This window comes from Nesoenas mayeri (genome assembly GCF_963082525.1).
Source record: "Nesoenas mayeri genome assembly, chromosome: 3".
NCBI classification, from domain to species: domain Eukaryota; kingdom Metazoa; phylum Chordata; class Aves; order Columbiformes; family Columbidae; genus Nesoenas; species Nesoenas mayeri.
Window position 1 is genome coordinate 110602972 of NC_137544.1, and position 261900 is coordinate 110864871.

Sequence of the window (261900 nt, forward strand, 5' to 3'; positions counted from 1 at the left end):
AAGACTGGCTAGAAGTGATTTTAGATAAGAATCCTTGAGAAATACCAGCCCTTTTATAAGGCTAAAATATAATCTGACCTGCAGAATAATGGTCCACAGTCAAAGCCTCCTGGAAACTCACTGCATTGCAGTGTTTCACAAGAAAAACATCAAAGAAAAGGATCCTTGCTACTTAGTTTACAGAGATACTGACAGACACCTTTTGCCTGGCATCAGCAAAACTGCAGGAGGCTGGAGCAGGCCAGGATAAGACTGTCTAGAACTAGTAAAATCTATAGACTAAAAGAAAATGTGAGCGCTTGTCTCTTGCAGGTGCTCTGCTGAAACCTCCATCAGGAGAAATAATTCCCAAAAGGGCATGTGAAGAATCAGGATATTGGGTAAAAGCTGGAACAAGGGATTAAGAACCAGACAACTGTGGTTAAAAAGTCCCATCCAAAATCTCTTTCAACACCATTGTGATGTGATGGCAGACTAGAGGCATATAAATTTAAGAGACATGTGCTTTCTTTGCAAGCTGCTGCAACACAACTTCCTACTGCCCAAAGACAAGAACTTAAAACCAGACTCCTTCTACCATTCCACGTTACTGCCACAGGATCAGCAAGTCTGACTTCAGTTACTTGCACCTTAGTCACCTTTATCCTCCAGTCTATGTTTCTTCATTTTGCTTATGGGATGAGAGATTATTTACCTTTCTTCTGTTCTTTCGTGAACTTCATCGACAATAACATGTGTGATTCCCTGCAAAGTCAGATCTCCTTCCAGCCTTCTCAACAGCACACCAGTAGTGCAGTACAAGAGTCTGGTAGCTGAGGACTTGAATGGTAAGAAAGCGCATTCAGTTGACTTTGTGCAACTTAACATAGTGCAAAGAGAATACATGTTGCTGTAAAGCATTTGGTTTCAGCCGCATGCCAGGTTTGATAGAAGGGGAGCAAGCAATCCCGACTAGAGATGGACTGAACAATTTTTCTTTCTCAATTAAAACTTAAGAGCATCTGCTTCTTACCAAGGTGCATTGCTAACTATATAACAAATAATCTGAACTGTTTTTCCTGGCAGTTGCTTTCTGATAAACAACTCACATATCTGTACCTAGAATGATTTAGTTAATCTCTCTTTTAACATTGTTCTTGGAAAAAGCAATCAGCTACAATGTAGACAACACTTCACTTCCAGGATAGCAGTTTGAAATCAATCCCCCCTTCTGACTGACTGAAGCTGTACCCTTCAGTCTCCACTTGGGCGACAAATGGAAATTGAGACAAGTGGAAATGAAGTCAGTAGCCTTCCAGAGGACCCAAGTATTACTCATACTCTCAGACCCCTTCACCTGTCTCAACAGAAATTGAAACAACAACACAAGACCTAAGGACTGCACTCTCATTCTGTAAAGTGGACTGTGCAACTTGAGATGAAATAAAATATAGAATATATTTCATAATATATTATAAGATACAAGCGATACAGACTTGCTTATCTCACTTTATGGAAGATATAGGGCAGAGAATCTGTATGCTAGAGAAGCACTAAGCACATTTTAATAGAACTAAATGAAAACCAACAGGCAATGTATATATACCTTTACACTTTCTAGACGGATCTGGTATCCAACAGTGAGTCCAATCCTTTCTGTTCTTTCTTTGGCTACACGTTCAGCCACAGAAATGGCAGAGATCCTGCGAGGCTGAGTGCAGATGATGTTTGCAACATTGCTTGGAGATCCTTGCAATGAAGCATCCAAAATAAACTGAGGAATCTGAGTGGTTTTCCCACATCTGCGTGATAAAATCAGGGATTAATTAAAAACAAACAAAAAACCCCACCTTCCATCCATATAAATTAAGACTACTGCATTCCACTTGAAATAAGCCTAGTTTCATTAGCGTCATCCTTCACATGAAGTTCACCAACGACTGCTGTCACCGGTCACACATGGAACAGGACCCTAACCTTTTCAGGTTATTTCACATTCTTCCACATATACTTTGATACATAAAGTCTGTATGTGCAATCACACTCTTACCCCGTCATGCCGCTCACAACAAGAACTTGGTGGTTCTTCAGCAAATCAAGAATGTTTTCTCTCTCTTGCCACGCAGGAAGTTTCTGTCTTTCATATAACAGGGACTGGTAGTGCCTAGAAGACTGATGTAGAAAAACAGCATGGCAGTCAGAACACCACTGGGGTGGAACAGAACCATTTGAAACAGCAGCCTGTATCTTAAATATGTATTTCTCTAAAGTAACCACGAAAACAGATATCCTGTTCTGTATACCGTACCTTTTTCAGATGAAATTGCGTGCAGATTTTAACATTTTCTTTATACAGAGACTTTGCCTGCATATCATACTTTTTGGAAAGCTTTTTCTTGAGGTTCACATAACTCTCATTCTCCACAACAACTTGTTCATCTTCCTCCTCCTGTTTTGCCACCTCCTCTTTTTCCTGAGGCTCTGACACTGTTGGGGCTTGAGACAGAGAATGTACAGTTAGGTATTCTTGTTACTAAGGAATAGGACCTCATCAGTACCACAGAAAAGATGCATGTTCCAAGAGCATTCTCAACAAAGAACCTTGTTAGACTGGAGCTGAGGGTCTGCAGGACTGTTTTTTACATGCCTTTAGTCCACTACCAGCAAACCTCTCAGGCCAGGAAACAAACCACAACCTCTCTAGCTCCAACCCACTTGTCACTAGGCCTGTTCCAGCTGTACTATGGTCTGGGTGGCCATATGGTGAACCAGACTGGTAACTGGTTTGCCTTCCTGAACATTTTCAATGTGTCTCAGCTCCCCTTTCCAATTCACCACATGACCACTTCTATGGAACATGAGACTGTGATGGCAGCACCACCTTAAATTCATTAAAACTACACTGTAACATTAAGTGTTAAGCCACTGTCAAGTACTTTTAAACCAAGGCTGAAACTGGACCAGGTACTTTGGTGCCTACTGCCTATCAACTGAAATGGAATTTGCTTGGACAGTAAGCCAGTCCTTTAAGGTTTTAAGGCTACATTTATCTAAACAAGGTATTTTGTAACATAAGGAAGACTATTTGGAATCTCTGATTTCAATTTCTGAAACAAAGCTGTCTTTCCGTGGAGGTGTTAAAAAAATTGAACTATTTATTTTACTATGATCAAAAAAATAGGCAGTCACTATTTAGGTGCTCTAAAACATGATGCAGTTGCTCTTGAAAACCCTCTTGAAGAAAATTTGTCTTAGATAAAACACTTTTGCAATTGAGAGCTTGAAGGTCATCTGTGCCACAGAGTTGCTGTCACCCTGCCATAAGTGACACAGTCCCAAGTTTCCCCTTATGAAATCAACCTAGTTGCAAAAAAAAAAAAAAAGGATGATATTATAAACAACATTGTAGAACTGCTTGCAACATTTACTTAGCCTTAAATTCATGTTTACAAAATTAATTTTGAGGAGGGGTCAGTAATTTTAAGTAGTCTATCTAAAAACCTAAGATGTTTCTGAACTGATGCGTAGCAGATGCACCAAAGCTTGAAAACAACCTTCCCCATTCTCTTCCAAGCACAATTCTCTGGTCAGTTTTGGTAAGCTCACACCACATCTCTCAATTGATTGTGGGGGAATAGGTATCATTCACTCTGCCAACACAAAGTCACTTGCTCTTTGCTCCTTTAACTCAGTTCTTGCCAGCAGAAAACCCATCTGCTGCAGCTTTATTATGGAAGTGACTTTCTGAGGCACAGACAGATCTGGCTCACCACATGCCCTTAATCTCTGGACACAGATTTGTAACAGATGCCTGAATTGGGGCCTCTGCCTTTTTTTTTTTTTTTCCTTTGGTAATCTTTTTGACTTTTCTTAGCCCACAAACTCTGGAGGGAAATTTGGTGTACCTTCGGACATTTGATTTGAACCAGATGTACTCTCCGCTTGTAGCTTTATGGAAGATGTAGCCAGCAGGGACGCGGGAGGAACACTATACTTGTGGTGCGTATTTTTAAGTAATGTGCTTATTTCAGATTCATCTTCTAAACAAGTCACCAAGGTGTACACCACTGGTTCATTAGACTCTGCAGCCACCAAAGCCTTTCCAAAGAGGAATTCAGCAATGTGTAAACGACAAGCAAGAGGTAGATTCTCATCAGTGGAATAAAAGGCCACTAGAGGTGCCTGGAGTGGATACTTGTTTTCTTCAGGAAATCTTACTTCAAGCTCATATACAGGACCATCACTGTTAGCTCTGCAATGAGCATCATCTACAGAGTTCCTGGCTGGTTTTAGTAAGTGGTTTGGAGGGAATTCATGTGTAAATCTGCATTTTGAACCAAATCTGCAGCCTCCTTGGAGATAAAATTTACATATTTCCTTTGAAGTCTGCTTTGCTGTGCCCTTAGTACAACCACCCTTTTCTTTAGATTTGGTGAGCCTGTTTGCTAGGTACTCCAAGTCCAAACTAAAAGTCCAAACTCGGTTTTGAATTCTTTCTACAAATTTTTCTCCACAGATTGACCGGAGGGCAAGAGCCTCTTCTTGTCTCTGATCTAAATATTCTTGACTGGCTTCAGCAGCTGTTGCAGAAACCTGCATCTTCTCTCCATATCTTTCAGTAAAGCACTGCAATAGCAAATACTCCAATGATGCCCCAATGTTACCATTGCAGGATCTCAGTACTGTCCTACAACGCTCACTGTCAAAACCATACCTGCAACAAAATAGACAACATGGCAACAAGTGAGTGACAGAGACTTGTAGGAAGAAAAATAACCACAAAACTGCTTGTTTAGGCTTACAGACAGGAAGCAAGTAGGGCAAAGAAGGCCATCAGGATGCTGGGCTGCATTACAAAGGCATCATCACCAGAGACAAAGAAGTCATTATACCACTCAGTTCTTGTCAGGCCACACCTGGAATACTGTGGTCGGTTTTGGTCCCCACTATACACAAAAGATGTGTGTCCACACAAATCTGGACACGGTCTAGAGAAGGGCCACAAAGATGATCCAAGGACTAGGAAGCTGCCATATGAGGAAAGTCTGAGAGAACTGGGCTTGTTAAGCCTTAAGAAAATAAGGCTTAGGGGAGACCTCATCACCATGTTCCAGTATTTAAAGGGTGGCTACAAAGAAGATGGAGACTCCCGTTTCACAAGGAGTCACCTCGAAAAGATGAGGAGTAATGGGTACAAGTCACTCCTGGGGAGATTCTGATTGGACACAAGAGGGAAATTTTCACAATAAGAACCATTGGAATCATCTCCACAGATAAGTGGTGGACTCCCCAGCACTGGGCACTTTCAAGATGCAGGTGGACAGGGTGCTGGGCCATCTTGTCTAGACTGTGCTTTTGACAAGAAAGGTTGGAACAGATGATCCTCTGGTCCCTTCCAACCTGGTATTCTATTATTATATGATCAAAATATTTATGCTACTTTAAAGGACAGTGGCAGGAAGTAATTTGGTGTCTGTGAATGCTAGTCTGTTGTTTACAAGGTGACAAATTAGTTTATGTAGCAACTATCTCACACCTCAGAATGTAGCACATAATAGTTACAAGATTAGATTTCCCAGTTGAACTATATAATTTAAACTCTTCAGAAAAAAAAAAAAAAAGAGTCTTTTCACATATAAAACACTCTTAAGCTAAGCAAAAATAGTTAATAAATGTTAATATCTGAGCAAAATGGATGAAGAATATCTACAAGGTTTTGAAACATTATCTATCTGGAAGAAACATACATATAACAGCAATTCTCCCTGAGCTTTCCCAATATCTGTTTCATTGCCTTGGAGAAAGAACTGAAAACTTCACTGGAAAAAAGGGTGGAGTGATTTATTTTCAAAAAAACATTATTTTAAATCCATCTAGTCAAGGATTAAATTTGTAGGAGATACAAACTTATCAGTTCTGCACACAGTACTTCCCTGGAATCAAGAGGAAGTCAAAGCAGTGAGGGCTTACAGTACTGAAAATAGTGATTTATCTCATAAAGATACAAATAATTCACTGAAAAGCATCACCTGGAGAGTTTGTTCACAGCGAATGAAGACACTTCACTTTCCATAATTCTACGCTCAGCTGGCTCAACAGACAACGTTGGTATTATGTCAGAAACTTCCTGATCTGTTGACCAGCACTGTTCATCATCAAGGTAATCAGGTTCATCATAGTCTTCACCAGAACCAGCTACTCTGATAAAAAGAGTTACCAAATTAAAATGAAACAAGATTTTACTGTTGAATAGACACAAAACTCTGCCTCTGCAGTTTTAAATCCTCCGTTTAAATGGAGGGTTCTGCTAGCCCTTGCCCAGAGTCGATACTGTAGAAGAACAAAGCAGACTCAAACCCACAGGATTTCAGATCAAATTAAAAGGGAAAAGAGAATACTCTTTTAATGTCTAACAGTGTGCCTGTTAATGCATGCTCATCTAAAAGACCTAGAAGTAGTGCCTCCATTTAAACTCACTCTGATTCAGGAGCCAGCTCCTGCCCTTGAAGCTCTTGAAGCAGTTCTTTCACTCTTCTCTGATTCTCTGACGTCATGTGTATGGTCTGCAAAGGCATTCTCACTTCAGGTCTCTGTTTCCTTTGCCCTCCTCTTCTGGCAGGGGCATTTGATCTAAAAATTAGAACATAACAAAGACTTATTTGCCTGGTTTAAGTGATCTTGACTGAATTGGGATATATTAGGACCTAACCCTGTAATTCAAACCAGAAAAAAAACAAAACAAGTACACCCACCTAAGGATTATTCAGTTGGGTTCATTCTTACATGACCAGGATGTGTGTGTGTCTGTATCTGCACACACATATGCATGAATATGTTATCCTATGTCAAATCCAAAGTTATTTAATATATGCTTTGCTAGGTAAAGCTATTCTCTGACTACAGTACGACCATGTATTTCTAAGCTAGATTGATTAGAATACATTCAGGATACTAAATTCACTCTAAATTGCTTTTTTTTCATGGCCAAGCTTCTGCTTGTAATGCACAAAAATGAACATCCTGTGTTTATTAGTATTTTCTGATCAAAGATGTTCTGAAATTACTTTATGACCAAACAAGAAAATCAGAGGTTCTAATCTCATTTTAAAAACCCCACTTTTCTTAGCTATAAAATATTTAAAATGTTAATTAAAAAATACATGTCAAAACTGCTTCATAATGAAACAGCTTCATCACCCCTTCACTCTTCTGTATACTCAAAGATGTCCAAAAAACAGCCCCAAAGTATCCCATACTTCCCCAAATTAACAGAAAGACCTTGATTCCAGCCTTGGTTCCTCGAAGAGACAGAAATCATCTCCATCATCCCAAATTTTGGTTGAACATTTCCTATTTCCACCAAGTTGAGACTTGTTTGAATGGCCTCCTCCTCTTCCTCCTCTTCCTCCACTGCCTTCTCTCCCTCTCCCTCCTCCTCTGTTGGGCTTTCCTCTTTTCCTCACAGCTGAACTCATGTTCTCTTGCTGAGGAACGGAGAAAAAACAGCCCTTAGTAATGAAGATGATTTAGCACATTGCAAATGTCTGGGCACACATTACATTATTTGTTTTTCCATGTGACAAGAGAAAATACCCTCTCAAACCACAGTATAATTACCCCTATGTTGTTGTATTTGTACACATCCAAGGCAAAGCACATTCTTCTAGAGCACTGTTAAACAAGTTTTGTGGTTTTAGAAAAAAGAAGCAATATTCCTCACAGCTATTCAACCAAAAACTGCAGGATTTCTGGCAAAATGATGAGCCTACCAGATGGAATTTTCTTGGACAAGAAAGCCCAAAGGACAAAACCTTCAGGAGCACCTTCAGCAGAAAGCAGCCTGTGCCCTGCCACTTTTTGGCTCGGGAGTTTGTGAGACTGAAAGAAAAATTAACCTGCTCCTGATCCATCCCCTTCTGCAGGAAGCAGCTCAAATGGCCAAGCGCCATGTGGAGCCTCGGCAGGGGAGGGATTGTCTTGGAAAACTGTCATGGTTTAAGCCGAGCTGGCAATACAACCACGATAGCTGCTCGCTCACCCTCCTCCCCCCTAATAGGAGAGAGAATCTAAAGGGAGATACTTGGACTGAGATAAACACAGTTTAATTAAATAACAAAATACTGATATGCTACTAATAAATATGTATATAAAATAGAAACAAAAGATACTCAGGGCAATTCCTCATGAACACGCTGAGCAACCATTCCCAGGAAATGGCACCTGGTCCCAAAGATGATCCCAGAGACAGAAAAGAGAGGAAAAAGGCAGAAAGGCTCAGAGACCTCTGCAAAACAGCAAAAAGCCAAACTAAATGTCGCGTACCAAAAACTCCCCTGGCTCCGACAAAAAAGAGCAAACAAAAAAACCCAACATGTGCAAGAGAAAGCACTCGAGAGAGAGAGAGACAGAAAGATAGTGAAGAGCCAACTGGAAGGTCCCAACTCCTAACTCTCCTTAAATATGAAGCATGACACTAATGGGATGGAATATTCTTATTGATCAGTCTGGATGTCAGTCAAGCTCTGTTCCATCCATGTCCCCCTTCCTCGCTGCCTCACACCTGTGGGCAGAGTGCTCAGAACATCCTTGGCTCTCAGACCAGAGCAATTAAAAACATTAACTCTGTCCCAGGATGTTATCTCTTGTTCTCAAACTAAGTCCAAATAATGAGCATGCTAGCTATGGAAAAGAAAGGTTTCTAACTGCATAAAGAAAATAAACCCATTTTCAGTCAAACCAGCACAAAAACAGAAGCCCTCCTCTGTTTCTCACAGCAAGATCTTCACCAGCTCTGACACAACAAGACCAGTAATATTGAACAGTTGTTGTCAGTGACAGAATGGCCCAACATTAACACGTGCCCCACCATCATGCTCCTGCAAACAGATGGCTGTGGAAAGAGCAAGTGAGCAGCTGTGGACAGCCTGGTAGGAGCTTAGTAGCTGAATGGATGCACCAGCACCTCCAGAGCCAGGAAAAGAACTAATGTGGCCACACATTGAGTAACAGCCCAAAGAAGGGCCTGGAGAACAGCAACAGGTTGAGGCTTGGAAAGAAGCAAACAGCCCTTTTTGTGGCAGTTTTCCCCACTGGAGCTCCCCCAGGACTGGGCAGACAAACTGACCCGCTCCAAGCAGCCCAGTGTAAATGAGAGAGGTGGAGAGGATGAGCAGGGCAGCCGGATACTGACACTGGTGGCTGGACAGAGACACTGGCGGCCAGACACACAGACAATGAACACAGACACCGGACACAGACGCCGACGGCCGCCCCCGAGGCCGCTGTCACACAAGTCTCAGTCTCTTCCCCCCAACAGCACACAGCTCCGCTCACATCGGCCGCTCCCGTGCCAACTCCTCCAGCACCGACCCGCCTCGCACACCTCCCACGGGTGTCCGGCCACCCACACCCGGGGAGCCCCGAACCTTCTTCCTTGGCCCTGCCCCCCCGCCTCACCACAGCATCCCCTTCGCCCTGCCCCGTCTCCGGGACCCCACGCCCTACCCACCCACCTACCCTCGGGTTCCTCCCCGCGCACCCCCAAGCTCTGCACGCCCGCTCTCCGGGGCGGTGGGGAACCAGACCTCCCCCTCGCCACACTGCGGGACACCCCCGCCTCCTGCCCCAGCTCCCGCCTCGCCATTCCGCACCTGCCCGGCAAGGCCTGCCCTGACCCGGAAGCGCCCGCCTTCCCCTTCCGGGCTGCTGGCCTCCCTAGCAACCGGTGGGGACACTTCCGCCTGGCAACCATGGCGACAGCGAGTTTTTCACCGGCTGCCCCACTCTCCTCACACGCTGCCCCGCGGACGGGACTGAGGGATTCTCTGTAAAGAATCGCACACTCAAGAGCCACACTGATAGTAGTGTGCGGTTTCAAGCTGCTGTGTATTTATATATATATTTGAATTTCAGTGGTAACAGTGACACCGGTTGTTTCTTTCTCTGCAGGTGCTGTGAATTTTCAAGTGTCTTTCATATTACCAACTAAAGACAAGTATGATAAGAAAACCTTGCTAGGTGCTGATTTCTTTTGCAAAACGGTGTGTGGGCGTGGAGGAAATCTGTACCTTTTTCAGCTTGAGGGTCACATAAGTGACCTTGGACATAGTGATCAGGGAATGATCAAGTTTTCTATTCTTGGAGAATTAAGGACAGGGTTCAGCAGAACTGCTACCTTGGACTTCCAAAGGGCAGACTTCGACCTATTCAGGAGGCTGGTTGGCAGAGAGCCTTGGGAGGCAGTCCTGAAGGGCAAAGGAGTCCAGGAAGGTTGGTTTCTCTTCAAGAAGGTAATCTTAGAGTCACAGGAGCAGGCTGTCCCTGTGTGCCAAAAGAAGAAGACCAGCCTGGCTGAACAGAGAGCTTTGGCTGGAAATCAGGAATAAAAAGAGAATTTATGACCTTTGGAAGAAGTGGAAGGCAACTTAGGAGGACTACATGGATGCCATGAAGTTATGCTGGGAGAAAATTAGAAGAGTCAAAGCCCAACTAGAGCTGATCTGGCTACTGCTGTAAAAGGGAACAAAAATATTTCTATAAATACATGAGCAACAAAATAAGATAGTAGACTCAAAGGCAGCGATCTGAAAGGATATTGTAATGAAAGGAAATAATACTCTAAGCATACACATTAATCATTTATTTTTATCCTTCGTCTCTCATTAAATGCAAATGAATGGTACTGGAGGGCTAGAACATCCTCCAAGGGCAGTTTATGAAGACGAGTTCAAAGGTGACATGTTTCATGGGGCTGGAACCTACGCATTTCCAAATGGAGCAAAGTACATTGGACCATTCATTGAAAAAAAGTATGTTTGACATGGAAGAATCGTGTAGTCTTTTCTACTATTTTTCATTTCATAAGCCGTGAAGTCCAAAAAAAAATTCACACAGCATGGGAGCAGGTTTCTTTTGCTACCAGTGAAACCTGTACTTGGTATCTGAGACTGCTGATCCCAGTTGTATTAACGTATAAGGTCAGTCAGAAGTCTGTGGTTCATTCCCTGCCAGAAGTTTCCACCCACTTTTTGTCACCAGATCTCTGAGCTCAGCCAGAGTTCAGAGAAACAGAACAGTTCAGCCCCCTTTCAGAGCTGCTGTTTCAAGCTGTCTGCCTACAGTTGCATGCAGAATACAGTGCTGATTTGCTCAGATAGTTTGTAAAGTTTGTGTTTACCTAATTTGAGGTAAAGTACAAATTTCAGAGAAATGGGAAAATATGGAGGTTTATTTTCATCACTCAGGATAAAATATTTTACTCCCACTTATATAAACATCAGCTGAGTTAATTTCTTTTGAATAAGGGTGTGTGTTTCCAATTGCTAGGATACCATCTTCTCCTAAAACAAGAAGTCAATATCCACTTCATAATCCAAACGGGATTTAATGATAAAATGAACTGTAAAAAATGGCATAAGAACATTCATGTTTATTCTCCTTAAATTGCATCTCTGTCAAATTTGCAAGGTACAATTTAGGTTTATTTCTTTTAAGTACCTCCCCAGTCCAGTACCTGAAATAAATCTAAAATTTATGTTAGTTAATATGTGGTCTTTCAAAAGGAAAAAAAAAACCTCTGTCTTACCCTGCTGACCAAAAATAATAGGCACAAGAGTACTAGAATGATGACCAATTCTATTTTGAAATTATCAGACACCAAATTAAATATATGTTACCGATACAAAATGGAAACCTATATGACAAACTCAGTGTTTAGGGGAAAATTAAAGGCATTTATTTCAATGCTTTACAACAAATTAAGTTACACTTCTGTTACAGTGGCATGTTCAAATCTGCTACATAGCTTCTGGTTTTTGTTATATTAAATGACAGATGTGAATTCTGCATGAAGTCTAAACCTGTGACTACTCATCACTTTAGTGAGGGCATTCAGCAGTAGATCACCTATGTAGCTTTACAGGCATTTTCTCTGAAAAATGTCGGGGTGCTGCCTTCACTCTCTTGTGAAAATATAGCCCATTGCAAAGGGGCCAGTGTGGTGCTTATCACTAGTCACTGGTCTGTAGAGAAAACCAGCTTGTTCTGATTTGAACTCATGATTTCAACTGACTAAAATGCTGATGCACAGAAGCTTTTGCAAACACGGTGTTCATATGCCGGTGTTTACTCTAAGCCAGGTGTTGTACAGTGGGGTCAGGGCAAAGAGCAAGTGCAACTGTCACTTGGTAGTGACTCCTCACAGGTCAAGCCCATAAACCCCAGGCTCTGACACCAGACTGCTCCAGGACAGACCTCTGCCATGCTCCAAAGATGCTTTTCTCTGGGAAGGGAAGTAGACAGGAGAGTGCACAGGGGAGACTGCTCACTGCCATTGTCCCATCAGAAAGTCTAATGCAATGAAAAATTTATATTTTGGTTTGCATTTGGTCATCAAAGGTCTCTGCACTCTGAATCAAAATACTTTGCCATACAAAGCAGAAAAACTGATTCATAGCTAAAAACAAACAAAGATGACATAACATACCAGTGATGTCAGGAAAAAATGCGTGTTGAGTCTGCTTGCCACATATTTAATGGCGTTTTAGTAAATACCTGTCATTGTCTCCATTTGCAGACGTAATGTAAAAATGCTGTTCCTTCAGATGTGCCTTCAAATACTCAGCGCATTTTGCTAGGATTTGGGAAAATCTTGGACTCTGTGGTTTCTTATAAAGATGAAAAAAACAGCTCATTATCAGCAAACTGAAACATACTGGGCCATCTGAAACAACGCAGCTCATGGATCATCTGGCAATATAAGGCCTTTCAGCTCTTTTTCTTAAAAGTGTCTGTAGGAAAATCTCTATTTGAAATGTTTTGTTTGTGGATTTGTGAAGCTAAATATTTCTATTTATTAAAAAAAAATCTTTCCTAGCTTGAGCTGTTTGTTGAATTCACAGATATCTTTGACTCACCAAAAATGCACTTTGCAACAAACTCCTTCAGAATTATCATTTAATTTTGTTTAATTTTGTTGTGTTTTGCTCCTGAAATAGCCAGCTCCAAAAAAAGAAATCCAGTGTCCTCTGTCCATAGTCCTTGACTTCAGAAGTAGCAGCATCTTCCACAGAGCTTCTATTAATCTATGAGCTTGTCCTTCCAGCTTCTTTGTTAGAACTCCACATCATCACATTTATCAGTGCTGCACAGCAACTATACTGATTTAGTACTGATTTAGGCTGTGCAGTTTTACATTTCAGGTTTTCTGCCTGAAGGCTGTTTTTGAAGCAGATCTTTGTCTTTCAGGGAGAAACTAGGCTGCCTTTTGTTATTGTTCCTCCACCTTTATGTCTCCCTGCTCTTACAGTTTGGAGTAATTTACTGGACTGGCTCAAACCTTTTCCTGACACTCCTGGCCTTAGTAAGCTGCATTCTCCCCAAGCTTTCTTGTCGCCCTCTGGAGCAAAAAGCTTTTCAGGACCTTAGGAGAAGAAACAGAGCAGGTGTGGAGAGCTGCTGCCTTGCACTCTTCCACCTCCCTCCAAGCCCTGTTTATTTTTGCTCAGAGGAAATTTTTCATGATCTAACAAGCAACAGAAAATACACAAGTGCTGGAGGTTGCTGCTTCTCTGCCCTGGCTACTTTAGCAACTTTGCTTTTGGCCCCTGAATGAAAGAAGGGGAACCCTCTTGGCACTGGCATTCCTAGTGAGGCCATGCATGGTAGGAGACTGGGGGATGTCAGGGAAATGAGGGGAGGAGCTGGTCCCATCTCCCTGTCCCCAACTGCAACCTGCCTCTCTTGGGTGCCACAGGAGGTATTTAAGAGCCTCACAGTTTGGCAAAGTAGCAGAGACCACATCACTTCTCAGCACACAGCCCCCTCTACCGTCACTTCACAAGGATTCTCACCCTCCCTGCAGCAGTGTGCAATTCTAATTAAAAGGGAAAAAAGTCTGTATCGTCTTCTTCCAAGCACACAGTCCTGATTTTTTGCATGGAGATGCAAGGATGTGACCTGAAGATTACATAATTCGAAGGTATTTGTTATGCTTGCATTTCACATCAGTGATTAGCATGTGACAGTCCCGTCCTGGGAAACGTCAAGCCACTATTGCGCTCCTCTCTCTCTCCTTTCTTGTACACTGCTAATTCCCAATTCCGACAACCACCAGTCCTGGAGGATCTTCAACTAGCCTGGGGTAAGTTTAAAATGTACTCGACATAGGATGAAGGCTGGGATTACTCATATTCTCATATTACTGGAAAAAGCTAGAGCTGTAGCTATTTAATGTTGCATATGCAGCACATAAAGTGGTATTTAAAGTATTTTGCATCTTCAGTGCCCAGAGTTATTTTCAGTTAATTTCTTCTGAGATTGTGTATGGAGATCTAGCTTCTTAGTGTGCTGGAGAAGCCTGTGAGGTTGCATTTAGCATATGGTCTCTGAACAGGTTTTAAAAAGACCTTTTTTGCTCTTACCATTTAAGAGCTAAATTGAGGTCTCACGCTGAATTGAAGTATCTGAATGACAACAGCATTAGAGTTAGCTGGAGACAAAGCATGAGAGTAGAGTGCTGATTTTTTTTTTCTCTCTTTAGAGAACTGGGTGTTTTTTGTCCAAGCAGGTTTTTAAAAACAGACAACAATCTCAGCTGGCAGGATGGAAACCGTCACCAGGAAGACCCCAAGCATTTATTTAGGAAAACTGTGGATATTTAACAACTGAAACAGCAAAAATGCATAGAGATTCCCCTACACGGTTACCTGTGTCATTATTTTAGAAGCAGAATGGGAAAGAAAGCTACATAGTAACTGTTGTCCATCAAGGCTGGGCTGTAAATGCTTTGCTGAACTTTGTTTGCATGCTGGTACTCAGGGTATTCAGTTGGTCTTTCTAACAAGCAATCCTGTGCACAGCTGATTGTTTCTCCAAGTTGTGCCGTTCCATGTTGGGGGAGCACAGGAAGGTTGAGGACAGTGGCATGAATGCAGTGCAGGCTGAGGGACCTGTCTCCCCTCCCTCCCCAACACACAGCTTCATGCAGGAATCCCATTCCTGTGCTGCCTTGGTGGCACCTTGCACTGATCTTTGACTCTGTGCCTGGGGCATAGCTAAAGAAGGCAACCCACTGGGACCTCATCATCCATCCATCCATCCATCCATCCATCCATCCATCCATCCATCCACACTTTCTCCCTTGCGGATCTCATGGGAAGTGGGTGTTGGCTCAGCCTCTGTTAACTTTCATATGCTGCCTGCTCTGCTCTGGGGGGGCTGCAGGACCAGCCACTCATGCAAGGCACCAGGCCAATATTCTCTGCTTGACACCAGTGGCCAGAATCACTGCAATCTCTAATGGCAGAGGTGGCACTCAGCTTTGGTTCTTAGGCTGGGCAGATTTAGCTGCTGGATGGAAGATAGAGACAAAAAGGGCAAATGCTTCCTTTTGCCATGATGGAGGGATCTGGTGGCTTTTAACACCCTGAAACTGTTCCCTGGGCTTTGCTCCAGAGCTGTCATTCTGGCTTGATGAGAGCTGCAGGAGAATAAATGACTTTTAATGTTCAGCTCTGAAGAGACAAGCATGTCTTTGCAAAGGGGTCATGGGCTTGAGTTGCAGTCCAGGATGGTCTGTTTATGGCTTCATGTGACTAGGTGTTGAGCTTGGCCAGTGGGGAGGAACAATGACATCTCCTTATCAATAACGAAACTACCATGTGGGCTGGCATATCAGGCAAACCTTGGATTTGCAGTGGCTGGAGGCCTGACAGTGGTTTAGGAAAGCAGCCTCTCAAAGAGCCTGCCCTCCCTGCTAAAGTGCACATGTATTCATGTATGTGCATATGGGAAGGCATTCAGGGTGTGGGTCTTGCTCAAGACTGAGAAAAAAAAGGTGAAGCTTTTAGCTGTCTCAAGGGGACTATAAAACAGATGGAGTCCAGGTTTGTCTCAGAGGTACAGAGTGAAAGGCAATGAACACAGCCTGCAACAAAGGCAAACCCTGAGTGGATGTGTGGAAAAATATTCTTCCCCAGGGTATTGGAGGACCCAGAGAGGCTGCACAAACTTCATTGTGGGAAATACTCAGACTTGCACTGGACACAGCCCTGAGGAACTTAATCTAGTTTGGAGTTAGCCTTGATTTGAGCATAAAGTTGGACTAGACCCATACAAGGGTTTCTACTTACATAGGCTGCTGTGAACTTTTTGCTTGTTTGCTGCCAGCAGAGGCAGGATTTGACCAAGCAGCCCACATCCAGGGTCTTAGGGCCAAATGTGAGTCCTATTTTCCAGTCCCTTTTTACACCTTTCAGGAACAAGCCAGACACTGTTCAGCCACCTCAGGCTGACTGAAACCCTTGTCCCTGGTGAGGACAGTGTTAACAGCTTTCCCATCCAGCAGCCAAGGGAAAGAGGACAAGCATTTGCTCCAAACCATGGTGAGGTGTATGTTTTGTTTATTTTAGTGATGAGGAAGGACTGGCTAGTTCTGTTCAATTGCAGCAGTTCAGAAGAACCAGGGTCAGGCAGGCAATGTTACATATTCACGGAGTCCAGCAGTGACCTTTAAACGCTGGAAAGTAGCCAGTGTAATGCAATTATTTAATGTAACAAAGAATCAAGGGGTGACTCAGGAAATTGAAGGCCGCAGCTAGAGGACACAAGAAAGACAGTTACTCTGGTAAAACAGGGAAGACTATCTAGACTCAACCAACATCAACCTACTTTGCAGAGCTCCTGGCAGTGCCTGGAGCAGGAGGGGATGGAGGCATCCCTGGTGTCCCAGTTTCAAAGCCTCATTCCTGAGCTCTGCAGAGATGGTGCTTGAACATTGCCCTTGTCTGCATGAGTGTGATGTGGAAGTTCCTCAGTTAAATCTCCATGCCATACAGGTATTGAGTTCCTAGAAGGAAAAATTACTTCTGATACCAGGAACCCACAGCATTTTTACAACCCAGGAGATAAGACACAAAGCCAAAGGGCTCCCTTCTAGCCCTATGTGGCCCTGAGTTAAAAGCACATGAGAACAGGAGATAGGTTATGGAGCAATGACACCTCATCATACGAGCCCTTCTTCTACATCTATTACCTCTCTCATTAAAACGTCATGTAGGTTATTTTTCTCCATATCAAACAAACCTCTTTCTTTGTACTGGACCCAAGATGTTTCATGTCACCATCTGTAGCACAGCAGAGGGGAGAAGGCCCTCCTGTGAGCTTCTCCTTGCAGGTGCATTGCCCCTTGTGACAGCTGCATGTTTCTGTGTGTTAGTGTAAAGGAGCAACAGATGCTCTTTGTGTTGCATCCTTCATTCTGAATCACAATCTGTGAGACTGGTGGCATAGCCTTGGTGATGTGCTGGGCAGGGGGACCTGCTGAAGTGTGACCTAGGCAGAGACACAAGCATTTTGAGGTCTCAGATGCCTGGGAGGAGCTGGTCTAAGAGTGGAAGTAGAGAGCACTTGGTGGAAATTAGTTACTCTTCAATTCTGGCTTTTCCTTGCCTTGGATACCTGCCATTGCAACATGTTCATACAGTGTTTCCTCATGCATTACAGTCTCCTGACTTCCTCATTTAATGCTCTGCAGCAGCATGGGTTAGAGATTCTCATTTTTTGCATGCTCCCACAATAAATGTTCTTGGTACCAGCAGGGTATGGTCAACCTGACTTGCAAAAGCCAGGGTATGAATTGTCATTGGAGATTTAGGAATTCCCAGAATAATTCGGCAAGTGGATAGTAAAATTATAACATCTTTAAGATGGACTATGCAGTTAGTCTGGCATAGGAGGAGAGGCTGAGGGAGCTGGGTGTTGTTCAGTTTGGGGAAGTCTGGGATGGTCCTACAGCTGGGTTTCTCTGAACCACCATAGCCCTCCTGACAAAGCTGTGTCAGCAGAGCTCTGTGCCATAATCACACTGGCCCCTCCAACCCCAGCAGCAAAGCTAACAATAACTCACATCAGCCTTGGGCATATCTATGTCAAACAGGAATGGAGGTGGGAGGTTATTCTAGACTCCTAAATCACATCTAGTTTCCTAGTAAGGTTGAACAAAAGCAGACTTGAATTAAACCCTGGGGAGAGGAAGTGTGGATGTGAACCCATGCCCGTGCTGATAAGAGAAGCTTAAGCTTCCATTTTTCTGGGGCCCTGCCTAAGTCATTAGGCAAGCATTATCTTAAGACTGTTCCCAAAGTCCTAACCCCATTACTGGACTGACAAGATGCTTTACCAAGGGAGTGACTTGGGCATGGCATCATGCTCTGTTGGCCCTGGCTTCCAGAGAGTCTGCAGCTCTACACATCGAGGTGCCTTGCAGCACTCCTGTACTTCCAAAAGTCAGGGAGACAACTGACAGAGAAAGCATGCATGGCAGTACTAGTGCCTCCAAAACTGCCAGCAACATTGTGAAGGCAATAGCTCTGTGGCCCAAATACCAGTTTGGAGGACAATCTGAGTGATTAGCTGCATAGCAAAAAGCTGGTTCTTTGATGCAGAGCACCCATGCAAGATATTCATGTGCCATTCAAAATACATCTCATTTGGCTTCTGTGTTCAAGCAAGAAACATCTTGCTGAGCAAATAGTCTCTGTGGGATTACATAGTACCTCTTAATCACCCACCCACATAAGGACAAATGGCCTTGGGCTGGGAGGGAAGTGTTTGTACCAGCACCCACTCTGCTTGTGGAGGCACTGTGAACCCAAACAAACCTTTAGGATGCCTCATTCCTTCTCAAATCCCCCCTTCTCCCTCTGTTTTCTGAACTTTGAGCATATCCACTCAATAAACCATTTCTGCATCTTTCTGCACTCAGGGTTCAGACCAGCTGACCCCATCGCAGGGCTCACATGTGGGCAGCTCTAAGCCATGGGATGTTCCCAGTGACCAGCCAGAACCCTTCAGAGTGAGGACAGGAGTCCCTGCAAGGACGCACACCCTATAGCAGCCATGGACTCAAACAGACAAGAAGGTAAACCATCCTCTTATTTAACTTCTTGATAGTATGAAAGACAGTGAGGAAGAAACTTGCTCTGTTGGCAGCCACCAGCCAGCTGAGAGCACCTCTTAGCCACAGCGGCTGTGGGCAAATGTTCCCTTCTACTTTCACAGAAAAAGCTGGGGTTTGAGGTTTTTACCTCTTATTTTAGAAACACCTCACTCTCTTCTCTGGAAAATAATCCTGCAGCATACATTATGTCCAACATGGGAAGTCATTCCCCTCTCTTGACTCGGACCCACGTCTGCCTTGGGATGTACAGAGACTTCTGTCAAAAACTACGTCTTGCATAAGGGCACTGTGATGAGAATCTGCTTGTCTCCCCACGTTTTGTTGCAAGCAGTTCTTGGTCATGTCAGTGCAACAGCCCAGACTTCTGTACCAGTCCCAGTCTTACAAGCATCAAGATGTATTCCAGGCCACACTGCTTTCCTACAACCAGTCCTGCTACAGTCAGCATCACTTTTAGAAAGTCTGCAAAGCTCAGGGGTTTCAGGTCCAGGGTTTTAGTGGTTATCAACTTCAGATATTCTTCTTGCAGAGAAATGGTGTACTGGCTTTTCACTCCAAACCCCTTGTATCATTGTGCTTTGCCTTGCCACCTCAGAGGTGACAGTGTCCATATACTGAGGATCTCTTGAACCTATGAGGAGCAGGGGGAGCAGCTTTAGGAGTGCCCAGAACTGTCAGCTCAGGAGAGACTTTGGACCTTCTCTTTCCCTCTTAAAAGGTGCTTGGTAGTGCCAACATTCATTCATGGCATACGTGATGGAAGAGTTAATTTCTCTGTTATTCTAATTTGACTAAATTAGGTCTTTGTACCTAGGCCCCTGCACTACAGCAAGCTGAAAAGGAAATTAACTCAGGGATTTTTTTCCAATTAATTGGTATGGCCCCATGGGCTGCAGATGTTCACTGCAGAAATTGGGAGATAACCACAAAGCCCCTTACTTCCCATAGTGCAGCTGTGAGTAGCCTCCTCTGCTCCATCTATTAGCAATGACTTTATAGAATTGTTCTGGGTTTTGTCTGGGTACATGCAGAGAGTGCTTCTGCTCATGCTCATGGGAAAGGCAGGAGGTAAAAAATCACAGCAGCAGGGATCCTCTCCCCTCCTCTGGTCTTGCTCAGGTCTGGTTCCTTGCTTTGTGTGTGTCCAAGGACATTACAGACTGATTCATATCCAAACCCAAATGGGAGATTCCTACAGACTTTTGCAGGGTCAAGCCCTCTGCTATACATCAGATTGAAAAATGTCCAAAGAAAATGTGAGAAGAAACCACGGTTCTCCTTGCTGTGCTGCAATTCTACCTGACAACTCTATAGCCCTTTACAAAGTTCAGCACTCAGTACGTCCACCACTTCGTAAAAACAGCATCTCCCTGTCTTCCCAGCATCTGGTTTGTATTGTGCTATTAATTAAGAAACATGTTCTCTTGCTCTTTGTAGGTCAGTCAGTCCATTCCACACTAAGAGTCCAGCAGTAACTTTTATACCAGAACAGACATAGAATCATAAAATTATTTGGGTTGGAAGGGACCTTCAATATCATCTAGTCCAACTCCCCTGCCATGGGCAGGGACACCCTCCACTAGATTATGTTGCTCAAAGCCCCATCCAACCTGGCCTTGAATGCTTCCAGGGATGGGTCAGCCACAACCTCTCTGGGCAGCCTGTTCTAGTGCCTCACCATCCTCATAGTGAAGAATTTCTTCCTTATGTCTGATCTAAATCTGCTGTCTTTCAATTTAAAGCCATTGCTCCTTTTCCTGTCACCACATGTCCTTGTAAAAAGCCTCTCTCCAGCTTTCTTGTAGGTCCTGCTTAGGTACTGGAAGGCTGCTTATAAGCTCTTCCTGGAGCCTTCTCTTTCCCAGGCTGAACAACCCCAGCTCTCTCAGCCTTTCTTCACAGGAGAGGTTCTCTAGCCCTGTGATTATCTCTGTGGCCCTCCTCTGGACTCTCTCCAACAGGTTCTGTCCTTCTTATGTTGGGGGCCTCAGAGCTGGACACAGTAGTCCAGATGGGGTCTCATGAGAGAGGAGGAGCAGAATCAGCTCCCTCGACCTGCTGGCCACGCTTCTTTTGGTGCAGCCCAGGATATGGTTGGCTTTCTGGACTGCAAGCACACATTGCCGGCACATGTCCAATCTTTCATCCACTAGTATCCCTCAGTCCTTTTCCATAGGGATGCTCTCAATCCATTCTCTGCTCAGCCTGTATTTGTGCTTGGGATTGCCTTGACCCATGTGCAGGACCTTGCAGCTGGCCTTGTTGAACTTCATGAGGACCACCTCTCAAGCCTGTCCAGGTCCCTCTGGATGGAATCCCATCCGTCCAGCATGTCAGCCACACCACTTAGCTTGGTGTCATCCGCAAAATTGCTGAGGTGCACTCGGTTCCACTGTCCATCTCACAGACAAAGTCATTAAACAGTGCCGATCCCCATACTGACCCCTGAGGAACACCACTTGTCACTGGTCTCCACTGGGACATTGAGCTGTTGACTGCAACTCTTTGATTGTGACCATTCAGCCAATTCCTTATCCACTGAGTGGTCCATCTGTCAAACCCATGTCTCTTCATTTTAGAGACAAGGATGTTGTGTGAGCCAGTGTCCAATGCTTTGCACAAGTCCAGGTAGATGACATCAGTTGCTCTTCCCTTATCCACCAGCACTGTAGCCCCATCATGGAAAGCCACCAAATTTGTCAGGCACACTTTTCCCTCAGTGAAATCATGCTGTCTTTCACCAATGACACCCTTATTTTCCATGTGCCTTTGCATAGTTTTCAGGAGGATCTGTTCCATGATCTTGTTGGGCACAGAGATGAGAGTGACTGGCCTGTAGTTCCCTGAGTCTTCCTTTTTTGCCTTTTTAAAAATGGGGGTTATATTTCCCCTTTTCTAGTCAGTGGGAACTTCACTAGACTGCCATGATATCTTGAATATGATGGATAGTGGATAGCAATTTCATCTGCCTGATGTACCTCAGTTTTCTTGATTCAGGAGGATCACAGTACCCACTGGCTGCCTTCTCAAGCCTTAACTGCAGGCATCCTGAGAAAGCTTCATCACTCACTATAACCCAAAAGTTCTAGTTCATGGGGTTGCAGAGAAAATCCTTAAAAAGACTCAGAAAAGCCAAAGCTGAAAATGAAAACAACCTGTCATTTAAAAGATGAAACCTGGGACTTGGAGTGAGCTGACTGATCAGTTTTGACCCCAAACAGCTGGCAGTTTGAAGTCATAGTTACTTCTCCCAATTAGCCTGCTGCCCCTTGTTTTCCGCAGGAGGAATCCTGAGGAATATTTCAGTGTCTGACCCTTTTACCCAACCCCATGGCTCTGAGACTGCCCAGCATGGGGAGAAATGGCACATGGGCAGAGAAGGGTAAGCAGCCTCTCCTCCTCTGCCTTTCACTTCTGCGACTCACTGGGGAATTTGCTCACATTCCTCTGAATCAGGACAAATCCTTGAGACCAGAACAGGGCCAATTCATAGGTGCCCTTGGCAGTAACCCATATTCCCCCTCAGGGGTAAAGAAATCAGAACATAGCTGTGCCTTGGAAATCTCTCATTTCCAGGCTTCAACTTCCCACTTCATGTACTAGCTGGCTATGTAGAGTTCTCCCTCCATGCTTTTCAAGCCTCTGCAGGACTGAATTTCTGTGGTCTTAAAGGCCCAGGTGGGTAAGGCTCTGACTACCTGCAGCCAGAATGGAAAGAGGGAGCTTAGCTGCCCCTAGAATTGGGCATGGGGTCACTGGTCATGTCTGTGACTGACAGCAGAAATGGGTGAAGCAAATTCTTGGAGGCAACAGAAAACCCAAACCCACCTCATGAAGTGACATTGCCAAGGGGAGGCAATCCAGATGACAAAGTGGGTGGCATGGTGTTTTCCAGGAGTGAAGGCAGGCCAGCCTTCACATCACAGGGAGACCAACATAGGGAATAACGTGGGAACCAATGGCCGTTGGACTGCAATTTCCACAAAGTGCAATGGCAGCACAACCAGCGATAATTTCTGTTGGATAATTGAAGGTTTCTGTACAGTAGAGGCAATATCAGAAGAGGAAATAATAAACATAGACTTTTTGGTTTCAATCAAGGACCCATTAATGCTTAGAGGTAATGTCTCTGCAGTGTCCAAAACACTTCTGCAAAATAGATATAAGCTCCTCCATGAGCTAAGTCTGTTTCAGAAATGTTAAGTCTGGCTCCATTGTACAAGATCAGGTGGGATTACAATGCCACAAAACCCTAGAAATATAAAACTGATGAAAGACCCATTTTTTTGGTGTTACAAAATACATGATTAATGCTGGGAATGCACTGTGACAAAATATAACTTAGGGCTTAAAATATACAGATCAGATGAGCCTTTTGTGGAGAAAATAGAAATATGTATATGTGTATGGTAGATGGTAAAATTCACAATTCCAGAAGAGAGATGAATTAGTAATGCTTTAGGGGAAAAACTATGTTACTTAAAGCTGGCACACAGAACAGAATTTCTCTGGAAGAATTTAGTCCTTATTGCACATACAAGGTTTCTCACCTCTTCACATGGATCAGCTTTGGACAGACACAGGCAGCAAGTGAGGTGAATTTAACATCTGATTTAGGTGAGACATTCCTGTTTTATAATTGCAGTTTATTTTACAAATGATACAGTGTTCATACCTCCTAAAGTGAGACCTGAGTCCTTTAAAACTGATTTGTACCTCAAGAGGGATTTCCAACCCTCTGTTCCAGTTATTTATAGAAACTGTAATAAGTCATTTTAATTGACTGAAGTTCTTTATTCCCACAGGAGAGACAGAAAGTGTGCCTATGAGTACCCCTGCAACACAGATTTCCCAGGTAAAGATAAGCAAAATGCCTTAAGTAACTCCAGAGTTTAAATAGCTATTAATATATAAACAGTAGTTTAAAAGCTAAATTAAGTAGAAGGAAAAATGTAGGCAATTACCAGGAACATGGCAACTAAAATGTGCACACTGCATGAATAAATGTCACACATATCACATCTTGGGCCTCATCTTAAAAGACACGTCAGTAAAATTTCTCTGCTCACAATCAGTTGTGTTCAGACAGGTGATTTGTGAGCTCAGCTAATTAACTAGCTGGCATCATTAGCATCAATTAGAGAATGTCAGTTCACTGGGCTGGAGGGAGATTTAATAGCTGAGCTCTGATGAGCTTTCAGCAAACCTGATGAACTGTCCCAGGAGCAAGGACGTGTTGATTGACACAGGGCAGAATTGTCTTCCCCAGCAGGGTCCAAGTCTCCTGGAGGGCTCTGGGTTATCCCGGCAGCCTAACAGCTCCTTGGACCATGGGTTGTTCTTCTGGCCTGATAATCCAGAGCAGCTGGAATGGCCAGAGTGCTGAGTCTTCCTGCATGTCTCTGTCTGGCTCCCCAGGCAGGAGCTTGGAAACCCTGGCTTTGAGCCCACATTGGCCCAAGGTAATCAGGACTTCCAGAGCTCTGCACCACTCTTTGAGTTGACAACCTTGCTGCAATTATCCACCAGGGATGCAACAAGATTGTCTGTACCACAGTCCAAGGACCATCCTTCCTGTAAGATGTCATTTCAGTGTTTCCACAGAGATGTTTCTTACGCATTTCCAATCAGCAGGAAATGCAACAGAGTTTTGATCTCTTTAAACCTTGGTCTGGTTCAATATGGAACCATACTCTGAAGGAGAAACATATCCCTGAACTGGAAACCCTGACTATTTGAGAGCTACCTTGCAACATGGATGCCCATAATTGCTTGTAAGCACACCATGGCAAACGGAGAAGATATTACTTTCCATTAACCAGTCAGCGCTTATCTTGTCTTGTCCCCATTTCCCATCCAGACAGATCCAAGCAGAAGCTGTGGACTGGATTGCTGAAGAACCCAGCCCAGTGGATCCAACATGCATGGAAAGCTAAATGCACTGTTGGGACAGTGTGCTGGGAGCACCACACACACATGTTGCATCCCAGAAAACCACAGCCGAGATGTGGATACCCTAATGAATCCTTTAAATTAAAGTTACCAGCTGGCTGTCCTCTTCTGCTTCAGTGAGGGCCCTACAGACCCCCCACTTAGCAAAAAAGACAGCACAGATGTGAAACAAGAGCTGATAATTGCTTGCAGCCCCCTTTAAGTATCTATCTCCATCCTTCTCTTCTGTCCTTATCCTGCTGCTCTGCCTTTATTCCTGCCACCTGTGCCTAGGAATATAAATACTGGATATACTCCTAGGGCCAGGTTCTCTACCACTGTAAATCAGCACAAGTCTGCTTCTTTCCTGCTGTGTGGCATTGCAAGCCTTCCTAACATTTGGCTGTAGAAGTGCTGCCCTTAAACATGGGAGTTTGTATCTGTGCTAGAAATCAGTTGTTCTGTGGTAAAAGTATGCATCATGCAGCTCAAAAAGATCAGATTCAGGCTTAGTGGCAAGTGCTGGACTTTGTGACAGACCAGTTTCAGGCAGCCCTGTTTTGGGTGACAAAGTTTATTTGCTTCTTCAGGTCAGCCACATGAGAATATGTGCAAAGTAATGGACAGTAGATAAGCTGGAGGAAGTAACATAGCACTTCTTTGTGGCCACAGAAGGTTTTGCTCTTTTCTAGGATTTATTTATAAGAGCAGAATTCTTCCTGTGCAGTATTTCTTCATCACAAGTCTGTTTTCTACTGGTTTTGACAGGCTTCAGCTCAGTGTCCCTGAGAGCAGGGCCTGTTCTGGTGTAAGTACCTTAAGCAGCTGCCAAGGGCAGTAGATGCAAATAGCTAACTCTTTGGAGACACAGAGCCCTGGACAGCCTGGCTAGTGCCTGGGGACATACATGGGGACACAGCTACTCATGGAAGCAAGGGTTCCTTCTCATCCAGTAGCAGCCATGGCATTAAACTCGGCTCACCAAGGCTCTTCCCTCTGCTTTCCATCCCAGTCCTTCCTTCCATAAGCCATCCCTGTGTCCTGGCCACGACCATCTTCCTGGGCTGCCTCAAAGTCGGAACAAAGCTTCAGGTTGCAGGGCTCAAATTCTGGGGACCCACTGAGAGAGGACAGGGAGGCTTTGCAGTTTTGCTGCTTCTGCTCCTGGAAGCAGCATCAGTCCTGTCCACCCTTTGGGGACAGTACAGAAGATGAGAAAATAGTGAATAGCTCAGTGAAGGTGATTTCACAGCTCTTTTATATATATATATGTATTTAAACAGCTCAGCTTGTGCAAAGTAAAGTCAAAACCAGAAATGCTCCTTTTATGTCTTCTGATCTCACCCTTCTCCTCCCCTCTAGCCACCCTTACTTCCTCTATGTGGTCCCAGTTCCCCCCTCCATGCTGGAAAACACTTGCTCCCCTCTTCAGGCAGACTTTGAGAAAGAGTTCTTATTCCCACTGGTCTGGAGGACAAGAGAGAGTCACAAGTGACTGCTTCTCAGTGTCCTGTTAATTAGTTGTGAAAAGAGGGGAAGAGAATCTTTCATTTCCCCATGGGCAGCTACCCACAGAGCACATTGCAGTTACTTGGTCTTGTTAGAGATTTTACTTGCATGGTTTTTCGACACAGAGCTGAAAAACATCAGGGCAGCAGGTAAAATGGGAGCCACGGCCCCCAAGAAAGACATAATGTGTTACAGGTGCATGGTGCTGGTTTCCTCATTGCATTGCTTTGTTGGGTTTGAGGGTCACACTCCAAAGGGAGGTGGAGGCTGAAATGTATATATACCTCATACTAAATTATTTAGATGCCTTAAAGGTTTTTTTTGAACAGGTCTTGGACAGGTTCTAAGGACTATCTGTGACCATGCAGATTCATTTATCCTCTAGGCATTAGGTAGTTCAACTTCAGTTGTCAGGTGTGTTCCTCTTCAACTGCATTTATTCCCATGAATCCATGAGCCAGGGCAACATATAACAGTTAAACTTTTGCCAGGTTTCCATGGTAGTATAAAATCTGTCTCTTTTGGTATGTGTTGCACTTCAGAAACTTTAGAAATACTGAATCGGTTTGGCTTTCCAGGGGCTCACAAATCTGTGAAACGTCTCTCCGCTTCTGTAGGCATAATCACTTGGGCAAGACATAAGCATGAGCTGACGTTTCAATGGCCTCCATTTATTGTAACAGCCTATGGGATTTAAAGGATGGTTTTCTACAGCTTGTTGTTAGAAATGAGCTCAAATTAAACCAAGCACTACACTGTGCTTAGCAGTATTTCAAAGATAATATGTTGTCCCTGTACCACTCCACTCAATTTTGGATCAAACTTGCATTCAATGTCACAAGGCTGTTTGTCTTCCTTTCTATGCTCGGAGCACAGAGGGCAGCAGAGAAGGGAGTTCTAGGGGGTTCAGCACTTCAGGTCTAGCCACACAAGCCCTGGCTTGATGTGGCTGATTGGTGTTGCTGGCTGCTTTCATCCACCAAGCAGCAACAAAGGGAAATGAGAGTGTAAGATGCATTTCAGTGTCTGAAATAGCCACTGCAAACTGCATGGGGCAGAGGAAGGATGTACCAGGCAGGACACACCCAAGCTGGAGCCTGGAGCCCTGGGAAGGATACACAACAAAAACAAGCTAGCAGTGTGACTGCAAAAGAAGAGATTGGCCATCAGTGAACCCCAAAATAACAAGTTGCTGTCTGCTTTTAGAATCAGAGGATATTTCAGTCCAGACTCTAGTCCAAATCTTTCTTTTGGCTCCCTGAACTCTGCTTTCGCAGAGCATTTCAGTGCACAGGGACACCAAAGTCTCTGCAGTGGTCCCTTTTTGATGACATCTAGCAGGTTTTGACTCTGAAACCTTTAGATCAACAATGACTAATGATTCCCATCCCTGTGCCCTTCACAAAGGATCTGTCTAGTTTACCTCTTTCTGGAAGCATCCAAGGAGGATACAGCTAGGCTTGTTGGCAGAAACATTTCATTTTGGGCTTTTTCTCCCCAGACGTGGTTATCCCCAGGGCCAGCTTCCAGACTGCACCACTGCTAGCAAGACTTGAGGCTGTGACATATCCGTCCTGAAGCAGATCTCTAAAATAGATAGCACAGGGTAGTCTAGGGTAGAATAGAGTAGCATATTTCAGTTGAAGGGACAGATCTAATGAATCACCTGTTTTCACTTGGAGGAAAGTGCTTTGGCAATGTCAGCTCAGTGTGAAAGTGTGGCAAGCACCTGTGAGCAAGGATGGGAATATTAACATTTTGCACAGGTGCAGTACTTTATATCCCCCTACTTCTCTAGGCATGGATGTTAGCATGTCTGATGATGCTAAGACCATCTGGCTCACCCCCTCTAGGCTGAGATATCAGAAATAGTATGGTCATTGCCTCCCCTAGCAGACATGGCTCCAAGCAGCCCCTCTAACTCTTCAGGCTACACTCAGAGGTCACAGGGTGATAATTCCTGTGACACAGGAGTGTCATAGGAAGGTGTCTGCTGCGGTGAGGAAGGGTGGGTGAAGGGGTTGAATCAGGGGGTCTGGAGCTCCATCTGGCTTGGAGAGTCAGGGTTGACTGCCTGAGGAGGGAAGATGTCCTCAGCCTCCTGCTCCCCTCTGCCCTGTCACAGCTCCTGTCAGTCCCGCTCCTCCTACCCAGGCAGTCCTGGGAACCTGTGTCCAGCCAGACCAGACCGGGGACTGCGGGGTAGGCACTTGGGTAGAAGTGGGGATGTCAGACAGATGTCCTCTGTAAAGACACTGCCAGTCTTGATCAGAGGAGGATGGTGCATGCCATTGCCCTGAGGTATCGGAAGCCATCTCTGCTCCATTTACAGGACTCAAGCGCCTGAGTTCCCCGGGGTGGCTGTCCTCTTACCATCAGTGCTCCAGTTTTGGACTCAGTTTATAACCAGATGTTAGGCCGAATTTCTGTTGTAAAGGTAAAAACCACTGGTACCGAAGCACCTTGGGCCATGACCTCACCGTGGGCTGTGCGCAGGCAGAAAGAGCATCTTGCTCAAAACTGTGGAGACAGAGTTCAGGGTCACTGGCCCAAGCTGTCCCCAAAGAGGGTGACCCCACCTAGCTCTCTGCAAGCTGCCTGACTCCCCTCCGTGCCCACCTCCACACCTGCCTTGTCTGCTCACAATGCCAGCCTGGTTCACCCCGATCTGTCTCCTGCTTCACCTGGGTCTCAACCAGCTGCCTCCAGCTCAGGTTGTGAGCTCTACCGGCAGTGCCAGGGCCTCTAGGGACAGAAAACAGGGAAAGTGGGTGTAGGGTTGCTGTATGCCAATGGAAAACCTCCCACTCCCTCCCCATCATGAGTTAAAGAACTGCCTCCTTCCCTGGAACTGGCCTGCTGACCAAGAACTGAGCTTCTCCACAGCCCTTGGAGAGCAAGGAGGTGATAGACCTGCCTGAGGAGAGCACTGGCCCCAGGACCATATGCAGAGGAGGATTTGCTCAAAACCAGACATGTTCTTGATTGTTCAGCTGCTTTGGGGATTTATAGTCTGGCTACTCTTATTGCAAACCTTCTTGGCATGTTTCAGGCTGTCCTCTCCTTCTACAGACTGACAGGCTGCAAAATGCCAGAGAGCCTGGAAAAATCTTGAGTCTAAAAAGGGCAACACTGACTGTCCAAGACAAATACCTCTTGCCCTGTACTGAGGCTGCAGCACATGGCAGAACCTATCCCCATGTCTCCCAGCCACGACAGGAACAGGAGAAAGGGGTCAACACTTTACAGGATGGGTTACACCAAGTTTTCATGCCACTCTGAACCACGGGTGACCCTTGATCACACAGGCACCTGTATCTGGGAGGAGGGACTGAACCCACCATGTTTGTGGTTCCTCTAGTTGCAGGCTTTAGCCTCTGAGTTGAAGGCGGGTTTCACAGAAGCGATGCAGGAGCTGTCGCGAATCCAGCATGGTGAGTATGCCCTGGAGGAGAAGGTCAAGAGCTGCCGCTGTGCCATGGAAGAGAAAGTGGCTGAGATGAAGAATTCCCTCAATACTTTCAAGGTAGGAATGTGACCTGTGGGAGGGCTGCATATCTTGGGTGGCATGGGGCAGTCCCCTGCCTCCGTAAATCCTTCCTCCTTGCAAAGGAAATGAGCTGGCAATTGTTTCAGATGTATCCGCTGCACTTCTTTTGCCTTTGTGTCTCCCCCAGCTACTCCACCCCAAATGTAACTCATGCCCTGGCCAGTTTAGCCTTCTTGATGGGCCACGGGGCAGCGCTGTCAGCTACCCTGGGCACAGGCAACCCTTGATTTGGGCTGCAGGTGCAATGAGCATATGGGCTGCTCACAGGCTGCCACTGGGTCATGCCTCTCCCTGGGTCCGGTTCTCCTGCATTTCCTGCAGGAACCAGAGCTGCTGTGGAGCAGGGAATTAGCACAAAACCTAAAACCTTTTGAAGTTGGATTCCCACACGGCTGGGAGGAAGTGGTGCCTGGTTTGATCCGGCCCAAGAGAATAAAGACAAAGGACTAGAGAGAGAGCCTAGCAAGAAGGCTTGACGTACACTTTAAACCAGCCAGCACCTCCATCCAGAAACTGGATGACTGCCTGTGAGGAGGCAGGCAGAGGAACTCTTTTATTGTTTTCATGGTAAATTCTCCCCATGGGGTTTTGCTGAGTCAATAATACCTTGCGAAGTTAAAGAGGGCTGCTTACTGGAAAAGCCCATTAGTGACCCTGTGAGAGGGAGAGACAGATGGCATGGGGCAAAAGGTACCATGTGGTCCCAGATAAGCAAGGGAGACACCAAGAAATGTAAGGACACATGGCAGAGGTCTCAAAGCAATCAGAGGCAGGCTTATCCAGGACATTGTTATGGGGGAAAGGGGGCTTTAAAATCCAGATACAAAGAATTATGCAAGCAACAGGAAAGCAAAGGCTGCTCTCCCTATGCTTCATGCCCATATTGGCTGTCCAAATGTTGAACTCCTAGCAAAGCCACCACCTCACTTGAGGAAAATCCCTCTACTTTGATTTACAAGAAACTCTTGAGTCTTTCCCCTCTCCTCCATCCTCCTGCTCATGTTGATGAAACCTGCAGGAAATTCATGCATCAGAGAGCTCTACATCTGAGTAAAGCTTATTTGGAACTGCCTGAGGGAGGACGTGCTGACAGGGAGCTTACGGAGCGCCTCATTTCCTTAGGAAACCAGGCTAAAAAGGCAGCTCCAAGGCCTGATTGGCCAAAGCTTATACATGTGTGTGATCAGTCTGGGACCAGAACCAGGCACAACATGTGAATGCACATGCTGGAGAACTGCAGAGAGAAATGTGCTTCCTCAGGCCCACATCCAAATGTCATTAAAGGCAGGAGTCCTCGCAGTGCTTTCAACTGGTGGTAGATGAAGCCACCAGTGTCCCACCAGTGCCTTACCCATGTGACATTAGGCTTGCTTGAGTGAGTTGCCTGTAGTTGAATTAAGGATTGCCATGCTGTGCATGGCATGTATTACACACACAAAGGAAGAGCGTCTAATCACAAAGCCACTCTCTGCAGCACCCTGAAGCAACCCTAGTGCACACCAGCCAGCATTCAGAAGTGTGCTATGTAAGGCTGATGGGCACCCTGGGAATGCTGTGCTTTTGCCTGTTTCTCAGGAGGAGCTCAGCGATGCAAAGTCAATGATTGAAGAAATCAGTGCCAAGCAGGAGGAAATGCAGCAGAAAATTGAGCAGCTGCAGCAAGAGAAGCGGCGGGAATCACGGAAAGTGAAAGCTAAGTAAGAGCTTGAAGTCCAGGGCTCTGGAAATGCTAATTAGCAGTGGTCTCCATTTTGTTCATTTCTTTATAGCTTAAATTCTTAATATTTTCCTGGCTGGACATGTGTATCAATCCTGATTATTACTGGAAGCTCTAACCTTCAGTTCACCCCAGGCTTTTAGACAAACACCCCACAGAGCAAACACAGCAGAAAAACGCCAACACTTCCCTGGGATTCCAACAGCAAAATGGCCCCAGCAGCTCTAAGAGAAATCAGGGCCTGGTGAAACACACAGACCTGCTTAAGACATGTTGGGGCGGGAACGCTGTTGAAAGTCAGGAGCCTTCACTATCACAAGCTATTGCTATTGCTAATGCACACCCATCCAGACAACAGCACAGCAGTTTCCCCTTCCAAGCCTGCAGGACTCAGCAGGCTTTGGATGGTGCAGTCACATTCTGCTTTCCTGTCACCAGCCTCCCTTCCTCTGAGCAGGGTCATGCAGGAACATGTTTGCACACTGCTGGGCCACACTGTTGCTGTGATGAAGCAGACAGCTCATCCACCTTGGCCCTGATTAGCCTCCTTCTGAAAACAGAGTTTTGATGATGGGTATACAGCTGCCTTGATGCAAACACTTTGCAAATCTAGGCTAGCCCCTTAGCTAATTAAGCCATTTAATTAGATGAAATATGCTCTGAAAAAAGAACAGACCAGAAATAATCTTCTCCTATATAACCAGTGGAAGTTTCTTCCAGAACATAGTACATGAACTCTGTCAAAGCCAGCTCTTTTCCTGATTTCTGCCAGAGTTGTCCTACTTCTGACTTTGTGCTTGTACTTACCCTGGTGTCTGCCACAACTGTAGTGTAGGATTTTCACCTGTAGCATTCATGCTTTCCAACTGTCTCAATTCTTTGTATTTGTACAGAAGAGCACAGAAGGATGACCATGGGTCACAGACAGTGCCTACACCTCTCCAGGGCAGCCCGTTTCGATCTATTAACCTCCCAGAACCTGTGCTGATCAATGAAGATTTTACAAGTCTTTTACAGAACGTGACTTATGAAAAAGGTAGGAAATAGAGTATGCAAATACAGTGGCTTCCCTCAGGAAAAAAATTCCAGAAAAAGGTCACTAGGGTAAGAGGAAACCAAATTTTCCTCAGGTACCAGCAGCACAAAAAGAGAACGGGGTTTCTCCCCTCGACAGCACTGCTCCTGGCTCTGTGCATGCACCTTGACACAGTGTCTCAGGGTAGCAACCTCAGTACTGGCCTGGATTTAGTAGATGCTGCTCTGTGAACACTGTCCCCAAAGCCATTCCTTATCTCCTCCAAGGAAAGGGAAGCAGGCTGGATCTTCTTCCATGTAACACTAGTGGCACAGAAAGAGCCACATAGGAGTCCCTGATAAAAATGTTACAACCTGTGGATTTGTTTCCGTGTAAGGGAGCAAGGCATGGAAAGGATCACAAAGACCGCGCTGATAGAGAACACCTGGTGCCTTTCAGAGGTCAACCAGTGGCTGATTTGACAAGGGGACATGGGAGTTGAAACATAAGCACACTAGGCTGCTGGTGTCACTGCTCCTTGCATATACACACTGCTAGGAGAATTACTGCCCCTTGTTAGCTATGGAAGCTGCTAGCCCATGCTGTTAGGGTTACACCTTGACCAGGAAAACACTGTGAAGGCTAGAATAAAAGAAAAGGTGATAGACCAGAGCCTTTCTTTCTATAATTATATTTGGGGATCTAAACTGGTCTGTCACTCTCATGCTGTTCAGATAAGACGACATTAAAACCAGATACATTTAAAATGCTAACAAAGGCAGAGATTGGATGAAAACCATGTGCAGTTTTCTGCTCTGCTCAGAATCTGGCCAGTCATGGCCCCCCTCTACCCCACTCTGAGGTGCTATGTTAGCCCTCTCCCTCACATCCCTCTTGCACATCCACCTCTCTCACCCACTTCTCCCACTGTCCCTTTCATTTCAGTCGTCTCACCCCTCCACTCTTCAATAAGCTCCTTTCCACCCAAAACTGCAGCCCTGTGTCTGCGTCAAGGCTCCATTCTCTCGTTCTGCCTGCTTGATGCCTTGTATCCAATGTGCACCTACTGAGCAAGGACAAGCCAAGACTGCTCACATTCCTTACAGTACCAAGCACAACGGGGACCTTCACATTAGCTCACCTGCAGCTGCCAACAAAGACCACAACAGTAAAGATCCTTCTTAGAGGAGGATCTGACAGGGGTGTTTCCATAGCAAAAATGGGAAAGACTGGAGAATCTAACCATACTGACTGGGCTTGGCAGGAGGAAGCCTGCTCAGCAGCTGTCTCCTCTTGTAAAGTTTCTCTTTGTTCTTCAACAGTGTCTGACACCAGGATCATGCCCATCGGAGAAGGAGGTGTGAAAGTCGTAGCAGGTCCAGGTAGGAAAACATAAAAGTGTCAAAAAACAGTAGGACAATGATTCAATTAGAGTGCTTGCTTTACTACACTGAAGAAATGCTTTCAGGGAATGCATTTTACAGGAATGTCTTTCACACTGCCATGTACCTTCATTTTCATATTTGCAGTTGAGATATGAGGGCAAACCTGCATCCCCTGAAGTGCCAAACACCTGACAGACAATGCAAAAGATTTATATTTGGCAGAGAAAGCCTTTCTGCTGCTGCCTTTGCAGAAAGGGAGAAATGAGGCTTACTGATACGACAAAGAATAATGAGAGCACCATTTTGCCACTTGGGAAGAGATGGTCTTTGGAGTGACTATGCACCAGTAGAACTGGTGAGCTGTTTGTTCATCTGTAAGCTTCCAGATTCCTTGTAGACATGTCCGATCAGTAAGAGAGTAGTTTTTCTGGCAAGAATAAAAATTGGTCTTAAGTAAGAGAAGGGTAGAGTAAGGGGACACTAAGGATCCTGGCCAGCAAAAGGACACATGAGAACAATCATTAGATGTTTGCACTGTTCACTAGCAGCACTCACTGTTCTGGATGGGTCATTTGCTTGAACCCACTTGAAAAAAAAAAAGAACGAAAGCTAAGCAAAATGGTTCATTGCAACCCAAATTCAAAGTATTTGCATTAAAGCAATTCCAGCCCAATGGCTCTAACATACCAGCACCCTCCCCTACATTAGCTGTGATATAATAGCCTTGGACTATCAGTACTGCTGCTGTATAATTACATCAAACTAACAAAAATTCTAAGAGCCATGACAGTTTACATCTATTGAAAATGACATTTTAATCCAAATTATAATAATACACTCTGTTTCTACAATACCTGCCAATTAGCATCATACTACCAAGTCCTGAAGTGTCCTAAAACCCTGAAGTGCAAGCATACTTGGAATACACAGGTTTTTTTTTTTCTAACTTGTGTCTAATTTTGGACATTATTTGGCCTGAAAATGAAGGCTAGAAGAGTGCAAACATTGTTCTGCCAAAGAGCTCACCAAGTGCATTTCATTGTGTAAATTAACACTACAAGGCTACGGCCCTTGTGAAGCACAGAGAACGCTTCAAACTCTCCTTCCAGTACTTCAAACGGATGATAACGCAGGTTGACTGCCTGCTGTAGCATTACTTGCCAACTGAGATATCAAGATCCACACAGCTGTTTGTCATTGCAGGAGCAACCACAGACACAGATGATAGCCTCAAACCTTCATTGGCAACAGAGGGGCAGTCAAAAGTGCATCTGCCCTCAACCGTGTGGAAACAGCCCAAGGACACCAAGGACTGGGGAGATGAATACATTTCCAAAGAGCAACCGGAGAGAGGGAAGGACAAGGGCCAAATCAGATACAGCTCAGCAGACAATATTATATGTGAACCCTCTTTGGCTGGTAAGGACAGAGTGGAAAACTCTGGCCAGAGATATTTAAAGCTACACTCACATCTGGTGTGCGCTGGTCAGGAACCAGCTTCTACAGAGGGAAATACACAAGCCAGTTTCTCCTGCTAGGGGGGTAATATTTCAGGGCCTCAGTCTCTAAGACTTTGCATTTGCTGGTCTGTGCCATTGACAGAATCGCTCTGCACCCAGGACACCCATTTTCCATTCCAAGAACTGACAGGTTCAGAGTACTGATGGGATTGTGACAGTGTTGTTGCCTAAGTGGGTAAAAAATAAAACTTCTCATTCTGCAGGAAACTGGGTGTGAATCTCTGGTATGAATTGTTTTGCCTTTGATTGCTTGTTTTGTTATTCTTAGAAAAAAAATTGTATTCATAGTGGAAAACACACTTGCTTTCAAGTTTTCTTAGCAAACTGTCTCCAGTCGTGTCTGGGGCATGCTATTTTGGGGAAATTAGATGTGCAAATGCAAGTTATTGGTGTCACTTTTCAACAGTTTCTCCTTTCATGATTTAATGTCACCAGTATAACACAAGGCTGTCCTTGGGGTCAGCATTTCCTTATTTGTTTAACTTAATCATTATCTTCTGGAAGCCAAAAGGCAGAACATTGCTTTGGAGCTGCTGGAGTCAGAAAGGAAATATGTCATCAACCTTTCCCTAATCCTGAAGATCAAGGCTACATTGCAAGGGCCAGATGTGAAAAGGAGCACCAAAGAGAGAAGGTATTTGATTTAGTGTGCTCTCTTTTTTATGGAGTTTTCTTCAGTCAATATTCTTTCTGCATCATCCTCTCTCCCACTTTTCTTTCATCCACACAGAGATCTTTGAACTTTTAGAGCTTATTTCTAGTTGAATATTGGAAGCACTGGAAAGTTTTTGCAGTGATTAAAGACTTTCCTGCCTGTCCTTGCATCCTGTTCACCTTGCATCCCAAATCATCTCACTACTACTTCATTTCAGTCTCTTTCTGAGCCCCATCAGTGTCTTACTCTTTGGCATGTGTCCTGCCTGGGAGGGAACAGAGCTTTGTGCCTTCACTGCCTGCTTTGCCCAGTCCACAGCTTCAGTTCTGGAAGCTGCTGCAGGCATAAGCTCCTGGCTAGTAGCTGCCATCCATCAGGTATCAATATGTACAGACATACACATATTTACACACAGATACAAGACCAGTGGGACTGAGCCAGCCCAGCAGTTAAACCCAGCTCTTTGCAAAGGCCATCCCCTGTGGCAAGCTTAGTCCTCAGGATGAGATAGCTCCTAAAAGCTCTCCCCATTCACTCAGCTTTGGCCTGGGAGTTCCCAGCTCTTAGACGCATTTGGAGAGCCCAGTCCTTGCTAGCTCTCTCTTTTTTATGGTTCTTTCCACTGTCCCTAGGAGTCCCACATCCAAGGAGTCATTTGACAGAAGCCCACTGTGGGACATATATATGCTACATGGGTTGATGTGGACTCATTTAGGTACTTACATGACATATACAGTTCAAACAGAAGCTTGATAGTCCAAAGTGAGTTTTTATTTTTACTTTTTCCCTGGGAACTTTCCATCAGGCAAAATATTTTGTTATTTGATATATTCATTCTGATTCTGGTTGAAATCAGCATAAAATGACAGAAAGGCAGTAGCTCTGCATCAAAGGTTTGGCTTGTTAGAGGGCCTGACAAATAAGGTAACATAGAGAATGGGGAGGTCTCCTCTAAGCACTCTATAGGATGGCTCAGGACCATGGTCCTGCTTCACTGGCCACAGCAGTATTGCCTTGGGTTTTTTAATTCTGCAAATTCTGGTCAGTTACACAATGCACTAGGGAGTCAGCCTAAGAAACCTTCAGAACACCATAAAAACAACCTACTGGAGAAGGTATCTGCATATGTACATAGCAGCCAAAACAGGGCCTGCTGGTGCAATCAGGACTGCAATAAAAGTAGTTAATAATACCTGTGTTTGAAGCAAGCCTGTGCTGACCACCCACGAAAGCATGTTTCAGCAGTACATGCTCTGTGTAACCAGTCTGACATCATCTCCCTTCAGTTTCTTCCCCAGCTCTTTGCGGTACCTGGTGCAGCAGCATGTCGATTTACTTCACGCTCTACAGGAGAGAGTCCTGAGCTGGCCACGACAAGGGATCCTAGGAGACATCTTCCTGAAGTTAACAAATGATGAGGTATGTTAAAGACCTCTCTGGCCTCTTCTGCTGTGATTCATGATGATGTGCTGATGGCCTACAGGTGGGCTGAGATACCTTGCAGCAGAGGAGCTGTGCTGTGAAGCTGTGATTGGCTAAGGCCTTTCAGCCAGCCTCCTTGGAGCAGAGTCCCAGTGCATGGTAGAGCAAAGGGCACAGTAGCCTCTTTGATGTAGTACTTGTTTGGTCAGGAAGCCCACATGCCAGACCCACCGTGGGGGCGTGCAGCCACATAGCACAGCCCTATAATAAATGCAAGAGACCTAGACTTGATTGCAGGAGCCACACATAAGCCTTGACAGCTTGGATGTTTGTATTCATAGCCAGGGCGTGAAAAGAGCGTGTTTCTTATGTTCCTCTTTCCCAATATACTTTGCTTGGGGTTACGACAAGCAAGAGGAAAGGCCTCTTATCGTGTATGGTTTCTAGCTCCAAGTAAAACAGCACTTCCTTCTCGGGGGAAAGGTCTGCCCAGCCCCTGCTGAGCACTGGGACCTCTCCTGGAAGGATGTGTAAAAAGTCATCTGATGCTTTACGATTTTGAAGAGTTGTAAATAAGAAAAGTTTCATGCTCTCCAGCCTTTCTACCCTTCCCATCTGCTATAAAGCTGTATACACCATGCTCAACAGCTGAACAAATTTTATTAAACAGCATTTCTTGAGAAGTCCCAAGCCCTGAAAGCTTCACACAGTTTGCAGCTCTGTTGCACTAATGAGCTCCCAGGAGTGATCATGGGGAATCAACAGTTTTTCATTCTTGCTGGCTCTATGACCAGAAATTTCTCTGAAGTTTCTTTGTTATTTTCTTCTTTTCTAAGAATAATTTTCTGGACTACTATGTTGCTTACCTGAGGGACCTGCCAGAATGCATCTCTCTGATCCACGTGGTGATCCTGAAGGAGGTAAACTTCCTGTCTGCTTCACAGACACGTAATGACAACATGCAAGCCTGGATCTCTTCATGTTATAGAATCATAGAATGGAATAATAGAATAGTTAGTGCTGGAAGGGACCTTCAAAGGTCATTTAGTCCAACCCCCCTGCAATGAGCAGGGACATCTTCAACCAGATCAGGTGGCTCAGAGCCCTGTCCAGCCTGGCCTTGAATGTCTCCAGGGATGGGGCATCTACCACCTCTCTGGGCAACTTGCACCACCCTCATTGGAAAAAGTGTCTTCCTTATATCTAGTCTAAATCTCCTCTCCTTTAGTTTAACACCATTATCCATTGTCCTATCACAGGCCCTACTAAGAAGTCTGTCCTTTTTAAATACTGAAGGGCCACAATAAGGTCTCCCTTGAGCCTTCTCTTCTCCAGGCTCAACAACCCCAACTCTCTCAGCCTGTCCTCACAGCAGAGCTGTTCCAGCCCTCTGATGTTCCATCTTGGTGGCCTCCTCTGTACCCTCTCCAACAGGTCCATGTCTTTCCTGTACTGAGGGCTCCAGAAGTGGACACAAGACTCCAGGTGGGGTCTCACCAGAGCAGAGGGGCAGAATCACCTCCCTCGACCTGCTGGACACACTCCTTTTGATGCAGCCCAAAATATGACTGGCCTTCTGAGCTGCAAGCGCGCATTGCTGGCTCATGTCCGATCTTTCATCCACCAGTACCCTCAAGCCCTCCTCCAACAGGGCTGCTCTCAATGCCTGCCCATGATAGAACTCTTCTACCAGTCCACTTGTTTTGTTACCAAATGCCAGTTTCCTGAACATTGCCATCGCTGATGTTCAGACATGAACCTATAAAAGGCAGCTTTAACATGTTCATCACTGTGTGTAACCAAAGCTACATTTCTGTTGTGACATATGAAATAATGTCTCAGATCAAACCTCTCAAAAAGCTTGTATATGCACATGCTGTCCAGACCTGTTCCAGGCAAATGGTGTCTCCTGGAAAATGGGGGACTCATCCAAACAGAGAGACCAAGAGAGAGGCCTTTAAGTGCTTTAGAGAAAAAACAGTCTCTACTTCTCAGCTTCAGGTATTTGGTGTCACATCCTTGATTCTTGTCTTAAATCAGGAAAGTTAAACATAAAGGTAGTTTTAAAGTACTAGACCACACTAGTTTGCTTCCAAGAAATCTTAATTTAGAAGTCAATCTCATTTTGTTCAATTCAATCTGGCCTAAACTAAGAACTTCATTCTGAATAGTATCTACATGGGGTTTCAATGAAGCTTAACTCACACTCTTGAAACATACACCCCCAGCTACTTAATTAGGCTGAGTATCCCTCAATGGTAGGCCCCAACCTAAGGAATTTCATCCTTAGGACTAGTATTGCTGGTGGAAGGTGTTGCAAATATCCCTTCCAGAAGCAAGATGAAGACTGGTGTATCGTCACACACAACTGTCACTGGACTGTCATGCTCCCGCAATCTGTTATAAATACTTACAGCATAACTACTTATTAAACTCCAGAACCATCTGGAATTATATATGTTTTATGGGTGAGAAATTGCTTTCTCTGTTTCAGGTAGAAGAAGAAATCAAGTCTGATCTCTACATTCTGTTCTTCCATATAGTCCAACGAATCCCTGAATACCTTATTCATCTACAGGTAGGGCCCCAGGATGGAAACTGTCTTGTTGAACTCCTATTTTAACATGTGACTTTTAACTCAGAGATGGCATTCAGGTCTATACAGGTACAGGGTTTCTGGCTAACCCAGCGGTCTCTCTGAAAAAAAAAACCTTTGAAAGGCAAAGCCAGCTGAGAATATCTTAATCTTCACCATTTTCACCTGAAGCATGCTTCTATTTGCCCGTTTGTCCATTTGGTCTGACAGAACCAACTTTTGTCCCCTGGGAAGCTGGAAGCTCTGCTGCCTGCTGCTCTGGGAGAACAGGATGCCAGAGATCTACTGTGAACTCTGACCTATCTCCTGTAACAGAGCTGGCCTATTTGCTGAGTGGTCCACATGCCTGTTAGCCAAGAGACTGAGAATGCTAGAGGCTTCTAGGGCCCAATCACCTTTCCTACACAGAGCCTGCTGATAAAGAGTTGTAGTTCACAGGAAGGTTATCTGAATTATACTAAAACTTTTCAGATAAGAAAAATTACACAGAAAGGAAGCCTTATAAAACCAAGAGACTGGTTTATGCATCCCGTGCATCACCCATGTATCCCATTATTACATTTACAGTGGTAACTTGTGTATTTGCACTGAAGTAGTAGGAGGCAGGCCCCATTCAAGTGCCTCAGAAACTGGTGCTGCCTAGAAGAGCTCCCATGCTCCCACATGGCAGTGTCATGGGCATTCCAGAGCACTTATCCATGTTTCCAATAGCACATTCTCCCCAGAAAGGGTTCGGATACCCTCCAAACAGCCTGCTCTCCTCTGTGCCTTAGAATGTCCTGAAGTTCACTGACCAAGAGCATCCTGACTATTACCTGCTGCTGGTGTGTGTGCAGCGCCTCCGTGTTTTCATCTCACACTATAGCCTCCTCTTCCAATGCAATGAAGACCTGCTTATACAGAAGAGGAAAAAGCTGAAGAAGTAAGCACAACATCAGCTCATTCTCTGTATCACCAGGGAAAGGGAGGTGTGGGGGAAGCCTAGAAACAGGGGGTTTAGGTGTGGGCAAGGTCAACAGGCACATTGCTCTGTTGAACTTAAACAAAGCCCTTTCCATATGGATGCTGGATAAGACCCACTATTAGCATTTGTCTTCCATACTGAGGTCAGATTTGGGGTGGGCCCTTCTGTCTAACTCTGAGAGCAAAAGGAAAATTACTTTAATAATTCTAAACACAGCAGCCATATGTTTTATGGGAACATTTGATTCCTTAAGCATCTGATGGCAAAGTCCCCAGTGGGAGAATACACGGGGACTTAGCTGCTTGGAGCCCTGGTGAATGCCAAAACTGTTGCCTGAAGCTCTCACAGGTTAAGATGAAGAAAGAATAGTGCCATCTTACTTTACTGAGGAAGTGGAGTGGGAGAAACAGAAGTCTCCCATAACCTGTTTGAGATGAGCTGTGATAGAAATGACCCTGAATTGTAGATTCTCAAGTTGTGGTTCAGAATTGTTCCCTGAAATCAAGACTTTACTAAAATCAAAATCTGGTTGCCATTCCTCCTGGTGATGATTTACTGAGCACAAGATCCAACTTCAAGGGAAGCTTTCAAATGTGGTGGGTGTTTAAGGGCTGGAGCAGACTTCTGGGGAGGGACTGCTATCAGGAGAGGCATTAAGAACAGGACTCCCAGCTAACTGGGACAGATTAGGTGGAAGAGGTTCTCCATGGGGCGGGCAGAGGTGAATAGGAATACTAAGGTCCCCTCCCAGCCCTGTTTTCTGTGATTCCACATGCTCGTGCTCATACCCTGCCTTATTTCTTAGCACGACGATGGATTTCTCCTCCCTCAGGTCATCCCTGGTGAAGCTGTACAAAGGTCTCACCTCCCAGTGTACGAGCCAAGAAGTTTCTCCAACACCCAGTGCAGCATCTATCCGGGACAGTGGGATCCACTCTGAAGAGACAATACAGCCCTTCCCACCAGGACCTTCCTCTGGCACAACCACCCCGTAAGCCTGTTGTCCTGGTAGAAGGCTTTCGAAGTAGGCTGAACACTCCTCACCCATACTATACCAGTGACACTAGGCAGTTATAGACTGTTGTTTCCAAGACTTCTTTCTATGTATGCACAGAGAGATGGAGGGCTGGCACCTTCCTGCTATGCACTACCATGTGGCTTACAAGCAGCAAACATTTCAGGGCTCTGCCCAGGGCTGTCAATGCTCTTGCTAGCTGTCTTATCAGTGTACCAGGGAAAATATGTATTTGTGCAGACCTAGCAGCAGTGTGAACAGTAACACTCTGCCAACATTCACTGCCAACATTACAAGAGCTAGGAAACATGACCAATGTGTCAAAGTAGCAAAAAAAGTACTTTTCCACACAGCACATCATTGAATGATGGGACTCACTATCACAAGATGCAAGTACAAATGGGTCCAAAACACATGACTAATTCAAGAAAGACATTATGTCCCCAGAAGATGGCAGCCAGACTTTCCTAACTAGTGTTCGTTAAGGTACATGGAGATGCACACCCTGCACCTGATACCTCATCCAATGCAGTACTCTCTGCTCACTTACCTGGAACACATGGAAGGTCGGAGCCCTCTAAGTACTACTGACACAATTGTGGGGACAAAGTCACCCTCCCCAAGAGAGGAACCTTGTCCACAAACAGAACACAAGAAAGTAAAAGACACAACCCCTACATTACAGAAAGAGAAGGAAAGTAGCAATCCAAAATGCAGGAAAACATTACAGAGATGGAGCAGTTGGCTTCTCATCTCAGTTTCTATTAATTTCATGATGTAGAGAACCAAAGTCAGCCAGAGCTACTGGATAAGCAGTTCTACCTTTGCAAGTTTGTGCCTGCTAACCCAGCCAGGCAATTTCTATTAGCAGCAGCTCTGTTACCTTTTGGATTTAAAAGCAAGAGAATGGGGCTGGGGGAGGTGGGGGGGTTGGGGGCTTGTCATACTCTCAGTCATGCCTTAGTATTACACTTTCTTCTGTTTGTTTTGTTTCTTATTTTTAAGGCATTTGATGCCCCAGATGAAGAAACCCCAACCAACCATGATGGAGAATATCCAGGCTGTAAAGACCCCTGACTGGGAAATGGAAAGTAGAAAACATGAGAGGCCAGAGAACATCCTTTCATCTTCTCAGCTCACAGAGCAGGAACTCAAGGCTCTGACAGCCCCCTTACAATCTATCCCTGAAATGGAATATGAAGCACCACCAGTTGATGCAGTGGGAAATACTGAGAGAGGCATCAGGACCTCTGTGGAGCTGCTGCAGGATGCAAGGAACTTTGCACCAAACTATGAAGAGTTCGACTACCCTGGGGAGGTTTTCACCACACCAGGCCCCTATGAAGATGATGCCTTCCAAAACCTCGCTCTCTTTGAGAATTGCTCCCCAGCCTCTTCTGAGTCCAGCTTAGACATTTGCTTCCTTAGGCCTGTTAATTTCACATCAGAACCAGAGAGGACAGATCATGCCTTACAGCCATTGCCTAAGAGCTGCACTCCCGTAAGCAGCAGTACATACAAGCGCGAGATGTTCCACAGCAAAGGCAAGCAGCTGAGCAGGTCTCTGAAGGAGCTGCCGAGGAGCGCTGAGGGTGTGAGCACCAGACTCTACAGTACACGGAGCAGCAGTGGGAGCCGGCTGCAGCAGAAGCAGGAGAGGAATGTCCAGCCTCACATGATCTCAGCCTCATCTCGAAGCTCCCAAAGGAGCTACTTCCCCCCACAGAGAGGAGTGGGTGAAAAACCCAGCTTTTTGGAAGTAAGGAGGCTTAAATAGGAGGAGGAAAATGAAAAAAAAAAAAAAAAAAAAAAGACACATGGTGGTGCAGAAGCAGCAGCAGGAGAAAGATCAGTTAGGGCAGAACATGCCAAAATAGCTCCCAAGTCCACACATTCTAAGTCCTCATTTGCATGTACATGCCCAAGGGAAGGACAAGGCAGCTCCTTTTCACACACATCTTCCCGGGGATAAGCGTGGGTTCGAGGCACACAGCTGGCTGAGTGACAGCTAGAACACCCTGGAGATAAGCTACCCTGACACGTCTCAGCTGCCACTGAGCTTACCCTGCAAGTAGATGCTGGATCTGATCAGGGTCACTAAGTATGCACAAAGCTGTTCGAAATTAGTGCTATAGGGTTGCACCCAGTTTAAAAGGTGCCCTCCGCTGGCTGTGAAGAGTGCTGGGTTAAGAAAAAACAATGGATTTAGTATCAGAGACTCAGCCACTGTAAACCAGCATGACTCAGCTGAACTCAGCCCATTTACACCAGCAAGGATCTGGTCAATGGGTTTTGTTTCACCTGTGTTTGTTGCATTGATCACAGACCCGTGCTGAAGTCTGTGTGAAAACAGACAGAGGCCTGCCACCATGTTCCTCAGACAACCACTGGCACGACAGATGGCACTCTAGCCCTTCAGGGACACTAGGTCTTGTAGGAATGTTTCTGTAGCCTGCAGCACCTGTTTGGAATCAGCTTTGAGCTGTTGCAGCCAGGGAGGCAGATGCCCTTCACACTTCTGGGGAAGAGGCTGAGGGTGCTGTGAAGTGCTCAACTAGTTATCCCAGTGCTTACCCTCCTGTTAAAATGAGGCAAGATGCAGATGGTAATAGGAGGAAGGCTTCAACAATTGAAAAGGCAGCAAGGAAACCTCAAAAGAAAAAAGGATTAAAAAAGCCTAGTGAGTGACGGAGGTGGTAGACAGCTGAGCAGGGGAGATGAGAAAGAGGGAGAAGAGCAAAACAGGGACCTGTGAGCTCTTTCACACTCACCTGCACAGAGCTATGGCCCACAGCAGGGTGCAGATGTCAAGCTAGTCAAGAACTGCAGGACACGTTCTTTTCCACAGAGCAAAGGAGACCACCATGACAGTGGTGGGAAGAACTGGAGAAAAGGGACTTGTCCAGACCCTTGCTGAGAGGAACGTGGCACTCTCCTGAAAGGGGAAGAGATCTTTTAGTGGCATATTTACCTCAAGGTGTGCGTGCTAATGAAGCCTTCTGCCCCACAGATATAAAACCAGGCACCAGCAGAGACAACAGAAGAGTCTTTCACACCCTATCCACTCAAGAAACCCGAAGCCTCCTTGCCCTAGGGTAAACAGAGCTCATGAGCAAGGGGAGAGCAGAGCAGGAAGTTCCTTTAGCTTCCCATGCTGGCTTGCTCCCTTGTTGGCAAAAGGGGCTAGTAAGGTCTCCCTAAACAAAAAGCTTAGCAAGGAAGGCTCCAAGTCCCTCTAACAACATGTATCTCTTCACTCCTCTGCCTCAGAGCCAGCAACAAGCTGTCTGCAGAGGTGCCAGTGCTGCCAAGGCATGAGTGACCTGTTGTCTCCCAGCCTTGCCAGCACCTCCTCAACCCTCCTAGCAGAGAAAGAGAGAAGGGGACAAGTATGTGAGGTTGCAAATGCTGGTTAAATTGTCTTTTCCCTTTTAGGAGCTCCATGCAGAAGACAACACCAGGTTCTGCCAGAAGGATGACAATGAGCAAACATCCTTCAGCGACCACAACCCACGGCACGAGCCCAAAGGGGGTTTCCGGAGCTCCTTCCGCAAGCTCTTCAAAAAGAAATAAGCAGCCCCAAGAAAGGCAGGCCACAGCCTAAGCACGACAGGGCTTTCACAGGCCCCTGAGGGTGGAGACAGACAGCGAGGCCCCAAGATCCCCCCTGACTAACACAGTAGGGGGAGGGGTGGGGGAGAGGAGACTGTCACAACTGCCTTACAAATGCATCCTGCTCTTCCTAGTGCAGGGCAGGGCCAGGCTATGGGTTGAAGTGGAGCTCAGCCAGCAGGTCCAATAAGCACAGGAACTTGCTAGCTTTCACCCCTGCCTGACTTAACTTCCTTAGAGTTTTGGAAAGCTTTGGCTGAATCCTACTATCTTCTCCTCCCCCTCATCTCCCTACACTGCTTGATTTGCCATACATCTTTGCTGTCACAAATTCAAGCCAGGTCTAATTTGGGCTCACCCACAACAAAGGGGTTACCTCTGCAGCCTTGGCATCCTGTCCAGAAGTATGGAATCCTCCTCTTTCCTCCACTTTCCAAACAATAAACACCATCAAAGATGTCTTCCAGGAGGCCAACTCGCATTACCCTGCTGGTTTGAGAAGGTCTAATAATCATCAACTGAAGCATCTGGGCTTTATACTGCTTAATCAGCAGCATCCTTTCTTTTGAACTTTCATCACTCCCCAAAATCCTCCTTCACCTTTTATGTGGCATGCTGTTTCTTGAATCACCTCCTGCCGTATGGATCTCTGCTCCTGCTGCCGAAATTTCCTGTGTATCCAGTTAGGTGACTCAGGCTGAGCCCAGGGCCTGTCACAAGAGACAAAGACTATTCTCCACGCTGTCCCCACCATGGACACTGACACAGTCAACGAGTGTCTTGGCTCCTGGTCTGTAATACACCTGAAATACTCTGCTATCTCACTTTGGCCTGACACCACCTTGCAAGCCCCATCATGTGCAGCACCCTGCTTTGGAACAGCTCTTCCAGCTAAAATTGAGGCACTAGGGCAGGGAACTTGATTGGTGCCCCATGTTGAAAGCCACATGCCCTTGGTACTCTTCCTCCCACAACAAGGACACATTCATGCCACCCTCCTTACATCTCGACATGACAAATCCTCAGTAACGCTGTTCTCTGCAGAAGACTATAGCTTTTGTTAAAAAGTTAGCATGGAGAGAAACTCAGCCCACTCATGTGACATCTATGTCACATGACAGCAGCAAGAGCACCACTGGTACAGGGCTGTGGTGTCAGCTTGAAGCTGGGGTATGCTGAGGGCGGTTTCTAGAGGAAATGCGGTTTTACCACCTTACTTCGACAGCATTGAGACACTGGTCTGTCATAAAGAACAGCTTCACCTGAAGATGTTGTGAACTGTCTCTGGGTGGGGGGGGGCAACAGCAACATCTTGGGGGAAATATGCAAGGCTGTGAGATTACAGGGTTGGGACTCCAACACCAGCACAAAGGACGACAATCTGGTACCAAGAGAAGAGCACCCGCCATGCTGCATGGCTCTCCTGGCAGCAGCAGCGGTGCAGCGAGGCCACAGAGCAGGTGTATTCAGCTGCAGTGACAAACCCCTGCTGCAGACACAGGACCTACGGCTCTCTCGCAGTGTCAACTGACCTGCACCTACCATCTGCTTTTCCTCCTCCTTTGTTGTTAACAAAGAGGTGTGTGTGAAAACGGTTATCCACCCAAGACACCTGTCCTTTATTTCAAAGTTTTCCCAACAGTTCAAAAAAGTGACCAAGCAAAAGACCAGAGATTAAAATATTTTAGCTGTCGCTGGCCCCATAGGTTTTACTGGACCCAAAATAGTTCCCCAAAATGCACTTCTCTTCCTTACAAGAAGGAAAAACTATATCATCCGAACCGCTGCCTCCCCCTCCACCCCCCTGTCTTAGAAACTATTCTGGGGAAGATTTTTTTTTTTAATAGAAGGTCTTTAATGACAAAAAGCTTTCCATTTCTTTCTCTCTCCCTGACGTTGTTACAAATGCCCTGGCTCTCCCCAGTCAGGGCTGCTCTACACCAACCAGCCACTGCATCACAAAGACACTTCCTAGGACTCTGCAGCTTTAAGTCAGACAGCACAGGGCCAGGATAGAAATACATAAGAAGAGACAGAGACTTGTAACTGAAGCATCAAGCAAAGCCTGTTTGTTCTGCAAAGGAATTGCCCATAGACAGACCTATTTGATTGTCTGTGGAACCAGAATTATATTTAATATGGACATGTTTCCACTGTAATGGACTGATGCTGCCAAGGGCTCTGATGCTCTTGTCTTTGGTCTCATATATAACACTTCTGTCCTTCAGAGAACAAACTTAGTCCCCATGCTTGCCAGGCAGATGCCAGGACAGAAACAGGACAAAAGGGAAAACCTACCTGCTAACATCTCCTGGATGAGGAAATCCTTCTAAAGTGGCAGACCTTTGCTTGTAAAATGCGTGTGGATTTTAGCTTCTGTTTTAGTGATTTAAGGCATAGTCGGAATTGATGGTTATTTCTTTCTGATTCTGTATGAGTTATTGCTTCCGAGCCTATACTTATCATTTGAGATGTCCTTGTACCTGCTCAAAATCTGCAAATGTAAGTAAAATGAATGAACGATGCTCAGCACCACAGAGAAACACAACTCTTGCAGGATCCTATCGAATTTCACCTTTAGTGTATGTGTGTGCTCTAGATTATTTTTCTTCTGCGCCAAATAAATGTTGCTTTTAAATAACACCGTTGCCTCTTTTGCACTCAATCAACCATAAGCCTGCACCTAATAAAAGAAGAAACATATGTTTCTGAGGCAACATTACTTATAAAATACTGATCCTCTGTACACAGAGTCATGTGAAAAGACTTTCCATACACCTGGTTCTAAGACTCTCACCCAGCACTCAGCTGACTCGCTCTCTAGGCTTCTGGTCAAGATCCTGCTGGTACAGCCCTAAGTCTACTAAATTTATATAACACAGGCACTTTCTCCTACTTTTTTCCCCAAGAGTTGCAATGTATCCTGGCTTCCTCCACAAGTTCTTAAGAATATTTTCACCTCAGTACAAGTAATGTACAAGAACAAATATTCTTCAGTAAGTGCAAGAACTACTTCAACAGTTTCCAAGGAATCCAGTTGCTTTTTCCAAACACTGCACAAAGTTGTTTGGGTCCCTTGCTTATGCCTGAACAGGATTGGAGCTGGGGCATGTGTAATACTGTCTTTGGCCACTTTTGTTTTGTAGGGTGGATTCAATGGAGCAGGCTACCGTCAATATTAAGCAGTTTCTACTTGCGAGTAGTTTTCATTTGTTTTCTCTTATTTGAAAGCAGATGTTTTGCCTATTGCCAGATAACAGATACTAAATACAATGTCCCTTCATTTACTGCAACCTGATTCAATGAGATGTAGGCTCTTATATGAAATTACCTACCCAAAAAATTCATACAGTAAAATTCAAGAGACAGTATTTACCCATAGACTGCAGATCCTTTGATGCATTAGGTTGTGATAGAAAGCTGCAGAGCTGGAGTAACACCTCCAATTAATAAACTTGTGCAAGAGAACAACACAGTTGCAGGGCCATTTTGTGTCCCCTACTGTACATACACCTTGCTTACCTGTCTTCATGTAGTTGCTCAAAGCTAGTTTGTCTTTTAGTATTTTACTATCCTGAGTAAAACAGACATCTGTAGCAGACTCCTGTTTGTCGTTAATGTAAAGCAAACAGTACTTAAGCTTAAGGTAACCAGCCTCAAACTACAAGGACTTCCAGTATACCTTACAAATTCAAAGTATAAACTTCTGGGATACACAAGGCTTTTTTTATTTTTTTTTTTCTTAATATTTTTAGGACATATCTTTTAATGGCAAAAGGTAACAGCTACTCTTACACTTTCTCTTAAATGCAATCTGATTATCACTGCAGACACAGCATACAAAGATGATCTGTAGACAGCTCCATACACCAGTCATCAGATGTACCAGCTAAAGTTTACCCTGTTTACCACTTCTCTTTCCCTGGTTTTTTTTTTTGTTTGTTTGTTTGTTTTGTTTGGTTTTTTTTTTTTAAAAAAAAACAACTGAACTGACATAGCTTTTAGCATTTACTGATTCTGGCAAGTAATCATGCCACCAAGCAGAGGCAAATGTACACACATAGTGGAAGAAACTTACTGGAACCTAAAATTTGGTTTTTTTCACAAGCCAAAAAAAGGCTTATTCCAAAGTAGATTTGAATAAATTTGTCCAAAGCAATTCCAGCAATGTGGACCCTGATCATCTACCCTTCTTTTTAAAGGTATTATATTCTTCTATAAAAGGCATGTTTGGCAGCTACTAAAATTGTCATGCACCTGACATATGGTGTTTTAATTTATTTTTCCTTTTCAATTTTTCAGCCACTTGATACAGAATTTCACATTTGCTGGCTAGGAAGTTAAAAAAGCGACTTATTTTTGTACTTTGTTTGCTTTATAATGCTGCAGCAGTTGGCTACTTAGTGCACTAATTTTCACTGAAGGCAAAAGGGAAATTTGCTCAAAGTTGACAGAAAAATGCACTTAAGGGTGTTTTTTAAATGGAAAATAAGGCATGGCATTTACAATATAAGTTTAAAATGCTTTTGGTTTTACAACTATACTGGGCCACAGGTTTCTCTCTTTAATGAATAATTTAAAAAAAAAGGCTTCAGCCCATTAATAATCTTGGTTTTCGAATTATAATTCAACGACTAAGAGTGGGTTTTTGGGGTGGGGCAGGGCAACCCATAAGAAGTTATAAATTTCTTAACATCATCTTAAAGCAGCCCTTTGGAACAAGTCCCTCCTTGATGGCTGGGAAAGAAGGCAAGGAGAAAGTCAAGAAGAAACTTTTGCATACTGCATTAAGAAACATTTTGTTTAACTTTCATACAACCTGTAAGACAAACGTTAACAAATGAGGGGCTCTTTCTAGCTGAGCTGAAATTGCAGCAATGCTAGAAATACCAGTAGTAGTGGCTGCCTCTGTAAAATGCCACTTTAGGCCGAGACAACAGCCACAAAGAAAGGAACTGATGCTTATTATAATGCACTGGTGTTGCCACACAGCCTGCTGTGATGAAAATTTGTTCTAGCACCTTTTCAGGCTGAAAAGAAACTTCCAAGTATGTAACAAAATAAACCTCCCTGAAGCACAATAACTTGCTGCCTTCAACAGTGGCACCTACAGTGACAACACCAAACTTTAATCAGACCCAATTAAACAGAAAGTCTAATTTAAAATACACACAAAAGAAAAATAATTAAACGTCCCACAAAGTTGCCAATCTAAATCTTTAAGGATCTAAATCCAGTGCATCAGCATAAACATACTCTTACCAAGACAGACCTGTCCCTCCCTGATTTAAGAGAGGGGCATATTAGAGAAAAAGGTTAGCCCACACTGGAGATGGCTTCTTCAGGATGGAGCACTCAAATGCTTCCACAGTATCGAACCCGCAGCAGGATAATATTCTTCATCAGCAGATAGTTACAGAAAATCTGCCTGAGCTGCAGAATGTCATGACAACAGCATGTTGAGGTCACCAGGCAGCACAATACCTGATTTCCCATACAGCACACTCAACAGGAGCAAATGCACACGACTTGCAAAATCATAGAATGGTCTGGGTTGGAAGTGACCCTCAAAGCTCATCTAGTTCAACCCCTCTGCCATGAGCAGGGACATCTTCACCCAGATCAGGTTGCTCAGAGTCCCATCCAGCCTGGCCTTGAATGTCCCCACAAATGGGGCATCTACCACCTCACTGGGCAACTTGCACCAGTGTTTCACCACCCTCAAGTGTCTTCCTTGTATCTAGTCTAAATCTCCTCTCCTTTAGTTTAACACCATTACTCCCTGTCCTATCACTCCAAGTCCTACTAAGAAGTCTGTCTCTATCTTTCTTGCAGACCCCTTTTAAATACTGAAAGGCCACAATAATGTCTACCCGGAGTCTTCTTCAGGCTGAACAACCCCAACTCTCTCAGCCTGTCCTCACAGCTAAGCTGTTCCAGCCCTCTGATCATTTTGGTGTCCTCCTCTGGCCCCTCTCCAACAGGTCGGTGTCTTTCATGTACTGAGGACTGCAGAGCTGGACACAGGACTCTGGGTGGGGTCTCACCAGAGCAGAGCAGAGGGGCAGAATCACCTCCCTCTACCTGCTGGCCATGCTCCTTTTGATGCGGCCCAAGACAAGATTTGCCTTCTGGGCTGCAAGCGCACATTGCTGGTTCATGTCCAATTTTTCATCCACCAGTACCCCCGAGTCCTTCTCTGCTGCTCTCAATCCCTTCATTCGGCAGCCTGTATTGATGCAGGGTTTGTCCTGATTCAAGTGCAGGACCTTGCACTTGGGGATCCCAGCACTTAGAAATTCCATGGGGGCTTTTCTGAGCTAATAGACAACCACAACAGTCTGGAAGAAAATTAACCAACCCAGGTTATACTTCACTGTTGCACTAGACTATACATAAAGTAGAAACCTTAAACTGAAACAGCTATTAAGTACTACACGTATTAAGTTCTGCTGACCTCTATAATCCTGCCTACAGAGTCTGCGGTTGTTTAGTATGACTTTCAGCCATACATCAGCACTCCAGAGTAATACAACAATTCACCTAACCTCCACACTAGCATGTTTCGTTGTCCTGGCCACATCATCATCCCAGGACACACCAGACCATCCAGGGTCATTTTACCAAGGAGACTTTCTATGTGAAAAATATTATAACAAATGTAAACATGGTCAAAATAAGAAGTAATTCCAGATTAATAATTTTTAATGTAAACAAAGTTGTCCTTTGACCAGCCAGTGGCTTAGCAGTTGTAGTCAAAACTCCTATTCTAAACGCAACAGGTTTGATTTTCACCCTGTCTTCCCTGTTTGCAGCTGAGTCAACACCATGATTTGTGCGCTGTCCGACTGAACCATTCTGCTAGGCTCCAAAGCACGTTCAGGTTATGTTCTTGCATGGTGACCATTATCACCTATTTTCCAAGTGCCTCACCAGTAAAGGACTTTTATCCTCATCCACAAAGATGCAAAACAGCTTTCCCCATTTCAGAAAGGGAAACAGACCTACTGACAATTCAAGAAACTTGTTGATTAGCGCGACCCATGTGAGATCTCTCCTTCTGGCTGAGCAACTTAACCACTGGATCATTCCTTCTGCATGGCCTGTCTTGGCTGCCAAATAGCACAGACAAGAGTATACAGAAGACACACCAAGTCTAAATTCAAGGAGTTTTCCCTGGTAATCCACCAATGAGCAAATAATTTGGATGACATTGCCAACAGCATGCCCATCGTGGTATTAATATCCAAAGACCTGATAATCTAAACCATGCCTCCTGTAGCTCGAGGGTTTTTACAAAGCTCCCACATCATATTCTCCGCTGAAACAAGGTTTAGAGATCTTCACTCTTGCTTCTTTTGCCAGGAAAATATTTCAAAACAACATTGCAAAGACATCAAAAAGATAAGCAACTGACAAATTCCAACATTTGACTGTGACGAAAATTGTCATTCTTGTTGATGAAACCAGAACACTTTCTGAAATCTAATGACCACACTAAAGGATGAAGGGTCACTGACAAACTTCATTGCAGAAAGCATTAAAAAAAACCAGGTGATATCCATCATCATTCAACTAACATCATCTCTTATGACAGAGCTTTCCAAGATGCTGAAACATATTCTTCTTCCAAAGGGAAAATGTGGTAGACTTTGACCCATGAGCCATGTTAACTGAAGATGAGATACTTTACACTTCACATACATAGTGTAGTGGAGATCACAGAGCTTCATTTCTTCAATAACTGCCAAGTATTACTGTCATCATCTAGAGTTGAAGAGTAGTACGCAGGTCTATGAATAAACCATGTCATGATACTTACACCAGTACATGTTCTGTCATGTGTATTTTGGACATAGAAAGCTACTGTAAAGATTAATAAGTTTGAATTTTTCTAACAAGTGTCATACAGGAGGTGTGAGAAGTTTTTTATACCATATAATAATTCAATTTGGGAGTAACCCAGCTTCTCAAATATTAATAAATTATTACTTTGTAACACATACCAAACCAAACTTCTCTTTAGACTCTTATTACTAAAATACATACTAGGAAGAATATGTACCACAATATGTGCTTTTATCTCCTTCAGTACTTAACTGAAAAACTGAGTTGTACATTTGTCCATATAATAATTTAGCATATGTCAGCCAAACATATCTGTATCTTTATTTCAATTAAATTAAAAACAATCTGCAAGTATATTTATGCAACATTCACTATATACACATGATTTTTGCAACTGCGAGGCAATTCTATGTATGCTGATTAATCTACTGTTAGTAAAACATGACAATAATTATGGAAGTTGACCAGTGAGTGCTCCTTTTCACAAGTGACTGTTTTCATGGCATGACTGAAAAATAGCTACTAGCCATGAAATGGATTATCAGTAAACCTTAAAAAGAACGTGACATAACCTAGCAGAGATTAACAGTCTTCAGATGATAGTGCTGCTTTTTAAAAAAAGAATTGCTGTAATCTTAATGATGTAAGACTTTCATCTGCTCTATCTAAAGAAAACAATAATTAGACATCATGCTTCCTGGCAAAAATTTATTTTTGAACTGGCACCATAATATTTCAGAAAATAATAATAAAGTACCTCTTTGGTGAAGCCTTGGTACCCCCCCGCTACTCATTGTAACAACTTGTAAACAGGACCACAATACAGTGCTTTGCCTTAATTCTAGCTTGGTTAGGTACCACAGATCTTCCTCACAGTCCTTCTCATAATTTTAGGAAGGTATTTTAAAGCAGGGAGTAAAGCAAAGGAAAATTAAGAAGGATACAAAGTTCCCTGTTCGAGATTTAAAAAAAGTGCATAATGTTTTCATTCCAAAAACTGTGCCACTGTATGGAACTGATGGATACAAGACTGTTTTCCTTCCTGTACTGGACATTATTGATCATTACACAAATACAGTCTCTGCTAACTGTCCAAAGTAGTCCCTCAAGTCTATTTTCTGGTACAATCAGTTGTCTAATTACTTTAGAACAATGTCCTGCATACTAGAACAAGAATAGAAAGTTAACCAGTGTTTCCAACAGAACGTCTGTTTTTGCAATTCCGTTTCTGTACACTGCATTTTCCAATCTATTGGAGAGTTTTTAGTGTTTGGCATACACATCACAACTCCTTGGCACCACCAGGTTCAGTGCATCCATTGCCAGCAACAGATGCAGCACCAGGAAAACGCAACTCCCAATACAAGAGACAGTTCAGGAGGAGTGGGCATTCTCCAGCAATGGTGGTCCGTCTCGATGCATTGATGGGTGTGTGTGCTCCCTTTTGTAAGTTTTTGGAGGAAGCTTTGGGATATGTTGTGAAGTGCTTTGTCGTGGAGGAACAGGTGGTCCAGCAACAGAATGGAGGTCCACATCTTGTGGTATCAGAGGTGGTGATGGAAGATGCTTCCGTGCTACGTGTGGTGAAGGTATTTGAGGAGGAGGGGGAGTAAACGGAGACGGACTGTTTGGGAAAAAGGTGTTACCAAGTTCGCTTTTTCTCCCCAGTGGTGGAGGCTGGAGGTGTAGTGGTGAGCTAGAGAAAACATCTGGAGTTCGCACAGGTTCTCGTGGTGGTAACACAGGAGGACTTTCAGGGGGGTCAGAGATGCAGGTCCGGTCAGGCACTGAGTACCTTGGTGAATACACTTTAGAGGTTGGTTGCCTAGGAGGGATGGCTGGTGGGCTGTCCAGGTGCACAGAAGTAATCTGAGGTAAACAAACATTTCATTCAATAGAATTTTAGAGTGGCAGTAAAGAACCTTGCTGTGAAATGGAAGCAGAGCTCCTGCCCTGCAGATTGCTCTCATCCAGTAAAAGAAGAGGGACAGCAAGCAGGCGCAGAATGAAGATGGGAAGGAAGGAAGCAAACTGGAGTAGCAACACCTCAAAAACATGCTTCTCAGAGTGATGCAGACAGAAAAGACAGAGACTGGATGTGCAGGTGGAAAGCAGGAGTACATCAATACATGAGTTAACAGCCAAAGACGGAAGGAATGAAGATGCACAGAGAGGGACAAAGGCAAGGCAAAGAATGGCCAAAGCAACAATTTCCATGCTAGTTCTAGGTCTGCTTGCTGGGTAGGTCTGGATATCTTCCACCACCTCACCAGTAACAAGCACTTGGGGTGGGTTATAACACGAGATATTTCTCGAAGAGAATGAGGAAAAGGGAAATGTAGATGGTGCTGAACAGGGCCAGAGGCGAGGGGGGAAAACTATGCTCAGAAGATGGAACTAAGCAGTCACAATTATTGAACAGTTCCCAAGCTGCAGACCACAGTGACAGGGTAATTGATCTTCAACACCCTATCATGTATGTAATATTTACAATTACATTTTGGTAGGAATAGACATGTTAAACTCTGCTGGCTGACAGCACAGTCACCTGTAGCGTGAAAACAACTTGCTGAAGAGCCATATACTAGCCCTCTTCAAAGACATACAAGCTCTGAAGTAATTTTGAGTGGCATTTTCAAATACACCCAATTCTCTGAAGTCACAAACCAACTCCCACTGAAAGAGACACGTGACACTGTCTGCAACAAAGGCTGGGTCAGATCCCAAATGCCAGACAAATGCAAAAGGAAAATGTAGTAATGGCTCAAGCAGGCAGGCAGAACAGGTAATCAAGAAGGGAAAGATAGCGCTGAGCACTACAGCATCAGAGTCAAATAAGCGAATGAATCTGGAGGACTGAGCTGTGTATATCACTTTCCTTTATGACTACTCTTCGGTTCTTTACCCTCACTCATACACCCCAAAAATGATACGCTGGGACAGTTATCACAGATGGAAACATCTGCCTGAAGCCTGCAATGCGAGGGCCTGAGCATAGTGGATCGGTAGACGAGAGACATTTCTAACCCTAAATTTAGGTCACATCTGTTAATTTTCATTTGTTTGGGATCAGGACATAATAAGACAGAGATGTGATGGCTTGAAATACATGGCTCTTTACTCTTTCACATATGCTGCTTCAAAAATACACGTACTATCTCTACAAGTTACTTTTTTACCATACCTTGCCTGCTGCTCCCAGAAAAAATGCCCTCTTTTCGCCTTACTTACTTTTGATGGGGAGGATTCAGCTGGGGCAGATTCTGGTCGTCTTCGTGGAGGAACTGGAGGGGGGACATGAGTTTCATCCGAATTTTTAGTGAAGTTTATGGATGACACAGAAGCAGATCCTGGTGGACATGAACAAAAAAACCCGACAATGATGAACTTTTGTTTGATTCAGTGTATTTCCTTTATTGCTGCCAGTAAAGCTGTCATAAATAAAGTAATTGTGCATAAAAAGAAGCATGAATCATGGAGGTGTTAAAGAAAGACAACAAAACAACCCTCTAACTTGCAGTTGCTGCTTTTCTGAGCTGCAATCATCTCTGTGGATATCAGTTCCCACGTATTAAGTAATCCCTGAGAAAAAAACCACAATACAAAGTTGTTCTTGTATCACAACTGCACTAAAACAATATCCTGAACCTGCAGTCTATGGGCCAATCCACCAATGAAGAAATACCTTCTTCTGAAGGTATTCTCTTACAGAGACCTGGCTTGGACACTCAGCAATGTCACTGCTCTGCTAAGCAACTTCTGCTTTTAGCATGTCATTTCACCTCCTTATGGCAACCAGCTGAACACAGGACTAACTTTGTATTTCCTTTGAAAGCCCTGATACATGAAAGCAGGCTATGTGCACTATAAACTCCTAAAAGCACACCATAAAATATGAGTTTCCTTGTATGCTGGTGAAGACTGAAGAAAAATAGGTGTGGATGGGTCCTGATGGATTTAAAGCAGGGAAACATTGATTTTAAGTTCCATGAGAAAATCATGCATGTGCACTGAAACCAATTCGGAATGGCAGACAGCAGAATGAGGCACCCACAAAACATTCTTTTTTATTCTCATCGTTCACCATCAGAAAGATGGCACTGATATATCCACCATATGGCTGCAAATCCCATAAATGTTTGTTTGGGACACATGAGCAGTAGGGATATCTCTGCCTTCTGTTTCGATGTTTCTCCAAAGACTCTCTGTAACACACCTAATTCCGTGCAGTTTCTCCCTCTATGATAAAAAATTATCAAAAGAGAAGGAATAAAACTTATAAAGTTTTTGTTGCCACAAGGAGACAAATGCAACTATTTCTATAGTCACCTTAGAAAACCAAACATGATTTCACCTCTTTAACACCACAAAATCTAATATGCACATTCTTGGTAGACTGTCTATTAACACCTACTTGCATGAAAAGGACTTGAAGGATCCGAGTCAAACACACTGCAGGCATCTGTAGTACTTGACGTGGCGGAAGCAGGGGGAGGGGTCAGAGGCGTTCGGGGAGAGTTTGGTGCAGATGCTGTAGTTTCAGTCTCGCTCTCTGGGATACGGCTGTAACTAATTTTCCTTGGCTCTTGTTGCAGGGGTGTAGGATGTCTCATTGTACCTGGCCTTGGATTAGAGGGACGAACACCTGGGGACTTGAGAGGATAGCTGTATTTTTTGGGCTGAAATGACAACAGATAATATCAAACAAAATCAAAAAGTTATAAGATCACCTAAATGTAGCTTTGTATTTATGAAGTTAGAGATATAAAATTACTTCTGCTATCTGTGAAAAACAAATGTAAGCATGTTTTGAAAAATAAAAACATTGAATACTAACAAATCTTGGTGGAGGCTTGACATTTCGTGGCTCTATCTCTAGTGACTTGTTGAACAGATAATCTGTAAATTCTGTCTCCATGCTGTTTCCCATTGGATTCAGGTTTTCAAAAAATCTCTGAAATACAAGAATGCAGAAAACTTGTCAACAAAGTTTCTTAGTAGCTTAGCAGTGTTCATTTCTACTACAGAAATTATTCCAGCTGTTCCAGAGAAGAGAGAAAATGCTGGAGTCAGAAGTAAATATAGATTTTTAGGTTATTAAATCTGTTTGTTGCCAGCCCTTGGCTGGGCATTGCTACTGCTATGCTTGGCCCAAAAACCAATGATGCCAGTATCCTAAATACTTCCTGAAGTGCAAAAACCAGACCAGGTTAATTCAAACACCCTCAGAAGAAGCTTTATGTAGTCCATCTTTACACTGATGCAAGGAAGACTGCTTTCACAAGGCGTTCTGCCAAACTCCGAGAACAAATAACAAAAGAAAATCTTGCAGAATCTCCTATGACTCTCTAAAAGCATATAGCTCAAAAGATATTTAAAAAAAAAAAAAAAAGAAAAAAAAGAAGGAAAACAGAGAAAGGGCTGCCTAGAAAATGCCAGAGAGCAAGGAGAACAAATGCCAGGAGAAAGAAAAATATGAGCATCATTGCTGTCAACACATGATGTAAATGCAGTGCTATCAGGTAAACCTGGAAAGAAAGGCAGTGTAACAAAGGAGGAAAAAGACAGTTGGGCTCACTGGACAAACAAACACAACTCAGTGAAGGACATGGAGAATCTGGTAGTTTCTATTCCCGTTTAACACTGATCAGTAAGATGATTTATCTACCAACATCCCAAGAACTGGGGAAAACAAACCAAAACCCATCAAATTGCAAGTACTGAGTTTTCTGCCCTTCCTTACACTGAGACTTGAGAGAGATTTTATGACAGGCCTTCTGCTTGTCTCTGATTCAGCCTTATTGAATCTACATTAATTCAGTCTATCCTTATGGTCTATCAGCTGACAGAATCACCACAAAAGTAGCTCAGTGTATGGACTCAAGGAAATAATGCCACTTACCCTGATGTCAAATTCCACTCTCAAACAATATGGCTGATTCTGGTACTGCTGAATCTCTCCTGTTATTTCAGCTACCTTTCTTCTCTTGCTGAAGTTTATAAGTTCTTTCCCATGTCGCTTTAGAAATTCAGGGTTGCCTTCTTCTGTTTTCAAAATGTTAGTTAAGTAAATTCCTAAAGAGCACAAAGAAGAGGTTCTTAATATATAGTACAAAACAAGGAAGAAGTCACATGACTGGAATATAAAGAATTCTTAAAGAATTTAATTTATGTACTCTATAATTATTTAGAAAAAGTCTTTCTTAGGCTCAATAAAATAATCACATCTAATGCTGGTGAAGACTGAAGAAAAATAGGTGTGGATGGGGAACAATTTAAACATTTTAATATGCATTTTCCAGAAAGGTACCTTTTTCGCATCAAAATCTCAAACTCTATGCATCTTTCTATTGCTCATGAAGCTCACACAATTGAACACTATCAGCATTTTGCAAGACAAGAGTACACTGAACTCTTTTTCTCAACTGTTCTGCCTCAATTCAGCTCTACTCCATTAGAGACTCCAGCTAAGCTCCATTTAAGGCATTTATGGTCATAACACAGTTTAAACCACATTCAAAATAAAAATGAGTAAATATGTAAACAAGAAATCACAGATTTATTTTTACTGCAAATAACAACTGCAATTAATCACTTAAATTTTTCTTTCACATATATACAATTAATATCTGGGCACCTGAAATTCAAACCCAACTGTCCTATTGAAACTGGTTTCTCACTATTGTTCATGCTCTGTTTAGTGCCGTAGCTCAATATTTTCCAAACTTTTATGCATGATACAGCTCACTCAAACCAAATGTACTTACCAAAAAAAGGCACACAAGGGGGATTTATGGACCTGAGCTTTGCCAAGTATTTCTTGTAATGATCCTCACTTAGCTCATAAGCTTCTTCTAAAATCTTCTTCTGGCGACTTGGAATTTGCTAAAAAGAGAGATAAAGTAGGTTGTTTGGAAAGACAGGTAAAGGTGTACCCCAGAAACAATACTGAGAGTAAAGCTCTCCCACTAATATTTAAGTCAGTGACCATGAGGACAGTGTACCACCACCTCAGGATCTTGCTGCCTTTTTCTGCTTAAGTGAGGATTGATTTCTTGCTTCTGAAACCAAGAGAAAAACCCTCTCTATTATCCACCCCGACTGATTCATTTGTTGGGGGATTTACTTTCCTTGCTGATTCTTTGAAAGACACATCTACTGAAAAGACAGCCTTTTAGTGTAGATAAGGTGCACTGCATTACACTTCCATAACGAAAACTGAAAACATTTCACTGTACCTCAAATGTGTGATCCAACCTATACACTGCTGCAGAGTTCATAGCACTGACAATCTCAAGGACACCATTAAAGTTGTTTAGCTCTTGAAAAACTTGCAGGATCTCAATTATCCGGCTCACTACAATTACTCTTTCCTCTAGGTTTTCTGTTTCTACAATGCATCTAAATAGACAAGAAAATTTGATTTTATATTAAAGCATTGACAAGTTTTCCAAATTCAAATATTAAGTTGTAGCAAAAACAAATATGCAAAATTTATCAAAGTTTTGAAAACATTTAGAGAAAAAATATTTGAAAATATTCTGAGAATAAAAAAGCTGGTAAAATTACTGCAAGGACCAGCTGTAGCATCTAATTATAACTTAAAACTGGAATTCTCCCACAACAGAATTTTACACAGTATACTTCTGAATGGACTGTAAATGTCTAGAAATGGAGTAGGTGCAGATTCAGGAAAGTCACTTACTTTTCAAACCACAAAGTGAGGTTAGTTGTATGCCTTATCATTTTGAGAAGGTTGGGAGAATTAATTTCTTTATCTTCCTTTGTCCACACACTTCCAACTAGTTCAGATGGCTGCACAGCTCTAGAAAAGTAGATGCATCAAAAATATAACTAAAAGCATGAAAGAAGATATTATTTTCCCAAAACTCTTTATTTCCAAATATTAATTCCAAATTCACTGGAAATAAACTCTTAAGGTATCACTTCTCTTTTATAATGCTAGGATCCCAACATGACTAAGTGACTGTTATTTCTATGCTTCTTGTTCAGTGTTTAAATATTTCTTAATTTATGTAAGTATTAACTGTCTCAGTCCATCTAAATGAAGAATGAAGTCTACATCTCATTCACCATAACATGTGAGCTTCCAATGCCTGGAGAACCTCTCACAGACAGCTGGTGTGATCTGATATGGTCCATAATTTGCTTCACAAACTAGGATATGAAGAAAACTGATTTAATTAATGTTTGTACTTCTCAAAAGTTGATCTACTCAGAAAACATGAAGAGAAACCTGCAGAACAATGCAGTTAACAGTATGCATCAATCACGTTTACTGCACATTAAGTTGGACAGAATAAGACAAATACTGTTTTTCAGATTTTTTTTTTTTTTTTAATAGCAATTAGTATACAGCATTGGTAAAGTCCCTTGACCTACCGTGGGGGTTCACAGCAGGTGCCCGCAGAAACAATTTCATGCTGGAGAATATTTTTGTTTGTGTCATGTGTTTTTCAATGGAAGAAAGTTACCTGTAAAAATCTGACTCAAGTAAAGTGAGCTGCCGAGCAATTTCTATTGGATGCAAAGTGAGCAAGTCAAAAGTCTCTGTGTGTCCTGGTTTGCTTATGTGCCATTCAATTGCCGGAGGTGGGCTCTCAAAAGTAATGTTGTGACTTGGCCCAATGGCTTGTGCCTGCTTTTTCCTGTTTATTATCTTTGTGATCGATTCAACCCATTTCTTCATGGCTTTCCCTGGCATAGAGAGAAAATTACTAGTTACTCTTAATACCGTTTTTCCACCAAAGAGGTCAGTATAATTTAGAAATCTTTGGATTTAAACCAAAACCTACTAAATTAAAGCAACCGTATATTCTTTAGAAGTATGTTAAGTGGTATTCTCACACAAGACTCAAAACATTCAAACATATAAAGAGGAGTTCCCCAACAGGCAATGCTGAGCACACTGAGTTTGCCAAAGCACAATTCAGAACACCCAAATTAGGCTCCTGCTCCAAATCAAGTGCTTTTCTTTCTCTTCTGAGTTTACAATGGGAACTAAAGTTCTTTTGCCCAAAATGCACTTCTGTAAAAACCCCGGACTTTATACTTTGGGCAAGAGTACATGCTTACCTCAGATAACATATGAGGGCAAAAAAATAAACATGGAGAAGCTTCTTCCTTTACTGAATTTAGCATCAAAGCTCAGAATAAAACCCAAAGGCCAAACCCCTGTTTAACTCTACACCTAGATGAAATTCACACATGAGGTGGCAAGTCCATTGAAAATTTACCAGTAATACACACTAAACTAGCTGGCTCATTTTCCCTCTTCTTTTTAATTGCTAAATAACCATTAAATACTTCTCTAACAGAATATTTTCCTACAAACTGCTCCTGTAGCTGTCTCAATTTTTATTCCAAGGGAACAGGAAAGATCTGTACAATCACAACTGGAAGTGTTCTACAGGTCTAATATGCACTGAGAAATAGCTGGAAAACCCTTGCTTCAAAGAAATGGTAGTTTCCACCATCAAACATTTACAGAAATTATCCCTGTGTATAGTTTAAGAGGGCAATCCAACCATTATTCTGTCCTGTTCATTCCTTAGTTATTATTTTGCATTATTTCAGTCCCTTTATAACAATGCCAACACTATTTACCAGGATGTAAATAACATTCATTCTTCTGAACAGGGGCCAGACTTAGAATAATAGTGCTTGGGGTTGTGTGTGGGTTTTTTTGTGTGTGGGTTTTTTTGTGTGTTTTTTGTTGTTGTCATCATTATTTTGTTTTGTTTGCTTGGTTGTTTGTTGTGTTGTTATTTGTTTATTTATAATTTAGGGTTGTGATCTTTGTGAAGTATTTAATAAACAGTCAGTCCTGGGTTTTTTATCTGCTCAGTGAAAGGAAAAGTGATCCCATTCCATACCTTTGAAAAGGGAGGCTTTCTGATAAATGCCAACACTTAAACCATAAGTACCTCTTACTGTTCCAATGAATACCTCCAAACGATGTAGAAGATCAGCATCTCTTTCAAAGTCATAGAAGTGGTGCTCTACCCAGTGTCGACATACATTCAATACTCTGCAAAAGTAAAGGGTAAGTAAGTACTCTAGGTCTAGCATTTCAAAGCTTTAAGTAGGTGAGGACTCACAGGAATATCAGAATCAACAGACCAAATGCAATTATTCTACTGTCTGCATTTCACCAGCAACCAGCTGTAAGCATTATTCTACTTTAAATTTAAACAAGTCAGAGTAACACTATTGTTCATAAAAATAACATTATCTAAAATGTTCTCCACCTACCTCTGTAAAGAAACACAGATTAAAAAAATGGTGAGTGTAAGAAACTAATTTCCACATTAATAGTCTAAAACTTGGTACAAGCCTTTGCTAAGGTTTTTTGTGCAATTAATTCAAATTCCCACCAGGTTTTCAATAGCAAAGTCAAAATGCCTGACTGCTCAGGCACACTCTCTATCAAAGTACCTGCAAGAAAGGCTACTGGTAACACCAAGAGCCACTGCATCCAAAAGATGGTACTTCAGAAGACTTAAAGGAAGCTAGTTTGGCTCAAGTTGATGCAGTACTCACCGTAGCTGCACAGGCTGAATGTACTCTTTCCTAAATCTTTTTAACTCAGCACTAATAGGCTGGTCTCCGTTCTCCATAGCAATACGATCAGCTTCTGTTGGTTCAGGCTCTGGAATTTCAAATCTAGCATAGAAGATGGGTGTAAGGACTAGGCTCCTATTACGCTAATCTTGCTCACAGCATGTAAGAATAAAATGTTAATTAAAGATAACTTCAAATTCAGAATGTTTCCACACATCAGAATCTTACAGCTTGGTAAGCACATCAGAAGACTTGCTAAATTCAATAATTATACAGATTTCAAACACAAAACAGTGGGATGCTAGAAGTTACTGGAGCTACCTGAAGAATCCTAAAGCTTCTGGATATAGCTTACACATTTTCCTTGCAATCCTTGAATCTGACAACTTTTTAAAAAGAGTTTGGAGTGATTAAAAACCAACTGGAAAACAGTAATTTTACAAGCTCTACTCCAAATATGTTTTTTTTAACTTATACTTCATATGAACAATATTTTGAACAGTGGCATACCTTTCTATTAGCAGACTCAGCAACTCTTGAGGTTTACAGAAAGATCTATATGTTGTGAGAAAAGTCCGAACAAAGTTGGGATCTAGGACAAAGAATAATGTTATGTTCATGTCAGCAATTACCTATTTTTTTCTATACTTTACAATAACTTTAAGTATCCTTTAAAATTAAGGATGTCAGCCTATCAATTTATATAGAAGATTATGTCCACCAGGTTGCTTGGGTAACAGTTCTGAACCTCTTAAAATAGTCATGCAAAGCAGAACTCGATACCAAATTTTGTTCTGTTGAAAATGCAAAACATTTTTTTTCTCTCTGTTCAGTTATTAAAAGACTGCATTCTTTTTCAACAACTTTGAAAATAATAAGTAGATAATTTTATTTATAAGTCATCTAGTAAACAACTTTGGTTTTGACAATGATCAGGACAAGATAACTTAAAAGACACAGCAAGTGACTTCGCATTGGATAGAAATGACCTCTTCAAGGGGAGAATGTGTTCCCTAAACTAGTGCTCCTGATAACCAGTCATGGTTACAGCAGGCTAGACATTTTTGAAGTTAACTGGCAATTATACTTTAGAGGTTAAACTTACTTCACTTCAGGAAAAGCAACAGATTTTATTTAAATTGACTAATTACATATGAGTTCATTTAAGTATTCAAATGGATTTTCAAAACAGAAAACCAAAGTGTCTCCCTTAACTATGAAAGCAAGCCCCTTTGTTTTCAGGTATGAGGAAATACAGTGACAACACTGGCACTGCACAGTGCTGGCCAGAAACAAGGTTAACACTGTTATCACTGGACAAAATTAATGAGTGGGTTGCAATGGCTTTGCATATTACATACATAAACAGATTTTAAAAACAAGACCCAATTGGTAATTTATCTAACACAGAGTAGCTGAAGAAGAACACACAAGACTTGAAGCAGGAATTCCTACAGACTGCAATGAAGAAAAAAACGCCTGCATTATTTGACCTAAAACTATATTAAGCCCTTAGACATATTCCCTACAATATGGGTTTTTAGGAGATTTTAAAAAATCCTCCTTAACAGCATCTTGTCCATTTGAAAGAACATTCTACCTTAGATCCTACTAAGCTCCTCACTTTGGCAGCAGTTTATTGTGGTGCATTGCACAGATTGACCATGTATTGTATAACACAGCATTTTTTTGCATTTCTGTTGTATGCCAGTTCCGATTTCTAAAACAATTAACTATTCTGCTTTACCATTTCTTCGGCCTTCATTATGCCATTTTTATCGTAACACCTCTCCCAGGTCTCCTTGAAACTGTACAGCCTAGAATTGTTTTCAAAGGCAAAGCTCCAAATCCTTTTGCAAGAACAATGTCATCCCTGTCCCCATCATCCTCATCATGAAAACACACAATTTTTATTGTCCTAAAAAACAACTACAGAAGTAAGCGCAGTATTTCACTTCCACAGCTTGTATTCTGTACACCACATCCACCCTAAACAGACTTTGTCTACGTGGAAAAGAAAGCCTCCATACCAATTAACATTTTCAGATCATGGCAAGCTCTGAGTCATAGCTATTGTTATTTACAGGTAGGGGCTGTGTTTAAATCCACAATACATATTGAAATTCAAATGAAGAAGATAAGAAAATAGAATCTAATCTTGTTATCTTACTAGCAAAATCTGTAACTCAAAATAGAGTACAAAAAAAATGCAGACAACACTAGTCAGTCAGGATGTCTGCTCATGTGATAATTCTCTCTTCAACATAGCCAATTTGAAAGCTTAAAAAGAACAATAACTTGTTCTACAAGAACTTATAAATAATCACCCTTGAATTCCTCAAGAAAGGAAACGGACACTATGATGACGCACAAGCACTTTTAACATATCAAAGCTTTAAAAATAGAAGAGCACTGCCTTACAGAGAAAAAAAAATTGCCACGACTTTCAAATCTTGGTACCACCTAACCCAGCTGCTCTTAAACAGGAATCAAGCAAAGGAGGAGATAATGAACGCAGAAAATCATTGAAACAAGTAAAACCCACAAGAATATGCAAATAGGGTCAGAACCTCAATTTCTAATCAAAGGGCAGTTTCTCTCATGTAAAAATATATGGAAAGATGCAGAGGAGATTTCTCCCTACTTTGCTGCTCCAGCACAGACAGGATGGTTTGGACAGTCTGCTGCACCTTGCAGCCGAGTGGCCACCAGAGCTGTCCCTCTGTCCTGGATGCCTCCTACTCTTGGCAGCGCCACTTCGCTAGAGCTGGGCTATACTGGTCTGCTCCTGTTCCACAGCAAAACAAAGGATAAGCTGGTTTGTGCACAAGCAACTAACTAAATTGCTCTTCAGCTACTTAAAACAAATTAGGACCACCTCTACAATTATATCTGTAATTATTCCTTTTAGTATTTGACTGACAAAGATAAAAACCTAGAGAAGAGTCACAGCTATGGTAAACACTGTTTTCTGACTGTCAGATGAAGGGCTGCGATAACCAGTCACATTACATTTGAGAAAAGTTGCCTTGAAAAGTAAGGGCTTGCTATTTTGGCATATGAATTAAAGTCAATAAATTATTTTAAGTTTACAATCATGCATACGAAATCCTATGTAGGTCAAGAAAAGCATTTCTATACTTTGTAGCTGTTTGTCTAGATAACACCAGAGTACTCATCTTCCCACATCTCCAAGCAAAACAAAAGCCTTGAACAAAACTGACAGGTGTATGAAAGAGCCAAAGGGTTACTATGGAAAGTTGTTGCTCTACTCACTGCACCTCATAAAATGCATCAAAACACTGAATGATTTACATAGTAAATGGACCTCATTTCCTGTACAACAGAGCATTTTTGGCCGAGTCACTATAACTCTATTTCTTTGTTCCCCTGGAAAAGACAGCACTGAATGGTTAGAACGATGACATTTCTCCTCCCAGAAAAGCAATTATAAAACAAAAGGTACAGAATGAAAGATAAGGGTCTTGAGAAATGACATGCAACCTAGCAATTCAGCATCAGGTACATGTATGTTGCACTGATATTTTTAAGGCTACAAAGACAGGCTAAATACATCACAAGACAACCATTTCTATTTTTCTGGTCAAAGTCTTTCAGCTTGTCTCACAGGATCCATGTTCTCAGTTTTGTCACTCAATAGTTCGGTCAATGTCTCACATACCTACAATGTCAGGCTTCAAGCAACCTACTTAAAGTTTTATTAAAAAGGGGCTGTTACAAGCAGAGATTCAAATGACTGTAGATGAAGGTGAATCTAATAAATCGATCTGAATTCTTCCTTGAAGTCCCACATGCTAGACAGGCCAAAAAGAGATGTAGATGTAAAAAAAAAAAAAAAAACAAACCAAAAACAGCAAAAAAAAAAATATATAGATATATAAAAATACAGGAGACATATTTCAACAAGCCATATGTTCCTTAAAACCAGGCTTTTCTCTGTTTTACAGAGCTGGAAAATGTAGTTTGCAGCTCCCTGGATAGAAACAACATGTGAAGAGCACTGCTAGCACCTGCAGCAATGCTTAAGTCCCAGTGTGTATGGAAAGGGCGATTTCCAGTGGTGCACAACTTAGCCAAAACAAAGCTAATGTTCACAAGGGCACTATTTTTGCTAATTCTCTGCCAAATACAATACTAGCGTTAAAAAAAAAAAAAAGAAAAAAAAAAAAAAAAGGCGTCTTCCTTTCTCAAAGGCTGAATTGTTTTATTTTAACTTCCCAAACCATAAAATTACGTCATAAATCACGCCTGTAAAATCCAAAGCCAAGAGCTAAAAGTTTATAAAGTTACAAGAAAACCAAAACAGGCACAAAACTGCCAGCACAATATTGCATTTGAGTTTCTGATAAATGTTAGGAAAGCTCAACTGAGGAAAGTGTGGAGAAGAGCGATGTATTTAAAAGCATTTTAAAAATAAACAGAAGTACTAAACTACATTAATTATCTTCTGCTTACTCCCCACTTCCAAAAATTCCTGGTCTATGCAGGGTATCCAGGATTGAGCTGCAGAAGAACAGTTTAGGATAATCAGTGTAAAGAATAAAGGGGGGAAGGAAAAAAAGAAGAATCTACAGTTGAATATGAGAAGCGCTAATATGAAGATGAACGAAGTTTTAGAATAACTGACATACAGGTAGAATAAAATAAAAAATAAAGGAAAAAAAAAACAAGATTCAAACCCATGCTTTTCAGCACAGCTTATGAAAAACGTGGGAAATAATCAAGAAAAACTTCAAACACTGAGGTTGCACTGGGTGATCACATAAATGCCTTTGATGTATCTTCAACACAAACAGAAACCTGAAATCAAATTCCCATGGAAATTCCAAGTAAGGCAAAGTTCTGGGGCCAAATTATGCACGTGACTGCTTCTAGCAAGCTGATATTTGGCCTTTTCATTACACACCGGCACAGCCACAGGTAACAGCTGATGAAGTACAATCGTTAACTGAAAACACAACTCTCGCCCACAGTGCTGCATGTGCCACCAGCTTTGCAAGTCTCGAGGGAAGCTAAATCTTGCAACGTAGTACACAGAGGAAAAAGTTTTGTCTAGAGCTCAACTTCTGCAGGCTCCCACCCCCTCGTCCCTTGCATAAGAATAATCTTATGCACATGCATATTCTGCTACCTTCAGCCAAACAGAATTAATATTTTAAATTGCTACAGCTACAGAAGTGCATATTTAGATCTCAAAACCTTAACTCAAAAAGCATGTTAGAATCTGCACACTGCAAAGCACATTCACTTTCTAGATGCTTTATATATTTTGCTGCATACATTTAACATAGAAAGATAAACATAAACTAGTTACTACCTTGAGTTTTGGCCAAAATAAATGAAGTGCCTCACCTGCATACATGTGGTAAGTCAGCCTCTCAATTAGCTTCACAACAGTTCCTGCCTTGATGATGGGGATTCCAGATTTGGGTTGCATGTTTTCTTCAAACACAATATTCTCTTCAGAGTCGGGTTCTGCAAATCTATAAAGCTCAGAATTTGGAAATCTCATCTGCTCCTCTTTTTCTTCCTGCAACATTGTTACATCCAACATCCTTTCCAGTGTGCTTCTATATTGCAAAGATATCAATGCTGCCATCCAGTTGTTTTTCTCTTCAGCTGATTTAGCAGCAAAAATAACACTGTTCTCATCTTTTAGGATGATTTCAAAAGCATGCCTGTATTCATTAGTGTCGTCTTTATCATTGATCTGTACCTTTCGCATGAAGAACTTTTCTTTTAGACGATATTCTGCATTGCTAGCACCAGGAAGTCTTGGTTGGCCATGATTTGACTTACAGCAAATCATCAAGCCATCAAACAGAAATATGTGTCTCTCGTGCTTTGCTCCTACACGCGTGAGTGTTCCTTCCATGATGAACTCGTTACAGCATTGTCCAATGTCCTTACCCTCCCAACCATCTATATTTTTCTGGATTTCATTCATTTTCTTAATTGCTAGCTGTTTCCCCTTCATCTGCTGAGTATAGAATCGGCATGCAGATTCACTTCAGTGAAGGATGGGAGAAAGGTAGCCTATTAGTATACATGTATTTAAAAACCACAATCACCACTAACAGCAAAAACATAAGATCATCTTCCTGAGTAGTGAGAATTCCACTGAGAATGCAATTTCAGCACTCAGTATCAGTGTCACTGCAAGCCTGGACTAATGTTACTCTTAAATACCTCATCTGATAAATTTTCTACTTATCTTCTATGCAGTAAATGTTTTGCATAAGCACATGCAACCAGAAGCAGGCAAGCCGTTAGAGCTTCTTAACCTAACAAACCACTGATTTCCATAGCCAACAAACAATTTTAGACTGCATTAATTGGAAAAAAACAAATTCAGAGAAAATAACCTGTTAAATGCATTCACATCCAAGCCTAAAGATTACACTTTGCAGCACATAACTTGTTTGGCAAAGGAAAATTGAAACAATTTTAAGAGCAAAAGCAAAGTTTCAATATGTTTAAATAACTGCACAAGTATCAGCATTAAATCAAACAGTAGATGGTATAATCCAAGAATTTGCTACAAAGTGCAAGTACTAGTTATCTATGCATCTATTTCTACTATCCATTGGTAATTCTAACCAGCCGCTGCACAAAAAACTCTGTAGATTAAGTAGTTTCAAATTCAAGAGCATTCCCTTCTAATTACAGAGAAATGTACTTTTACAATATTTTAAAGTGCATATCTATTATCTGAGCATAATTAGCCACAAATGCCATAACTTTCTACATACCAGCGAATTCTCAGAATATCCCGACTACCAGTATGCAAGGACACATAGAAACTAGAATGGTTTTAAAACAATAACAAACTATCTTGGCTTCGATGTCACTTCCTCTGAAAAAGCAGGGTTGTCACAAACTATTTCGTTCATTGTTTACTAAAAGAGGAAATGGGTAGCCCTGGATTTATAGCAAAGCATTAAGAACAGAAAGCAGGAAAAATGGAAACATGTTTACCTAAGCCTTCGTTTTGCAAGACTTTTGGAGCATATCCGTTCCATACTGCTTTGAAGATTTAGCAGGGCAGTTATTGCTTGCTTTAAGCACTCTTTATCCTCTTCATCCTCACTTTTTTCTTCCAATTGCTGTGAACGTTGAAAGTCAAATACAAAAAGTGTTACAAGCATTTTGGCATGCGCAAATCCAGAAGTTTGACCTAGGAAGAAGAAATCCAACCATCTGCTGATTTTGTATGCTCCTGCTTGTTATTGAAGTTAATGGAGTAACCAGGTGCATTATTGACACAGGCGAGAGAGACAACTATCTGCTAGAAGCTTCATCGCAGTAAAAAGAGAGCAGAAGTCAATATTCCCCCGGACACAGACATGCTCAGGCACACTTTACCTCCAAACTCTACCTTACATCTCAACAACAATAACCCATCAGAGGTGTTAAATCTTAAGAGAAACAAGAGAGGAAAAAGATCCCCATACATAGTGTTCTACAGCACAAGATCAAATCTGTGGGATGTCTGTACATTTGCAACATGCACAAACACTCCTGGAACAGGCAAGCTGAACCTAAAGCTCAGCAAAACCCCTTCACTCATTAATAAACAAAAGATTACTAGGGCTCTTACCTCACTAACAACAGTCTAATCAATATTTCAGGCTGGAAGGGATCTTGGAGATTATCTTAGCCAACCTTCTGCTCAACTGCAGAGCCAACATAGAGATCAGGTTGCCTGGGGCCATATTGAGTTTTGAATTGCTCTCAGGATAGAGAATCCATGACCTTTCTGGACAATCTGTTCCAATGTCTGAAATCCCTCACGGTGATTTTTTTTTTTCGTAATAGCCTATCAGGATTTCCCTTATTGACTTCTCACAGTGGAATACTTGGAAGCACTATGTAGTCGAAGAAGTATTTCTGTCTTCCCCATTCCATCACACAAAGACATCAGGAAGGTTTCCCCTCCAACTGAGCCTCCTTTTCTCCAGAATAAATAAATCCCACTGCCCCAGCTTCTCCTTCATCATATGCTCCATGCAAGTGTTCTTCTTCCATGGAGGGGTTGTTTGTTCATCAGAAAACATGAGGGCATCTAATTACAGCCACCTTGTAAAACCAGGGTACCTAAGTCCTTATCTGAGCACACAGCTACATTAAGCAATTCATATAGTAACCAAACTTTTCTTAAACTATGAAAAAAAAAGTATAACAAAGTTATAAACTAAAACTGTACAAGAAGGGTTAATACTACTATTTTGTGTCTAACTATCACCGTTTTATAAAATAAGATCTGACATGTTTTTTAATCTTAAATCTTCATTTAAGCATTAACATGTTTCACATTATAGTCAGTGAAAAAAACACTGACTACAGCTGTGGCTTACAGATAAAACAGAGATAACAATTATATACAGGTTACACACCAAGAACTGGCTCTACACAATTGAAAGATTGTTTGACAGACATGGTTTTCAAAAGCGAAGCAACAGGGTTGCATGCACCACAATAACAGACACTCTTGGAAACAGCACAATCACACTCTCTGCTTCCAGTGTGAAGTGTATTGTCCTCCAAAAGCCAACTGAATACAACATACTCACATTTGACAAGGTCACACAATAGCATTAATTTTTTCCCCTGATCAGAGATAATCACTCAGTGCAACAGCTGTCAGCGCCACAGACTACATTACTTGTGTTTTCAGCCGTAAGGATGACCACAAGGCTTATTCTAGGCAGCTTTGGTTCATGTAGCATAATCTGGCACACTCTCGACCTAAGCCCCATTAGGCATGAGCGCCTATTCATGCAACAACCACTGAAAGAGGGCTGACAATGCACCACAACAGACATTTCAGAAAATGTCTCGGGGAGAACACATCACCCCAAGAAAAAACAGACTACACTCATCATATTCCTCTACTCTCTAGATTTAACACAAAGGTAACATCTTCCCTTTGCTTCCATTGTGCAGATCATCTAGGTTTAGCGATGGCTTCAGATGAGGCAGATGCAGCACTGCTGGCAGAAGTCCTGAAAGCAAGCTAAGAAAAATGTGGAACTACCTCTAAAATTCTGCATCTTTCCTGCACAGGAGTTCAAAGGAGGCTCTTTGCATTGTGCACTGCCTCTTTGCCAACTTCCATCAAGAGAGTTTGGCTGGATTTCCTAACATCTCTGAGTAGCTACCTTTCAACAATGGATACAATTATTTTAGCCAAGACTCCTTGAAAACAGGCCCTATTAGATCCTACAATATTCTACCATTTGCTTGTAAGGGTAGTGCAGGAGACAGAGTAAGGAGCAAAAGGCATACAAAACACAGGACAAAAATCAATGAAAACTAGACTTAATACGTAACAAAGCCTTTGAAATTATTTCCTTATTTTTAATACTATCTCTATAACCTGTATGCTCCAGTCAAACTAACACAGATGCACTGTGCTTTGCATAAGGCAGAACAAAAATGGCCCATAGCCCAAAAGAAGAAAGTTTTTGAAATCTCGAAAAATCTCACAAAAAACCTCTGCAAGTGTAGGCTAATGTGAATAAGGGGAGTCCTAACCAAAGAAACAGAAAAATAAACCCCTATAAAGGTGCTACATTGGTAAAACTTCTGATTACTTAACAACTCAAGTACCTTGAAAAAAAACGACTCGCTGTACATTCTATTCAGAAACATTTTGGTACAGATTAAAACTCCTTACTGCAATGCATTCTGCTCCTGTGCCGAGTTCATAAAATGCTTTTTACAGCAATTTCTGTTCAGTTGCAAAAACTTCGGTAGTCACAGAAAATTCCATGTCCAAAAGCAAATTAAATGTTTCTATACAGTGCTGGAGAGAAAGCAATTGTTTAAAACTAACATTTCTCCATCAGGATCCATTGGGTGTAACTCATATTTCCAACTGTATATACAAACTAAATCGAAGTCTAGCGAGTGTAATTATGCTCCAGCTTTAACATTTAGAAAGCAGTGTTTACAAGTATGCACCTTCTTAAGCATTAGAACAACATTAATGGCAAATCAGACAGTGCTGTAAATTATGAAGACACTTTTCTGCACACAGAAAAAGAATTTGAAAGTTTATATTCTAGCACTGCATAATTACCATAAACTGCTATCAAAATCAGTCCTAGTCAGAACTGAGCTTAAATTACAGCAGTGACTTTCATCTTACACTGTCCCCAGACAGTTTGGAAGAGGAGGTTAGGGCAAGTGAAATGGCATCACTGGAAATGCATCCAAGTTTCTCTGCAAATCCCACAGATTCTTCTATAGCTGTGCAGTGCCCCCTAATGAAAGAATCAGGTACATGCTAAATAAGTGTGCCTTTTTTTTAGAAAAAAAAAAAAAAAAAAAGATAAAGTGCCCTGTGAAAAATCCTATATTATTACAGGAAGGAGATGCAGACTTCTGATTACCAACAGTATTATAGTCATTGTGGGTTTTAATAATCTTATGAGAAAAAAATTGGTTTATAATTATTATAATGATTCACAATACTACTGGCATAGTATCCTGGCCATTCAAGGAAAACAAACTTGGAAAATAGACTGCTAAGGAAAGTATCTAATAAGTACTCTACATTCTAGGCCACAAGCTCTGAAGAGTTATCAAGAAATAGAAAACAAGGTATTTTGTTCTATCTGTTGCATTACACAAGAATTAGATATTTATAAAACCAGGAAATCCAAACAGATAGAAAAGAAATCCTCCTTATGCGGTACAAAATTAAACTATGGTAGTCCTTCTCTTACACTGTCAGGAAAGCATCTATCTAGAAAGGCAATGACAGAAAATATGTTTATACTTATGATGAGAATATGCAGATAATACTAGTAAGTGTCACGATGGATATAAAATCTTGTACTTAAAGTCTTACATCACAATCTAGACTTCTGTCTTCCTAGAAGATTATTCTAAATGTAACCACTGAAATCTCTTAACTGCAGGTTCCCCAGTTCATTTGGGAGGAGATTGCAAACCAGCTCCTATGCACTGAAGACATACCAGCATATGGGAGGCAGGGAAACTACAACTGAATTTACTTAGGCTTAACTCAAGATCACTTGATTGACTGTGCCAACAATACTAACTGTCCCTCAAAACATTAATCCAAGTAGTTCAGCGCATAACTGTCCCACATTACAGGTGGAGGCTGCACACAGCAGTACTAAGAATGAACTCAAAGTAGTAATGGCTCTGGGAAACCTCTTCAAAATCCACTATCTAATTTTCTCAGACATCCTGAAGGCCACAGCAAGGCAACAGAATGCTCGTATAGCTGGCAAAGCAAGCCTGATCTACAGTGTAACCTGGCTACCTGCTCTCGTTCACAAGATCTTGCAGTGCGCTGACAGCAGGGACTCCAGCCTGCCCGTTCTAATGCCTCATCATTTTCTTCAACATGTTTCTGAGAATGGTGTACCTACCCAAATGCAATCCTGAAACAGGCTATTTTATGGTCAAGAATAGAAATGAACATGGTTTCTCCTCTGACAAACGCAGGCAGGCAGGTTTGCTGGCACTCTGACACAAAAGAATCCTGGAAGCAGGCTCAATAGCACTGACCTGCCCAAGGGCTTTTCTTGACTTTCTGCAATTCCTCCAAATAAGAAAAAACTCAATCCAAACCAGCAGTATGCTAGGGAAAAAAGTGCCCTCATATGCAAAAACCTTAATTTTCAGAAAGCATTAGGAATAATCTGCAATAGTAATTGGGGTCAACTGCAGGGAACACTACACATTTCTGAAAAATTAAAAGGCACTTCACACTTGAAGCTTAAAGGAAACTCCATGCCATATTTCTAGACGTACACACACAGCTTTAATGCATTGGAATTTCAAAAGTCATTTTGTTTTCAACATCAACTCAGAAAATTTTGAGCACAGTGCAGTAAAAATGTGCATACATCTGTAACTGTTTATTTATATATATTACAGCAGAACTGTTTGCATTGAGAGTCGAACAGAAATTAATATATTATTGAAGTAATGGTGAACACTTTAAAGTTTAACTATGCTTTCTCAGTTTAATTTTTAAAAGTTACATTTAATCACACATTCTTACACAAACATGTGAAATATTAAAATTCAGGTATCAGATAATTAGTTACAAAAAGCCTCCAGCATATTGTAAAAGAGATATGAGCTAAAAAGCCCTCATCTTTTAATTTACATGAAGTTTTAACTCGCATAATACAAAAAATGGTCAGCCCATTGGGAAGCATATTGTAGAAGTAAAGCATTAAAACAGAGGAAAATAAGAAGCATTTCAACTTTTAGTGCAAGCTTCCCAGGTCTTTCACAGCTTGATGATGTGACTTAACATAGATCTCAAAGATACAGGTGAAATTTAATTACATCAAAATTCACCTGAGCCCAAAAAGGTGAAAACATTTAGACTAAAGGAGCAAGTGAATTTAAGGAATTGATACTTTGATTACTTGATGTGGATGCTCTTCTTTGGGGAGGGGGTGAAATGAAATTAAAATAAATCTGTTTCAGAAATAAATTACACTACTCTGAAGTAAGTACTACTTTTCAAATCAGGATGTACACTGAGGAAAAGTCAGGAAGAGCTACTCAGAAATGTATACCACAAAGAAATCTATCCATTGATGTTTCACCAATTCAATAGCTCAAAGTTTTCCATAACAGGTTTCTTACAGGGCAAATTTGCCACTAGCATTCCTACAAACGTGTATAGCCTGTCAGGACCATATTTCAGATTAGGTCTGCTCAAGTGCTACTCTAGCCTGCTACAAATCTCAACGAGTAGCTGCCCAGCACAGAAGAGTCTATTTTTCCTTTTAGTTTCTGCAACTGGGAAGCGATTAATGTATGTGAGCAATTCTCACTGAGCTTACAAAATCAACATTTCCTTCATCAAGGAACAGATACAAACCCAAAGCCTTATTTTTAAATAAGTTCCCTGATGTTCTCATAAAATCATTTCCTAAACATTCAGACTTTTGTAGGCTACTAGCTGCCATATATGTATATTATATGCCCAGATTCCATTACTAGGGAAATGGTTACTTGGTTTACAGGAGGCCTTGTCTTCTCAGAGTACAGAAAACCCATTTGATCTGCATTCTTCAAAAATATGAGTGGGGTTTTTTTGCATATGCTGGTGTCTCCTCCACAGCAGATTCATTACCTTTCTGCAACAAACGTACAAGTTCACACAGATCCTTCCAGAGCCTTCATGCTCTGAAATTCTCTTCTTTCTTACTGTCACTTTGGTTTGTCTCATCATTATTAGCAGACCTGCAGAATACATTAGAAATTTAAAATTCATAAATAGATAACATTTAGTTAGATCAGTATTTGAAATATCACAAAATATTTACCTAAGTGCTTCCACACTTGTAACTGAGATCTTCCATTTTCTTCCCCTAAATTTTCCATCATAGTCAAGACAATTCAATTTGAAAACATCTTCCCTTTCTCTTTTGCAGTTCCAAAGTGGATTAAAATCCCTTTCACTGCTATAATACAATTCAAATCCGATCTTTGCCAGCCAAGTTCACAAGGCCTTCAGCATAACTGGATGGTACCTCTATGTTTGGATAGAAATGTATGAATTTTTGAATGCTACATAAGATGAATTCACAATTTCAGAGATCACTCTGGGAAGCAATAGTAGAACCCTGTTAAGGAAAAAATAAGCAGAGGAAATGAGGGATGACAAGCAGAATCCCATCTGTAGACTTGGTCTACAAAAACCATGAATGCAGCTTGTTGCTTTACTTGTCTTTATTTCCTACATCCTTCCATAGACTTCCACTGAAGATCTCAAAGTATTGACAGAAAATGCAAACCTCTACTGCTACAAGAGCAGACATAGAAAGAATGTGGGTAGTGGGACAGAATCAACAACTCCACATCCAGAAACATTTCCACTGAAGGTATCAAGTATATGAAAGTCTCAACCATAGTGCTACCTCTCTCCAAGGATCTACCTCTTGTACAGAAGGTGACAGGAATGGAGGCAGGAGAAGAGGACAGGGAAATACACTACTGCTACTAAAAGACTATACAGCAACACAAGTGTATCAGGGACTCTATCATGACTGCCACAGTCACAAAAACTAACATCATCCTATAGGAGTCGAAAATCCCAGCTATGATAAGCTTCTTAACATTCAATCTCTGATGGACTACTTGTGTCAAAACTTTTATTTAGAAGGATCAAAATTCGTCCAAGTTCCTGTAACGTGCATCTGTTTTCATGAGAGCTTGGCCACGTGTGTCCAGCATAAACTGCTGCCAGGTAAGCTGGAGAGCTATCACCAGCAGCAGTCACTGAGAACAGGGAACAGATCACCAGCCACAGAGAACAGTCTGCCCCAGGACAGCTCTCCTCACTCCCACAGTGGTGGGGAGAATTTGCCTTGCAGGTATTCCTAGAAAACTGATGAGCAAACAGGACTCTGGAACCCTGCAGTTAAACACATAAGTCAAGTCAAAATTCAGCGTTCAGTTAGTGCTTCATGTGACTCCCCAAAGAAGGCATCATGTAAATAAGATCAGCCTGGCCCTGTGCCACCCTGCTCCCTTCTTCAAAGGATCAAAGTACAGCACTTGTTGGTCTGGCAGCAGATTGACAGTAACACAGCTCAAGTGTCACTGTCACAATACGCAAACTAGAAGGAGGAATTTTTTTACTTTTACTTTTGTTAGATTTTTATCCAGCTTCTGCAGAAAAGCAATTTTAGCGGGAAAAATATATTCTCCAAGGTAATTACTTCTCATTAGAAAATTCCCGGGAAAGAGACATCTGCTTCTCAAAAGCCCAGACAAATCCTGTGTATAAAGAAAAAAAAAGCGCTATGCCACAGAACATACAGCCCAATCACAACTCCATAACAAATTACATAAGTGATTGACAAATGAAGTGATACACATGTGCACAGACATATCTCTGATACAAACACACCGCAAATCCATCAAGTACCACAGCTAGAAAGAAAAAATTAAATACATTCTGAATAACTTTTTCAATTAAAGAGTTATCTCAGAGAGCCTGATTACTTAGATTAACAATAAGCAAGTCTGTGGAAAAAGTACACACAAACACACGTGACAAAGTTTTATTCTCCCCTATCATCTTCCATTTGGCTGCCAAACATGCAGCTGACTTAAAAGTGTAAACCCACTAGCATTTAAAGGAGAAACGCAAGAGAAGTGTTGTCAATGAAACCACACAAGCAGGAAAAAGAATACAGAACCTCATTTACCTGGCTGTATTACCATAATGAATATGTTCTGTACCTTTACAACATTGCAGTTGTAATATAAGTCCTCACAGCTTAACCATATGAAGTTCCTTAAATTTTTCACCTACTGTCATATTCTAGGAAATATCCTCCTAGACTTGAGACAAATTTTTACATCACCCAGGCTTCCTCCCCCTGACTCTCCAGGAAACACTCAAATACACACTTTGCAGTGCTAATTACACACTAGCAACAGTTTGGTCAAGCTACAATTCCTCCAGCAGATAGGCCTTCACCTGTCACAGAGACAAAATCGCACATTATCTCCGGTGGATGTAAAATAAGTCAAGCTCAACTGCAGTTACATGTACAAATACATGTAAAACATTAATACTTCTGCTTTTACTTTTATTTTGAAACAGTATTGTACCTACAAGTTGCTGTGTTTGGAAAGAAGCACACCATACAAAGTGATCTGACAAACTAACATCCTTTGCTGACACTAAAAAAATACTTTCTTAAAATAATTCATAGCTAGTCTGAATCTGTGATTTTCTGTTTTTACTATTGATTGAAGGAGATTAAGAATCAACTAAAGCTGGAGAACCTGTTAATTACAGTGCCTGTACTAAATACAAGCAACACAATGTTTTGAGACAGTGATTTATAATTGCAGATACTGTAAAAACTTTGCAGACTGCAAAAGTTCAACTAATTAAGACTGAGTGATTCTCCACCCTGGGCTGGGTTGCACTGGTTAAAGATGGGATTACAAACCAACTTCATTAAAGTTATTACACTCTGGATTGTGAGCCTGGCTGAAGCAAGGCGGAAGAAGTGAAGTCAAAACCCAAAATCATTTGGGATGTGTCGCCCAACACGACACACAGCAAGAGACCTACACAGGAGCAACCTAAAAATACTCTTATTCCTAAACTACTAACATTTCACCATCCAGTGCCTTCTCTAGCAACATGTAACACATTTAATACCATCAGGTTTGGAACAGGGTTGTTTCTTATCTTGGAAGACCTTGTCAAACCAGATTTTTTTTTTTTTTCCCCAAGTTACATTAGCATAGTGAAAGAGGAAGAAAAAAAAAAGTTTAATTGAGGAGTATTTCTGAATTGCCAATCAAACTGGCAAGTTTATCGTCTACTAACAAAGTCTGAAAAAAACAAAAAACCAAAAAACACCCTAGATGCTATTGTGAAATGAAAGCATCCTGAGAATTTAAGATCACTATAGATAGAATTCCAACTCAAAAATATTTGCAAAGAGACAACAAGTTTCCATTTGTAAATCATGCCAGCCAAATCTGCACTTTTTTTTAAAAAAAAAAATCATCTATCTAGCTCTCCTGTTTTCCAGAACACATTATGGTTTAGTTATTTCTATTTAGCTATTTCACTTAAAAGTCTAAATTTAGAAAAGCCAATTCACATTATCTGAAAACTTGCAGAAAAGCACAGTTTCACATGAAGCTGCTATTTTATATAGTTACTTTCTTCTATAAAAGTTTGGGGACTTTCAGGCTGCTTGAAGGAAAACACAGCCCTCAGTCACATGCTAATTTTCCAGCAAAGTTACAGCATGGAGCTTCAGCTAAAAATAGTATATATATTTGTGTGTTCCTGGTGCCCTGCCAAACTTTAGGAGGTCTTTAGTTTCTAAAGAGGATAACCATCAGCGGACAGAAATTTACGTTTTTGTAGTCTGTATAGTTAGAAGGTAACTTTGAGATGCATTTTAAAGAGGTAACTTCAAAGTATGCAAGTTTACACAATATAGCTCAAAGAAAAACGCCAACCCCTTTATCCTTAAATCTATCTATATTCAAGAAAATAAAAAGGTTTTTTTCCACATATGACTTTACCAAGATTTTGTCTCTTTTTCATAGCATTTTAAACTCAATTACCATATACAGAACAAAATCCAACCCAACAATATCAGATTTACATTGGGGGGGGGGGGGGGGGGTGTATAAAGCATGAATGAGAAAAAGGACAAGAATTTTATTACATAAAGCATTAGGTCAGGAGTTGCAAAAAGACCGATACCCTTCTGGAGGTGGGCTTAGCCCTGAAAAAGGAAAACATGAGCTATTCCCTGTTTCTATAAGAACATATGCCCTCTTACCCCCTCTAAAATTACCAATGGTAAGAAGCAACACAGGATGCCTGTGTATCAGGCATTAATCCTTCATATTAAGTAAGACAATACCATGTTCACATGGGAGTATGCAAAGACACTAGGTACTCAATTTTGAGACTGTGTGATAAAAGTATGGGCATAGAAACCTTATGCCTCTGCAGACCTCTATCATACAAAATACAGACAAGCAGTATCATACCTCCCTTCAAATGGACTGTCATGAAAGGAAATGCTTATATGTTAAAAATGTCTGAAAAGTCAGAGCAAACCCATGAGCGAGACAAACAGATCAAGTATACATTCCAAAATGAAAAAAACTCCACGTTATACAATATGAGCTACGTGCCAAAACTGCGTGTGTAGATCTAAATCACTAAAAATGGTGTTACAACTGTAGATGCAGACTCAAAGATGCCCTAACTATTAGGTTATCCCAAGACAACCAAACAAACATTCAAGACAAACACACACAGATTTCTTCAAAAGAGCAGAGGGGTTTTTTTTGTTTTTTTTTTTTTTTTACACTTCTGATCAAAATTTCCTCAAGTAATTAAGTTTGGAACTCTGTGTCCCTTATACATTTCCACTAAGCCCAAATGAAGATTCTACTTGAAAGTTTTCCTCAAAATGCTCTATACTTCTTAAAGATTATTATTCAATGCTAATTGATAAACAAAAAAACCATTCTGCAGCTGTTTTCTTTCCGTGTGTGTTACAGAGCCTTTACTGTTACCCTGCTGATGTGAGGCCCCACTACAAAAAGCCAAAGAAGTATATATATACACCAACCAATCCTTCCCTTTGGATGAAAGTTACCACCTTTACAATCACCATGCAAGAACACCAAAGCTTTTACGAAAATAAAATGAAGTCTGAAGGGAAATCTTACTGTGATTTTAAATTTACAAAGTAACAGCTTGAGAAAGCCTTGGACATTTTCTGTAAAAAAGTCATTCGCCATTACCTCTTACCACTGTTGAAACAATCATTCCAAGAATACGAGTACCTAGATCTCTACTGCTTTCTAAACTACAAACTGATGTTCAGATAGTTATAGCACGCACCAGAGCACGTAACTTGCTTTACTTTCACCATAGAAGTTTTATTCCAATAAAAGGTTTTATAAAAGGTTTTATACTTAACTAAGCACACAAAGCTCTGGTATTCAACACCAAGAATTATGAAAAAACATCAGAATGACACAACATTCTTACTTTTAGCAGCTCAAAATAATGAAGACAGTGGTAAACAGGGGCAAGGAGCAGCCGGGGTAGAACATACTGAACAGCTTCTTTAAAGCCTTCACCTATTGACTAGAAACAAAATAAGTTTCAGTCTTAAAACCGTAAATGTATTGAAGTAACAATATAATGTAATTAATGTATTAATATCAATTATAAGGCCTATTTAAAGGAAAGTTACCTGTAAATAAAATGCTGCTCCTGGCTTTGATAATTGACTTAGAAAGTGATCATGAAAACCAGGCCGCAGAATATCTTGTGCATATGATTCATATGGATCAAATGCTAGTTCCTAAGAAGAAATAAAGAAAATTAGCTTTGTAAAATTATTCTGTAAGAAATATGAAGTTTAGATATTAAACACCTATGCTACATAGGAGAGACTTTTCTGAATTCTTTTTCCAAAACACCCATAGAGAACAATCAATACCTTTACATGCACAGACTCATGGAGTAATTTGGTCTGGAAGAGATCTCTGGAGGTCAAATGCTCCAGTTCCCTGTTCAAAGCAGGGTCCACCTGAGGGCCAAACCCACATACAGCATCAAAGCTACCTGAGGTTGCTCAGCACCTCATCCAGTTAAGTTCCGAGCACCTTCAAGAATAGAGACACCAAAACCCCTCTGGGTAGCCTATTCCAATATTCAATGGTCCTCACTGCAGATTTCCCCCTCCCCAGTATCTATCAGCATTACCCTTTTTACCATTTGCATGCTCTCTCTCACCTCACAGTTCTCTGCTGTGAATCCCCAATAAGAGCCTGCCTCAGTCTTTTCTACACCTTCCCTTCAGGTAACGGAAGGCAGCAATAATATATCCTTCCTCAGACTTTTGAAGATGGAATAAACGCAGCACTCAACCTTCTTTGTATGCCACGGGCCTCAACTCCTTCATCATCATGGCAACCCTCATGTACAAGCATCTCTCATACCAGGAAGACCAAAACCAGACACAGTATGTCAGATGTGGTCTCAAGTGCTCCCCAGAAATGAACCCTCAAACTGCCAGCTGCACTTTTCCTAATATCACCCAGTGGGCAGTCAGCCTTCACTGATGATTCCTGAGGATCTCCAAGCCCTGTCAATCAGTACTGCTCCGCAGCCAGGCAGCTGGACCACTGCATGTGGGTTTTTTTGTCTCAAGTGCAGAACTATTTATCTGCCTTTACTCCATTTCTCCAGCCTGTTACATGCCCCAAGAAGTAGCCCTGCCCTCCCATATGTGTCCCCACAAGGTGACATCAACTACCAACTTGATGAGGCAGACCTTCTCCCACAACACTAACACAGACATTAAACAGTATCAGACCCTGAGGAATGCCACTAACCACTGGCCACCAGATAGATTCTGTATTGCTAATAACAGTCCTTCAAAGCTTGCCAGTCCAGTCAACTTCCCACCCACTCTATAACTATACAAGCTAGTTTATATCTCACCAAACTGACTTAAGGATATGAGAGCCTGTGCTGAAGGCCTTGCTTAAGTTCAGATAAGGGACATTAATTGCTCTTCCCTTTGTCCATGGAGGTATTCATCTCCTCTTAGAAAGCAGTTAAGCTGGTCAGGTACAGTTTGTCCTTCAGAAATCTGTGCTGACTGTTGCCAATCACCTTCTAGTCTTTCATGTCTGGATGTGAATTCCAGAAAAATTTGCAAGTCTTCTCAGGGACTGAGGAGAGGCTGACTAGCTTTTAGTTTCCAGGATCCTCCTCAGTGTTTTTGAGATCAGACATTTATATTTTATATAGGTCACTGGAGACTTTCACAGCTCACCGCTAAATTTTAAGAATTCTAGACAGTGACCTTGCAATGACATTAGCCAGCTGTCCTACCCCATAGACTTACATATATCCACCTTAGCCCCTAACTTGTGCTTTAACTTTCACTCCTCTCCCTCAGTCTTTGGTAGCAGGCCTAACATGGAGACCTAGAAGCACATCTTGCCAGTAAAGTCTTAGAAAAGGAGACTAAGTATACCTCAGCCCATTTCATGTTCTCCAGCACAGGTTCTCTCACCCCATGAGCAAGATACCTGCATTTTCTACCACCTTTTTTTGTGCTATTTTATAATACCTATACAAGCTTTTCTTGCTCTCCTCCACATTCCTCACCAAGCTTAACTCCAGCTGAGCTGCAGCCCTTTTAATATCATTTCCACATACCTAGACAATGTTTCTACATTTCTCCTGGGAAGTCTGTGTTTCCTTCTGAATCACAGTATCATTTAGATTGGAAAAGATCCTTAAAATGATCAAGTCCAACCATTAACCTAACACTACCAAGTCCACCACTAAACCATGTCCCTAAGCACCACAGTCACACGTATTTTAAACACCTCCAGAGATGGTAACTCAGCCATCTCCCAAGGCAGCCTGTTCCAGTGCTTCACAACCCCTTCTGTGAAGAAATTTTTCCCCAATATCAAATCTAAACCATCCCTTGGTGCAACCTGAAGCAGTCTCCTCTCATCCCATCACTTGCTATTTGGAAGAAGGGACCAACACCCTCCATGCTACAACCTCCTTTCAGGTAGTTGTAGACAGCAATAAGGTCTCCCCCAAGTCTCCTTTTCTCCAGACTGAACAACCCCTAATTCAGTCCCTGAATAAGCTAAATCTGCTCTCCCAGTCTTAAGTCTTATCAACCTCACTTTTCTCAGGACCTTAAACTCTCTACCACTTGTGGCCAAGCCTGCAACTAGCTACAATGTTCGTGCCAGTTCTTCCTTGTTAAGAGGAAGAGGTCAAGTGCAGCACTTTTCTTAGTTGGTCCATCAGCATGTGCCACAAAAAGCTGTCCCCAGTGCCTTCCAGAAATCTTCTGGATTACTTGAACCACACTAAGTTGTCCACCCAGTAGATGTCAGGAAGGTTATTCTCCCAAAAGGACCAGGGCCCATGATAATGAGATGACTCCTACTTGTTTAGAGAAGGTTTTGCCACTTGTCAGTTAGACCCTCTTTGCAGAAACAGCTTGACCACAACACGGCCTTTGGTGGCCTCCTCTTCAATCTCAGTCCTTAAGCATTCAATCAGCTTATTATTCGGTAACAGAGCTCCATGTATTTGAGCTGATCTCTCAAGAATCCTGGCCTCATTTTTCCTACCTGTCCTTCCTGAGTGCCTATATTCGTTCATACAGTCCAGAATAGAGGAAACGGACACTTCCAATGAGCCTTTGGTCATCCCACCTTCTCAGGAAGATGGTGCAAGAGCCTTTGTTGTCATGCTTTCTGCTATGCATGTCCTCCTCTCAGTTCTTCAGTCTGCAAGCTTTGGTCTCCTTCCACGAATGAGCCTAGTTCAAAAGCCTTCCTCATCAGCTTAGCAAGCCTCTCAGCAAAGAAGCCCTTGTTCTACTTTGTCTTTCCATAGTAATCCTGATCTACAGCTGAGTTACAGAATATGTCCATTTCTGTCAAACTCTAGTCACAGGTGTTTTGTTGTTGTTTTGTGGGGTTTTTTTTTCTTTTTTTTTTTCTTTTCTTTTTCTCCTGTGCTCTCTGAAGTTTAAACAGCCTTACAAAAACTGAGGTTTAGAGACTAAGAAGGTAAAAGTACTACCAAAAATGGGCAGTCTATTCATCATGGTGGAGCTGAAAGAAGAGATCTCAACCTAAACAAAGGCAGCTAGAAAAGAATGGTGCAAGTGCATCTAAGTGCAAGTCATTAAAATACATATAAATAGCAAAAGAATCCTCAAGTATTCTCTTACCTCCGCCATGTCTTCAAAACAGCTGCCTACCAGCGGATGAGGACTACCTTCATCTGTCATTTCAACAGTGTCTTCTATATGACCCAGTAACTTCACACTAAGTTCATGAATGTCCGATATACGACTAAATATATTTTCCACATCCTGCAAATAGCAACAGAATCAGAAAAAAAAAATCAACACAGAATTAGACACAATTTCTAAGAGGAAGAATGCTATGTGCAAAGCTACTCTGTTACAATACAAAAGTCAAGCACTTCCTTAAGCAGAACAAGATTTTGTAATATATTTTATTACATACGTCCTGTATAATTTATACAAGATCATACTTAATTTTTAAAATAATTACTACATATATGCATAAATATATAAAAATTTACAATTACTCAGATATAGTAAAGAGAAGTGACAAATCTTAAATTACAGGCCAGTAATTCAATATAGTAAATTCGGTAGCTTCTTCCACAGTTCTGCAAAACCAGTGCTTCCCCACAAATGCTTCCTCTACTAATGATACATTAAACTGGATAACAGTTAAATTCTAGAAGTGTTCATGTAGATTTTCAGATATTACAGTAGGGGATTTTTTTGTTTGTGGTTTATACAATACTTACATGAGATGAAAATAGTTTGGAGTTGGAGGCATATGGCTCTCTAAAAACTCTGATAATGAGATTTAGTTCCCTTATATATTGTCGAACCTCTGCCATAAATGACTTTACTAGGTCATAATAGGTTTGCTCCCCTGAGGTGGAGGGTTCCTCATCAGATAAGGTTAGTGCACTTAAATCTTCTACATCTTGATTGAACATATCCATTAATACCTAGGTAGTAAAGAAGGGGGAATCCACAAAGTGAGAACAACTTCTTTTCAAGACCTTCCAGTAAGTTACCAGTAAAGGAAATCTATTATTCCCATGAAATCAGACTGATCAGCAGTAAGATTTACATATTATCATTCGGCTGAGCATTACAAAAGTAATAGTCATTGTTACGAATTTGCAAGTCATTATTTGCAGTGGCAATATCTGAAGAATTCCCAGTCATTTAGGCCAAAATCCAGGCATCTCTCCAAGAATGTGGTTCTAAAATCAATTACAACCTTAGGAGGCCTATGGACTAGACAGACACATTTACCATTTAGCTGTATTCTATTACTCTGAATTAGCCACACATAATCTAAGTTTCTGAAGCCACTATATTATCTGAAGTTGAAAAGCATGTGCACTTTGGCTTTTCAGTTTCAGCTTTAACATGAGTCACACATGATCATGCTCAGAAACCTATGATCTACCTGCAATGAATACTGGCCTGCCCACACACTCTGCACAGCCTGGTTTCTGTCATTAGTAACTCCCAAGCTCTCCTGTTAAAACAGACCCTTGAGGAAGGACATCAGCTTTGGGAAAGGTAGTAGTCATACTGCAGAACCACACAGGCAAAAGGACCTCTGAAAACTATGACAACCAGAGGTCCCAATTCATACCCAGGCAAGGCTTAGCAACACCAGCAATTCATAATTCAAACTTCAAGAGAAGATGATCACTGAACACTTCTTCCAAACATGGTATCTGAGCCAGGAGTCATTACAATGACTTAGCAAGTTGCAAACAGAAATCACATTTTGGATTGTTTCCATGATATTCAAATAACATCTTAAAGGCAAACTAAGTAAGTTGACTGAAAATTAGTAAAAGGCATTCTAATTTGAAATAACTTTAGCAGAAATAAAAACTAAAGAGGGTCCACAAACATTCTACAATGATGCAGCAAATCTTAACAACAAACTGGCATAAGATGTAGCTCAAGATACAAGATGACTTTCTCCTGAGATAGATGGGACTGTATTTATAAACACACCTGCTGCCCAGAGCTACACCCCTTCCAGGAAGTCACGCATGTATCAAACAATACATGTGAACCTCAAAATAAATGAGAACTTAAGTGCTGCTTGCCAGCCTCTCTTCCAAACAGCTGGAAGTGAAGCCATGGCAACCTACACCTGTTACTGCAGAGACTGACATGACTGCTGTCAATCAGTGAAAAGACCACAGGATCAAAGTTGTAAATACTCCTCTGAGAACCACAGGTGGGAAGGCTAACGCATTAAATGTGAACTAGAGTTTTTTTAAATGGCAGAAAACAGAATGAAAAGGTGTTTTTCAAAGTAGTTATAAAACTGGAGATCAAGAATTAAACTTTTGAATGAGCCACAAACAACATGACATTTACTCTGGCATTTACAGCACAAGTCTTCTTTCTTTAAAGCATGTTACAAGCACTTCTCCAGAAGACACGTCAGCTAACCAAGCTGTTGACTACTGATACTAGACAAATGAACTATTCTGCAAGAGAATACCTGGGGACCTGTAAGCTCAAGAGATGGTCTAGTAGGTTAATCAGACTTGAATAATGGAACACACACACCTACACAGCGCAGTAATTCTTCACAAAGGTCTTGTTCTAACACTCCTCAAAAATATACAGGTCTAGTTAGGAGAGAGATGGGCCCACAGCATGTTCCTTCTCCTAGTGAGTCAAAGGTCCCTGCAACACACCCTGGTCTTAAGCTCCTCAAAAAGCAGAACAATGGACATTTTGCATTAAGACTGACTTCTGAAGCTCTAAGAAGGTGATTAATCCTTTAAAGGCAGTGAATGTACATGGAACTCAGGTTATAAGAAGAATCCCAACCAATTCTGGGGAACAGGACATTATATAGGGTCATTACTGTAGGAAATTACATGGAATAAATGCAGGTATTCAAGGAGGCCTCAACATTTCTAACTGCTTCATGGACACAGTTCTAGCACATATCTGAGCCAGAGGACTCCAAGCTGTACTCAGGAGGTGTGTATATCACCACTATCAAATACACAGAAACAAAGTAACTATACCCCAGATATTGAATTTAGAGCAGTCAGAAGCATGAGCAGATAGAAGAAAAGCAGCTTGCGTTTTAATGAAGTTTGTTTTTTGACAACAAGGCAAAATTTTCCAGAGAGATGGATGGCACAAAAGCAAGTGTGAAAGTGTTAGACAAAAAAATGGCACACAGGGCTAAGAAACTGTTCTGGTTGTTTTGTTTCAAAAGATAAAAACAAGCAGAACACATGTTATGGGTAGAAACGCAATATACTATGAAGTTTTTCCATGCAACTGGAAAGTAACCAGCTTAGTAGCACTTTTCAATGGCTTGTTCTGCTGAGGCAGTAAACCAACAGGCCTTCTTCAGAGTCTTGCAAAAGTTTCTTCAGTGTACACAGAGAGTTCCTCCAATGTAATGTAATGGAAGTTCCTAAATCAACTTCCTAATGGCTTTTCTGCTCACCACCTTTCCCAGGACAGAAGTATGCAGCAACAGCACTTGTTCCTGATACTATTCTATGACAAATATTCAAACATACACCTCCAAACCCTGCCCTAATAACCCAGACAGATATGCCCAAAAGTAAGAGTGACCAAGTCTACTGTTCTGAATGAGAAGTACTTGACTCTTCAAGAACACACAAGAAAGTAGGATTAAAACAAACAAACAAACAAACCAAAAGCAGGAATGATACAGAGGCATTCACTGAAACACACAGATGATCCCAACTGACGATATTAACATAGACTGAGAAAAAATACTGAAAAGGGGTGATAAATCTGAAAATCGCTAGACTTCAGCAAGATTCAAGATTTTTAAATCCCATCCCTTGAAGGATTAATTTCAAGCTTTGTTTTCTAAACAATGCAGATGCTACTGAGGTAGCCACAGAAGCTAGAGTGCAAAGGCACCTGAAAGACAGACAGGACCTTGCTCTGTCACTGCTAGGAAGAGGCGACTTCTGTCTAAACCTAATGAATCTTCTGAAGCTACAAGAAAGACTACCTCCAGATAAAAATACGGACTGCTAGAAGGATTAGGCTGAGATGCTAACGCAGGACCATCAAAATACTACTTTTTACATGCAATACAGTTGTACTTATTTTGAGAGAACACTGAAGCAATTGCAATTTCAGCCTTCTTTTTTAAAGCTACAATATGAGGTTCCATTATTACAGCTTAGGAATGTTGAATTCTCAAGTTAGTGCTGCTCCACAAATTTTAAAGTATTCACACTTTGCTGAGATTAGACAAGTGATATCAAAAGGAAGAGAGACTTAACTATTAATAAGCACAAGCAACAGCTCTGTAAGCTTAATTAACTTTTTGGTACTTTTACTCTATTATTGGAACCATATTTTATGGGAGCAATTTCTTCTTTCAAAGGTACAACACTCCATGTATTTAATAAACAATAGACATTGTCCTCTCAAAACTTAACTAAAACTTCCATTGACATGAGAAACAAGAGTTAAACTTACCTTATCAGCACACATTGCCACTTTAATATCTTGTTTTGTAATCTCATAATGTCTTATATTCCGCACGTAATTCCCAACCAACTTTAAGATGTCTGCAGAAATGTATTCTAATACTGCCACTATGTAAACAGACACTTGGTGGTCAATTTTGTAGCCTAGAACTTCCTGAAAAGAAAAAAAATAAGCATTCACATGTTACTCAGTCTATGAAACACAGACCACAGGTTACAACTAAAACTAGAAAGTTTAAGACCCTGCTCAATAAACATTGACCACATACCCACAGTATATTTTAATAACAGAAACACAACAGTCTGTAGGCCTAGAGAGGACACAGTGTCATTGTAAATGCTGCTCCATTAACTGTGGAAGCGACAACAGCCAACGACCATCCCCAAAACCTCTCACTACACATTTAGGGCTATCTGAAGAAGTTTCAAGAGCATTTTCTTAGTCATGCAAAATGAAACAAGAGCAAACAAATTAATAGTAAATGAGTTCTTGGCTTTGTTTATCCATCAGAGAATAAACAGTTTTGTAAGTGAAAAAGAAATATATGCAATTAACTAAACTGGAACACTTCAAACTAGGTAACAAACATAGATATTCTTTTTTGGTTACATTTTGGGCAGCATACAGACATAATATGAAAAACAGGTGTCAACTTCTAATTGCATTCTAAAAGCAAGATTACATTGCTGCTTACCTTTAATAAGGGATGGATTTTTTCTACTGGGAGAGATAATGGATTTCTTCGTTTTCTTTTCTCAATAGCAGACTGAGCATCAGCTATTGCCCACTTATCAATAGGGTGGGGAAAACTTTTTTGAACACGATCCTTAAAAAAAAAAAAAAAAAGCCTAAAGGGTAAATGCACAATCTGAATGAGCTTAGCAATACTGCTATGTTATCAAATCGCTTGTCATTATTTAACAAAGGAATGTTAGCTAACTTCAGTACTTCAACTATAAAAGCTTGTACAACATGCGTACATTTTATCATTTTGGTAGATGCTGCTCACTACATTCATAGGGCTGTATCAGAATATCATTATCATAGAACAATCTAGTGCTCAAAATTTGAGAAATGCCAGAATTAAGTTGTCACTGCAGGCACAATTTGATCCCCTTGTGCACATGCCTGGTAATTCAGCATTTAAACACATGACTACATTTTATCCTAGCACTTTACTTCCTGTACAGAATGAGTGAATGGTCACTGAACGAGATTATGAGTCTTTTGTTCCACCTTTACTGATCAGCATATGGCCCAGATTGTATACATACAAACTAGTAATGAACATAACACGAAAATAAAATGTCAAACAGCACCCATGTATTTTAAAACAGTGAAATAGTCTATAGCTGGACCATCTATGCCCCAGTTTATTCACTCATTCCAACAGTTAGGGTGCTTGAAGACATCTACATTATCCCATGCACTGAACAACTCTCCTGCTGGAACCCACACACAGGTCTATGGGAGTTCGAAAGCTTCACCATTTTTGGTAGTCCTGGTGTTCACAGATGCAAGAAATCTTAATTTTTCAGATAACTTCACATTTTTTCAGATCATAGCTCTCACTGACTGTTTTGGTTGCAAGTGCTCACTTATGTAAATATGAGTGCCATTTGAGCAATCACAAAATGAGGAAGATGACGTTAATGACAACTTACAAAGACCTGGTACAGAACAAGGTACCTAAATAAAAACTTTCTGACAAAAAACTGGGACGGAATACGATTCTATAAAGCAGAGGTCCTATCAAAAAAAAAAAACCCCACACAAAAAAAACAACACACAAAAAAACCAACAAAACAAACAAAAAACCAAACAAACAAAAACCAAACCACCCAAACCAAACCTCCTTCACTATCTAATACCAATTCACTTCCCTAACATAGTCCAGCCTGCTGACTGAACAATAGAGATGTCCTGGGGAAAAAAATAAATGCATATGATCACATAATTCAAGAGAGCATCATTATGCATAAACACAAATGGGGTAAATTGAGGTTGCTTGTATCATCTCAAATTCTTGCACTTCTCATCCTGACTCCACAGCTCTAAAACTCAAAAAGCAATGCCGCATGTCAAGTTTTTTGTTAGCACTGTTTAAAACACAGCATCAAACAATCTTCTACAAACCTCCTGTCTCTTGAGTTGCCAGACCAGAATGCTGTTGCAAAATAGGGCAGCCACTTAACGGGACACTGGAACACTATCAGAGGTGTCATCAGTGTTCAAAAGAGAAGAGAAAAGATGAAACTCACAAATCCTGAGCTCAGAGACAGCTCTTTTTTTTTTTCTTTAAGGAGTTTTGCTTTGGGGTTTTGTGTATTTTTTTTGTTTGGTGTGTGTTTGTTTTGTTTGTTGGTTTCATTGTTTTGTTTTTTGATTTTTTTCCCCATTAGTCCACTTTCTTCAGAACATGAAGAAGTTGCACCTGTTTTGGTATCTAACCCAGCACAGGGAGTCCTGAATACTGGAAAACAACAGGCACACTGCACACCACGTCTGTGGCTTGGCACCAAAGTCCTCAAATCACAGTTAAGCACAAAGGATTACTAAGATATTCATGGGCTTAGAAGCTTAGCTAATTTGTTTCTCAGATGGAGAAACTCAGATTAAGTCCTCTTCTCAAACATCAAGCTGCTTTTCTGAGTAGATGTTGCAGATCTTTGCAAGGCAATTGTAAGAGAAGAGGTTTCCATATAGAGGAAAGAGGTGTTTCCTCAACTCAGTCTGAGAAAATGACTGAACTATTTTTCAAATTTCTGGGAGGACAGGGGATGTATCAGACTAAATCACTATGCTGAGAAAGCAGCACAAGAGCCTCAGACTAAGCAGCTATGGTTTGCATGAAATATCATTGGGGAAAAAAGGTCTTCTGAAAGGAACTCGTCAGCTTTACATACACAAGTTACGGTCACCATCTGTTATACACTACAACAGTTCAGAGGTAGTTTTACTGCGCATTGAACAACAAAATCAATTGATAGGAAAATCAGCTATTAGATAACTCGGCAGGCTTTATGCAGAAGATTCTGCTACATAAAGACATATTAATTATTGCTTTTTACATAATGAAATGATTAATATATTAACTTTTCATATAACAGTTCAAATTATTACAGATTTATAATAATTATTCTCTATACCTCTACATCCAGAAAACTTCTTGGCTGGGCTTGACACAACGTATTTAACAACTGGAGAATTAACTCCTCCACATACTGTAACGCATCTTCAGTAGAGGAAAGTTTAGGATGGACTTGTACCTGAACCTATAGGAAACAGAAAAATTCAAGCTTTGAGTTTTGCTCTTCCCCAAACCACATGCTTTACTTGCAAAAAAACAACAACAACCCCAACATTATAAAAGAACGAGTCAAACAGCTCAGAAAAATCCAACCCAAAACCACAGTTCTGTTAAGGCACACCAGATGAACATGAGTGAAACACCCATCTACACCTGATAGAAACACTAATCTCAAATGTTAAAGACACTCAAATCACCGTGACATTTAATGTCAAGAAAACAGCTAATTAGTAACTGTGCTTAGCAGTGCATTTAGGAAAAGAGTTTAAAAACCCTGCATACGTTTATCTTTCCCCCCTAGCTCTTAAATCATTGTTTGTACAAGGCTTTTTAGACATGGGGTTTTCTCCCTTTTACAACTCATTGTTCATCACTCAATCTATAATAATTAAATACAGACCTTTTTTCACAGAGGCAGCACTAAAGAAACAGCAATGACTTCAGCAGTATGTAGCCTTCAAATTATTTAATCCATTCTTAGTTAGCTCTCACTAAAATAAAATTGGTTTAGAAGTTTGTTTCCATGCTGTTTTAAAAAAAATATGTCAGCCTCTTGAGTAAAAAACACTTCAAAAAAGGCTACAATGTTGTCCCGGCACTAAGTGGCAGTTCAGAGGTTTTTAGAGTTTGGTCCCCAGACTTGTATGACATACTCGTATGTCATAAGTGTCTGTAAATTCTCACTGGTGTGAATCCACTGAGGCGCGATCCTCCTTGCTCCTCCCATTATTTTTGCAGACAGTCATTTAACTTCTGAAACCTCCAGTATAGCTTTTCTTTGCACATCTATAGCTCACAAAACAGCACAGTTTTAACCAGTTTAAATTTCAGGTACGCAAATTTCAGGTGCTTCAGAGCTTAAACAGACAGGCAGTTTAATCTCAGTCCTATACCCATGGCAACTACCATGCCAGAGCAAGATGACTGTAAACTTTTGCAATATATCTTTCAAGTCCCAATTTCGTCATTTTACCATTCCACTGCACGCAACTCAAAATGCCTCCAGTTTTCTCTGTCACCAACACAAGAGTCGAACCACCTTAAACCAAAACCCAACAATCTGTGTCATGCAAACGTTAAACCTATGTCTATATTCAAATAATGGTGCCATAACTATTTAATTTCATTCCTCTTCGCAGTTATAGCAAGAATTAAATGTTATGGAGTTCAAACGCACAACAGCCTTAAATAGAAATCAACTTGCCTGCTAAGGCACGGAGTTTGAAAACTTCATGTCTGGGCACAAATGGTGCTCATTTAAATGCTGTTCAGATTTAAATACGCTAGAACATGTGTTTAGTTTCCTGCAGCTTGCATACCCTTATGCAGCAGGTGCAGAAGTTATTGCTTTTTTAACTTAAAAGTACTCCAGCAAAAATAGGAAAACTTCTCTATATTTGACTAGCTAACGCTAGTATTTTGATTATGCCAACAGTTTCATTTTTCCTAAGAACCTGACTGTGCACAGCTACAGAGTGTGTTTGTGGATGTACCTGAGTAACAGCATGCCCAGAAGTCCCAACCATTATTTACAACTCAAGCACTAACATCTGAAATACTGTACAAGCTTGAAACATCTTAACACCAGAAATTACAGACTTGCAGAAATATTCTCTTAAAAATCAGAGCTGATCTGTGCTGTCAGGAAGCCAAACTGAACAAATATGTATTTCATTCTCCCTACACTATGCTCTAGCACTTTGTATTTCCAGAAGTGTTAAAAAAATAAGTCAATCCAATGGTAAAAATACAGAGCATGATAAATCACAGTGATGAAGAGCAGCTCTATTTTGTTCTTCACTTAGAAAACAGACTGCAGACTGAAACAGCCTTAACACAACTTTTCTGGTCTGTAACACAGAGTCTATAGGAGTAAGAAAAAACAAACACAAAAATACCACATCAGGCCATGACCTGAAACATTATCCATAGCCAGCCAAAGCAGAGTCAACAATGATAACCTCCTAGTTCAGGAGATAAAGTTCCAAACATTGCTCCTAAGCATTTACGTCTGGGCAGTAATTACATCATTCTTCTCGAAGGCCATCATCTTCTGGTACTATCAAGCTTTACTTTAGTAGAATACTCACCTCAGCAGAGATAAACATCATGAGGTACTACTGGCTTGACAGTGTAGTTTATATATACTAGGTTGGTAGTAAACAAGCTTCATTGCTACTTAATTGAGATTTAGTATTGTCCTGGTTTTGTTAAAAACAAGTTTCTCTTTTAGTGACTTTGCCTGTCAGCTAAAGCCTTCATATTAGCTGCATTTTCCTGGAGAACCAGATACATGTTTTGGTAAACACAGCAATGGAAGGCAAAGTTATTGATAAGCATGGATGCACCTCTCGCAAGAGGGGCAATGAGAAACAGGTGACCAAGAAACTGACCAACTGAGTGTAACATCCCATTCATGTGAATACTTCATATAAAAGTGGGAGATCACAAGGATCTCATCCCTTTTCCTTAAGGCCGACATTAGGAGAGGACCTTGCTAGTCATCCCTGCAAACCGAGGCCTAGTGACAGACTGAATCCAGCTCCGGTTGGCTTCAGAGTCCAATCCAGGACTTCGGGTGCCAGCTCTGCAGTTGCTGCGACTTTCAAGATTGGTTTTGTATATTTTGTATTATTTTCTCTACTCTTATTGGTAGCATTAGTAAAACATGTTTAATTTTTCCAACTCTCTTCTCTCTGTCCTTCTTTCCCTCCCGGTCATCCGTCCTTAATGGAAAGCTGAGGGGTGGGGCGGGGAGGGGGGGGGCGGTGGTTAACAATACATCTGCCATGGTTTTATTGTCACCCCGCAATCAAAACCTCAAGTATCAATTACAGTTCAAAAACATACAAGCAAAAGAAAACAACTAGACTTAACAAGCAAAACTACAGGATAGTTTGGTGTACAATTATCACAAAAATGTGTAATTTTAGTATCTGTACTACTATAGTACCTAAAAGCTCAGATGGAGAACGAAACAGTGTTATTTGAGGGTACTCAAAGCAAGTCCCAAGCAGTCCATTATCTTGACGCAAGACTTCATAAAATGCAAGATTTAGTAAGAGAAGACAAGAAATTAGAATGGCTGTTAGCATACGCTGTCACATGACCAGTTTCAAGAAAGATTAAGTTACTAGGGGGTTTCCATATTTCTCATAAAGTCAGCTCAGATTTTAAGTTACAAAAAACTGGGCCACCCTGCCTTATCACCCATGAAAAGGAGGAGTATGGCTTTAATCCCACCAGATCCTTCACAGTCCTATGTTAGAAATACCCATGATAAAAACAGACTTAACAACTTCTGAAGTGCAGTGATGCTTAGATAAGATTCTTATCTAAACATTTAACCTCTCATTTATGACAGAACCCATCCCTTCCCTCCTACACACAAAAAAATGTCCATCCTAAGATAAGGGAAATTTGTGAAAAGATCTTAAGCTGCTCTTTTAGTAAAGCTTCAATTCTTCAAAATACCCCAGCAAATTCTAATGGGCAAATACAATCTACATAAGCTACAAATCCCTGCCTCCATGGCTCTGTTTTCACTCAACTCATTTGATGACTTTTTTGAATATTCAATCTTTTTTAATTCCCAGAAGAGAAACAACCAGGATTCTCTTTATTTGAAGATAAGCAGAGCCAGCATTTCCTAAACAGTTTTTCATGCTCTGTTTAAGAATACAAGCAGAGACAAGCAGTGTCTGCTCAAGAAACTTCATTGCACTTCAGAAAAATTGTATGATATGACCACTTGGCTTTTTTTTTATTCCCTTAAAATCCAAAAGAGCAAGGAATTTTTATCAGAAATGGAAATAGCTTAAAAATTAGGCAACCACCATAAATCTTAACTACCAGAAAATGTCAATGAAACCAATTTTTAAAAAGTGCTTAATGAATAATACCAAGATAAATATATCTGATCTTATTTCATAAACCATAGCAACTTATTTCACATAAAGCTTTCTCAAGCCATTCATTTCAAACTCTACACAATAAATTATAATATAATTTAATATATAATATAATTAAAGGACTACAGAACGAACAGCTCCAGCTTACACAGAGGCCTGGTCTCCTACAGGTCCAACACAACTCCCAGACTGGTCACAAGGTGACCCAAACCAGAGTCTAGACCGACAGCAGCATATTCTGAACTAGAAAGAGATAAGAAAACTCATACAGCAGATTCAACAGTATGACTGACACTAAGCCACACTTCCTTGGCAACAGTTTTCAGTTACCTTTTCCTCACACAGCCATGAGGAAAAGCCTAGTTTGTTGTCAAGCTGAAAAATTCCAACTTACAATGAAAAAACCTCTCAAAGACTTCTTAAAGCATATTACAAAAACCCACCAGCATAATGCTCTAAAATAATCATTAGCAATCAACGCAATCAGGTTTGCAGTTCTCTAAATAAAGAACACACCAGAAAAAGCCTATGTGTGAAAGGCTGCAGAGAGAACAATACTGAACCAAGTCCCATCAGGAGCAGCAAAAGCTCCAGCAGCTTCAGAAAAGCTTGTAACAGAAGGAAATTATTCTAAAGCTACAAAATAAACAAATAAAAACGAAGCATCTACTGTTGGTTAGAGATAATTTTTTCACATGTGGGCAAGACTACGCGCTTACTGGTATTCTGATAAAAAGTCACAGTATGAACCCAAGCCTGCTAAAGAACAACTGCGCTTCACTGCTGAGTACAGGTACCATCATGCTGCCAGTCTTCCTTGGTGGCAGCTGAAGTGCCTGTAAGAAAGTGTCTCAAGGAAAAATCCCATGATATTTACCACAGCACTCTGATAATAAAATGGAAGAAGTTGAAATAAAACAGGTCAAGCTGTTTTCCAAAGCGCTAACAAGAGAGGGTGAAACTTCACTGATTATAAGCGTTTTTCTAAGTCTTGTCTAAACCTAAAATTTTCTAAAGCTTCGCTGTTTAGTCAACAGATTACTAGTAGAAATGACTTGACAACAGAGCAGGTTCTTCTAGGTGGGGCCGTGAAGAATTTTCTTCACTTCAGTAACTTTCAAAGTCTTCACTAGTGTTATAACGCTTATTTTTACTCAACATATCTTTTGTTAATCTTCCTTCAATAACTATCAAACTACTGACAAGCAACTGCTTATCACTAAAACACTCCAGGATGAAAAAAATTTATGTACAGTTTATATATATATATATATATATATATATATATGAGTGTTCTCACAGTGCAAGTACTGCATAAAAAGCTTTTTCTCTTTTATTCTTGCACATCTCTGCTGATATGTGGCAACCCTGCCCATGTTTTGTTGTCCTGATCAATTAAAAATCTAGTAAATTAAACCAAACACAGATGTCTTGGATCCAGACTTCAGCAACAATTCACCAAGGCCACGAGACTCAGGTTTTTGCTAACATGTCCCTTGATGTATCAAGGGAGTGGTACTACACTCTACCAGTGAGAAAATGAAAAAACTTACAGTAAAGTTTTGAACTATAGAAGGATCTTAACTTTATTCTCTACAGTCATCAGAAGGATAGAGAACCCAAGCAATCAGCTCAGGATGTTCTACATCTGCAATGAAGCAATGTCAAGAATAAGTAGTGCCATTCCAAGTAGCAAGTGGTAACTGGACTGCCATCAATTTGAAGAACTAGGTAATTAAAAGTCAGGTAGAAATATCTTTGTCAGCCACAGCTTCCTGAGCACTCTGTAGTCACTGAAGCAGCTTTTCCTGTCTCTTTTGCTCTCTGAGAGGTACAGAAGACTGACTATATGACACATGGAATACCTGGAAGCACAATGTCTGGAACAGTTTCTTTAACTCAGGAAGCAAATCCCCCTCAACTGTCAAGCCACATCAGTCCAATCATTTTGATCACAACAGATTCCAACATCACCCCTTGTTAATTGCTCAACTGATTCACAACAACTTGGAGTATGGAAACAGAGGAATATATATAGGTAAGAAAGTTCTTTCATTTTTCTTAATCATTGAATCGCTTAAGGTATCAATCAGTAAGGATGACACTTTCTACTGTAAAAAACAACATATCAGGGAAGAAGAAAGTCATAGGCATGCAGAGAAATTCTGACTGCATAAACAAGAGTTACACAAGCAAGAAGTTTAGGAAAAACTATCCAAAAGGTTATGACAAGAACAAAGTGTATAAATTCACTAGTGAAGGAATGTTGGAAGAGGCGTCACTTTGCAAGTGTCCTTTCTGAGACTGTTTTTCAAGGTGCATTAAAAGCAACGTATCTCCATCTCCAGCCACCCAAGAGCTCTGGTGTTCATGTGTCTTGAATCCTTCATTTTCAGCCTCAGCATCAAAACTTCTGTCCATTTCTGCAACTACAATTTCAGACACCAGCTGTTATTCTTACTTCCTTTTCTTGTACCTCATCATCACAATTACTGCCTTTCAACAGCAACCAAGGATCTTTGCAACATTCCTCTTTTGCTGGTTCAAAATAACAGTAACCAGGCAGAGAAGTATCTCAGCACACATTATCCTCTTCCTAATTGAGTGCACTGGAGTCTATCTTGACAGCATCTGAAAGAGAATTGGAAGAAAAGAGATTACATTATGATCTGAATGGTACAAGAGCTGCTTTTTGCAAATGCAGCTGTTCAATGCAAATACAGTTCCATTGTTAAGGTTCACGTCTAATGAAACACAAGGCATGCTCTCCTAAGACTCTGTTGATGTAGGAATAGATTTATTCTTACTACATACTCTTTGTTTGTTGCTTGATTAAAAAACAACAAAAACCTGAATGAAAATAACTCATTGGGAAAAAAAAAAAAGCTATTTACGATGACTGAACAATAGGCATTTTTTAAGAAAGTGATTCCAAGGCTGTAGTTTGAGCTCTGCATTACAAGCCAACTCACAGTTACAAAAGGGCAACAGCATTTTAATTATTCAGTCCACATGTGGGAGCTTTCCCCAATAGCTGCAATTACTCCATCCTTGTATATATGCTTTAACAATGTTAAATACCACTGTCCTTATCAGAGATATTAATTCAACATAGTTCTTCCCAAACTATTAAGTCTCACTTCCAGCTATGCAGGAAATCACTACAGTCCTGTTTGTGCATCTACCTGGTTTCAAAGTGGAGTTCAGAAAGCAGCTTGCTGTCACTGCCTGAGAATGAGTGTCAGCATCTGGTCAGCTAATGGGGGAAAATGAAGGACAGGTTCTCTAGTAACAACAGGACATACATGAGCTTCAAATAATCTGACTCCTACTGAGATAAGATGCTCTAGCAATTCAGCAGACAAAGCCACAAGGCACTAGTCTCTGTCCAGGACAGTTCTGCTCTTTGACCTTACTGGCATATGCTGCCAAATCTCTACTAGTTCCATATGCTGGCCTGCAGGTACAGCTCAAGTCCTTGGAGAGCAGAGCGAGGGGTGAGTGTCAAACCCACTGCCCGCAAAGCTGCAGTACCACATCCGCCTTGTGAACAAGGACAGACAATTGTCAAACCAGGTACACTGCAATGTTCATGGTTTTATCTCCCACCTATGACAGGTTCATTACTTTAGGGGAACTTTATCAGGGCTAAATACCCTAGCCAACACTACTTGTACCTGTGTAAGTTAGTGAAACACCCAGTTTGGTTTCTCCATTCATGAAAAAGCCATTAAGATAATAATTTAATATTTTCATCTGCTATTTAGTTTTCCTGTAGCTCAAGCATTTGGTTGTTCAGTAAAGCAGATGACAATATGGATGGATTTTTCATTTCCACCTTTATAGGGACAGCAATAGTAAGCAGCAGAAGACTGTGCTTCTGGAGCATAGGAGGCAATAGCCTGAGAGAAGAAAAAGGTGGTGATTTAATGAAGAACTGAGGTTGAGAGACTTAACACCTGCAGACATTTGCAAGTTTGAGTGTGAAGCCTCCAGAACTAGCTACACCTCACTCCTGCCATCCCTCTACCCACAGTAAGAAATACAGCACAGCACAACAAAATCAAGGCAACTATACCTTGCAGGGCCAGTCTGTCATCCTGGGTAGCTTGTCATCGTCGGCTTTCTCTGTTGACTTCAGACTCCAGAATTCCTTTTTCCCCCTAAGGAACTTAGCCAGCTCCTTCAGTAAGCATCTCTAATGCAGGATGACTCCACAAATAGCTTCTCCATCGGGGAGAAATCTTGCTCTTCAGATGTAGCGAGTAATTCCAGAGTTTTAGCTCACACTTGCCTTGAATCCTCACTCTGTGTCCTCCAGCAGTTAGCACTGAGCCTCACTCAGAATTTGACAAGCCTCTGCTACATCATGGAATAAACCATGCTCCAAAGGAACGAGCTCTCCCTGGCTGAGATCTTGGGTAGATCTAGTTTCCAAGCAGGTTCCAGTCAGATGGCCATCCAAGTGCTTCCAAGCACCACAAGAAGCAGTAAGTTGTACAGTTAGTGCAGAAGTTTCAAAGAAGTGACTACTGATCAGGGATAAGACATTAACAGTACGGATGAAACAAGCAAGATTTCCAAGGACTGGATGAAACAGCACAGTGTTGGAGGCCTCAAGGAGCACACCCAGGAAAGCGAAGCAATACATTGCAAAAGGAAATCAAGAAGAATACTGAACCAGTACAACTGCAACACTTGACACTTAAAATCCATAGTGGAGAATGCAATAGTTCAACTAGCCCCAGGAGTAAGTTTTTTTTACACAAAAGTTGCAGTTAATCATTGTAACTAGATGAACTCATGAAGCATTGCTGTGTACCAGCATCACGTTCTGCAATTTGAAGCCAGTTCGAGCAACGGTGTCAGAAACCCCTTGTTTCTTAAGCCTTCTACTTTCTGGGCTTTGACTGCAGAAGTTGAAGAGAAGCCCTCACCATTTTTTCTCTCTTGCAAATAAATTCTTTTCACACCACATGCACAAGCTTCACCATTATGAGGGAACAATACTTGCTGGTTTGTCCTAAGGAAGCCTTCTCAGCAAAAAGGCACTTAAGCTAAAAGAAGCTTAACTAAAAGTCATTAAGCCTGAACACTAATTAACCAAAATTCTCTCACAAGGTCCTCATAACGATCCCTCCCAGCCGTGTCAATGCTGGGCACTAAGGCAGCCCAGCAGAAAACCACAGCAGCACCACTTGCTTCCTTCTCGTCGAAGGGGGGCCAGGACCTGCCTGTCCATTAACCAGCTTTTATCAACCCCGCTCCGCCTGTCAGAGCATCGCCCCAGCGCGGCTCCGAGCGCTGCGCGGGGCCGCCGGGCCTCCCCTCCGCGGCACCCGCCGAGGCAGGCGCCCGGCAGGCAGCATGGCAGCGACCGATCCCCAGCGAGGCCTACAGCCGCTTCTGGAGCGCGGGGAGCGCCGGCCGCCCCGCTGCCTCGGCTCGGCCGAGGCCCGTCCCGCGCCGAGGCCAGACCGCCGTGCCGGGCCCCGGGCCGAGCCCCCGCGGCCCTCGCCCGCCGGGGCAGCAGACCCCGCTCCCCCTCACCTTCTTGAGGGCGGGCACCAGCAGCCCCCGCCACTTGGGCGCGTTCTCCTCGCTGAAAAACTCGTATAGCAGCGGCTGCGCCTGCATGGTGCCGCCGAGCCCGGCCCGCTCGGGGAGGCGGGCGGGGCGGGCCGGGCAGGGCCGGACGCCGCGAGGAGGCCGCCGCGGGAGCGCTAGGCGCCCCTCAGCAGGAGGCCCGGCGGTCCCCCGCCGCCGCCGGCGGCGGCAGGCCCGCAGCGGCGGGAGAAGGCGGCGGCTGCCGCATTCCCCGCCCCCGGCGCTCGGTGGTCGCCCCGAGGGGCGGCGGTGGGCGGCGGGAGGGGGCGGCAAGAGCGGGGTCACGCGGTGCGGCGCGCGGGCCGCGAGGGGCGGGGTCGGACGCCCGGAGCGCGAGCGCCACCACCTCCCCGCTCTCCCCGGCGCCGGCCCTCGCGCGCAGAGCTGGCGGCCGCGGCGCACGCGCGGCTCAGCGGCACCCGCCCCGCCCCGCTCCGCTCCGTGCCGGCTGCGCCTGCGCCGGCGCCTGCTGGAGGCCTTCCGTCCCCGCCCACTCCGCCGGAAGGGACGTCACGAGGCCGCGCCGCCCCGGCGCCCCCTGTCGGTGGGAGGTGCCGCGCAGTTCCGCGGCAGCCGCTGGGCAGCCCGGCGGCGTCCGGCCTGGGCTGGGCGCCCTTGACACCGCTGCGCCGCGCACGGCAGACCGTGGGCCCTGCGGAGGCTTGTGGAAGGGAGGGGCTTTGGATCCACATCAGACCCCCGAGGAGCTGTGCTGGGGTGAAGAGAAGCTCCTAGATTAATGCATATTGTGATTAAGTTACAAAGAACGTACCCATCACTAACCAGTTGACATGGTAAATGCTTTCTGACCACCTGCAAAATGAGGGGATATTTTTCAAGTTTTAGATCCTTCTGCATGACAAGAGGGAGACAGAAGATTATGTGATACATTGTTTAGAAGCAGAATGCTTAGTTTTGACTAATTAATAGATGCATTGTAAGTAAGAAACTGAATAATTATAACTAACATTATCAGTTATTTTTCAGTATAGATGTATGTCAAAGTTTCCAAAAATTGTAACGCATATATAGTAATTATGTGAATATAAGCAACGCAAGAGCATCCAGTCTTGGGAGCACTTACGGAGGATGATCCCCAGTGTTCCCCAGCACTGATAATATGAAGAATGCCACTTAACAGTATAATTGACTGTGCTGTTAAGTTTATTTCTCCACTTCAGGGGCAGGCGCGGCCCCACAGCCCCTCTCCCAGCTGGTGCCTTTGTGGACATGCTGCAGTGATGCCCCAGGGCTGTGCTCCCTGTGGGCAGCGACTGATCCCGCTGGCAGCTTCGCAGTAGCCAGGGTGGCCTGGGGCACAGAGACACTGTCTGCCCGTAACAACTGTCTGCTCGGAGCTGGAGGCACGGGGTGGTGTTGCTGTTTCCTGGAGACCTGTCACTCCCGGTTTGAAAGACACCATCATCTCACATGGGGACCAAGACCAGACATTATAAATAAACACCCCATTCAAGCAGCACAAGAACAGCCTCAAGCGTGAAAGGAAGCTTGGTTATTGGAAAAAAAAGGCTAGAAAAAGCAAAACCACAATGCAAATAAAGCCCAGAACTTTAAACAGGACAAAGTCCATGGTGGTCTCCAGGGCATGGCAGGATAGAGGGAGGAGAATGATGCTGGAGATGAAAAGCTGATCTTTGTGCTCCGCTTTGCAAGGCAAGGGGTCAGGAAGAGCCCAAGGGCTAGAAAAAGAAATACTGAGCTGCTGTTGCGGAGTACAGGGAGGGAGATAGATGTGTGAAAGCCTTCACTGGCCACTGGAAGGAAGATATAGGATCAGTTTCCCATCTGGGAGGAGAGCAAAGTACCTTTGCAGATTGCTTGGCCAGAGACTGCTGAGTCTCTCTTCATCACAAGGACTGGTCACGCAGACATCTGTTTAGAATGGTATTCATGTTGGGAGGTTCACTTAATCAGTGTTTGTGAAGTGCTCTGAGGACAGAAGATGTTCTTGAGACACTGAGCGATCCTTTAGCAGGTAATGGATGGAGCCTCTCAGAAAAAGCTATCTTAACCCTGCAGTTCTGCCTCAGGTATTTTTCTTCCAGACAGAACTGATGTCTGAAGGAGTCAGATTTCTGCTTTGAGAGTACTGGAACAAGGATGAAAGGCAGGAATATTCATGTCTCAGAGGTATTTGCTTGGTCTAGCAGCCTGCCTGCATGTTCAGGGACACCATCACAGCCTCTTGTAGACTGTGGAGCTGTTGCACATGGTGCCTTATGATGGAAAAAAAATCAGTCTGTTGAAGTTTAAATCTTCAGCTGCTCTCAAGCATGTGCAACACTGGGTGTAAAAATGCACCAGTGCTGTGCTCTGCTCTGCAGCCCCTCCATTTGGAGATGAAGGTGCTGAGGCTCTGCAGCATCTCTTTCCTTCAAACAAAACAGTGTTGGGTAATGTGAAATTGCAGGCACTGTGTTCAGCAAGTTCAAACTTCAGGTAAGGCCACAGGACAGTCTGAGCCTGAGCTCTGACTCCACCAGCTGATGACCTTCCTCTCCTGGCCTTCAGTGCTTTTTCAGTGCCCCATGCCTGGGGGCATCCTGGGTTTACTGCTGCTGACAGGGCAGTGAGCTCCTCACTGGCCTCTACCTGATCACACTCACTTTTGCCACATGGGAGAGTGTGGTTTTGCTTGGAAAGCAACTGAACAAGACAGAACTATCTTCAGTGCTGTCTGAGGAGCTGTTGCTTCACTGCTTGGGGCAAATAAACCAGCCTGTATGGCACAGTGAGAAAAGTCCCCTGAGTCCACTGAAGGGCAGAGCACACCTGAGAGACGCTGTTCACCCAAAACTTCCCAGCCCAGGCTTTGTGCCCCATCCATGATGGTGAGCGTAGGCAGGAGAAGTGCAGTCAGACACAGGTGCTGGTGGTGACCACATCTACAACTGCCCATCTCCAAGGTGAGGGTGTCTGAGGACCTGGAGGAAGGACTGCAGCAGCCTGGGTGCTTGTTACGCTGCAAGCTTTTGCAGGGAAGAGCACAGAGTTGAAAACTGGGGGCTGCTTTAGTAGGGATGGAGTGACAGAGGAGTTGAGTCATGAGGGGACAGAAGCAGCTCAGTGGCATGGGGAGGTGCAGGGTGGCAGGCAGCAGGATCCAGCCTTCATGTCAACAAGTGAAGATGAGACTTGCTGCCATTGCTGTCAGAAGGAGTAGAAACCAAAGGCCACAGCCATCGTAGTGGTGGGTTTACAAGGGTGTACAATGTCTGTGGGTGGCACAGGAACACTCGAGGCCCCTGAGTGCTGCTGGAGGAGGGAGAGGAGGATGAGGTGGAGGGTCACAGCAGCCTTTTGCCATACTGTTCTGAAGGCTGGCCAAGCAACAGGGGCTTACAACAAGTGACAGCACCCCTTTACCCCCAGCAGCTGCGGTGGAGAATGTGAGGAGGCACCACCAGGAGGGACTGCCCAGAGCTGGTGAGGTAGTCCTCCATTCAGCCTGCAAGACAGGCTCTAAAGGGAAAATCTGCACCCAATGAGATGCTGCCCAAGGAGAGAAGATGACCTCCAGCAACAGTGATGCAGCTGTGTTGTGGAGGTTGACACTGAGCAGACAGCAAACCCAGCATTGCCGTCCACAATGAGGACCTGACAGCCTACTGGGGTTCATGTCACCAGATGCATTCCCTAGCTCCTTCTGCACCCCTCAACAGATGACACAGGCCTGGAACATGACTCCTTATAACCCGTATTTTAGATCTACCTGGAGCGGTTTTGCCATGTTCACTGGTTTTACCAGCTTTTCCCCCCACCTTTTCCTGTAGATTCCTTCAAAAACCAGTAGTGCTCTTGGTAAAGCTGAACCCCGTGGAGCATAAGAAACCCCTCCCACCTGGGGGACACATCCATCCCCATCACTGCTCACAGCATTGCTGGGTTCCCCCAGCCCCATCACAAGGTCCCAGTGACAAAGCTACAGGAATGGGCAGCCAGCAACATGTGTTTCACCTCGCACAGCTCATGGTTTCAGTCAAGGGCAGTGGGACGCAGAACTTGAACCTGAACCCTGCCTTTTTCAGGTCACCAGATCCTGTTTCTGACAGGGGCAGGCAGCACTGTATGGAGAAATGTGCAAGAACAAGATAAGAGCAGTAGTCATTGCCATCCTCCCAGGTTCCAGAAGCACTTCTGCAGTGTACCCAGAAACCCGGGCTTCTTTTTTCTCTAAGAAACCTCAGTGTGAACTGAGACCCAAGCTCATCTCCTGCACTGACCATACTTTGCTGGCAGGTTGGTGGATGCCCCATCACGACACACTTCTGCGTCTTAGCGGCAAGAACCTCTAGCTCGGAGGAGAGAGAAAAAGGGACGCTACACAGGTTGTTAGAGAAGCTGCATTAGAGAAGCTGCATCAACAAGCTGTAGGCAAACGTCTTGCTCTAACCTCATGGTATCTGTGACTCCTGTCAGTGAGCCACACGCCGATCACCGTCTTACATCAGGATGGGGGTGGTGGAAGCTCCCACCAAGCATGGCTCAAGGAAACTTTCAGTTTATGGCGACTGCAGGTCTGGCAAAAGAGAACTTTTTTGCTCTACCAGACATTCAAGGTCCTGGGCTCAGCTGATGGCAGCTACCAGCCAAGGAGCTGAGCAACTCCATGTAGGGGAGAGGCAGTTTTATAACACAGACCTCAAATCCTGCAACAGGACAATTCCTCAAGAAGCAGGAATCCTTCACTTCCTTCTCATCTTTCAAGCTAGGGAGCAACACATGGAAAGCAAAGCTGTCCTGGTTATACAGACAGATTTGAGACAAGCCTGCCCTAGCACAATGCCCTCTTTTTCCACGTGCCATTACCTCGTCCTCTTTATTTTTAGCTCTTCTAGCTGCATCCCAGCATGCATTCTTGTACCAAAAATGCTCAACCACAATAAAACCCAGTAATCCCATAGCTCCTGTTGCCTGCAATTCAGCAACAGCCCCAAACACCAAGACACAGCTAATGCAGAAACCCCACGGGAGAAAGCGTGTTTATAGCACATCAGCTATACTGTACTTGGTTAAAATTTAACTGCTTTTTGCACATCAAAGTAAAGTATAGTCCATGGCAGGCAGGATGGAAATCCCCCTTGGGTGGCAACACAAACATGCTGTGAAACACAAGTTTTCGCCTTTTTCTGAGAACTCGGCTTCTCAGGCTTGCATTACCACCACAGGGTGGATCTGAGGTTCAGTGTAAGCGAACAGAAGAGATGGGGCCAGCAGAGGCAGTGAGCTTGTATCCCGTAAGCAGAAAAAAAACCCCTGCTGAAAAAAAAAAAACAACAAAACCCAACTCAAACCCAAATAGCCCCCTCCCCCCCCAAAAAAGAACAAAACAACACAGAAAACACCAAAACAAAACAAACAAAAAAACCAAAACACCCACAAAAACAAACGAAAAAACCACAAACACAACAGTTTTGCAGTCAGAGGTAGAAAAGTGGGTGACGGAGGGAAGAAATCAAACAAGCTGGAACCTGGGCTTATCTCAGATATGTATATCCACTGCCTAAAGACCAAAAGGGTAAGAACATCTAACCCTAAAGTGCTCGCCTAAACTGAGCTGAACTCCAGTGGTGTGACCATTCATTCATTCAGAAATGCCCAGCTTCTGTGTTTGGCACAAACATTTAATAGCGGAAGTCAAAGCTCGGTATGTTCCATTTTAGTCTTATGTGGAAAATTAGTGCAGGTGGTAATCTAATTGTACAACAACATGTTAAAAAAGTTTATTTTACATTATATACATTAGAGAACATATTTCAAAGCATTACCAATCACAACAATAATGCAGGCCATAAATCACTTTAAATTTAGTTTGGTTTTAGTGTATATTATCACAATAAAATATAAAGAACATATACAAAAAAGGAGTCAAACGTGTGCATTTTGCTAAAACTTGGCATTTACATACTCCATTGGAAAACAGCAATCAAAAATACTTCTGATCAAAACTAAGCTCCTGTGATGTGTAGTAACCATTGTATTGTTTGAATGAGGTAGTAACTAAATCATTTTGGCCAAGTGTTAACATCCTAAAATCAAGAAAAGTGTGAAAATGGTTATAAGGCCAAAAAAAGTCAAATGACAACATATCTGAGCCATTTCCACAACGTGGAATGTTGCTCCTTTTCATTGTGATGTGAAACTATGTAGTAACATGAACAGTAATACTCATTTTTATTACTGCATACACTAATAATTCAAACACCTATTGAGTGTTATAGCCAGGTACCACTAGTCTGGGACTGACACCCATCCAGAAGGTATTGTTTTAAGCATAGAGAAGTAATTGTAAGGACAGTTTTAATTAAATATAAAAATAGGTGTTTAACTCGTTTGTTTCACAATGAAAACTACCCAAGTAAACTAAAAAAAAAGAACTTCGAAGCCCAAGTCATAACCACGAAGTCACAGCTTACTTTTGTGACTAAATACATCACATCTCAATGCGTTGTGCAAACATGAACACCAGTGTGTTGCATCAAAATTAAAACAAGATTGTAATCCGATTACAGCCTTGGTTACAATTTCTAAAAGTTAAGATTTACTTGTATTAGTAAATTACATATAATAAAATACAATAGCATAGTTAAATGTACTATATTTGTTGCTAGCATCCCACTTTATAATAAACACATGAGAAGTCCTTAAAATAGTACCCAGATTTCTTTTTTGCATCCTCAGTGACTTTTACATCTGTACAGGTAAGACTCTTGTACTTCACAGGAGGATCGCTATCTACAGAGTCAGTGTAGGTCTTCAGCAAGAAGTTTCACTGAAAAATACTGCATATGTACAAAGATTACATAACAGGAAATTAAGCACTTCTGTGGTATCATAATGCTTATGTGTCTATACCACAAACAATTCTCATCTTCCTCTCATGCCACAATAAATTATAAAGTAACTGAAGTCGGGTTACTGCAGCTTTTGTGCAATTTCAGCCAGCTGTGCATGCTGCTGGAGCAGGAGTGTCCTCTGCTCAGGTGAGCTGCCTGCCGTCCGCTCTTCTCAGTAACTGTTCTCATGCCCTGCCAGGATATATAAGTTGCTGTTGGCTGTTGGGTTATCTGTTGGCCTGCTCTCCAACACCACGACCCTAAAATGAAAATTAAAAAGCCACAACATCAAGTAAGCCTTTGTTTAAAAACATCCCAGTATATAACTGTAAATATTATTTCCCAGGATCCATCTGACTGGAGGTCACTTCTCTTCCCCCTGGACGTCTCTAATCCAAAAAGCCACGCAAGGCCAGCCTCAAACCTTGCTCAGGGTCTTGTCCAGGCAAGGTGTCCAAGGATCTCCCATTGCCTCTCTGGGCTTCTACTACACTGTTTAACCATCCTCACCATGAGGTTTTTCCCCTTTTTGTCAGCTGGAATTTTCAATGCCGCAATGTAAGCCTGTTGCCTCTTCTCCTTTCAGTACGGGCTTCCGAAGAGGGTCCATCATTCCTCCATTGACTGAGCTTGTGCTTCCCAGCGTTTTGCAAAGCTAACTCATTCATCAGGCTCCAGTTCTGGAAGTTGTTTGTCTGCTCTTTGCCACTGAATGTGACAGATGACCAAAGCTGACTCTTCTGCGAGCATTTCTAGTCTCTCCCTGAGCCCATGTAACCTAGATCCACAGAAACTTCCCTCCAGTTCTGAAAGGCCCAGAGACAAAGGCTTTCAGGCCTAGAGAGTCCTCAAGGAAAAGACTGCTATATGCAGAATCTTCTCTCTTTTTCTTTTCTCAGTGTCCACTTTTGACCAGCATTGGAGACAGGAGACTGACTGGGTTAGCTCGACCTACACTACAACTGCAAAGACCAGAAGAGATGTCCTAGATCAGACCTCGCTCGAAGTGGAAAAATTGGCAGTCACAATTCTGTTTCACAAATTATTTGAGGGTTTTTTGTGTGTGTGTGAGGTTTTTTGTTTGTTTGTTTTTGTCCTCAGGCGAGAACTGCTAAAACTGCTAAATGGACCAGAATGTTCACGATTGATTTCTCCTCCACAGTGAAGGAAGAAATGTGGGAAATTCAAATCAATACATTGTGCATTCACTCAAGGAGAGGCTGCTTCCTTCAAAACTATCACTCAGAAAACCTACCCTCTGCTCAATGTGCTCCACAAAGGGAATGGCACCTCATACCACAAGGCAATCCCTGCTCACCAGGAGAAAGTGACATGCAAGCTCTTATCAGACTGATACCAGTTTTTTTGCTTCTCAGAACCCCAGTTCCTATGAACTGTCTAGGAAATTACATATGTTACTGGAAGAAGTTTTCACAGCTTAAGCACAAAATATGACAGAGCTGCAAGTTTATTGCAGTGCAAAGTATTTAAACATTGACTCAGCCTTGGGAGATTATTAGTGCAAGCCAAAAACAGATTAACCGTATTTGGGGAAGAGGACATTTTTCCAAGGCAGTGATTTGCAATGTCATGTCCATTGAGAAGTCAGACTCCTTTTTAAATGGAGCTCTGCTGCTGTCTCTCAACAACTAAGAGAAATGACATAAAGCTGAGCTCCACACATACCTCACTGGAACAGAGAAAGTAAAACCCTCAGGTCAGAGATGAGTATTACTTACAACTACCCATTACCAAAAAGCTACCACATATTGCACATAGGGCAGAACCCTCAACCCTCAGCCTGCAATAATTGCTGGTAACGAGCCAATAAAGCCACAGCACCATTCACTGCTGTTGATGTTATGGGCTGTTATCAAGCCCGGAGAAGCAGAAAACGTGGAAAACCTTGGGTTGATGAGAGGCTTTTTTGATAGTTCTAAGATGCAACAAGAGAGTGAGTTTATTACAAGTGCCATAAGACAGAGGCAATTCTCAGAAGAAAAACTAAAGCCTATCTTTGCAATTCATAGGAATACAGTACTGATTAAATCGTGTTGTCAGCACGCACTGCCCAGAAGATAAAATATCTGATGTTTTCGTGGCTGTTACAGAAGTACAAAGTTCGACAGCAGGGGAGAGAAAGTTGAGGAAGTCAATGACACTCCCGAAATAGCAGTTCCTGATTCAGCAAGCTGGTATCTGACGGGTCAGACAGATACGGTGTTAACGCCCTGCAAAGCAGACACCAAAAACCAGCTATGCTGGGAATTACCAAGAGCTCTTACAAGACCTAAGCTGTCATGTTGAGAGGACAATGGTAGAGTTCCCTTCTGGGGGTGAAAGTGAGATATTTACATTTTAAAGTATTTTTTGCATTTGTCTCAATAAGTAGATCTTGATGAGCTACCACAGCATCTGACAGTAAAGATTTCACCAAGTTAAACAAAAAAGTTACAGCACAAAAAGGAAGACACTCCCGGAGATTGTGACTGCAGCCAAGTAGGAGCTTGCTAGCATGGCTGAGTACTTCTGGAAGCCCACAAACACTTTTAGATTTATTTTTTTTAAAGAAAGAGAAGTAAACTTGAAAGGCTGAAAGGCAGACATGCACAAAGAAGTGAATAATATGGCTAAAAAAGTAATCACAAGAAACAAGCAAAAAGAACTTTTACAAGGTAGGAGGAACACACATTCTTCTATTTTAGCATGCCATGTTCACTTCTCTTCATACCTGTCAGATCCCAGAAGCCTGAATATCCTTGTGTTATCAGAAATTTCTTGTGTGATCTAGACAAAAAGAGAAAATAAGTGACTATGTTACCAATTTACTGCTCATTTAAGTCAGCTAGAGAATTTAATGCAACTGTCACTTTCAAATGAGATCTCAAAGTTTTATGTAATTTCCACCACATTATGTGAATTCCTCTGGTAGCAACTGCAAGCACAACAGCCATGCTCAGCACTGCACAGCATCCAGGCTACTAGCGCAATTCTCTGTACAGCCATGACTGAAATAGGCAGCTGTAGAGTGCTATTTGTCTCACTCTAGAGTAGGTATCAAAAATGAGTCAAGTATATCACACATACAATGCATTTTGTTGAAATTCTGAATCATAGTATTGATACAGTAGCTTCATATTCTGAAAACCTTAAGAGACAAACAATCTAATTTGTGATGCTCATGTACATTGTGAAAAGAAAAAATAGTACTTTGACATTTCAGACTCATGCAATAGAGCTCTGTTTACCACAGGTGAATTGTACTTCTGTGATACATCTTTATGATCACATGAATACCAAAGCACTGAAAAAACCATCATGTTAATCAACTGAAGCATATTCTTGAGGAGAGATTCTTCACTCCTTCCCAGATCCTAGTAGCATCATCTGATTTAGTGAATTCACTTACGCCACAGAGAACTTGCAAGAGAATTTTAATTCACAACAAAGTTCCCACTTTGTTAAGAAAAGGACTTCCTGCTTGCTGTGGGGCTGAGTCTGCATAATCTTGGTGCAAATTTCAAGCTTCCCGTCTCAGAATTCACATAGTTCCCTGTTTCATTCTTCCCATTCAATCAAACCACTGTGGAAAGTCACGGTTGTGGAAGAACATAACTTTGCAAGCAGCTCAAATCCTCCCAAATTAGACCAACTGATACAAGATTAGGGAACTTGAACTAATAATGTCTTCAAAGACAGACAGGTCAGGTTTTTGTCCCATGTAGCAGCTTCCTACATATTACATAGCATAGAATTCCTCAAAAGTAGTTAATATGGTAGAGATTTGAGCCTCGTAATGCAAGCTTTTCATGTTACAGATTAAAGTGACTGGTTTTTGTTTTTTCTTCTTCTTCACCATAGCTGTGGCTAGTAAGGACAGCCAAGAGAGAGAAGGCCCGAGAGCTTACCCTAGATATGTTCTACAGATAAAAAGTTTTGGGGTGGCTTGTTTTCTGACAGCAACTCAGTTCTGCCTTCTGTTCTTCATTTAGGCACTGGCTTTGGCTTGACAATAACAAAGCAAGAAGACAGCAAAGACAGTGTTTCTTGTGCTTTACATAAATAAATCACAGCATCCACTTGCGCTTCAGCACTTTAGATCATGTCCTCTAACAACTGGACCAGAGCTACTAAGTGCCAAGGGGTGGAGGAACCCTCTGAGCCCTGCAGAACGCTGCCAGCAGGAGTCCAGAGCTGGAGAAGTGCCTGGCAGCGTCATCTCATCCTCTTGGTCTGTGCTAACAGCAGGGTGCTGCTGTTCACCATTATGAGTTCTTGGGAGAAGGACAATCGTGCCTGGGGATCAAACGTGCACAGATGCCACAAGAACCATTTTCAGACTTGGAAATGAGTCTGACTCTAGTCTCTGGTCTAACTTCCCATAAAGAGCAGCCTTACTGTCATCACAGATTAGATCAGCTGTGGCTCTGTGCAAACAAATGTAGTTGTATAACAATGTGGAATATCTAAGCTTGGTATGGTGTGACTGTACATGTACCTTAAAATACAGTTAGTCATAACGACCTTAGTTTCTCAGCTGATGAAACAACTGGTGAAGTTTGTAAACATTCTTTAATAACCAGATTAAAAGACTCATTAAAATCCTACAAAGCACATTTGCAGCAAGAAAAAAAAAGAGCTCGGAAGGTACTTATAATGGTTTAACAATGTCTAAAGATCACATCAAACTAGCTGAAAAAAGGGACTACACAGAAATTTTAGAAAAAACCTTTAGGTGCATCTGACATTTTTCTCCTGAGAATGAAAAATACTTCTTGTGAAAGCTGGCCACTAAAATTGTTGAAGTACTCATAAACCAAGGGAACATGGAATAAACTAAAAAACAGGCAACTCATTTGACACTGTGACAAAAAACTAAGCTCAGCAGTGCATCGTGAAACCACTGGCAACCCCCAAATTTTGGTATCCTTGTGCAAGAGGCTAAAGGACTGACACTGTTCTTCAAAGCAACTGAAGGTGAAGAAAATTAGTGTTACCAAAAATTAGGCTTGGATATTTTCTACGGCATCGTGGCCTGGTCTCTTGTTGTTTTCTGCTTCTCATATTAGACTGGGCCTTTTGTATAGCTTCACTAATTAGTTTGTAGCTTATGAAACAGACTTAAAATGCAACTCCACCTTCCAGGTCTAATCTAGGAAGTCACTGATATGTTTTATTCTTTCAGACCACAAAATTACAGATTTATCCTCTCTTTGGTTTCTAATAGAAGCTAGAATTTGAAGTAAAATGCAGTACTTACCTCATTTGATCTAAAGCTCCTTCCTTGCATGCCATGTTTCCAGAACGCTAACACGCTGTCTTGTAGACAGACTGGTAACAAAGAACATTGGAATCAGTTTTGAGGTATAATGCCCACTCATGCTTTTAAGGCCAAAAGTATACGATGGCAATTTTGAAATTTGAGCATGTATGTTTTATTGTATCATGTATATATTGTTTTATTTTATGTATGAGATACAGACTGCAAAATGTCTCAGGAATCACTGAACCTGCCTCAAAAGCAGCTGTATTTATATATTTTTGTTTGTTTGTTTAATGAACAGGGTTTAAAAATATTCCCACCCAACCAGAAAAAGTTCTAAAATGGTCCTTCTCTCTAGTCCTAAACATGTCTTTTCCCTTAAACAGGAACCCCCTCCTCGTTCTAATACTAGCAGAATGTATACATTGAACTTTAGCTGAAAAGTTACAGGGATACTGCAGTGACATTCTTCACTTTCCCAGCAACTGCTGGGTAATATTGCTTCTGCAACAGCAATGCAAAGATTTACAGAGCCCTCTATTTCCCGATCCTTCCCCTTGTCACAAAGGTGGTGACAGACACCTGCATTTGAACCCTGTGAAAGGAAATCAGTCCAGGGCCTTCCTCAGAGAGAGGGCAAGTGTGTAGGTCACCAGGAAGAATCTGTCCCATCTTTATCCAGCATTCTGACTCTGGGCAGGTATGCAGGAAAGAGAGCAGAGCTCTTTGGAGACACAACCAGGCCAGAACAGGACACTGGTAGTTCGTTTGTGACAAGCAGAGAGGGGACTGCAGCATGTGCAGAGGCCCCACAGTGAGCACCTTCAAGTGCATGTACTCCTCCTTCCTTATCAAGAGCAGCCATAGAAGTAATGTTTTCCATGACAATGACTTTTTGTCCCTTTCTCTGTGGGACACCATGTTTGAAGCACCTGAAACTTTAAAGCTTCTCCTCAGAAGTAAATTCCCTCCAGCTCCTTATTTTTATTCCTAGTGTTCCTCCTCTTCTGGTGCTACCTTCCATCTGTGCACACATCCTTCCTCATCCCTCTTTCAAAAGCATGTGATGCAATCCAGGTATGTAACTGGAAAACTGTTAAAATAAGTGTACTCTGTCTGTGTTTCACAAATCTAAATTATGCAGATTCTTCACAAGAAAATAAAATTTACGTAAAGTGTGACATATCATAATTTAGTCTTTAAGCTGCTTTATAAAAATGGACTGCATGATCACTAGCCATGAGGGTTTCATAGGGTTTATGTAGGTTAACATATTCCTTTAGAGGCTGTCATATACTCAAGACATTCAGCTTTATCAGGGAAGACTCCAGGGTTATTAATCCATTCCAACTGCTCAAAGGGAAGCCCATTGCACTGTGGGCTAGAACCTTTCACTGAGTCTTCTCACACAAAGTTAAATGCATGAGATAGTGTTTCAAATGCCAAAGACTTGACAGGTTGCATGTGTAATTCTGGACTGCCACAGTAAACGAGTGAATCATAAATTATCTAGAGTTGGAAAGAGGGACCCATAAGGATCAGAGTCCAACTCCCAGCTCCTCACAGGACTATCTAAAACTAAATCATATGACTAAGTGTTGTCAAGATGCTCCTTGAACTCTGACAGGCTTGGTGCTGCAACCACTTCTATGGGTAGCCTGTTCCAGTGACTGAGCAACCTCTGAGTGAAGAACCTTTTCTTAATGTCCAATCTGAATTTCCCCTGATGCAGCTTCATCCAATTTCCTCATGTCCTATCAGTGGTCACCACAGAGAGATCAGCACCTCCCCCTCTGCTGTCCCCCTTGAAGAAGGTTGTAGACTGCAATGAGGGTACTCTTCAGCCCTCTCTTCTGCAAGCTGAACAAATCAAGAGACCTCAGCCGCTCCTCATAAGTCTCGCCCCTGAGACCTTTCCTGATCTTAATCCCGCTCCCTCCTCTGGAGACACTCTAATAGTTTGATGCCCTTCCTACAATGAGGCACCCAAAACTGCACACAAGCACTTGAGGTGAGGCTGCACCTGTGTGGTGTCGAGTGGGACAATCACCTCCCTCAACTGGCTGTCAATGCTGTGCTTGATGTGCCCCAGGACACGACTGGCCCTCTTGGCTGCCAGGGCACACTGTTGACTCATCTTTAGCTTGCCATCAACCCCAACTCCCTGATCTCTTTCCATGGGGCTACTCTTCAGCCTCTTGTTCCCCAGTTTATATGTGTAAACAGGATAACTCATCCCAGGTGCAGAATCTGGCACTTGCTCTTGTTAAATATCACATGGCTGGTGACTGCCCAGCTCTCTAGACTATCCCAATATTCAGTATTAATAATGAATCCAACTTACCTATTGATTCAATCTGAAAGTCAAATGTGAGCTCTGATGACAGTTTGCGGCTGGATTTTAACCTGCCTTGCAGATTCACAATTTTTATGCAGCCTAGACAATAAATATGATACGTCAACCAGGAATTAAACTTCAATACATGATCTAATTTGAAGACAGACAGTATGCAAGTACATGCATAAGTATATATTTAGTTGATACTAAAACTTACAATCCAAACACACCAAAATGGTATCTCTCTCCAGCTGTGTTACATGTACAACACTTGTCTCTGTAGTGTCTATAAAAAAATGACACTGTTAGTTCGTAGCATAAATTACCATGACATTTGAAATGGAAGTTCTAGAGATTGAGGCAATTTAATGGGTTAGTGTGTTTTTATCTACTTAAAATGATCACCTTACCAGTGACATCTCTCTTCTCTTAGAGAGGCATGTCCACTTATCCAACATGTTGACTGTGACAGGAAAACTGAAGCTGTAATGTTTAAGTATGTACTTAATCCAGCCTTTTCTGAGCCACATCACAAAAGCAAACTCACGTGTACATTGTTCTCCCTTTATTCTCTGTTGGTGTCACTTAATAGTGCTGTTGCAAAAAAAAGGCAGATATATGAGACCGTCCACACTAAACCTGAATGCTGTTTCATTCAATTTTAATTCTGTCTTTATTTCTAAATCTTGCTATGGATGTTTTTATTAGTACTTAATTCTTGCTGCTATTTTCAGACCTTCCAAAAATAGGGGATTATTTTCTTCTCCAAAGTAGGAGATTATTTCCTTGTCCAAACTCTTAAAAGAAGGGTTACCTTCATCTCTTCGCGGTTACAGCTGCAGTAGTCTCTATCACAGCAAACAGTGGAATCTGACCCACAAGTGATTAGTGGACATATCAACTCAAGAGATGTGTAATTTTGGTCCATTTGTTTGTTATAACATTAAAACTCACAAAAAGCAGCTCTTACTAATTCAGTATTACTGCCAGTGATTCTGTAGGCATTCTTTCACACAGAAAAGAGAAACTCATTAAATCTGTTAGAGATAAGAAATTAGAACATGTTACCTAAAATACAAAAGCAGCTTTCAGTTAAATAATAAAATCCATGGTCCTGCTGAGAAGCAAAAAACTCCTCAAGCATGATGGCAGAAATGTGCTCCTTGAGATGGTCCCTCCATTTATTTTTTGCTGTTTGTCTTCAAAGGTATAGATTTATGATCTTAACCAATTTCTAATGCATGATCTTAACCAAACGTGGATACAGCCATGATGAAAGCATGCGACAGGAGTACTGGAGGATAAACATCTGCGCAACCACATTATGTGATGTGGAAACATGCATGGCCCTGGCTGAAGTTGACAGCAGAAGGATGGCAAGGGGGGAAACCCCCTGCAGTAAGTCTCTGCCAGCTGATTTTTGTAAAACATCTTTATCAGACACTTACAAAAAACGTCAAATGTCAAACAATGAAATGGAAGTTATTTGTGACCATATGGTATACACTTTCCTCATTTAAAGAACACTGAAAAAAATCTGTGATCACTTTCCTGTCAGCACTTTCCTGTCAGCAGGGGACAGGAAAACAAAAACACAAACAAAAAAAACCCGAACCACAAGAGTTCAAATCAGAGTGGTCAAACAAATAGGAGAAAACAACAACACAGCCACAGAGAACACAGAAATGATTCAAGGAAGCTAAAGTAGTATTTTTGGAAGGCACAATGCAATGTTAAATCTTCCATATTTAAAAAAAAAAAAAAGAAAAAAGAACTGGGAAGGGATTATTATTCTTGTATTTACACACTAACGCAGACAATACTGAGAGAAAAATGACAAAACTTCAAGGGTCAAAGAATTTCTCTTCAGTTTGCTACTTCTATGGACTCTACTAAGTCAAAGTTACATAAACAGATGTATGAGTTTGCAAATAAAATGCATTAACCCTGAAGCAGTTAAGTACATTAATTTGCCATCCACTGATCACTTTATTTTTTGTAGCTATGCTTAAACTGGGTCAAAATCTGATGCACTTTTCAGCAGCAAGGCAGGCAGCAGGCATCCTCCTAGTGGAAACTACTTCTTAGGGAATTCCACAGTATACCATCAGCTAGACTCGTACACACGTATATGCCAGCACAGGGCTATGCATAAATTCATCATGGATCAACAAGGGCTCTATGCTTCTAAATCTGCAAGCTATGACTAGGCTCAGCTCACTACTGTATCTAGGTTTAGGGGGAAACCTTGCAACTCTCAAAAAGTAATTCTTAGCATGCTTCCTTAATTTCTACTGTTGCTCAGGTGGTGGCCTCCTCACACACAGCACCAGGATCGGTGACAGACAGGTACTTCATTTCCTGCTACCAGTGGTCCTAATCCCTTCTGCTTTCCATAAACATCGGAAGAATAGAAATAGGCTGTCTCTCTGCAGGGGGCTTATAACACCACTTCTAACCACACTGGCTTATCGCAGAGTCAAACCACACCTACAGCGATGTTGAAAGGAACTGCACGGAGTGTAATTTGATTAAAATCTATTAAATAAAGAAAAAATGGTGCCAGGCTAGAGCACAGAACAGCACAGCGGGTAACAGCTGTGTACAGCCTGATTTATGGAAATGCAAGAAGCCACAACTCCATCCTCTGCTATATGCAACATGTCAAGAAATCTAGTCAGGTCAAAAAGCAGAAACATTAAAAAAAAGTGCATGTGCAAGCAGGTACAACAAGATACCCCTTTAAATGGAGAACTTAAAATTATCACTTAGACCTAATGGTTTAGCCATTAGTTTTCTCAGAGGAAACTACCTTTCTAGTGCTTCACCTATAATAGAAGAGCAAGGACCATTTCTGAATGCAATTACAAGAGCACACAAACCTGTTTCTGTAAACCATGAAGAGGTAGAATTTGGGTTGACAGTCTCAAACTTCACCACCTGGTTGAAGTCTCTTCCTCTACTGACACCGACACAAACTAAAGGGAATTCCTGCTCAGGGACTACCAGCATTTCAAACAATCTCAGTGGACAAGGTACAGGAAAATCTATGTGCTAGATTAAGAAACAAAAACAGATATTAGAAAGGAAACAAGTTTAGTCTGAGTTGCTATTAGCTATTTAAACTCTATGGTAAATTTTAGGTCATACATTTTGTAATATTAAGTTTATTCTCCAAGTAACAGTAACTGACAGATACAAAAAGTGTGAGTTAAGAAGTTTATTTACAGAAGCTTCATCCTGACTCAGAATACAATTGAATGTCTTTCATCATGTGTGTGCTGTGCAGCTACCCACAGGTGCCAAAAGTGCTATACCTGCCACTGCTCTCCCTTACTATGGAGTCTCTAAACCTTGTTTCCCAGGCTGATCAAGTTATAGCAGCTGCCTCTCTACAAACATCAGTCCGCCCTGGCTCCGTCTCTTCAGGTGGTGTCACATGGGAAGATAACAAGCATTCCTGGGCAACTCCAGTGTCACAACAGATAAGTGGCCACCTTCTCTCTGGCATGGGAGCAAGCCTGCTGGTAACCCATATTATCACTCTACCATGTCTCATCTCAGTCTGTCAGCCAGAGTTTTTTTTATTGAAGTGTACCGCAAAAACAAGAACATTCTTGTAAATATTTTGAGTCAGTTAATATATATTACACATTTAAACAGCTATTTTCAAAGTAGTTTAACAGAACCCAATAGTAAAGTCAAGTAAATCTAGAAATGGCTAATACTACTTCATAAGTCATTTCAAGATAAATAGAACTGAACATGAGAGTATTTCACCTTATCATAACATTACCTTGATTAACATAAATTTTTGCATTGGTTCAACCCATTCTAACAAAACAATGCTAGACTGTAGTGCTCCACAAAGGTACTTATGACCCGTGTAGGGATTCCTCACTGCCAAAAAAGGAGAGGTAAAATACATTAGTGTACTAAGCAAATACAAATTATAAACAATTTCAAAGTAAATAACAGTCCATACACTTTTGGAATATACCCACCACCGCTCTAATCTTTTTTTTTTAAAAAGCTGCTGAAAAGTCAACATCCACACTATGAAAATGGTGACAGTAATCATGCTGGAGCAGGGGCTGCCCTTCCACTGGGCATGAACAGCTGGTGCCAAATAAGCCATAACAGGACTCCCACAAGAGCACTGTGGTACATTTCACCTCTCCAACTCAAAATAAAGTAGGTTTTGTTTTGTTTTTTAAGACTAGTAGGTGGGATTTACTATTTTACATAGTCTTAAACAAAACAGTTGACTGCATACACCTTTGAAGTATCTTGCCCCACCACACTGGTTTGTCTAAGCTATCTCCAAATTCATCATGGGAAGCTATTACAAGAATGGCTTTTTCTGTGACACACAGACAGTTATCCAGCAGGCACTGAACACTCACTGTCACTTGAGAACTGCTTAGCTACCTGCCAAGCACTGACACAGCAAGTCTGAAATCTGGGAGGTCTATATTCTTGATTAACTCTCCCAGATCAGCAGGAAATCCAGTGGATTGGTTTTTTTAAAGTGTCATAATCTATTTCCACTCAACTGCTCTTCTACTGTTTGTCAGAACTCAATTAAAAATTGTAAGAGAACAATAAAGTTGCAAAATTGGGCACTGTGAAATATGAAGTTTCACAACTTTAACTCTACAGCGTTGACAAAATGTCACTGCTTAAGCACTGCGCCAGCATATCCATTAAGATGAACAAGTGTTACTTTACACTTTGTATAACTGCATCTAAAGACCAGATTTTAAAGCACAGTGAAGTGACTGTGGGCCATCAGGTAATTAAAAACACAGTTCACATAACAAGCTTCTACAATCCAACACCATCTACACAATTGAAATACACTCATACTACCTTGCTGCCAAGGAAATCCACTAAGCAATCTCTCGGCACCTTAGACATCAAAGCTTAATTTCATTAATCTCAAATTCTCACTCAGTATCAGTCCAAGCAACTGCAAACTATAGCAAATAATGCTTGGTGTGACCTTTAGGAAGGCTGAACTCAGTAGCAGAAACCACAAAATGTGCAATTACCAACACCTGTAAGGCAGAGAAACAAGAGCAGAAGTTCTTGTCTTTTCCTGCCTCCTGTGGCACTGCTGCTTCTCGCAGGCAAAGGGACATCAATGGTGCCAGCATGAATGGAGGCCGAGGCTCCATGTAGTAAATAGGGCAGGAGGGGGGAATCTATCATTTCTCCCCTTGGGCCTGCCTTTTGCAGCTGCCTTCTTGCTATCACAAATTATTACTTAGGCCTATAATGCAATGAGGACTCCTGGCTCATTGGGCTAAGCTATCTCTGAACACCAGGACAGCGGCCTCCATGTCCCATGGCACTCTCGTTAAATTCTGTGCCTTTTGGTGCAGAAACAGATCACAGAGGAGCACACCATCAGGATCCTCATGTCATAAACAGAGATCTGAAAACATATGGACTTCCAAATTAACTTCCATGTCACAAAGCCAGCCTTCATACTCTGATACCTGTCACTCCACCCCTTTGGGTGTTCCCTTCAGCATCCATTAACACTCACAGCTTGACAAGATGCCTAAATTAGGGCAAGGCCTGGATGTACATAGCAAACAATTTATTTAATTTGCTACCCTACCACACCCTAGTGGACTTGTATCCCAGAAAAAGTCAAGTTTTAACAGGTGAGCTGGACAAATAAATGATAATAAACATTAGATATTGTAGCAATATCAGGGAGATTTTTGTCAGAATAACTGACAGATGCTTGCTTACCAAGTCTCACACTATAAAGGCTTCAGAGACAACACTGTCCTCAAAGAAGTGAAAATACTCCTTGCTTTTTATCATCCAATATTGATAACTGCAACTTGTGCTAAGAAGTCAGGCTACTTTAGCCTGATGGTAACTTCCTTAAGTCAGTCCATCCATGGAGATTAGGTTCTTCCTGAGGGCTGGTTTAAATTTGACATGCCTTCTGCTGGTTTAAATTTGACGTGCATCTTTGCGTTTCTTGAGAATTGCCTTCATATTTAAAGAGCAAAATGGGAGAGTTTTCACTGCTTAACCACAAGGACTAACCTGAATGAGCTTGCTGTCTGCAAATGCATGGTTTCACAATAATGACAAAAGTCTCTTCTCCTTTTACCTCCTAAACCTGACTCAGTAATCTTAATGCTGCTACCATTTGTACTGCTTCTTGGCATTTATTCTGCAGACCTTTACTTACCAACACAGCACTTCTGACACCATTTAGTGTCAGGAATTTTTGTAGACACTGCAAACTTTCTGCAAGATATAAATACAAAAGTATTGATCAACTAAAACAATTTATTTAATTTGCTTTTTAGAGAAGTGTGGTGGGAAAATTATATTTGCCCCCCAGAAAAACTAAAAATATATTTTTATATTTATTTGCAAAATGGTACGCCTAGAACATACATGGTCATTCCTTTGTTAGCAAGGAGGTGCTTCTCAGTTATGCAGCATTATCAATGCAGGTATTATAAAAGTCAGGAACGGAGAGGAATAGGTACCTCAGTACCTCCAAGCATCATTTAACACTATCTGTTGCTATTTAATTATATGTATTTATACACATGCCTGGATTGCCTACTGGTACTCTCATGATCATCCTTCTCTGTAATGCTGTAACTTATTGCATCTTGTGCTGGTTACTACACAGACAACAAAGTTCACTCTTATTCATTAGGTCATTATAGTTCAAACACAAAAGGCACATCGACCCAAGGGGTGTGGGAAATGATGCTGTATTGGATAGCTTGCTGGGGCAAAGTCCTTGCAAACTAACAGCTTAAATTTTACAAAACTTTTCACAGGCAGCACAGCATGTGTTTCAAGAGGTCTGAAGGAGGACTCCAGACTTGCAGCTTTGCAAGATCTGTTCTCATATGCAAAGGACACAACTTGAGAAATCAAGAAAACAATTACTTGAAAATTTATCAGATAAGCCAGAGAAGATGTTGTTATTTGCTGGTAGTAGGAACTAGTGTTTCTGTAGGGACTAGACAATGACAGACAGTATTGAGATTGACCACAGTAGCCTGGAGAATAAAAATAACTAACTTGATGCTGTAGAAAAGATGGGATGTATGATAGATGCTGCAGTCAAAGCTATGAATTGGGAAGATACTTGTATAGCTTTTCAGATGAAGCTGTCCAGAAGTGAGTAATAATGCAGCAGAACTGAACAGCATGAAAACTGAGGACTGACCACCAGTTTTGGTTGGAAGAAGTCATGGAAGGTTTGAAAGGAACTGCTCAAGGACATTCAAAAGAAAGAAGCTGGAAAGGAGACTCATCACAGACATATTTTCTGCTACTGAATATTTGCCTACCAAGTATCATAAGTTGAGCTTTGACCACTTTGCAGGTGAATATATGAACCTCACAAATTACTTTAAATTCTATTTTGCTTTGCATGTTGCCTGCCAAAACCTTTGCTTTTAACATACCTACATTTTTCATGAAGCATTCATCATCATGGTATCCAGGAACTTGCTGAATAACACACTTTGTTTCTCAGTAGGAAAAAAATTATGCTCTTCTACATACTTCAAACATACTACTTCTGCCTAGCTAAATGTTACTACCCTGATGCTTAACAGCAAGGGATAAAACAGCAAAATAGATTATCTAAACGAATCTCTCCTGCCTTTGAATGTCTGGTTTGTCGCTCGCACATTCAGGTCGGGCTGCATTTTTCTTGGGAAGTGACATGACTGGACAAGAAATTTTCTGAGCCCTTTACAACTTGGGTGAGCTGTCATTCCATGATGAATGTAGTCAGAAGGCCTTCTTCACATGATCCTTGTAATTATGGCTATTAGTCCACTGCTGATGCAGTCCTCAAGCCAAAGTCACCCAGTAAAAGTTAGTTTGGAAGAGAGAGGAACAGAACAGTGATGCAGGCACAGAGAAGACAACAATCTGAAGTACATATTATCTCTTGGGTGATTAGAGTTTAGCCTCTAGGAATAACACAATTTTCAGACAAGTGTTGCACCATTATGCTTGCAGGTGACTGAAAAAGAAGCTTTTCCTGAATCCCAGAATTAAATGTTAATAGGCTGCTAGCAGAACCAAAGGTAGCAGACAATCAGGTCTTCCACAGTATAATTTCCTAACAGAAAGCCTATTATATGAGAAAAAAACTGATTCACTATGCACTTTAGGAATTAAAGGTTCCTCTTCAAACTAGATTAGTGTTATTACCTCCTCCTCTTGGATTTGAATGGGTTCCTAATGCTTGTTTGGCAGCCAGCACTGTACCCAGTCTCTGATTTTGCATGCGCTTGTTAGTAAGTAAAGCTGGAGAGGCTGCAGAACGTGCTGGAGACAAAAGTACCCTCTACACTGGTCCATGAAAAATGGCAATGATGAATGTCACATCTGTAACCCAGTTCTACTCTTCCCAGCTTTCAAAACAACCTATTCCCTCTGCAGTAAGAGATTACACCCCCCCTCCTCCCTTTTTTTTTTCATAGCACTAAAAATAGTGCCCAGAGCTACTGATGCAAGATCACTGTTTCTACTTGCCTGAAATATCACAGGTACAATACTGACCCTAGATTTTTTTTTAGCGTCAAGCACAACCAGGATTTACCACACTGGATGATACCTGAAAAGAGTCATGCCCAGAAACAAGAGGCTTCATGACAAGAAGGTACGATGTAACAAACCCCATTTCTTTAATAAGAAAATATTCACATCTTGATTAGTGTATATTATATGGGCATTAATCAGAGGGTAGACCCGTAGAGTTATTCATGGCAACCTGTGAACAGAGCTCCATATTATTTGGTATTCCTAGAATTTCACAAGCGTATCTAGAACTCCCAGAAATAAGTTATTCTAATATATCTGATGACGTGTGTTTACCTGGGAAGTATTCGGTCAGGGAGTTTATGTGCTGGAATAGCAACAGGTAACTTTTGCATTTGCCTTGCATAATCGAAGAGTCCTGGTAGATTATGGGAATAAAGCTGAGAAGCTTTACCTGGAAATTAGAAAACAAAACCACACTTCGAATACAAACCCAAATGTTTACCAGCACTACCACTCAAGAATAGCACAGTAACTTACCAGATATTGATAACAAGCAATTGTTCATGACATATAGCCACGTACACCTTCGAGGAAATAGCTGATAAAAGGAAGGAAGAACAAAGAACAAAAAGCATTCAATTTGATATACACAAAATGTGGGCACATTAAGTTGATCAATTAATATCTGTATAGACAACAGGACAAAACTAATACTGATTTACTTTTTTAGCAGAAATTAGCTTAAGCCAAGTAATATTTATCCAGATTCCAGAGTTAATTCAGAGACAAACACACTATATTTAACACACACGTTAACATTTAGACAATTAGCACATTTTACATTCATGTCTTCAAGTAATATGATGAGCCCACAAGACAGCATTATAAAGATCAATCCATCCCTTTTCAAAAATTTTGAAAACCAAACTTTCTCCTTCAAAGGAAAAAAGCTTAACAATGTAAACTTCAGTAAACAAGGCATGGTTAAACCATCGCCATTCTAAAGCCTGTGACAGTCCATATCTCTTGAAACTATTAAATCTGGCACTAGAAGGGACTCTTCATCTGCATATGATTACACATTTCACTTAAGTGACCAAGGAATGCAACAAATGGTCAAGGCAGAATTGTTATTAATCAGATCCCACAATTAGTAGAAAGATGAGAAAGATGACACTGAAACCAACAAGACAGCCTTTAAAAAAAAAAAAAAAAAAAGAAAGAAAGAAGATATTTTTAAAAAGTTGGTACTTTGGTACTTTTTTCCCCACTCACATAACTTCTAGAGACTGCTGCCACAAGAGGTCATGGAGGTAGAAGGTATCAACAGCATAACTGAGGGATTAGAGATACTCGTGTCCAACAAGTCTGTAAATGGACACAAGGAGCCAATAGGCAGGGATCCTCTAACATCCCTGATTCGGAGTGCAGTGGAGTCTGAGAATGGACAGCAGACAGTTGCCAAGTTCACAGGCATTTCCTGCTGCCACTTTACAAAACAGACTGTTGGATACACGGACCACTCAGGAGGACATTGCTTTTGCTCTTAAAAAAAGCCCCCCCAAAAACGGAACCACCTCACTCCTTACCCCCCCAAAAAAAGAAAATCCCAAACAAAAAAAATCCCACCAATCTACAACAAAAAAAAACGTCACTGATGATTTATTAGAAAGATTTTAAGAGATTTCCAAAAATATGGAAATATTTTTCTGTCAAAGAGCAAGAGATTCATCTTGAAGCTGCACTAATGCTTGGAAAGGTATGTTATTTCTGCTTTGTCCATTAGCAAAGTGGAATGTAGTGAAAAATTACCAAGGATACTACCTTTGCTTTTATGCTGAATTGTATCAGACCTGCAGAGCAAACAATGAAGTGAAACACTGAACCTGAAAATGCTATTGAAGCCAAATTGCCTATTATAAATAATACTGTAATAAATACTTGGCACAGAGAGTGCGCTACTATTCCTGAAGTGTCCTCATAACCTAAAAACATTGTAAGAAAAACCTAACGTAATCTACCAGCCTGTCTGTATTCAAATTTAATGTGCAAGTTTGATTGATCTTCTGTGGCTGCATAAGCATATTGTGATTTAGTATTTGAGGATTAGGGAAGAACAGCAATACTTCAAATCTGCAGGCTGATTGGCCTGCCACTGATCCCTTCTGTTCCACACATGACTGGCTGTTTTTACAAGCATCTCTTCTCATCTCTAAGTGCTTATTACAACATTTCCCTAAAAGCTCACTAGACCAATGCAGTACAGAACACGGTGCTTAGAGAAAACAAGGTTGGATATGAGAGCGGGAGTTTCATTACACTTAATCCCCTTCCCATTTTTTTTTTTTTAAAGCCACAAAACAAATCAAAAGAAACAAAATCAAACAAACAAAACTTTCTTCTGTCTACTTGGCCTACAGGAATTATTGTATTAGTGATATTTCTCAGAGGTTTTACAACTGCATTGTAACAGCAGAGAGTTACCTGAACTACGTTTAAACTAGCTAACTCAAGCACCAGTAAGATTACGGGCTACGTGGAGCTCAGTACAAGCTAGTCTGCCTTCTCAACAAAACAGATTCATCTACAATGTCTGGATCATGGATGATGAGCAAACACCAGTGCCTCCAGCTTACAGTATGAAGGCTGTCCTTGCAAACTTCTCCATCTTGGTGGCAGATGCATAGCTCCCTAAGTTAGGGAGAAGGCAGGAAAAAAAACAGGTCTCTTTGAGATTAACAAAAGAGCTGGAGAAGACACCATACAGCAAAGCCTGAAACTGGCCTTTCCCTCTCCCCACAGTCCCTTAAAAAAAATTACTGTTTATAAGATTCTGCAAAGATAAGAGTTTTAGTTGGGATTCAGTAAGCTGAGTCTCACCACCAAAGCAGCTCTTAAAACTTAAAGAATGGAATCTATTGTATAAAGGAACTCCTTGCTTCCCTGTAGCTGAAACACATTTGTTGCAAATATTTTATCTTGTAACAAAGCCTTAAAGGAAATAGAATCCTTCAGCCAAAATATATCAGGGAAATTCCATACTATTTAACAAATCATTTAACTGCAGGACAATGCACTACGATGAAGTTCAACACACTGATATATGCTGACCTGGGTCAGCCTACAAAAAACTTAAACATGACTGGAAGGTATATTCAGTAAGTAAACATTAAAGGTATTTCTCAGTGTAGCTAGTGCCAAAGTAACTGTAGTAAAGATAATTTTACAAGGATTATACCACATTAATCTGAAGGGCTAAAAAAAAGTGCCAAAGATATGGTTTTTTTCCAAAATATGAAAATAGAAATATACCTGCTCCATCGACGTTTCATGAAGTTCATTGAGGTTCAGTGTGTAAATACCTTCCTCTGCACCAAATATCAAGTACTGATCTGCAAACACAAACAAAAAAAATCCTGAAATCTTGATTTAAGGAAGGAGTGTTTTACAGAATCATTTTGGTTGGAAGAGACCCTTGGGATCATTGAGTCCAACCATAACCTAACCTAACTCTAGCACTAAACCATGTCCCTAAGAAATTAATCTAAATGCCTTTTAAACACCTCCAGGGATAGTGACTCCATCACTTCCCTGGACAGCCTGTTCCAATGCCTGATAACTCTCTGCAGGAAGAATTTTTTCCTAATATCCAATCTAAACCTCCCCTGGCACAACTTGAGTCCATTTCCTCTCATCCTATCACTTGCTACTCGGGAGAAGAGACCAACCCCCTCCATGCTACAACCTCCTTTCAGGTAGTTGTAGACAGTGATAAGGTCTCCCCTCAGCCTCCTTTTCTCCAGGCTGAACAGCCTCAGTTCCCTCAACCTCTCCCCATCACACCTGTGCTCCAGACCCCTCACCAGCTTTGTCGCCCTCCTCTGAACTCTCTCTAGTATTTCCATGTCCTACTTACGATGAGGGGCCCAAAACTGAACACAGTATTCAAGGTGGGGCCTCCTACTTCAACATTTTCATATATTTTATGTCACATTCATAGGCTTCTTTTGGAGTACTTCAACAGCAGTACTGACTGGAACATTTTCTCAGTACTTTGCAGGTGTCTTACTTCTAGAACATAATTAATACCCTGGATTGTACCTAGGCACATGAACAAAACAGACATCTCATATTGAGAAGATGTCAACTGCAAAAGACTGACTCCTGTAATTTCAGTTTCTAAAAAACCCCTAAGTGTTTTCTTATTCACTGGCTCAACAGCATGTCTATAGAGCCTATAATCAAAAGGTGAAATTGCAGGCAATGTGAGTACAATGTTACCAATTATCCCTTTCATCAGATTACTTAATAAAGCACTAAAATGTATGTGAAAATAAAGCAAGCTGCAGAAACCTGTGGGACCAGAAAGGGTTGGGTTGCAGGGGGGTGGGGCTGAATCAAGTGAATGATAGAGAATCATGAAAAATGATCAAGAATGACAAAGATAAATCCCAACTAGGATGACAGGACAAGAGGTAATGGGATCAAGCTGGAACACAAGAGGTTCCAATTAAATTTGAGAAGAAACTTCTTCTCAGTGAGGGTGACAGAGCACTGGAACAGGCTGCCCAGGGAGGTTGTGGAGTCTCCTTCTCTGGAGACATTCAAAACCCACCTGGACATGTTCCTGTACAACCTCACCTAGGCGTTCCTGCTCCAGCAGGGGGATTGGACTAGATGATCTTTTGAGGTCCCTTCCAATCCCAAACATACTGTGATACTGTGATCCAGAAGTCAGACTTTTAAAAAACAAATTAGGATTGGCATCTTTTGGACTAACATTTTGAGAAGAATCTTGAATAAAACAAACAAAAAAGTGTTTTGTTTTGTTTTTTATCTTTGATATGCAATTTATTCTTTTTAATCTTTTTAAAGCTGAAAACTGCACCCCACATACCTTAACATAATTAAAAACATCGAACTTCAAACAGCAGTGGCATAATTAAAGAAGAACTTGCGCTTACATAAACAAACCTATTTTACAACTCCTGAAATCTGAAGAGAGGACAAAATTGGTAAAATATAGGCAATACACTACCTCTTGTATCTGGATTTATCCATGATGTTGCACAATGTATTTTTAATGGACAGCCATTGAAAACTTTTGAAAAGCAAGCACCCATCTGTAGAAGTAAAAACAATTAAAAATATACTTATGAAAAATTAACACGTGACATTTCCAGTAGGATTATTTTTACTTAAAGTAGTAACAAAAGGTTATGATTAGCTTAATTTGCCATGTGGAAAACAACCTCATCCAGACAAGTTGACAACAGGATTTTTTTTTTTTTTAAAGTGATTTTTCCTTTGTACGCAAGACCCTTTCTAACATACATACAAGAATTAGCATTTTGGAATTGGCTCTTAAATTAACAGTCTAAGCACATGCTTACTACAAAAGTGACAAACCTAAAAAGGTTCCTGAATAACATGACTTTAGTACTGTAGATAAAAAGGAATGATGCAGTAGTAAACAACAATTAGTAAAGTGACATGTTATCATTTATCAAATGATGGTCAAACATAAGAACCAGTCATAGCTAACAGCTGTCATTCGGAATACAAGCAGGTATCACCTTTACGCAAAGCAACACACCCTGTGATACAGCTACAGAATGGCAATGTTCTCACTTCATATTAATACTTTGTAAACTACTATCAATCTATAAACTTAATTAACCAAGTAGTTCTCATGTCAGTATTTGGACAATTATTTTGTTAACCTGCTGCTGAATAACAAAGTCTGCACACATTTCAGTCTCTTATGAACATAGTTTACTTTAATAAGAAAAGAAAAATAACTTCAAAGACTCCACCACTGCCAGTACTACTGCAGGAATCTGAGTACTAGCTGCTTGCTAGACAACGAGATGAACTGTCTCCAAGTGTAAGAAAAATAACATATACATGAGGCAGGCATATGAGAAGACACTGACATAGAGTGACCTTGAGGTTCTGACAGCTTCAATGTTGTCAAACCCCTTGGCAGAGTTTGAAGGAGGGATGACATAAAGAAAAACAATAAGGGTTTTTTAGGCGGGCTTTTTATGGCCTCTTTCCACGTGTGCAAGGCACTGGAAGGCACTCAACAGAAAACACACCAGAGGACAGTGGAAGCACTTATCTCCTAGAATACTGGTGTTTCTGCTGCTCCTGTAACCAGCTACGCAATTCTCCTTGATGCTTGCCAAGCACTGAAGAGAGATGAGAAGGAAAGCTGTGCTCACTGCTACGACCTAGTTAGGCTGCAGTGCTAAGTTAGATAAGAAAGAAGGACAAGATAGAAATCAGAAGAGACTTAACAATTTTTTCCTCTGGCCATTTTCAGCCCTAATCTCCGGGAAGCCTGCAGAGTCAAGATGCTGCTTGCAAATGCCTCAGAAGGGTAAACGGAGCGTGAGGGTATAATCTCTAAATACCAAAAGAATCTCAAGGAACCAGCCGAGAATCAGAGAAATTAAACTGAATTGCTAGTGTGGAAAAAAGCCCACAAACATGGAACAAATGGTTGAAGCATGGCTACTGCCATGGATGCATTTAAGTCTCAGGGGAATTTCAGCAGGCAGGGCATTTCCTCATTGGGAGGATCTAACAGGTCTCTGTGTGCTGCAAGCCACCTGAGATAGCAGGGAAAAACACTACCAGACTGGGTTATTAAGAAAGTTGAACAAAATCTCTACAGTCACAGGCAACCATGCATAGATATCATTTTGAACGGAACACTAGAACATCTAACTATTTCAGAGGACAATGAGAACACAAAACACTTCTTAACGCTCGGCAACATACTTAAGAACCACAAATCAAACCCAAACAAACAAGAATCAGAACAATGATATACCACAGAAAAAGAAGAGATTGAAATATTGTCAAAATTTCACTTGCAGTAGCAGGGGATAAGACTCCTAGGTGATGTCAGGATGCAAACCATGCTCCACAATAGAGAAAAGTACAAAGTCTAGTAATCCCAATGACTTAGGAGAAAAAAACCACTTCCTTACCCAAATTTTTGTTATTTGGCAATTGATGGAGAGACAGCAAGCAGAGAGGAACATGTAAATGCCAAATCAAGTCTTCAACACTTAATAGGAAGGTTACGAAGTTTGTTATGCATAAAAGGTGGGGTGTGATGAGGGAAGAAGAGGACAATGGAAAGAGTTTCTAACCTGAAGGCCAGCAGAACCAGAGAATTAGTGCGCTACAAAAATGCATGAAGGTGCAGAGAGCTGTTCAACACCCAGAGACTCATGTGATCAGCTTCAGAAGTTTTCCTATTTTAATATGTCTCTTTTAACAGCTTCATTGTATTAGCAACTCACCATCATTGTCTGATGGCCTGTCCCCAAAGTTTGTGGCCAAGGTTCAACACATATGACTTCATTCTGAGCTGCTCTATTTTCTACCCCTTTTTCTCATTCCAGTGACTGAATCTATCATATTTCTCCCTCCCTATGAGGATTCAGTTATTTTCAAAGCTAGGAGTGCTTCCAAATTTCTATCATTCACTAGCTGAAAGTGCATGCTCCTAGGCAATGCATTTAGTTTAATATTTAGTTTATTACAACAGCATTGGCCTCAATAAACGATGCTAAACATATGAAGAATTCAGAGCTCTGGGACAATTCTGTGCATATAACCAAGAGATTACAGTTCTAAGGAAGAGAAGCATGACATCTGCCTTAACCTGTCCTGCTTCTCTAAAATTGGTAGGAAGCAAAATATCATTTGCACTTACATATCCTTGTAGCAATTTTATTTTCTTATCGAAAGACAAGAAAGTGATCTGGCTTAGGAGTAACGTAGCAAAAAGGTTAGTTTAAAATCAGATTAATCCCCCATTTGGTGCACAGCATAGCTACATGAATGCACATTCCAGCACTGCCCACACAACAAGGACAGTGGTGAGAGCAGAAACAAATGGTCAAAAAGGGAAAACTGGCTCTTTTGATCACAGTGCTGGCTAAAAGCATAGTGATAAGTCTACACAGAAATTGTAATGAAATTCTAGTTTGCTTTATGTTATGAAGGGGCACATAGATGTCTGTAACAGTTATTTCCAGCCCTAAGGCATCTATGAATACTATTTTCAGAAGTTTCAAAACTTAGAGCTGCATAATATAAAGTTTGAGCTACCTGCAATTCCTGAGAGACTTCAGCGCTGAAAGTGCTTCTGTAACAGTAGTCACAGAACTCTCATTCAGTTTTTAATGAAGGAAGCAAACAGGTAACCTTTCAAAATTTACTTCAAGAGCACAAAATCAATGATGGTTTCTGAAATCCCATATCTGTGGCTTAACATTTTTAAGAGATACCAGCTTTTACAGTTAAAAAAAAAATACTACAAACATTCAAAAAACGTATTCTCTTCAGCTTTAGCAAGGAAATGTCCTGCTTCCAACATTCACTTGTATGACTCGGTAATACTCACGTGTACTTTAGGTGTGGGAGGAAGGCCATTACTAATTGGTTTCTAGAAAATAAAAAGTATGTTTATACTCACATGCACATACATGCATAAATGTGCATATACGCTCCCCCATACTACAACATAACCAAAATACAAGTCTAAAAAATTTTTTTAGACTGCTGTTAAAACCACTTGCTAAGTAACTGAGCATAATAGTATGAGGAGACAATAAAGAGCCAATACTTGAATATTTCTATGCTATGCTAAATGGAAGGCACTAGGTACCTATTGGGACACTCTGCTGTGTCTAATGCCACATGTACTAGATTTGAAAGCCATGGCTGAGCTTTTGCTACCATCCTATTTTTAAGCATGAGATTAGGCTAGGGACTTCCAACTGACAATTCCATAATTCTGTCTAAGTTTGCTTACCACAGACTACCAGTATCTTTCTTTCATTGAAATATCTACTGTTAATATGGTTCCCTAATATCTCCTCTTTGTATGTCTGCGTGGTCTATTGCACAACATTTTCACATTACGATGATGCCTGAAAACACGCAATATCCAGCAATGCAAAGTTTAAGCAATGTTGTAGATATTGTTAAATTGTTCAATATTACAAGCAGCATTAAACTCTATCAATCAGTACTAGACCCACTTTCCTGTATCAGTATCAATTTCTTGGAGTATTTTACAGGTAACATTGGAAACTTTAAACGCACAATTTCAAATGCCAAGTTCAAAGCAGTTCAGGAAATCACACTTTCCAAAGTACTGCCAGTATTACTGGCACTTCCTTAAAACAAAGCAAAAAACACACACATTTCTGCTGTATTTCCTCTTCTCTCAAAGACTGACATTTCCAAACTCATCCTTAGAAGAAGCCCCCAAAGAGTAGAGCTTCATGTTACATTTAATCTGATCTATCTACAGATGTCCCACTTTCTCCTATCTCACATTCTCACTTTTGCTTTTGAATAATAACAGAGCAACCACTCTGGAAGTCATTTGCTGCTTTGATGGAAAACCTCACTGAAGAGGAGAAAGGGATGCAGGAGTATTCTCATTCCTCAGCTCACAGCTAGATCAGACTGCACGTGGTACGTGGCAGTTGCATACACCCCTCCCGCCCGCCTCTCCCTCAGCCCTGCCCCGCTTCCTTCAATATGGATGGTGCAGACACATCCCCCCACCTCTCCTGCAACGAGGTTAACAGCTTCTTTTGTTTGACCCCAGAGCCTGTTGGCCAGGGTCGGTAAGAGAGAGGAGGACGGGGCGCAGAGGTGCCAAGGAGCTGAGAAGTTTCAGGGCACCCCACAGCCAGAGCGGGGGTGCAGAGAAGCTTCTGGAACACCCACAGTCAGATTTGACACAGCTATATAAACGGGAACCCCGCCGAGGCATGCGCTTGGCATGTTCTCTTGGAGCAGCGGGCCAAATGCTGCCATCGAGAGCCCTCCCCTTAGGCAGGATCTCCCAGGACTGGGACTGCCTCACCGCACCGTTGGGAGTGATAACCTACTTAATATTTCCTTGCAAAATTTGCGGGTGTTTTTCCTCACTATACAAAGTGAGGGTATTCCGTGCCTAAATATGAGTACGTGTATTTGTTTCCTGAAATCAGGGGCAGCTCTGACATTGTTTTTGTGAGCCACGTGTATGCACACTATGGATCTCCATTGCTATTATTTGCTGCACCTCAATAATTTCCTCAACTGATATTTGAACCTGTATTTATGTTATTGGAGTGCTAAAACCCCGTTCTTTACCAGTTAATTTGCTGCACCTTTTTGACCAGAGTAAAAGCTTGGTTTTGGACCTTGTTGTCTGGCTAAACTAACTTCGGGGTGCCTCCATGACATAGTGTAAAACTGTATTATTTCCATGAGTACAACTTCATGTAAGTACAGGTAGCTCAAGTCTCACACTAAATCCAAGCTGCTAAACCATGAAACCCAGAGCTCCAGAGGCCAGCGGGCAAACAGCTTGCATATCTGGACCTCCAATCTATATTTCTCTTTTTTTCCCCCCTAGAACACCAAAAAGCCTGTATGCCTACATCTGGGATAGGAGAAGGACTCATTTGGGAGCAGCCCTGACTCAACTCCTTTCCCAGGGCCAGTCAAATCCTCCAGCAGGCCATCAGATGGCAGCATACTCCTTAATTGCTCAGCACAACACATTATAATAAATCTGGCTCACAAGGATCTTGCTCTCATTATGTGCTTCTCAAGTATGTCAACAAAAGCAAGTAAATCCTGTATATCTGTGATTATGGTAGTTTCTAATGGAAATTAAATACCGACTCAAACTTCAGACTGTATCACAGCCAGATGATCTAGCAAAACTGTGCTCTGATTCAAAGTAAACAAGATGCCATGCAGCGTTATTTCTATACTAAAGAGCGTGCCTGCTCCGTTTCATTGCGCATGTAGAACAGTTGAGACAACTTTAAAATAACACTTAGAAGCTTAAATACCTACCAGTATTTCCTTCTTTTCTTTCCTTGAAAAATTAGTGTCTCTAGCTTCATTCTGCTGATGTGGTGAGCCCTCTCTTTCACCATTTAATTGTACAGAAGTGACTCCATTACCTAAGAAGATTCATATTTAGAAATGTGTTGTTCTACCTTCAACTCAAAAAGTAGTCTATCCTAAAAACAATTTTGAAAGGCCAAAATTTCCACTTATGTCAGATCATGTTCCGATACTCTAATTTATTTCTAAAGCATACATGTTCCTACATGAGCACTTACAACCATCTATAGAGCCACTTTCAATCTCAGTCCACGGCTTTTGGTAATTAATATAACAATCTATTGTGGGCATAGCAAGGGATGCAATCAGAGTTATGAGGAAAAAGGTACTTAGCATTTCTAAAGAAAAACTTGGCTATAGTTCAATTATCAATTAAATTTAAATAGACTTTAGACATAGGTGAAGATGTAGAAATAAAATCACGTTAGATTATTTAAGAAATATTTGTATACTTCTTGGTTTCATTCTTATTACCTAAAGCATTACATTTCTGTGGAGGTAACCGAGGAGGTGGTGGTCTGGGTGGAACCTGAGATGCAGATTTTGCTGGACTCTCTGATGTTGGGCACCTCTTGATTGTCCCTTGATTATCATTTTCAGAAGAAGGAGTTTCTTGGGGCATAAAGATGGATTTAGGCTGAAAAAGACATAGTAATAATAAAAAACATAATGAAAAAAGACTCAAAGCATCCCTGTTATTTCTCAATGAGAAAAATATACAAGTAATACTTGGATCCTGGAATTTCACATGTAAATTGAGAAAGCAACGTGTTCTACTATGCAGATTTCTTTCAAAAACAAACTAGAAGGAAATGCAGAGCAATAAGGAAGACCTTGTTATTGACAAAGGACAAATTCAAAATCATTATATTTAACTCATGCATTAAACAATTATTGGGCATGCAGAAATGTTACTGTTTCTGACTGCAGATAAACAAATCAGGCATTTTAGTGGGAACCAGGGAACATTCAATGATACAGACAGAACTCTGTGTAAGGAATCCCAAATAGGGGATTTAACCACAGAGGGAAACATTGTTTAGACACTGGCTACACTGATGCTGCTTGCAAAGTTCTTCTCAGCTATGTAAAGATAGTGCAGGAAGGTAAGTAATTAAACCTGCAGTTTTTGTCTGGGGAACTGACAGCTGGACAAAAAGATGCAAGCTTTTTTAATTTTTATTTTTGCTCATATTAGGATAATTTCAATGTGAAAAGATTTACTTTTCAAGTGGCAGCATGCAAAACCTAATCTGACCCAGGCACGCCTCTGAAGATCACCATTCAGACACCAGAAGTTAAGACCCAAGTGCTTTATTTGGCAGCTCTTTATTAAAAACTACTTGGGGCACTACATTTTTTAACTATCCAATTTATTCCTTCTAAACTATCAGAAGTGCAATTAGTCAGCAACAGCACTTTCACACTGACAAATACCCTATGGTGCAAGACTTCATGCAGATTTGCAACTAAAGGCTACAAACGTATAGATCAACCCCCTGGTTATACTCCTGATTTAAAAGTTGCCTCAAGTCTTCAAGTCATGGCTCAAGAGAGAAAACCATCAGTGTAGTCATTTAGACACTTCTGCACTTGCTTATTTAAAGTGCCCGTTTATTCTGGGCAAAAAAAATCCACCCCACTTACCTTTGGTGGTAAAGGAGGTGGCACTTTAGGTTTCATAGTAGCACTAGAAAGGAAAGAGACAAAACAGACTGTTATTCAGTGTAGTTCTTCGAAACTCATATTGCGGTATCCATGAGAATATAGGATTTTATAAATGCCATGCAAATAAACAGCATTAACTTGTCAACAGCACTATCATATCCACATAATTGCATCACTAATACTTTCAAACATTTTGTTATTGCTGTGCGTAACACAGATACCATCCGAAAACCCGAGCATAACAGATCCTCCCTAGAGAGCACAAAATGACAAGAACTGATTTGTTGAAAATACACATATTTGTGCAGAAAAAAAGTAGACAGATGCAGAGCAGGCCTGATATGTTCTGTTGAGAGGAGGAAGGTTTAGGATATCAGTGAGCTTTTCTGAAGGGCCATCTGTAGCTATACAGGGCAAAGGGGAGTTACAAGAAAACTGCAGAAAACCATTCCTTGATAAATCTACCACTGACTTTTTCAGAACAGCCTTATTCATGAAAGCAAAATCCAACTGCAATGGACAGCTAGCCTACTGTCTGGGTTGGTTTGTGTTGGTGTTTGTTTTTGTTGTTGGGTTTTGTTTCTTTCATAAGTTTCTTTTTTTCACAGAAATCTTGGTAAATACAATGTTTTAACACAAGAGCAATTCAACAGCTTGGCTCGATAGTGCAAGATATCAGCAGGAAACAAGAAAGCTGAAGCATCAGCATTCCTTCTCTGCTGGTTTTAAAAAAAATCCTAAATTCCTACTTTTTTTTATGCTTTTAAAAGTCTTACAGTGTCCTGTTTCCTAATCTTTTGGAACAGAAAATTATTTCCATTAAATAAATTAGGAATATAGCTGTGAAAACTTGACATTCTTGCACAGTACTTTCCTTATTTCTCAATTATGTTCCAAAGTTTTGGGAAAATATCCAAGTATTAGGATATTTGCTTGCTTGTTTACAGATCAACAACTTGGCTGCTTTGCTTCATTCTTTTCAGGAGTTACTGTCCTGGCATCTTATCAGTTGCTTTTACTTCAGAGAAGCTGGAAGGGAACTTCTGAGAATGGGTTACTCCATGTAATGCACTTCAGCTATTATGATGGTGGAAATTATATTCTTTTTATAACATGGGACCAAGCTTAAGTCCTCAGTCATGTGTGTCTAATCTCCATTGCTATTTTCTTTCATATTCTTCCCTGTATCTCAGACATCACAGTGTTATTGAGCTGCCAAAGGTAAAAATCAAACCAAACAACAACAACAAAAAAAAACCAACAAAAAAACCCAAAGCAAAACAAAACAAATACCACAAAAACCCCACACCACAGTATTTGGCATAAATGTGACAGCGTTTGTACAAAGGACTGTGTGCTCTGGTTTTAAGAGCAAGGTTTCTGTGCAGTTTGTCATTGCTGATTGCACGGGGAAGTGCCCCAATAATTTCTGCTTGCCCAGCTTCCATAAGTAGGAAGTTCAAGTATTGTCAGCTTTGCTGCAAATGAAAGAAAAAGAAATATCAAAACAATTAAAATTGTTAAATGAAGAGAGAGAATTTTATATTGTTCCCTGAAGTGTGTGGATTCTCTTCTATGAATCACCCAGCTTCAGAGTCACACAGCAGCACTAGCGTGGACTGGAAGGCACACAGTGGCTTCATTGTTTTCATTTTGAATCTGAAGGGAGAAGTGACTGATGTCACATGTGCTCTTCAATTGCAGCTTCACTGCTCAGAATATAAACCAAATGAGAGCCTTGAATCTTCAGGGGTGTACAGAGAAAGATATCCAAGACCAAGCTGACGAACCAACATATTGCAGCAGAGCTTTGGGCTCAAACAGATACTAAGAAGAAAGGCGCAGATACACAACCTGTCTGATCCAAGATTGAGGCATTCAAGGCTAATTCCTGCGCTTACAGGAAATCGCCAGGCCCTCTCTGTAGGGCAAGAGTACCTAGGATGGAATACAGGAAGAAGCAAAGAACATCAGGACTTCTTTAGAAGACTATTGGTAACTGTTCTTAGGGTCAAACAAACTGGAACCTCCCTGGAAGCTATCAGGTTCTTTCTTGCTTAACCTGAAAAAGAAAATCCACAGAAACGTGACAGTGACAGAAGCAGCTAAAGCCAACGCTGTTTGAAAGTCTTCATGGAGTTTGCACAAGCAACAAGGATCTCAAAACACTGGACAAAAAATCAGCACAAGCACTTCAAGACAGCAGGGATCAAGAAGTTCCAAGCCCTGGAACATTACCAAAGTTGATGATAGTGGCTGCAAACAAAGCAAGAAGCGGAGGAAGAAAGAACAAGATTAAGCAAAACTGAACAGACTCAGAGTTATATATAAAAAACGTGCAGAGATCAGTACAGATGGAGGAACCAAGTTGAGCTGGCTTGCAGCAGCACAGATGTCCAGAGCATCTTCACTGATGGCCAGAGTGGGGCCGGCAGTATGGAGCTACAGGGACCATTGCATCCTACAGTGCAGGAAACCTGAGTTATCTTTACCAAGGTCTATCCAGCTGGGAGCAAAGTGGGTTCTCAGCTTGGGCCAAATGCAGGGGAGCAGATCAAGGAGGAGCATTATCAACCTCTTCCTCTCAAAGATATTATTGATGAACTGTGTAACCAATCATGCCTTGAAACAACTGCCTAATAATGAAATATGAGGAATTTCTTAAGCAATTAGCAAGGGAATAAAGCCTGCTAAAAACTGACTAACAATCATTTTTCTTCTATAAATATGACTTGTGTTAAACAGTAAACTTACTTGTGTTTTGAGAAGTTAATCATTAAACGATGCAAGTTCAATGTAGTTGTCACCTAACTAATCTAACTAATGTCAGATGCTATCAGTAGCTCTACCATCCTGTTCAGTACAGTGATAAAACCACTGCCCTTTTATAAAAGAGCAGCAGTAAAATAACCCATTAAAAAAAAAAAAAAAAAAAAAAAGAGGTTTGGTTCTCTGTAAGAGATAGATGCCAGTAATAGATAACGCTTATTTTACAAATTTCTAGTATGAAGCAATATCTTTAAAAATTATTCATTAACAGAAAGTAAACAAGAATTCTGTCTCAATCACATCTTTCTTTCTGGTCTTTACATCAGATTTATTCAGGAATGTAAATTTCCACATACTGCCTATGCATTTTAAATTGTTTCAGCTCTTATCTGTCAATTGAAAATAGCCCTAGAATACTTATACTAGTAGAATGTAATATGAGCATAATTAAACACATGCCTATTGTTACGGCCTTTGCAGTTATATACTCTTGTTTTCTCTGTGGTAATGGAGCCAGCTCTGTTACAAAAAATCAAGGACTCAGACAAGCATCCTCCTAGCTAACAATGTGGGCTGAACAAAGTCATCTAGAGAAGATAGTTATGGATATATTTATGTATTTTAATGAGCTTTCTTTTAATATATATTCACAGGTTCTAAAGAAAACATCAGGACTGTGATCAGATGAATTACTGGCTCAATGTATCTATGCCAAGATTTTGTTCAAGATTAGAAGATAAAATGACAACTGCAGCAAGTGAGGAACAAGATATTTTCCCCCCTAATTTATCACAAGTTTATCAGCAGAATAAGAAAACTTCTAGTAATGTCATATAGGAACAACATTAAATGTCTACCTTTAAAACTGCTATAGAGGAAGAAGAATGCTGAGCTATTAGGGCTAGAACATTATTCATTTTTTTAATTTCATCTATTCAAAATTCTGCTTATATATATATTTATTTTTACAAGAAGAAAGAACTTACTGTTTGGCATCATCATCCGCATCATCATCATCTTCTAAATGTGCCACGTGTCCCCTAAGAAAATGAACAAGGTACTATGGCTGAGTGAGTTGTATTAAAATCACCTTGGCTACTGTGAAAAAGTCTGAGCTCAAGGGTTACTACCTCTTTTACGGAATTTTGCTGTCTTTTAGCTTTTTATCACTATTATTATTCTTGAAAGCACAGCTGCAATCCAGACAACTAAGCCTCTCCCATATCCTCTCAGCAAGTACAGGGACAAGCAAGAACTAGCTGTAGCAGACATAAGAAATCAACACAGAAATGACTTTGAAACACATAAGACAGAAAAAAAAAAAAAGAATAGAATTACCGCTGATGCAGTTCTTCTTCAACTGATTTTAAGAGACTCCTTCAGCATTAAATAAGAACAAGAACACAGTTTAATTGTGGCACACAAACTTAATTATCAAAAGCCAGGACAAATGCCCTTATGATTCTGTCAGTGAATTATCCAGAGCATGTTATTTCAGCTGGCCTTAAAAGCATACATTAACCATCCACATAACAAATTAACATAGCTGTCTTTGTTTCCACACAACACTTTCTTATGTGCTTATTAATGTATTGCTGTTAAGTGCAGTGGTCGTTGTTCATCCAAGTGCAGTGGTCTTAGTTTCATCCAATTTAAAACAAATCCGTATTATCCAAGAAGGTTACATTTTAAAAAGTCAGACTGCCAAGAGGATTAAACTACTATTGAAATAAATTCATTCTTCCCTAGTTAATTTTTGTAACAATCTGAACTTTTCCCATTTTTGTGTCTTTGTCTGAAAACACAGACAGGGAGAAATAGCAGGCAAACCACAGGGATGAGAAACAACAAGATTTCAGAAGATATCAGTATTCCTATTTTCCTCAACTAAAAGACTGATTAAAAAGATCACGTTCTATGAGTAGATTTTCTGCATTTTAAAAGTATTATTTAATTTAGCAAAGCTAGCACTCTAAGTTTGACATGCATAAATTTAAATCAGGAAATTGGCTGGAAAGGAAGAATTACATGGAACACTCCATAATACAACAAAATTATTTAATACATGAACATGAAGTCAAAGGACTTTGCTGAGACAGGCAAGTTTTATTTTTTTTAAAGCATCTAGAATGGAATGTTTCTAGCACCTTATAACATGAAAAAGGGCATAAAGCAATGTCAAGGAGCAGCACTGCTGGCTCCTAGATGGGGTAAAATTGTGGTGTGTGGGACCTATCCATGCAGAACATTTTGTTAACAAGCAGACCAAGATAACAGCTTTCAAAAGGAAGTTTACAGCACTATAGAGACAATATGGTCAGCACAGTTTCAAATACTGAGAAGTGCTGTAATTCTATATCACTAGAATTACTATTATTTTAGAAATAAATAAGTGATTTGGGAATTGTAAGTGGTAAAACAAACTTGACATATGTTACTACATCCATTTCAGCTAATGTGTTTGACATGCATTAGTGATTTTTATATTAAAACAGAAAATGTCATTGCTTACTCACTTATTTGCACCCAAGAAGTAGCCACACTGAGGACCATGACCATATTCTAGCTGTAGATCCTACAAATATAAGAGAACAAATCTTCTTACAAACAGGTAAGCATCAAACATACTTTCTGTCATGCTGCTGTCATCCCCTCTGCCACATCTGATCTACCAACCAGGCTCACTCCTCTGGTCTCCTTGGCCCCTAACACCACTCTCAGGCCCATTGCACCCAAAAATCTCCTGACAGTTTGCTGCATCTCTAATTCCTTTCAAAACTCTGACCTTAACACCTTCCTTGAACATATGGATCTTTTTTTCAAATAAAGTCAGCTGCAGAAAAGGAAACAAAACAACAACAAAAAGATAACATTTCTTTTTAAAAGGGGGGGAAAAAAAAAAAAATAAAGGACCTTGTCTTCTACCAGACCCTGTAGAGAACCCAGCCATCCCTCAATGGTACATTACAGTATTCATTTCAGATTGAGAGGTAGTTCTTTGGCACATGAGAACATCAAATAAGTGGAGAGGACAGTAAACGTGTTTTTATAGTTCTGCTAAAAGCAATATGTATTTTAAGGATAACGATACAAGTTTAGTTTAAGATCACCTTTTGTATAAAAAAAATACAATATTAATAGCAAAGCCAAGCACTCAAGCAATCATGCAGTATGGGCCACTTAGAAAAAGTGCCAACAGGCCTCCAGCACTATTATTCACTAGATGCCATGAGGCATACGGATTTAATGCATTAATGGGAAGAGAGGCACCATATTGAAGCACCATCAAATCAGTATCTGCCAGGAGGATACTGCTCTAATTACAAGGTATTTTTTTCTTCACGTGGATCACAACAGGTAAAATCTGAGCATAAATTTGCTCCCAAAATACTGAGAGTTACTGAGCACCAAAGCCAGTGGTAAGTGGAGCAACATTGCTCCTTTCCAGGAAAAAGGTCTCCCAATATCTTCTGTTAAATGTGCCTCTTTCAGCTGCAGCCTGTATCAAAAGCATGCCATCCTTCAGAAAAGTGCCAAGATATCCAAGCTATAAGAGTGACAAACTTGGATCAGGTGACAACTCATGGGGCTGATCTCTCAAAAGGGCATTTTTAAAAACCAGAGGAAAAGTCTCACGCTAGATTTGCCAGTTGTCCAAACTGACAAAGCAAAAGCTACTGCAGCTTTCAGTTCCAGACTGAAGAGTAATCACTTTAATGCAAAGCTATTTATACTGTTTTGTGCTCAGCAAGGAGTTCCAGGTTGTTTACTGCACCTTCAATTGCGCTCTGTAAAGTTAAGTAGCAGTTTCCACATGGGTGTTTCTACCACAGCTCTCAGCAGCATTTCATTGCTTCAGTGACTTCCCTGTATTTTCCCAAGACAAGTGAGAGTGTGGTAAAAACAGTATGTAACTGATAATTACTTGATATAAAAGAATGCATAAATCAGAGGGTTGAATAAAAACTGCAAAGACAAGCCTGATGCTATTAATAGCATCTCCTGAACTATGGAGAGACTGACTTTTCAATCTTTGTACCAACTTTACTACATATCTGTTTTCTAGAATTAAATGAAGAAACGCCAAAACCACCAAACCCCATCCACTTCTATGGATCTGACTGACAAGGGCCACCCAACTTTCCCCCAGGCATCTCTCAGTGGAGCTGGAAAGCGAAAACAGAAAACAAGGGCTCACAGGTGGTGGTGGCAGCAGGGAGGAAGGCTCGCTTGTCTTGGGAACATGTCCTGGGCTCTGTGAGGCAGCAGGTGGAAGAGGTCCCAGGTGTCTTTGATCCCTCCCACTATCTTTATCTCCCTTCTTGACAGTTTCAGCCTCCTCCCATGCCCCAATCTCGACTCCTCCTACCCCCTAACCTCAATTCCTCCTGCTCCTTGCCCCAAACAAGCTCAGCAAGTATCTTTCCCCTCATCATAAGAAGGACATTGAGGTACTAGAGAGTGTAGAGAAGGCAACAAAGCTGGCAAACGGACTGGAGCACAAGCCTGATGAGGAGCGGCTGAGGGAACTGGAACTGTGGGGAGACCTTATTGCTCTCTACGAGTACCTGAAAGCAGGTTGTAGCATGGAGGCAGTTGGTCTCTTCTCCCAAGTAGCAAGTGATAGGATGAGAGGAAATGACCAAGTTGCACCAGAGGAGGTTTAGATTGGATATCAGGAAAAAATTCTTCACAGAAAGGGTTGGCGGGCAGTCAAACAGGCTGCCCAGGGAGGTGGTGGAGTCACTATCCCTGGAGGTGTTTAAAAGGCGTTTAGACAAGGTTGTTAGGGACATGGTTTAGTGCTACAATTTGGTTATGGTTGGACTTGATCCTGAGGGTCTCTTTCAACTGAAATGACTCTATTATTCTTCCCTCAAGAAAGGCCACCCTAGGCCTTCTGCAACTGCAGTATCTTCATCACTCCTAACATCTGTCACCTCATCTAGGCAATTACCTTCTGCTGGCCCTCATAACCATTTGATGCACTTCAATCCACCACAAAGAAACACAAATTTAACTTTCTTTACTGCGAGTACTTATATTATATGTGGAAGTTTTTGAGACTGAGAAATAGGCACAGGTATTTTGAGGATTCAAGCTCTAAGGCAAAAAATAAGATGTCACTAGATTCACGAACAAGAAGGTTAAACAGGTTGTGTGAGTCCATGTAAGAGGACACCACAACAAAGCCTGGAGAGCTGTTGAAAAAAAATAAGCCCAGATCAGTATAATGAAATCTGAGATTTTCACCTTGAAGTGACATGCGTTTTGTCTACATGTTGCAAAATCACATTATTCAAAAGCGTGAAACAAAGATCTTACAGTGGGCAGAGACAAAAAAATCTGTCCATTTTAGTTTACAAACTGTGCAGTGCGTGGCTGTGTATATTGTACAGCAATGACAGGAAAATTAATAAGAGAAAATAAGCACACCCCTATAAAACCTAAGGAGCCTTCATCTATCACCAGACTTTTTAAACCTTACTGGAATTTTCTTTATGAAAAATGACATCTGCCCGAATTACTTTTTATTAAATGCTTTAAAAGGACAAAAGCTTTGTTATGATTCAGTTTACTGTTGTGCTGCCTATTAGCATTTATTTGGCTATGATCTTAATTGGATATGTTTGGGTTGGTTTTTTTTTTTGCCTTAATTAGGTTGTTAGCGTTCTTCTAAGAACTTTAAATATGGCTAGTTTTCACCCCAAACATGGGGAGAACTAATCCATTGCTAGGGAAATTTCTCCTTTTGCACTCTTAACAGATAAATACCAAGAGCTAAAAAGCTTTAAAAAAGTGCAACACATTTTTTGCCTGTACACTCTATTCCGAATATATCCAGAAGTTACAATTTTATAAACCTTTTAGATACATATTTGATACAAAACAATAGTAAATACTGCATGCATCCTGCAAAGCCATCAGTGAGCTGTTATACTTTATCAGAACAACCAGTTGTGCTGGTTTGACTGAAAATGAGTTAATCTTCCTCATGCAGTTAGAAACCTTTCTTTTCTATAGTTAGCACGGTTGTTATTTGGACTGAGTTTGAGAACAAGAGATAACACCCTGGGACAGAGTTAATGTTTTTAATTGCTCTGGTCTGAGAGCCAAGGATGTTCTGAGCACTTTGCATACAGGTGTGAGGCAGCGAGGAAGGGGGGCATGGATGGGGCAGAGCTTGACTGACATCCAGACTGATCAGTAAGAGTATTCTATCCCATTAGCATCATGCTAATTATTTAAGGAGACTTGGGACCTTCCAGTCACTTTCTTGTGTTCTCTTTGCTCTTGGAGACCTGTTCAGCCAAGTTATGTTCGAGACGTTTAGTTCAGCCTTTTCCCATCCTGCTGTTTGCAGAGGCCTCTGGGCCCTTCTGCCTTTATCCTTTTTTTCTCTCTCTGGGATCAGCTGTTCGGGACCAGGTGCTGTTTCCTGGGACCGGCTGCTCAGTGTGGACAGAGTTTGTGAGGAATTGCATTGAGTATCTTTTATTTTATAGATAAATACGAGTAGTGTATTAGTATTTTGTTATTTTATTAAACTGTGTTTCTCTCAATCCAAGTTTCTCCCTTCCCTTTAGATTCTCTCCCCTATTTGGGGGTATGGAGTGGGGTGAGTGAGCCACCATATAACTAGACTTTTTTTTTTTTTTAAGCCAAACATAAAGGTATTTTTCAACAAAACAAAAATCTGGTTCTTCTCCTGCATCCCTGAAGTAACCCAACAACTGTATGAATCTACATTAATATTTTCATTTAACATACATACAACACCAATTTGTTAATTAAATTTCTTTCTAGATCAGACAACATCCCCACTGAGTAAATCTGAGTGGCTAGGCAGATATTTTCTAAGAGAATCTGAGTATCTACAGCCCGTAGGAATGAGAAGAGGTCAATAACCTCGGTGTTAAATCAAAGATGCAATCCCAGATTATTCTGCATCCAGCCTCAGGTTACCAACAACCCATTCCTGAACCAACACAGCTATGTAGAAGACAGAGTGCTATTTGCTGGCAATGACCACTTTGGAAAAGAGGCAATACAGACAATAAGCACCAGTTCTTCTCAATAGCCTGGGTAATATTAAATGAAGAAAAGATGTAGAAAGGCAAATAACACCTTCAGATATATCATATATTCAAAATTATCAATGACTAAAAACAGTATAACTATCTCTTCGGAACAAAGGCACATTTGGTGGTAAGGCCATGCTACGAAACAAATTCCCCAGGAATCATCCAATGTACAATACCTTCTGCAGTTTACATTTCAAAACCTGCTATTTATTTTATGCAGAATTTCATGATGAATTGTTACTGTAGCTCTGGCAGTCTCCTGTTCCTAATTTGTTCTGTGGGCCTGAGCTGTACTGGAAATCTGTTTCTAGGTGTTTGTTCTTTGAAAAACCAAAACTGAATGTATAAAGTGAACCAGCGATTCACAGTTACTTCCTACATTTGCTGTTCCTGTAATCTAGTGAGAAGTAAGATCATCTGAAGTGACAAAATTCAGACTTAAAATACACAAAGTGTTGGGGAAGTAACTCTGAATTTCAAAGAATACCTTTGGACTACTAACATATCAAACAAGAAGGCACATATACATCTCTATTTCTTAGTAAACTAAGTAATTCCCATCACATCGCTTCATAAAAGAGTATGATCATTTTTTTTAAAGAGCCTAATATTACCTAATGCATATGTGATATTTTCAAGGCCTTTATTTCATTAAGAAGTCCATTCTTGAATTTCTTTGGATAGCTTAACACACCAGAAATAGCAAGTTATTTGTATATTTTTTTAAACATGCCAACTATAATTTTTCCCCGGTGACTGACTGAGGTTTTACTGTGCATTACTGATACACAACCACTGATCCACTCTCCCTTGTATTACAGCTTTCTATGCATTTTGTCTGTGAATGCCTACTTAGCACAAACACCACCATTTCATACCCATATAACGGGACATCACTACCTTGACTAGCTATGTTAAGGCCTACATGCAACAGACAATTGTACACAGCATTTTTAAACTGCCTCCTAGCAGTAAAACTGAACACCTCATTTTCTCAATTATTTTTGCTAAGGCAGAAGATACCCAAAACATACCAGGAAGCAAAAACCACATCCCAAACCCTTAGGCACTTCTCCCTCCATTCCCATTTATTTGGTTCTGATAGTAAGGACTACTCATCATTTCCTTACTTAAAGCTGAACAAAGTTCGAAGACTTGCTCTGAAATTCAGCATTGATAGCTAACATAACTCTAAAAACGTATTGCAACTAAGAGGGACACAAGTCTTCACGGCTTGTAACAAAGAAAAAGCATATGCATGCATGTGTAGTAAGTAGAAAAATTATTTAAACTAAAGAAAAGGGCTTCTGGGCAAAGTTCTCTATTATCTTTGTCAATCTCTTTCATTCAATCTTTTCCTACCAATATTTTAGTTTTTCTGCCACAAATAATTAACTAACACAGAATAGCTATGCTGAGATACCTCATCTCTAAAAAAAAGCATTACCAACAACTATTACAAATTATTAAACCCAGAATATATTTGTAACCAAAACTAAAACCAACCACAACTAAATTACTTAAACAGAACCAAATGTATAAATGCATCTGGCAAATACAACAGTGCAGACTGCATGGGAACTGCAACCCTCTTACTGAATTCTTTGCTAAAGAAATCTAAAATGAACGCTAAGTTCATAACAACTGAAAACAACTATAGGTTGGAACTTAAGATAACAAATCCAAGTTCTGTTCAACTCCTCTGTCACTTTCTTAAATGGTAGAATTCAAAACTTTTCACTGTGTGTTGAATACTCCAGGCTAAATTAAAGTCTACTGCAGAAACATTAAATTTTTTCCCTAATACAAAGAAAAAAAAATCACTAGCTATAGTGTTACAAATTAGTATGATGCACACTAGAACCAGGTAGAATGCATCTAAGGTGTTGAGGTAGCTGGTCAACATTCTCATGAAACCACTCTTTTAACATCTAACAACAACAAAAAAGCATGAGCTGCTAGTCAGAGGAACTTCAACAAGCTGGAGGAGTAGGCAACAAAACCCTATGGGGCTTAACATGGCCAACTGAAAAGTCCTGCAGGTAGGACAGACAAAATACATACACAGACAGATGCTGAGGACAAGCTAGCTGGGGGCAGAAAGGGCAACTCTGCAGAAAAGGGTTTGGAGGTCCCAGCAGATGAGGAGACCACCACACCAGCAGCACACACTTGTGGTATAGGCGGCAAACCACAGTGAAACAAAAGGGTGTTACCCCCTCTATTTCAGCACTTGGAAGGCCACATCTGCATGTGGTGTCCAGTTCTGGGTTTCCCAGGACAAAGATGTTGACAGACTGGAGGGGAGCCAGCAGAAGGCCACCAAGATTGTTCAAGTGATTAAGCAAATGGCACAATAGAAGAAGCTGAAAGATCAGAGCTTTTGTAGCCTGGAGAAAGTGTCTATTGCCTTCAGCTATCCTATAAGGCATATAGAGAAGACAGAGATAGACTCTTCTCAGATGCACAGTGGAAAGACAAGAGGCAACAGGAAAATATGCCAGCAATGCAAATGGAGGCTACAAGGACCCAACTCCTCATGGGAGCAGTGCAACCCTAGAGATACTCAGTTGTCTCCATGCTGAGATGCATTCAAACTTCAGCTAGACAGGGCAAAAGTAATTTCCATACCAAGCTTAGAAGCTGTCCCTGTTTTAAGCAGGAGTAGGCTTGACATCTCCAGGGGTTCCTTCCCACCTCATCTTTTTTTGGATATTCTCTGATGGTATTTATAACTAAAAAGGCATGCAGCTCAGTCTACCATATGTGAACTGGAATTATTTCTAAGCTTGCTATGAAAGGCAAGAAAGATTTTTTTAGCTACAGTATTTCATTGCAGATCAGGATAACATGAATGAAAACATTTTTATTTGAATAATATGACCTTTTGTTTTGAATGAGAACAACTGTAAGTTTTGTGTCTCAGAAATAGTGCTTTTGAGACAAACAATCAAATTCTTCTACGGAGTCCCCTTGACAGATCCCACCAGTCATTAAGTACAACATGTCACCTCTGAGAGATGGATGCAGTTAAACATACAGCAACAGCTTTGCAGAAACTGGGTTTAAAAGCCCTTACTCCCAGCTCTTCTCTACCCCATACACCTCCTTTCATTAGACAGACACAGCCATTTACAATGCCACACAGGGAACCCAAACAGGGGACTGATTTGCTGCAAAAAATAACGTGAAAGAAGTTGCACATTTTTTCCTCAGGATCTTATATACTTGAGACTATTTCTGCACATATGCCTAATTATAGGAAAAACATTTCAACTGATAAAAATTTGTTCCTGCTATGCCAACTCATGTAGATTCCTGAGACTGTCACCATGATGGCTGCCACAATAAAAGAAGAACAGTCATACATTTAGTTCGCCACTGGGTTTTCAGGTGCTTCTCCCAGATCAAGAGCATAAAACGTAAAAATTGTTCTAGAACGAAGCTGTAGGGATTTTTAGAGATTATTACTTTGATTTAAATCATTTCTTGAGCTGAGTGCAGATGCAATGCTCAATTTGCCCACTTGAGTCTGTATCCAAACAACTGCTTTTAAAGTGCAAAGACAGTGAAAAATATGGGAGAAGCATTTGTTTGAGGTCTACTCTATGTAAAGTCTAAGGTGCACAAATGACTTTTTTTTTTTTTTTTTTAAAGTCTTCAGCATACCGCTGCTGCTCCTGAGGCAAAGGAGACTGTCAGAAAACAGCTGTCAAAACACAGCACAATAGCCAGATGAAGAACATAAGGAACTCGAAATAACAAGAAAGAGCATGTGCAAGAAAATCTCAAACGATGGAAAGCACCCAAGGAAGTTCCTGAGGAATCTGTTGTCTAGTTGCAGAAAAAGTAAAAAAGATCTATCCTGAAAAAGAGACAAGCGTTGTACCTAGAGCAAAATATTGTGTTATTTATTTCGATAGGAATGAATTTGTAACAAAAGATCAAGGGGTAGTACTATCTGGTCCTTGTCTGCTTGCCATTTCCATGAAGGGATATTGGGGTTTGGACACGGCATTTTTCCCTGCAAACAAGACCTATAGTGAATTTTTCCATTCTTCTGGCAGATCCAGGTAGTTGTTTTCAGAAGCACAGATGTGGTGGGAAGGGGAAATGGAGATAAGTGATTTTTAAGGGTGTAATGTGCATGGTGATTGCATAAGTGGCCATACAATCCAACCTAGCTGTGCAAAATTCTAGGTGACAGGTAAAAATACTCTCTCTCACTCCTTATATTTGCTTTGCACCTCGGCTGTATACCATTCATGACTTGGCTGCCCAAAATATGCCTCTATTTCCAAAAATTTTTCTAGGACCTTAGAGACATGTAACTTTGCAAAAGAGTTGTTGCTCCTAAGGTATTTTATAAAACCAGCAGAACAGCAAGGGAAAGAGCCCAACAGTAGTAGGTTATTATGCTTGTGAAAAAGCACTCTTTTCCTCTTGATGACATTTTAAAAATCCACATATTGCTGCTCACTGAATGTATCTGAAGCCAATACTGCCAAAGCAGGAGCAGGGACTGGGGGAACGAGAGAAACAAAGTCTGATTAGTATCTCCTGGTCCATAATGAATTCGCCAACTAGTAAATACTTCTTCCAGTTTCCACAAGGATTAGATCTTACTGGAAAAACCTCACAAATGGGTGAAGCACTACAACAAAATTAGAATTCCCCTCTTTGATTCACAATGACCACAGGATGTTGTGAAGAAAACACTGAAACACAGAAAGTGATGTCAACTGACTTTAAAACCCCTTCAACAGTAGTACCTTGTAAGTTTTATCATAGTAATAATTTTTGAAGACTGTACTGAACAGCATGGGGCAAAAGAAGGATGGGAAAGGACAGTCCAGCTCTCAGACATGTTCTCATTCATCTTTTAGACCCACAGACAGTAGGCTACCAAGATATGCAACAATATTGAAAGTAACCTGAAAAAGATGAGTTTTAATAAGTGTTAAACTGAAAAGGTGAAACCAAAAGCAAATCAAACTGAAAGAAAACTAAACCACACAGCAATTGCACAGGATGGAGGTGTTCCCATGACATACAAAGAAATCTAAGCTACTGATCTCAAAATAATCTGTGAAACATTTTTATAATCAAGTAATACAGGAAGTTCCTTCCCAGAATGGGGAAGACAGTCTAAGCTCTCAGTAACTATGGTATCAGCAGATTCAAGTCAAACTAAGCCAACTGATGTCAGAACAAACAAATCCAAAACAAAAAGCATCACAAAAACCTCAAAACCAGACATTCCCAAACACCGCACTTTTCCATTTTCTCCTCAGAGCACTTATATTAAACATCTCACAAATCAAATAAAGTTAGCAGAATAATGCTCTTCACCTAGTACAGAATGTTTCTTCATTTTTTTTAACAGTATGTGAAAATGTCCAAGATTTAAAAGCATTACTTTTCTAACTACATAGTACCTAAAGAGCAGAGAAATTAGAAAACTCACTTCCTGGAGTAATTTCTACACTGTAATGCTAACAACCAAATTTTTTAACAGTGCAGTAAGAGAAAATTTGGAAAATATATCAGACTATAAATGATGCCAAATGTCATTGAAAACACTTTTGACTCCACTTTGTATTATCACATTGAGTGTATACTCATTCTGTAACATAATTACCATCTGGAGAATTCAAATACTTCTATTTATATAATTTTATAGTCTTTCATAGCACTATTTAAAGGAACTACCAGACAAAAAATGAAGATAATGTCTCTTCTATTTTTAATCACCCACCAAGAAATTAAAAGTTATGCATTGTGAGGCAGTTAAATAAAGAAATTAGAAAGAGTACATAACATCGAGCCCCTTCTATAAAAGTGATTCAAGTAAACATGAATACAGGTTAAATACTTGCAATACTGCACATACTATGAATTCCCTCCTACATTACAGAAATACACATATAGACTAATACTAACATTGAATAGCTTTTACACAGATGAAAACACCAGTACAACAACAGGACAGAACACAAGTTTTGAGAAAGGAAAACAAAGACAAAACTAACACTGGGATAACAAAGACAAAACTAACACTGACAAAGAAAGGCATAAGAAGAAAAATACCAGGTTAGATCTTGCAGTGTAGTATATTTCTTCTGAATTGTCCAAAAAATCGCTACTGTCAGGCTGTTCATTAGGTAGAGATCAAGAAACTCAAGTTATTTACATTGAGACTGAAAGCCAGGTATACATAAGGTGAAATTTTCTTGCTTAAAAAAACCCCACCTTGTTAGCTGAAACTCAAACCATCTTAAGACAGTTCTGTGGATGGGGGTAAAACACAGCTACAGGTATGGTCACATTACCAAACACTACTGAATCACATCAACACAATGAGTTATTGTGCACCACTTGAGCAATGATCTCCCACTCATGTACTAATGAGCTCACTACCAGGTAATGAGCAACAAACTACCTCAGTAAGAGCCAAGTGTGCACCAGTGCAACATCTTCGTGCACCACCAATAACTCAGCATGCTGCAATTGTCCAGTCTTTGGCTTGTGCACTCATACCCATCAGTAAATAAAGTTTGAGCACACTTCAGTGACACAGAAGCAAAAGGGTAAGCAGAACTGTTTTAATGAAAAGGGATCCACACTGTCATCACTGGAGGAAGAGACAGGCATTGCTTGCTCCCGCTTCCATTTAAAAGACACTCTCTTCTCTCCCAAAGTGTGTAGATTGTTAAAACCTTTCCGCTCAGCCTGCTAAAGCTCTTTGCTAGAGCACCCATTTTTTGATTAGACCTCATTTGCATTTGACATGCCAATTTAAACTGTCCATTGGTTCTATGTCTAATGACAAAATACAGTTTTTCTTTGGTCTCTAGACCCAACATCATCGTTTTCAAAACCATGGTTCTGTTTCATCTGGCAAGGACATTTCAGGTCTGCATGCTTCATTCTGATACAAGCAGTGGAACATTTCCTTCTTCATGAAGATCCAAACAACCTTCCTTATAGACAGGAAGGTGAGGCAAGTTCTTTGGACAGGTTTCAAATATGCAAACTCTGACAGGAATAGGCAATACTAAGAGATTTCCTTATCAGCAGAATCAATCTGGATCATTCAAGTCCCTTCTTGGTGCAGCAAGAGCTTCTGAGATTCCAAAGTGCAAAGGTCCTGATTGCTAAAATGCAACACAGGAAAAGGCTTGACTCCTTCCTTCTGACAACACCTGCCAAAGAAATGCCCTCAAAAGTTGTGATCTAATTCCTGCACAAATTTCCCTCCCCAGTTTAGCAACTCAGGTGCCTGAACTGCAATGAAAACACCTCTCTGCCCCATGAATTTGTCCACTAACTGGTGTGTAGAGCCACGATTGATAAAACAAGAAAAACTGGAAAAGTATTTTTAAAACTTCAGCTTCGCCATTAACATATTTTTGCAATTATGATTCTGTGCGTGTATAAATCAGAACAATTCTAAAGGAGCAAAAGCATTATAACTTGAACTATATGATGCTATCAATTTTATTTTCTTTATAATCCAGACAATGCAACAGAGAAGCAAAGTCAGGATAACTTGGAATCAGTTAAAAAATAATTTTAAGTTAACTGATGAGTTTATGGCAGAAACACTGACTTCATTACCATATTTAATAAACAATTCTACAACCAGAGCTCCTAAATGATGTTGTTATGCAGTTAAGTCAAGGCCTAAATAACATGTCTGAAATAATTGTTTAAGTCCTACGTGTGATTTCGTAAGCTATTCTCCCCCATTTCAAACAGACACCAGAAACTGCAGACTACCTGTCCAGCCAGTTGCTGAGGAAGAGGAGGGTTATATTACAACCTCATCCACCCAGAATCAGCTGACCCACTACCAAAGGACAAGGCACAGGGAAGGAGATTTTAGTACAAATACAGGTCAGAATTTCCACTCACATCTGGCTTATACACTATAGAAGAGGAAGTACATTCCTAGGTACACACCTTGCCCAAAAGCAACTCAGAGCAAGGCCAATGTCCCTCCCATCTATGTACTAAGCCAACTTTTTCACCTTAACATCTGCCTTAGAAAAACAAAGAGAACACAGAAGGCTGCAGTAAGGAAACAAAGGAGTGTCTTTTTTATCCAGGAATGTGAACAAACTGCCCAAGTGCACAAATGTGGAAAGCAACAGTCTGCACAGAAGAGAGGAAACTACTACAATCATGTGTGTGAGACAGCACAGATGCCTTTTTCCTCTCTGCTTGAGTTCTCATATCCCTTGTACTGATGGGTCCATAAGAAGAAAACATGGATAATACACCTTTACAGAATATGTGAACTGCCAGACCCAGTATGGCTCAGATGTGATACAGGGCCACAGAAGGACTGCATGGGAAAGTAACAACCCCACAAAAAACCAGTTTCTTAACATGCATCATACTTCTTTCCCAGGCTCCAAATTTTATTATTTCCATTATCAATTCTTGTCAAGCAACAGGGGAGAGAAACATTTCAGTATGCACAGTAATCCTACAATTAAGAAAATAATTAAGGGAATGATATACTAGGCAATGAGGTATAAAGGACAGACAAAAGCCACAAGACAAAGGGCTGCTGCTTAGCACATAGAGCACACCTGGCAGAGCCCACAAACACAGGGTCTTGCTGCATAGCGTAATGTTAGCAAAAAATTTAGGACCAATACCTTACAACTTGTTAGAAAAATTGCTACCAAGTTTAGTAGGGCTAAGGAAGTATGCTACACATTTTGGATTTCTCCTCCTCCAGAGATATTAACAGGCAATATCGTGCAGAACATAGCCCACACTGCATGTTACTCACAAATTCATGATGTGGCTCTGTCTCTTTCCTCAAAGGTGGATCAAATTTTACTTGACCAACTGAAGAAGAGAAAGGGAAAACAAGAATTTAACTCTAATTAGATAAAATCTAGCTCTAAAGGCTAGCAAAAAAAAAAAAACCAAACAAAAAACCCAGTTTATGAGTGTGTCATATCCCCACTGATGGAGACTTCTGACATAGGCACATACAGAACTTGTGCCTGCCAGAAACCAACTGGCACAGAAAGTCCTCTAACACAAAGGTAGTACAATAACCATTTGCCCCTCCTACTCATCAGAAGGATGAAGAAAACCATTCAGCAAATAGGGCATTGAAGTTCCCTCTTTAGAGGAGCAATACAGCTGTAATTTATAGGAAAAAAAGCATCCATTCTGTGAATTCACTCTTGGATCTGTTCTTCTGGGAGATTCATTAGCAGAGCCTTGAAGGAAGTATGGAGAGACCTAATCATGTCTTCTAGGACAGTTCTTTGGCACATACTCTAACTCCTCTCCATTTTAGCTTAAGACAACTAAAGCTCCAAGTATTGCTCTAACTTTATTAAAGCGAGAGTGATTATGATTTGAGGGATGGAGTCTACTTTTAGTGGCCGGTGATAAAACTCCTCCCTTCCTGATTTCTGCGTGACTGTTACAATCCAAAAGCAAGAACTACAACGAGATACTAAATTAAGAAAGAAAAATCTTCCTCTGCCATTCTGCTACCCTGCAGAACCTGGCATCACTCCAAATATCCTTGCTGCTCTGGCATATGATGCTATACCAATCAGCCTGCAGAAGAGCTCAGGTTGCAGCCTGTTCAATTAAGCAGCAGCAATGGTGAGATCTGTTGAAGTGCTGCCAAAAGGCATATTCAAATATGTTACACTAGTATTTCTTTTGCACAGTCATCTAGAATTTATATCTAGAAGTAAAACAGCATAAGTTTTAATTTTTCTATAGATCACTAAAAATGTTTCTATATGTCAGACACCCAGAATACCAGTTGAAATATGTGAATAACAACAATTATTTTAATAATTTAATGTTGTAATAATACACATGCTTACAGTTTATTTCAGAGCGTGTCTTTTCTTCTCTCACATTTCTACTTGTTGAATGAATTCTATGAGGCACTTCAAGAGGCTAGAAGAGAAAAACAAAATATTTCAACAACAAAATATTGAAATCCAGTATTGTGTACCTAGTTTTTAGCAGGTTTTTTTTTAGCATAATATCAAAAATGAAAGAAAGAAATCAAGCAGAAGATAAAGATTGCATGCATGGTTTTGCACACTAAAGTTAGAATTATTTGGAGACATTTTATCTGTAAAGTGTCTTCAACTGCAGGATAAGGATTTTTAAAACACTGGGTTTTAGGAAATAAAGACAAGGTTGGCCAGCACTTGTTTTTGCTCAGATAACATTTCCTTTTTCCACTTTTTAGCTTAAGGGTATTGGTAGTTTCCAGAATAAGCAGTAAGACTAAATCTGACTTATGGGCAGCATTTCCTATGTTTAGATACTGCAACCGTTTTCTCAGCTTCTAACTTATACTGATTCCTAAGAAGTCATCATTTAGTTCCTTTCAGCAGATGAGAAGTTAGCCTAAGGTTTTCAAAGCTAAATAGAAGAGAGTATTCCTGGTACTCTTGTGCTCTGTGGCAAGAACAATGCCATCATTTCTACAAATAAACCTCCATAGTTATGTTCCACTTCTATCTTTCCCCCAGATTTCCATTTACTTCTCTACAGAACAAAGTGTCACGAACTTTAAGGCACAGCTTTCTTTCCAGTGCCCCTGCCAGATGTACTCTCTTCTTTCTACATCCACTACTGCAGGTTCTCTTAGAAACTATAACTGAAGGTTTCTTAGCAAGAGTACAAGACCAGTTGACTGCTGTATACAATTAGGCACCAAAATTAGCAACATAAATCCAAACAGTGTGCTCTCAGTATGCAATGAAATCTTACTCATCAGAAAAAAAGTTCATTCACCATCATGTTAGCCCAAGTAATCTTGAAACGTGTATGTTTGTGAAGTTTCTGTGTTGAATATGGAGCAGCAAAACAATTTTTAATTAAAGGAATCTGACACAATAGTATCAGAGATTTGATGTGCTGGTATGCTAGCTTTGCTTTTATATATATAATTATAATCTTCACTTGGCAACTTTTGACTATGAAGTGATTACAGACTTCAACCTTTGTACTACCATGAGTTACAAATAGCTCAGCAACTCCGTTTGTCCCTGAAATATTATCTAAAAGCATTATTCCCTTCTCCCCTTTTCATCATACACTATTTCCCTGCTTTATATTGGGATTCAACACACACGTACATAATGTTTCATCTACCATTTAAGTTGACTTTGGTCTTTTCTGAAATTGGAGAGACAAATTGTGGGTATGTATTTTCTCCCACATATCTCACAGACAGTGTTTTATTTCTTGTAATGCAGGCCAAACTTCCCGTTCCTCAGTTCCGATCTGTCTATTGTGCATTCTTCTGAGCTTTAAAAACAGTTTGCTATAGCTCAGGACACATTTAAAGGTTTATTCTGGTTTTCTAATTCAGTATTTCAAACAATCTGAGCCCTAAAAGTAATGCCAGCACCAGGAACCAGCCTGTAGTAGGGCTGGGAGGTATTTTTGCCTTTGCAGTGATATTGTGCTACTACTTCCTTGCATCCTGCTAGATCTTTGTACTACACAATAGGTCAGAGCCTGCCCTCACACCTCTTTCTCCATGACCAATGAACCAATAAAAACAGCTGACATCTGAGCCGTGCAAGAGGACAAAGGAATGCAGGTTAACTTCCCCACACAAATGCTATTTGGGCACAATTTTAATCACAGTACAGACCTCAAGAGCTGCATTCTCACCCAAAACTTAGAGTGTGCTAGAGGATAAACCATATGCACTTCCCTCTTTGCAAACTTTTTAGCTAATATCACTGTCACAGAAATGTAGTGAACAGGTAGTTGCCAACATCTCCAAAGGTTTATTCTGAAGGGAGGAAAAGCAGATTCCCTAACGGAAATCCCATCTTTGACTGACTGGCAAACCAAACGAGGTCCTCCAGGAATCAGGGTAGAGAAAAATACTTAAAATGTCAGCTACAATATTGTTGCCAAACAAATAACAACTGTGTCTATGGAAGACCTTTCTGATTATATCCAAAAAGACTGACTGTGTGGTTTTAGCTATGTTTTTACACATTTAACATTTAGGCTTTGTCCAGGTTTAGAATGATTTGAAGATGTAGTACAGCACACGTCAAAGAGGTGGCAAATTCACATCTTAATCTCTACCTCACCCATACAACTCTGCAGACTACCCAAGCAGTAACAGATAGCATCCCCATAAAAGCCACATTGGCCAGGTGAAGAGCTGTCATCACAGTGGGCAGACTTCGCAGTGGGCAGACTTGACTTTAAAGACTACAAATAGCCAGACAAGCGAGAGCCTCCAAAAAAAAAAAACAAATCAAACCAAACCAAACATACAAGCCACAAACCACACCAAAAACCCCAAAACACAAATACCACCACCACCCCAACAAACAAAATTCTAAACGAACTATGGAGCAGGTCTGAAGTCCAAAATTCTCACCAGTGTTGTTTGTACCATGTTATATTGCTTCTTTCAATTTTTGATGGATGCATTCAAGTGATTGCCACAAGTACAGGTATGGTAAATCCCCAGGTTCAGATTAACATCTCCAGCTACCTCTGTGAGCAGGCAGGTATTGGAGCAAGGTCAACCGTGTATAAAAGGAAGGTGTACACTTACTATTCCCTTCAACTAATTGTAAGAAAGATCACAATGCCAACAACTGCTTTGCCTGTGGCAGGTTTCTTCCCGTGAAACACAGATCTTGCTTAAGATGCATCAGATAATTCATTATCACCTGTTTTATTCACAGAGGTGGGTTACAGGTTTGCTTATTACAAAATAAAATGTTTTCCCAAGTGTCACTGTCAATCTCATTTTGCAGGTGGATTAAATGTCTCAATGGAAAGTTAGCTGTCAACATGGTTAGGGGAGAAATGAGAAGATACATCTAAGTTGCCTATCCAATGAAAATGATCCAGCACCACAGCTGTGTTTGAAGCTCAGTGGAGAGAGGTAAAGCCCATGCAATGAACAATAATAAAGAATTATCATTATGTCTAGCAAAGAAGCACACGAATGGAGCAGCATATATAAGATAAACAACAAATGAACTAGCATCTGAAAGAACGCCTGTCAAAAGACATGCAAGCATCTTGATTGTCCTCCGTACTGTCAGCTAGTCAGCTCCTTTATAAATGATGAAAATATGCATTTTCTCTCATCACCGCTGTGAGGTTGTTTTCATTTTCTCCATAGACAAGGCACAGCTTTTTCCCCTGATAACACACTTCATTATGGGATAACTGTTAAGTAATACACTAGACAACAGAAGAGCCTTCTTAATGCTAAATCAGAAGCGACAGAAGAGAATGAACACTATTTTGAAAGCTACAAGTAACTGTCAAAAAAACACATACTGAAGTGACTCCGTAGAGGAAGAGAAGAGAGATTTACCACATAAGTGGCCCTAAATGAAGGTCAAAATTCTTACTGAAAGGATTTTTTTTTTTTTCAAACAGAAAAATTTACTAAGTGTGCTCCACTATTTGCAATTGCTTTTAAAAGTATTGACTACTCAATCCTTATGCCTTCTTCTCTTTCCCTCTCATTTAGGAAATACGTAAACACTGCACTCCACAATACGAAAAAACCAAAAACAAACAAAAACCAAAACAAAAAGAAAGGAAAAAACCCCACAAAAAAACAAAAACAAAAAACCCACCAAAAAAACCCACCAAAAAAACACCAAAAACAAACAAACAAAAAAAAAAACACACAAAAAAACACAAAAAAACCCCAAACAAACAAAAAAAACTCCAAAACCAAACAAACAAAAAACCACAAACAAAAAAAGGATCTGTTTCACTTTGGCTTCATTCCACATTTCTTTATTTCAACTTCTATGGAAGACAGACTAGGTGCATGTCAATCCATCTTTGCTGTTCCAGAAGGTAAAAACTCATTTAACTCGCAAAATCTGAAAATTAGCATCTTAAAGCAGCTGCCTCTTTTAAGCTCATTTTCCTTTGAAGGCACTTTTAGAGTAGTTTATCCATTAAAACAAACAAATAAAACAAACCACAAACAAACACCACGTAAGTATGCAATCAATTAATCAATGTCATTTGTGTTGAAAGGATTAATTTTTTCCCCCCAAAAGAGATCATCAGTTAGGGAACTGTAAACATTTGGTAAGTCTTCACTAGCGTACATTAAGTGCGAAGACAGGATGCAGTAACAGAACATCTGTTTGCTCTTATTTGTGAAATACTTCAGTCCTGTGCTGTTTATCATCTTACATAAGCATGCTATTTTTTTCCCAGTTGATAAAGCAGAATATTAGAAACTTTGCCTTTGACAAAACTGTAAGTGAAATCAAGTTTCAGAGAATTCTAAGATAGAAAACATAATCTGCAAGAAACACACAGCAAACCATTTGACATTACAACTACAGGGTCATTCTCCTCATAAGCAAGTAAATTAGGAACAAAAGAACAAGTTCTACAGAGGTATAAAAACATTTTTATGAATCCTTTCTTTGCAGATGAATGGAAACATAATTCCATGAAGAAACAGAAAGCAAAATGCATGACAAAACTCAGGACTGGAGAGTAGTCCACACTTACTGTTGCAAAATTATTGAAGGATGACAATAAAAAAAAAATTAAAGTGTTTACACCTCTTTTTCTTTGAGCTTCTCTCCCCCAAATACAACGAATTTTGGTAAATGATTGTACATGTGACAGAGCAGCACAATCAGAAGTAAAAGTAACCCTTGAGACTATTCCCAGATCACAAAAGATTCCATGGATCAATAAATCATAACAATTTAGTTTTGTCAGCAAATGAAAACTTAAATCTGATTCTACAATCAAAACATATTCCTACCTCAGGATCATCATCATCAAAATCATGGTAAGTGGAATGATCAGGATTATTCATTTTATCCAAAAGTTCAATAGCAAGACTTCGATTTAATGGCTGGGTAACAAAAGGATGCTGAAAGACAGAAGGAAAAACACATTAAAATTGCAACCACATATTAATTATATTTTAATTTTATAACTTTAAAAAATCCCATACATAAATTTATACCTGTAGTAATTTTTCAGCTGTAGGTCTTTTTTTAGGATTTTTTGTAAGTGCCATTTTCACAAAATGATGGAAACTATTTGACCTGCAAAATGAAGTGGTAAACATCAGAATCAATTGCCCAGTGAAATACGTGAGCATTGCCTACTGAAACAGAAGAGTACTTACCATTTCATTTTGTCCTTTAATTTAGGAGGTTGGAAGTTGCTTTTCGTCATTAGAAAAAGTGCTCTGCAAAAAAACAACAGTATTTCTGTGGTTTACACTGCAATGCATGCATTAGATTAATTATTAAATACATTATTTAGTTGGCAGGAAGAATTCCATCATTACACATTTATGCACCAAAAAGAGTTGGTGGAATTTCTATTGTGTACATTCAGAACACTTACAACCCAGTATCTTTGCAGTACCCCCAAACACCACAAAGGTACACGTAGCCACTGCTCCAAATGGATTATTTACAAACCGTATTTACACACTGAGCTTTAACCTCTTACCAACCTCATTGGATGCAGGTCAAACATTGGAGGCTGAAGTTCAGCAAGCTCTATAGCAGTTATTCCAACTGCCCACAGATCACAGAGCTGGTTATAGCCACCTTTTCTTTCTACTGCAGCAACTTCTGGTGCCATCCTAAAGGATAAAAGACATTTTGAGATAAAATTCTCGTCACAAATCAAACATTCTTCTGTATACAGCAGTTTTCCACTCTTTTCCCTACAGCTGTCTATAAAATCACAACATATACACTTATACACATGGATACGTGTGTATAAAAAGGTAACATATACAAGAAGTTTCCCTCAATCATCATCTAGTAACTAACAGGTAGTGTCCCAAACAGCTATTTAGCAGTCAGCAGATGAAGCCAATCTGTCTCAACCTTTTCTGCAGGCACACAATGACCTACCAACTCAACCAGCAAAGTGCCTAAAAGTATAATTACTCAACTACAGTAAAATCCAAATTCACACATTGCCCTCGAAAGTGATCAACTGACTTTGAATAGAATAATTCTAACAAAGAAAAACAAATAACAAAAAAGGTAACAAAACATCAGCTTTCTTGTATCCTGAAAGCAGGAGATCTGAAGGTACATTGTCACTTCTGCACTCCTTGCTTGCAGTCTGCCTCACTAGTGTCAGAAGACCTCATTTAAGTTAACAAAACAGTTTCACATTCTCAGGTGACAAAAATTAACAGACATAACTGACACATAAATAGGAATACCTAAAGAAAATTATTTGCTATGAACTGTCACAGGTTTTGAATGGCCAAAGGTATGAATTTGATGGTCCTACATAGTCATATCAGATGGCAAACAAGTTAGTATGTTTTAGCTTTGAAATTTATCAGCCCAAATGACTTGGAAAGTAGCAGTAGAACTGGAGATTTAACTCAATATAGGCAAGATAGATGAATATCACCACATGAGTGCTGCAGTGTGGCATCTCAAATGATGCACAGTTTAAATACAGACATCCTTATCTGTAGATCTGAAAACACCATTAGGTTTGGTGGTAAAAGTTATTTCAATGTTTGCATAGTTACATTATATTTACATAAATTTCTTCAAGAATTAATTTAAAAAGCCAATTGCTTCAAATCAAAAAGGAGGGAGTTACCAAGGTAGAAGGGGAACACAGATGAATTTTAGAAAGACACGGGGGAGGAGCAAAAGAGCAAATAGCAGGGTTACTAGAGCTAAAGATGGTACGCAGCAGTTTTGCCCTTTATTTCTCCCCAATCCAAGCATCACCTGCCCAGACAACCCTAATAATCACTAAAATCTTCACACCGCCTGTCTTCAGGTAATTTTCTTCTCCACCATCTCAACAATTTTGCTTCTTTGCTTTTCCTCGCAAATCTCTGAGAAGCTTTACAAAGAAAAACTGATGCTTTTCATCAGCATTTAACCTATGCAATGCTTTCAAAGCTATTGTTTAAAGTTCTGACATGTCACTTGAGAAGCCTGGAAGCCTGGCACAAATTGGAAGTTACAGTGATACAGGCCAGGACTGAAGTCACCCAGACATCTTAGGAAACTGAGACAAAAACGAATTACACAATCATGACTGATGGGTGTTTATGTTATTCTGAAAGGGAAGCGAATCCATGACTTCCACTGCAGAAGAATGCTACAAATGCTGTGCCTGACTATTTCAAGGCTGAATACTTGAAAGTAGAGGGTTTTTTCCATTATACACATTTTAAACTTGTTGCTACTAAAGAGAATTTTGAATATTTTTCTGGGAAAACATACAGCAAAATTGCTATTTTATAGTGAAGAACGTGTGTGATTTACCCCAAAGTGAAAGGGAACAACCACTGACAGTACAAAGAGAAGAAAATAAAATGGCTTAACTTCAGAAAAGATAAATTATGCAAACTAGTTTACTAAGGGAAGAATAAAGAAATAGTACAGATATAATAGAAATGTTTGTTTGAATTCAATCAGTTTAGGCAAACAAGGAACAAATAAAAAAGAAAATAGCTTAGAGGAAACATTTCAGAAGTAGCAAAAGAATTTGTGGAGACAAACAAATGAAACTCATTATCAACTGAGGAGTTGCAAAAAAGATTATCTAGGGTGGAGGGAAATAAACATGAAATACCAAAATGGAATAATCAGGGAAGAAAAAAAATATTTAAGATCAGATTTAATAACAAGTAAAATTGTTGATAGTTTCTAAGTTTGACTAAATTGAGATACATTAGTCAACAGTGATAGCAGCACAGAAAGCCTTTCAATTTTACAGAGTGTTAGAGCATTATCTCTGATACCCAGTTCATTTGGGATTTAGCATAAGTAACACAGACGTAATCACTAATCAGTAACAAAGCCTTCAGTGATTAGTCTACCCAGAAAGCGACATGGCATGCTTTTATCAAAGTTTTTCAACAGTACTGTATGTTATTATTATATTAATGACAAAACATTGTTACCAATATGGGGTGCCAATGAATGATTTCCTTTTGGCAATTGTAGCCGTTATCTGTGCAGATACTCCAAAATCAGCTATTAAAAACCAAACAAATGAAAACAGCAGTTAATAACTTATTTGATGGAATTAATTGTTAATGAACACAAGTTTGGTCTCCCCACTGTAAGAGTTTCTTAAATATACTGGAAATATTTAACAAAAAATAAATAACAAAAGCAAATAAAGGGAACTTGGTGTATCTCAGATACCATAGGTTCAGCTCCTCTCAGTCGCCTGCCAAATACACAGGCTACACACGAACATGCCTCCATCAACACAAGAAAAAACAGCGCAGCACACAAGTCCTAACAGTGTTCCAAGATTATTAAATATATCATTTAGTATTATCCAAGAGATTCTTTCAGATAACTTTAAAAGGTACATTTCACATTTAAGGACCCTGGATGGGAAATTTTATTAAAAATGTATAAAAAAAGTTTTATTTGACTTTTGCTTTCCCCTTACCACATCAGAAAGTCTTTTACCTTAGTGTTCCAAAACTACTACAATTACTCTTCAGACACTAATTGGATGGTGCAGTTAGATATTACCAGTACGAGAAAAACAATTCTGACATTCACTAATTCCTTACATGAGCCATTGTATCACTAAATAAAATACAGAAGACTGCTTTTAAGGGCACATGAAAAACTATTAATAAAACTAAATTGCATTAACTCACCTAATTTCACATGTCCGTTATCCGTTAAAAGAATGTTTGCTCCCTTAAAAAGTAAGCATACTTGAATTAATCCATGCAGATTCCTCCAATACCACATTAAAAAAAAACAAAAGTCAGATCTTATGGCAAACTAGGGGCCTTAGACAAACCAAGGACTGTGTGATCAAGAAATCTGCAACTTTACCAAGGAAACGTGTGTGAAATTAGAAACTTGCTATTCTGTTATATAAAGAAACTTGGATATATAAGGTTTCTTATTCATTTTTAGTTTAGTATTTCTCAGCCTTTGGTACTACTGAGTTTCCACTGTATACAAAACCCTCTCAAAAAGCAGAATATGATGATTTGCCTATGCTGATTAATTCTTTTTTCTAGTTACACTGACTGAATGGAAACAGGAACTCCAAAGGTCAAAGCGGAAGTAATTTGATTTTCTTTTCATATGGAGGTTTTGTCCTGTTTGAGAACCACAATAATTATACCCTCAAGGACCTGCCTTGATATTCAAGTGTTTAGCAAAACTATTTCCGTCCTTACGCAAATGAGATTCTGTTAGTGCTCGATTTGAAGAGTTCCCTGTTGTGTGGCTATATGTACCACTGACTTCAGTTCAACAATCAAAACTAACCCGAAGCAGTAGTCAGCACCATAAAATCATGGCACAAAAGGACTGAGAACAAACTTGATCTGAAGACTGAAACCAGGTAAAGGTTGTGTAGAGTGAAGACTGGAGTTGGCTAAACACAGGTCCACAGCCAGGAGATTAACATACTGTTTTTCCATGCTCATGAGAATGACTTTACATAAAATATTTCACTCCATAAGTTCTGTAAGCATTTCTTATCAACACAGTTCTGTTCAGAACCAAGTATCTATGCACACAGTCCTTACAAGCACCATTTTGCATTCTATGAAGTATAATGAAAAATGTTTAATTTCCGTGTTCAAGGTAATCTTTCTTTCAGAAATTACTTTTATGATTGCTCAAAACCCAAGTATTATTCTGCAGTCTACAAGAACAGCCTGGAATCAGGCTGCATTAAGGCATCTACAGTTGAAGTTACTATGTACATCGCATTCCTTGTCTGAAAAAGGAAAAACAAAACCACCAAACAAAACCAATCCCCTACAAGACACAAAGGAATATGATAATTTACTGTCATATTTCCAGGAGGAAGCCTGCCAAGTTTAAGCTGCAGCCTGAACAAGGAAGAGTTTCAAAAAATCAAAAAGTAGGTAGTGAAATTTCAGGGACAAAAAGTCAACAGGAAGCACTAGAAGGAAACTACAACAAAGAGTGTAAGAGACTGAACAAGCAACCTTTGATACAGATTTGTTGAGATTATGGTTTAAATAACTCAATGTGAAGAGCCTGATTTGCGGTATCCTCTCTAATTTTAACATGTGAGGAAGGGCAGAGAAATAGTCTCTAAGAACCATGCAGAACAGTCACTGCCCTGCAATCTGTTTACCAAGAAAGCAAGAAGCCAAAGCAACAGCTCTGCCCACTAACTGGTTCAAAGAGAAGGGCACAACAAGCTGCTTGAAAAGGTGTGCGAAAAACCAAACCTTTCATTTTGCACAGACACATCCTTACAGTCATCTGAACACATGTTGCTCTGGACACCAGCTGATACCTGGAGTTTACAGCACTGGTCTATATAAATACTATGTTTGCCTCCAATTAAAAGAACAAACTATTTTCATGCATGCATTTAAAGGAAAGATTTTTCTCTTTCCTTTTGCATAAAATTTTAATTTATTCTAATAAAGAGCTTACATATTTAAAAATATCCCCAAAATTTATACATAACAGTAAAGACCCATCAGAGGTGATGTAGCCTGTTATAAGAACAAAAAATTGACTTCAGTTTTTACTTACCTTTATATCTCTGTGCATTTTTCCTTTACTGTGAAGATAATATAGTCCCTGCAAAAATATTTAGATAATAATTAAGTTCAATATTTTTTCATTTTATATACATTTCTTATTTAATTACAAGACCAATCCAATCATCTACATGACCCATTGACTGAAGAACATTCTTATACTTAACTGTATCCAAACTGCATTTGCAAATTCAATATATGTGGTATCATAATACCTAAAACACAGGACTGATGGAAAAAATATCAGTCACCACATGTATTCAAAGAAAAGCATCCCCCGACCAGGTTTTCCTCTGGACATGGTAACTGTCACTTTTTTAGACCAAGTTAATTATGTTTAAATTGCCTAACAGCCTTTTATTCAGCAGTCAGATGACTGGATACCTAGTGCAGTTATCTCCTAGCTCATTACACAATTAAGTTTAGATGCACGCTAGCAGGCAGTGCTTTGGCTTTAACACAGCAGTTCAACTTTGACTCATGTTCTTCTGCAGAAGCATTAGGTTGTATTTCTGAGTCTCAATGAAAGTACCAAAGCATTTGACTAAAATTCTCTTCCAGGGGTAAAAAGCCATGTAAACATCTTCCCTGCTCTGCAGTCATGAACCTCCATAAAGACATTAACATGGGAGATACCCAAGTCAAGACAGAAATTTTTGTTTTGCCAACTCATGTAAGACAGTATGTAGTTGATCACAAAAATAAATTCGTATTGTATTCAATTATCAGTTTTTTCATGGATGGTCCTAAATATAACAACTGGAAAAACAAGGAAGCAACTACTTACATGACCTGGTACTAGAGATTTTCAAGTGAACAACATTGTACAGATAGACAACAGTACCACTGAAGATACAGTTTTGGGGTACTTTTTTGTCAGCTCACGAAAACCTGCATGCAATGTAGCTGATGTGCTAATCAGATACAAAATTTAACTCCTTTAAATAAACTAAAAAAGAAAAAGAATCCTACTCACAGACATCTTAACCTGTTTCTCTGGGGGAAACAATTAATAATACCCAGTTGTTCCAATGGCTTTTCAGAGTCCTCACTGCAGGCATGCATGCAGACCCAAAAACTGGACTTGATTTGCTTTTGGTACAGAGTGTAATTAATCAAAGCATCTACCCAACTGTTGCAACAACTGGCATTAGCTAGAAGAGTCTCATGTATGCTCCTCACACTTAAATCTCTGAATGCTATTGGCACAGAAAGCTCAACAACTCACTAATTTTTACCACAGCCCTGGAAGAACCTGAGGTCACTATTTCTGAAACTGAATGCCTGGAGGCAGGTACTTTAACGGTCATATTTGAAGGACCTGTATTTTCAGGATCAGACTCACTGATTCCAATCAGAACTGAGAATGTTTTTTGAAAACACATAATTTAATGGTCTTCTAAATATGGAGGTCAAACACTAACTTTAGGTACCCAAGTGAAATTCCAGGTTCATGGCAAAATTAACATTGGACAAATTACTTTTATGGATGGACAGATGGCCTACATTCACAGAATTTTTACTAGGAAGAGTAACTGCTGCATTATAAGCTACAGCAAGATATCAGAAACTTTATACGTAATATTTGGTCAGAGTATTATAAGCATGTATTTACAGACAACTTAAAAATACACAAAAAATGAGTATGAATAATACTTGGAAAACACCTACAAAGTAGCAAGTTTCCTTCTTGCAACGAATTCATACATATTAACCAAGAAATCTTCCCACACAATAAATAATGATTTCATAAATTCCATTCAAGATTGAAACACTTCTCCATGCTCCAAGATTATGGATTTGATGGATGGACTGTTCAGTGGATAAGGAAGTAGCTGGATGTCCATATCCAGAGGGTAGTGGTCAATGGCCCAGTGCCTGGATGGAAACCAGTGACAAGTGGTGTCCCTCGGGGCTTCATACTGGGACCGGTACTATTTATTATCTTCATCAATGCCATGACAGTGGGATCAAGTGCACCCTCAGCAAGTTTGCACATGATACCAAACTGAGTAGGGCAGCTGACATGTCTGAGGGACGGGATGCCATCCAGAGGGACCTGGAAAGGCTTGAGAAGTGGGGCCTTGTTAAACCTCATGAGGTTTGTGTGGCCAAGTGCAAGGTCCTGCACCTGGGTCAGGGCAACCCCCAGTATCAATACAGGCTGGGGGATAAAAGGATTGATTGAGAGCAGCTCTGCAGAGAAGGACTTGGGGGTACTGGTGGATGAAAGATTGGACATGAGCCAGCAATGTGCGCTTGCAACCCAGAAGGTCAATCATGTCTTGGACTGCATCAAAAGGAGCGTGATCAGCAGGTTTAGGGAACCCTGCAGGTCTGCCCCTCTACTCCTTTATGGTGAGACCCCACCTGGAGTCCTGTGTCCCGCTCTGGAGCTCTCAGTACAGGAAAGACATGGACTTGTTAGACAAGGTCTAGAGGAGACCACCAAAATGATCAGAGGGCTGGAACAGCTCTGCTGTGACAACAGGCTGAGACAGTTGGGGTTGTTGAGAAGAGGAGGCTCCGGGGAGACCTTATTGTGGCGTTTCAGTACTTAAAAGGGGCCTATAAGAAAGATGAGGACAGACTTTTTAGCAGGATGTGTTGTGATAGGACAAGGGGTAACGGTTTTAAACTGAAGGTTTACTGAGGGCAGATTTAGACTAGATACAAAGAAGACATTTTTTCCAATCAGAGTGGTGAAACACTGGCCCAGGTTGCCCAGAAAGGTGGTAGATGCCCCATGCCTGGAAACATTCAAGGCCAGGCTGGATGGGGCTCTGAGCAACCTGATCTAGGTGAAGATGCCCCTGCTCATTGCAGGGGCTAGATGAGTTTTGAAGGTTCCTTCCAATCCAAACCATTCTATGATTCTGTAAGAACAAAAGGGTTTAAAGGTTCAAAAACCAAAACACTCCCAGATATCACACAAGACTACACTGTAAAGAAAAAAAAAAAAAGCCATGTTCTGCAAGTCAGAAGTCAGCAATCTTTGGCACAGCAGAGGGATATGGTAAGTAGCACACCGGGAGCTGGCTCAGGGACTAAGCTACCTTGAGAGAGTGAGAGAGGAAGCAGCTCTCAACTGATGGCATTCAACAGATATGCATTCACTAGAAGCCAAGAACTGCTCTCTCACATGGAAGCAAGACATCCACCAAAAAAGCAGTTTTACTGGTGAGCTAAGCCTTTCATTTAGGCAAGAAAAATGGAGGCTATTATACTCACAAGAGGCTGGTGACCTTAACTTGAACATCTCAAGCTCACAGACAATTTTTTTCTTATTGGCACAGATCAACTATCAGATATGCAAAAGTCTTTACATTTTCCTTCAAACTTAAAATAATTGATTTGTTTCACAAATACAGATTAATAAATATGCTGCTTCCCCCCTTAAAAAAATTAACAATGGAAAGATGATGAAAGTTTTCTTAAAATTATTAAAGATGATTTTAAATTATGCAATTACACAAATCAGTTCTAGGCTATAATACAGGACCTCCCCAAAAGTCTGAAAAAATGCTAACCCATCCAAACACTGTACTTCCATGGCATCACATTTATTTGTAGCTTTCATTTTTAGCTTTTAATACTTTTACATTAAAAGTCAACCACAAGAACCTGAGAACACACTACCTGTAGTGTTTCTCTGCTAACATAGGCAATCTGGTGTTCTGAAAGTGGTCCAGTCACTGAAATGGAAGGAAAAAAAAAAGTAAAATACTCAAAATCAGGTAAGATACCTAACACTCCTAACACATATCTCAATTACTTCCATTCACACTGACAGGATCTTACACTAGAAGTCTCAAAGTAAATGTGCTTAGACTTTCTACCAGCACCCCAAAGACCACCAAACATTTTTTAAACTCAAAAATGTCTAGTGCCATTGGAATGGAAACTACTACTACTTCTTCTTTTCCCTAAAAATAAGACACAGTCTTATAGTAATTTTTTTTCTCTGAAACTTATTACTTTTTTACATGTATAGCTGCCTGGACACTATTTAAATTGACTTTAAAAATGAACTGTAATTAGGGCTTATTTTCGGAGTAGGGCTTATTATTTTGAGCATCCTCAAAAATCCTGAAAAATCATGCTAGTGCTTATTTTCAGGGAAATAGGGTAACTCCCTCCATAAATAAATCTCAAAGTAATTAACAGGAAAAAGAAACAGAAACAGTGACTTAAGCACAACTCTTTCTCCTGCACCAATGCATTGTGTACTATGCAGGGCTGGACTTCCAACTCGGTGACTCAAAGCTGCAGCAACCTCTGCCCTGTCCCCTTTGAGCCTCATTTTGCAACCTGCTCTCTCCTTCCATCCTTCCCACTGTCCTGTTTTCTGCAGCTGTTCCATCTCTCTCTGCAGCTTCTCAACCCTTTCCTGCATGAGCTACCAGCACTGTTGCTTCTGGGCCTGCCACACCATGCGCCTTCTTAAGCTCTCCCTCTGAGCAGGCTGAGCAGATTCCCAAGGGAAGGAGTTGTCTTCCTCTCCCTCCAGGGTCCCACTTCACCCACGTCTCTTAAAGGAAAGCAATTAAATTCTCAATAAATACATAAATCAAGCACTGAAGAGCAAGCAAGGAATGGCCTGCGAGTTGTATCCCAGTCACTGGACTTCGGCCATGAAATTAAAGGGTTTTCAGACAGGGAAATGCAGTCCTCCCTGCAAGCTTCTCAGGTTTTGCAGAGAGAACAAACAGAAAAGTTGGATGATGCTTCCCAAAGGAAACTGAAGGAGTAGGGAGTTAAAAATGAAACAAGATTTAAGCACCTAACTGCTTAGCTTCTACTAAACTCACACCATAATATAAATTAGTATCATGCAATATATGTCTTCAAAAGAGGTCTAAATCCATCTTCCCTTTACTGAAAGAAAAGCTCCAAACTCACATAAAACCAAATGTATTAGCACCCACAGTTCATATTTCTAGGCATGTATGTTTATTTTGAGAATTTTAATTCTGATTACATTAAATTATATAAGATTACAGAGACCTACAGTTCAACTAGAGTAAGACCCTTTGGAAGGTAATTAAGATCACAACAGAACTGTCCCCTTCAACTACTGGCAGAAAAGCCAAAAATGAGCTGCAACAGGAAACTTCTCCTCTACATCTGTTCAGGCATTTATATGGCATGAGCTCATTTCCTACTCTACAGGTGTTGCACATAACAAAGCCTACTAGACACAAAGTTTTTATCAACATGAGCAAAGGTGTAAAGGATCAAGGCCATGCTCAAATAATCATCCCATAAGCACAGTGCAAATTCATGAATTGGTGACATGTTTTAACTGCACCCAAGGTAAATGTAAAAAGGTATACATACTGTTTACAGATAAGAGAAGAATGTGAAGATTTTAACATATAAAATCTTAAGAATTTAGAATATGGATGGATTTCCTGTCTGAAAAACATCCCTTGAGAACCACAGAGCCATTACTCACCAACAGCATTATCTTTTCCTAAGCAAGTCTTAATTCCAGAGCAGTGAAATCCCTGAAAACTGATTTTGTCTCTTGAAAACTAGCAGTCACTTGACTGATCCTCTCGTTATGCAATGGATTCACACACATCCCTCATTTCTTTCACCACTCATTGCACCTAAGCCTAAAGCAAATATATAGGCCACCTTTGCTTTTCATGTCATGAATTCAGCATTCAATAAAAGACCCTTGTACCACTGCTGCTATACAAACATAAAAAAGAACACAAAGGACAAGGGCATCCATACTAATCAATGCATTTATCTTGGTATCTGTATGCAGTGGTATAGATTACACTAAAGCAAAGTTTAAAAGCTCAGAAACAAAATGGCAATGAAGTAAGACAGCACATAAGGATATACATTTTTCATTTCTTACAATGCAACATCAGATAATGCTATACCCTTGGAAAAGTAATGATGGAAGGAAATAACTTCTGCTGCCCAAAAAAACCCCACTATAGATAATTTTGTTTAAAAAAACCAAACCAAATCCCAACCAATTATGTAAACACATAAGCTAACATTTACTTTAATTGGGTTATCATGGATACTAAATTTAGGGTTCCTCCTCTGATTCTAAAACACTATAATCTCCATTTTTGAAAATAAGCTTTACTTAAAGGAATTTCAGTCTTGACATACCATGATAAATATCCTGTAGAGAGCCACCTCCACAAAACTCCATACAAATCCATAGCTTGTCTCGTCTAAAAAGTGAACAAAACCATTCATTAGCTGTAAGATTCAAAAAGAGCACCTAGAAAAGTCAGGATTCAAACACTATAAAGCACAATATAACAAGCTCTGTATTATGGAAAGTACAAGTCAAATAAAGAATATTATTTACTCTCTATGTGATATTTCACTGTCAAAATAGTAACTAATGAAAAACCCAAAATATTCCAGGGTTTACTGGAGGAATATAAACAGCATTAATGAAACATGTACACTGATCTTTGTCCAAGATCTACTATGAAAATGAAAAAATACTTCTACTAAAAGTAGAGAAAATAGAGAGAAGTAGAAAAAATGAAATATACTTTTACTGAGAGTAGAGAGAAAACAGATGTAGGTTTTTATTTCTTCCTCATTTCCACTTCTTATCCACTTTTTTTTCAGAGCAGAGGAATTAACACACACACAAATCCTCAAAGCAAAAGCCCTAGGGATATCTCTCAACTCAATTTCTTTCACAAAAAATGCAGTGAAGCTCTAGTGCTTAAGTGAAAGATAGGCAGAGTGGAGTCCATGCTGTGGGTCAGCACCTTCTCAAATAAGCCTTTTCCCTCAAAAATACCTATGGATATTTTTTGTGCCAGGGGTCAGAGGGAAGTTCTTTACATGTCTCTTACTACAGGAATCAATTCAGTTTGACTCACTTCATAAAAGGTGCTTTCCCAGAATAGACAGTGGACTGAAGGATTCAAAGGTATCTTCCATTACGGACACTAAACTCTGTTTTCGCTTAGTAATCTTCACTGGTAAGAGAGATGTACCACGTGAGGCCACAGAAAGGCATTGCGGAGACCAGAAAATCTGCGACTGCCCTGGTCATTCCTGGGCCTCAAAACACGCAGGAAAGAAAAATCACATACGACCACCTTATGGTAGACTGGAACACAGAACAACCAAAGGAAAGATGGATGATTGTTCTCCAGTTCGCCCATGACCCTTGGTCTTGGGTTTCTTGCATTCATAAGTCCCTATCAGAAAGAATAGCTGAGTCACTCCTGTGTGCAATGCCAACATTCGTGGACATGTTTTGCAAGGCAACAGTGTAAGTGCTGAGGTCATCCCCCAAGCCAAAAATTGCAAGTATTTCTCACCAGCAGATAAAAGCTAGAATAGCTACTCTTCCAAGGAAGAACTTCTTTCTTGGATCTCCTCCCTTTTAATGTCCATAATCCACATGGTCCTCAAAGCTACGCCCTAGCTGCTTCCTCTAGTGCTAGGAAAGGTATCGTTGAGGCATTACAGAGGCTTAAAGCACCAGGAGTCCCTGGCTGTCAACTCCATACATTCCTAGGGGTTAATTAAAGCATTGCTTGAAATAATGTGAAGGCTTTCCATTGAAAGTCAGACACAGAAACAACGTGACTGCCAGTGAAAGAAACCAGAATTAGCAATGGCAGCAGGGGAACATGAGTGAGAAAGAAACACTGAGGAGACAGATATCTGCAAGTGCCTTGTTTATTCCCCACAATGATGCAGGACTCAGACAGAGACACTTTTGGGGGCACCGGGCTCAGGAAAGCCACTCTTTCCCATGTGGCTGCATCCCATTTGATGCCAACAGTGGCAGCAGTGTGGAAGTGGGAAAAAGCCAGGACAACCCCAGCAGCCTTTGGACAGCAGCAGAGCACCTGCAAAGAGACATGAAGTAGATAAGTGCTGTAAAAAAAAAACAAAAACAAAAAAAACCCCTCACACCTTTCCCTATAGGGCATTAACTTCCTAGTGTGGAAAAATACCACAAAAAAAAGGAAAAAAAAAACCAAAACAAAACAAAAGAGGATCAGAAGAGGAGATTCCATTTCTAATTTACTATCTAGTCTTTTATTACTGTGCCGAAGTGCTCTGAGCTAAGTGAAGATCCATGTCATCAACAGGAACAGGGTACACAGTTGTGTGTGTCTGCAGAGCATATGGCAAGTACAGCAAACAAAAGAGCCAGGATCAACAGAACCATTTAGTGTCTGCAACTTAACACCTAGGGTAACAGCAAGGCAGAAATGTGACTCTCTGAAAAATCCATAGGTAAATAGAAGAAAAGCACGGGGAACAATATGCTGATAAGTGCCAAATTTAGGTTAATGGTATTTTTCTTACTGTTCTTAGCACTGAAAGACACTACAGAAAACAAAAGGTCGGACAATGAGAGGCCTCAAAGACAGCTATTCAATTGCCCAGACAAAAGAGAAGCCCTACACCAAAGAGAGGGGAGGGGACCAAGCAAGAGCACAACAGAGTGGCAGATTATATAATATATATGCCAAAATTTAATTCTGGGTCTACAAAGGTGTATTTTGATACCCTGAGACAAGAGGAAAACTTTGTTTTTTAAAGAAAAAGCATCCTCAGCCTTAATACAGCGTGTCATGAGAAGAGGCACCATTTCACTCTACAACATTTCAAGAATGTTGAATGCAACACTAGATTTGTTCAGTGTTTCCACATGAAATCTTAAAAACTCATCAGAAACAGCTTTTTATTAGTTATACTGAACAATCTCTTCCTACTATGACTAGTTCAAAGCAGCAGCTGGTAAGACAACTGCATATATTTATCAGCACTTCTACAACACAAATCATCTCACCTCCAGAAACAAATACAACTGGAACCATCACATTCTGGTCACAAGTTCATATGCTAGAGAAACAGCTTGGGATAACTACAACAGCACAGCAGAGACCCAGCCCTCCCCTCTGCCATTCTGCAATTACTTCTTTCTTCTAAATCTGTCTTCTGAAAAGGTTTGTGGAGCACACCAGACAATGTCACACACCAAGAAAAACATCAGCACAGCCTCCTTCCCAATACTGCAGACAGGTACAAAGTAACTGCATGCAGGCAAGGACACCTCAACATACAAAAAGGTGCTCTCTTCCCAAACAAAGGCAGGCTTTGAGGTTGGGAGGAAGATTAAGAAGGTGCAAAAGGAGGGTAGGACACTATGTGGTTCCTGCCACACAACTTTCAGAATATGCAACATCTATTTAAGCAGCTTAGTCACCATAACATGGAGCTTCCAAATACTGCCTTTTAGGAGATCACAAGATCCCTTGCCAACTTTACCACCAGAAAAATCTGTAAGCTCCTGTCAGACTAGTAACTCCACAAATTCTCAAAAAAATTTTAACATGACTTTGAGGTATGCAGCACTGTTAAGAATGGACTGTTCATGCACCAGAAAGGGCTTGCCAGTACTATACAGAGTAGAAATAATGCACAATTTAGGTTAACCTTCAAATTAACCTTAAACATTCAAAAACAAAGTGCAGACACTCTTGGTTTGGAGAACCAAGCCCATACATGTACACACACACACACACACACACACACATACTTGTGCATAATGCCACTTACAGATCAGCATGGTGTTAAAAAAGCATTCAGGCTACCAAGCACCGTTCAAGACATGGGATGCCAGAACAGCGTGGCTTGTTGATTTAATCTTCAGGCTTTGATACCCTCCTGCACATGTATCCACAATAATGCAAGCAGCACACAGTCACACACTCCTGCCTTGCTCAGTGCAGCATGCAGATGGTGTTTGTCTGATGGGATTAGTCAACCACTTGCTTTCCTCTTCATTCTCATACTCTCAGTGCATTTCCACTTAATCTTATTCTTAAAATATATTTGCTCTTGAAGTCTTCCTTCATGCTCCATGCTAAACAATGTCTGTGAAATACTACTGTGACTAGCTTTTCCACTCCAGGCCTTTGAAATTGCTATAAAGCAAACATAATTCAAAACACAGATTCTACTGACTTTCATGCAATACTTTCACTCATCAGACAAAAGCTAACAAGGTACTCATACTCGGAAAGATACAATGAACCCCCGCCAGTGGTAAAACATGGCTTCATCAAGCATCAAGAGCTATTCAGGACGCTGAATAAAAGAGGCAGGGAGAAGAAACTCCTCAGGACAGCATTAGTCAGCTGAGCTTCTGCATGAGACCTCTTCTTCTCTAGCATTTATTGCCAGGACTTCATCTCTCCCACAGCACTACCTCCAAGTTCTGGTACACTCAACTCATTTAATTTCAGTTTGCTCCAATTATGCAGACATTCAGCGTCAAGGTCGCTAGGAGCACCTGAAAGCAGCCCACATTTGCCATTTCAACATCCTGCCCCAGCTCACCCAGAGCAAGACAAGGAATGTTCAACAATGGCCAAGCAAGCCAGGGAGCACGTTAGCTCTTCTGTAGTACTGCTGATGTGCACCAAACCAGACACTGCTGGCTAGAAGAGAAACAGTATTTCCAAAAACAGGATTTCCAAAGCTCTAGCTGATCTAGAATGAAAGAAATGCAGTATCACAGAAGACAACTTGGTCAAATTTAAAAGGATTTTTAAAAGAAAAAGATGCACTCCAAATATAAGAACCGCATTCTGTCACATATTCCTGCTTCAAAGATGGTTCTTTACCAGTTAACTTGCTGTACCTTTTTGACCAGAATAAAAGTTTGTTTTGGACCTTGTTGTCTGCCTAAACTAACTTCAGGGTGCCTCTGTGACAATGTATTAAAAAGAATAATAGCAAAATTTGTTAGAAACTTGCCATCAATTTTCTCAAGACTGAGACTTTGTGAGGAGTATGAGTTTACCTGTAAAAAGCAAGCTTAATACCTTACGAAAGGAATTACAGAAAAAAATAATCAGACAGAATAATTTACATATACTCATTAAGTGTCCTAAACAATGAAAAGCAAAGATTAAATGTGCTAAAATATTGATCATTTTTCAGATTTCAAAGCAAACCCAAACCACAGATCACCAGCAGGCTTTTTAAAGGCTGCACGGTTTACACTCTCAGGTACTTCAGTATGAAATTGTCCTTAAAGTTTAACATAGCACTACCACTCTTAAGAAAGAAAAAAAACAACAACATTTTTCCTCCTTATTTCCTCATAACATTAAATTTTGAGTTCTCAGACAAATTTACATGCCAACACCAGTTAAATCAGAACATTTCTGAGAACTCTATCTGTATTATGCAATATTTATACTTCCCAAAGTTTTGCAAATTTAAGAGACATTTTCCTGAAACAGATTTAAGAGATACTACATACACATACACTTGCTTCATTCTTGTCATACTTCTTCATTTTCCACTTACGTATTAAATTCAAAGCTTTTAAAGGACAACTTAGTTCCAAGGAAACATGACTACATGTTCACTGAGACATTTTGCTAGAAGAAACATTATTTAGAGAGAGACACTGTAGTAAACAGAACAGATTTTAAGGTAAATGTGAAAAAAAATATATATTAGTGGATTACACTTATTTGGTAAATTATGTTTTGTCTAAGTCACCTTATATACCTGTTCTCTTCAAGGGTATAGAGAGGTATTTTTAAGTGAGTAAAAGAAACAAACTGTACCTGAGATAGCTGCCAAAATAAGCAACAATGTTTGGATGTTTACAGTCTTTCATCATAATGATTTCCTGCTGCACAACAGCAAAATCTTCTCCTGAAAAGCAGAGGAATGAATATTTTCACTGGCCTGGCTAATACTTGGATCTCAACTAGAATTTCAGTACATGTTTATAAAATAAACATTTTGAGTAATTAAGCTAATTATCTGCCAGTTTCAAAGACATATAAAACAGCTGTAAATCAGTATTTATTAGCAGGATTTAGCAATAAGTAACTATATCCTTAAGAAGTTTCATTCTGGACCAGATGGACCTCACATCTGCTGATAACTATTATGATATTGGTCATAGCTCTTTCTAAAGTCTATTTTCAGCAAGATTCTGCTCTGTCCACCTGCATATGCCCTGCCAATAGTCCAGGTTCTTAAAAACATGACAAAACTTTGCTATTTTTGGCCACATGTCCAACACCCATTTGATCATTTTCTTGAGAAAAAAAAAAAATTCAATAGTACACTGATGCTGCAACTTTTCAGTAAACTCTGTAAGCACATAAATTTATGGATTGTGCAAAACTTACATCCAGATAAAACACTGACACAGATGAGGCACCTCTCTGAGTCTTACTTTTTGGTACATCAATTGTCCCTCTCTTTCTAGAAAAGGTTCTTACCAAATGGGAACATTGAAAAAAACAAAACACCCCACACAAAAAAATGAAAACCAAATAGAGACATTTTTGGTTTGAGGCGTTGTGCAGGAATTTTGTAGGTAAGTTAAAGAGGGAAGGCAAGAAAGACATAAATATGTAAGAGAATGTTGGTAACAGATACTCAACAGCCTTTTAATTTTCTTTTTTTTTTTTTTTTTTTTTAAGAAATACATGTCAAATGCTCTTTTGCAGTTCAGTATCTTACACTGGGGCTCCTCTGAAATTTCTTAAGTCAGAAGGGCAAATTATAGATAGTCTGGTAGGTTATTTCTAAAGAAGCTCTTTTGAAGTTTGTTTACTAGAGATACAGAGTTCACAAAAAACCTCATTCTTACTAACTTCAAGGACTTTATAGGTAAGAGATGCCTGAAGGCCTAAAATAAGTATTCATGAAGTTAACTGGTTAAGAGACTCTATAAGTAAGTTGAAAAACCAGGAAAATTCAAAGTACGTCAAAATTCTCCTTTCATTGTACTGCCGTAGCACACTTCTTCCAGAGCTTTTAAACCAGAAGCCAAAGCTATTGTCTAAAAAGTTTAATATAGACACTAAGCTTGTATTTATCAATTGTTGCAACCCCACATCACTTCTCAAATATGGCTGTTAATAAATTTGAAATGTAACACAACAAATTCCAATAGAACTGGCCAAGCTATTACCTATAAAAAATATGTTTTACGTTTCTCCTAATACATCGACGTATTGGTGACCTAATCATTTGGTACTTTTCAAACCAGAAATCCAATATTCATGTGTACTTTATTTAACTGAAAGCAAACTTCAAACCACAAGCTGCAAATTAACATCACAACAGACTGTCTGCTATCCATGGTATGTTGCTGATGGCTTTCCATATCCTGGCTAGACCTTTAAACACGCAAACGCTGAAGAGCAAGCAAAAAATTATTTTCACATACAGACAGGTGTTAAAGTATAACAGCATAAGCTTTAGAGTAAGCGTCCAAACATTATTAACCCTCGGTCTGCACACTTTCCCCTAATCTGCAAAACTTGCAAAGAAAGTCAGTGCCATGGTCCTGAGATGTGGACACTGTTGGTCTGAAATTCTGAGTGAAGCCTCTACCGCAACTGGAAGCAACAATTGCACAGAGAAACTGAGCTCGCTGAGCAAACAGAGAGCTAAAGTACATTCTTCATGCACCAATCAGGTATCCAAAGGCTGCCAGCTGCGAGATGCCAGTTGTTCACCCATCAGAACATTGTGAGGGCAGCGAACCCCCAGGCTCTGTCCACAGCTCAGAAAACGCACATAGCACGATTCTCCGAGTCCTACTAAAAGACTACCTATTTTAAAGGCTGATATCATCTGAGTCTGCTGAATCCTATGGTTCTTGCCCCACTGCACAAGTCTCCTTTGCTGTTTTATCTTTACAGCTGCATAGGGAGACACAGCACGGCTGCTCGTCTTGGCTAGACTGGTGATCCCCATCATGCACAGCCAAGTGCTCCAGCAATGGGAACTGACAGAAAAAGCCAAAACAGCAGAACTGGACAAGATAATCTGAGACAACAACTTTCAGTGTGAATGAAACAAGTGCGATGAACAGACACTTCTGTAACTACATAGTAACATACTGTCCTGTCTTGAATTTTAAATGTGCATGCATTATATAAACACAAAATTTCTAATCACTTCCATAATTTTAAGAGAAAAAAATGGAAGAAACCCACATAGACCTTAAGGATCAAACCAGGTAGTACTTAAAATATTCCCCCCAACATTAAATCCAGAAATGGAACATCAACAGTTAAAAATTAAACAAAAAGTCTGGAAATTTTGCCTCCCAGATTACTGTACTCTTGTCCAACAAGTCTAGCCAGATTAAGAGAATAGCATTTGCAGACTGATAACTGATCTGTAGGGCATATGTACTTCATGAAATCACAGCATAAATCTAGCATACAACAATGTCTTAATCAGAGTCTCCAACAGAATTTCAGGAAATGTACTAATTTCCTGGATACTAATGCTAATCTATTATTACACCATTGGTTCTTTTTATTTCTCCCTCTACACTTCTACCAGGTTGAGTTGTTTTCTGCCTTGCTGGCTTCCTCATTTTTGTTCTATACAGTTTTTTGTATAACACGGGTTGAAAACACAGTACTTAAGACAAAAAACCATAACTTTCACTTAAATTTTAATCAGCTTTCCTTTAACTCTTCTCCAGTTACATGTTTTCCTCTCACATCTTGTTTGTCATGCTTGTTATTTTTTTTAAAGCATATTTTGTCCTACACTAAAAGTCAACAATTATCCCTTCCTTCAATAACTGGACTCAACTGATTTTGTGTAATTGTATATTAAGCATGAAAATATTTAGTTTCTGCAGCCTATTTCAGTAAAGAAACACTTACCTGGTTCTAGTTTTATTACTTTAATTGCTGCTAGCTCACCCGTGTTGACGTTTCTTGCCTAAGAAAAAAAAAAAGAAAAAAAATTAGAGAGCAGAACACAGCAATTAGCCCTGCATTCTCCACTCACCACTCTCTGACAATACAATGAGCAACTGAGATACACAAGGGTCTACAACAGTGAAACCACTTAAAAAAAAAAAAAAAAAAGGCAAAAACAACCTCAGGAGGAGCCAATAAATTAAAACATCTTCACAGAATCATAGAATGTTAGGGATTGGAAGGGACCTCAAAACATCATCCAGTCCAATCCTGCCCCCCGCCCCGTCAGAGCAGGAACACTCCGATGAGGCTACACAGGAATGTGTCCAGACGGGTTTTGAATGTCTCCAGAGAAGGAGACTCCACAACCTCCATGGGCAGCCTGTACTTATGTTTCATGCAAGGTTAGATTTTTTTTTCCAAATACACCATGCATTTATTTTTGGGGCTTACAGCATATGTTTTCATTAGATAAGCATCTCTGAGTACTGTTAGATCCAAAACACTTATTTTAAATAATCCACATCTGGGCTTAATGACAGTGAACCAAACAGTAAGAACCAAACAGTAAGAATTCTCTAGCATGCTCCTCTCTAGCACAAATTTGTAGGAAGCACTCTTCCAACAAAAGTTCTCGCCTGGATTCATCTTTTAACAAAGCAAGTCATAAAAACAAACAAACAACAAACAAAAATTACAAAAAAACACCAACAACAAAACCAAAACCAACACAACACCAGACACAGAAACCAAAATACACAACCAAACACCACCACATCCCAACACTAATTCGTAGTGAGATAAGAAGCTAGCTTTAATTATGCTCAAGAAACCTTGCACTGCCATACAACAGTCCTAAATTACACCATTAACTTAACTATCCTTAACTTATCCTAACCATCCTCAACTACACCATCCTTCTGTATTAAAATCCATAAACAAGCCAACCCCTGCAATAGACAGCCAAGCAGCTGTAAGGCACACAGATGTCAGTGCAGACAAGCAGGGCCCAGGGAGCACCTGGCGCTGTACCCGCAGGACATGTGACTGTGGCCCAGCCTCCCACAAGAGGTTTATCTCACTGCATGCCTCTTGGCCCTATTTTCAAATCGGCAAATGCAACCAAAAATTTCAACGAGGCTCACAGAAAAAAAACACACATTCTTTTTTTTGTTTCCACGTGCCCTGTAAGTGCTCTCTCTCCCAGCCTTGCAGATGATGAGGTTAACAGCAAAAGCCAAGACTTTTACCTCCCATCTCTGTTTCCATGAGCAGGAGCCAGCAACTTATTCCTTCTCATGCAGATTTCACTGTGTCAATGGGAAAGCATTACACAGGTTTTCCAGAAGCAAAGATTGGCCTACAATGCATGCATCTATACACAGTCACTTTACTGAACACATACAGCATTTATACAACATTTGCCATGGAAAACCATTTTACCAGTGGCTAAAAGAATTACACAGATTGACATATCTGGGAAGGAGCTTAAAAAAAACCACCAACACCAACTGCTATGTCAAACTGGAGAAGCACTACCTAATCAAAAGGGAAATAATTACTAGTGTCTCTGTGACAACAATAGGACATCAGAACAAAATGCTACATAAAAAACTGCTACCCACCAGAAACAAGAGCTGGGAAAATTCAGATTTTGTTATTATCACATTATACAAAAATTTATTAACCAAAAAACCCTCATGATTGGAAAGATCTTATTACTCTGAAATAGAGAAGGAAAGAGCAATGGTAGGGCAGTACATGGATGGGCTTTAGTAGGAAATCCCAGCTGAGCAAGAAATCTGCATGGTGTGTGTCTGAAAAGGATGGGAAAGAAAAGGAGAAGGAAGGCTAGTGTGTAACACTGCCCTAAAGATATGCCACACCAGCAGATTCAGGAGAGGTCTGTGCAGCTGAACCAGTATAAACACAAAATCCAGGGTCCAAGGAGGTAAACATCTTTCCTAGTTTATATTTGTCCTTCAAATGGAAGCTGGTAATATAAACTGTATTATGCTGCAACATAAACCAAGCCAAAAAGCAAAGTCGAAGACGGTAACAACAGGGCACCTTTGGTTTTGACTTCTTCCTACGCGAATGGTTGAACAAAATGCAGACAGGCAATCCCTAAGCAAGTCTCTACTTCACAGGATAACTGGTCCCAGCACACAGACACGTTTCCTGACCTGGATTAGCTTTTCTCTTCAGGAAAAATGCACCCAAACAGCTTCCCAGGCCCCTCACTTCCAGCCCTCCAGACTTTCCCAAAACCACATAACTGCCCCAGGAGCTGATTTAAGTTTCCAAGCCAGCAGAAACTCACCCACCTCTCTTTTATGGTTCATTTACTGCCAGGTTAGCAACTGTTCTGGCTCAGGCATTGGTCTGAGCACCAGAGCTAACTCAACGTAAGCAGCAAGACAGCCAGAAGCAGGGTAGGGAATCACCCCTCTTGGGCAACAGCTAGCTGGTTTATCACTTCAGCCCATCCTACAAAGTCACAGCTATAATTAACAGGAACTGAATTACTAAGAATTATGCTGAAAATAATTAGGTTCCACATTTTGGTAGGACGTGTGCTACCAAACAACAGCTACAATTTTAGAAAGCAATGCTCTGATAAAGGTGATATTAAACAAAAAGGATCTGAAATGAAGGCAAAAATCCCTACGCAAGGCATGGATTCATAGTTAAAGAAACCACAGTCACAGAAAGTAAGTCCTGCGGTACTTAGTGCAGTAAATACAGGATGGCAGAACATCTACTCCTCTCTGCCTGCCTGACAAGCTTCAAAAGGCAATTCAAGCTGAAATAGAGACTTCAAAACATAGACATTTATTCCTAACAACACCAAAAGGAGCTTCAACAGCTGTAAGGTCAATCAAGAAGGAAGACTAAAATGCCTGTCAAAAAGCACACGACTGAAAGGCCAGTTTTCAATTACTTGAGGAGCAGCAAAGCTGTAGAAGAATTGATGCCTTACTAGACCACCCCAGGAGGAAGGAGCAAGGGCACACACGCAGAGAGATTTGTGCATATAACTGCAAAATGGGAGACTCCTCAGGTTCATCTGTTCTGGACACATTCTCTTCCCGGAGTGCTACCAGAAACCAGAGACTTTGAAACACAGTTGATGGCAGAAAGCAGCAACAGTCATTAAGTGTTCCCCAGAGACACCCACAGAATCTGAGAGTTTCAACATGAAACAGTTGAGCTGGTCGATACATGACTTCCCTCATCAAACCCAACACCCATGCCAAAGGGCTGAGGGGCAGAAAATAAGGCTTTTTCTTTTTTAAAATGAGACCTCGAGCAAAGTGCACCCTACAGAGTTCTGTATCTTCATTTGTGAACTTGCTGAAGCAATAAATGACATCAACAACTGAAATAAGGCAGAGATGGTATAACAGATACCTCTGCAAGAACAATAATCTCACAAATTATCACAATTATCTGAAATTCAGTAAAGGGAAAAGTAAAACAAGGGCCTTTCTTTCAGTAAGATGCTGAAAATCTGTGGAAGGCTTCACTCACACTAGATGCATGACCTGTCAAGATGACAAATGAAGTTCAACCTTTACCAACCTAAACCAATTATTTTTTTCCAAGATATACTGTGATATAAATTAATTGTATAAACAAAATAAATGGACCTACAATTGCCTCAGAATACACTTAAAATCTATGTGTAGTTACTACCAAACCCAAAGGTATTAGGACAGGGGCAAGCAGGAAAATAACTGTATTATTATTATTGTTATTAATATTGTCTCTGTCAGAATACCACATGCAGCACTTGTAACCCAAAGCCTCCCAAAATGGCATAAATTACAGATGACCTAGGAACAGGGACGATTAGAATTGCAATTTCATACCAAGACACGGAGAAGCCGTTCTAAATGAGACATGAAGTAAACATAGAGCAAACTAAGTTAATCAGCCACCCCATTTAACTGTAGGAATATTTCCTGAAACTAAGCAGGACAGGACACTGTCTCTCTTCCACAATCAAAAAAACATAACTCCACTTTTATACTTTGCTGGCCACACTACACAATTATATTTTTCACTACAGTGAAACACTGAAATACAAAAGACAGAAATTACTTGTACAACAGTAAAACTATTATAGTTTTTACCCTCTCTAGCAAGTGTCATTTTGAACAAGAATATTTGACAGAAACAGAAGGCAAATTTCAAGAATTTTCCTGACATGTAACTGCAATCAAAAAAGCAATTTTGCTGTCAGTCTCTAAACTAGACTTTAAATGAAGCTAAATTACTTGACAAGTTTACTGAGACAGAGAAAACAAAACCATACAAATGAAAATGTGATATGCAACACTCAAGAATACTCAACTCCACAACAGCATTACTAGCAGATCATCTGTCTGTATTTTGTTACAGACACATCAACTATCAGACAAAGTAGTAACTCAGTTTCACCATTAACTTCAGCAGTTTTGAAAGGAGAAAATCTGCTTCCTTGTCCAGAAGTGTAAACTTCTAACAAGAACTTTGTAATACTAACATTTTAGCCATCTAGTGTGGCAATATAATTTCACTAAAATTTAAAACAAACAAACAACCCAACCCACAAAAACCTCAATCATCATCTCTCTCTCAGATTCTCACTGGAAACAGTCTTAAATCCAGTGTTTATGCCCCTGGGATACATGAAGAACTAAGCAATCCAGATCACAGAATGGTTGGAAGGGAATTTTCAAGGTCCAACGCCCCTGCAATGAGCAGGGACTCCTTCACCTAGATTAGGTTGCTCAGAGCCCCATCCAGCCTGGCCTTGAATGTCCCCATGGATGGCGCATCTACTACCTCGCTACCTGGGCCACTGTTTCACCATCCCCACTGGAAAAAATGTCTTCCTTGTATCTAGTCTCTATCTTCCCTCTTTCAGTTTAAAACCACTAACCCTTGTCCTGTCACAATAGGCTCTGCTAAAAGGTCTGTCCTCATCTTTCCTATAGGCCCCTTTTAAGTACTGAAAGGCCACAATAAGGTCTCACTTGAGCCTTCTCTTCTCCAGGCTCAACAACCCCAACTCTCTCAGCCTGTCCTCACAGCAGAGCTGTTCCAGCCATCTGATCTTTTTGGTGGCCTCCTCTGTACCCTCTCTAACAGGTCCACGTCTTTCCTGTACTGAGGACTCCAGAGCTGGACATGGGACTCCAGGTGGGGTCTCACCAGAGCAGAGGGGCAGAATCACCTCCCTCGACCTCCTGGCCACGCTCCTTTTGATGCAGTCCAAGATATGATTTGCGGTCTGGGCTGTAAGTGCACATTGCTGGCTCATGTCCAATCTTTCATCCACCAGTACCCCCAAGTCCTTCTCTGCAGGGCTGCTCTCAATCCCTTGATCCCCCAACCTGAATTGATACTAGGGGCTGCCCTGACCCAGGTGCAGGACCTTGCACTTGGCCTTGTTGAACCTCATGGGGTTTCCATGGCTCCACTTCTCAAGTTTGTACAGGTCCCTCTGGACGGCATCCCATCACTCAGACATGTCAACAGCACCACTCAGCTGGATGTCTTCTGCAAACTTGCTAAGGGTGCACTTGATCCCACTATGTCATTGATGAGCATATTATATAGTACTGGTCCCAGTATGGAGCCCTGAGGGACACCACTTGTCACTGGTGTCCATCTAGATATTGAGCCACTGACCACTACCCTCTGGATGTGGACATCCAGTCAATTCCTCATCCAACGAACAGTCTACCCATCAAATCCATCTCTCTCCAACTCAGAGAGAAGGATGTTGTCAGGGACCATGTCAAAGACTTTACAGAAGTCCAGACAGACAAGACCCATAGCTGTTCCCTTGTCCACTGATGTAGTCACTCCATCATAGAAGGCCTGTAGGTTGGTTGGGCAGGTCTTGGCCTTGGAGCAGATGAAGCTTCATCTCCTATAGTGAATTTGCACTGGTGTCAGTGAGAAGAGACACTTTATTGTTGATTGTGAATGTTTGATAGATAGCTAAGGGCATGAACAAGTTAGTTACCCATTACCTTTCCTGCTGTTATTATCCTCTTCTCCAAGGCCTCTTTGAAAGCTGAACTTGTGTGGGAGGGCAGATAATTAAAATATTGGTTCAAGCAAAAAATCCATATTTGTGGTGCACTAGCACATTTCCAGATACCAGCTAAATAGCAGGACTCATAGCAGCAGGACTACATCAAACTGACCCATATTCTCATTCCTGTTGTGTCTCTGCACGTCAGTCCACACTACGGGCTCCTACTTCAAATTCAAAAATCTTCAGAGTAGACATTCTGCTTTTTTTTTTTTAATATAACTATTTTTTAAAAATAAATCATACATTTAACCATGCCCTGTTGTAGCTCAGTTCAACAGAAATGGAGCAAGGAAGTAAATGCCTGTCTGCTTGGCTTTCAGCTCCTCAACACTTTGCCAGGAAAGCAGGTTACAGAAAGGTCAGCAGTTAGCAAGAATGTCAACATAACAAGATTGTCATCTTATTAAGGTAATAATCCCTACCTACTAACAGCAGAAATACCTCCCTACGTGTCTCTCCCTGCTAATGGGGGGAAATCACGATTTACAAAGAACAGTTTGAAGCTGCCCAAGTACATCCAGTGCTTGCATCCACTCTGCTAAAATCCCACCGCTGACGAGCACCATCATCACATGACGAATCTCAACTTCACACAATTATTTCATCAACCACAAAGTTCACCTACAGATGAAGCAAATGAAAGAGGCTTCATGAAACCCCTCAAAAATTTAAAATATGCCACTTTAAAGGCACCTTGGACAAGACCTTTCCTCAAAATGAAACAGACAATAATCCATCCAGGACAAAAGCAGGTCTCATTTTCCCTACCTTGTCCACAACCTAATCAGAAAGCACTTACCTCTCATCTAGAAGACAGAATTATAATACCAGCCTAATGTAACCTGTTCCTGATGTATCATCTTCTATCACAAATCCACTCTGAGGAAGAAGGGAACTTCCTGTGCCTCAAAAAAATAAAAAAGTCTTAGGCATGGCCAAACACTGGCCACTCACAGAGCACCAAACTGAAAGATACTGCAACATAAGTAAGATAACTATGGAGAAAACCTTGACAAATCCAATGAAACTTAACAGGTTTCAGATGCACGGTGGTATTGCAAATGTAAATATTCACTCTATGGTTGGAGATAACATCTTTAAAATTAAACCATAGACACAGATGGCTTGGCTAGTTCACATACACCAAAATCATTTAGAGAGCACTGAAAAAATCCAACTGATATCACAGAGTTAATATGCCAGTTAAAAACTGCAAAAGAAAAAGAGCTGAGCACATCAATATAACAGTTTGCAGAAAAAAACAAAAACAAAACAAAACAAAAAAAAGAGCATAAGGTAAGTATACTTCGATAATTAAAACACTGGCATAGTATACAAATACTCAAATATGGCAAGGTGAGGAAAACACCACAAAAAACCCTCTTTCATTTAATTAATAAAGCAGGGATTTAGCACACTAAGAGCACAGTAACAAGAGGATTTAGATTCTGAAACTTTCATAATATTTAAGCAAGCTGAGATTAAACCAAAACCACCCCAACCCAAACAAAATTTCATTCTCAGTGCATTCACTTAGAATTCAAGGCAGCAACAGCACCAATTTTGCCCACCTCAAATTGTGGAATGGCTCTAAGTGTTTCCTTACAGTCCTGCCTACCAATACAAGATTTCTTAAACACATGCACCCACTCTGTGATGACAAAAAGAAACCAGAAGACACTTGGAAAGCACACAGTTAAAATGATGCTTCCAACAGGAAGCAACATGACAAACTTAAGCGCTGCACTCCGCTCCCCAGCGAACAGGAGCAGTGTCATCCTACCTGAGGGACAGGCTGACACGTCCCATCAGGCAAGAGTTCAGCTAGATACACAAATAACAACATACGCTGCAGAGCAGAGAAAAATGTCAAAGCATGCTATAAAGCCCAAAAAGCCAAACTTACATTAGGCTGCTTTTGCTTTAGCTTTCCTTTTCCTGTTTCTGAAGTTACGACAGGATCGTGAAAGAGTCTGATCCTAATGACACCCAAGTCTACCCTCTGCCTGGTCAGCCTTGCGTTTGACAGAGACCCAAGCACAAAACATTGGTATTTCCACCCAAGACAGCGATGGGAGCAGCAGCCACAATAAGCAGCCCTGCTCACCTTCGGGCACACAATTTAAAGGGACATTTGGGCTGGAAATGAGAGAACAAGAGTGCGCTTCCCGCACCCCCACCGCTCCTGGCCCGCTCTGGAGGGGAACCGACCCCAAGGCCCCACCCGTGACACAGACGCCCAAGTCGGTCCCCAAAAGCGGCAAACCCCGCTCCCGGGGCGGCTCTGCAGCCGTAGGAAGCCCGGAGAGCGCCGCGGCCTCGCACCGCCAGCCCCGCGCCGGCAGCAGGGCCCGAACGCCTCAGCTGCCCCCGGGGGTCGCCCCCTCGCATGGGCCGGCCGAGCCGGGACGCTGCCAAGCCGGCGGCAGGAGAGGCGTGAGGGGCCGGGCCCCTCCGGAGGGGAGCCGGGGTCGGCCATGCCGGGCGCCCACCGCCCCCACCAGGACCGGGGTCGGTGCGACGGGGCAGACCCCGCTCGAGAGGGGAATGGGAGACGACCTCGCTGCCCGCAGCGGCGGGAGGACCTTCATGGCCGGGGCAGGGTCGTCGCTTGACAACGGAGGCCCCTCAGATGGACGGCGCGGTGGGGGAGGGGGCTGCCCGTTGCTTGGTAACGGAACCCACCACCGTGGAGGGGGAAGACACGACACCACCTCCTGTCCCCCGGCCGGCGGGGCTGCGTCTACCTTGTAGACGTCGCCGTAGGTGCCGCTGCCGATGCGCTGGATGAGCTCGAAGTCCTCCTGGGGGTTGCGCCGGGACAGGTCGCACACCCGCCCGCCACCTCCACCGCCGCTCATAGTGCCGGGGGAGGTCCCGATCGGCCGCGGCCGCCCGGGCCGGGAGAATGAAGGAGAGGGTGAGGGAACCCAACACCGGGGTGCTCACCGCCTGCCCCCTACCCACTCCCGCAACATGGCGCCGCGCCGCCGTATCGCGCAGGCGCAACGGGCGCCGCCCGGCCCATCTCCCCCGCGGCGGGACTTAGACCTGCGCAGTCCGTCACCGGCTGGGCCGTCTCCCTCCGCATGCGCCCGCTGCGCTGCCCCGCCCCGCCCCGCCGCGCCCCGCCCCCATGTGGCGGGGCGGGGAGGTGAGTCCCGCCCGGTTTCCCCGGCCCCCGGCTCACTGCCCCACCACCCCAGAGCTCCCAGACCCGCCCCCTGGGCACCTCCCTCCGCCCGCGCCCCACACGGTGCTGCGAGCAGGCGGTGTGTGCCCGGGCTTGTGTGCGTCGGGGCTGCTGGCGGCAGCGCCCGGCACCGACGGGTGGTTCGAGACCGGCCCGCGGCCGCCCCTGCCGCTCCGCCTCTTCCACCGCCGCCGCCGCCGCCTCCTCCGAGCTGCGCCCGACCGCTCTTCGCCATGCACGCCAGGCTGTGGGGGACCTGCCGCTCCCTGGACATCGGCTCCTGCTTCGACACCCTCGTCCGCATGGGTGAGCGGCGCTGCTGGCTCAGAACTCCCCCCGGTTTGGCCCCTGTGCGTGGAGCCGGAGACCCAAAAAGCCATCCCCATGCGGGACCTCCCCGCAAGAGACAGCACCCGAGCATGCAGCCGGGACCCCGCAGAGACAGCCCCTTGGCACGGGAACCGCGATCCATCCCCGTGCCCACGGATGCAGCTGAGGATCTGCAAATCCACAAGCCCCTATGCATGCAGCTGAGGACCCCTCCTTAGAGCCGGCCCCTCCGGGCGTGCAGCCGGGGGCCCTTGCAGAACCCGGAGCCCAAGGGCCCCTCCATGCTGTCTCCGTGCACTGGGAACCACCCACCCGCTCCTCTAGCGCCCAGCCCCTGGTCTGTAGATTGAGTCAGGGCACTTGCCCTCACCTTGGTGCATGGAAATGCAGCACTCGAAACTGAAACCTGCTGGGACCCCGGCCTTGCCCGGTCACCCACAGCCTCTGGTGCCAGCTCCCACAGGAGCTCCTGGGCCCCTTGCCAGTTCCTGTGAGGTGTCTATCCTTCCCCAGCAGGGCACGGGAACCACACGTTATGGATATCCACGCATCTGCACCATGCTGTGCACCTGCAGCATCTCTGTGTGCCCATTCAATGCACCCTGTCTGGGCAACTTCTTCCCCCTCATCCATGGGACTATTTCCCCTTATTTTGTGACTTTTTGGAGTATTGTGCATGCCCTCCATCCTTGGGTATTCTCCCCACCCTCTCTCTGTGGGTGACAAGCACCAGATGTCTATAGGAACCCTCCTCCCAGATGTGCAACCCCTGGAGTGTGGGTCCTTGGGCACCTCTTGGGCTCTGTGCCAGTGGAACAGGCACAGCTTTTCCCACCAGAATGATAGGTGAGATAAAAAGATTGGAACAATGGGGGTTTTGGACACAAGGATGCAGCATTCACTCACTGCCCCTGCCCACCTTGCCAAGGATGTTAGTATGGAGGCTCTCCACTGAGAAGGTGTGTGGGGAGAGGGAGCTGGGCATGGCCCTATTTCAATATGTGTGATTGTCAGAGCAGAGAAGGGCTGAGGGAATTGAGCTCTGGCAGGTATATCAGCGATGGCTGTGAAATTGCATAGTGTCTGTCGGTACATTTGTCCCTCCAGCCGCCCTGGGCCATGCATCCCTGTCCTTCACTTCATTTTTGTGATTTTTGCTGTCACAAGTAAAACAGTCTCAAATCTGCCAGAATCAGATTCGGGCCACTGTGATTCTTCCTGGTGCGTAACCGAGGGGTTTTGGGCATGCTGTGCTACCTTCTGCTGTGGAAGGGCTGGGACAGGCGGCAAGCATAGATTAGCTGGACAGGGCTGCCACAGATGCTCCAAGAGCTGATCCAAGGGGACTGGGCTCTGTGACAAGTTCAGGAGTAGCAGCAGCTCTGAATGAGTTATGGAAGGAAATGCCAGGGAGTTTGAGCTCTGCCCAGAAGGGCTAACAGACATCCTGCTGGGAAGCACCGATAACCTATTCACCCACCTCTTGTCTCCAAGTCTTCATTTTTATCTCATTAGAGGGAAAATGGGTTAGAGTTCTTCCCATGTTATATCCTTGCCAAGTTCTGCTTGGGTAAAAATGGTTATGAATGAAGCAAGCAGTGTTATTTTTCCCATTAAATTCTGCTTTCTATTCATGGTAGCTGCCTGTGATTTCTCTGTTCCTGTAAAAACACCCACGGGTTTTTTCTGGGAGTGTCTGTGTCCCTTCTCCTTGGTAGGAGAGATGAAGCTGAGAGATGTGCCTTCTGCTTCCTTCAGAAGCAGGTTGGTTCTAATGAGTATCAGGCATGGTTTGCTTCCTCAAGCTTTGGGATGACTTCTCCCACTTTCCCTTTTTCTTCCTGTTCCTTAGACATGGCTACAGTAGTACAGTCAAACCGTATGCTACAGGGAGGCAGGCTGGGCTTCTCTTCGGCACTGCTTGGAAAGGTCAAACAAATTCAACAAAACTGCACTTAGGTGTTTAACTTTCTTGTGACAGTTCAGCCAATGCTCTTGCTTTAAGGGTTCTTCTAGTGATGATGAGGGACTAGCTGTGACATTTGACTGCTGTGCCTCCAGGGATCACAAGCCCCAGCCATACTCAGTGGCACCCCACGGCCTCAAAAAGACCTTGCTGAAGCTGGATGCTGTATTATTTCCAGCTGCACTCACAACCTATCCATCCTGCTGCTACTTAGATCCAAAATGCCACTTGGGGCTCTGCAGCCCTAAATCCCACTCACTGCTTGAAGCAGGAGTGCTGGCTTATCAGCCAGCATGTGTTGGCAGCTCCAGCTGCTTCCAGCTGGGTGAGGCCAATGCAATTTGCCACGGTTGGAGACATCTTCCCACCTCTCCGGCATCTTTCCATGCCAGATGAAAGAGTGAGGTGCTGCATCTGCCAGTGCTGTGGAGGGAAGATGTGGCCAGTGGCCAGCCTGTCCCAGTCACTGATGGGATTGGAGCTGCTGTGAGAGGAAGGATGTCCTTATAGGGACCACAGAGCACCTGCTTGGGTTCAGTGGAATCAGACATGGGGGAAGACAGGTGTTTTCTAGAATGCTGAAGGCTACCTTGCTGGGAGAAGAGCTGCAGTTTGTGTCAGTCCTGGGGCAGATTGGTTGTGGTTGTAAGCTGTGCCTCAAAGAAAGAGTAGGAAGTTTAAATTTAGAGGGCTCAGTTGGCTCCACAAATGAAAGTACACAACTCCCATACTTCTGTTGGAGTCACTCCTGATGACCAGGGAGAAAATCTAAGCCCCAAACTTTTAGGGATGATTCCAAAAGTGTAAAAAAGTAGCAGTGCAGCCTGGACATTTCCTCCTTCTTCTCAAACAGAAGACTTTTACGTTGTGCTTCACAGAAAAAAGAAACTAAATCTTTCCAGCATGATGTCAACAATCTGAAGACTTGGCTTCTCCCATGCTCTCTTCAATACCTCCCTGAGCAGCTGTCCAGCCCCCAGTCCCTCCTGACCGCAGCCAGTATCTCTCCAACACCACTTCACTGCGGTATCCCACACTGACTCCCATCTGCTCTGGGATGTCTTTTGCTGGGTGATCTCTGTTCAGCTGAGCAAGCCCAGCTGTGTCATCTCAAGCACCCAGCACCCTGGCTCAAGGAGGGGCACCCATGCAGGATGATCTCCTTTGCCCTGCATGCCTAATTTATCTGTAAGCAGCTGCACTGCCCAAGACTGCCTTTTAAAGCAGCCACTTTGGTGGTGTTATGCTGAAGAGCAAGGTGCCAGTGACAGCTCATGCTGGCATTTGCACTGCAAATAACCAGAAGGAAAAAAGTGCCTTTTTTTAGGGAAAGGGTGCTGTTAGAGTGATAAAGGACTCAGCATTCTGATTCAATGTGAATCACACAAAGCCATTTATTATAGAAACAAGCCTCCTTATATATGCAACTATTCTTTGATCACGCGTCCATGCTCCAAGCATGCATTCACTAATTGGATATCATCTATGTTCATGAGCTGTCCATGTGCTGGAGTCTCACTGCTGATAGGACTGTTGATTTACGTCATGTTGAGGCCTTGTTATTGTAGAAATGCCTCTCTCCCACGGCAGGTCCTGTTTTCAGCTTTCTGAGGTGGCCTTGAAATTCCTTTGGGCCTGGCTAGTTCAATAACAAATCTCCATCTAATAGAAACCCATCCACAGGGTGCCCCAGGGCAGTGGTGGCTGCAGGAGAGATGTACAACGTGTCCATGGTGTTTGCCAGCATGTGGCAACTGGAATCCAGCCAGAGCCCTGCACTACTTTTTTTTTTTTTTTTTTTTTTTAAATAAAAACTGCATGAGGTCCAGCCCACCTTCCCTCTCCACTGCAAGTTCCATGGCTCAGCTGGCACAGGCTGCTTGGGGGGAGTTAGCAATAGCCAGTTCCAAGCAGGCAGGATTCCTGCCCATGATTTTGCATTACTTAGAGCATTGTTTCTCCTGCTGCAGCACAGGCCTTTTCTGGAAAGGTTTTATCTTCGCCAGGAGAGGCATGAGTGAAGCATGATAGGGAAAACACTGATTGCCTTTGCTCAGCAACCCAGTAATAAGCATTTCCCCATCTATCTACGTCACTGTGTGGAAATACTCATCTGTGTCTTTCAGAGAGAAGCAGTATCCTTTTGGAAGAGGCAAGGAGGAAGGAAGAAGTCAAGTTCCCATGCAATAGATAATGTTTTATGAATGCTGCTGGCGATCAGTGGTCTCCAGAGGATCCAGGACACAGGTGCTGGTACTGGGAGAAGCTGGGCATAGCTGATTGCTCAGGAGAAAGGGTGCACAGAAGCTGAGCAGATGATAAAACATTGGGGAGGAGGAGGACAGGTGAGAAGGGCTAGCTGTGGGAAAGGGGGCTAATTCCCAGTGCTGGGAGGGGAGACTGGTGCTGGTTTTGGTTACCTGGTAGGGGAATGCCTTTCCTTTCCCTTTGGCAGGCATTGCTCAGAGATGCACTGTTATCAAGTACCACTTTTCCCAGCTGGTGTGCTTGCACAGCATCTCCTTCAACCCAATGAAGATGAACCACCAGGACAAATAGCATCTGTATAGCATGTTTGGCATGGCCTTCTCCTCCTTGCTGAGGCCCATTGGCTCGTGCTCTCCCTTTCATGTCTGAAACACAGCAATGAGATACTAGTTTGCAGAGGAGGAGCTGAGGAGGCAGGATCCCACAAGGGCCCAGTCATCAGCAATTTTCACTCTGATTTTTTTCTTGCAAGCTGCTACAGTCAGTCCAGGAAAGTGTGAACACCACACACAAGGGTTTTTTAAGCTTGTTGAATGTAGCCTGCTCTTAGCCACCTTCCACAAGCAGGTCACCTCTCTCCTCACCTCTCCAGGGGTCTGCAGACACCAGCCTGAAAGCCTGCATTCTGCTGTCACTGGAAAAGGTCCAGCAGGAGACATGACAGAAGCCACATGCTAAACAACCTGTCTGCACGGAAACTCCTTGACATTTAGAAACTGCAGCATTTCTGTCCATCCAGGTTAAATTTAAACTATAGAAGGAAACAGAGAATAAAGAGTATATTATGGTGTGTCTGCATAAAACCATATTGCACCCACATCCTGAAGGACAGATAGCTGAAGCTATACAGTTACATGGTTCATATGACAGTGGGAAGTTTATAGCAGAACTGCAAACCTGCTAGTTTCTAGCAGCCTTACTTCAGGATCACTACAGGTCCTCACTCACAGGTCTGGGATTACTCCTATCACAGGTTTGCTTAGCATGGGCCAGCTGCCGTCATGGCTTTTCTAGATGTCCTTTTATTTCCCCCTGCAGTGGCAGGCTTGTACCTGGTAACACCTGCTTTTAATTTTTGGGGTTTGGTGGAAATGGACTTGAAGTAGGATCATGGCTGGTATGGCTGTAGCTGTTCTTCTCTGTGGGCACATCGTAGCAGCAGTCAGCTTCTTTTGGAAGGAATCATAGAATAGTTTTGGTTAGTAGGAACCTTCAAAGGTAATCTAGTCCAACCCTCTGCAATGAGCAGGGACATCTTCAACCAGATGAAGTTGCCCAGAGCCCCATCCAGCCTGGCCTGGGATGTCTCCAGGGATGGGGCATCTGCCACCTCTCTGGGCAACCTGGGACAGTGTTCCACCACTCTCATTGTAAAAAATTTCTTCCTCATGTCTAGCCTGAATCTCCCCTCTTTTAGTTTAAAACCACCACCACCCCTTTTCCTGTTGCAACAGGCCCTGCTAAAAAGCCTGTCCCCATCTTTCTTATAGGCTCATTTTAAGCACTGAAAGGCCCAATAAGGTCTCCCTGGAGCCTTCTCTTCTCCAGGCTGAAGAACCCCAACTGTCTCAGCCTGTCCTCACAGCAGAGCTGTTCCAGCCCTCTGATCATTGAGGAAAGCCTCACCTAGCACATTTGGTTTCTGACAAGAGGTAACGCGTTGTTCTGACATGCCAATTACAGATTAAAGCTTCACCAGGTATCCCTTGGGTAGGCAGTGGAGCTGCCGATCAGTGGAGCACGCCTTTCCTGCTGACCTCCAGTTACTGTGCCTTGCAAGTCACTTACTCATACAAGTGGAATAACCAATACCTGGAAACAAAGAAAAAAAAAACTGAAAAAATGCTCTAGGCCTTATGCAGCAGCAGGGAAGAACCATGGGGTGAAACAATCACTCCCTCCTCTTTACAAAGAAAGCAATCTCTTCCTCAGAACACAACAGTCACTTGCTGCAGTTTGCAGTCCTTGATGGTGGACTAAATGTTTGTTTCAACACTGAAGATTAGAGGTTTTTTAGAGGGAGAGGAAAGGTAAAATCTGCGAACAAAAAGCTAGCCTGAATTTGAAAGATCCAAGCTCACTAGACTAAGCACACCACGTTCTTTTGTGCCAGAGGAAATATTTTTATTTGAGCAGCTGTAACACACATCACAGCTATATTTTTTAAAACACATTTGGATAGGCGCACTGTGCTTTCCTTAAAACAGGGTAGAACTGTTGTCCCTAAAACAGGGTTCTTTACCCAGTGTGCATGCAAATGAGCCAAATTCTGCACACAGAGGTGAGATACTGATTTTATTACAGAGTTGCACGAGTTGGGATGCTAGGTCAAGCTAGCATACCAGCAATACAAAAGTCTCAATAATTTATTCAAAATACTATCAGTATATACACATCCTCAGGGCAGTCCTGTAGGGCCAAGTGCATTTGCATACAAATTATACAACACTGTTCTTACTGCACATACTCAGTGAGTAGGGTTTTTCTCCTGAAAGTGGGTAGCCTTTGACGAGGAGGTGTGTTTTTGTATTAAAATGATATTATCATGAGCAAAGTTTACTTTAGGTTGAGGACATCCACAAAATTTGGCAATAATCGCTAGATAATCAACAGTCCATGGTTGGCTTCTCAATACCAGGATAGGTTTTGTTCTACAATTGAAAGTTAATTACTGCTAGACATCTCATCTACTATTAGTCTAATATTAACTTTCTAGGCGGCCTCATGGTCAGGTCTACCTAGCAACAGCTTTGCCTGGCTAATTCACCTGCTTAATGAAAAACATAGCCTAATGGAAAACGCTTAAGGAAAAGTCACCCAACAGAAACCCGAGGCTGGGAGAAAGGTGTCAGCAGGGAGCCGGAGAGGGATTTGGCCTGAGCGGTTCCTCTGCAGAGGCATGCGGAGGGCCACCCATGGAGGCAGGTTACTTGCTCAATAACCTCCTGATCAGACTACACACAACACATGCAAAACAATTTCCCCAGGGTGCCCTGGGGCGTAGAGCAGGCTCTGCTCCTGTGGAGGGGTTCTGGCATCCCAGCATCAGCTTGCGCAATGGGATTGCACCCCGTGGGTCAGATCTGGTCACAGATGGAGGCCTTGTCTGCATTGCTTTGTTTGAAGGGGAGGCATGACTGAAGTCACCTTCCGTACGTTTCTGTGTTTGTCTTCACCACAGAGCAGCGTTTTTCAGCAGTTAGGTCCTGTTGGAGTCAGCTCGTACCTGTTAATAGGGTTGTCTTCTCACACACAGATCAAGGCAGAAATACTCTCTCCACATGGTTTATACATCTAACATAACACCAAGAAGGTTGTGCTAGTTTGACCGAAAATGGGTTAATTTTCTTCATGCAGTTAGAAACCTTTCTTTTCTATAGCTAGCACGGTTGTTATTTGAACTGAGTTTGAGAACAAGAGATAACAACCTGGAATAGAGTTAATGTTTTTAATTGCTCTGGTCTGAGAGCCAAGGACATTCTGAGTGCTCTGCCCACAGGTGTGAGACATTGAGGAAGGGGGGCATGGATGGGGCAGAGCTTGACTGACATCCAGACTGGTCAATAGGAGTATTCTATCTCATTAGCACCATGCTGCATATTTGAGGAGTCAGTTTCTCTCTCTCTGGGACGTTCTCTCTCTCTCTGGGGCGCAGCCAGGGCAGGTTTTGGTGCGGGATGTTTAGTTTGTCCTTTTGCCATTTTGCAGGGGCCTCTGAGCCTTTCTGCCTTTTTCCTTTCTTTTCTCTCTCTGGGATCAGCTTTGGGACCAGGTGCTGTTTTTCTGGGAATGGCTGCTCAGCATGTTTGTGAGGAATTGCCTTGAGCATCTTTTATTTCTATTTTATATATATATTTACTAGTAGTGTACTAGTATTTTCTTATTTTATTAAATTGTGTTTATCTAAATCCAAGTTTCTCCCTTCACTTTTGATTCTCTCCTGTATTGGGAGGGGAGGAGGAGGGCGTGAGTGAGCAGCTACCGTGGTTGTATTTCTAGCTCGAGTTAAACGGCAACAAAGGTTTAACTTGGTTCCAACTCAGGTGAAGAGCACAAAGAGTTGTGGGTGACACTAAACTGGGGGGGAGGAAGTGGCTATCATAATGAATGGCAGAACTTTTGCCCAGAGGGGCCTCAGTCAGCTTGAGAAACAGCACCTTGTGGCAGAGCTCCACACATGGTGTGACACCATCCCATACATTCAGCCAAGCTGGGACATTCCAGCTGGGCAGCAGCCCTGCCGGGAAGGACTTGAGGTGACAGCTGACAACAGGCTGGCCATGAGCCAGAAACATTGGAAGCAGGACAAATGAGCTACACTAAGAGCCACATGGCTAGAAGAGCCAGAAGAGTCATTTTTAGCCACTCTGTTCAGGGCTGATGAGGCCTCACCAGGATTTGTGTCCAGTGTTAAGTTCAGGAGGGATGTGGGGAAACAGGAGAGGGGCCAGCAGCAGAGGCTGCAAGAATGGTGAGGGGCCTGGAACACAGCACCTGTAGGGGGAGGGAGCCAGGCTTGGGTAGTCTGGTGGAAACGGGGCACCTACCAAGAACCTGTGGCTGCTTGAAAGGCAGTTGTAGACATGAGAGAGCCAAACTCTTGCAGCATCAGACAATGCAGTGAGGGACAACAGCCACAGACTGCAGCTTGGGAGGCTCACGTGTAAAAAAAACTTCTCCCACAGGAAGGTGGTGTCCCCTGGGACATGTACCCTGAGGGGCAGGGATCTCCATCCTCAGGGGTTTAAGACTTGGCTAGACAAAGCCCCAGCTGTTGTGATCTAGCATTGGCCACCAGAGGCCCCTTCCCACAGGCATGACAACTGTATTGGAAAGACACCTCAGCATCATATAAAGTTGTGGGACTCCACTAGCAGTTCTCAACAACAGTAAGTTTTGGTCTGCTGAAGTAAGACTTAAGTCTCCTCCCTTACGCAGCCAAAGCACCTTGTCAGAATCAAGGGAAAAACAAACAAACCAAAGCCAAAAACCACCAAACCCCAGACACACTACTAATTGTATCTACATACTAATCACAGCACATGAGCCCAATGCATAAGTCAAGTTTGCAAAGTTGCAAATGCTTGTCCAAAAGAGCATCTGAAAGCAATCTGCAGTAATTCTCTATGAAAATACTTCACTGTCAGCTCAGCAGCCATGGGAAAGCTTTGAATTAGACTATCCTCTCCCTCCACAAATACCTTTCACATAGACTAAAAGAACTGCTAAGACATCTTTATTTTCAGGAGAGTTTTTCCATATGCTTCTTTTCAGGCAGAAGTAACGTCTGGCTGTTCATCCACTTAGCAAGTTTTTCCATTTTCCACATTATGCCCTTGCAGTAACATGAGAAAAAGCATTATTTTTGACAGACAATTTTTTTCCCACCTTAAAATGCTAAAGCATACCCATTAGATACTGCGAAGAGTTAACAGATAAAATGGTTTACTTTCCACTCCAAGCAATCAGAATAGTGACAAACTCATCAGAAACAAGCTTGGAAGTAATACTGCAAGGCACATGGTAAGGAATACATCCAACCCTCAAAAAGAGCTGGAGACTTCTTCAGACAAGAAAAACATTCCTGAAGGTGAAAACATTCCTAAAAACATTGCTGAAGGTGAAAATCCATATACATCTAATATTACCACATTTGTTTTTGCAGTTCTGCAAATGAAATCTCTCCCAAAGAAACTCCTTCTGTTACCAAGAGGCATTGCCTAAACAAGGATGTGAGGACTCTGTCTCATTACAATATTTTACAGTAAAAACATCTAAAACACTAGCAGTCATCTGCCACCTCTCCTAAAAACAAAAGTGAGAAGAGCAAAGCCTTAGGACATCAAAAAAAAAATGAGGTGAGCTAATGAACAGCACAGGGTTTGTTTGGATCAGCAGGGTTCCACCAGATCACTGCCATGCTGATTTACAAATGTATCAGGAGTCAAGTTTACATAGGCACAGTACAAGAAAGCTGCTGATTCCCAGCAGTAGAGATCTTTCAGTATCCGTATATAAAAGCATCTGTCTTTCCAAGACTAACCCCATAGACACCATCAGGCACCAGAGACCCAAAACATGTCTTTCAGCTGCTGAGAAAGGATTCGTCAACACCATTCAGCAGGGAGGAAGAATTCTCATCCACATTCAGGGCTCTTGCAGTGGTGTTTTCATTTGTGCCATCAGAAATGGCGTGAGGAGAGTCCTTCCCAGCACACTTGGTAACGCCATCCATGCACTGATGGAGATCTTGGCTCAGCAGCAATACAATAGTGCCTCCAACACAAAGTACTCTGGCAATTGCAGGAATAATAAAGGTTAGGTGTTCATCCTGCCTAGCATTCATTCTTCTGTGCAGAACTCAACACGGATGACACTTCAGGTGCCAGTTGCACCGGATAAAACACCTAAGCATGTTAAAGGGCATGGCTCAACTCAGTAAGCTACATTTCCAAATGGAACTGAAACTCCCTGTCTTTATAACTCTTCCTAAATGGGAGAACTAGGCCCTAGACTTCCAAACATTTCTGACCTTGGCAGTTCTTTCTACTGGGTTAGCAGGGAAGATGGACTCAGTTTTTTTTCCCTTCACATGAGCCTACACCAGCCTGCAAAGGAACAGCTTCCCAGGGCAGCAAGAGCTTCTCAGGTTGGTAACGCAATTCTGAAGCTGGAATTTGGAACTGTTAAAAGGTCTGTCCTTTCTGTGCTCCACTGATCCTTAATGGCTTTGAAACTCAGGAAACAGAGGAAAATTAACTACTGTTTGTAATTTTTTTTTTTTTTTTAGTACGAGAGGAAACATTACACTTGGCATTGAAAGAGGCGAAAGGGACTATCCTTGCTCTGTTCACAGCAAGTGGACTGAAAAGTCTTATTGGTGGGGCTCCCATGGTAATGGTCCCTTCCTCACATCCACTATCCCAAGGAAATATTTTGCTTAGGATGGCCCAACAGAGCAAATGAGACCAGAAGACAAGCATGGCCAGCAGGAGAGACGGTCAGTGTAAAACGACGTAAGATTGCCTTGCCAGTTTGTGGAGCTACCTCACCTTCCTCACCATCATCCCACCACATTCCTGCATTGGGTGAGCAAGGTCAACACCCACTGAAGACCAACCCTACAGAAAGGCCTTGTTTGTTTTCAGCCAAGAAATGAAATAAAGGGGCAGATGGTTTGAACTGTTGGTTAGAAGCAGCTCACTATTAACTTGGCTCAACTCTGCCATAAAATGACAGGGTGAGAGATGAAAGGAGACATCTAAAAGCAGACCAGGTGGCTAGCTGGATATTCTAGTACACACTAACAAAGGAAAATGGATACCACATTTTCTGGTCTGAGATCCTTCCTGCCAAGGCAGGATGGTAAAAGCTTGGTTGTGAACCCAAAAGGAAAGCCTACAAGCAGAAAGGATTATTGCCTTATTTACTTGTTTACTTATTTACTTTAAGTCTTTCTAGGTCATCCTCTCCTCTTTCTCCTTTCTGTCACCATCACACCTTGTAAAGAATATTCAGGAGTGTGGCTCACACAGCAAGCTCATTCCTTGTCAGCTTGCACTGCCATCAGCACTTCCACAGCTTGCAAGACAAACCACAACAGCCTTTAAGGGACAAGTGAAGGACTCAGACTTTCACAGCCTGCACAGGGTCAGATTACAGAGCTGGAGAACGTTTAGAATAAAGCAAACCTGAAGCTGACTGAATACTGAATATCACAAACCATCACGACATTTACAGCAAACCCCAAGCATGTCAAAGGCCACATGTACCTCTCCATTTCCTGGAGAATATCTGGAAGGAGCTGTATGTCTTTTGTGATCTTGAACGTCTTCCCAAATACAATATCCAAAATCACAGCATCAAAGCTTTCTGAAGGCAATGGCAGTGCTGCAGAATAAAGGCAGGTCTGACTATCAGAAAAATGAACAGCAGCTATGCCCCCACTCACCTTACAAAACTGTCAGCTCTTCTGCAGATTGTGCACCCAGATTCATGGCTGCTTCTGTACTTATCCTCACAAACAGCACTATGAGGACATCAACACAATGCAGACTGCGAAGAGACAAATGCATGAGCATACAGTTTAGCTTGCAGATACCCTGTTACTGGTGATGTTTATTACTGGTGGTATGAGAGTAAGACACTCCAAACAGGGGACTGCATGGTTCCAAAATAACTGCTGCTTCTCAACACGCAGTGCATCTTTACAAGCAAAATGCAAGAGCTAAGCCTGCCAGCACTTTACTTAGCACAGATATTCAGGTACACATGCAGCGATGAGATGATGCATACAGACACGCATATGGAGATAGACAGAGACACAGACACAGAATTCTTGTTAGCAGTGAGAGCAGGGATAGGCAGAGCTACGCCTAGCGGAGCTGAGCCTTCTTTAATTAGCCTTTTTCCATTTATAGCTTTACAGATATGGGCCTGGACCAGGAGGTTAAACAGAAAGTTTTTCTAAAAATGTTATTCCAAACACACACACACAGGCCCAACACTCACACACCATACATCCTGAGGCGGTGTTCGGGCCCAAGAGACCATTGTCACTGGCCTGGGCTGTCACTCCTTCACAAACACACAATCCTGTGTAACCTGTCCAGGCTGCCTTGTTTTGACTGACTGTTGTGATTTAATCATGTTAGAATTAGTCTACTTTGACCGTCCAGATGGTCATGTTAGTATTGATCTTACTTTATAATCTAGGTGGCTGGAGCCATACATCCTGCTGTTCCCACATACACACATACGAATTGCAAGGAACCACATGTTAAATTTACCAATAATCTGGTTTCAGCCAGAATCACTTGGATTCTGCTGGAGCTAGTGTCCTTGAAATACCTCCCCTCAGTTTTTGTATCCTGGGAACAGTAATTTCTCTTGACCATGAGGCAGCACTGCACCCCTGTGGTGACAAAGGCAGCCACATACCAGGCTGTGCTGGCCAGAGTGTAGCCAGCATGTGAAAAGGGTGAGACCATGGGTTCTCCATCACTCAAAATGCTCAAAACACAACTGGATGAAGCCATGAACAACCTGACCCAGCTTTGAAGACAGCCCCACTCCCAGCAGATGACAGGATTAAAGACCTTCAGTGATCCCTTCCCACATAAACTGTTAGAAAGTAAAATGTGGGAAAGCAAGATGTGCGGTTCCAGCCACCTGGACGATAAAGGAAGACCAATAATAACATGACCATCCAGATGGTCAAAGACATAATACTAACATAATAATATATAAAACGCCTTGGACAGATTACTTCGAAGTATCTTTCTCATAATTGTAAAAAGTTATAGCCCAGACTCGTGAGAATGGTATCTCGGGCCGGATAACTGCCCCCAAGTGTCTGGGATGTGTGAATGTCCTTGGGCCTGGTCTGTGAATGAGTGGAAAAACAAGTGAGACAAACATCACTTGAGTTTAGTGTTTTTAATAACAATTAGTAGAAAAACACCTTGTGTAAACATCTTAGTCCATGCTTCTATCTGTAAATCCTATAAAGTGGTAAATGGTGAATAAAGAAGCTAGCCTAGGCCTAAGTCAGTTCTCTGCTAGGCCAGGCTCTGCGCTACTTCATGAACAAGACCTCTGCCTCTGCGTGAATTTCTGTCTGTGTCCCGGTATGCGTCGTCTCTAATCGCCGCAATAAACCCTGCTGTGATTCTATGCCAGCCTTTCCAGAACTAGCTGGAGATGGTTCTTGGACCATCCTTGGATCAACACTTGCAGCACAGTAATTGTCTACAAATGGAAGGACAAGTTACCCACAGTCTTTCTCAAAACATGCAGACACCAGTTACTTGTTCAGTATTAGGAAAGCCTGACATTGAAGTACCTTCCATTATCCTAGAAGCCAAGGCAAATCAGCTTTTAAAGAAGAAATAAAGCTATATGTAGTATTTTCAAGAAATAATATTTCTTACCATTGTGATAAGAAATAAATATTGCAAGGTAAAAAATGCACATATTTCATGACCCATGCACAGGAAAAAACACCCAGCTTTTGTCTGTCATGAATATAGGACTCACACTCAGGCTTTGAGGTCCAGAATCAGGTCATAAAATTATTACCTTCTCCCCAGACTAGCTCATGAACTGAGAGCAAACAGGTTCCTTCTTCCAGGAGAAAGACATCATCATTTAAAATATTCCTACTGCAAAACAACCAACAATTCAACACTGAGCTTAATGAGGCCCCACAAGTTAGTCCATTTAAGTTACAAGAAACATTTTATCAGGATTTGTCCTTGCTGTGTTCCCATTACACACATAAAACTCCCATATGGTAAATACTCTGTGGTATTCACATGTTTACCATCAAGACAGACAACTATTGCCCATATCTGACAATTACTATTTTCCTTGTGTTCTGCTGAGCTTTTTCTTGCCAAAGTTTGGGGGCGGGGAAGGCAGAACAAATAATTATCCGCTCACCAGCACTACAGAGTCACTATTCAGCTATTTGTTGAGAGTTAGCTCTACTACACATGACCTCAAGAGAACCTACGCTACCTGTACAACCCAGAACCACAAAAAACACTTCAAACTTGTCTCACTTGGAAAGCCTACAGACATTCCTTTCACAGCAGCTCTTAATAACGTGATTTTATCCATCAAGTCTGCATTCCCAATATTCACATCTGCATCCTCGAACTGCAAATTGCTTCTATCAGCAGGGGAGAGTGACTAGATGACTTTTCTCCATTTTCTGTTGGTCTTCAGTCATTTTATTGACATTGTAGCAGTGAGCATTTCTCTTTGCTTGTTAAATCACACACCAACAACCAAGCCCAGCTACAGGCTCTCACATGGGGCATGCTATGAAGCAGCCGCAGGCGGGAACAGTGAGCAGCCTCGTCCAGAGTAAGCACCAGACGTTAACTGCTCACACGCAGCCCAGCTACAAGGAACAGTGTGAGAGCTGCTGCATTGCGGGGGGATGAGCACAAACCACAGAAGGAGCAAACACATGCCTACACTGCAGCCTCCAGCAGGTATCCATGATGGTTTGCCTGGGGACGATCAGTGGTTTGAAATGCACACGACAGCCAGTGGAAATGCAAACACAGGAGGTCCACATGTGGGGCAAGCACACATGTGTCCATCAGCAACAGATAAACATCACAAACTGCATCAGCAGTAGCCTCTTATGCAGTGGCAGGTAAACCACCATCCCTGGGGCCAAATCCACTCTTGCTACAGGGGCAGAGCTTCACAATGGACAAATTCAGTCCCCTCTCCCAGCCCAGAATTTGGGGTGAAGGTATATAGTGGTTCACTCCTCCTGACGTGTCTTTAATACACAAATTTAACTTCCTATACCCAGCTCCACTTGAGTTTTACTAGAGGTTTATCACGGCAATTAAATATTTTGTTATCCAGGCACTTGTGTGCAGGGAATTTATTCTCCAGTCTACTCTGTTGTATGGGGTAAGGTTCTCATCTTCCCTTCTCACTTATTTACAGGGGACAGAGCCAGTGTGAAGTAACACGAGTCTCATGAGTCACATATAGTCCAGTCTTTGGGTGGGCCCAGAAAGAAATGCTCCAAAAGCAGCAATGAAATTCTGTCCTGCCTACCACAGCTCACACATCTCTGGATTAGTTAAAAAACTGTAGCAGTCCCATGGCTAGAGCAAAGCTGCCTGTGCTCAAAAGCCAGAGGCAGCAGGATCCAAACCAGCCAAAAATAAGAGATTTCAGTAGAAAATAAATACTTAAAAATACCTATAGTCTTGGGTTTTTTCCCTCAATCTGCCAGGGATAGTTCCTTGCTTTTTATTTCTCTGTAGATGGACTCTCAGCCACCTCTGGAAGAACAAACAGCAAACACCAGCTGAGCACACCATAGCACGAACCCAGTAACGGGGTATGAAACTCTGATGAGGAATGGGAGTCTACCTGCAAAGTAATGGTCAACACCTTCTGGAAGCAGCCACCAATTTAGGTTATTTAAATTACAGGCTCTAAGCACATCTTTGTCTGAAGACAGTTACCCAGACCCATCAAACTTCATGGAAAATACAAACCCACCATCTTTTACTATTTTTGCTTTGATGCCTGTGAGAAATGAGCCAGTTAACAGCTGGGAGAAAGACGGGGAGAAGGTTTTGGAGGAATTGGAGGCACTGAACAACCTATACAGTACTGATTTACATGCTGGGCAAGTGGAATGCTGACAGCCACCTTTCACCAGGCAACATGCTTACCTTAGTGACCTGGTGCTGCACACTGGAGAGCAGCTGCCAGGGCAGTCGGACTGTGTGGCCATCTCAGCAGAAATTGGGCATTTCCAAGGAGCCTCCATCCCATCTGGGCGTCAATGCAGAGTAGCTGTGTGCCCATGTGAGGGTGTAGGGATGGAACAACTTCACAAGAGTACATAAAATCCTCTTTGGCAGCAATGCAGAGTTTCCCTCCAAGAGCTGCATATTCAACAGGTGAGTCTACCTTTCAGGAATCATTTCTCCCCTCAGATGAAGTCTCATAATACTGACCCCTGGTCATTGCAGCCTAAAGCTTACCAGCAGCTGATGGACACCCACCGAGCAATACATGTGAACACTCCTGTCTTTGCTCATCACCACAGCATTTCCTTACAACTTTTGGTAGGACATTAGTTGAACATAACTCCCTCTGGCCACTTCCCACAACCCTGCTCTGTGGTTCCCCATATCCCAGCAGCATCACCTTGTCGGCTGTGGCAGAACAGCTGTTGCTGTGGCCAAGCAAGTGACGCAGCAGAAGAGCTTTTTAAAGGTTAGTCAGGTTTGGAGCAAGTTGCTGACACAACTTACTCATAAATAAGGGAGTTGGCAAGAATACATTATAATTGTAATGCTGCTCAAAACTATATTGTAAAATCATCACCACCGTGGGTGTATTTATTTCCACGCCTCACCCCCACAAACAGAATAGGCAAATGCTGTTCTCTAGGCACCCAAAGGTTGGGAAACTAATTTTTAAGGGTGCTAAGTCCTTCTCAGCTTCACATGGTGATTGGTCTGACAGGGTGCTTCAGACAGCCTAACTTTTACACCAAACCACCTTCACACAAAATAGCTGTCATGTACAACAGCTCTGTGGGTACACTACCCAGCAGGTCTGAGCAGCATCGTGTGTAACTCTGACAGGGGTGGCACATCAATGGGCAAAACCCTCCAGACCCATCAAGAGAACCCCACAGGGGTATACAAAGGAGAAAAAATTAAGAATTGATCACACAGATGAGAAATCTGGACTTGCTGTATCAGATAACAGCCACAGGTTCCTGATGTCAAGAATCAGGTTCAGTGCCCCCTCCCTCCCAAAAACACAGCTCACACACACTTCCAAATTTTGGTTTAATTTTTTTTTTCTTTTTAAATAAAAGACAGCTCCGAGATACCTAATCATTACTGCACTGTTTGTGCAGGACAAACAAATTCTAGATACTAAAATGCACAAGGCAAGTTTCAAACTGCTCAGCAGTGCACAGTGCAGGCTCAAGCACTTATTTGCAATGGCTTTACTCTCTGTATAATCAGTTGTATGTAGCAATGACTGTATATAAAGAATATAGTACACACTGTTGTTTTCATTGTCAATTTACAAAAGAAAAAAATATTTTCCATTCTTATTATACATTAACACTTCAGTAGCAAGTTACAGCTGTTGTGTTGGCAGGACCTGCAGCTTCAGGAGGAAGAAGGACATGCATACATATCTTTAAAGAACTCTAGACTATGACTTTATAATAAATTACAGAGGATAGATATGAGCCAACTGAATACCGATTATCTGAGTGCAGTACATTTGTGACTCTTGCTCCAAGGAAAAAAAAATTATCTTGCAAAATACAAACGCTAGTAGCTTGTATTATGCCAATAATACAAACCACGTATAGTATAGCCTTGTCTTCAAATGTTTGTGAATAATAGGCTTGTGGTTTTAGGCAAAGCAGATTGAGTAGTTGACTTAGTCCTTGCACCCTTCACACATAACTAGCACCATAAAGATGCAAGGACCTCAACAAACACCTAAACTTCATGCTTAATAACTAATGCATGCATTTTGTAGAGTTTGTGCAAGATACACATTCTGTTTATTAAGGTTATTGTGCAAAAAACTCTCAACCACTGAAGATGTTTCTGTAATTCTGTTAAAATTTTAGCAACATTTCCAAGTTTAGCAGGTTGTGCAAGACTAATGAAAGAAAAAAAACAACATACATGTGGTTCACCCTTGATTGCAATACAGAGACACTGTACCAATGGATTGGCAAGTCAGAAAATAATGGCAGCTGTCTAAGTGTCCAATGAAGTGGGGAAAAAAAGAGTTAATATGCATTGCAGTTTACTTTAAAATATATAGATATTTTTAAATGGCACGAAGCTTTGTACAACTGGATCTATCAGTGCAAATACATACATGAGGTACCAACGTATTCAGACCAGATGTAATTATATGTATCTTACAAGCACTCTCAATCTCCTGTTGTCAGATACAGGCTGACAAGCTGTAGCATTGAAATAAAATCAAAGTCAAAACAATTTTTCAGCATTGTCAATACCAGATCACCGTAATTTTCCAACAATTGATCTTCTGAGCTTTCACTCCTCTCACTAATTTTTTTATTATTATTTTTAAAAACCTAGTGTTAATACTTAGTTTTGTTTTTCAATATTTGAGAATTGATTATAGAAAAAAGTTAAAACCATGTATGTAAACTGGAATAATATCTATAACTGGCTGAGTATTTTAACGTTGTTTGAAATTTTAACAAGTACTGTCAGGAAGGAGGAACACGGTTATTGCTATTTGGGGATTTAAAATCAAAACAAACAAAGCTGAAAGCATAGACAGAACTATTCCAATGGTGAAGTTAAATAGATACAAACCAGCATTCTGCCTAGAGTCAGTCCTTTTGCATTTGAACACTCTTCAAGTTATCTACAGTGTTCTCTTCTGAGGAAGTATAATGACATTTACATGGAGCTATGGATTTAAAATGGCTAACTGTGGGACACACACAGCTTTTCAACTCTGGTAATTCTTTCTTGAGATGTTCTAGCTGCTCCACCTGGAATATATTTGGTTGTTCAGGATTCGAGTCATATATCCTGGGTAAACAAGAAAAAACACTGATCAGTATAACCTTAGAGTTCACAGAAATGTAAACTAGATGAAGCAACTGGTTTTTTTCCCTACTAGAGTAAAATCAGTTATCAGCAAGTCTATAACACAGTATGTTTGAGGTTAGCACCTTAAGTTTTGCTGTTCATCTTGCAATATAAAATGGTATTCCTTTTATACAATGGTTAATATTTCATTGGATATACTAAAAAAGCGACTCACTGGCATCTACCTCACTCTCTTGACAAATGTGATTTTACAGCTGGCACAAAGCAGTGAAGTAAGAGCAGAGTTCCAGGCTTGACACTTAAAAGCATAAGACATTTCAGAGCTCTGAGATTATTTGAACAGACTGTGACACACTACTTGTACATAATACTGAATGGAGTTTATACTTACTGTTTCAAGAAGTATTTCAGCCCCCCAGTTCAGAACCATTTTTTTAAAATTACCACTACAATATTCAGTGAAGACTGAAAACCAGAAAATCTGACTTTCATTCATACCTTATACAAATTTAACAATCTACACTATTTTAAGTAGTATATAATCTTTTCATTTTCTTGTTTTCACACACATAAACAAAGCTGCAGGATTTCACTTGTCAACATTGTACTAGATTGTCCAAACCCAAAACATGTTTTGAGTTTGACAGTGTAGGTACTTAGCATAACTAAAATACTATTCTTCTAACTCATTATAAAGCAAAAGCAGTCATACTTCTGTAACCTAACTTTGTTACAGCACTTATTGTGATCAGGATACATTCTCACCTCCCAACATGAATTTCTAACATCAGCATGTTATTTATACCCAAAATTTAAATCCTGGCATCCAGTTCCCCTCACTTTTAGCATACAGAGTTTCAGGTATTGCAGGTCTCCAAGTTTGTCTCCTTCAAAATAGAACTTCTGGAATAAATAACCATGGCTTCTGCTTTAGTCTTTTATGAATATTCATACTTTCATTTATGATTCCTCTAAAGAAACTGGTTTGTTTTTCTTTTCTCTTTCATACCATAATTTCAAGATATGTCCAAAAAGGAACATGTCACAACTAAACCAATGGAGTGCTATGTGATACAGTGCCAGGTGCCTTTTTACCCTGGCAAGGCAACTTGTGAACTGTTGGCAAGTCCAAGCCATCAAAAATAACATGCAGCTCAAGAAGTGACACAGTAAATGGAATTCAAATGAGGAAACACTTCTGCAGGAAATATAGATATGGATCATCTTCTTTACAGTAAGATCAAAGACAGTTTCTGTGAAGAAACTCCTAGAAGGATAAATGCTGCACAGTTTTATGGAATATGAAGAGAAGGCACAGCAGTTAAATTACTTGCACAGCACCTATAATCCAATCCAATACAGGCCTAAGATAAGACCCAAAATTGCCTAAAAGAAGCAAAATCAAGGCCCAGCCTGGCCGCTTTCCTTTCAGGATGCAGGTCCAACCTGTGCTTTCTTCCTTTAAGTTAGTTTGCACCTTATAAATTTCTCTATGTATTCAAGAGAAAGCACTGAAATAAGAAGATAATTTTCTATATAGCAACACAACTTAGGAACTGCAAATCTTAAGTCCTTCCTACCAGTTAGATACTAGAAGAGCAAAGGCAAGTCTCTAAGCCCCTTGTTCTAGAACACAGCTAAGCATGTTTCTAAGTAGCTTTTGGTAGGTATTTTATTAGTTCTTTACAAGGGTAAGTGTGAATTCTGTAATTCTTGCTTCATACTTTTCAAATGAGATTTTGGATGAGTTCAACCCTCCAAGCTCCCTTCAGACTGTCCACTGGAACCAGCTTGCTCCAATGCGTATATTGTATTCCTTCTAAACCCAAAGCAGAGAAGACAACTTGAAGCACGGCTTCCTCTGTACCTCAGAATTTCTTGTCCCCATTTTTCATTTGGGTCCGCAAAGGTAAACCAGCAGTTGGCGAAACCAGAGCACAACTCCAGCACTTCTCTTATTAATTATTTCCAACATCACCATCAAAATAAGGAATAAACTCTCATCTCCCCATCCTTCATTCTTCAACAGAACAATTATTTATAAGTAACTATGCACCAAAGATCCAACTTCCTATTAATAAGCAAGCCCTGCAGAAGACTGGGCGATCCTTTAAATATTACTTTTTTAAATCAACACTTTCTGCAAAAGCTTTGCAGGACATTCTGTGGGCGTACAGTGGACACAGAACGCCCATCAGGTGTTTTTGCAGCCTCTGAAAACATATTCAGCAAGTCTCAGTCACAGCTGTTTTTCTTTGCTATTGCTTGGTCCATAAACAAAGACTCGGCAGCATGAAAATACTGTTTTCATACTAAAAAGGTTATCTGAAGCTTTTGATTAAAACTTTTTTTCTTTTTTTAAACATTTCAAGGTAAACTTGAGTTCACTTTGCAATTCACAAAACAGGAAAGATAGACTGTCATTGCATAACATCTTAATTCAATAACTGAGTAGACTGAATTATAAATCAACTAATACTTGTTAACTTCCTCTCTCTATATATATCCATGCTGTTATTTAAGTAGCATTCAGTTTCAAGCAAATAAAATGGCACAGATTTAGACAGATGCTTTTGCCTTTATTGCCAGCTAAAATTGTGTCAGTTTAGAAAGTTACTAACAGAGCACAGAGCTTTTGGCTGGAGTCTGCAAATGCAACATGCAGCCATAAGGAATTGGAGTGTTTAGAGAGGACACAAACACACTGAAGATTCTCATGCAAAAGCTTTCAGCATAAATGTTTGAGGATTACCGGTTTAATATTTTCATGCAGCTGTGTATTACTCAACAAACAGAACTCAGGTCATGTAAAGTGAATTAAAAAAAAGATAATATGCAAGTGTAAGTTAGCACCCACCCCCTCTCCACTTTGGTATTTTAACATAAAGACTGGTGTAAAAATATAAGACCGCATTATCCTTTCTGAGTTAAGTACATTCAAACACAGAAGTACTTCCTGGACTGTTTACACAGCTTATTGAGGAGAAAAAACATCAGTTAAATCATCCCACATCCACATCAAATCCAGAGAATTTCACTACAATGGGTTGAAGTTTCTTCTCTAAATAAAATTTAAATCAAACTAATAAAGCATTTTAAGCATGATATTTAATTTTCTGTGTGAATAAAGGATACCCGGTCATGCATTTAAAGTACTTCTTGAGATCAGAGCCCAACAGCTCTGCTTGGAGGCAGAAGTGGCACCTTTTCCATGGGTTGTCCTTTTAACACAAGTAGTCTGGATATCTTAGATGCTGAGATTAATGATGAACATAGGAAAAAAGAGGAATATTGTCCTGGCAGCTGCATTAGACCATCCGTTCGGTTTAATGACTTTGGGTATGTCTAATAATCTGTAGCCCAAGTGGAGTAAGGACTGGATACAGACCAACAAACCAAACAAAAAAATTATTTTCCCTGCTCCAGTGAGATTATTCTTTTGATAGCATTGGCATTTGTAAACTTCCCAGGTTCAGCCTTGCAGTTTTTCTCCATGCAAAACAAAGTCAGATCCCCTACCTGCAATTTGTTTTGCCCAACACTCGATATCAGCAACTTTTGGTATTCAGGACACAGTTCTTCTGCCATCTTCACAATTGGCTACAATGTTTTGCTCAATTCTACATGGATGATTAAAGTTTGGAAAAAATAGCTTCTAGAAATCATCTCTACCCAGACAGTTCATCATCTCTGACATAATTACCACATGCAATAACAATAACTCAGGGCCATATCCAAGCAACCTAAAATTCACTAAAATTTCTGTATTCACTTCCTAGCTTATTCATGCAAATAACACTTATTAAGATGCTTTAAGTAAAGGTCTAGTAAACAGCAACACAAAACACCAGGCACAGCAATTTTTGATAAATATGTGGACTTGGCCTTAAGTCCAGAAAACAAAAATTCTGCAGAAAGAAGTCATGGAAGAAATAAATCTCGATTCAGTCCTGGAAATATTCTGGAATTTGAAGATGCAGCCATAGCATAAACTGGCTTTACACTAATAAACAGATAACTGCAGTCCCTACACATTTCTAGACCTTGAAATATGCATGTACATCTCTCCCTTTACTTGAGTTCTGCTTCACAGTAGGTTTGAATTTATCTATTTCTAAACTTCAAAATGCACAGAATACAGGTGCTTACACCACCTGTATTTAAACTTTTGACAATTTAAACTCTTGATATTAACTTCATACTCTCAAATTATTTGAAGAACTGCCTGTTTACCAAGCAGCTCCAACTGTGAATGGGAAAACTCGCTGCCAGTTTTCAACATTTCCACATGCTATCCAGGTCTTGGAGGTACCACTCGCATTTCAAAATGTCCAGCTTGAGGTATCTGATGTAACTTTCAGAATGTGTGATGTTCCTTCTAAGGAACCTCTGTTAAGGATAAAGTTAATACTATTCAGACAATTAGTAAATTTTGGAAAATAATTGAGAATTTTAAAGGAATATTCCAATATTTGTTTTGGATTACAGAAAAAAAAAAGTCAATAATGTTTAGAAATTAATGAGCCTGCAACAATTATACTGAAATGAGATAATTGTTTGCTACTCAATTGCAGTTTGTAACTTGAAAAAAGAAAGAAAAAATGTACCACTGAACTACTGTTTTTAAACAGCTTTGGAATTAGGTGTTCCTGTCCTCTCAATGAAGTGGAAAGATGTCAAGAAGATGGAAAAGATACAAAAGGCAGGCAGTGAGAGGAGAGAGGACTAGAGTTAAGAATCTAGATGGTCTAAATAGTGCAGGAAGGTTAAGAACTTTTTTTGTTCAGTTAAATCCAAAAGGGAATTCAGCCTATAAGTAATTCTAATGAATTGGTTAGTCATCATACAGGGAGGTAAAAGGTGTTTTCCTGTCATACTGCAACTTAAAACACACTAAACAGTACAAAAGGGAACATAAAATGATCCTTAGAAGACTTGAAGACTTAACAGAAATGCAATATTATTTAAGTAGTGTTGAGCAATTATCTGAAGTAATAAAAGCAACATAAAGTCAGAAATAAGGCTGTCACTTGCTTTCCTATTTTACCATAGTAGTGCATATCTAGTACATCAGGAGTAATTAGAAATTCTAGTAGACTGGATCAGTAGACATCAGATGAACATATTTCATAAGAACACGTTATGCAGTAGTATTTGATTAAAACACCCCACTTGTCTATTTATTCCTTCACCATGGAACCAAATTTCCTAACAACTCTGTGACTGTACAGTGAAGAGTCAGGGTACCATTTTGTCTGCATGCTAATCCAGAGAGATTTTTCATCTACTAAAGGGGCCTCAATCTTTACTGGTAGGAGAGGTAGAACATGTAGTGCTGCTGGAACAGGAAAGACAATTGAAAGTTTCAATGACTTCAGTCTGAAGCTGATCCCCAATGTCAAAATCTTGCTATTCCTTTTTACCACCAATTAATAGGAGACGTTCTATACAGTACAAGGGAGACCTCTGGAAAACCAGAGAAGCACGGGACCCACCACTCTGGAAGGACTCTCAACAGTAAAGAATAGATTGAAGGGAGTTAACTATTTTTTACACTACAAGCCTAGAACTCTAAGATCAAAAATATTGGATTTCTTGCCTCTAGATACATAAACTTGACTCTCAGTTTTCACTTCATAAAACAGAGCCCTTGACAATTACTTGATTTCCATCCCTTCTTGCCCTCCCCCCCCGCCCAGGTAAGACAATACACAAAGCAATGCCCTTGCTAAAGCAAAATGTTTGAAGCACTTCTATAATTTGACATTTCAGATACACTTAATGCTTTCTCAATTATATATTCTTTGTAATCTATCAGAAATTATAATTTAATACAGCTTCCCAAATTAATCATTATCTTGTAATAATTAATTCCACATCTTTTATGATAACAGATCTAAAACTTTGAGGTTCTGTAAGGAACTAAAATAACACTTTTGTTCAAAGATTTAGCACACTATTCTGATGTCCATCTGTGTGGATGTAATAACTACTTTCTGAAGTGACTGATTTGGCAGTTTGCCCTCAAGCTAATTTTAATAGGAAAAAATGGTGAATTCACAGCTTTGAAACACAACAGAATGCTGGCAAAAAATAAATTAAAATCATTAATTTAAGTAGTCTAAACTGTTCCCATAACTAAATGTAGAAGCTGAAGATTTCAGCTGAACAGTTAAATCCGTTGTCCTCATGTACAAAGTTGAAAAACTACCATCACGAATGTTAACAGCGTGTATGCCATGCACTAATTCTTTAGAACATCAAATTACATTTACATTAACCTCACTAGAAACAAAACTTATTTAGCTTCATATACACAGCTGAAATAGTGTTAGTTTTGTTCTTGAACTGGGTTTATGGGCTTCTTGTACTTACAGTACAAAAGGAAGATATTGTGCACTCAGTCAACCAAAAAGCAATGTGAAAATGTCACAGAAATCAGTGTACAATAGTTTCTCAGCTTTAGTATCATAATTATTTTTAAAACACAATCAAGTACCTGTCATATATTAGCCCATGAACACCATATTCTCTCAGCTTCTTCCTGTTATCAGCATCATTTGCATCATCACCCCATGAAAAAACAACTAGGCCTTTCGATTTGGCCCTTTTAATAAACGACGGATTCCTCAGCAGATCTTCAGAATGCACATTAATTCCCTGAAATACAAAAGACTGATTAAATCCATGTTTCTGAAACACTCTCCCATCAGGTTTATCTTTTGACACTTGCAGCTCCTTACAATTTCACTCATAATTGCATTTTTTATTATTATTGAGTTTACTGATAGCACTATTTTTAAGCACTGTATTAAAAATCCAGTTGAAACAAAGGACATTATTTTGGCAGTTACCAAATGTTAGTATAATTATTTTATGAGATTAGTTGTAATTTTAAGCATTAGTGTCAAAAATGATAAGATTTAGAAGTAGTAATAATTTAGTTTCAGTTTACTGCAGAGTAATACCAGAACTTGTCATCTTACCAGCAAGTTTTCAAACTGTGCAAAAGTAATGGCAATTGGAGTTGTACGAGATCTAAGATCCATAAGTTCTGGATAGAGTTTAGATTCTCCTTGGGTGAGAAATAACACAGGATACTTGTTTTGCTTATGTCGAACCCTGTTAGAAAAACAAGAAGTTTACAATTTGCAAATGTGTTAAAAAGCAGTGAAATTCAATCTTACTGTTTGAGGAGAATTACACTCTTTGCTGTGTATTCTTCTAGTTCCTAGCTGGTGCAATGAGATGGTACTACAGTTCAGTATCAAACTGTGTAACAAACCACTCCAACTCTTCCTTTTGCTATTATTAGAGATTAACATACAGTTTAAGGGAAGCTAGACTTCAGGTTGAACTCAGATCCATATCCTCAAAATGTTTACATAAAATCCTCAAACACCATTCAATTCCATAATTTCCTCTTAAGTGCATGTTAGAGTAAAATGAAGATTCATGGTAGGAATTTCTAACCATGGCTAATATACAACACTTAAACCTTACTGACATATTTTTCAAGTTGGATACCGCTACACTGGTACGAGATCACAACAGATGGAAGCAAAGTTTTGGGATCAGTGTGTTACACACTATCACACACTTGCTTAACCCTTTTATCAGTACCTTAATTTGATTTTATCCCACCCACTTCCCCTTCAATGTTATTTCAACAGTGGAATTTCTCATCACATGAGATTTCCATAAAGCCTTTCATTATCAGTGCTAAATCACTTCTTGAAACAAAGTACTAGAGCATACTGTTAGTTCACGTGTTCATTCCCCAGTTCACCTCCCGTGCTTTTTCTGTGCCCCAATACCTCCTGTATGACATTCCACAAAAGGAAAGCAAACCACTTAACAAGACAAAAAAACAAACCACCACCAAAACAAATACAAGTAATCCAAAGTTCTTTCATTTTCTGTCCTTTTTAAAAGGAAGATATAGTAAAAAAATCTAACAATGATTTTTGTTTGTAAGTTAGGCTTGTGTACCTGTCAAGTATGACTGAAAAAGACTTTGTGATACCAGAAGAAATCTTGACCTTTTTGGTTGTGTCAAGACTGAAGCACTGAGGAAGGCACTTGACAAACGTTCTATTTAATTTTTAGCACAGCTCAGATGGTAAAGTGGTCCCAGTTTAACTCCCAGCTATTTTGGCACCCAAACTTTAGGTCTAATTAAAACAAATGTTATTTGCTTCCCATTAGGTATTCTTATGTCCAAAGTAAATTTTACCCAATTGAAAAAAAAGTAAACACATTATTTATCTATTAACTTACATCGTACAAATATCTGCATTAAAAGAAGAAAATACAATTCTTCTTCTTCCAGCATTGAGCAAAACAGTTTTTAGAATAATATCTAGAAAGAGGTTCATATCAAAGTAAGTTGACAAGTTGCCATCCCACTGTCCATCCTACAAAAAGAAAGCACACGTTTCAGCCATTTAAATTAATGCTTACTAAAATTACTTTAACGAGCAATGGTCTTTCGTTGAACCCGAGCAAAATGAGAATCCAGTTTGCCTGTCTGAATACAGAGGTCACTCCTTCAAGTCCACCAAATCCTAGTTACAGCTCTACAGGACTGTCAGTTTGGGAGGTATGGCCACATTCTAACAGCAATAAGATTCACTGAAAAATTCACTGTCTTCAGGAATAGTGTGGCCAGCAGGACTAGAGAAGTGATTGTGTCACTGTACTTGGTGCTGGTGAGACCTCACCTTCAATCCTGTGTTCAGTTTTGGGCCTCTCATCGTAAGAAGGACATGGAAATACTAGAAAGAGTGCAAGGGCAACAAAGCTGGTGAGCGGTCTGGAGCACAAGTGTGATGAGGAGCAGCTGAGGGAACTGGGGCTGTTCAGCCTGGAGAAAAGGAGGCTGAGGGGAGACCTTATCACTGTCTACAACTACCTGAAAGGAGGTTGTAGCATGGAGGGGGTTGGTCTCTTCTCCCAAGTATCAAGTGACAAGACAAGAGGAAATGGCCTCAAGTTGCACCAGGGGAGGTTTAGACTGGATATTAAGAAAAAATTCTTCACAGAAAGGGTTGTCAGGCATTGGAAAAGGTTGCCCAGGGAAGTGGTGGACTCATCATCCCTGGAGGTGTTTAAAAGGCATTTAGACAAGGTTTTTAGGGACATGGTTTAGTGCTAGAGTTAGGTTATGGTTGGAATCAACTGAAATGATCCTACAATTCTATGAGTCTGTGATTCTCATCCAAGGAGAAAGTTTCTAGGAAGCCTCTTTTAATTTTGAAAACACAAAAGAATTGCATGAAGATCACTACAGATATTTTACATTGCTATTTCTAAATATAAAATGCAACAATAAGATTTGTAGAAACAAATGAGACATCCTTTGTCTAAGAGAACAGCAAGTACCAGGCTCCCTGCTGTTGACCTTTCCCAGAGCATGAGCTTGTCTCCACCTACCACTCTTCCTTGTTTCCACATACCACTCCACCTCCTTTGCTTCTCGAACTCCAGGCTTCCAGTCCTACCCTTGACACTGTTTCCTCCTAGACCGAGCACTAAGCAATCAAGCTGAATTTGCAGTACTGCTGACTAGAAGGAAAACAGTTGCTTGTGTTACTGCACCATGTTGTAGTTGCCCCTGCACCAGACCAGGAGAGTTTGAATTTCTTGTCACTTTTCCCATATATAACACGCCTGACCTGTTGCAATCCATTGACTTTAAAAAGGATATTCCACTAAATCAACTCAACCCTGTAAATAATTTCTATTCTTTTAAGAGTAAGTTTGTTCATTTCCTAAACCAGTGCTATTATACTCCCCATTTTAAACATAGTGGGTTATAATAAAACAAAAGAGCCACATCAAAAAGAAACAAAATTATGCCTTTTTTTGTAGCTCATAAATTGCCAGGTCAAATTACAAGCTTTAGCCATGGGAATGGCAAAGTATCAAAATAAATTGCACTTACCCTTTGTTGACAGATCCATTTTATCTCTATGTTGAACCCAACATCTTCTGAAACAGACTCCAGGACCTGAGAAAATTCATTATGTAGAGATGCCACACCAAAGGAGGATAACTAAGAACTATGAGTGTAATTACTGGGGAATACATTGGAATTTATCACCAATGTAACAACAGAACAAAAAGCTCTGTTTTTCACATTTAACACAAGATACATCTACATCTCTTCCTACTTCAGTTTCTAGTTAGGAAATACTTGAAAATCGATAAAATCATAATGACAAAATTTTGACAAGTTACAAATGTAAGTCAATTCACCTTAATAGGCGTAAGAAATGCCCGTTTGTACTCCTAAAGAAATGGGTTTTTTACTGTTCCAGGAAGTTTTTCTCAATGCAAAAAGTATCTTAAGTAAAATTCCCAAGTATGAAATCCATAAGCTTGCCGTTAGGGTGATGAGATCAAAAGTATGTGACATTCTTGTAAAGAATTAAATGTAAGATGACTTCAAATCAAAAGGTGAAGCTAATAGCTAATGAAATTAAGGAAACATTGGTAGATGATTCTTTAACCCTATAAAGATGACAGGCATAGAAGGGACTAACATACCCTTTCTTATAGGAAGAAAATTAAACTTGCAGAATCAAACCAGGTAGAGGAATGGAACCTCAGTAGTTTAGCCCATTACACAAAGTTCTTTATTTTCTGCAGTTATGCAGTAATCTGATTAGACAGTAAAAAAAAAAACAGAGTAGGGCATATGACCTGTAATTGATAGATATTTCATACATGCTCTGATATAAGCCTATAAATAACTGGATATTAATCATTTCCATAATCCAAATAAAAAGCAATATAATTGTATAAAACAAGACTCTAGAAGACATGTTCATGAGCAGTTCAGACATTAGGAAAAACAGTAAGGGGAAGAAAAAATAGCAATTCTAGGAAAAAAAACCACTGTAAATGGTATCAAACTGTATTTGGTCAACAATTGTCAGATGTTTCTGTGCAAAATAAGCGAACACAAAGCCCCAAGTTGGCAAATAGTCATAAATGGGAACATACTCGAAATTAACTTATGATTTCTTCAGGTCTGCTAGATAGCCAAGAGTGTGTGATGAACTGCCAAAGGCCTTTTTTATTTTTTTTCAAAACTAGTAAACAATTGTTGATGCTTTAAAATGCAGTGCCCAATTGTTAACGAGCTATAAAACTGAGTGTATCCTGAGCTATACAACTTGGGTTCCTGAATTAGGAAGCTGAAGATATGCAAACTGTTACTTTTAAGCATTAAAAAGGCTCCAGTGGCCAACAATAAAGCCTTTAAAGGTCCCTTCCAATCCAAACTATTCTATGATTCTATAACTGACAACAGAGGCCTAAAGCCAAAAATTAATATTCCCTGGACATGTGCAAAGCTGAAAGAGAAATGCATGTTTTCATGTTCCACAATCATCATCTCTATTGCTGTATATTCACTGCTTACTCTCTGCAGAGAAGGAAATGGCTGGGTCTCAGAGTTTTCTTCTTCTTTAAAAGATGCTGAAAAGAAATCCAAAATATCAAATCAAAACATAGCAGCACTGATAAACCGAGCAAGAAAAGTCTGCCTCAAAATCTTAAGGCCTTTAAGAGTAAATAATGGAATCAGGTCTCTCATTTGATTATCTGAGCCTTCTCTCTAACAGTGACATACTCCAGGGATGCTGTTGGCAATTTCTGTTTTGCCAGTGAGAAATTTTGTCAAGCCCCTGTCAAAAGTATTGCCGGAATATTTATCAGAAACAGCTTCTCCCATCCCTCACTGTTTCAGTCACTGAATCACATTCAGTAGAAACAGCCTTGCCTGTCATGGCTTATTATTTATTTAATCTTTTCGCAGACACGTAGGGTGAGGGAGATAACTTTGCCATTTTTCTGTCCCTATAAAGGGGGTGGATTACAGCCAAAACTTTACAGCACCAAGACACCCTACAGCAGTTACCAAAGTTCTTGTTAGCAATTCTGAAGAGCTGCCAAAAAGGTACAGTTAGGGAAGTGTAAGATGGAAACATTAGTGGCAACTGTGATACAAATCTATATTTATCTATAGATTCATCTTCTAACCTCCTGTCCCCTCTTCCCAAGGAAGTAACTCCCGTCCACATATTTACTTCTCAGAAAAGAACTGTACAACATGCACAAAATCAAGTAGCTACACAAGCATTTAGAAACATTCAGGAAGAAGCAAAATGTGATGAGAACAAGTGACTGCAACCACAATATATGTCATTACATAGTAACAAAGAGATCTCAAGACTCTTGCAAACTAGTACATACCATTGTGATCTTTTACTTTCAGGGCAGTCACATGAGCCAGCTGAATGGCGTAAGAAGAGTAAAATTAACAAATACCGCACCCATAGATATCTTGCTATAGGTAAAATATAAGTAATTTTCCTTATAAATTGTTTTAAGTTCAAAGGTTTACAGTGTTAGTAATTTGTAAAAGAATAAAGGAAATCCTAGTACACATCACAATTTTCTTTCAAACTTTAAACCATGAAGATTTCAAGGAAAGCTAAAAAAAAAAGAGAAAAAACCCTGAAAATGTTCTTACTGAAAATTCAGAAAACATGTTGAAGTGTAGAAACACACATAATATAATTTAACATTAAGATGCGAAGTCGCCTGAACATTAAACCCTCCTCTGTCAGATGTTACGCTCCATGTTTCCAGCCAAGTGCAGAGCACTGACAGTGGGTTTAGTGTAGTCACATACTGAGATAGAATCAGGCCGCATCAGAGCCAACTACCTCACTCCATTCAAAATCTCCACAAAAAGGGGGAGACCAAGTCATTTTAAGTAAAAAAAAATTATAGTTCTTTGATTAGACAGATGCTTAATTGTCTGAGGACAGATATCTCAGCTGGGTCTTCGGCAGCTCAGTCTCATTCCCTGACTACCCTTTTAAGGAGGCAGGGCGCTTCTGTTTAGAAGATACAGTGATAGCCAATGTAAGAAAAACAAGGAATTTGTTCTAACCAGGCTGTCCAATCCATACCACTGAACCACAGACCCTTCTACACCTCCACATGCACCTCCTAAGAGTAGTTCAACATTATTTAGATCTCTCTTGTTAATGCAAAACCATTTGAAAATTAGATAGACTTTGTGACAGATATCTGTCTTCTTCAACAAAGACTGCAAAGCATTGGCTTTCAATGAACCATACCACCACTTTCAGCCTTCCTTATTTTCTAAAAATCATAAAATGGATCTACACAAGTGGTCAGGCTATTTTTCTAGAAATAGAAGTAATAAAATTTACTCAAGTATGGTGCAAAAGTAATGTTCTTGGAATTAGCTACTTGTTCTACTAGTACAATTTTTAAAATGTGCTCTGCCAAACTATCTATAGTTACTCCAAAAAAAAAAAAACAACCCTAAGCTTCATACGCAATTTGGAATTTTACACATAGCATATCTAGCCAAAGCAACAATACCTTCAATAACTGCAGCTGATCAAATGTGAGTTCTTTGACTGCAATCTCAAACAGTTCCAAAGGTTCTGTATCCAGTTTCTTTGAAGAGAAATAATACATCATTAAGCATCACTGAAAACTACGAAAAAGCCTACATGCTTTTAATATGCTAACATTAAAGGCAACTCATTTTTTCCCTTTTATTGATAAAAATACAAGTGACATCTTATTATAATACAAGTAAGATGATCAGTTTCCGGAAGACAACATAGGCACTTGGAAACATAAAAGAGGTGTCAGTTTGAAAAAATCAGATTTGGTCTTTCATACAGGTCAGAAGCTCCAATGTTCTCCCTTCAGAAAGCTTAGCACATTTATTTTGTAAAAATCTTGATCAGTTAATGTATTCAGGAAAAAAGTTCAGAAGTAAAGAAATGCATTAAAAAAAATATTCCAAGGCAGTTCAGTTTATTATTATCTATCCAATGTGTCAGAAACTAATAAAAAAAGACAGGTGTCCTGGCAAAAATGAGAGAGACGCACACCCTCGCCCCCAAAATAAAAATCTGGTGTAAAAAAAAATTAATTTCTATCAATCTATTTTTTACTTCCCCTCTTCACTATAAAGGAACATGCATTTCCCTTATTCAAAGTTCCATTCTACAACAGTTCAAATCCAAGCTTCTTACAAATTCCGATATCACTAGGGGTGTGAGAGTTCAATGACACAGATTTAGTGATAAGACAGAATTTATCTCAGTGTCTGCTCTCCCATACTATTTTAATTTTCACTGACAGAACTAAAAAGGAAGAAAACTACAAGAGAACAGTGTCCAACCTCCCTGCACTGCTGCTGAACACAAGTATTCTGGCCTCAGCGCAGAACATGCAATGGACCAGATGGAAATGCACCTCAGTGGTTTTTGGTTTTTTTGAGTCACCATTCCTTATGCCTATATGGTTCTCATTATTAACAACCATGACATTTTATGAAAACATTCAATTGTCATGCTTCATAAAACTTGGGTATTTGGGAGGTGTTGTGCAGCCTGTTCAGAGCCCTTTTTAAGGAATGCTTATCCGTAAGTACAAGGAACAGTATTATTCCCTGCCTCTTACATTCCAGTACTCTTGATGCTTACAAAAATAGCAGAAAAGAGCTTTTAGTTAAAAAAAAAGGAACAACAGCGACCTTATGAGGTACACAAGGAAAGAAACAGGACAGTTGTTTTCAAGAGCCATTTTCCTGCTCCTAGAACCATCTTAACTAATTTCCTTCTGTTTGACCGAGCAATCCAAAAGCAGTTCTTCAGCCTCGCTGTCCCAACAAGACATGAAGTACATTGTTTACCTCACAGTTAAAGGACATGCAAAATGCTGAAGTTAAAAAGGGTTACAGTTAGAAAAACTATTGGAATCCAAGCCATTTGTGGCTAATCAAACTCCCTAAATGAAGGACATCCTTGTTTCTCCCACTTTTCTGCTTTCCACCTACTGGCCACTACTGGGATACCAAACAAGGTTGACTTTGGTTCTACCTAAAGAGCTTTTATGGGTACATAACTGCTTAAGAGAAGTATACATTTAAGTGGCAGCAGGAGTAAGAAATCATGCTGAGAATCACACTAACTCTCCCTCAAAAAAAAGAAACAACCATAAAAATCTTACTCTGACAGTCTAAGGGAGTCCCAGGGGTATTACTGAATATAGTGAAGTTGCCTTTGTTTTTCTTCCAAACCATAGATCAAAAAAAGCTAAAAAATAACTACAACAGTTTGAAGAGTCTCAAACTATGTATCTGAAATGTTGATGTTGCTACTACATCAAGTGGAAAAACTCAGCTTCCCTGCTCTACTTCATGCACATAGTAATGCTGCACACTTATTCCCATTCCATCACTTTATTCCCCATAATTATTTGTATGAGAGACTGTTTTTTTTTTTTTCCTAGAATAGTCACATTTAAAGACAAAATACAGATATCATCTTCTTTACCTTTTTCATGGCCATGCAACATGTGAGATCGTGGTATACAATAGGCACATGATCTTTAGAAAGATGTACATCAAATTCCACATAAGCTGCTCCCTAAAGAAAATTGAAAAACACACATAACAAAACAAAAACACATGAACTATTTATGCAAAGCACTTCAGAACTGCAGACAAGTTGTCAAGTATCCACAGGTCCTGGGCATCAACCAGAAGTTGAATGCAACTGGCTATTACCAGTTAAATCATAAAAAAGGATTAGAAATTAAAAACAAGCAAGACACATATGGGAAAGTATTTTAATTACCATAACACAGTTCTGATATATATATATATATATATATATATATATATATATATATAGCTTGCTTAATCTTGTAAACCCTGTGCTAACATTCACGTATCATAAATTTGATTTCAGAGAAAGGCTAAGATGATGTTTTTAAAGGTAACTGCCCCTGCAGTGCCCATTCTCCCTCCTCGCCACCCCACAAGTGATTGCTACAGACTGGTAAAGCTCCAGGGAGATACTTCATATAGTGGGGAGGTTCTGGAGTCACTAGTAATGCAGTAGTGTGTTATGCGCAAGAGCAGAAATAGTTGTGTTGAGTATTCTCCTGTACTTTTCAACTGAATGTTATTTTCTGTTAAGTTTAAAAAGGAAGAAAGATCAAACGAACTTTTGAAAAGAGGAGGGCCAGAAAGAAACACACAGGAACAATTTTTTTACTTATTTGGGCTGTCTGTAAATCATTCCTTTGAAAAGCCTCCAGAAATAACAATCATTGAATTGTCATCCTGACTGGAACACTCTTCTTCAATCAGTACAGAAATAAAATAGGACAGGCTTTTTTTCCAACACTTTTGTCAGCAGAAATATTTTTAGAGTGGTGGCCTTCAGCTTTTTCAGTCTGCAAACAGTTGAAAGTACTTTTCTGGTAATGCTGCTGATGACTTCATAGTAAATTTCTGCCTCAGTGCACACTTGTGGGCTTTTAAAAGCTATCTATAAACCTACAGTATCCACCCAGAAATTAAGAACTACTGTTCAAAAGGATAATTGAGTAGCTGCGGTTTTCTTATGCTCTGCAGTCTGTCCAGACATTGTGTTCAAATTATACTCTGACTCCCAAACAAGAGAGAGCTTTCAGCTATGACTCTTGAGGAATACAGTACTCCAGAATCAGTAGCCAATAAACATAATACTCCAGATTCTGCTCCCATCCTTTTAACAACTTCAAAAGATGTTTAGTAAGAATCTACACTTAGTGAAAAAGTACCTGAAAAGGCTTAGGAACCCTACCAGTAAGTGGCAGGTGATCCCACAGCAGCATCTTTATGTGACTGTAACCACAGCTCTTCACGATGAAAACACGAGCTAGACAAGGAACCTCTGAATGTGCTTCTGACTCAAGCTACTCTGCTGCAGCATCTCACTAGACTGTCTAGATCAATCTTATCACAGATCACTTCAGTGACCAAGATAAAACTGACCACTTCAGCCAAAGAATTTAAGCACCTAAAGCTGGTATCTCCCAAACTGAAAGTCCCATATCAGAATTCCAAGTCTTAATTGTAGCAAGCACTGAACGAAAGTATTGTTTTATTCTACCAACTCTGTTCCCAAGTCTCATTTTTGGACACCCATTTAATGTACTTAGCAATCTCTGAGTGAGACCTTTGCCACCTGAGAGTATACTGACAGACTCCAGCAGAGCCAAAGTTTTATTCTTTTGTTCAAAATTATTCCAACCCTATGTCTCTGCAGGGTTGAGATTCAAATATTCCCTGTATCAGAACACCTCCAGAACACATAAGATCGAAGTTTTGACTTTTTTTGAAAAACTTGAGAATGAGAGACTAATCTAGCTATTACTTCTCTTAGGGAACTTCCACAGTGATTTGATATAATTTTTTTATCAGTGCAATTACCATTCACTGTATTGAATCATGGAAATTAAGCAAACAAGCCAGGCTAGTTTTCACTATACGGGTACTATGTGCATGCAAATGTGCGTACATACATGACTAGCAGCATTTCTCAGGGAGGCAATAGTGTTCTCTTGAACTTTAGCAAGCCTGAAATAACACCAAAGAAAAAAGTTTTGTTAGATGCAGCATAGCACAAAAGTCCATTGAAACAACAGAAATATAAATCATTTAGAGAACACCCACATTCGACATTGAAATGACTTAAACGATTACGGGTTATAGCTTTTTATTTTAAATTGTCTGCTTCCCCAATTGATGTCAGTGAAACTAAACATAATGCCCCCCAAATGAAAATGCAAATGAACTTACTTGGCTGTTGTTGTAGAATTTCCTGCTCCTCTGTGTCCAACATCTAGAGTTTTTCTTGGTTTCCAATATTTTGCATACGAAGCCTTCATATCACAAGTGTATCCCTGGATTGGCTTAATAATTATGTAGTCCACTACAAGAAAAATACCGAACACTTCACATGTCAACAGATAACGGATAACTTAGAACAAAGTTATCTACATCTGTTTGCATCAACTGTACCTCTAACTTTTCCAATTGTCCTCCTTGGATTTCTGCTCATAATAGCAAGTGTAAGAATCCCAGCACTTTTTCCAAGTTCTGCAATTGTGGATGACAGGAGGCAGGCAGAACCTACATGACCTGGGAGCGCATCGCCTTGTACTACCTTCTCACTTAAATCTTCCTAAAAACAAAACAAACAAAAAACCAAAACACCTATTGTTATATGTAGGTGAGAATTCTGAACAAACTTTTCATCCTTGCTCTTCAGGAAGATATATACAGGCAGTTATGTAACAAAAATTTCTTGTGTGTTACAGAAAACACTAATTTTAGGCTAAAATTGTTTAATCTTACAGTATGTTCCAAATTACACTCTGGAATGTGAAACTGTTGATGGAAATCTACAAAACTCATGTACATTTGTCTTTGAAAACTCTTAATTTTGATAAGCTGCTCAGAACAAAATTGCATGTGTGGAATAGCCTGTCTTGTGAAAAGCCCAAGTCTTGTTTAGAACAAAGATGAATTGGAACAATATATATGCTTAATATACCTTTGCATTCATTTGCAGGGAAGGATGAGGGCAACTAATATGCAGAATGCACTTGACCATAGTCAAGTTCAGGAACTATGTAGCCGCTTTACAATTATGAGTGTAAGTGCATTAAGGACATTTTTAGATCAAAAAGAGAATGCTTAAAACTTTCTTTTGCATAAACGGTATGAAGAGGAACAAGTTGTTTTCTTTTAAAAAGGACTTAGATGATTAGGATCTTTCAGGGAAAAAAAAAAAGAGTGTAAACTAACAGATGAAGCAGTAAGAATCCACAAATATCCAGTTTTAATTTGCACTGGTTAGTTCAGAGAAACCTCTTGTTTATAACTTGAAAATTAAGGTTAAATATTTGTAACGTAACTAGTTCATATACACAGTATTCAGGTTCAAGAAGGATGAGCAAAACTTAGCTCTAGTAAAGGACAAAAATCAAGCGAACCTAACTACTTGCAGTACTGCACACTAAGATTTGAGTCTAATTTGTACTGACTTCTAAATAAGAAGAAACTGCAAAACTTTCTGTGCCATATTGAGAAGACACACAAAACCTTTCTGCAAAATAGGTTAGTAGCCAATAGCTTTATAACTTGTTTACACAAGTCACAAAGGTCAAGAATATTAGCAATAGCCCTACCCCAAAAGTACAGTCTTCAAGGTGATTGACTCTAACTCCCAAAGGCAGACTGGAGTTGCTTCTTAGTGGTAAAGAGACATACCTCAAAAAAATCAAAGATTAATTCCAAGTTATCAGGCTCCATGGTCTGTATCGTGTATTCTATCCACCGGTCTGGCTGCAAAGCGTAACCACAGTCTGGCTGAGAGTGTCGACATTTATATTCATTGTTACTTATTAAGGAGAACTCCACAGTGTTTGCCATTTTCTGAGGGACAGTAGGGGATGTTTTCTCTTGACCTTCTTCGTCATCCTCATCTTCCTCTAGGCCTTCTAGAGTCAGTTTTACTCTGCTCAGCCAGAAATACAACACAAATGATTAATTTACAGAAGTGTCTTTGGAAATGCTAAAGAATTAGAAAGAAGCTTGAACAGAAGATCATGTAACACAAGAATTCTTCTCAACAGTACCATCTACAGTACAGCACTGCACACAGTGGACTCTCACAAGAGTCAGTTTGCAGCTGTTGTCTAAATCTTATTTTAGTCAGATTGCTCAAGTCATTTCTAAAACTGGAACCTGGGTAAAAGTGAAAATTGTACTAGTGGTCTGAGAAGCAGCACTTCACCAAACTAATGATTTGGGTTACCAAACAGCCAGCCTTTGTCCACAGGTTGATACCCATAATCTCAAAAGGCTGGTGAAAAGCATTGAAAACAGCAATAATCCTCAAGATCAACACCTGAACAGTGGTAGTTGCTAATAAACGCACACACACACAACTTTAAGTCTCTCTGAACACCGATAAGGCAGACAAATGTATTCCAACAGACATAAACAAGATAGCCAGAAGTAATTAGTAAGTCCCTTCAGAGATCCTGAATGGTCATTTAAAAGTAAACTGAATGCAATTTCTGAAGAATCCTGGAGTGAGAAGAATAAGCTTCTTTTGTAAGGCTCAGAATTCATTATTATACAGAGCAAACCTTCCACACAGAATTAATTATGCCAGTGATGAAAGCAGATATGAGTAAACCAAATCCCTTTCTGAATCATCTAAGCAACAGATGGAATAAAGAGTCATCATTTAGTTAGATGCCAATTCACTAGTAAAACTGAAGTCATATCTCAAAGAAACAACTACAATCATAGAAATTCTTTATACTGAGTCCATGTCCTGGTTTTGGCTAGGATAGAGTTAATTTTCTCCCTAGTAACTGTTCTAGTGCTGTGTTTTGGATTTAGTATGACAATCATGTTCATAACACAGTGACGGCTTAGTTGTTCTGAAGCAGTCAAGGGCTTTTCAGCTTCTCATACTGGCCTGCCAACGAGAGGGTGAGGAGTGCACAAAACATTGTGAGGAGACATAGCTGGGACAGCTGACCCCAACTGACCAAAGGGACATTCCACACCATATGACATAATGCTCAGTATATAAAGTTGGGGTAAGGAGGAAGAAGGGGGGACATTCTGAGTGATGGCATTTGTCTTTCCAAGGAACTGTTACATGTGATGGGAGACTGGCTTTCCTGGAGATGGCTGAACACCTGCCTGCCAATGGCAAGCAGTGAATGAATTCCTTGTTTGCTTTGCTCGCGTGTGCAGCTTTTGCTTCACCTATTAAATTGCCTTTATCTCAGCCCATGAGTCTTCTCACTTTTACTCTTCTGATTCTCTCACCTCTCCCACAGGGCTTAAACCACAATACTCCAACATTCACCTTGACTGGAAATCTGTAATGCCAGTGGAGAACTAACCATATATTAAATGGAGAGGGCTGTTTACTTTGGTAAGGAGAAAAAGTAGTAACAAAAAACCTGGAAGCCTTCTCCCTTTCCTTTCTCTGTACTTCCGCTTCTATTCTGCTCTTTTCAAGAAGAAAAAAGAACAAAGAAGCTGAAAAGTATTAAGTCAGCAGTGAAACTAGCATAGCTTTGTTTGACTGTCTTCATTTGTTGAATCTGAAGAAACTCTTTTTACACTGTATTAATAATGAGTTCACTGAAACACACCAATGATTAAATGTTATGACCATATTTTTACAAAGTGCTTAAATACTTGGAAATTTGACTGATTGTACACCTCTATTAGCAACTCAAAATTAATTTAAAGGCTACATTAAATAAAAAGAATCACTAGTATTGACAACTAACATCAGATAAATTGCCAACTGAGATGAGCAAGCTCTTACCTAAACCTTGATGTTTTAAATTGCTTCTTAGATATCACTACAGGTGGTTTCTCAGAATAATGCAGACGCAATCTAATTTCTGTTTGACATGTCAGCCACCCAGAATCCACAGTTTCAATACCATCTATCAAAAACAAGAAGTAGAAGACACTTTAATAGCTTGTTTTACAGAGATCTAGACAGTTTAACATACAAAAATATAAATACAATTCCTCTGACACCATTTCCCAGACAATCCTCCTTATCATTAGCCTCATTCAATAGTATTTCCAGAGAATCTATTGAGTGCATCCTTTCACCCGTCTTTCCTGAATTACCCAGAACAGACAACAGCTACTGCAGTTGTTTGCTGGCTTTTAAAGGGATTAAATAGGAACAATGATCCTTGCCAGCTTCCTGGGTAAACTGTCTGCAGGAGGGCACGAAGTATTCCAGTGTTAATTTTACTTATGGTATCAAGGGCTAAGTTCTCCAAAGGTAAACATAACATTCTGTTGTCTTGGGATCTCTAAATACATGGAATAACACTGACAGAAACTCTGAAGATTCATACGCAACTTGAGACTCCCTGTCTATTGAGACACAGGTGCTACATTAGCTCAGCACAATCGATGCCAGTAAAGCAGCGTAGGTCTGCAGGATGGGATAGAGCAACATGTATGACGGAGAAACAAAGCATGGAGAAAAATCCTCAAGCTCAGCACCTGAACAAGGAAAGCCTGCAAAGAGGATGGCCAGAAAACACAAGCTGCCAGACAGGGTGCTGAAGCAGATCACACAGTTCTGAGCAAAACGTATAATTTGATAAAGATATGAAGAAAAATGAAAATATTTAATACAAGATGTATGAGATATGATGTTAGGCACCACAGAATTGAGCATTAAGTGAGAGGTGGGTTAGAACTGCCAAAAGTGAGACATATGCACACACAAGAACATGAGGTTTGATCTTATGAGAGGTTTTGGCAGTTATGTGCCTAACCAAAGAGGCAGATTGTGTACATTTAGCGTGTGATAATATTTTTCTAGGCATAAGGAGCTTTTTCTAAGGCTAGGTTTTAAGAGGAAGCTAACACTATTCTGTATTTCCAAAAACATGTGCTCATGATCTAAAGTTCACAAATTTCAACCTTTAAGACCAGCACACTGAGAATATTTCAACTCTTCCTAGAAGTCCTTCATTAACATTAGAAGGGATTACAGATTGAGTGTGAATTCATTAATGATAGATACAAGAATAACAGTATAAGCAGAGAAAACAATCATTTACAGGCAATTCCTGTCAAAACTAACTTACTAATGCAAGTAGTTTTCAACTACAACACCATATCTTGTAAAAATTAAATACACAGTAAAAGTCAATATATCTCACTTACTACGGACTCCAAAGCGTCCATCGTCAATAGTGATTTCATTTTCTAGAATTAAAAGGAGGGGAAAACAATGGAAGAAACTAATTAGTATTCACATTATAAAGAATCATTGCCAAGGTAAATTAATTTTACTTTTCCACTTCTAAAAGGTACATCTAATAAAAAAAAGTAGGATAACTGAAACAGACAAAGAATAAGCATGTTTATTGCAACCTTCTATAAAGCTTTTTCCCAATTTATGCTTTTTCTTGGTTTCCACAAGAAAAAACAATCAACACACAAAATGCTATAAGAATTGTTACCTAAAGTAATCTGAACTGAGAAAAGAAGGTTGCATGGTTTCCTAGTTTGCTGCAGTATTTGTCAGTAGTACCTACACCCTACTAGAATCTAAGATGCTTCTCTTGTTAGTGTCAAAGACATTAAAGTTTCTTGCAAACATACAAGAAAGCCGTCCTCCTGCACATTTACAGTTAAAGCTTCTAAATCTAGTCACAATTAAAATGCTTATTCTGCCCATGTGGCAGAAAACAATCTACAATGAAATACTCAAAATGCTGATTTGACAAATATTTCTATCGTTACCCTCTCTCCAATGCTCTAATAACCGAAACCTTAAGGCACTAAGTAAACTGACCACCATTACAGAACTGCAGTAGTCTAAACAAACTATACATGTCTCAAAACATATCTTAACAAAATTTTGTCTCTATAGCCATTAATCCTGTTTTTTATAAGAAGAATCACAGGCCTGCCCTCAATTTTTAATAACTACATGCAACAACTTATGACCATAATGACCAAGTGCTAACATCCTGGTTTTGCTGCATTTTCTTAAAGACTGCTTAGGAAGCATTGAGTATTACTTGGGGAAAAAAAAAATCCTGACTGTTTGGAATGAAGTTATCCAAATTTAGAGCTAAAGTCAAGACTCTAACAGAGAGGGTAGGCTGCTGCCCTAGTCAGTTACTGACAACTACAGAAACATAATCTCCTTACAGGAACAGAAGCACAACTTATCAAATTGAAGTTAAAAAAAGGGTGGGGGGAAACATGATCATGGTACTCTTCATGATTAACAAATAGTTTTATGCTCGTTTCTTTCTAAAATACATTTTTTCAATACAAGAGAAGGTATTTAATAGATATAAACTCCTAAGTGTGGAGGAAATAACATTTTTCATATGCTAGAAAAGGTAAAACATGCCATCCCATAGCAGCATAAGAGATCTAAATCACGAGCTACATTCAAAAGTTATTCCAGTCACTCTTAAAAACCAACATTTTTCCCTGTTCAGAAAAGCATTAGGAAGTTGTATGTAAGTCTGCATGCCAACATTTCTTCCAGCAAAATTAATTTCTGCAAAATTGCCAGGTAAATAAGCCCATTCATGTTTCTATTTACATTAATCCATTTACTTAAAGAAGTCTAATTAATATTTTTTCCTTAAAAATTTTACTAATGAAATAGTAGTTAAATAAAAACAGCAGTGACTTCACACCCTCCCCCCGTCCCCACATTTTGTCTGAAAAAATAATATGGATCCTTAGTCTCAAAGAATTAAACTTACAGAAAATTATTATAATTCCTAATTAACAAAAAACCAACCCACATAATCTTAAGGATGGCAGCAAAGAATTTCACATCACATTTTTAAATTACTTATTTATATATGTATATATATTTGAGAGTAAGGCCCATGTTGTGCACAGAAAAAGTTTATACCTCCAACATATTATTTTAAAACTATAGTTATCAATCCCTCTAAACCAATGTGCAGCATATTAGCAATCTTATGCATATGCCTCAAACAGATGCAGTTGATGCCCATACCTAAAGGGGTAATTGATCGTGGTTGTAGATGAGTCTCCCACGTGTGAACTATGACTTCACAGGGACCATCGATAGTCTGTAATTTAAAAGTTAAATGTCTGCAATAATTTCTTTTGTTATATCTGATTTTCTACCCATGAAGCTGTTTGGGATGGTTGTAAACTAAACTTACAGATTTAAGAAAAAGGAGAAGAGACAGAAGAAGGGAGGGAGAAAGAATGAAAGAAAAGGAAAGAAAGAAAGAAAGAAAACAGATCAAGCTTGTTTCTTACCCCTGCAACTGCTGATGATGCTATTTGATGTGTCAGGTATACACATGACAAAACTTGTGACAAAGACTGACAGGGTGGAGAAGTTACATGGAATTATTAAATATTTACTGCTTACAGCAACTCCAATGGACTACTTTAGTTTCCTTCTGATACAAAAAAAAGTGCCTCTCAACTCATTAAGTGTGCTTGCTTTTTGCTTAAGATACTAGAGCAACAATTTATGAAAAACATAACCCACATCTCTAATTCCAAAGAGCACTCAGCATCTCCTCATACAGTTAACAGTTGCAGGGGTGGGTTCTCCCTCAAAATTTGCTTGACTAATTCAAAGTCTATGAAATACAGTTATTTTAGTTGTGGTACAGGCAAGCAAATTATTCACCATCTAATTAAAACATGAACACTTGGAATTTTGCTGCCTCAAAAGGAAAAAGACACTGATACAGTCCAATCAGCCAGCAGCAAAGCCCCTGCAGTCTATTTCAATTGAAGCACAGTAAAACAGATTCTTCCACTGAAAAAAAATTACCTTCCCTCAAAAGACTACATTTGTTGGCAAACATAGCCAAGACTCAGACAGAAAATCAGAACAGTAACTTAATCTCTTCTTTCAGAACAATTTACATTTGAAACTTTCTAGGTTAAAGCTTTCAGGTAACCGCCGGCTAACAACAAAAAGAACATCCTGATTCCCAGCTCGGTCACCCTAAAGTTTTCCCTAACATTGCGTGGTTGTTACCATCAGTCATAAGAACCACTGTCAAATAACTGCAGAGTTTGTCATTTTGGTGTTCTGGGCCTAAGTAACTCTTCTTTCCAAAAGACTTGCTGCTGCTGCCAGTCACGTAAGCTTTAATGCCAACTTGTCCCAGTACTTCAGGTGCTTGTTTAAATAGATTTCAGATCAACAGGGACACCCAGGCAAGCTTCAAACTCAGCAGTCTAATTACACAGTACCATAATGCTTTGTTATCTTTCAGCTCACTGAATAAATTCCTTAGCAACAGATGGAATTTCTTGACATATCAAACACATTTAATCTACTATGCTTTTGGATGAGTTAACAGCAAAAGCCAAATACTTTAAAAGTGCTCAATAAGACAGGTTTGCTCTCAGTCTCAGCTAAAAGCAATTCCATTTTTTTAATTCAGAGGCCTCCATACTTAATGGGTCATGTCAGAATAAAATACATACAATTAAAGTTCTACTTTAAAAACAGAATGCATGTAAATATAAATCAAATTAGATGATACTGATACTGTTGTTTTCAGTTTATTCCTGTTATAGGGCAGTTTTAATTCCCATCTTCTCATTGTTGCAACAATGATCACTTTTGTGGACTTATAGAACAGTAAATAATCACAAAGTTTCTTCCCAGTTCCTTCACAGCAGATCCACAGTGTCTTTTCACAGTCACAGTTTCCTAGGCTGAAACCTGTGTTTGCCAGCAGAGAGCCAACAATTCCTAACACTGGGCAGGCCTGCAAGCTCTCCAACAGTGACTCCCACAAACACAGACGGAACTTGTAGCTTAAAAAACTGGAAAATGCAAATCTGTTCTTACATGGATTAAGCTGTTTTCTTCAAAAGGTAAGCAAAGGCCTTCCTTGTAGAAACCCCCAACACACTGTATTAAAGTACCAATATCAGTTTATTTCTTACACTTCTGTTATCATACGTTTTCATTTTAGGTTCTAAAATTATGAATGAGAATTAGAGTAACATTATCTCAAAAATAAGCCAAACACACTGGATACATTCAGCAAAATTTCATCCCCTGAAAAGAATATAGTGGGCTGGTCATGCATTTAATTATGCACAATCCCTGCTCAGACTGTCTGTGTGTTTATAGGCATTTACATAATGTTTTAATTACATGTAACAGAAGCCATTGTTACAATGATGTTAAAACACTGATGCAATTTCAGCGACCACATTTGAAAAAGAGCCCAGTTCAGATCAGCCTATAGCAGAAGTAAATGATGTGTCACCAATATTCACGGTACAGTAACATTACCTAAAAAGCCTCTGCTAGGACACTCTTACAAGGGCACCTGTCCAAATGTCACATAAAGCATTCCAGTGGGCAGTACGCTGAGACTACAGTAAGTGGCACTGCATGGCATGGATCCCTCCCTACTAACACAGAGATCAACTCCTTTTACATTGTCAGAAGCTGAGGGAGTTCCCCAGTAGTGATTAAGCACCTCTGAAATTAAGGGTAAAATGCTTGTTTAATGTTCTCAAGGTTCAAAGCAGTGTGATGCACACTCTGCATTAAGTGCTTGGGTGCTCAACACAATTAAAAAGCAAAAGCACTTCCATGGATGGTTAAATAATAATTTAGGAGGGCAGTTCCAAACTTCCTGATCCAAGGCAACATAACAGAGTAGGCATTAGGAAAAAAACCCAACACGTAACTACAAGTCTCCAACTGCACTGTACTTCTTAAAACTATGTTTTAAGCATATCAATCTACTTCAACAACATGAAACAGGTAAAAATATTAGACCTAACTGCTGATGCTGGATTTCTGACAAAAATCTCCCTGGACTTCTGTACTATATAAGAACCAGTAACTATGCACAAAACAAAACAATCAGCCAAAACCATTCCTGCCAAAAGTCCTGGGCTAAATAGAGATTTTGTAGCTTTAGTATTTCCAGTAATAGTTTAACACACAATCTGCTGTCTCAGCATAGACATGGTAGAGGTGTTCCTGTGTTATTATCAGGTTAACCACGTTATTAGTCTAACAAAACCTTTTCTAAGTCATTTAGATGTTAAAGACATTACTGAGTCTAGACCTAGGTTTCACCTTTATTACTATATTCTGAGCACTAGATTTACTTTCATTTTAGAAAAGTAAATTTAAGTCTCATTTTAAACCTTTAAAATTAAACAATATTCTTACAAGTGTGAAAAATGTTCACCAATGCAGCTTTAAAGGCCTGCTACATGCACAGATCGCTTAATTCTTTCACACTTTCCTTGAAGGAAATAACCCTAAACTTGCATGTCTATTTACTGTTCGAAAAAGAAATATAGAACATAGCTTAACAGAATAAGGCATGTATTTACCAAGGTTTTCGATATGCATCATGCAAACAATACATATGCTAACATCCTCCTAAAACATACAATATACAGAAGACTTAAATTCCAGCCAAGGAGGGTCGGTGGGTCATTCCTCCCGCAACAAACAGAAGGTATGTGTAAAATAAAACATGGGAAGATTCTCACAGTAAGGTAACTGGTACCAGACTATGTTTACGAAAAGGGCAAGCCTTGAGCAAAATAGTTTAAATTACTGTCTTACTTCATCAAGTGTATGTATTTACTTTTATTTTAAAATGTTTACAATTACTCTCATATTGTCCTTAAAATGTTTACAACATAGTAAAAGCTCTTGGTATGCAGGAGCCAAGACTTGCACCAATTTTATAGTACAATGTTTTCTGTGTATACATTCATTTACTTGTATTCCTACAATAATTCTATGAATTTCAATGCAGAGTATAAAAAAAAAAAATCACCACTCTCTCTTTATGTAACCAGAATCATGTTAACACCAAAATGCTTCAGTGCAAACAAACCAAACTTCCCATGACAGTGTACTACCCTTCAAGCAAAATAACATAAAGATCAAATTATCACTTTTTTTTTTTCAAGGGGAAGTAAGAAAAATACTTTTCTATTTGTTTGGTGGGTTTTTTTTTTGGTTTTGTTGTGTGGTTTTGTTTTTGTGGGGTTTTTTGTTTGTTTGTTTTCAAAATGTGAATTACTCTATCCATTTTCACATCTAGTCTGTGGCAATATTTTGGATAACAAGAACTATAATTTCTGTGTATAAACATGCATTATCCCCAACTTTGCCACCATATCCATGTCAAGAAAGGAACAGTAACTTCAGCTGGATCTGTCTTCAGAGTGATTTAATCAATCATGTGGTGTCAAATTCACATATTCGGACTTTAAAATATATTTAAGATGTATTTAAATTATCCTACTACAGACCATGACACACAAAATCGTGCTGATATAAAAAGTTAACAATGTCTGAGGGATCATATATTGCAAGTCTATCAAATTTAGGAGATTAATCATAGCAATGACTAATGAAAAAAAATACCAAAATAAAACTATTAAGAATAATTAAACTTAAAACTGTATTTTCCTTCTCAGAGTTGTTAATACCAGAGTCCTCCATATACCGTCTCATCTGCACTACATTGCGCATTATATTCCTGTTAGGATTAAAGGATCTTGCTTTTTCATTTTCTTCAGAAAATTTACAAAAAAAAAAAACATTGTAGGTGGAATTTTTTTTTCAAGAGACTTCACATTGTAAGGAATAAAAGTCCTGTACACTTAATAGGTAAAGGCTGGACACCGCTAAGTGGATAATTATGTACCCTGGCAACTTACATACTTTGTTTTGTAGAGTGATTTTCTTTTTTCCTCCTTTTAATACATAGTAGCTCTTTATGCTGGTATTCCATAAAATGTATACTTACCTTGGCAGACTCTGCATCACACGGTACATAAAGCATGCACGATACAGAGCACCTACTTAAAGAAACACACTCACCAATACATATCGTAAACTTTTTCAAATGTTAAAACAGAAATTGTGTTGCCTATGAGCACATTTTCTGCCAATCTGTACTCATTAAGTGTGTTTTTTCCTACTGTGCTGTTGCTTTTATTTTAAACTTAGGGGCTTTTGCAAAAAATGTAAGAGTTCCATCAGAGCCTCTAGGCTGTAAGAACTCATCTACTTTTGGTCTCAGTTTGACCTCAGAAAAAGAAATCTATTATTGATTTTCCCTTCTTTTGCCTCAGAGTAACAACTTAAACATCAGTTTCAGATTAGACTATTTCATATGCTGTAATAAAAAAAAAAAACAGAATTGTGTGTCAAACTTTTTTTTTACTGAAAGGCTAGTCCAGCTGACAAAAAACCACATGCTCTTGACAGTAACTTAAAATATTTAAAAGATATAGATGGATGATACTGCAAGTCATTTTGCACATTTAGCTACAGCCTTCATAATCCCAATTTCAACAAAGAACTAAAGGCCAGGGTAAACAGCTACAGGATATTAATAGAGTAAGAAAGACAGCAAAGATAACTGTAAGAAATAACCCATTTAAAGCTATTATAATACTTGTTATCAAGAAAAACAGGTAAAGAATAGCTGTTTATTTTCACAACTTAGTCCAAATTTTTTTCTGGATGCAGTCTCATTCCTAGTCTGAAGAACTTCCCATTTACCCCAGCTGGATTTTTACAGACCAGTATACTGCCACGTAGATTCAACTCACATGCAATTTTGACATCAATACCTGTAAAAATACATGTGTGCCTGTCTCTTGGGTTTTTTCCCGCCAAGTCATGCAAATACCTATATACAAACCTAGAGAAAATACTAGGACGCCCCATTCCTTGTTTGACCTTTTCACTCCAAGAGATTAACATATGTTAATTAAGCAGCCCAAAAGCTAGTTAATACTACTCATGCTTCACCAAAAATCTGCAATAATTTTAAAAATTGTAGTAGTTTAGGCAAATTTAAATACACCTGCTCACACTAATAATTTTTCTCCTTCTATCGCTTGCTTCCATGCTAGAGATCCTTGTCTTCTGTAAGTCCATATACAATTTTAAGTGAAGAAGTTGTTCTCATTAGTTATAATGGGGCTAAAACTTCACCATATCATATAAGCTTTATTATAATGTCAGGCATTTCACTACAACTGGAATTTTTAAAACACTAACACTGGTAAAAGAGAGAAGCCAATTTCACAAAAATCATTACAGTTAACAGTATATTGTCTTCTATTTCCAGAAGTGAACTGCTTGTATTTCCACAAGTTTCGATGTTTCATATTTTGCAATTTAAGATTTATTTCTAAAAACTCAACTTCAACTCAGAAAAATCCTGTTTACTATACATAAGGGTGTTTTTTATTAGAGATGAGCCAACTTAACATAGAAAAGGTTGTACATACCTTAGGTTCTAGGAAGTATCCTTTAAAATACCGATACTGCACAGGTTCTCCTCTAGGAAGCTCTACAGTAGTTTTCCATAATTGACTGTGTAGAAAATAAAAAGTTTGAAAATACAGGCTAGCAGCCATTTCAGACATGTCTGTCCTAAGTGATATTCTACAATGAAGTTTAGCAGCAAGAAAGGTTTTCCAAGGTAACTTAGCCAAACATGCACAAAGCATAATAAATGCTTAGAACTGAAACTGCACTTTCTAATCAAAAGAAGTGCTCCCAAGGAGCAAGAATTCTCATCCTCATTTAACAGATGGGGAAAATATGATTAAATAATTCAGGGACTCATCCAAGATCACACAGCAAGTCACCAACAGAATTATAAATACATCATGTGAGCCCTATTTTCCTGCAACATACAGCGATACGCACGGCACCATTTTAAGAAAACACTGAATTCCTCTGTTCTATTTAAACTTTCTTCATGTACACTCATGTTTATATGCACACAAACCACTTAAGAGTTTTAATGCAACTCTGATTTTAAATAATCTCCCCATTTTTACAGCCACAATACTAACTTGTGTATGTTAAAAAGAAAGTAAGCACTATAAACCTCTCCTATAACTTGTTGTATAGTTATTGGACTAAGAATTATCCATAGCAGTTTCTTATTCAAAATGTCTACAACTAAACTACTGAAATATGCCAGCTACAATGGTAAAAGCATTACCTGTAACTAGAAAATCACACCCAAGTTAAACATTCTCTTAGACACTTTCCTAAGCATTCAAAATGTTCAAGGGCATCATAAGAAATTCCAGTGAGTTTTACTAACAGTAGGTGTAGCTCAATAGTTCACAAACTCAAAGCCAGAAGAAATTTATTGCTCCAAAACTCCAGCTACTTCAAAAGGAACAAGTATAAAAACCAAAACACCCAACCTACCGATCGTCAGTTTGGAGGACCACTGCAAGTTGAGGATTCCAATTTCCCAGAACACTGCAGCTCCCACATATTGCAAAAACCTCTCCTAGAAAAATTCCAAACAGAAGAACAATTATGAATACAGATGGAAAGGACAAACTACTATTTTGCTTTTACAGGGTTTCAACAATGTTTTTAGACACAATAAAAAAAAAAAAAAAAATCTGTTGCAGAAGAAGAAAATGTGAAGTTTTAAATATATTTAGGTACGATCTGATTAACCTTTTAATCTTGCTCTGCAAAATGTAAGAACTACCAGAGCATCTGAGCAACTTTTAAACCACATGCAAATAAAATTAACAATCACAAACAGAACATAGATATTTACTTCAGCCTCTCAAATGAAATACCTAAATGTAAAGTTTCAAACAAATTCACACTTAAACCAAAGCAGACATAAGACAGTTCAGCTACAGTCAAATTAGTCCCTTAATTGGGGGCAAGAGGAACATTTAAGAAAAAAGGAGAGAGGATATCCAGAGCTACACTGCATAGCGCATCAACTGGAAAAGCAAGGATCAAATAGATAGCTGAAAAGTCTGAAGCAAAGAAGTAGCAGTCTTAACAAAAGGAAGATACAAGCATCTCTGATGGTGATTTCCTTTCCTCAAACTGGGATGGCAGTAGCAATAGTGTTGGAACCACAGTAATCTGAAGATACAAAGTAGGCAAGTATATCTTTGTATGTATACCTTTTACTAAACCAAGTATCACAGCTGGAACTTTAAAGTCTGAATTAACAGTTTTGAGGAAGTCCATGTGCCTCTAAAATTGTGTCATTTTTTTTCCCCATTATAGGGGTTAATCTAATAAGAGATTAGCACCAAGATTGTTTATGAAAGAAACCCCTGCAGACCCCGTGGTTGCAAAAGATCTACAGTGCAGTGAATTGTATAGTAAGTATACTCATACAGCTGTTCCTAAAAGCAGCTTGCTGAAATAATTTTGGAGAACATCTTGAACTACAATCCCTTTTTAAAAAAAAAAAAAAAAAAAAAGCTTTTTGGATGCTTGCTATGAGCATACAAATGCAGACAAAAAACAGCTGTATGAGTATACTTACTATACAATTCACTGCACACAATTGGCTGGGTCAGGTGCTTTACCTTTTCCGTTCTGTACTGAGGCACGTTATGGTTTGTTTTTGCAGGGAGGAGATAAAGGGGAGAGGGAAGACCACCTGAATACCGCACAGTTAGAATTTCTGACTGCATATATTAAAAGAGAAGCAAAAATTCTTTTAATGACCCTTTAAAATAGCAGCATTTAGTACATCTTAGTGTACATGCAGGCCAACCTCTGAGGTGCTACCTAAATGATATTGCTCTTAGTAACAGCTATTATAGAATCATAGAATGTCCTGAGTTTGAAGGGACCCACAAGGATCATCGAGTCCAACTCCTGTCCCTGCACAGGACAACCCCACAGTTCGCACCATGTGTCTGAGGGTGTTGCTCAGTCTCTTCTTCAACACTGTCAGGCTTGGGGCCATGACACCTCCCTGGTAAGCCTGTTCCAGTGCTCCACCACCCTCTGGGTGAAGAACCTTTTCCTAATAATGTCCAACCTAAGCCTCCCCTGGCACCTTTTCTTGCCATTCCCTTGGGTTCTGAGCTAGAACAGTTTTCCGGACTCCTTTTTTAAGCAAATGTGAACATTCAGTGAACACTTGTAATTCCGCAAGGTACAACACACAAAATGCAACATCTGAACAAGATGGGCAGTTACCCCTAAATTCACTTCACCAATTACACTACAAGACTGAATCAGGATACTTAAATTATCCCAGGAAAGGCACAAGTGAAATGCACGATAAATTGGAACTGCCTTTTCAAAGGCAACTCAGTGGTGTTTGGTTTGGTTTAGTGTTTTAAGTTCAGGGATCTACAACTTCCCCCTCCCCTTGCCGCAGAATCCGATGCTGTTCCTGGCAGAGCTCCTGTAGCTACAGCAAAGAGGAAGCTGGTCCAGGTGTTCTGCCCAGCCCCAAAGCTTCCAACACCGTCACTGATGCTGCAATCCCTCTGCTTGGGCCAGCTCCATTGGAATGGTATTCCTGTGTATAGTTAGGAGCTAGAAGCTCCATTTTTTGTTTCATAATAGCTAATCTTTGGCCACCTAGCAGTCTCTTGGTAGAGGACTCTGTGCCAATGAAGTCCTAAAGGAGCCACAGCCAGTAACCAGTGACCCTCTTCCTTCCACCAGAATGAGGAAACAGTGAAGCCCTCCACATCACAAACACATAGAAACCTGTATCAACATGTTGACCTTCATCACCCATGTTGGCTCCAGAAGTGATTTCGCTAGAGGGATTGAGTCAAAGCATTAATCCTATGCTGGTGATACCCTTTTATCCTGTGAATTAGCCTGTAACCACTGGCTTTGACACCAACAGGATGGGACAGTGATGAGGACACGGGGAGCACATTTGTGCTCCAAGTGAGGATTCCTGTCTCACCAACTGACTATTCACCAGGATGATTTGACAAAATCAGTACGTGATATTCCTAAATAAACTGGAAATGTTGCTGTTTGTAGAACAGCTGAGAGCTCTGAAAACCTACCTCTTCTCTTTCCCAAGACTGCATCTTGTCACTGCCGCATCTCAAAGATCTCCCCGACCAGAACCAACACTATCAATACTGTCATACATCTTTGTCACCTCTTTATGCTATACATATGGTAAATATGTGTAGTAAGTAATATTTCCATGTAATTCTTTGTAACCAGCCACTGAGGCAAGATCTAGCCCTCCCTAACACTAATTTTTGTTCGAGGTGTTATCAGAACAAGAAGTTACACATCTGAAGTCAACTTTGCTAGTGACGGTGCAATCACAACATTGGAAGCAACACTGTAAGCAAGACAAAAAGAGCATAGCCTGCAGTACTCTACTGTATAGATACACCAGTACTTCACAGCCTCATTTGATCAATTTATTCTTTAAAGTTTTCTCCAGAATGCTATAAAAACACTCCTCTTTACTAGAGGCTTCATGTCCACATCATATGTCAATGTTCAGTTCCCAAATTCCTAGTGAAATGGAAGACACACAGCAGAGGTCTAACATGAGCCAGATGTCAAAACTTTAAAAATGTTTCTATCATTTCTTCCCCAACTATAATACACACTTGTGCCATCTGGTATTTGTCTGTAACAAGAATTTTGCCAATCTGTACATGCTCCCACATTCATCTGCTTCTGTTAGGTAGAAGCAAATGAATGTGGGAACAACCACCAATTATTTTTTTTGTGATCTTCCTTGAAGTTTCTAAAGATGAAAGTCAAAGTAATAAGCACAATTTATCAGCACTAAATCTCAGTGTTCTACATTTCCAAATTCCTCTGTGAAATTTCTTAATTAATGTACTTTACAATTACTTATTATTTTGATATTTGAACCGACTTGTTCTTTACCTCTGAGGAAAACAGAAAAGACAGCTTTTGAACATTCTTCTATTCAGTTTTATTCTAGTTAAACCATATAAAAAGGAGAAAGCATGATTTGGGTACCTGGTGCTGATGGTGCTCTTACTTCGAAAGTGACTTGAGAAGAGGTCATACTTGCAGAGCTTTTGTCTAAGGGTAGTTAAAATCTCCTATAGTGGGAGGAAAAAGATACTACATTTCAGGAACAATACACTACATCTGTTGCTGTTCTAAGCGAGAGGAAACAAATCCCACCACTTATAGGAAAGCAAGCCACTGTTTGAGTGAGCAGTGAAAACTGAAAGCTCTTTCAAACAACCGGGAGCCTCGGAAAATAGCACCCAGCTGCACAAGATGCTGTTGCAACACTGGCATGAGAAAAGGATTACTAAATTAAATACCATACTCAACTATCAGTATCATGCAGTATTCATCAGTCTTAAGCTGAGATTTTTCAAAAACCTTTGTTTTGACTATTTTTGCTCCCAAATAAATCACCGGCAATTACAAGACATTTAACATTATGACCTTTGGCTAGCAGTAACTTCTGACTGTTTCCCCATGCATTCTTCAGCATCTCCTTCAAAACACAAGAAAGGTGTCAATAGACAAGCACTACCACCTCGCAGAAAAAAAGGGGAAGACAGGTGACAGCTGTCTGCTGTCACAGGCAGTGCAATGTTCATCATCTGGCGCTCTGCTCCCCTGCCAATACTTCCAGCCTTTCACGTGGAGTACCAACAACTAGCAGCACCAAGCAGTCTTCAAATCACCACAGTAGGAATGGAATGCATACAGCTTCTGTAGTCAGGACAGTAGTTGGAAGACTGACACTGCTTCAATTTTCCATTCTCCTCCAATACACAATAATGGAAGAAGCTGGCAGAATCTCACTCTCCCCATTGCAACACTATTGATGTAAAATATCCCTATGTATTATTTATGAAAGCAGTAGACACATCAAAGTCCAAGTCCAGGTGTTGCTAGACTAAATGTTATCACCCAACTATATTCCTTCAGACATGGGCTGCAAAATAATCATACTAATTCTATGCAGAATTAACTCTACAGTGCTCTCAACTAATCAGTTTCTTTAAATCATTGTTCTTTGCATTGGTTTTTTTTGTTTGGGGGGGGGGGGGGGGGGGGACACAGCGTGTGGTTTGTTTTGTGGTTTTGTTTGGGGTTTTTTTGTCTTGTTTGTTTGTTTTTTAACCAAGCAAGTAGAATGTTTTTATTGCTACTTTTGAACAGGACGAAAACACATAATTTCAGCATGATGTTGAATTCTTTAATATCAGCTTTAATAATAATGACAAGAAGAACTATGGCACTAGAGAAAAATCCACCTTTCATTAGCTCTACTACAAGCCCTTGCCTTCAAAAGGCATAGGGCAGTTTAACAGATGCCTTGAAAACACAAAAAGCAAACTAAAGTCAGATACCTAACAGTGAAGGAAAAAAAAAAGCTCATAATCAATCATCATTCCTCCTGGGCAATCAGAAAGTTAGTTAAAGTCTGAAATTTAAAGACCAACGATTTTTCTTTTGGATCTTCTCCTCTTCATCTTTCAATCTATTATTTTTCTAACAATTGCTGCCTTTACATTCCTTTTTCTCTTCCCTTCACTCTCTCCACGTCAAGGGAGATGACTTTTCAGTGGTAAAAGGAGAGCAAGAAAATGATAGCAACATAGATCTTTCTGGTCATATATTCAATTTCTGCATGTAATCTTCTATAAGTAACATTTCTGTAAATTATAAAATCCCAAACTACTGAAGCTAGAAATATGCACACTTAATAAACAGGAATTCCATGAAGAGCACACCCTTTATGAACTTTGTCACATGTGCATCACTTAAGTGATCTATACATTAACACTGACACATTCATTTTAGGATTCATTTTTAGCAGTTATTATAGACATTAAACACAGCATGTTTTAGCCCTGAAACCAAACCTGGAATTGTGAAACTGGTCCAGTATGACACAAAAGTGTCAATTTGAAGCAGAGAATAAAAACTACTAGTGTGCACTTAAAATAGCCCAGAATATTTCAGGGCCTTGGCTGTGTTCATTGAGTGTCCTTGCTTGGACACGCTTTAACTGAAAAGGCAAAGGAGCCAAAGGGGAGATAAAGTAGGCAAAAATGCCTTGGCAAAGACTGCAAAGCAGGTAAGTGACAACTGAAGCCAGAACCCAGTTAACCAAAGCAAGAACAGGTTTTAGCCTTGTAAAAAAAAAAAAAAAGCTGTTTCCAAAGCCAGTGCAACATGACTCAAAACTAAACAAACTAAACTTGACAAAACCCAACATGTCTAACTCCAAATTAATTAACTACCAATCCATTCCTGGAAAAAATCTGAAGTCTTGTTACTAAATCTATAAAGCTTTTAGCCAATCTTGTAAAAATTCTGTGTACCTACTTGCAATACATTTGCGTGCTTTTCGACATCACCTAGCAAAAGAATATTAATTTTCTATATAACAGTAGTTAATTGTAAGAAGATTTTAATAAACTGAGTTTGTAAAGTTGCCAAAATTCTTCTCAAAGGCATTTTACCTTAAAGACCTACTCAACTTGCCCTAGAGATGTGTATTGGGAGAAGAAAAACTCAAATGTACATCATGAACCACATGGATGATTTTTCTAGCAGAACTGCAGCTACAGGTATTGCAGTTACATTCATGTTTAGGGTCATTTTAAAGAAACATATTTTCTAGCAGAGCACTATATGTAAACATACAACAAGGAAAAAATAGATCTGCTTTTTGTTAATGAATCAAGCCTATGTTGTATATTATCATGTACTTATAAAGCATTCTTACTTTCAACACATGACACAAAATTGTTTTCTTTAGGGGAAAAAAGGCATAAGTTTAACTGTCTCTTTACTCCTTGTTCCTGAGAAGAGGGAGTAGCTTAATTCCCACAGAGAAATGACAAGAAACCCTAGGCAACCAAATCCTCTGACCAGTAGATATCAAGCAATCTTTTAAACTCTATGTTACTTCCTTCAGACTTTAAGTGCTGCCTCACCCAAGCAGCTGACAATAACAAAATCCTCTCTGCTCCCCACGCCTGTAAAGATGGACTGTTTGGGAGAGTGTAAAAAATGCTCAGCTCAGAGGGGTCATAACTGTCTGCTCAGGGGAACTGAAACAAGTTACAACAATTAAAAATGTTAAATACTTCCTAGTCAGCAAATATTAACAAAGTTAACCAAGCAGATTTATGAACTATAAGTCCTCACGCAACTGCCATTTCTAAACAAACTTTGGATCCCAAAGTATTAAAGCCGAACTCACATCTGCTGCAACTACATGCCACCAAATACCAGCCTCGGGTGCAGACAATTGCCCCTCATCCTCTCTGTGGTCAGGCTTTATGGACTGCAACTACAGGTAAGCAAGCAACTAACACTTGAATCTCAGCCACTGCCTTCACAGGAAACAGGTGTGTCACCCAGGTAGACATTCACACAATGGTATCAGCACTTAAAAAAAAAAAAAAAAGAGTTTATCTACATAAATATTCTTCTTTTTACAACAGAATTATGTTCTTTCCTCCACCATATCACAGTTCAAGTCTCTCTCACACACTCCTCCCTTACCTTTCACAATCTCTGTACGCTTCCCAAGGAGATGGTAACGGCACAGCAGCAAGACTGAATCCCGGGGCTGTACTGACCTGTCTTCAAAAGCTTGACTCAGGTAACCCTGCCCCCACCAACCAACCTCACTATATAAAACAGGCTGTCTGCAAGGCTTCCACAGCAGGAGGAAGATCAACAGCCCAGTAGGTTGGGTCACATGCAATCTTGGTTCCCCTGCCAGGAGGCAAAGCTCTCCTCATGGTTTTACATGGGAAGAAAAGCAACTAGGCATCTTGCAATTTCAGAATTCCACTTACTTGCCTTCATATACCCACAAGAAAAGCCACAAAGATTTTAAGCATAGTATTCTGCAGGCTGAACACAAAAGAAAAATTGTACTCTGTGTTCTAATATTGCCTGTAAAGCTTTCCTTTCCCATTTTTTTCTTCTTCATGGGCACTTGAAGGAGAACAAGAACAGCAGGAGTTAATGTACTTCCCTAAACAAAAGGGAACCTAAGCTCTCCCGTCTTGATTCTAAAAGTGCACTTCTAAAAGATGCAGGCAAACAGCCGTGGACCCTGAAGGCACTTCAAAGAAAATAAAACACTTTAGACTCCAGGCACAACACAGTCAACGACTAATGTATCACAAAATATCACAGCTTTCCTCTAAAATGAGGTAGCAAATGGATAAGGAAGACGAAGATAATTTTTAGTTGTAGTTAAAATATACCAGAACATGCACTTAATTTAATAATACCAAGCTTGAAACTCATTTGAACCTTCTGTCTTACAGGTGTGGTGGTAGGTAAAACCTCCTTTATTTCCTTAATCTTTCCAATATATTTTAAGACGTACCAGCTGTTTGCCATCCAATCTCTTTTACTTAGTATTCAAGACTTAGATAAATACACATCAAGTAATCTGGGACAAACCTAGGATATATCCTAGCTGCAAATACTGAACAAATTTTAGACTTATAAAAATTCATAGCATTCACAAAGGCAAATGATATGCTCTCTGTTGATATAATAGAGTTTTTTAATATTAACTCAACTAAGTTTGCAAGGCTCTACTTCTAATGCTCTAAGGGCAGGCAATGTTTGACAGGCTTGAAATACAATTTGATCTTTTTTTCTCCTGCAGAGGCTTACAAGCCTGAAGACCTTTGACTTTCTTGTTGTTGTATAGACAGATGGCTTTCAAAATTAGGCAGGAAACACTTGAAGCAACTATATTAAGATAGACATGAATGAAAAGCTGACTTTATCAACTATGAGTTGGCTCTCAGGGCTGCAGAATTGTTGGTTATACTTTGCAGTAGAATGAAAAAAATACACATTGACATGTGATGGGGGAAGAGCAGGAAGACAGACATACCAAGCCTCAGGAAATTCTACACTACCTTTCTAAATTTGGGGGGGGGGGGGGGGGGGGAGGGAGATTTATATTGAAAATAATCAGAACTCATAACAACAAAAATAACTTCAAGATCAAAGGAGAAGTAAAATGCCACTCTTCCAATTTATGAGTGAAATAAAAAGTCTTCTAAGTTCTGTCCTCTCTAGGATGCATCTAATGGAGTGTGAAATAAAACAACTCATTTTAGCTCCTAGAAGTTAGATAACTCAGATCATTGAGACTTTGACCCTTTGCATGGACGTAGTCAATTAAAGATAATCAATATTTCGCAATGTGCTCATGAGAAAACCAAAAACCAGCAGACTTAAACTGAAATACACTGTGTAAAATTTCTCCCCCACCTCACCTCCCCCAAAGCCACAAAATCCTATCTAAAACTATTAGTAGAAATTTCTCATGTAAAGCTATCAAGCCAAAACTCTCTTGGGTAAGATTATTTTTAAGGATGACTGGATAATACACAACACAGATTTTTCAATAAGGGTAAAATACAGCTTATAAAACTATCCTTTTAATGGGTTAATTTTTTAAGATGTCGAGATATACAAATTTTTATTAGGTACTTAATAGGGTTTTTCAAAGGTAAATAGACAATCAAAAATCAGACAGCTAGGTACCTAGGTGCCATGATAGTCCTGTAATGCATTTTAATACTTTAGAACATCTGGTCCTTAATGTAGTAATATTTTTAACCACTATATTACTGAATTTGCTCAGTTATCTGTAGAAAAATAAAGACCATTTATGTACAAGCAGGCTCTTACGTACTGTTAGCACACACTTCATCACAGACCACAGTGTAGACTGCTGGTACTGCAAAAAATAAACATATGCTAACTTATTTCAAAATATCACTCTATCTTTTTTATACATAAAAATCTAAAGGACAAGGACTAGAAGGCTGCAGCATTTTTGCTTCTAATTTTTTGATTTTAAGCACCACCTTAAAAGTAGAGGCTCATGAGACCTATCAACACCGAGGAGAGGTCCAACTCCAGGCTGAAGCAGGGGAAAGGTGCCATAGTCCCAGGCAAATCACGAGACAGCTGGGAGTGGGAGCTGGCAGGAGCAGGACAATGCAGGGCACCACAGCCCTGCCACCCGCCTTGGGAGGCCTGTGTTTGAACACTACCATGCACTGCAGCAGGAGGTACCGCATTCACCTCTTACAGTCTTGAAAGCTGTACTGTACACAGCAATAGAAAAATCCTCTGTGCATCAGATCTGGTGCTGTGCTGACCAAAGAAGATATATGAGCCTAAGCACACAAAACTGCTGCTTTAAAACAGTTTTGTCATTTTTTACTCACAGCGTTAAGACTCTCAAGCATAAAAATATCAACTCATGCTACTTCAGACTATACCTTTAATATTTAAATGTTATCTATTCAAATCTGATTAAATTTGAAGTACAAAGAACAGATTTTGTTGCTTGTGGTTGTTCCTAAGGACGTCTCAGAATATTATGAACTACATCTAAAGTAACACATTAGGTATGTAATGAAATAAAGCAACAACAGCTGACAACATCTGGATTTTAGAACAAGGTCAGAGGATATGCTTGTCAGGACATCCACTCTAACGACTGGAGGAGAATTTTTAGAAACAACATTACAGCATCAATTCCCTCGTTTCCACCCAAACAACCAGAAGGTTCTTCCCATCCCCTCCTTTCCCCCACACCTTGACTGTGTGAGAAAGGACAGCCACAAAGTCAACAGCTCTCTCATACTGCATTGCAGCATAAACACTGGACAGAAAACAAACTTGCATACAATAATTAGACATGCTGTTCTGACGCAAGGCAGAAATTTTACCAATAGGGCTATGCTGACATGGAGAAAGAACAGCCTGAGTACTGTTTTGAAACAGCATCACATTAGTATATAGCAACAGAGAAAAATACATTCGAGATCCTATTTTCAGTATCAATTTAATGGTTTGCAAGGTCGAGCCAGACATGGTAATCAAACACAAGGTTCCTACCTGACACACTATGTTCACCTATAATGCATCTGCTTTGTTTAAAATAACAGGAACTCAATGGTTTTCAGCATTTCTGAACTACTTGTGCATGACACAGACTGTTCTGTCTCAGCTATGTCACAACAGCTTCGTAGACAAAGTTCTTGAAAAAGACAGGAAATGGCTGGGATATATTTGCAAGCAAAGCATAACAGCCTCGGTTTGATTTCTCTTTGCTGACGTGTTGTTCATTATTAACATGTGGCTGACAAGATCTTAACAACAAGTAGTAATTTAGATCTTTGTAATCATACTAACATTCCACACTTAGAAACGACACGGACAAACAACATATCTAATGCTTCCCACAGCTCCCAGTACAACAACAAACAACTTTTTAAAAGGTTTTTCAAAGCCAGTATCCATTTTATTGAGGAACAACCTGCTTTACCAAGAGATTCTGTAGCAGTTTAGACTAGCAGTTTCTATTCAAGACAAACAGAAGTCCTCTGATTTTTTAGTACTTTTTATAGTTATTTTACAGAGAACAGTGCTACAATAGAAATACATATAAAAGTCTATAAGGAAAGAGATATTTTATGACAAAAAGTAATTCCACTTGTCAACTATTTCACTGTATCATTAACATCTAAAGTATTTTGAAGTGAAATCTCCATCTAACAGTGCATGCTTTAACGAATTAAAACACTAACACCCTGCAAGACAAGCTATCGATTGAAAAGAAAAAAAAAAAAGAAAATATGGGAAAATGAATCTGCACCTCCTGCCACAGCCTGGTTAGGAAGCAAATAACAAAGTTAATCTGGAGTTGTCTTATTAGTCATAGGAGATCAAGAACAGAACACAAGCTGTTAGTATTGTTAATGTGTTCCTTTGGTCCAGATCAGAGACAAAGAGCAGAACACACGCACCCGCACCAACCCGCCCGCCGCACCCCACTGGCCCGCCAGACCGACCGGACCTACCGAGCGCTCCCCACCCGCTGCGGGCAGCGGCTCCACCGCAAGCCCCGCACAGCGCAGCACCGCGGGAGACGGCCCGCCCCGTCCCGGCCGCTTACATAACGCGGCAGCTGCGCGACCGCCCCGGGCGAGGGCTTTCAGCGGGGACGTCAATAAACGGATCCGGCGTGTCCCAGCCCGGCAGCTCGCCAAGCCATGCTCGCCAGGTGACAGCCCGGCCGCCGCAGCGCTGCGGCCGCACAGCCCCACCACGACACCCGCCCGGCAGCGCCGACCTGGCCAAGCGCCGCTCCCGGCTCCCAGCCCCTTTGTGCAGGGCTGCGGGCGGCGTTTCCCGGGCTCCCTGCCCCTCCTCCCGCGCCCGGGGTCCGTGGCCGCTGCCCAAGGCCCTCTGACAGCGGAGGGGAGGGGAGGGGGCGGCGCGGCCACCAACCGGTTCCAGCTGCCTCCGGCCGAGCCGGAGAGGGGGCGGAGCGGCGCGGAGGAGATGGCCCCATGTGACCTCCCCTTGCCGACGCGTCACTGCCCGCGCCTTCGGCTCCGCCCTCCCCGCCGCACTCAGTACGGAAAGAGCAGGCAGGGTGGGAAGACCGTGTCTTTTCCTCGAAAGCCCTAGGGTGGGGTCAGGGGGCGGGGCTAAGGAAACGCGTGGCGGCGAGAGGAGCCGGGGCGCTGGGAGGGGGCGGCCGCGCGGGACAGGGGGAGCTCCGCCCCCCTCCCAGCTCCTCCCAGGGCCGGGCACCAGCAATGCCCCGCATCGCAACCGACCGAGTGCCGAACATCGTTCCCCCCACACCTCCCGCGGGGAGCGCGGCACTGCTCCCGCAGCGCCCTCCCGCCACCGGGGCGCGAACCCACCCCCCTCAGGCCCCGGGTCTCCTCAGGAGCGCGCACCGACCGTCCTCCACCGCGCCCCCGCGGGTCCCGGCCGGCCGTGTGCGCTAACCTGGCGGAGAGCTGCACCGGGCTTCCCAACCAGGGCTGCGAGCAGCGCTGCCCGGCTCGCTGTTCCTCCTCCCGGAAGCCGGTGTCCGCGGTCGCTGCCCAGGGCCGCCTGGCAGCGCGGGGCATGGGGCGCCCGCCAACCGGTTCCAGCTGCCCCCGGCCGGGCCGGGGAGGGGCTGCCTCGCGTGACGTTACTCCCCGCGGCTTCGGCCCCGCCTTTCCTACTGCAGCCAATCAGAAGCGAGCAGGAAGGGCTGTTCCTCGAAAGCGCTGGGTGTCCGAAGGGGCCGGGTTGGGGGCCTGTTCCCCGGGGCCGGTGGGGTGGGTGTACGTACAGGGCTAAGGGCTGGGAAAGGGCCTTGCTGAGGCAAGGGAGGATTCCACCGCCACCACCACCTACTCACCCCCTGAGGTCACTTTGCCTCAGGCTGGCTCCCCAGTGCCCAAACTGGGAGGGTGTGGGCTGCTCAGGGGCGGGTAGCTCTTTCCTCGAGGTGCTGCTGGGTTGCAATGACTTAGGCCAGCTGTGAGCTCATGGCATCATGGGCACAATGACTTTTCTTGTGGTATGGAGGGACAGGCAGCATACCTTTCTTGAGAAAGGCTTTGGTTGCTGTGGATTTGATATTTGTTGGTGGCTCTTTATCTCCATGAGTGTTTTTCTGAGCCTCTGCTTGTGCATGTGTCCCAGACCCACAGGCAGGATGCAGCCTCCCTTGCCTACTGAAATGTGGGGTGGCAGAAACTGGCCCACCACACAGCCGGGTCGAGGCTCCCAGGGAGCCCCTCTGCTTTTGGCAGGCTCTGCAGGCTTCTGCACAGGTCCAGTTGCCTGTGTGCCCGGTCGTATGAGCAAATGGGCTGTCATTCATGGTACAGCTGAAAGCATATCTTCACAGAAATGGCTGCTGCAGATTAAGTTTAATCAAATTAAATTTTAAATTGGATTCTATTCTCCTAGCTGTATTCTTTTGTTTGAATAACTATTTTAGCATAAGTGGCCAAGCTTACTGGAATTCCAGGCCACAAGTCATGGTTGCTTGGTGACTGATGGAGGGGCCCTGAAGACCAGCACCAGGAGACAGAGGAAACTCTGTCATAAGAGGCTACAAACCAGCTAGTAAAAAGGTTGCCTGGGGGATGGAGAAACAGCATCCAATAAGACACAAAGAAGCCCCAGACCCAGATTTACCATCAGGCATGGACAGCGTGTGAAGGACACGTGAAGAGCGGGTGCATAGATTGTGAGGGTTTAAAAGCCCAAGCCTCTTTTGCCTCAGGGTCCCTCCCCTTGCGAGGCACCCAGCCCAGACTGTTTCTTTCCTGTATCTTTCATATCTTTCAAGTTATTTTTTATCTTTTGATTAAATTACTTTTTTTTTTTTTTTTTTTTTAAGCACAGATATCTGGACACATTCCTGTGTAACCTCATCTAGGTGTTCCTGCTCTGTCAGGGGATTGGACAGGATGATCTTTTGAGGTCACTTCCAATCCCTGACATTCTGTGATCTGAGACTATGCCAGGGGAAACCTAGGGTCAAGAGCATTTTTTTAACACAGGTTAAAACAGCCATTCCCCACCCGTCTTGGGCAATGGATGGACATAGTCCTGGGCAACCAGCTCTAGGTGGCCCTGCCTGAGTAGGGCGCTTGGCCCAGATGACCTCCAGAAGTCCATTGCCCCCTCAACCATCCTGTGATTGTATGATCTCAGAGCTGTCTGGTGCAGGTTTCCCTTTGCAGAAGAAAACTCCCTGCTGGCTCATTATGTCAGAGAAGTGGTGTTTTTTCTCATCTGTGCCGTCAAACCTGGGGTCAAGAACATTTCTTTAACAATTTCACCAAGGCATATCAGTGTGGGAATGTCCATGCTGGAGTTTTGAAGCCCCAGGCAAAGTGTGATACTTGTCTTAGTTTCAGGTTAGCTGAGACCAGACCCTTGGATGAAGACCCTGGGTGGCTTTGCTGCATTATAAGATAGTTGTATTTGGCACTACAACTTCGTGGCTTTCCCGAGACTTGATTTACTGAGAAAAAAGCTATCCCACTGTAATTCACCCAAAAAAAGTATTAGCAAATAAAGGGAAAATGTTTTCCTCTGCTTTTTTTTTGAGGGAGCTGGTGCTCCATTTTGCAGCAGAGCTTTGGAGTTGTGACAGTATGACAAGTCCGGTCATTCTAATAGGAAGCTTGCATAAATAGTGTGATAAGGAACTGGATTCTGCTTTATACAGCTTGTGTCAGCTGGTAAAGAAGCTGCAGTCCATATGTGTGGAGAAGCCCCTTATCCTGTCTTGCATTGGGATTTAGTGCTATTGCTAATATGCTGCTCTGTGCTTTCCTTCTATCCATTGTTTAAATAAACAGAGGACTATTTTCCATTCATTCATGCCCTGCAAATCCAGCCATGTTTATAAGTAATTTGTCACAGGGACCTGGATGTTGTAGGGAAAATATCAGATGTTCTATACCAGAATAGTATGCAATACTTCTGAATTGCTGAGGTCTTTATATGAGTACTGGAGGATCAGAGTACCATGCCTAAATTTAAAAAGGGTGAGGGGAGGTGTGCAGTAAAAGGAAGTGATAGCTGAAAGCAGTTTGTTTTGAAACCAAAAACACATGAGGAATTCCTCTGGCTAAGGAAGAGGGAGGGTAGGTGAAAAGTGCTTGTCAGAAAGTGAGAATCTTGTTAAACACGAATGTGAAATGTCCTAGTTACAAACCCTTAGTAATTAAGTAAACATTAGGAACTATCATTTCTACATGTGTGATCAGTGTACTGAAGAAAGGAAGAAGAAACTTTAGAAGAAATACTATTTAGAAAAGAAATTGCCTACTTGTGTTCTCTTGCCTTTTAAAATATTTATTAGTTTAAGCAAATTGTTGTAAAGCTGGGATAGAATTTAACACTTTCTAACATGCTTTGTTGTGTTAAATTTTTCAAAAATAGCTCTTTGTGGTGCCAGCATCATGTTATAAAACAGTATCATTAAATTTTTGTCAAGAACTAGAAGTGTAACACGTGGTCTCTTTCAGCCCTAGTGTTTATTCCAGAAAATGCCTGCAACCAGTCAAAACTATTATCGTGTTTCCCACACTAATTCATTGTAGCAAAAAGTTGCAATTTAAGCCCTAAATGGATTAATGAAATACTCATGTGTTCATTCTATTGGAGTTTTACATCTCCCTACTATTTTGGTAAGATAAAAAAAGCTAATATAATCAGCTGAATTGAAACACTAGAAAATTCTCTTTTTCTCCTTGTAAACTAATGTGGTTGATATCAGCTAAACACTGACATTCTGTTCAAAGACAAAATGTTTTAATTCTTCAAGTATATATTCATTCATTTGGAAAGAATGTGAGCAGGAATTTCTATTCTGCATTAAGAGAAACAGCCGATTCTACACAGCATAATTTGTCACAGCACTTTCAAGGGCTGATTGTCTTTAAAAGTAACTCTGTTTGTCAAAATCAGAGATAATGTTCTTCATTCCGTAATTGATAGGACTTTTCAAATGGAAGAAATGTTGGGTTTTTTTGTTTTATTATTTTCTCTAAACAATTACTGTTACCATGATTGCATCAGTAGGACTGCTCTTTGGGTTGAGGCAAGTCTTCTGCTCTGTTCTCTGCCTCAACCTGTGAGATCCCTATCTTGCCTTGTTCTTAAGCCTTTCACTGAAATACAAATTGTAATAACTTTATTCCTGTGAATAATTCCATTGCACTACCTCTTGGTCTTGCTGAATAAAACAAAAGCAGCTAATTAAGAATGATGATCAAGTTTGTGCTCACTGTGAAGCAAGTAGGAAAAAGGTGAGATGAGAAATATTGTTATATGTCTTGGCTTAACCTGGAAAAAAGTCTACATTTAATTAAGCTTGCCAGTGTACTTTTTCTTTTCTCCCTCTTAAGGAGTTGCTTCAATATGGTTAGATCAGATAAGGTCATACTTGGCCATGACACAGCAAGCAAGTCTCAGATACACCTTAAGACAGTATTAATATAAAACTGTACAGTAATTAGGGCATGTAGATTAATTTATAGAACTCTTCTTAAATATCTGTCAAAAAAGTTAAGATTGCTGGTCTGCTTCTCTTAATACATAGCAACAAAATAAAAACAAAAGAATGGGGGTTTATGTCATAAAAGCTGACTCGAATCAAGTTGCTGTTTGCAAAACTCACAAAGAGAACCGGAAAGACAACGCTACAAGATCTGTTTCAAGTGTGCAAACACCAGCTCT

General features: G+C 40.8%; 5 protein-coding genes across 15 annotated transcripts in view; 1 reads left to right on the forward strand and 4 right to left on the reverse strand.

Annotated features, from left to right (window-relative positions):
* The window catches only part of DHX57 (DExH-box helicase 57), a 24400-nt gene extending 14763 nt beyond the window's left edge, over positions 1–9637 (reverse strand). The window contains exons 1-9 of the mRNA XM_080340863.1: positions 9630–9637; positions 7258–7463; positions 6457–6609; positions 6009–6179; positions 3885–4693; positions 2288–2475; positions 2030–2151; positions 1586–1781; positions 695–819 (exon numbers count right to left, since the gene is read on the reverse strand). Of these exons, the coding sequence (XP_080196989.1) occupies positions 695–819; positions 1586–1781; positions 2030–2151; positions 2288–2475; positions 3885–4693; positions 6009–6179; positions 6457–6609; positions 7258–7454 (1961 nt within the window). The 5' untranslated portion in view covers positions 7455–7463; positions 9630–9637. The remainder of the gene's footprint in view (positions 1–694; positions 820–1585; positions 1782–2029; positions 2152–2287; positions 2476–3884; positions 4694–6008; positions 6180–6456; positions 6610–7257; positions 7464–9629) is intronic.
* Positions 9638–18876: 9239 nt separating this feature from the next.
* Positions 18877–45789, forward strand: ARHGEF33 (Rho guanine nucleotide exchange factor 33; the record flags this gene model as incomplete). Its single annotated transcript, XM_080341995.1, has 15 exons — positions 18877–18898; positions 23743–23792; positions 29739–29903; positions 31503–31624; positions 32538–32680; positions 33982–34041; positions 35248–35463; positions 36069–36198; positions 37506–37638; positions 38478–38561; positions 40136–40219; positions 41011–41159; positions 42007–42192; positions 43222–43975; positions 45652–45789. The coding sequence occupies 15 exons, from the start codon at positions 18877–18879 to the stop codon at positions 45787–45789; spliced, it is 2436 nt and encodes an 811-aa protein (XP_080198121.1).
* A 7995-nt stretch (positions 45790–53784) lies between these two features.
* SOS1 (SOS Ras/Rac guanine nucleotide exchange factor 1) lies at positions 53785–104151 on the reverse strand. Of its 3 annotated transcripts, none has more exons than XM_080341993.1 (22): positions 103725–104151; positions 94103–94228; positions 91648–91779; positions 90942–91106; positions 87206–87415; positions 86592–86735; positions 83058–83168; positions 82850–82948; positions 71260–71387; positions 69634–70289; positions 64771–64852; positions 64240–64362; positions 63624–63727; positions 62172–62394; positions 61382–61501; positions 60915–61077; positions 60444–60561; positions 59579–59751; positions 58514–58630; positions 58091–58328; positions 56908–57026; positions 53785–55545 (listed from the first exon to the last, which is right to left on the reverse strand). In XM_080341993.1, the coding sequence occupies exons 1-22, from the start codon at positions 103809–103811 to the stop codon at positions 55051–55053; spliced, it is 3933 nt and encodes a 1310-aa protein (XP_080198119.1). In that variant the 5' UTR covers positions 103812–104151; the 3' UTR covers positions 53785–55050. The 3 variants fall into 3 exon arrangements, with proteins under 3 accessions (XP_080198119.1, XP_080198118.1, XP_080198120.1); XM_080341992.1 differs by having other exon boundaries at positions 58091–58355; XM_080341994.1 differs by lacking the exon at positions 64240–64362 and having other exon boundaries at positions 58091–58355.
* A 5349-nt stretch (positions 104152–109500) lies between these two features.
* MAP4K3 (mitogen-activated protein kinase kinase kinase kinase 3) lies at positions 109501–193756 on the reverse strand. 7 transcript variants are annotated; one of them, XM_080341070.1, is made up of 34 exons: positions 193425–193509; positions 191477–191582; positions 184542–184599; positions 181455–181545; positions 175984–176048; positions 173482–173537; positions 169835–169882; positions 167953–167995; positions 167233–167305; positions 164788–164919; positions 164452–164514; positions 164287–164368; positions 164080–164190; positions 159143–159218; positions 158074–158132; positions 144699–144757; positions 143521–143559; positions 143169–143222; positions 139393–139435; positions 138220–138382; positions 137692–137801; positions 135227–135268; positions 131837–131921; positions 130111–130190; positions 127336–127396; positions 127132–127249; positions 124460–124518; positions 122036–122139; positions 121122–121293; positions 118457–118525; positions 118246–118338; positions 115899–115969; positions 113370–113425; positions 109501–110898 (listed from the first exon to the last, which is right to left on the reverse strand). In XM_080341070.1, the coding sequence occupies exons 4-34, from the start codon at positions 181508–181510 to the stop codon at positions 110811–110813; spliced, it is 2430 nt and encodes an 809-aa protein (XP_080197196.1). In that variant the 5' UTR covers positions 181511–181545; positions 184542–184599; positions 191477–191582; positions 193425–193509; the 3' UTR covers positions 109501–110810. The 7 variants fall into 7 exon arrangements, with proteins under 7 accessions (XP_080197196.1, XP_080197197.1, XP_080197191.1 ...); XM_080341071.1 differs by having other exon boundaries at positions 191477–191576; positions 193425–193455; XM_080341065.1 differs by lacking the exon at positions 191477–191582 and having other exon boundaries at positions 193425–193756.
* An 18029-nt stretch (positions 193757–211785) lies between these two features.
* On the reverse strand, positions 211786–257784 carry GPCPD1 (glycerophosphocholine phosphodiesterase 1). 3 transcript variants are annotated; one of them, XM_080341588.1, is made up of 20 exons: positions 257650–257784; positions 248821–248906; positions 245269–245353; positions 244329–244413; positions 238042–238117; positions 236211–236252; positions 234835–234958; positions 232743–232989; positions 231489–231651; positions 231267–231399; positions 230990–231044; positions 228970–229062; positions 226997–227074; positions 225830–225869; positions 224997–225052; positions 223512–223577; positions 221846–221982; positions 220552–220687; positions 220065–220225; positions 211786–213544 (listed from the first exon to the last, which is right to left on the reverse strand). In XM_080341588.1, exons 2-20 carry the CDS (start codon positions 248867–248869, stop codon positions 213340–213342), a joined length of 2031 nt encoding a protein of 676 aa, XP_080197714.1. In that variant the 5' UTR covers positions 248870–248906; positions 257650–257784; the 3' UTR covers positions 211786–213339. The 3 variants fall into 3 exon arrangements, with proteins under 3 accessions (XP_080197714.1, XP_080197715.1, XP_080197713.1); XM_080341589.1 differs by lacking the exon at positions 257650–257784 and adding an exon at positions 256979–257194; XM_080341587.1 differs by lacking the exon at positions 257650–257784 and adding an exon at positions 256707–257194.
* Between the last annotated feature and the right edge of the window lie 4116 nt (positions 257785–261900).

Excerpts from the sequence above, each read along its gene's own strand:
- SOS1 (XM_080341992.1), bottom strand. The coding sequence starts at position 103,811 with ATGCAGGCGCAGCCGCTGCTATACGAGTTTTTCAGCGAGGAGAACGCG. Across the intron at positions 70,290-71,259 it reads CTTGCAAAACGAAGGCTTAG|TGAATCTGCATGCCGATTCT; the intron begins GTAAACATGTTT and ends CCTTCACTGAAG. Across the intron at positions 63,728-64,239 it reads ATTCAGCCTGTGCAGCTACG|AGTATTGAATGTATGTCGAC; the intron begins GTGAGTACTGCA and ends TTACTTTTGCAG.
- MAP4K3 (XM_080341065.1), bottom strand. The coding sequence starts at position 193,538 with ATGAGCGGCGGTGGAGGTGGCGGGCGGGTGTGCGACCTGTCCCGGCGC. Across the intron at positions 176,049-181,454 it reads TATTTTGGCAGCTATCTCAG|ACGAGACAAGCTATGGATTT; the intron begins GTACAGTTTGTT and ends TTCACTTTTTAG. Across the intron at positions 167,996-169,834 it reads AAATGCACAGAGATATAAAG|GGAGCAAACATTCTTTTAAC; the intron begins GTAAGTAAAAAC and ends TTACTTTTTAAG.
- GPCPD1 (XM_080341588.1), bottom strand. The coding sequence starts at position 248,869 with ATGACCTCTTCTCAAGTCACTTTCGAAGTAAGAGCACCATCAGCACCA. Across the intron at positions 245,354-248,820 it reads AAGAGCACCATCAGCACCAG|GAGAGGTTTTTGCAATATGT; the intron begins GTACCCAAATCA and ends GAATTTTTCTAG. Across the intron at positions 225,053-225,829 it reads GAAAGTAAAAGATCACAATG|CATCTTTTAAAGAAGAAGAA; the intron begins GTATGTACTAGT and ends ATTTCTTTTCAG.